The sequence below is a fragment of the Hyla sarda genome, chromosome 10 (genome assembly GCF_029499605.1).
Source record: "Hyla sarda isolate aHylSar1 chromosome 10, aHylSar1.hap1, whole genome shotgun sequence".
In the NCBI taxonomy this organism is placed as follows: Eukaryota; Metazoa; Chordata; class Amphibia; order Anura; family Hylidae; genus Hyla; species Hyla sarda.
This window is the reverse complement of record NC_079198.1, coordinates 107,303,609-107,547,401: the sequence shown is the minus strand read 5'-3', so window position 1 is coordinate 107,547,401 and position 243,793 is coordinate 107,303,609. Positions and strand designations below refer to the sequence as shown.

General features: G+C 44.0%; 2 protein-coding genes across 11 annotated transcripts in view; one reads left to right on the top strand and one right to left on the bottom strand.

Moving 5' to 3' along the window:
* Positions 1–596: 596 nt before the first annotated feature.
* C1QTNF12 (C1q and TNF related 12) lies at positions 597–126,998 on the top strand. Of its 10 annotated transcripts, XM_056543077.1 has the most exons (10): positions 59,539–59,770; positions 61,633–61,668; positions 63,512–63,565; positions 84,053–84,169; positions 85,991–86,108; positions 88,460–88,644; positions 91,184–91,292; positions 92,180–92,270; positions 108,963–109,041; positions 126,256–126,998. In XM_056543077.1, exons 3-10 carry the CDS (start codon positions 63,557–63,559, stop codon positions 126,352–126,354), a joined length of 807 nt encoding a protein of 268 aa, XP_056399052.1. In that variant the 5' UTR covers positions 59,539–59,770; positions 61,633–61,668; positions 63,512–63,556; the 3' UTR covers positions 126,355–126,998. The 10 variants fall into 10 exon arrangements, with proteins under 10 accessions (XP_056399058.1, XP_056399048.1, XP_056399054.1 ...); XM_056543079.1 differs by lacking the exons at positions 59,539–59,770; positions 61,633–61,668 and adding an exon at positions 59,429–59,478; XM_056543082.1 differs by lacking the exons at positions 59,539–59,770; positions 61,633–61,668 and adding an exon at positions 59,502–59,523.
* Positions 126,999–166,148: 39,150 nt separating this feature from the next.
* LOC130293438 (uncharacterized) overlaps positions 166,149–243,793 on the bottom strand; it is a 283,661-nt gene continuing 206,016 nt past the window's right edge. The window contains exon 4 of the transcript XR_008848215.1: positions 166,149–166,162. The gene's annotated coding sequence lies outside the window, so the exon portion shown is untranslated. The remainder of the gene's footprint in view (positions 166,163–243,793) is intronic.

Below are 243,793 nucleotides of genomic sequence, written 5' to 3'. Positions count from 1 at the left end.
TTCAGGTATCAACGCAATGTTAAAGTGATGCGCCTGGCGGACTTGCCAAAAACTACACCGTAACCAAAATTCGTAAGCTATTGTGCCCGGCTTCGGCCGTGATCCTTTACTACAAACTCTTAGTACCTGGAACTGTAGAGCGGTAATATGGTTTATATGAGAGCATAATATATTGCTTACCGTTTTTGCACAAATGTATGCACTACCGATTATTGATGTAAAGTTGTTTCACTAGGACCATATTGTAATAAAGTGTATATAAAATGTTTACGCAATTGTCTATAGTGCCTAATGTTTTCTTCTATCTATTGCAGTTGTACAGGAGGTATCCTGAACACAACAGAAAAAGCATATTCATATACCTATTGACCTATGTATAAAATATTCAATGGTCAAAACATACTATTATTGGCTAGTCTTGAAAATGTTTATCCACTACATAATGTCATGCACAGATAGAGTCAGTACAAATGTATAATAGTGAGTAATGTATATATTACCTTTAATGTATAGGAAATAGTCATATACAGTTTTAAGATAGGAATGTTACCTTATAGCCAGTATATTTATACTCCGTCCATGTCAGCCCATAAAAATATAAAGTGTCTAATGCTTATTATTTTCTTGTCCACTGTGCGCAGGGTTCTCTTGTGGCCAGAGAGAGCACATGGTGAGTGTAAGTAGCACAAAAAGTGGCAAAGCTATTGTACATACTGTCCTTATGTATTGTAAAAACAGATAAGGTTAATATAACTGCCAGTCCATTGTTTTGGGGAGAAGTAGCGTACAGGCTGATGGGCCCTATTAGCACAGGTATCACAGATGAAAGCCTCAGGCAGCCCGATCCACACCACAGCAGTTACAAGGGAAAATGACCTCACACAAACTGTAATCATTTCATCTGTTTGGATCCTGGTTAAATACCCTGGTTTGCATATGAGTATGTTTGGACATTCATCTACAATGCCACATGAACTTCCCCAGTTACCAGCCCTGTGCAGGACATTTACAAAATGCCCCAGGAACTGTTCTTCCTCCGCCCTCAAAGCCTTGTTCTTCCTCCGCCCTCAAAGACTGTATGCTGAGGACGGCTTCATTTAAGAGGGGGAGTTTGCGGTGGCCCAGTACAGAAGTGGCCCTTCTGTACACTATTGGTCCTATCAGTTGGACTCAGTCCCAGTCTCCTGGCCCCACACTTCTCAGAACTCTCATTGCCCCTATAGAGTTGTATTGCATTATGTGTTAATGTATCTTTAAATCCTGTTGTTAAGCTACACTGCTCAAAAAAATAAAGGGAACACTAAGATAACACATCCTAGATCTGAATGAATGAACTAATCATATGAAATACTTTTGTCTTTACACAATTCAATGTGCTGACAACAAAATCACGCAAAAAAATGTCAATGGAAATCAATTTATCAAACCATGGAGGTCTGGATATGGAGTCACACTCAAAATCAAAATGGAAAACTGCACTACAGACTGATCCAACTTTATGTAATGTCCACAAAACAAGTCACAATGAGGCTCAGTAGTGTGTGTGGCCTCCACGTGCCCATATGATCTCCCTACAATGCCTGGGCATGCTCCTTCTGGATAGTCTGTGGTGCAATGTGGCGTTGGTGGATGAGCGAGACATGATGTCCCAGATGTGCTCAATCGGATTCAGGTCTGGAGGATGGGCAGGCCAGTCCATAGCATCAATGCCTTCCTCTTGCAGGAACTGCTGACACACTCCAGCCACATGAGGTCTAGCATTGTCTTGCATTATGAGGAACCCAGTTGTCTGAGGATCTCATCTCGGTACCTAATGGCAGTCAGGCTACCTCTGGCAAGCACATGGAGGGCTGTGCAGCCCCCCAAAGAAATGCACCCCATTACTGACCCAAGGAAGGTGTAAGTGACCAGGTGACTTGTTGGTGACCTATGGGACCACTCCAAATTGCTACCTCATATAGCAGGGAGGAGCTAGCTTAGGTCAGTTGAGTCTTAGCTGAGGTGCATCCAGTGAAGACCTGAGAGTGTATGGTGTTCCTGATGGAGACCAAGGCCTAGTCACGCAGCCACTATGCGTAGAACTCCCTACAGGTGAAAGTGTAAGCCTGGTAAGGACGAATAGAGGGGAGAAGTCTAGTCAGCATAGTCAAGTCTAAAGTCAGCATGGGTTGCATAAGTGAGTCAAATTCCACTACAAGTCCCAGCAAGCCAAAAAGCCCCCTGAAGTACACTGAGCATTTCCTTGGGCCTAAACTGAGCTGTAAAGACTTTAACATCTGTCTGCCTCAGTAAAGTGCCGTTGTTCCGTTACCTTGCATTGGAGTGATTATTTGCCCCGTGCCTAGCCGAGGAACCAGCGGCCAAACCTTTGGTGGTGTAGAGGACAACCATGCCCTGGTGTCACGAACACTAAGGGTTAATACCATCTGCCCTTCCAACACCCTCTACCACAATAAAAAGCAATGATGGACATTATTTATGCTTATTTATACTAATTGATGTTTATTTATTTATATTTTATACTACTTAACCAAGTAAAGGTTTTGTTTTAAGCGTGTGCTAGGTCAACATTTTCAGATGATCACGAACTTCTTAAAATACACCTTTATTCATTTTCCCTCTTGTACAAGTTCCCAGTCACATGAAATACTTGTAGCATATGGCATTTCATCCTAATCACAGTCTACAGCTCTCATAACACGGCACCATATTACCGCCAAGATGTAATCAAAATGGAAAGATTAACCGATATCTGATCTGGCCCTAACTTAAATAACCTGCCCTCCAGTTTTGGGAATAAATCGAGCATGTAAAAGACTGGTATCTAAATATAACTTACGTATATACAAATAAATGCACCAAGTCATCTTCCTGTGGTTTTATTAACATCAAATGAACAAAGTAAAATATTAAATGAAAAGATCTCAAAAAAAAAAAAAGGACCAGATCCATAGAGGGTAATGTTAATCAAGCTGAACAACAAACATCCAAAAGGAATACCCAATCTTAGACTCAGGGTGGAGCACAAACAGACCCAAAAATTGACAAGGCTGGGAGTTGTAGTTTTGCAACAGCTGGAGGCAGGAGAGCTGGTTGGGAAACATTGTGTTGTGCTCAGGTTTTGTATGGCCAGTTAGCATGCTTACTTTTCACCAGTAGATGGAGCTTTTATACAAGGGAAATGTAAATATACAACAGCATGCGGAGTATACAATTTAAATGATACCGTGCTGTACTTTTAAGGTGAAGTGGACAATTGAATGAACCTGTACACAATATCTCAGCATCATCCTTTAAATTCTATTAAAGTGCATGATGTGTGGTGGTGGTGAAAAATGAGAAACTGATAAAGGGGTTATAGCAAGATTCAAGTTATTACCTATCCGCCCCTTCCAAGAAATGCAGTCAGACTGGCCCACTGAAGTACCATAGGTTAATCTGATGGGCTCAGACTTTTGCAGTCATGGGCCTTGAAGGTCCGGTGGAAGACAACCCCATATGGAGAGGACTTCAGTGTCAACTTACCCCTAGGATTTGTTTATCTATTCTGTTTCTTAATTTTGATTCCATTTTACATCCTTCCCTCAGACATTCTGCCTCCCCCTGTCTGGGTTCTCCCTAAGCCACTTTTTAGCCTGCTCAGATTTCCAGACCCCCACTCCCATTTTTGTCACCACAGTCTACCTGTGGGTGTCCACATTTTGAGCGGACATGCTAAAATTTGCAGAGAGACCCTCTGTTACAGTGTTTGTTATAAGCCATACATACTGGCTTCCCAATGCCTACCATTTTCCATTGCATGCTTGCATACGCCAACCCCCTCAGCTCACCACCAGTTATTTCCTGTTATATTCTGCCCAACTGGTCGTCCTATACAATGAATATGGATCTATGATCAACTCCACTTTGCTTTGGATTTTTCAGAGAAATCCCGCTTACCCAACTTTTACTGCGTTGTTGCCTCCTCTTTTTTGTTTCGACCACTTGTAAATTTGCCGTCATACATGGTAGAATCCTATTCCCTTCCGATGCTTCCAGATTGATATCTGGAAGCACTTACAATAAATCAGTAACCATTTTAACAAACATAAGAGGCTTCTACCTCCCTATGACCTATACTCAGAATACTTTAAGAAACTAATCTTACCCCCATAAGGATTATAAATAACACTGCAAACAAGAGATGGAAAAAAAGACACAGCTAGTCTTGAGACTCTCCTCTCACCGGGTTGCAGCCCAGCTTTTCACAATGCTTTGACACGTCTTTCCAGTCCCCTTCAGAAATTGTCCATTATGGACGGAAATAACAGGTTATTCTTTATGGAGGCCATGTGCCATGGCTGCCTTAGCATCACACGGGAAGCATGGACCTCAACAAAGCCCCAAAGCACGCCCCAAAGCACTCATGGTGCATAGAAATCCAAGGTACCAATGATGAACTCATTGGCACCAGCTGCCGAGGAACTTAACTCCCTGACCCAAGACCCTTGCGAGGGACCCTTACTTGACGAGGATCATCATGAAACCACAATCTTACTGTGGGGCCTCTGATCCGAGTTGTCACTTTCACATCTCAATCAGATGTCTCTCCTTTCTTCCGCTGTGGTATTCAACCATCAGAGTCTTTACTTGCAGAGACGTACTTCACCTTGTGGGTAGAAAAACAGAATCTTTGTCCTTTTACCTGTCCTTCTGCCATTTACCTTCTCACCTTTTTTTAACCCAAACCATGTCTGTTGTTCACCTAACTCCTTCTTAGATTACCTGTTGTCACCATGCATCACAATGACTGCAGATGCCCTGAGATGAGAAATGTCTTGGGTATGGATGGGTAAACCACCATATAGATCCATGTGAGCTTCCTAGCTGCCCAATGCAGCTTATAGCCTTTAGGCATTAGTTAGTGCAATGGCTCATGGCACTATTTAGTCTATCTAGCTCCCCCTTTTGGGGAAGTACCAACATTGCACATGTTTAACAGCTATTTGTTGTGGTTTGGCAACGTTGATATTGGCAGTCAACTGTAAAAAAAAAAAAAACACATGGCAAAACCTTGGCAACTCAAGGTAACTTGTGAACCCAGCTGTGCTCATTGGCTTGAAATAAATGGACGTGAATGGGAAAGTTCTTACAGAAGGTAGAGGAAGCAATATAGACAATATCCGGGGGCTGCCAAACAGATGCTAACACATTGTAATGTCTAAAGCCCCTCTGCATAAAATAAAAGTTAACAATATACACTTCTCAAAAAAATACTCTAACACTAAGATAACACATCCTAGATCTGAATGAATGAAGTAATCTTATGAAATACTTTCGTCTTTACATAGTTCAATGTGCTGACAACACTTAAGCCACATGTGGTCTAGCATTGTCTTGCATTAGGAGGAACCCAGGGCCAACCGCACCAGCATATGGTCTCACAAGGGGTCTGAGGATCTCATCTCAGTACCTAATGGCAGTCAGGCTACCTCTGGCAAGCACATGGAGGACTGTGCAGCCCCCTAAAGAAATGCCACCCCACACCATTACTGACCACCGCCAAACCGGTCATGCTGGAGGATGTTGCAGGCAGCAGAACGTTCTCCATGGCGTCTCCAGGCTCTGTCACTTCTGTCACATGTGCTCAGTGTGAACCTGCTTTCATCTGTGAAGAGCACAGGGTGCCAGTGGGGAATTTGCCAATCTTGGTGTTCTCTGGCAAGCACAACCCCCACCTGTGGACGTCAGGCCCTTATACTACCCTCATGGAGTCTGTTTCTGAACGTTTGAGTGGACACATGCACATTTGTGGCCTGCTGGAGGTGGACACATGCATATTTGTGGCCTGCTGGAGGTCATTTTGCAGGGCTCTGGCAGTGCTCCTCCTGCTCCTCCTTGCACAAAGGCAGAGGTAGCGGTCCTGCTGCTGGGTTGTTGCCCTCCTACGGCCTCCTCCACATCTCCTGATGTACTGGCCTGTCTCCTGGTAGTGCCTCCATGCTCTGGACACTACGTTGACAGACAAGGCAAACCTTCTTGCCACAGCTCGCATTGATGTGCCATCCTGGATGAGCTGCACTACCTGAGCCACTTGCGTGGATTGTAGACTCCGTCTCATGCTACCACTAGAGTGAAAGCACCACCAGCATTCAAAAGTGACCAAAACATCACCCAGGAAGCATAGGAACTGAGAAGCGGTCTGTGGTCACCACCTGCAGAACCACTCCTTTATTGGAGGTGTTTTGCTAATTGCCTATCATTTCCACCTGTTGTCTGTTCCATTTGCACAACAGCATGTGACATTTATTGTCAATCAGTGTTGCTTCCTGAGTGGACAGTGCGATTTCACAGAAGTGTCATTGACTTGGAGTTACATTGTGTTGTTTAGGTGTTCCCTTAATTTTTAGTAGTAGTAATAAAAGGAAGAAAAAAAACAAAATAAAACACAAAGCCAACAATAAGAAAGTGTGGCACAACAAATATTTTATTATTGCCAGTAAAGTCACGTCTTTTTACTGTGATGTCATTTACAATACCAAGTACAATGACTCATTTCCAGAATAATAGAGTAATAAAACACCAGGAATTGCTGTAGCTTGCATGATCCATCTGAAACACAAATACCTAGCGCAAGAAAAACAATCCAAACTCCTTCAACCTGGTCCAGTTCAGCGAATGGTTTCACAATTTACTGAAAATTTTACATTGAGTCCAAGAAAAAAAAAAAAAAAACATTAGTGTTCATGTTCTATTCATTCTTATAAGAGGATACGTATGAAGATAACATCCTAGACCAGTGGTCCCAAACCCAATCCTCATATAGATTTATCAAACAAAACAACCACTGGGCTAAAATTGGTGGCCATATATTTTCATTACCTGTCGAACCATCGTTTGGCCAAAAGTTTTCTCTACCAGAACTATAGAGAAGGTGGTGAAAATCTAAAAAGATAGACTCTTCTCTCCACCGACACGATCTGTTGGGTGAGAGTTGGGAGAACTTGGCCAACTTTATTCTAGGGTGTCATTAAATCTGCCCCACTTAGTAGGGCTTTGTGTATGGTATAGGGGGTCCAGAGATACAAAGATGAACCAATAGATGACACCCGGATCATCCATCCATCCATGCACTAGACTTAACACACAATCTCAGTTTTGCCAAGGTTTCTTTCTTAAAGGAGTCGTCACGGTATATACAGTGATTAGTTGTTTTCTCAGGGGGAAGCGGAGTTGGGGCATCTGGCCACTGCAGGGAAGATGTGGCATTATGTGCCAACCATTTAAATTTCCATGAGGAACAATATGGACTTCAAAACGATCAGGATAATTTCGGCGCTGTAGGGTTCCACCACATCAAGGACGATAAAAACTTTAGTTTATTCACAGACAAGCAACATGTGTCACTGTGCATGCGCAGCTTCTTCAGGCCTGAAGAATTTGCGCATGTGCAGTGAAACGCGTTGCTTGTTTGTGAATAAACTACAGCGCCGAATTGATAATGCAATTCATTTTGAAGTCCATATTGTTCCCCTACTGTAGGGCATGCTGGGAGTTGTAGTTTTGGAACAGCTGGAGGCACACAGATGTAAGTTTTTTTTACTTCTGGACACTGATCAATGCTATGCTATAGGAGCCTGCCGTTGTTCCGTAACTTGGCGTCGGAGTCATTATTTTCCCCTGCGCCTAGCCCAGGATAAAGCAGCATACCTTCGGGTGGTGTAGAGGTAAAACCACGCCCTGGCGTCACGAACAAAGGGGTTAATGCCATCTGCCCCTAGGGTAATCCCATTTGCCCTCATCAAACCCTCACCACACTTGTTTGTCATCGTTTTAGTCAACAGCACTTTTTAGTGACTAAAATTTAATTAAAACTAAGTTATGATGACGAAAGCTAAAATCTATTGACATTATAGTCAACTAACTACAAATAGGCTACAATGTTAAGTAGAGAAGATTTGGGAAGAGATCCCATCAGAACTAATCTTTTTGTCTGTATTCAATGCTCAAGCCTTAAAGGGGTACTCCACTGGCCAACGTTCGGAATATTTAGTTCCAACCGCTTTGTGCACGCTGTGGGGGTCGGCCACGCCCCCTTGTGATGTCACACCACGCCCCTCAATGCAAGTCTATGGGAGGAGGGCGTGGCGGCCGCCACGCCCCCTCCCATAGACTTGCATTGAGGGGGCGTGGCCGACCCCTGCAGCGCGCACACAGTGTTCGGAACTAAATGTTCCGAATGCTGGCCAGTGGAGTACCCCTTTAACACCATACGTAATAACTGGTAAATATCTATTTACTTCAGGAGTGTATTATCGTTTTGAATTTATCTAGAATTTTCATTACAATTTAAAGGGGTTATTCAGGAAAAAACTTTTTTATATATCAACTGGCTCCAGAAAGTTAAACAGATTTGTAAATTACTTCTATTAAAAAATCTTTATCCTTTCAGTACTTATAAGCTTCTGAAGTTGAGTTGTTCTTTTCTGTCTAAGTGCTCTCTGGTGACACGTGTCTCGGGAACCGCCCAGTTTAGAAGCAAATCCCCATAGCAAACCTCTTCTACCCTGTGCAGTTCCCGAGACAAGCAGAGATGTCAGCAGAGAGCACTGTTGCCAGACAGAAAACAACAACTCAACTTCAGCAGCTGATAATTATTGAAAGGATTAAGATTTTTTAATAGAAGTGATTTTACAAATCTGTTTAACTTTCTGGAGCCAGTTGATATTAAAAAAAAAGTTTTTTCCTGGAATACCCCTTTAACTAAATCCGTTCAATTTTATTTCCCTAAGTCTACTGTAGATTTAGTCGACTAAAACTAAATCAACTTAGATGACTAAATGTCGTTTAAAGGGGTATTCCAGGCAAAACCTTTTATATATATATCAACTGGCTCCGGAAAGTTAAACAGATTTGTAAATTACTTCTATTGAAAAATCTTAATCCTTCCAATAGTTATTAGCTTCTGAAGTTTTCTGTCTAACTGCTCAATGATGATGTCACGTCCCGGGAACTGTGCATGATGGGAGAATATCCCCATAGGAAGTGCACAGCTCCCGGGACGTGAGTCATCAGAGAGCAGTAAGACAGAAAACAACAACTCAACTTCAGAAGCTGATAACTATTGTAAGGATTAAGATTTTTTATTAGAAGTAATTTACAAATCTGTTTAACTTTCCGGAGCCAGTTGATATATAAAAAAAAGTTTTGGCCTGGAATACCCCTTTAAGTCAAAAGACTATGACAAGAACTGAATCCAAATTTGCATAAAAATGAACGCTGCCTTGAACCTGTTTCGCTAAAGTTTCGCTGTCCCTTTCCCGGAAAGACGGTACATTCTCTCCTTTCTGTGCCCAGCTTTATGTAACCAAGGACAGTTCATAGCAAGTATCCAGAACTGTTCATTTACAATGTGGCTACAGACGGCGGGGCAGACCATAAATCTAAGCTAGACAATTGTTTTAGTCTCCATAGATCTCAGCTCATAAAACAAGATCCATAAATAAAACATGCATTCGCTGACCCCAGGTTTATCTTTACGTTATTGTACAAACAAATACAGGGGATTTGACAAGGGTCTCAACTATAAAAATAAATCAACATTGACTTTCCCTAATGCGTAAATGAGTAAAAAGTAAATATGTCTGACTATTACAATCTATGCTTCGCTCACATTGGCCCCTTTCCCCTGGTAGAATTCACAGTCTACATAATGTAAAAGGAAAAATACACAAAAATACAATATATATACAACATAAAGAAAGAGGTCTGTAACCTCATGAGCTCTATACACATATAATTATATGTATATAAATATATATATATATATATATATATATATATATATATATATATACTATGCCTATCGTGTTAAACAGGACCTGCCATTTCTTTTTACACTTCATTATGAAGATATAGAAATGTGTAGGTCCTCTATCTTCTCACAAAAAAGTCATAAACACTGTATTCAAGCCTTTTGTATAACTAAATGTTCCGAGCAGCAGAGTACCCCTTTAAAGTTGAACTACCTTATAGTTTAGCTACCTGTAAACTTATGCCCCCTCACACATACGGAGGACAGAACAGCGATGGATACTATTAATTTGATAGAAAAAATGTGTTTTATTTAAAATATTATGGTGAATAATGCCTTGAAGGAATTTAGATATAGCTATTGTTCAGTAGCACGATTAAAGGGGTACTCCCGTGCCCGAGCCTTCTGAACATCTGGTTCAGAAGGATTGGAGCAGCGGTCGCAACCTCATGGCCCCGCCCCCTTGTGACATCACACCAATCCCCCTCCATTGATGTCTATGGGAGGGGGCGTGACGACCGTCACGCCCCCTCCCATAGACATTAATGGAGGGGGTGTGGCATGATGTCACAAGGGGCGGGACGGTGACGTCACAACGACGGCCCCTTCTCCAAGCCTTTTTAATCGGATGTTCAGAAGGCTCGGGCACAGGAGTACCCCTTTAATTTGGTAAAAGGTTTCCATAGGAGCTTGTATTTGGCAACTTGGGATCCCAAATTTTCTTATTCTGAAATCTGAACAAGGCTATAAGGGATGATTCAAATATATTGGATGAACTAGAAGAATTTTAAATATCTGTATTTGTTTCTTTAGTCTGGCAGAAAGAATATATTGAGGCGCATTTGCTAGGTGCAGTCACAGATATGGTAGGTCGTGTTGGATTTAGCGTCTATGGGGAAGGTACTGAGACTTGGCGTGAGTCAGGAGTGTCCAATGGTACAGTTGTTTTCGGATTATTACCAAGTGGTAATGGCATAAATGATCTGAAGCCAGTTTTCTTAGGAACATGGGATTCCTTTATACACCGACACAAGGCCGCTTTGTACGCAATAAATTGTTAAATGTCAGAATGCATTATAGTTGTGAAATTATTGAGGCATTTAGTCTCATGTTGTGCAAAAGCGTTAGAGACATTTGTATAAACATTTGATATGTTGTCCAGACGTGTCAAAAATTTAGATTGCACCGGGTCTCAGTCCTGTGTCCTGGCAGGATTGTGAGTTATAACCAGCTGAAGCTCGTGGTAGTGTTCTTCACTTCCCAAGTAGCCATGAGATCCAACTAATCATCTGTTGGTTATCGGCCAAAGGTATTGATGTTACGCCTAGCGCTCCGGGTCCCCGCTCCTCCCCGGAGCGCTCACGGCATCTTTCTCCCTGCAGCTCCCCGGTCAGTCCCGCTGACCGGGAGCGCTGCACTGTCATGGCCGTCGGGGATGCGATTCGCACAGCGGGACGCGCCCGCTCGCGAATCGCATCCCAGGTCACTTACCCGTCCCGGTCCCCTGCTGTCATGTGCTGGCGCGCGCGGCTCCGCTCTCTAGGGCGCGCCAGCTCTCTGAGACTTAAAGGGCCAGTGCACCAATGATTGGTGCCTGGCCCAATTAGCTTAATTGGCTTCCACCTGCTCCCTGGCTATATCTGATCTCCTCCCTTGCACTCCCTTGCCGGATCTTGTTGCCTTGTGCCAGTGAAAGCGTTTAGTGTGTCCAAAGCCTGTGTACCTGATCTTCTGCTACCCATCCTGACTACGAACCTTGCCGCCTGCCCCCGACCTTCTGCTACGTCTGACCTTGCCTCTGCCTAGTCCTTCTGTCCCATGCCTTCTCAGCAGTCAGCGAGGTTGAGCCGTTGCTAGTGGATACGACCTGGTTGCTACTGCCGCAGCAAGACCATCCCGCTTTGCGGCGGGCTCTGGTGAAAACCAGTAGCCTCTTAGAACCGGTCCACTAGCACGGTCCACGCCAATCCCTCGCTGACACAGCGGATCCACAACCCGTAAGCCGAATCGTGACAGTAGATCCGGCCATGGATCCCGCTGAGGTGCCGCTGCCAAGTCTCGCTGACCTTACCACGGTGGTCGCTCAGCAATCGCAGCAAATTGCCCAACAAGGACAGCAGCTGTCGCAGTTGACCGCCACGTTACAGCAACTTCTGCCTCTGCTACAGCAGCAACCATCTCCTCCGCCAGGTCCTGCACCTCCTCCGCAGCGAGTGGCCGCTCCTAGCCTCCGCTTGTCCCTGCCGGACAAATTTGATGGGGACTCTAAACTCTGCCGTGGATTTTTGTCTCAGTGTTCCCTGCATATGGAGATGTTGTCGGACTTGTTTCCTACAGAACGGTCTAAGGTGGCGTTCGTAGTAAGCCTTCTTTCAGGAAAGGCCTTGTCTTGGGCCACACCGCTCTGGGACCGCAATGATCCTGCCACAGCCACAGTCCAGTCCTTCTTCGCTGAAGTCCGGAGTGTCTTCGAGGAGCCAGCCCGAGCTTCTTCTGCCGAGACTGCCCTGCTGATCCTGGTCCAGGGTAATTCTTCAGTGGGCGAGTACGCCATCCAATTTCGTACTCTTGCTTCCGAGTTATCATGGAATAACGAGGCTCTCTGCGCGACCTTTAAAAAAGGCCTATCCAGTCGCATCAAGGATGTGCTGGCCGCACGAGAGATTCCTGCCAACCTCCAAGAACTCATCCATTTGGCTACCCGCATTGACATGCGTTTTTCTGAGCGACACCAAGAGCTCCGCCAGGAAAAAGACTTAGATCTCTGGGCACCTCTCCCACAGCATCCTTTGCAGTCTACGCCTGGGCCTCCCGCCGAGGAGGCCATGCAAGTGGATCGGTCTCGCCTGACCCAGGAAGAGAGGAATCGCCGTAGAGAAGAAAATCTCTGTCTGTACTGTACCAGTACCGAGCATTTCTTGGTGGATTGCCCTATCCGTCCTCCACGCCTGGGAAACGCACGCACGCACCCAGCTCACGTTGGTGTGGCGTCTCTTGGTTCTAAGTCTGCTTCTTCACGTCTCACGGTGCCCGTGCGGATTACTCCTTCAGCCAACTCCTCCCTTTCAGCCGTGGCCTGCTTGGACTCTGGTGCCTCCGGGAATTTTATTTTGGAGTCCTTTGTGAATAAATTCAGCATCCCGGTGACCCGTCTCGTCAAGCCGCTCTACATCTCCGCGGTCAACGGAGTCAGATTGGATTGCACCGTGCGTTACCGCACAGAACCCCTCCTGATGTCTATTGGACCCCACCACGAAAGGATTGAGCTCTTCGTTCTCCCCCATTGTACCTCTGAGGTCCTCCTCGGTCTGCCATGGCTCCGGCTTCATTCTCCCACCCTTGATTGGACTACCGGGGAGATCAGGAACTGGGACTCTGCCTGCCACAGGAAGTGCCTCTCCCCCCCTCCCAGTCCCGTCAGGCAAGCCTCTGTGCCTCCTCATGGCTCCCGTCCTTGTGTCTCCCTGCCCCGTGCCAAGCTTCACCCTCTGCCCTCCCTCCCCATTCCAACTCCTGCTGTACTGCCTGCCGTTGAGGAAACCCTCCATTCTTTCCCGGTGTCCACATCCCAGGGGAGGCAGTCACCGGACAAAAAAAAGGGGAGACCTAAGGGGGGGGGTACTGTTACGCCTAGCGCTCCGGGTCCCCGCTCCTCCCCGGAGCGCTCACGGCGTCTTTCTCCCTGCAGCTCCCCGGTCAGTCCCGCTGACCGGGAGCGCTGCACTGTCATGGCCGTCGGGGATGCGATTCGCACAGCGGGACGCGCCCGCTCGCGAATCGCATCCCAGGTCACTTACCCGTCCCGGTCCCCTGCTGTCATGTGCTGGCGCGCGCGGCTCCGCTCTCTAGGGCGCGCGCGCGCCAGCTCTCTGAGACTTAAAGGGCCAGTGCACCAATGATTGGTGCCTGGCCCAATTAGCTTAATTGGCTTCCACCTGCTCCCTGGCTATATCTGATCTCCTCCCTTGCACTCTCTTGCCGGATCTTGTTGCCTTGTGCCAGTGAAAGCGTTTAGTGTGTCCAAAGCCTGTGTACCTGAACTTCTGCTACCCATCCTGACTACGAACCTTGCCGCCTGCCCCCGACCTTCTGCTACGTCTGACCTTGCCTCTGCCTAGTCCTTCTGTCCCACGCCTTCTCAGCAGTCAGCGAGGTTGAGCCGTTGCTAGTGGATACGACCTGGTTGCTACTGCCGCAGCAAGACCATCCCGCTTTGCGGCGGGCTCTGGTGAAAACCAGTAGCCTCTTAGAACCGGTCCACTAGCACGGTCCACGCCAATCCCTCGCTGACACAGCGGATCCACAACCCGTAAGCCGAATCGTGACAATTGAGGAGTAATTATTCTAAATAAAGGGAAATACCAATCTTTGTTTAGTTGCTGGAAAAGATTGTACAGTGAGCCCCCCCCCCCCCCCCCCCGCCTACGATGGTCCCGACATACGATCATTTCAACATACGATAGCCTCTCAGAGGCCATCGCATGTTGAAGGCAGCATCAACATACGATGCTTTTGTATGTCAGGGCCATTGCATAAACAGCTATCCGGCAGCGCAGACTGCTTCAGCTACCACCGGATAGCCTTTTACGGTGCCCCGTGTGCTCCGGTGATGATCTCTTACCTGTCCACGGCGCTCTGGACTGTCCTCTTCGGGATCCCCTGCATCGCCGTCGCTCTCCATCGTCGTCATCGCGTCGCTGCACACGCCGTCCCATCATCCAATAGGAGCGGCGTGAGTAGCGACGTGATGTCGGCGATAAGGAACGAAGATCCCGGGCAGCGGAGATGCTCTGGAGCGGCGGAGACACCACGGGGACGCGGCGACAGCGATGGACTGCGACATCCAAGACAGGTGAGTATACCTTCCTATATTTAACATTGCACGGATCCCTCAACATACGATGGTTTCAACAAACGATGGTTCATTTGGAACGAATTACCATCTTATGTTGAGGGACCACTGTACTGAAAGGATTAAGATTTTTTAATAGAAGTAATTTACAAATCTGTTTATCTTTCTGGAGCCAGTTGATATATAAAAAAAAGTTTTTTCCTGAATAACCCCTTTAACCCCTTAAGGACGCAGGACGTAAATGTACGTCCTGGTGCGGTAGTACTTAACGCACCAGGACATACATTTACGTCCTGTGCATAACCGCGGGCATCAGAGCGATGCCCGTGTCATGCGCGGCTGATCCCGGCTGCTGATCGCAGCCAGGGACCCGCCGGCAATGGCCGACGCCCACGATCTCACGGGCGTCCGCCATTAACCCCTCAGGTGCCGGGATCAATACAGATCCCGGCATCTGCGGCAGTGCGCGATTTCAATGAATGATCGGATCGCCCGCAGCGCTGCTGCGGGGATCCGATCATTCATAACGCCGCACGGAGGTCCCCTCACCTGCCTCTGTCCGGCTCCCGGCGTCTCCTGCTCTGGTCTGAGATCGAGCAGACCAGAGCAGAAGATAGCCGATAACACTGATCTGTTCTATGTCCTATACATAGAACAGATCAGTATTAGCAATCATGGTATTGCTATGAATAGTCCCCTATGGGGACTATTCAAGTGTAAAAAAAAATGTAAAAAAATGTGAAAGTAAAAAAAAAGGGAAAAATCCCCTCCCCCAATAAAAAGTAAAACGTCTGTTTTTTCCTATTTTACCCCCCAAAAGCGTAAAAAATAAATTTAATAGACATATTTGGTATCGCTGCGTGCGTAAATGTCCGAACTATTAAAATAAAATGTTAATGATCCCATATGGTGAACGGCGTGAACGTAAAAAAAAAACATCCAAAATGGCTACTTTTTTAATACATTTTATTTAAAAAAAATTATAAAAAATTTATTAAAAGTTTTTTATATGCAAATGTGGTATAAAAAAAAAGTACAGATCATGGCGCGAAAAATGAGCCCTCATACCGCCGCTTATACGGAAAAATAAAAAAAGTTAGAGGTCATCAAAATAAAGGGATTATAAACGTACTAATTTGGTTAAAAAGTTTGTGATTTTTTTGTTCAATGCTCAAAATGAACACCGGGTGCTGCAGGGAGATCGCGGGGGGCCCGCTGCAGGGTATAAGATGTCTAGGGGCGGAGTACCCCTTTAATGACCGTTTTGTCAGCTATGTTCCTATACTCTTGGATTGGGAGAGCAAACTAGCCCACATAGAAGAAACCTGTTCAACACACGAAGAGAATTCAATCTTGATAAAACAGAAGTGTTGTTGAGCCACAATGTCCTGTGATACGTGAAATAAATATTCTCCGCAGTACACGTTTCTTCCCCAAATTAATGTATTTTTATGAGAAAATGTGCATCACGTCTGCTATAATGTGTGATTTGGCGTATATGTGTATAAGGGGAGGCAGTAAACATGTTTAAGACATTGAAAATGTCAGTTTTTACCATGCGCTGTGGATCTGAGGATCTGTCAGAGCTGTTTAGCTGCGTTCTGACAGATTGTCCTATTTATGTGTCATCAAGTGTACTTTTAACAAATTCGGGGCTTGTCTACAAGTAACGTAGAAGGGGGGCTGAAGTACAAGCAGGCGCCAAAGAAGGTTAAATATTATTAACAAATAAAGAAAGGCACATACTTTTAATGGAATGTGAGGAAGAGAAAGGGTGAGGAGGAGGGACGGTGGTGATTGGAGATCGGGCTGGTTAACTGTTCATGGCCCTAGTACCTAAAAGACCCATCACAGGGGGCATAAATATATTTGGAAAAATATAGTTAGATATTTTTCACTGTTTAGGGTTGGCATGTGACTTCTGAGTTGGATCCTATTAAATGGGTTGGTTGGCATGGTTGTTCTTAGAGATGAGCAAATTTCAAAAAAATTCAATTCGGATGATTCTCAGAATTTTCCGAAAAAATTTGGTTCGGTACAATTTTATTTGCAGCAAATCGCTATTAGAAACAGCTATTTCTGGCCTACAGAGAGCCTCAATAAGGGCGTAGAACACTTTGCTTTGTCCTAACACGCATAGGGAGTGTGCTGGGGTAGTGAAATAATACTGTTATTCAGTACGGCATGCAGATTATAGGCATTGCTACTAGAATCACTGCCGCAGAGCGTCTTGTTGTGGCAGATTTTTTATGTAATTTTTAATTTTTTGATTACCCCTTCTGGTGAGCTGGGGGTCCTCGGCCAACGAAATACCAGCCCCTGCCTCTCAGCGCCCCCCTGACTGTGAAAGTGCGAATGTTTCATTTAATCGGTTATGGTTCATTGTTATCACTCCAAGCTGTTTCCTTGGATTCTTGTGATTATTCCACAGGTAATATGACGTAATCTGATTTATATTAGATTCCCAAGTTTAATGTCCCGGCGTTTACGTTGAACTAATACTGTATGACCACAAAACCCAATCTAACAAGGAGTGACATGGCAGCACAATGACAGAGCCTGGAGGTTGCAGCAGCATGAGGACACCATAATCTGGCAGAATGACACAGCCTGGAATTGGCAGCAGCAAGAGGAGACCATATAGTGTCTGAATGAGGAGACAATAGGAGACATGAGGAGACAATAGGAGACATGAGGAGACAATAGAGCTTCACAATTCCTAAGATTAAAAGAAAACTGTTACGCCGAGCGCTCCGGGTCCCCGTTCCTCCCCGGAGCGCTCGCCTCATCCTCGTTGCTGCAGCGCCCCGGTCAGATCCACTGACCGGGTGCGCTGCGGTACCGCCTCCAGCCGGGATGCGATTCGCGATGCGGGTGGCGCCCGCTCGCGATGCGCACCCCGGCTCCCGTACCTGACTCGCTCTCCGTCGGTCCTGTCCCGGCGCGCGCGGCCCCGCTCCCTAGGGCGCGCGCGCGCCGGGTCTCTGCGATTTAAAGGGCCAGTGCTCCAATGATGGTGCCTGGTCCAATCTTCCTAATTACCTTGATTAGTTTCCACCTGTGCATTCCCTACTTATACCTCACTTCCCCTGCACTCCCTTGCCGGATCTTGTTGCCCTTGTGCCTAGTGAAAGCGTTCCCTTGTTTGTTCCTAGCCCGTGTTCCAGACCTCCTGCCGTTGCCCCTGACTACGATCCTTGCTGCCTGCCCCGACCTTCTGCTACGTCCGACCTTGCCTTTGTCTACTCCCTTGTACCGCGCTTATCTTCAGCAGTCAGAGAGGTTGAGCCGTTGCTAGTGGATACGACCTGGTCACTACCGCCGCAGCAAGACCATCCCGCTTTGCGGCGGGCTCTGGTGAAAACCAGTAGTGACTTAGAACCGGTCCACTAGCACGGTCCTCGCCAATCCCTCTCTGGCACAGAGAATCCACCTCCTACTAGCCGGGATCGTGACAGTAGATCCGGCACGGATTCCACTGAAGTTCCTCTGCCAGTTGTCACCGACCTCCCCACACTGGTCGCCCAGCAAGCCCGACAGGTCGCCCAGCAAGCCCGACAGATTGCCCAACGAAATCACCAGCTGGCATACTTGACCACCGTGACACTGCAACTTCAGTCACAGATACAGCAGCTGCTGCCGCAGATACAGCAACTTCAGTCACAGACACAGCAGCTGCAACAACCATCTCCTCCGCCGGCTCCTGCAACTCCTCCGCAGCAACCGGCCGCTCCTAACCCCTGCTTGTCCCTGCCGGACAAATTTGATGAGGACTCTAGACTCTGCCGTGGTCTCCTTTCTGGAAAGGCCTTGTCTGGGGCCACACCACTCTGGGACCACAATGATCCTGCCACAGCCACAGTCCAGTCCTTCTTCGCTGAGGTCCGTGGTGTCTTCGAGGAGCCTGCCCGAGCTTCTTCTGCCGAGACTGCCCTGCGGAACCTGGCCCAGGGTGTTTCTTCCGTTGGCGAGTACGCCATTCAGTTCCGTGCTCTTGCTTCCGAGTTGTCCTGGAATAGTGAGGCTCTCTGCGCGACCTTTAAAAAAGGAGTATCCAGCAACATTAAAGATGTTCTGGCCGCACGAGAAACTCCTGCTAACCTACATGAACTCATTCATCTTGCCACTCGCATTGACATGCGTTTTTCCGGATGGCGTCTGGAGCTCCGCCTGGATATGGACTTTGTTCGCACGAGGCGTTTTTTCTCCCCGGCTCCTCTCTCCTCTGGTCCTCTGCAATCCGTTCCTGTGCCTCCCGCCGTGGAGGCTATGCAAGTTGACCGGTCTCGCTTGACACCTCAAGAGAGGACACTACGCCGCATGGAGAATCTTTGCCTGTACTATGCCGGTACCGAACACTTCCTGAAGGATTGTCCTATCCGTCCTCCCCGCCTGGAAAGACGTACGCTGACTCCGCACAAAGGTGACACAGTTCTTGATGTCAACTCTGCTTCTCCACGCCTTACTATGCCTGTGCGGATATCTGCCTCTACCTTCTCCTTCTCTACTATGGCCTTCTTGGATTCCGGATCTGCAGGAAATTTTTTTTTGGCCTCTCTTATCAACAGGTTCAACATCCCTGTGACCAGTCTCGCCAGACCCCTCTACATCAATTGTGTTAACAATGAAAGATTGGACTGTGCCGTGCGTTACCGCACGGAACCCCTCCTAATGTGCATTGGACCTCATCACGAAAGAATTGTGTTTTTGATCCTCAGGTTCTTTGGACCCAAGAAGAGGGGGAGACCCAAGGGGGGGGGGGTACTGTTACGCCGAGCGCTCCGGGTCCCCGTTCCTCCCCGGAGCGCTCGCCTCATCCTCGTTGCTGCAGCGCCCCGGTCAGATCCACTGACCGGGTGCGCTGCGGTACCGCCTCCAGCCGGGATGCGATTCGCGATGCGGGTGGCGCCCGCTCGCGATGCGCACCCCGGCTCCCGTACCTGACTCGCTCTCCGTCGGTCCTGTCCCGGCGCACGCGGCCCCGCTCCCTAGGGCGCGCGCGCGCCGGGTCTCTGCGATTTAAAGGGCCAGTGCTCCAATGATGGTGCCTGGTCCAATCTTCCTAATTACCTTGATTAGTTTCCACCTGTGCACTCCCTACTTATACCTCACTTCCCCTGCACTCCCTTGCCGGATCTTGTTGCCCTTGTGCCTAGTGAAAGCGTTCCCTTGTTTGTTCCTAGCCCGTGTTCCAGACCTCCTGCCGTTGCCCCTGACTACGATCCTTGCTGCCTGCCCCGACCTTCTGCTACGTCCGACCTTGCCTTTGTCTACTCCCTTGTACCGCGCTTATCTTCAGCAGTCAGAGAGGTTGAGCCGTTGCTAGTGGATACGACCTGGTCACTACCGCCGCAGCAAGACCATCCCGCTTTGCGGCGGGCTCTGGTGAAAACCAGTAGTGACTTAGAACCGGTCCACTAGCACGGTCCTCGCCAATCCCTCTCTGGCACAGAGAATCCACCTCCTACTAGCCGGGATCGTGACAAAAACATTTCAAATTTAAATTGAATGTCCCAAGCCCAGCAGCATGAGTAAAGGTGGAGAGGTGAGCTCTAGACTGGACCATTATGATCTTTCCAAAGCATTTAAAGGAGTACTCTAGTGCAGAGCAGAGTATTCCTGCTCCGTCCTGCCCGTTCTGCAAAATAAATGAAAATGAACCATCACTCACCTCCCTGGGTTCACGCGGAGCGCCACTACAGCTGATCGGTCCTCCGGTCCATCTCCTTCATACTTTCGGGTGTAACGAAGCGCCATGTGACGCTTCCTTACACCCGGAAGTATGAAGGAGATGGACCGGAAGACCGATCAGCTGTAGTGGCGCTCCGCGGGAACCCAGGGAGGTGAGTGATGGATTATTTTCATTTATTTTGCAGCCCGGGCAGGACGGAGCAGGAATACTCTGCACTAGAGTACTCCTTTAATACTGTGCCACATAAAAGTTTTATACATAAAATGAGAATTCTTGGGCTGGGGGAAAATGTGTGTAAGAGGATAAACAACTGGTTCATTGATAGAACACAGAGATGAGGTATTAAAGGGGTACTCCGGTGGAATTTTTTCCCCCCAAATCAACTGGTGCCAGGATAAGTTTGCTATGAGGATTTGCTTCTACTCTGGACAGTTTCTGACATCGACAGAGGTGGCAGCAGAGAGCACTGTGGTCAGACTGGAAAAACTACACAACTTCTTCTGGAGCATACAGAAGCTGATAAGTACTGGAAGGATTAAGATTATTAGAAGTAATTTAAAATTTGTACATATATCTGGCACCAGTTGATTTCAAAACAATTGTTTGTCTAACCCCTGAAGGACCGGGGGGTTTTCCGGTTTTGCATTTTAGTTTTTTGCTCCTTGCCTTTAAAGAATCATAACTCTTTCAATTTTGCACCTAAAAATCCATATGATGGCTTATTGTTTGCGCCACCAATTCTACTTTGTAATGACGTCAGTCATTTTCCCAAAAATCTACGGTGAAACGGAAAAAAAAATCATTGTGAGACCAAATTGAAAAAACCCCGCCGTTTTGTAACTTTTGGGGGCTTCCGTTTCCACGTAGTAAATTTTTTGGTAAAAATTACACCTTATCATTATTCTATAGGTTCATACGATTAAAATGATACCCTACTTATATAGGTTTGATTTTGTCGTACTTCTGGAAAAAATCATAACTTCATGCAGGAAAATTAATACGTTTAAAATTGTCTATTTTGGACTTTGGAATTTTTTTGCGTGTACGCCATTGTCCGTGCGTTTTAATTAACAATATATTTTTTATAATTCGTACATTTCCACAGGCGGTGATACCATATATGTTTATTTTTATTTACACTGTTTTTTTTTTTTTTATGGGAAAAGGGGGGTGATTCAAACTTTTAATAGGGAAGGGGTTAAATGGTATTTATTCACTTTTTTTCACTTTTTTTTCTTGCAGTGTCATAGCTCCCATAGGGACCTATAACACTGCACACACTGATCTATTACATTGATCACTGGTTTCTCATAAGAAACCAGTGATCGATGATTCTGCTGCTTGACTGCTCATGCCTGGATCTCAGGCACTGAGCAGTCATTCGGCGATCGGACAGCGAGGAGGCAGGTAGGGACCTTCCTGCTGTCCTGTAAGCTGTTCGGGATGCCACGATTTCAACGCGGCTATCCCGAACAGCTCCCTGAGCTAACCGGCATGCTTTCACTTTCACTTTAGACGCGGCGTTCAACTTTGAACGCCTCGTCTAAAGGGTTAATAGCGCGCAGCACCGCGATCAATGCCGCACGCTATTAGCCACGGGTCCCGGCTGTTGTTAGAGGCTGGGCCCGACCCGCTATGACTGCTACATACTGGAACGTCCCGCTACGTACTGGAACGTCATGTGTCCGCTCCCGATCTATAACGCGGGGCCACGGCGTGGCCCCGCGTTATAGATCGGGAGCGGACACATGACGTTCCAGTACGTCATGTGTCCTTAAGGGGTTAAGGGTACATACCCACCGTTAATAGTACAGCAATGATCAGTATTGGGCTCTATTCTCTATAATATATTTATGAATGGGATTGCACAGTAAAATATCAATTCATTATGAAAACATAGTTCGTACTACTTTACAATTCCCAGACCGCACATGCAATATTGTGTACAGTTTTGGGAACAGGTGCACAAGAAAGACAAAGAAGATCTTTAGCAGGTTAAAAGACAGACAGTCGAAGTAATAAATGGAATGGGTGGGCAAAAGTACCCAGAAAGAGGTTTAAAAATTATTATTATTATTTTTTTTTTTTTACTTTAGTCAACTTCTAGAAGTTGTAGTTTTGCAACATCTGGACGTCCACAGTTTGGAAACCACTGCTAAATCATCACCCTCTATAAGCTAATATTGAACTACAACCATAACAGGGCAGTGTGCATGAGTTCGTGTATCTCCAGTTTCCATGTATATCTCCAGTTTACAAAGGCATGGAACGGCCGCGGAGCATACACGCTTGACCTTTACTCCATCCACTCTCTGGGGGACTTTCGAAGCGCTATACATGGCTATGTTCAGAAGACACCTGGAGAGTGAATGGAGCAGAGGCCAAGCATGTGGAGGACAAGGGCCCTCAGTTCTCATGACCAATCAGTTATCACTTATCTAGTGAATAATTGATAAGTTATAATCTTACATTACACCTTTAATAGGCCACATAACCAACATGGAATATAACAAAATATTATAGAATAATTAAACTTAAATGGTCACTAACCTTTCAACAAACTTTTCAGGATAAGCTGAGTATATATGAGAAGCAGCACTATTTGTGGCCATTATATATCTTGTACATGACATTTTTCACCAGTTTCCACCTCTTGAGGCTATATCTCTAATTTCCAGTTGTCCTTGAGTTAGTAGATAGAGACTAGAGGCTTTGATGTCTCCTATATACTACTCTCAGAAGAGGAGATGCCCTATATCTCTGTAGCAGACCCCCAAAAGCAGCAGGGAGGACATTATTGAGCAGTCCTGAGCAGTGTAAGCAATGTATGTTAGGAGCACCAATCTTCCTGCTAATGTCTTCTCCCTGTCTAATGATCAGTTTTGGGGCAATTTTTAGGGCCAGTCCTTGTATTTGTCCCTATTTGTCATCTTCTGTTTCATTCTTGACGAAGTGACTGATGAGTTTAGGAGGGAGCAGGAGGGGTAGGATCCTGAAAGGGGGTATTTTCTCTAATAATATAAGGCTATGGATGCAATTGATTTTTGACTATTTTCCATTTGAATATTTTTGGAAAGATTAGTTTTTATTGTAAGGCTTGGCCTAAAATCAGCACTCAAAATACTGACAGTAGTTCATGTGCTTCCCTTATGGGCAAACCAAAACCATCCATATGAAACAAATTAGTAGTGCTTTAGGTGGAACTTCTATTATGATGTTGACGCATAGCGTCTTCAAAGTCCTGATCTCACCTACAGCCACTTTCCCTAACTACTAGATTATCAGCCCTAAACAATGGATCCTCAACTGCACGGCGGTCCCTGTTTTCAGTAAGTAACAAGATCCGAAACAATAAAACAAAACTGTATGGATGGCAGGGAAACAGGTCAGGACGCAAAGGATTAACAAAGTCACAAACCGGGGAGCAAAATATAGCAAATGGACAAACAGATGGATAGAGCAAGAAAACAATGTCAGACAGGTCGGATCAACCAAGGATAGCTTCCAGTACCAATACGGAAGACAGGAGAATGGTCAGATCACTATAGTCAAGGGTTAAAAGTACACAGAGTAGATCAAGTCAGGAGTATAACAAGAGCTAATGCAGATATATAGAAAGACTAAGTTTGTGTATCTCACACCTCAGTGAAAGACAGTCCTACTATATATAATAATACTACATGGTTGGAAATTGGTAGATAATAATATATAGAATATTATGATATATAGATATATATGGTTAAAAAAAACTTGATTTATTTATTATAGAAATTTGGGTTCCCATTGGGCCCTGTGGCAGTCTTCAAGATTAAGTATTGCAGAGTTATACACTAATACAATTGATAAAAAACTCCTAAAAAATATATGATGTATTATGGGACTTATTGTAAAGCATACTTTGAAAACAATTCAAGTAAGATAGCAGCCCCCACAATACTAAAAATGTATTTAAAGAAAATGTACAATTAGAAAATACAAATAAATTAGAAATGAAAAGAATGTTTAAATGTATGGCTTTAAAAAGTAAAAAACCTTGGTGACACATTCTTTTTAAATGAGCTTGAGGATGAATAACATGAGCTCTCCCCGGCTTCCATTACCCTGTCATGGTGTTTACAGTGGTCACTTTGTATGTTGCCGCTTATAAGTTGTATTTTTAAGTGTGCGTACACAGCCTGAAACCCAACACTTTTCCATTGCGACCTAAGGCTTTTCACGCTTGTGGAGTCTGATTATCCGCAGCTCTGCACATACATGTTTATGAGGTTAAATTAACATCAATGTGTTTTTGGTGAACTCCTAGTACAGAACCGTGCTGACTGATAGCATCAAATGCGAGAAATCCCCAATGCCCTTGGCTACAATACTTGACATGACGTTTTCATCATGTGAATGTGACATGTTCAATTATACTAAAAACATGTCTTTTTTTCTTATGCTTAAATTAAAAAAATATTACACATATTTGTGCAGATTATAACCATTCAGTACTGTGTGCGTGTTACCATGTAACCAGTTATCAATGTATCATAGACATGAATGGAGGGGGCGTGGCGTGACGTCACGTCCCCAGTCCCGGAAACCTGGAGGTTTCCGAAACTAGAGATTCGGCACCCGCATAGAATGCGGGTGCTGCAGGGAGATCGCAGGGGGTCTCAGCAGCGGGCCCCCCGCGATCAGACATCTTATCCCCTATCCTTTGGATAGGGGATAAATGTTTTTGCCTGGAATACCCCTTTAATGTATGCTAGCTCATGTGCGGGCACTTCTTTGCCAGTATCAGGGTCATCCTTAAAGGGGTACTCCGCCCCTAGACATCTTATTCCCTATGCAAAGGATAGGGGATAAGATGTCTGATTGGGACCCCCGTGATCTTGGCTGCGGGATGACTGGCGATGCAGGGCGGAGGCTCGTGACATCACGGCCATTACCCTCAATATAAGTCTATGATGTATAGAGGTTGATAGCAAAGGTAGGCATGCCCTCACTTGTAGTGTTGCACTGCAGGAACCACACTGTAATAAGTGTTTGGATATAAGTATATATATCTCTCTTAGATGTCCTGAAGTAGCTAGCATCCAGGAGCAAGATGCAAATTTCAATGGTGGGATAGGCAAACTGCGTTGTTGAGGACTCCATGGAATCACTCACAACGGGAATGCATAGGATGGTGCTAACAGACCAATAGAATTACCGTTTACCAAACTGAGTTTAAAAAAATAAAAACAATTTATTCAAAAATGGACAACAAGTTTTGAGAAATGTGCCCCTCTCTTCCGTCATAGGGTCTGATGAAGACAGGAGAACCTCTTGAAGCAATTGTTCGTTTCCACATAAACTGTATTTATTATATTAAACTCAGTCTGATAACTGGAAATATGTTGGTCAGTTAGCGCCATCCAATGTATCTCCATTATGAATGATTCCATGGAGTCCGTAACGCATTGAATGCTGTATTCAGTGAAGACTTATTTAGATGATCGGAGGGGCTGAGGGAAAGGAGAGAAGATCACTGTGATCGGTTCTTGTTTACAGAGCCTTTAGACGGCCAAGACATGGACGACCACTTGGCAACAATACAAAAGAAAACCGGGACATGTGGATTGGCGTCTCTCCCAAATATTAAAAGTTAGATACCAAAAATTGGTCCAAAGATATTTATTAGACCGAGGGTGCAACTTAAAAGTTTCGAACTCAAGCAGAGTTCTTCGTCAGGCAGTGTGTGATACAAAGACAATTTGTCCCAGATAAAAAAAAGCATCTCATAGACTACTGCCGGGTCACCGGGTCACCGGGTCATGGTCCATACAGAGATTGATAACACAGTAAAAACCAAACCTTTGTTTGTGTACAGTAATAATGTACACAACAGTGCTATACTAGGGGCACACCTTTTTCTTTATTTTATTCTCTGTATTGGACAACCACTTGATCATTTTTGTGGCCCTCCAAATTCATTGCTTTCTGCTACACATCCCTCATTTGCATATATGCAGGAGATAACAATGATTTTATCAGCAGCAAAAAAGGTACGATCAGTTGGTGTTTGCTTATTCTTCATCTCATCGCTGACACTTTTATCTCCCTATCTTGTAGATAGTTGGAATACTCCTTTAACCTCACCCAGGTACACCCAGGCTTCATGATGGGGACCTCAGGTATAGTTGGACTCTTAGCCCCCCCAAACCTCTGTATAGGGCTTTTAGCAGTTTGATGGCTCAGAAGAACAAAACCTCAGTACGAAACTTTGGCAGCTGGTATAACTCTTGGTCTACTCATATGGTTATTTTTACATTTTCGGGTGGAAATCCTCTATTATGTAAGCAGCCAAATAGAACAGAATGTTACGTATTATTTGCGTGCAAACTGTATTTCCACGGCATGAATGTCCTTTATATTAAAAACGACTGAATTGTTGTGTAAATCATTTATAATAAGGTTTTATTATGAGTGTAGAAGTAACACTGTAATGTTTGTGGTTGTGGATAGTTATTATAGGATACCACAGAATTGTTTTTGGAATCCTCGTGATACATCAGTCTATTGTTTTCCTTGAGTCATCTTATAACCTAAATAACACTCAGTACATCATTACTTAAAGGGAACTATGCATTTACGTTATCTGACTTGTTGGGGATTTGTTTATACAACTACTATAACAAAAGAACTTTGTTTCTTATGTGTGTGTGAATACATCAGATAGTCAGACTGCCGCTCAAGCTTGGGTCCATCACTCACTGGGCTGCATTATGTATTAGCCAAAGGCACCAGCTTTATTCTTTATGGCCAATACAGGAATTGTCTCAGGAAGACACCTGCACCGTCACAGCAGCTCCTGTTCTGGTGGACTCTAGTGGCCGCCATGTATACATACTTCAGTTGTCCACAGATACCTGACTAGCCATGGATTTTCAGGCTAAATCCACTTTTTGTGACATGTGTAGAGCAACATATTCACAGCCATAAATTAGGATGCATGAGACATCTGAAACACATAGGTTTTGACTCTTAAAGCATGACACTATGGATTTGAGCTGGAGACTCTTGATATGGCAAAGCAGTTATGATCCCTATCTACTTCTTACCAGAGGTGCAATGAGGTTGTTTGTGTTAGCTTAGACTACTCCAATACAAGAGTAATTATACATTTGTTAAATATATATAGTTCTACCAATACACCAATTTGCTTCGTAAAGATCATATAAACCCTGAAATTGCTGGGTACAGATAAGTACCTTATTCTAGGAAAGTTTGGTATGACTTCTAAAAGGAGCACAAACATTGGCTTTAAGGGAAAGTTATCTCCAAAAAGTGATCCAAGAGGGCTGCTTTGCATATCCTTCTTCCCAGAATTCTCAGAAAACTTTACAACTAACATGCGACACACGATCGATGTGTGAACCTATCTTAATGTTGCCTTTTCTAGCACACAAATCCAAGGCACCAAATCCTCTTGAGCAGTGATCACTAACTTGTGGCTCTCCAGAAGTTGTGAAACTACAACTACCAGCATACCCTGAAAGACAAATGCAACATCTTAAAGGGGTTACCCACCATAAGGTGATTTTAGTACTTACCTGCCAGACAGTAATGAACATGCTTAGGAGGGATCCGTGCTTGTCTTGGTGCTAAATGGCTGTGTTGTGAGTTCACCATAATGCTGCTGATTTCTTGGCTATTTCCTGTTGGAGTTCGCTCCCTCCAACTACTAGTCCCAGGATCCCATGTTTGTAAGTTTGAGGTCACTTTTCTCCCTCCAACACATTAGCCACCCCACCCATTGAGGCACACCTGGGACAATTCCCTGCAGCCCTGTGGAGAATAATCTCCCTCCTACCCAGCGGTCGTTCTACCCATTGAACCAAAGACAGGCTCCCTGTCATGACCTGACTAGTGATGTAATGTCTTGGGCAGCACTGCAACCTAAGAAACCCTGAGACGACACTCATTTTGTATGCTGTTAAAAATAAACAATGGAGCAAAGATCACATAAGAATTGCAAGACCACCATCACACACAGGTACAGACACTGTATTATAGACTACACTAACTTTACAGCCCTTGTAGCATAGTCAAATTAAAAAAAGAATCCTGGAATACCCCTTTTACCATAGATTAATGCTCTAGATATTGGCATACAGTTTATAAAATATTGACATTGCAAATGATTTCACCGACCAAGGACTACAGACATAGGAGTAGTCCAATATTTCATTAATGAAAGTCACAAGGAAAATAAGACAAGAGCATCACCTAAAAAATCCTCCTGATCAATCATAATAGGCTTTAAAACATAACCTTTATTGCCATGTACTAAAAATACCATATGACAAAAAATAATGAAAAAAGGAGGAAAAAAAGTGCAACACAAATAATATGTATTGCTAGGAGCCCAGGGGGGTAATATCAGATTAGCTTGATGGTCAAGAACGACAAATGACAGCTGATAGTGAGGTATAGAGTGTCATCATCTATATATCTATATATATATATCTATATCTATATATATATATATATATATATATATATATAGATTAGTTAGTGCAGTACTATCAAGATGCTGATCTCAAAATGAACTTAAATATTATGAATGTATATACGGTTAGATGGAAAGAGGGTGTAATGTCCGTTCATTTGTTTTTGTATTTTTCTGTTTAGGTGTGTATTCACACACTAGGATGTTCAGAGCAGTTTTCTATTCTTCCTAGGTAGGGATGGGTTAATGCTCTGAACGAATGAAAAGTCGGGTGTGTCTATTTTAAGCCAGACTTCTCCTGCATTCAGTGCTGGTTATTTAGTTTAATTCCACTATGTCTAATTGTGCTATATTCTGACTATGTCTGCTTGAGCATTTACCTTGCATTTATCTTGTCATTTTATCTGGCTTTTTAGCCATGGTTATAAAGCATGCTCCTTGTATTTTAGTCTGTGTTACATTAGTCGGTTTTAGGATTATGTTTGTTCGTTCTGCTCAGTCTGTGTTCACACTGTGTCTGAGTCTTGCTTGTACCCTGTGCTCTGTATGTTATATTCCTGTTTGGTATTCTGGAGTCTATTCAGACTCATCCGTTTCTAGTCTAGTGTTTCATGTATTATATTTCCGTTGCCTACTGGGTCAGCATTTTTTCCACAAAGTGGAGTGTGTCCGCTGGTCAGTAGCCTATTTGGCTTTATTATTAATGGCTACTCCTTTTGTGGAGTGGGGTGTCCAGTTTGTTTGTTCTGTGTCCCAGTGTGAACAGTGTTTTATGTTTCCTTATCAGTTTGCCTGTTTATATTCTTCCCTGTTAGTATTTGTATCCTGTTTTGTATATCTGGTTGTCTAGTAGTTTTCCGTTTCTGGCCTGTGACCACTGCACTTTAGCACAGGAAGGGACCGATGCCTAGTTGTCGATCCATCGTTTAGGATGGATGGGCAAGTAGGCAGGGAGAGTCTTTTTAGGGTCAGTTAGGGTCATTCTTCCTGTCCCTCAGTCAGGCATGACAGAGGGAAGGGGTTAGTGCCCACTAGCATTAAGATGCCCATCCCTCTGTCCCTGCCTTTTGAGGGATTCACCTCCTTAACAGGGTGACCTTAACCACAATGCCAGTCCCTGCACTAACCTAAGTGAGGAAGAAAAACAGAAAAACTGAGTGATACAGTAAAGAAAGGTTAAGATATACACCCCGGGGCTCCACAATACCCCCAAAAATCCCCAAACAAAATGTGAAACACACAGGTGTAATAAAATCCCCAATGCAGCCCAAAAAAATTCTCGGTTCCAACGCGTTTCACCTTTCCAATTAGTACAGGATCATCAGGGAGAAGACTTTAGCGAAGAGCAAAGTAACATAATACAGATTGATTATATAAAAGCAACAATGACTTATTGCACTGATCATGGGTAGTTAAGAGCAATAATAAACACACTGATAATACAGTACCACAAGATGCAAATAAGCCGTGTCAATATTAATTGGGATGGTGTTTATAGCCCAACAGTATATGCAGTCTGATAATGAATAAGCAGCAGCACCACAGTACAAGTATCAGATGTTGGAAACCTAATACAAATGATCTGTAACAATATTACTGGAATGCTATTCACAGCCCAATCGCAGCCGATACTATCTTAGTACAGTGGTCCCTCAACATACGATGGTAATAGGTTCCAAACGGACCATCGTTTGTTGAAACCATCGTATGTTGAGGGATCCGTGCAATGTAAAGTATAGGACAGTGGTCTACAATCTGCGGACCTCCAGATGTTGCAAAACTACAACACCCAGCATGCTCGGACAGCCGTTGGCTGTCCGGGCATGCTGGGAGTTGTAGTTTTGCAACATCTGGAGGTCCACAGGTTGAAGACCACTGGTAGAGAAAGTTGTACTCACCTGTCCCCGCCACTCCGGACCGTCACCACTGCCCGGGATGTTGCCCTCCATCGCTGTCGCCGCATCCCCGGGGTGTCCCCGGCATCCTCGCTCTCTGTCGCCGCCATCACTTCGCTACGCACGATGCTCCTATTGGATGACTGAACAGCGTGCGCAGCGACGTGATGACGACGATGGACGATGCAGGGGATCCCGAGAGGACGCGCCGGAGCCCCGAGGACAGGTAAGTGATCATCAGCGGACCACACGGGGCACCGTAAACGGCTATCCGGTGGCAGCTGAAGCAGTCAGCGCTGCCGGATAGCCGTTTATGCGATGGCCCCAACATACAAAAGCATCGTATGTTGATGCTGCCTTCAACATGCGATGGCCTCTGAGAGGCCATGGGATGTTGAAATTATCATATGTCGGGGCCATCGTAGGTCGGGGGGGGGTCACAGTATAACCAATGCAATCCAATAACAAACGGCAATCAAGTAGAAGTATCAGGTATTAATAACTCTCAGATCATACGGTATATACCAACAGGAGACTATTGATAATGCCGTCTCCATTAGCCAGATAAGAAATAGTAAAACATAACCAAAGAAGGGCAAAAAATGCGTAAAAACATGCAGCTAATAGATGATACAGGTAAAGATAAAGATAACACCTGTGGTGTGTAATGGCACACCACCGGTAAAGTACTTAAATGGGCACTGTCACCAACTTTATTTTTTGATATGTTGTAGTACTTATGTACTACAACATATCTCTAATATACTTTTATTTATTTATTTTTTCATTAAAAAGGTTTAATTTACATTTAAAAACCGGCCACTGAAAAAGGACTGATTTTGGAGTGGCAATCAGTCCTTTTTCAGTTAGGCTGCACTCGCTTCCCTGCCTGTCAATCAGACAGGCGGGAGCGAGCGCATTGGCTCCCCGGCCACTGGCTGGGAGGCTACTCCTCCCGCACATCGCTGCCGCCTCGTTGCCGTCGCTGTCCCTGCACGCCCGCTGCCGGACTCTGCAGTAACTGCAAGTGTAATGAGGGAACGGGGTATGCGGGGCGGGGCGGGGCGGGGCGGGGGGGTGGGTGGGTTGATGGGGGAGTAGTGAACGGGCTAGTGCCGTAGTGGGGGGGGGGGGAGGGGGGGTGAACGGGCTAGCAAAAAAAAATAGGATGGTGGGAGCTAGCCTTTAACAGCCCCCGGAGAGTATGCGTAGGTGATGCAGGTGATGTACTCATCCGTATGCGGCCATGCTGAGGTCACTGACATTGCGGCCATGCTGAGGTCACTGACATTGCGGCCATGCTGAGGTCACTGACATTGCGGCCATGCTGAGGTCTCTGACATTGCGGCCATGCTGAGGTCTCTGACATTGTGGCCATGCTGAGGTCTCTGACATTGCGGCCATGCTGAGGTCTCTGACATTGCGGCCATGCTGAGGTCTCTGACATTGCGGCCATGCTGAGGTCTCTGACATTGCGGCCATGCTGAGGGCTCTGACATTGCGGCCATGCTGAGGTCTCTGACATTGGGGCCATGCTGAGCTCTCTGACATTGCGGCCATGCTGAGCTCTCTGACATTGCAGCCATGCTGAGGTCTCTGACATTGTGGCCATGCTGAGGTCTCTGACATTGCGGCCATGCTGAGGTCTCTGACATTGCGGCCATGCTGAGGTCTCTGACATTGCGGCCATGCTGAGGTCTCTGACATTGCGACCATGCTGAGCTCTCTGACATTGCGGCCATGCTGAGGTCTCTGACATTGCAGCCATGCTGAGGTCTCTGACATTGTGGCCATGCTGAGGTCTCTGACATTGCGGCCATGCTGAGCTCTCTGACATTGCGACCATGCTGAGCTCTCTGACATTGCGGCCATGCTGAGCTCTCTGACATTGCGGCCATCCTGAGCTCTCTGACATTGCGGCCATGCTGAGCTCTCTGACATTGCGGCCATGCTGAGCTCTCTGACATTGCGACCATGCTGAGCTCTCTGACATTGCGGCCATGCTGAGCTCTCTGACATTGCGGCCATCCTGAGCTCTCTGACATTGCGGCCATGCTGAGGTCTCTGACATTGCGGCCATGCTGAGGTCTCTGACATTGCGGCCATGCTGAGGTCTCTGACATTGCGGCCATGCTGAGGTCTCTGACATTGCGGCCATGCTGAGGTCTCTGACATTGCAGCCATGCTGAGGTCTCTGACATTGTGGCCATGCTGAGGTCTCTGACATTGCGGCCATGCTGAGGTCTCTGACATTGCGGCCATGCTGAGGTCTCTGACATTGGGGCCATGCTGAGGTCTCTGACATTGCGACCATGCTGAGCTCTCTGACATTGCGGCCATGCTGAGGTCTCTGACATTGCGGCCATGCTGAGCTCTCTGACATTGCGGCCATGCTGAGGTCTCTGACATTGGGGCCATGCTGAGCTCTCTGACATTGCGGCCATGCTGAGCTCTCTGACATTGCAGCCATGCTGAGGTCTCTGACATTGTGGCCATGCTGAGGTCTCTGACATTGCGGCCATGCTGAGGTCTCTGACATTGCGGCCCTGCTGAGGTCTCTGACATTGCGACCATGCTGAGCTCTCTGACATTGCGGCCATGCTGAGCTCTCTGACATTGCGGCCATCCTGAGCTCTCTGACATTGCGGCCATGCTGAGCTCTCTGACATTGCGGCCATGCTGAGCTCTCTGACATTGCGACCATGCTGAGCTCTCTGACATTGCGGCCATGCTGAGCTCTCTGACATTGCGGCCATCCTGAGCTCTCTGACATTGCGGCCATGCTGAGGTCTCTGACATTGCGGCCATGCTGAGGTCTCTGACATTGCGGCCATGCTGAGGTCTCTGACATTGCGGCCATGCTGAGGTCTCTGACATTGCGGCCCTGCTGAGGTCTCTGACATTGCGACCATGCTGAGCTCTCTGACATTGCGGCCATGCTGAGCTCTCTGACATTGCGGCCATCCTGAGCTCTCTGACATTGCGGCCATGCTGAGCTCTCTGACATTGCGGCCATGCTGAGCTCTCTGACATTGCGACCATGCTGAGCTCTCTGACATTGCGGCCATGCTGAGCTCTCTGACATTGCGGCCATCCTGAGCTCTCTGACATTGCGGCCATGCTGAGGTCTCTGACATTGCGGCCATGCTGAGGTCTCTGACATTGCGGCCATGCTGAGGTCTCTGACATTGCGGCCATGCTGAGGTCTCTGACATTGCGGCCATGCTGAGGTCTCTGACATTGCAGCCATGCTGAGGTCTCTGACATTGTGGCCATGCTGAGGTCTCTGACATTGCGGCCATGCTGAGGTCTCTGACATTGCGGCCATGCTGAGGTCTCTGACATTGCGGCCATGCTGAGGTCTCTGACATTGCGACCATGCTGAGCTCTCTGACATTGCGGCCATGCTGAGGTCTCTGACATTGCGGCCATGCTGAGCTCTCTGACATTGCGGCCATGCTGAGGTCTCTGACATTGGGGCCATGCTGAGCTCTCTGACATTGCGGCCATGCTGAGCTCTCTGACATTGCAGCCATGCTGAGGTCTCTGACATTGTGGCCATGCTGAGGTCTCTGACATTGCGGCCATGCTGAGGTCTCTGACATTGCGGCCATGCTGAGGTCTCTGACATTGTGGCCATGCTGAGGTCTCTGACATTGCGGCCATGCTGAGCTCTCTGACATTGCGACCATGCTGAGCTCTCTGACATTGCGGCCATGCTGAGCTCTCTGACATTGCGGCCATCCTGAGCTCTCTGACATTGCGGCCATGCTGAGCTCTCTGACATTGCGGCCATGCTGAGCTCTCTGACATTGCGACCATGCTGAGCTCTCTGACATTGCGGCCATGCTGAGCTCTCTTACATTGCGGCCATCCTGAGCTCTCTGACATTGCGGCCATGCTGAGGTCTCTGACATTGCGGCCATGCTGAGGTCTCTGACATTGCGGCCATGCTGAGGTCTCTGACATTGCGGCCATGCTGAGGTCTCTGACATTGTGGCCATGCTGAGGTCTCTGACATTGGAAATGGTCCCAGAAGAACCTGTGTAAATTGTAAGCAGCTGGGTGACTGGTTGACCCAATGCCACTCTCCGTAGCCTTTAAAATGTCCGATTGTGGTTGCGACTTTCAATTCCCATTTACACAGAAATCAAACAGATCTAGAACGCTAAAATAGTATTTACCCATCTCAACTTCCTTTAACCAATCATGGGGATTGTTAGGGTGATGAACGGCCCTAAAAAAAATCCTAAGATCGCTTCCAGAATGTCTCGTTGGGCACAAGCTCTCCTGTGTGCAGAAGGTCTTGTTCATTGTTGGAAATGTGTTTTCCGTTTTTTCAGCTGATTAAAAGACAGCTTGATATTTGCACATAGTGTTGGTTCTGACTCCAGCACAGACAAAGGCATTATTTATCCATAAGTTTATTAATGAGACAGCAACCTACCTGCTTTGTGTTTTCTCTGTCCTATTGCCAAAATCCTTTGTCTTCTGTCTTAAGCCACTAAGAAAATTCTCACACACGCCCCCATTCTTTCACGTTTTGACTACTCTAATGAACTACCCGGTCCCCCTATTACTTTGTCCTACAGCTATGGGGGCTATAGGCAAGCAGATGTCTTAGGGCAGTGTTTTTTCTTCCAGCTGATGCAAAACTACAACTCCCAGCATGCCCTGACAGCCAAAGGCTGTCGGGGCATGCTGGGAATTGTAGTTTTGCAACAACTTGAGGCTCTCTGTTTGGGAAACACTGCCTTAGGGCTTGTCCACATGGAAAATTAGAGAGGTGAAAAATTCAGTCTTACTGTTGCGTAAACATTCACATTGAAAGCAGTGGGAGATTTTCACGTGGACACAGGCTGAATCGCGCATCAAAATAGTGCATTCCCGCTGAAAATCCATTTGCCAATGACTCCCATTTCACATCCAAAACAATGAGGATATCCCGACATGCTCGAGGTTGTAGTTTCGCAACAGCTGGAGGCACTCTGTTTGGAAAACACTGTCTTAGGGCTTGTTCATCATGGTAAATTAGAGTCCTAGGGTCCTACTCAGCATTGGATAACTTTCCCTGTAAGATCTTACATACATAGATAGCTGTCAGTCACGGATAGGACCACCTACGCAGAATTAGCTGCGTTTTAGATTAATAAATAAGTTATACTTACCTATACCTATATCTTATAATTATTAATTTTAACCTCTGCTTATTCTGGGCTTAGGAGTCCGGTTGGCAGTCCAACGATTGACTGACAGCTATCTTTGTATGTAAAAACAGCTACTTTTTTTTCTAATCCTTGATAACCCCTAAAATTAGATGACCAGATGTAATGATCAAATGCTACCCCCTCAGACAGAGGATTTATGGGAAATACAGGCAGCATTACAGAACCACTTCAGTAATGGTATTGCAAACCATCATGGATCCTATCTAGAGATGAGCGAACTTACAGTAAATTCGATTCGTCACGAACTTCTCGGCTCGGCAGTTGATAACTTTTCCTGCATAAATGAGTTCAGCTTTCAGGTGCTCCGGTGGGCTGGAAAAGGTGGATACAGTCCTAGGAGACTCTTTCCTAGGAATGTATCCATCTTTTCCAGCCCACCGGAGCACCTGAAGGCTGAACTAATTTACGCAGGATAAGTCATCAACTGCCGAGCCGAGAAGTTCGTGATGAATCGAATTTACTGTAAGTTCACTCATCTCTAATCCTATCCAATGCCTGCCACATCAGCTAAAACAGGTAAGCACATGGACAAGAACTTCTACGTTGTTTTCTAATGATAGTGCGGTATAGGCAAAAAAATTAAAATAAACATGAGGTACTCCTCTTTTTATTTTAAACCTCTATTTATTCTTGACTTAGGAGTCCAGTAGCCAGTCTTAATGTATATGAATCTAAGTTTGCATCTACAGCCAGTCTTATAAGTATCTATGCTCATTCAGGGAAAGCTGTTGATTACTGAGTAGGACCGCCCCCTGGACTCCCAACCTCAAAATGAGCAGAGGTTTAGATTAAAGAAGCACTTTGGCAATATATTTATTTAATTATTTACATTTGCTTTGTTATTCTGAATCTTTTTCCCCACAAAACTAAATATCCATCCCCTCTGCTCCTCCTACTGTTTCACATGGTACAGGTACATCAGACTTATTTTTTCATGTGACAGGTTCCCTTTAATATTAAATGCTTTCTTTTACTGTCCCATTTAGCAAACCTAGGTCACATTTTTTTTTTTTTATTAAAAAATAAAATAAAAGCTTATTGTGTATTTTTTTTTACACTGTAGAGCAGTGGTCTCAAACTATGACCTTCCAGACATTGCAAAACTTCAACTCCCAGCATGCCCGGACAGCCGTTGGCTGTCCGGGCATGCTGGGAGTTGAAGGGTTGCAACATCTGGAGGGCCACAGTTTAAGACCACTGCTGCAGAGACACCCAGCAATCCTCTTTGATAGGACTCAGCAGCACCAAGTTAAATCGAAGGTATGCAACCTGAGCATTTTAAGGGTTAATATGAAACATTTTTACCACCGTATTCATTTTTTTTTTTTTTACATTTCTATAAACAGTTTTTCCCTCCTGGGGTTATAGAAAAAAAAAAAGTTTTTTTTTTTATAGGTCATTAAAATGTGATTTGCATCTCTGCGGAGAAGGGCTGAACTGCTTATCAGCTCCACTTTAATAGGGCTGTTAAAAAAAACTGGGATTGACAGATGAGCAGGGTGAGTCCCCTCCCTCTCCTTCAAGTAGCAGCTACAGGAAAAGAAGGATATATTTGGTGAAATGAGCAGCCGGAGAACAACTGCCAATTTGCAGCTGGGGAGAGACAGAGTGAGAGAAATCGAGAGAAGACTGGGACACGGAACTAAGCAATAGCCCATTATTGTGAACTATCAGTTAAAAAGCAGCATCCTCTAAGGAGAAATTTCTGGAGGACTTTTTTTTTTCCCCCCACTATTTTTGCTCAGCCTTTTTTTTTTGGAACACTTTTTAACCGAAAGATCGGAGCTGTTGACGAAGAGCCGATATATCGACGATATATCGACGATATATCGACCACTGTATGTGACGGGACAACATTTTTGCTGATTTGGACAATTAATATTCAAAAGTACTGTGAGATCCTGCATCCTAAAGTGAAGAGGAAGGCATCAGGTTGTGAATGTGTCCAGTTACAGTATCAGTCGAGGATGACTAGTGGCCGACAGAGTTTCCGTTTCCCATTGTCCGCCTAATGGGTCCACTCATTGATCATCATTACCGAGGAAGGTCTAAGCCGATGGGGCTCTATGCTGGCAGATGTGGGCTGAGATGTCATCCTGATCCCTTTAATGTTCCAGGCTTCATAGTCGAGTGAGTTTTTAATTATACTGTTTGGACTTTTGAAGAAATTGATGGGAGAACATTTGCTTTCACCCTCCCTCCTGCTTGTTATGTGTGAAAAGACCTGGTGGAGTTAAGTAGATTGATGCTTTATCTTGACCTCTTTTTTTGTCTTGGCAAGTGCTTATCTACACAGAAGGATCACTTTGCACTTGCTTTACGCCTCTCAGCATCTTTTGAAGGTACTTGGGAGCTTTACACAATCCAAACTTTTTTCTAAACTTTTGAAGGATATAGTCACCGAGCATAATGAGGTGTTGGGTATGGCTCCTGGTGGCCACGGTACTGTGCCAACAACTTGCAATTTTCTCGGTCCTGGCAGCTAAAAAAGAACGTAAAAGGGGAAAGGATCCGCATCAGTTCACTGATCCTTTAAATGTTACACTATCCAACAGTGACGAGGTACATGAACTTGACAAGGTATGTGAGCTATGCATAGACACCTCCACTGCCTCTTATCTTCTACGCCAGTCAACTCACATCAGCTTTACAACATCAACCTGTGTCCATGTGATTGATTTAACTGCTAGGGTGCTGCTGACGTCTTCAGTAGCACAAAACACCACAAGCAATGATGGGGATGGGGGGGGGGGGCAGTCAGAGATAAGTTTAGTTAGAACAAAGAATGTTGTTGAAAAATTTTTTTTGCAGAAATTTTACAGGTGACTTCATGGCCACCAGTGAAGCCATAGGTTGGAGATACGTTCTCTTTCAATAAGCTAAATTTTATAGATAGGCTGTCACGATTGTATGATGTAGCATTAGCGTACAGGTATTGCCTTATTTATCTACAATATGGTAAGATGCCCCCTTTAGGTTTGTCTTTGCAAAAGTTTAGCCCTTAGATGAATGTTTGTCAATGTTTATTTCAGAAACTTCACCTTACTGTGTGAGGTTATGAATGTATTTATTTATTGATTTTATTTATTTATTTATTTAATTTATTTATTGATTTTATTTATTTATTTATTGGCTTTCATACTGATAGAGTATATTGTGTTACTATAAGGCATGGGGAAAAAAAACATTTAAATTTTTGTTTATGTTGTTTTGTATTAGAAAGTGCGAAATAAGAAAGCTCTATATATTTGGTCTCCAAAAGGCTGAGCTTCAGATGTTTCAAAACTACAACCTCCACCATGCCCAGACAGCCGTTGGCTGTCTGGGCATGGTGGAGATTATAGTTTTGAAACATCTGAAGGTCCACACTTTGTAGACCGATGTTGTATAATTGATAACTACACTAGTAATGTGTAAAGATGTCCACAATGAATGATGATTTGGACCAAATCCTCAATTTCAGAGGGAACACGTAAGTTTGGTACCTGACCCACCTGGAATAGTTGTGTAGAACACCAGATCTACTGTGTAGGGTCCCTCACCATTAAAGTAAGACAGATGTAAGTGTAATGTCTTTTGATTTATTTTACGCTAGATCTTCAGGATGAATGGGAGACACTGTCGGGAAGGAGTGAGGGTTTTCTCGAGAAAGTCTTGAGGGAAAGATGAGCAATGTGGTGTAAAGTTGTTGAGATAATGAGAGTTGAGCGTCTGGAATGAAAGAGATGTATTTCAGGAAGAGAGAGAGAGAGGTGTTTACGTTGTGGGAGGCACTGGAATGTAGTGGAAAGATTTGGACTGAGGCATGTCGGTCACATTTTTCTTGGACCAGAGAAATGGTTTGCCAGGCTGAAGTGGTCAATAAAATGTATTTGGGAGCAGAAGATGGTGGTGCAACATGGAAATGTATATAGACAGAAATAACTAGGTGGCAAAGGAGAACGTTCTTTAGAAGTGACCCATAGGCATACACTGGGCTGGACAGATACAGATGAGTGATGTCATTAAATAAAAGTCATCATACAGAACATTGATGTGAAGAATTGGTAGAGAGATTGAGAGGGGCGGTGAGCACGAATATTGTAATAAGAAGGGGCATAAATAGTTACCATAGAAATATGTCAGAAGAGTAGTGTGTTACAACCAGTGTGCCTACAGCTGTTGCAAAGCTACAACATGCAGCATGCCCAGACAGCCTTTGAGTATTTTAGATGCTACTTTGGATGCGGAAATCAGCCTGTGTCCAAATGAAAATCCATCTCCAATTAATTTCAATGGCAATGTCTGTACAACAGTGAGGTAGAATTTTCCACTTCTCTAATTTACCATGTGAACAAGCTCTAAAATAGTGTTTTCCAACCAGAGTGCCTCCAGCTGTTGCAAAACTACAACATGCAGCATGCCCGGACAGCCTTTGGGTATTTTAGATGCTATTATGGATGCGTAACTCAGCCCGTGTCCAAATGAAAAATCCATCTCTCATTAATTTCAATGGCAATGTCTATACAACAGGGAGATTGAATTTTCCACTTCACTAATTTACCATGTGAACAAGCTCTAAGATGGTATTTTCCAAACAGGGTGTCTCCAGCTGTTGCAAAACTACAACTCCCAGCATGCCCGGACAGCTTGTTCACATAAAAAAGCAAAAAAGGTTTCATCATCATAACAAATGGGAGAGATTCTCTATTGTAACAGCAGCGAGACTATGGGACTCTCTCATATGATGTTGAGATGGTTGTTTCATTAGCATGTTCTCGATTTTATCCTGAATGCCTTTCTTGAGAAATATATTATGACAAGTTAAAGGAGTCATCCAGGAATACAAAAACCTGAGACATTTTCTTCCAAACAACAGCACTACACCTGTCCTCAGGTTGTGTGTGGTATTACAACTTGGCTCCGTTCACTTCAATGAAACTTAGCTGCAATACCACACTCAGCTTGAGGACAGGTGTGGCGCTATTTCTTTCTTTCTTTTTTTTTTTTTTTAAGAAACCAACTCTATTTACTCCTTTAAGGATAATAGATTTCTCAAGTTCGAATGTTGATCTGGGAATAAATTCCAATTGCCATGTTTAGCATTAGGAACACATTTTTGCACCCAGTGATATTAGGCTAAGGAATTTTACCTGCTTCTGGACTCAAAATATTACGGTCATGGGTTGAACTTAAAGGAGTACTCCAAGTTGAGAAAATGTATCCCCTATTCTTAGGATAGGGGATTAATGTCAGATCTTGGGTGGTCTGACCCTTAGGACCCCTAGGTGATAAATGTCCTAAACCCAGAGTACTCTTTTAATGGACTAGTCTTTTTTCGTCTTTTTATTAACAATGTAAGTATCATATACAGTACATTATCATACACAAAAATATCTCTAAACTTGTACGTACCATACATTCAACTTACAGTTATTATTTATATTCCAGAAATATTAGCTTAAGTTATTTTATACCTACAACATCATATATGTAACATATACAAAACATCCCTGAACATATGATGGTAATCCGTTCCAAATGATCCATCGTTTGTTGAAACCATCGTATGTTGAGGGATCCGTGCAATGGAAATAGGAAGTCATACTCACCTGTCCCCGTCACACTGGACCCATTGCCGCTGCCCTGGATGTCGTCCTCCATCGCTGTCGCCGCGTCCCCGGGGTGTCCCCGACACTCCGGACGTCTCTGCTTCCCCGGAATCCTCGCTCCCCGTCGCCGCCATCACGTCACTACGCACGTGATGACGACGAAGGAGAGCGCTGGCGATGCAGGGGATCCCGAAGAGGACCTCCGGAGCCCCGAGGACAGGTGAGGGATCGTCACCGCAGCACACGGGGCACCGTAAACGGCTATCCGGTGGCAGCTGAAGCAGTCTGCGCTGCCGGATAGCCATTTTATGTGACATACAAAAGCATCGTATGGTGATGCTGACTTCAACATGCGATGTCCTCTGAGAGGCCATCGCATGTTGAAATTTTCGTATGTCGGGGCCATCGTAGGTCTGGGGGGTCACTGTATATGACTATAATTTATACTAATGACCTATTGTCACACGAATATCATGTATGTACCATGTAGATGACTATAATGTATACTGATGACCTATTGTCACACGAATATCATGTATGTACCATGTATATGACTATAGTATACACTAAAGACATTGTCACGTCAATATAATGTAATGTACAATGTATATGACTATAATGTATACTAATGACATATTGTCATGCGTATATCATGTAAATCATGTAAACATTCTGAGCCTTAAACTGGCAATACACATTACATTAATGTAGATTTTGTCAAGCGCTGACCAAAGCGAGATGTTAGAGGAAAGAAGGATCAGGCAGTTGGATGAATATGCCCAATCCTTTTGTTTTCAGGGAAAATGGTATCTGGCAGCAGTTTACTCCCGTTTTCTATTTCAGAACACATGCACACTCAGGTGAGCTGAGCATTCAAGTGTACAAGGAAGTTGGGAGTGATAGCTATCTGAGGTGTATGGCTAGCTATGGAATTGTTCTATTGCAGTAAAAAAAAAGTGGGCAACACTTGGCACTGAAGGAGCAGGGTGTGAAAAGGCTTGTGGGGACTTTCGTGCTTAAAGGGTACCTCTCATCAACAAAACTTTTGATATATTATAGATTAATGTATGCAGACTAACTCTTCAATTGCATGTTATTAAAAAAAATATGCTTCTTTCTATTTAATTTTCCACTTTGAAGAAATGACCACTAGGGGTCTCCCTACCAGTCCTGGCAGCAAGCATTTCAGACTCATGCTGGAGTCCTAAACACTACGAGCTGCCAGTCTGCTTTGTTCACAAAGGAGAACACGCAGAGCTGCCAGCCTGCTTTGTTCACAGCCTGTTTGGCTGTGAACAAAGCAGGCTGGCAGCTCTGAGTGTTTAGGACTCCAGCATGAGTCAGAAATGCTTGCTGACAGGACTGATCGGGAAAAATACAATAGAAAGAAGCATATTTTTCATTAACATGCTATTGGAAAGTTATTCAACATTCATTTAAAATATATCAAAAGTTTAAAGGGGTACTCCGGTGAAAAACTTTTTTTTTTGTAAATCAACTGGTGCCAGAAAGTTAAACAGATTTGTAAATTACTTCTATTAAAAAATCTTAATCCTTCCTGTACTTATTAGCTGCTGAATACTACAGTGGAAATTCTTTTCCGTTTGAAACACAGAGCTGTCTGCTGACATCACGAGTATAGTGCTCTCTGCTGACATCTCTGTCCATTTTAGGAACTGTCCAGAGTAAAAGGAAATCCCCATAGCAAACATATGCTGTTTTGGACAGTTCCTGGACAGAGATGTCAGCAGAGAGCACTGTGCTCATGATGTCAGCATACAGCTCTGTGTTTCAAAAAGAAAAGAATTTCCGCTGTAGTATTCAGCAGCTCATAAGTACAGGAAGGATTAAGATTTTTTAATAGAAGTAATTTACAAATCGGTTTAACTTTCTGGCACCATTTGATTTAAAAAAAAAAGTTTTTCATCGGAGTACCCCTTTAAGTGGGAATTTTGAGAACAAGAATAAAGAAAAAAGCTTACTCTGTGGTTTCACCCTCCCTACCTCCAAAAGGTGGCGCCAGAGAGCAAGGTCTTTTTCCTTCTGGGTAGAGCTACTTTGCATATCCTTCTTACTTTACAATGCTTGAGTAGATGTGTGAATATTGCATACCTATGATTTAGGTAGCAGCCTGTCATCGCCTTTAAAGGGGTACTCCGGCAACAAACATCTTATCCCCTATCCGAAGCATAGGGGATAAGATATCTGATCGCGGGGGTCCCGCCGCTGGGGTACCCTGCGATCTCTGGCGCGGCACCCCGGTCATCCGTACATGGAGTGAACTCCGCTCCGTGTCGGATGACTGGCGACTACAGCCGCCACGCCCACTCCATTCATGTCTATGGGAGGAGGCGTGACGGCTACGTACTAACCACCACACCCCCTCCCATAGACTTGAATGGTGGGGGCGTGGCATGACATCATGAACATGGAAGCTCCAAGCTTCCATGTTACGGACACCGCCGCTGCCGGCTCTGAGATCGGGAAGGTCCCCAGCAATGGACATCTTATCCCCTATCCATAAGATGTTTTTCACCAGAGTACCCCTTTAGATCAGGGTTTTCCAAGCAGTGTGTCTCCAGCTGTTGCGAAACTACAACTCCCAGCATGCCCGGACAGCCGTTGGCTGTCCGGGCATGCTGGGAGTTGTAGTTTCGCAACAGCTGGAGACACATTCTTTGGAGAGCACTGCTTTAAAAGGAAAGACGTGCCAAATTTTTTTAGATTTTAACACTGTTTTTCAAATTTTTTTTTTTTAAAGAGTATACTGAAAAATATTTTCTAATCTGTGACCTGTGTAAAGGTCATTGTGTAGGGATGGGGAGGAGGTGAGAGCTGTTGACACCACCTTTTGTTAGTGGCGGATCCTGTGTTATCTGCCCCCACCTACAGTATACAATGGAGCTGTTACGTTGTAATCCTGGCTGTGATCTCTACAGAATAGGAAGTGTCAGGATAATACCATGAAACAAAAAGATCACCAATATGTTTATCTTTAAAGAAGAACTCTTTGTCTTAGATGGTGCTGCATTAGCGAATATTGGTTCTTTGAGCCATATTGGATTCTGTTTCGTAGCAGAAATGAATTTTGTGCTTCCTACATTTCCCGTGAACCCTCTGGCTTTGCAGAGAGAGGGTTTGGAGTCTCATCTCTTTAAAGGAAGATATCTATCGAAAATGTATTTATCCCCTATCCACAGGATAAGGGATGACTAACTGATTGCAGGAACCCCCCCCCCCCCCCCATTGACCACGGCGTGCTGCACGCACTCCGTTCATTTCTATGGGTGTGCTGAAAAAGATGAAAACAGCACTCGGGCATTGTCGGAGCTCCCATAAAAATGAATAGCGCGCGTGCAGTCTACCAGTAGACAAACACGCACTCCTAACTTAGAGAGCCGGGGTCCCGTCCCGGAGATTAAGGGGGGTCCCAGCGGTCGGACCCCCAGCGATCAGCTACTTATCCCCTATCCTGTGGATCGGGGGTTAGTTAATTTTAGCTGGAGTTCTCCTTTAATTCACCTAATAAGACCAACCTAATCACCTGGCTAAACTTCAGCAACCAGAAGACTAAAACGTGGGTTGGTGTCAGTTCACACTACCTGCAGTTTTCATGTGTTTTCTTATTCATAGTCTTTTTTTAAGAGAAATATCGCCATTAACAGAAAGTGATTTGACCTATAATCACAACTAAAGTGTTTTACGAAGTCTGTGTTTGAATTTTTTTTACACATTTTCACCGCGTTTTGGCTGTAATTTTTCCTAAATTACACATTTATACTGCAATTTGCGCAGCAGTAAATAGTACCATTTGTGCTGTGGGAACATCTGTAAATATGCAACGTGTGAACACGGTCTCAGGGGAGGTGTATAACTACTGTATATCCTGATATCATAGACATGCAGCAGCACTATACAGATATAAGTGGGAGGGTTCTGAAAGATGCTAGAAGGGATGATGTCATCCTGTGGTTCACAGGAGATCAGTTGACCCAGAACAGACCACTTCCTCTGACATATTAAGCAAAGTGATTTTCTGTGGGTCAGACTGGTGATCAAATGACCTAGTTACAGTAATGAAATACATGGATGAAGCTGTGCTGGAATGAAACAACTAGTGTCATAGGAATAGTAATGGTGAGTGTGCATGATATGGGCAATAAAGCAACAAGCCTGGAGAGTTTCTTTAAACTTGATTTAAACAATAGATGATTTTCTGATGGCACATTTCCTTTTAACCCCTTGAGGACACATAACGTAAATGGCCCTGGCACACAGTGACGTAGATGCGCATCACAGGGATCCGCGATCACTGCGTCTCCCGACATGGTGATTGGAACAGCAACCTGACCCTTATGAATAATGGCAGACATCAGCAATCACGCTAATGTCCACCATTAAAGAGGTACTCTGCTCCTAGATATCTTATCCCCTATGCAAAGGATAGAGGATAAGGTGTCTGATCATGGGGGTCCCACCGTTGGGGAGTCCCGCGATCTCCCTGCTGCACCCGGCGTCCGTGTAGAGCATCGTGTGCAGCTCCGGAGGCTCGTGACATCGCGGCCGCACCCCCTCAATGCAAGTCTACGTGAGGGGGGCGTGACGGCCATCATGCCCCCTCTCATACACTTGCATTGAGGGGGCGGGGCAGTGAAGTCACAAGCCTCCACCCCTCATTGCCAGTCATCCGGCATGGAGCAAGTTCGCTCTGTGCACCGGATGTCTGGGGTGCAGCAGCCGAGATTGCGGTGGTCCCCAGCGGCGGGACCCCCTGCGATCAGACATGTTATTCAAAGGAAAGGGGATAAGATGTCTAGGGGTGGAGTACCTCAGATGCCGTAGTCAATACTGATCACAACATCTAAAGTATCTGTGGTGTAGGGCTTGGGGGGTCTTATCAGGCCACCTGCAGGGCGATTGCGGGGTTCTGATGTGTTATGATAGCGGCCGGAGGTATACTTACCTCCTCTCTTCTGATCTTCCAGGATGTATGTATAAAAAGGGAATCATCCCCTCCCCCAATCAATCATAAATTTTTCCCATTTTACTATTTATAAAATGTAAATATACAAATGCAGAAAAGTCAGAACTATTAAAATATAATGTTAACAGAGCATGTCCTCTGACACATCAAGCACTGTGATTTTCAGATAATGTCAGGAAAGAGAAGGACCAGGTACGGATTCATAGGTCAACAGATGGGATTTGTTTTATTTTCTCTATATGTATAATTGAAATATATCCGCGGCTGAAGGAAATGATTCCGAAAAATAACAATTTAAGAAATTCTCTGATGTATCTTGTTGATTTTTATGTTTTAACAAAAACATTTTAGTGTTTGTTTTATAGGAATCACGTGCACATTAACAAATGCTAAAAATATATGCTGCTCTATGCTGTTTCCCATTGACTTACAATATTTAAAAAAAGGAACGTAAGGTATATATGATTTTTCTTTTGTACACATTTTTTACTTCATTTTTGCATACACAGCAAAATTAAATGTATTGTAATGGAAACAGTGAAATAGAGACAAAAACATTGTGTAAACGCACCCTGAGGCCTCATTGACAAGGCAGATTGTCCGAGCGGAGCGGCAATCTAAAGGGTTAGTAGCCACCCGCGGTGACCGCTGCATGTCGGCTATTAACGCCGGCCCTTAGCTACAATAATCAGCTGGGGGCCGGCCGGTATGGCAGGGGCTCGATTCGGGAGCCCGCGCCATACCTGCTTAACGGCACATGGACGTGTATTGACATCTATGGTCGTTAAGGGGTTAAAGTTGGTGTCACACATGGCAGCTTTTCAGCCAAAGCCAGAAGTGGATCCAGTAGGAAGGAGAAGTATATGCCCTTTTCTATACACTTCTTGCTTATAAATTGCAGGGACAATTTAAAAACAAAACAAAAACCTGCCGTTTGTCAAACCCATCTAAAGTTCACTTTCCTAATACGATATTGGAATTGGGTATGGTAAACCAGACAGTCCCTCTAATTGCTGCCCAATGAACACAATATTATAAGCCAAACTGCTAGAAATGTTTATTTTTTTTATTTATTTTTTCAATGTAATTGGATTACATCAAGGTTTGCTATTTATTATAGATACAGGAATGATCCAGTTTGTTTGTAAACAGCACAAAGAATCCTTCTTTACCTGAATTACTTGTAGATCTGTGATATTGAACAGCAACTCCCAGCATGACCTGTCATTTACAAGCAGTTCCCTGTAAAGTAGGCGGATAGGATATCACTGTCATCGGCTGATAGCATCTCGCGCAGAGTCTTACATTCTTGCCAGCAGACAACTCTGTCTTCCTGCTGTAAAAACACCTAATCTTATACATGATCTAAACAATGAAAATGATCTCTTTGCATCAGATGAAATGATTCCTTATTTTTTCACGTTGACTATACAAAATGTAGAAAGTGTATATAATACCTCACCGAGACATTCATCAACATACGGCTACGGCAGCTGTCAAATTCATGATAATTCACAATCCAACATTGAGGGGACAGGTGGCCATGTTTCCAAAGGCTTCAAGGCCCACCAACGTTTTGGGTTTTTTCAGTCACTCCATTAGAACTCAATAGAACTGGGGAAAATTAAAATCCTGGACTAGTGGTCGGGTCAGAGGCCTGGGTCAGAGACCTCTAGTCTGTAGGATATGCAACACATTTCTCATAACCATCACGGCTTTTGTAATAATGGAAGCCAAACTGTTAGGGTCGTATCCAGTCGAAGAAAAAATTCAAGCGCACTCACCACGTTCGTTGAATCTTCTTGGTTCTTTATTTCATATCAAACATTGACATAGTGCAGGGAGACAACATCGGAAGGAGGTGTATGTGGGCTACGGAACCGTCTCGCGCTCCAAGTACGAAGCCTTACGAAGCGCTTGGAGCACGAGACGGTTTCATAGCCCACATACACCTCCTTCCGATGTCGTCTCAATGTTTGATATGAAATAAGGAACACAGAAGATTCAACGAACGTGGTGAGTGCGCTTGAATTTTTAATCGACTGGATATGACATACGTCTTTACTCTTTCAAGTTTAGCACCACCACAATCTGTGTTTGGATGGTATCACTGCAGCATAGTGTCTATATAAGAGGACTCATACAGGTGTGTGAATTAGCAGTGCCAGGTTGTCTGTTTCTCCCTTGCTATTAATACTGTTAGGGTCGTATTGCACAGCCTGGTCTCGTAGATCGCGTGACCCTTTCTTCAATCAGTCGTCGCCCACTCATCATTATCACACAGGGAGATGTGCAGCCGAAAGAATCATTTATATATAAGAAAATACTGGAAAAGCAGCACATCCAAAAATAAAGGTACAAAAATAGGAGGGTGCAAGCAACTAGTTGGGCCCGGTTGAAGACCCCAATCCAGTACAGCAGCAAAAGATAGGCGCAGCACTCCAAAAAGTAGAAAAAATATAAAGTGGCTTTATTCCATTTTCACAAATACAGGTGCAACGTTTCGGCTACCAATGCAGCCTTTTTCAAGCATATCAAGTGACCAAATTTGTCAGTTTAAATACAACATCTAAATAAATCAAGTGTTCATGCAGTGTAAACATCAATTAATACAAAAAGGCAATATTAGACATCAAAACAGGTGTAAACATAACAAATATATTCGATATAATAATGTTGGATGCACACGAACGTACAGAGCAGAGCCTCTCAATGAGTGTTCGCCAAGCATGGCCTAGTCAATAAATTACCCCCAAAGCCATGATCATACGCTGTGCACCATCAGAGATGCTCGTCAATAGCGTCAGGAAGAGATCCTACCAGTCCCTAGTGGCTGCAGGCAGTATCACTAGATACTTAAGTCCATCAAGTTCCATCAAGTTCAACCTATATCCCTATTGTGTCCCTACTGAGTTGATCCAGAGGAAGGCAAATAAAAAACCCTTATGAGGCTGATGCCAATTGCTACATACTACCCGACTCTAAATATGGGGATCAGAATAAATCCCTGGATCAATGTTCTGTCCCTATAAATCTTATATCCATAACCTTTAATATTATTACTCTGTACAAATGTATCCAGGCCACTTATGAACTTAACATCCTAGAATCCAGTAGATGGTACTCAAACACCTATGGTTGTGCTAAGCCTCAAGTGTCCTAGTGCATCCTGCTCCCCAGAATGCTGCGGCACCCCTGTGAGTTCTTGTGCACCACGGTTGGGAGCCATTGGTCTGTGTCCTTGGCGGGCCAGACCAGTTGATGCCGTGGACCGGTCATTCCCCACCCCTAGTTCTTCTGGATCTTTCACCACAACACTATATATATCAATCTGCTCAGTTCCTCCTGCTCTATAATATGCTGTCTGTATTTACCATGTGATGCATTTACCACAGAAAACCATCTTATCCCCTTTTCAAAGGATAGGGGATAAGATGTCTGATCCTGGGGGTCCCGCCACTGGGGACCCCTACGATCTACAGTGCAGCACCTCAGTCATCTGTGCATGGAGTGAACTCCCCTTTGTGCTGGATGACTGGTGACTATAGCCTCCACGCCCCCTCCATTCATGTCTATGGGAGGAGGCGTGACGGCTACGAAGTAGCCGTCACGCCTCCTCCCATAGACATGAATGGAGGGAGTGTGGCGTGATGTCATGAACACGGAAGCTCAAAGCTTCTGTGTTCCGGACGCCGCTGCTGCCAACCCGGAGATTGCAGGGGTCCCCATTGGTGGGACCCCTGCAATAAGACATCTTATCCCTTATCCTTTGGGGTAACCCTTTAAGTAGACATATTGTGCATCACGACTGACTGTCCCCATTGTGATGTGAGAACAAGCTGTGCTCTCCGCGATTTGGAACACTGCAGAGCCCTGCCATCCACTGGCACACACAAAGTGTCTGTATACACGAGTGCTCGGAGACAAGGCATGTCAGACAAAATATTTAAATGAACTTGATAGTATTTACTCCTATTGGTAAATTATATGTGTAGTGATCCCGAGCCTGAGATTGAGAATAAAAACCATAACAAATATGAGTGTTGAGTTAATGCATTGTATAAATATTATTTTTTGAAAGAATTTTGTGGAGAAGAAAAGCTGATCGGAGCCATTGTTTACCCAGAAACATTGTTGGGGAGAGAAGCTGGGGCTATTAAATCTTTGAACAAATAATGTATATTTTTATTTTCTGGACAGGTGTCATTGGGGATTATTCTGGTTCATAAGTTAGAAGTCAGCAAGTGCTGTCCTCTAAGTGGATTCCCAGGAATGATTGAGGGACAGGAGTGTGGACAAAACAATAAGTAGGATTAAGACATTGCAGGATGAAAGAGTCCGGAGTGAGAAGAGTGATTGTGAAGTGTGTTAAGAAAATAAGATCTTCGGCGACTCCAAATACTCTTCGGAATGATGTGTGAATCTCAGCAATTACAACAATGAAGACAGAACCTTGCGTGTTTGACATGTTAAGTGACCACGGGGTAGAAAGGGCTTTGATCTGAGCCCCAGGGGTATGGCGTGGCGTTGTATGATAGACAGAAGGCTACAATGTACTTAAAATCATCGAGGTAACCAAGCGAGAGCCTGACACTACCTCTAGACTACAGCTCAATAATTGGTTACAGATGAGGAACCCCTTGAATTTTCTCAGAAATCTGTTCTTAGGGTGTCTATACTGTACATACATCGATTTTAATGATAATGATGAAGATGCTGCTGATAATACAGATATGGACAGTAAAAACCCATACTTTATTAAAGGGGTTTTCTGGCTTTATACATCTTATCTCCTATCCAAAGGACACCCGCGATCTAGGTGCAGCCCCCGGCATTCTGTGCCAGGTCATGCCTCTGAGATGGGGACGTGAAGCCCCCTAGTGATGTCACACCATGCCCCCTCCATTCATGTCTATGGGAGGGGGCGTGACGGTCGTCACGCCCCCTCCCATCGACATGAATGGAGGGGGCATGGCGTGACGTCACGTCTCGGGGGGCACTGCCCGGCACAGAATGTTGGGGGCTGCAATGAAATTATGGGGGTCCCCAGCAGCGGTACCCCTGTGATCAGACATCTTATACCCTGTCCTTTGGATAGGGGATAAGATATACAAAGCCGGAATACCCCTTTAATGTATCATCTTGGACTGTTGTTTACATAATTTACTCTGAAGCAGTTCTCTGCTCTCGACACTAACAAGTGCCTACTGACCCACTGATGAGAAGTGCCCACTGATGAGAAGTGCCCACTGTGAAGTACCCACTGATGAGAAGTGCCCATTGATAAGTGCCCACTGATGAGAAGTGCCTACTGATGAGAAGTGCCCACTGAGAAGTACCCACTGATAAGTGCCCACTGATGAGAAGTACCCACTGATGAGAAGTGCCTACTGATGAGAAGTGCCCACTGAGAAGTACCCACTGATTAGAAGTGCCCACTGAGAAGTACCCACTGATGAGAAGTGCCCACTGAGAAGTACCCACTGATAACTGCCCACTGATGAGAAGTACCCGCTGATAAGTGCCCACTGATGAGAAGTGCCTACTGATGAGAAGTGCCTACTGATGAGAAGTGCCCACTGAGAAGTACCCACTGATAAGTGCCCACTGATGAGAAGTGCCCACTGAGAAGTACCCACTGATAAGTGCCCACTGATTAGAAGTGCTCACTGAGAAGTACCCACTGATGAGAAGTGCCCACTGAGAAGTACCCACTGATAAGTGCCCACTTATGAGAAGTACCCGCTGATAAGTGCCCACTGATTTGAAGTGCCGACTGAGAAGTACCCACTGAGAAGTTCCCACTGATTAAAATGCCCACTGAGAAGTACCCACTGATGAGAAGTGCCCACTGATAAGTGCCCACTAAGAAGTACCCACTGATGAGAGGTGCCCACTGAAAAGTGCCCACTGAGTAAAGACTGAGATCAGAAAGTGCTACGCAACAGGATTGTTCACCGTCAGACCAGGGGCGGCAGGGAATCATCACATTTTAATTGTTTTTACCCCAGCATGGCCATATCCAACCCTTGTCAACAAGGTGTGTTATTACACGATCACCCCTTATTGGATAGTGACAGATTATGAAGAGATACGCCTCATGGACAAGGGGAATGGTAACACCCAGTTGTCAATTTTTGTAATACACTATATTTCCCAAAGGAATAACAGAGTAAGGAAACACAGAAGAGTTCTAAGTAAAGATGCTCAAGATTGTTAGTCCATGAAGAATAAGAATATTTACTAAAATCAACACTGTGCGTTTAAAAGCTGTACGGTAGTGCACATTTATGGAAAAAGGAGACAATTTAAAATATTTAGCACTTACAAAAATAACAGTGGCTCCAATATTACATCAAGGGCAAGATATGTGTATTTTACCTGTTTCTATTTCTTCTTTGCATTAGTGCTTCAAACTTTTTAGACTTTTATGTTCTAACTTTTAATGTTCACATATAGTATATTGATCAATATTTGTAACCAAAACCAGCAGAAGGTGCAAATCTTTAGCTTGGTTTTGGCTAAACATACTGATCAAAATACTATGTGTGAAAAGAGTTAGTGTCCGAATTCTTTGAGGACAGTGACTTCCTAATACATGGGTGAAGTCCAATATAGGAATGTGGTTAGGTTAGATCAGATATGCTTGCTTGAAGGGGTTTGGGAAGTTTCATTGGTGGGCTGGCCATTTACTGTAATGTGCCTCTGACCAGTAGTTTTGCAACAGCTGGAGGCACACGGGTTGGGAAATGCTGCCTTAGGCTATATTCACATACAGAGGTGTAACTTGTGGGCCCCAATGATAAATCTGCAACAGGGCCCCATGTGCCATTGATAATAATGGTCTCTTACAGGGCAGATCTGCCTTGGGACCCCTATGACACTAAGGCCCTACTGTGACTGTTACCTCTACACAACCTTTAGATAAACCCCTGTTGTAGAAATCGAGTGTGGATTCTAAAGTGGATTTGATGTTGTAATTTGTACGAAATCTGTGTCCCATTGATTTCAGTTGGAAGTCTACACCATACAGGGGCTTCTCAAACATTTTCTAGAGGGTACTCCACCTCTAGACATCTTATCCCCTATCCTATCCATAAGATGTCTTATCGCGGTGGTCCTGCAGCTGGGAACCCCCGTGATCTTGACTGCGGCACCCCAGACATCCGGTGGACGGAGCGAACTTTGCTCTGTGCCGGATGACTGGCGATGCGGGGCGGAGGCTCGTGACATCACGGCCACGCTTCGCTCATGACGTCACAGCCACACCCCCTCAAGGCAAGTCAAAAATGGGTGCAGCAGGGAGATTGCGGGGGTCACCAGCAGCGGGACCCCCACAATCAGACATCTTATCCCCTATCCTTTGGATAGGGGATAAGATGTCTAGGGGCGGAGTGTCCCTTTAAGTCTCACCCAACAGACTAAAGTGATGCCTGGGTCTCACTAGACAGACCAAGGACCTCACCATCTGTGGTAGAAGTCCATGATTACCTTTCATTAGTCTCATTAACTTTGTATGAGTGAATGTTGCTGAGCAAGAGTGTTGTCCCACCAAAACAGTCCCTTACCAAAAACTAGAGGGTCCTCACATTTTGAGGAGCACCTGCTTTATACATCTAAAAGAAATGTCTTATCATTCCTTGATGCAGAATCTGTGGTGATTCCATGCACAGGAACTGAATCTTGATGTGGTCTAGACCAACTGAAGATCTTTAGCATGGTAATAATCCTTAACTACAATGCAACATGTGTAATGTCCCAGTACAGGATATACTCCTGTACAGTGCTTAGGCCCTGTCAGGTTGAGTCCCTCATTGTTCTAGGGGCTCTCCTGCAGCGTCTCCCCCATAGTAGTAAGTCTAATGATATGCATAGTGCTGTAAAAATAGTGCATAATGTTATGTATAGGTAAATAAAGTATAAAGGACCTGTGCCGCCCTGGTCGGTGATAGGCTGAGCCCACTGTCATGTAAGAAGCCGGCCAGAGCTTCTTACATGACAGTGGGCTCAGCCTATCACAGGCCAGGGCGGGACATCGCTACGGCCGGTGATACGCCGACGGCTCTGCGGCGTCCCCAGGAAGTGAAATGACGTCAGCACTGCCGGACCGCGAGGCCTGTGCCGGACCAACGGGGGCTCGTAGGAAGGTATGTATGAGTTTATTTTGTTTATTTTTGAGGCCCGGGCACAGTAATATATAAATGTTTACCACTGCAGTTGTCCTTTAAGGAACAGCAAAGCACAGACATAACAGATCTTGTGTCCAGTCCACCTGGAGGCCATAAAGCCTGCACACCAGCCACATTGTCAGTAAGTCATCTCATCTATGTCTGCTGTCTCTACTAAAGTCAAGTCACTAGTCCAGTCAATTATATTGAGAGTGGCTGTATTGAAGTCTGACTCAAAAGTACTTCAAGTCCCAGCAAGCGGCAAGGCCCTTTCCGTGTTACTGGTCGACTCTCTGGGATTCTCGCGTAGCTGTAAAGATTTTAACAACTGTCTAACCTCAGTAAAGCTACCGTTAACCCTTACCTGATCTTGGACTATTATTGCCCTGCCTAACCTTGAGATAGCGGTACTACCGTTTGGGTGGTTACCGGGAAAACCACCCCCTGGCGTCACGAACATTAGGGGTTAATAACACCTTACCCCTGGGCTATACCATCTGCCCCATCCACCTACACCCTTCACACCCCGTGGTCACACCACAGCTTTGGCGTCACCACACATGTATTTGCACAGCCACAATATGAGGCCAAACAAGTTTTTTGGCAGATCCATGAGGACTATCCCCTTTGACATTGAAAGAGGTTAAAGGGGTACTCAGGAGAACTGAACTGATCAGAAGCTTGTCCTCTATCCACAGTGTTTAATAGTGCAGGTTCAAAGCGCTGGGACCCCTGTCATCTCCTGTACGGGGCCTGTCTACTTATGCATCCTTGGCGCACTCTGACCCCCACCTTCCAGGATGGACGCAAGTGATGGCATGCTCACATGACAGTGATTGGCTGAACGGACTGTCACTTACATCCATCCAGGAAGGTGGGGGCTGGAGCGTGTCGGGATGTGTAAGTAGCCAGAGCCCTATACAGGAGATTGTGGAGGGTCCCAGCAGTCAGACCCCAGTCCATTAGACACTTATCTCCAGACCTGTGTATAGGGGATACGTGTCTGATAAGTTTAGTTCCCTGGACTATCCCTTTAATCCTCATCAATTCTGTCATAAATAAGTGGTATGCAGGGGACATAGCTTAGTCGTCACAATCCGGCACCAAAACCTGTGTGCCAAAAACATAGTGTGAACGTACCCTCAGAGATTTCTGTCCTTTATAGTACCATGTAAACCGCTTTACAACCAAAAGTGGAGAATAACAGCCACTCATTCTTGAGAACACAGGAGGTCCCAGACCCCATAATGCCGCCCATCACACTTTCTCCTTTGACGTGTCTGAATGACTTGTGTGCAAAACATGTGGAAACCTCCTTTCTGCTTGTTAACTTAAGTGCAATATTACAAAAAAAATAAGGTGATTTCCCTTTAACAGCACGTGTCATATCTTCAGAGATGTCAGGAATCAAAGGGATACCTTATCGCAGGGGTACAATTACCTGCTTACATTTCCTTTCATGCTTGAGAAGGTCACAAAAAAAAAAACCGCTCGGATCAGACTGGAAGTGTCAATTTCAAAGTACATTGGGACTAGTGATACCCTTGTATTATACAATCGAGCAACTAATTTCTGAGCCTGATCTGCTGATAGGAGATTTGGAGAAGTCACAGAGCTCAGCTACAAATTCTCAATTCCCGGCTGTGAGATGATATTTGTAGCTTGGCTGCAGTACAAACACAAGTTTTTGTTAGTATAACAGACCGTACTAGTAAAATGAGCCGTATTATGTTTTTAGGATAAAAATAGTTTTACTGGATTTCACATTACCAGACTAGGTGGAAAACAAGGCGAGATGTTTGAGTAGGTTCTTTAAATCTTTAAAGGGGTATTCCGGGATCAAACATTTTATCCCCTATCCAAAGGATAGGGGATAAGATGTCTGATCGCAGGGGGCCCGCCGCTGGGACCCCCAGCGATCTCCGTGCAGCACCCGCATTCTGCGGGTGCTGCACGGAGATCGCAGGGGGTCCCCGCAATCAGACATCTTATCCCCTATCCAAAATGTTTGAGCCCGGCATACCCTTTTAATACATTTCCTTGGTGCGTCTATGTATTCTATGGAGTAAATATCAAAGTGTTGGAAGCTGGTCATGTGATCCGTCTCGGCCAATCCGTTATCTACAGAGTACACTTTCGCCATTGAATACTTCATGAGGATATGTAGGGATAAAGTTATATTTGAGCGACAGCTTCAACTACAATCCGTGTCGCCATTATGACATTCATACGTAGACCCTGACAGCCAGAAATTGCCCCAAGCATAGTGTCGACCAAAGTGTGCTGTCATAGACACTGCCAGCCAGAGGGTACTTCTAGACATTGGCCCCGATTTACTAAGAGTGGAGTGTAGGTTTCTTTGTGGGTTTTAATTAGGGATCGACCGATTATCGGTTTGGCATATATTATCGGCCAACATTCACGATTTTCTAAGTTATGGGTATCGACACCTTGCCGATAATGCGGATGCTTTACATCAATGAACTGCAGCGGCTTTTGTGGGGCCGGAGACAACTGCTGCCGCCCGCTTCTCTCCCCCTGCCTTTCCTGGGGTCCTGAGTCCAACCACCGGCCACTGCCCCATTGCCTCCTCCTGCCTATCCTCTGGCCAGAGACCGCCGCCGCCACTGCCCCATTGCCTCCCCCATCCCCGGTTTTATAATTACCTGTTCCCGGGGTCCGCGCTAATTCTGGCTTCTGCGGCATCCTGCGCTGTTGCTGTGCGCAAAGACGAGTGATGTCCTCAACACGACGTCACCGTCAGTGGCCCAGCGCACAGTGACAGCTCGGGACGCCGTCGGAGCCAGAAGTAGCGTGGACCCCGGGAATAGGTAATTATAAAACCGGGGATGGGGGAGGCAATGGGGCAGCGGCGGCGGCGGTCTCTGGCCAGACGGGGCCAGCATCTCCTCGGATATGGACTCCACTGTTTCAGTGATGCGTTGTCACAGATCAGTCAGAAATTGTGGCTTGGGGGGCAAGATACACTTTTGAGTCCTTGATGTAGCCCCACTGAAAAAAGTTGCAGGGTGTTAGATCCGGCGATCATGAAGGCCAACGTAACATTGGTGAATTGTAGACTGCCATTTTGAACATTTGTGGTGTATAGATGAAACTTGGATAGACAGTGTCTCTTTACATGTTTAGAAATTTGTGTTGTGTTCTCCCGGTTATGAAAACAGAGGCTATAATTGTGCACCATCCTTTCTGCATCACCCCGAATTAGTAAATTGATACTAGTATACATTCTCCAAAAGGTATGTCAATGGAAGTGCCAAGGGCCCTAGAGGAAGAAAGCCCAGACTTGTGTCCATCGTCATGACAGTCTTGTGCAAGGATCACAAGCTAGCAAAAAGGGTAGTAACAATTTTATTTTTTCCAACATCTTGGAGAGATTTCTTGCTCAATATCAATATTGGCGAGGCCATTGTGACCTTTTACAAAAAGGAATATTTGGCCCAATACAACATGGAACAAGTTCAGCATCGTAGATAAGTCTAAAAACTGAAAGTTTAATGTGATTATTGTCAGCAAGTAGAGTTCCATAGGGCCTGCTAAGTATAATAGCTATTATTGCATTCATGGAAAGAAGTCCAGTTACACATTGTTACACTGTGCAGGAAATGTCCAACTCATTGGTTGCATGGTTGTGTATGTATTTTGCGTCAACTTTTTCCTACTGTGTTGATAACTTGGGAAACTACGTCTATTTTTGGATCATTTTCAGACTGTTTTAACATTTGACCTCATTTCTTCGTATTGAAAAAAAAAAAAAGGGTTCAAATCAAGCGGTGCCAGAAAGTTATACAGATTTGTAAATGACTTCTGTATAAAAATCTTAATCCTTCCAGTACTTATCAGCTGCTGTATGCTCCAGAGGAAGTTGTGTAGTTCTTTCCAGTCTGACCACAGTTCTCTCTGCTGACACCTCTGTCCATGTCAGGAATTGTCCAGGAGAGCTTAGCTATGGAAATTTCTTCTACTCTGGACAGTTCCTGACATGGACAGAGGTGTCAGCAGAGAGCACTGTGGTCAGACAGAAAAGAAATTCAAAAAGAAAAGAACTTCCTCTGGAGCATACAGCAGCTGATAAGTACTGGAAGGATTAAGATTTTTATATACAAGTCATTTACAAATCTTAAGTGCATAAAGGAGAAGAATGAAAGGTCGGCACTCACCGGGTTTCCAATTCAGCAGATTTTATTGCACATACTCACAGCCATAGTACAGTTCTAGGGGAGACGGCGGATGGTAACATAGGGGGGTACCACAGAGAGGCGACACTGATGTTTCGCACTTAGTAGTGCTTCGACGGGCCTCAATTTTACAAATCTGTTTAACATTCTGGCACCAGTGTCAGGAACTGTCCAGAGCAGGAGAGGTTTGCTTTTGGGATTTCCTTCTGTTCCAGACAGTTCCTGACACAGACTGAGGTGGCAGCAGAGAGCACTGTGGTCAGACTGGAAAGAACTACACAACTTCCTCTGGAGCATACAGCAGCTGATAAGTACTAAAAGGCATGAGATTTTAAAATAGAGGTCATTTACGATTCTGTTTAACTTTCTGGCTTTAATTCATTTAACAAATTTTATTTTCAAATTAACATCTGCATCGGAGCTCTGTGTGGGGAGCTAATTCATAGGGGGAGATTTATCAAAACCTGTACAAAGGAAGAGTTGCTGAGTTGCCCATAGCAACCAATCAGATCGCTTCTTTCATTTTTACCAAGGCCTCTGCAAAATGAAACAAGCAAGCTGATTGGTTGCTATGGGCAACTGGGCAACTTTCCCTCTGGACAGGTTTTCACAAATCTCCCCCATTGAATCTATTTAAATAACAAAATAGTAGTATTTTTTTAAAATTTATTTTCTTTTGGCTCAAGCCCTCCTAAATAAACGGACACAAGACGGATATACAATTGACCCCATTAAACAGAATTTGTCATCTGCACTAACCTATTGGTACAGGCAGGTCCGGACTGGAACCAGAAATAGGCCTGGGCATTTTAGATTAGGCACATCATTTTTCTGATGGGGGTCCAACTGCTGAGACTCTCAAGATGACCTCAAATTATGGCCCATGAGCACCATAGTGAGTCCTGTGAAGAGGTTCAGACTTTTCATCACAGGGGCTGTAAGGATCACCATGACAACACAATGAATCGGCACTAGATTAATGTCACCCTTCTCTCCCACAGGGTATAGCAAGAGAGGCAAACAAGTACTTGCAAAAAAAAACTGGTTGGAGAACAATGGTAGTGGGTAGAGATGAGCGAACTTACAGTAAACTCGATTCGTCACGAACTTCTCGGCTCGGCACTTATCCTGCGTAAATTAGTTCAGCCTTCAGGTGCTCCGGTGGGCTGGAAAAGGTGGATACAGTCCTAGGAAAGAGTCTCCTAGGACTGTATCCACCTTTTCCAGCCCACCTGAGCACCTGAAAGCTGAACTAATTTCTGCAGGATAAGTCATCAACTGCCGAGCCGAGAAGTTCGTGACGAATTGAATTTACTGTAAGTTCGCTCATCTCTAGTAGTGGGAACTTAAAGGAGTACTCTGCCCTCAGCCATCTTATCCCCTAGCCATCTTATCCCCTAACCCCCCCGGCCATAGACTTGTATTGAGCGGGGCATGGCCGTGACGTCACGAGCCTCCGGCGCTTCAGCTGACGCTATAAACCAGTGGTCCTCAACCTGCGGACCTCCAGATGTTGCAAAACTACAACTCCCAGCATGCCCGGACAGCCGTTGGCTGTCCGGGCATGCTGGGAGTTGTAGTTTTGCAACATCTGGAGGTCCGCAGGTTGAAGACCACTGCTCTAAACGAACGCCGGGTGCAGCATGGAGATCACGGGGGTCCCCAGCGGAGGGACCCCCGCGATCAGACATCTTATCTCACCTATCCTTCGGATAGGGGCCAGAGTAGCCCTTTACCTGACAGAAATATACAGATGAGTTCTGAAGGACATTATTGCCTTGTAATGGGATCTACTGGGTTTTTGTGGGGAATTCCATTATGTTACAAGAACATTATAGATGTTGCGATATTCATGTAAAAAATACCAGCAAGCTTGAAAGTTCATAATACAAGTGTAAACAAGGCCTCATAAGAGCCAATACTAGAGATTAGTAAAATTCTCTTCATTCATTCTGGGTCAGATTCGTTACAATCAGACGTCCACTTTCATTTAGGTTTAAATAATTAATTTAAATAATATTAATTCAAAATTTAAAGTTCCTTAAAGGAGTAGTCCAGTGTTGAACAAGTGGTGAACAGTGGTGAACAACTTATCCCCTATCCTAAGGATAGGGGATAAGTTGCAGATCGCGGGGGTCCGACCGCTGGGGCCACCCCGCGATCTCCTGTTCGGGGCCCCGGCAGACCGCGCGAAGGGGGCGTGTCGACCCCCGCACGAAGCGGCGGCCGACACGCCCCCTCAATACAACTCTATGACAGAGCCGAAGCGATGCCTTCGGCAATCTCCGGCTCTGCCATAGCGATGTATTGAGGGGGCGTGTCGGCCGCCGCTTCGTGCGGGGGTCGACACCCGACATCTGGCCGGAGAGCCTGGCCCCCGTACAGAGAGATCGCAGGGGGCCCCAGCGGTCGGACCCCCTGCGATCTCAAACTTATCCCCTATCCTTAGGATAGGGGATAAGTTTTTCACCGCTGGACTACCCCTTTAATTACTCTCTAAATGTGTGTATGATCCTGAGGTCTCTTAGGCTTCACGGTTCCCAGCAACAGCAGAACAGTATGGAATATGATGGATGAAGCAGGAGATGGGCAGCTGTATAGTAGTAGTGTCTGCCATTTTGGGAAATTTATTTGAAACATTTCAAAGGCACCAAATATTTGGAAAATTCTGAACAAACAAAAATTGTACCGAATCCTTTTACTCATCTCTAATCATAATTTTTTTTATATTCTAACTTTTTTTTTTTTTTTATCTAGAAGGAGCAGAAAACTCAAAATGCCATTGAATGCTGGGTAAGGCTAGGACTCCACTGAGATTTTTGTGGCATAAAAACGCCAGAAAAAATGCCAGAAAAACTGCCACAGTTTTTCCCTGCGTTTTTTCTGGCGTTTTTACCTTTGTGTGGAATTAGCCGTTTTAGGCCCCTTTGGCGTTTTTTTTTTTACAAAATAGTTGGGTACCAAAAAAAAAGGATGCAGTAGGGATGCAAAAATGTATTTAACGAAATGTTTTTTTTTATAACAAAATTTTTAGAAATTTTTTTTATAACGTGTGTGTGTGTTTAACTTTTTTTTTTTATTTTTTTTTATGTAGTACTACTACTCCCAGCGTGGAACACACTGTTCCATGCTGGGAGTAGTAGTACCTGTACTATAGACTAGTGTTGCTCGCGAATATTCGCAATTCGAATTTTATTCGCGAATATCGCATATTTGTGAATTCGCGAATATTCGCGAATATAGCGATATATATTCGTAATTACGAATATTCTTTTTTTTTTTTTTTTTTCACAGTACACATCACAGTGATCATCCCTCTCTGCTTCCAGCTTATGTGGTGTAAGAAGGCTCTAATACTACTGTGTGAGACCGGTGTGCGAATTTTCGCATGTGCGAAATTTGCATATGCTAATTTTCGCATATGCGAAGTTTTGTGCATGCTATTTTTGTATACGCGAATTTTCGCATACGTTAATTTCCGCACACGTGAATATTCGTATATGCGAACATAAAACGAGAATATTACGAATATGCGAATATTCGCGAATATTCGCGAATATGACGAATATTCGCCCATATATTCGCGAATATTCGCGAATTCGAATATGGCCTATGCCGCTCAACACTACTATAGACATATCGCCCTGGGTGTCAGTCTGACACCCGATGCGATCGTCCATTATATAGCAGAGAAGCGGAGCGGCTCTATACAGCGCTCCCATCTCTGCTCTATTCACATAACTGGCCGTTCATATTTTCCGCCCAGAGCTGTGATTGGCCGGAGTGTTGCAGCCAATCACAGCTCTGAGGAAAAGATGAATGAATGAGTGGCCGGCCCAGAGTATAGTGCAGAGCAGGTATGTGAGCGATGTATACAGCTCCATCTCTGCTATAGGCAGGACGATCACAGCGGGTGTCAGTGGTGACACCCGCTGTGATGTATCCTTAACTACAAGTACTACTACTCCCAACATGGAGCACACTCTGCTCCATGCTGGGAGCTGTAGTACCTGCATTAATAGACAGATCGCAGCAAGTGTAATTTCTGACACCTGCTGCGATCTGTCTATTAATGCATAGGGGATAAGATGTTTACAGCGGAGTACCCCTTTAAAACTGACATGTTCTCTTTATCCTGTGGGTTTCTTTAACAAAATCAGTATATTTACAACTTCCTTATTCTGACCCCTATAAATGTCTTATTTTCCTGTATACGAGGCTGTATGAGGACTCATTTTTTTTGCTCTGTGATCTGTAGTTTTTATCAGTACCACTTTTGTGTATATGTGATTTGATGACTTTTAATTCCATTTTTCTGGGATGTGATGTGACCTAAAAATCTGTATTTGTTTTTTTACATTAACACCGTTCACCATATGGGACCATTAACATTATATTTTAATAGTTTGCACCATTCTGCACACGGAGAGACCAAATATGTTTATTTTTATTTTTTGCAATGTTTAATATGTAAAATGGGACAAGTACCGTAGGTGATACCATCTATTTTTATTGGGAAAGGGACATTTTTATGTCCCCACATGGTACTGTTTCTAGCACACTATTCATTGCTATTACTGTTCAGAGCTATGCATTGGCATATAACTGATCAGTGATATTAGTAATCTACTTCTAGGGTCTGCCAGAAGGGAAACCATACAGTGGATAGCAGCAGAGCAGCATGGAGCAGGTAAGCAGAGCTCCGACCACCAACTTGACTCTTTGGACCCCCGCAAACGTCTTATAAAACCCCTTAATGTTTTAGATAAAAAATCAACACATTTGTTAGTCAATTTGTAAACAAAAGCTTTTAACAAACTGAACAGTTTTTACTTTTTGAAATTACAAAAATTGCAAAAACAGGTTTTGGTTACATGATTTTAGTGTAAAAATATTTCTTGTAAAATGTAAACAAACATATGATTTTCTTTTCCACACATATACATTTGTGCATGTACAATGTAGTGTGTGGTAAGGCTATGACGCAAGCCGCTACTCACAGTCAATGACCGATCACACCAATATTAGTCGGTAACCTCTTGAAGGCCCCTTGACTCTTTCTGACAGGAACAAAGCTTTCTAATTGTCACCCCTGCAATGTGACTGCAGGGAGCTGATCATTTTCCATGTCTGACAATTGGCGATCTGCTCATAGAGTCTACCTCAGGCAGACTCACCAAGCAGAGCTGCGGTGTAACTAAGCAATGTAATGGAGCAATGCAACAGCATAGCAATTGTTTTTTATAAGCAATCTATTGATTGCTTATTAAAGTTCCCTAGATGGAGTTAAAAAGTGTAAAAAATAAAAAAGGTTTTAAAAATATAAATAAAGCCCAACTTATAGTGTACCTGCAGGGCTCCATGCACTGAGGACAAGCAGGGCTCTATACACTGAGGACAAGCAGGGCTCTATACACTGAGGACAAGCAGGGCTCTATACACTGAGGACAAGCAGGGCTCTGTACACTGAGGACAAGCAGGGCTCTGTACACTGAGGACAAGCAGGGCTCTGTACACTGAGGACAAGCAGGGCTCTATACACTGAGGACAAGCAGGGCTCTATACACTGAGGACAAGCAGGGCTCTATACACTGAGGACAAACAGGGCTCTGTGCACTGAGGACAAGCGGGGCTCTGTACACTGAGGACAAGCAGGGATCTGTACTCTGAGGACAAGCAGGGCTCTGAACACTGAGGACAAGCAGGGCTCTGTACACTGAGGACAAGCAGGGCTCTGTGCACTGAGGACAAGAAGGGCTCTGTACACTAAAGACAAGCAGGGCTCTGTACACTGAGGACAAGCAGGGCTCTGTACACTGAGGACAAGCAGGGCTCTGTACACTGAGGACAAGCAGGGCTCTGTACACTGAGGACAAGCAGGGCTCTGTACACTGAGGACAAGCAGGGCTCTGAACACTGAGGACAAGCAGGGCTCTGTACACAGGACAAGCAGGGCTCTGTGCACTGAGGACAAGCAGGGCTCTGTACACTAAGGACAAGCAGGGCTCTGTACACTGAGAACAAGCAGGGCTCTGTACACTGAGGACAAGCAGGGCTCTGTACACTGAGGACAAGCAGGGCTCTGTACTCTGAGGACAAACAGGGCTTTGTACACCTGAGGACAAGCAGGGCTCTGTACACTGAGGACAAGCAGGGCTCTGTACACTGAGGACAAACAGGGCTTTGTACACCTGAGGACAAGCAGGGCTCTGTACACTGAGGACAAGCAGGGCTCTGTACACTGAGGACAAGCAGGGCTCTGTACACTGAGGACAAGCAGGGCTCTGTACACTGAGGACAAGCAGGGCTTTGTACACTGAGGACAAGCAGGGCTCTGTGCACTGAGGACAAGAAGGGCTCTGTACACTAAGGACAAGCAGGGCTCTGTACACTGAGGACAAGCAGGGCTCTGTACACTGAGGACAAGCAGGGCTCTGTACACTGAGGACAAGCAGGGCTCTGTACACTGAGGACAAGCAGGGCTCTGTACACTGAGGACAAGCAGGGCTCTGAACACTGAGGACAAACAGGGCTCTGTACACAGGACAAGCAGGGCTCTGTGCACTGAGGACAAGCAGGGCTCTGTACACTAAGGACAAGCAGGGCTCTGTACACTGAGAACAAGCAGGGCTCTGTACACTGAGGACAAGCAGGGCTCTGTACACTGAGGACAAGCAGGGCTCTGTACTCTGAGGACAAACAGGGCTTTGTACACCTGAGGACAAGCAGGGCTCTGTACACTGAGGACAAGCAGGGCTCTGTACACTGAGGACAAACAGGGCTTTGTACACCTGAGGACAAGCAGGGCTCTGTACACTGAGGACAAGCAGGGCTCTGTACACTGAGGACAAGCAGGGCTCTGTACACTGAGGACAAGCAGGGCTCTGTACACTGAGGACAAGCAGGGCTTTGTACACCTGAGGACAAGCAGGGCTCTATACACTGATGAGAAGCAGGGTTCTGTACACTGAGGACAAGCAGAGGACAGAGGACATGGGGAAATAGAGCAAAAAAGTATAAAAAAAAGAGTTTGCACCAGATTTTTTTCTACAATGGCGTAAAAAGCTTTGTGGAACTTTGTTACTCTGCGGTTGCGCAAAGAATAGTAAATTCCACCCATAGTGTCCAAGTCATTTCATTTGCTGCTGCATGTAAGCTCTATCGTGTTGTCCAGCTCCAGCAGATGTCACCAGCCTGACTCTGCTGACTGGAAAGATTTATGAATCAGCTGCAGCGGCATAAGTGACTGTGAGGCTGTGTGCACTCACCATGCCACCTCTCCTAAGCTGCTGTGTATTAAGCGTCATGTCCAGTAGGACAGCGCCTGGCAGCACCTGAGTTGGCAGCCGTGCCTCAGTGCCTCAATTTAGAGCTGCCAAAACAAAGAAGATCCCAGCCAGCGAGCGCCGGGACTGCTTCTGCATGCCATAGTAATTAAATAATCGCTGTGCAATGGGGCTTCGTCCAGAAGCCATTCAGACTTCACAAGAGCACTTGGGTGGAGAGTCAATTACTGCTTGCCTACCAGAAAAAACAGGCTGAGAGTTGTTGTTTTTTTTCTTGTTTTTTTTTAATCAGACATGACATGTTGTATGTCATACAAAGTAATCAACATTTCAGGCCTAAGGTAGAGGAAATAAAGAAAAGTAGAGAACGGTGAATATTTTATAGGATTTTTTTTCTAGTTTAGAATATATTAGAAAAAAAGACATTGCATATGTAGATTTTAGTAAGGCTTATGACACTGTCCCATATAGAAGACTTATCTGCTGTCTTTGAGCTTGGACTCCAATATTGTTGAGTGGATTAGGCAGTGGCTGAGTAACAGACAACAGAGGGTTGTAGTCAATGGAGAATATTCAGAGCAATGTCTTGTAACCAGTGGGGACCTCAGGGATCTGTACTGGGACAAATATTGTTTAATATCTGCATTAGTGATATTGCAAAAGGTCTCGATGGTTCGGTATTGGTCTTTTTGCTGATGACACAAAGATATGTAACAGGGTTGATGTTCCTGGAGGGATCCGCCAAATGGAAAAGGATTTAGGAAAACTAGAAGAATGGTCAGAACTCTGGCAACTGAAATTTAATGTGGATAAGTGCAAGATAATGCACCTGGGGCGTAAAAACCCTCAGGCAGAATATAGAATATTTGACACATTCCTGATCTCAGGTAGGAAGACAATGTAATAGAGCAGCAGGAAACGCTAGCAGAATGCTTGGATGTATAGGGAGAGGTATAAGCAGTAGAAAGAGAGAAGTGCTCATGCCGCTGTACAAAACACTGGTGAGACCTCACCTGGAGTATTGTGCGCAGTACTGGAGGCCGTATCTCCAGAAGCATAAAGATCCTCTAGAGAGAGTTCAGAGAAGATACTAAACTAATACATGGATTGTAGAATAAAACTTACCAGGAAAGGTTAAAGGACCTTAAAGGGGTATTCCAGGAAAAAACATTTTTTTTATATCAACTGGCTCCAGAAAGTTAAACAGATTTGTGAATTTCTTCTATAAAAAAATCTTAATCCTTCCAATCATTATAAGCTACTGAAGTTGAGTTGTTCTTATCTGTCTGGAAACAGTGCTCTCTGCTGACATCTCTGCTTGTCTCAGGAACTGCAAAGAGCAGAATAGGTTTGCTATGGGAATTTGCTTCTACTCTGGACAGTTCCTGAGACACGTGTTATCAGAGATCACTTAGACAGAAAAAAACAACTCAACTTCAGCAGCTCATAAGTACTGAAAGGATTAAGATTTTTTAATAGAAGTAATTTACAAATATGTTTAACTTTTTGGAGCCAGTTGATATATAAAGAAAAGTTTTTTCCTGGATAACCCCTTTAACATGTATAGCTTGGAAGAAAGAAGAGACAGAGGGATATGCTAGAGACTTTTAAATACATAAAGGGAATCAACACAGTAAAGGAGGAGAAGATATTTAAAAAAAGAAAAACAACCACAAGAGGACATGGTTATAAATTAGAGGGACAAATGTTTAAAAGTAATATGAGGAAGTATTACTTACTGAGAGAGTAGTGGATGCATGGAATAGCCTTCCTGTAGAAGTGGTAGCTGCAAATACAGTGAAGGAGTTTAAACATGCATGGGATAAGCATAAGGCTATCCTTCATATAAGATAGGGCCAGGGACTATTGATAGGATTCAGATTATTGGGCAGACTAGATGGTCCAAATGGTTCACATTATAGATATGTACAAACTGCTCAAAAAAAATAAAGGGAACACTAAGATAACACATCCTAGATCTGAATGAATGAACTAATCGTATAAAATACTTTCGTCTTTACATAGTTGAATGTGCTGACAACAAAATCACACAAAAATTATCAATGGAAATCAAATTTATACCATAGAAAACAAGCTGAGATACAGTAACACACCACACACCAAGTATCAGTAGACAAATAATCTTTATTGCACAGATATGCACATACATTAATAAATGTAACAAAGAAGCAGGAAAATAATCGGCAACTCACCGCAGCCAGCTGAGTAAATCTTCTATTATTTCATACTCACAAATGTATTATAGGGGAAGAGGGTAGTGGGGGGACACAGGATGGCGACCAAGCTCCGTTTCGCACGATGATCGTGCTTCCTCCGGCCAGGCCGGAGGAAGCACGATCATCGTGCGAAACGGAGCTTGGTCGCCATCCTGTGTCCCCCCCACTACCCTCTTCCCATGTAATACATTTGTGAGTATGAAATAAAAGAAGATTTACTCAGCTGGCTGCGGTGAGTTGCCGATTATTTTCCTGCTTCTTTGTTACGTTTCCATGCACTATTGCCAATCAGAGCACCACCTCCAGCATTCCTAGTCCAAGTCTGCCATTTCATCACTGTTCTATACCTAAATGGGGAAGTAGTGCCGTGCTGGCTATCTACGAACTGTGTCTATCTACATTAATAAATGACAAACACAAAGGGTGTTACTAAAATCAATTATTAAAAGCTGGCCCACCAGACCCTCCGCCATCAGACATTTTGTCCCCTATCTGTGGATAGGAGATAAGTGTCTAAACAGTTCGGTCCCCTGGACTACCCCTTTAATGTACTATACAACTGCGTGCCCACATAATGGGAGATTTATCAAAACCTGTGCAGGGGAAGAGTGGTGCAGTTGCCCATAGCAACCAATCAGATTTTTGATTTAAAAAAAGGAAAAGTGAAAGAAGCGATCTGATTGGTTGCTATGGCCAACTGCACTATTCTTCCTCTGCACAGGTTTTGATAAATCTCCCCCACAGTAATTTGGTCAGTATTTTGATCAGTATTGCTAGCCGTAACCAGGAATGGAATCTATAACTATAATGGACAGATTTGCACCTTTTTCTGTGTTTTGGACCTGTGTTGCCCACCTCGAGGAAGATAGGTGGAGTAGTCCAAGTTTTCTGAGGGTAGTAGAGCCTCTGGGCAAGCGTAGGACAGTGTCACATGTATTCACCTGGTGAATCCCCCTGTAAACCAGTGAAAATGGGTCCAAATTTGGTAGAGTGCAGTGTTTTCCAAAAAGTGTGTCTCCAGCTGTTGCAAAACTACACCTCCCAGCCTTCGGCTGTCCGGACATGCTGGGAGTTGTAGTTTTGCAACAGCTGGACACACTGTTTGGGAAAAAAAACACTGGTATAGTGTCTGGGGACGTACACAGAAGGTTACGTTCAGTAATAAAGGATCCAGACACTTTGGTAACTTGCAAAAGAAATGAAACTCTATCTGGAGTCGCTGTGCCAAATCCAAGTATATAAAGTCTCTTTTGGCACTCAGTTGCAGTGTTACAGTTTTTAAGTGGATGTATGGAAAGTTGGTCACTGTTCCCTTTAAAAATGTTGTGATAGCAGATATACCGACTAAACGTCTCTGATGTGCTACTTACACTTTAGTTGCTAGTGGTGATGTAAAACACATATACAGTTGCAGATTTATATACAGTTCAATAAGCTCATACTGCACTTTGGGGGGCCTACTCAGGTTGGCTTAGTGTGGCGCATATAGGTGAAGACCTTACAGTTGGGCAGTACAATACCCTATGTGCAATGTATAGGCGAAAGAAACTTCTCAGGATGTGTTTAGCTACATTAGCAACTCTGAATGGAAGCCCACAAAGAGATTAGTGTTTGCATAAGGGCCCTTGCTCAGCCAGTTCTCACTTCTGACCAGTAGATTCTACCTCTTGGAGCTGGAAACAGGATTCTTGAAACAAAAAAAATGCCCTCAGAGTGTGAACTGGGGACGGACGACCTTGGGTGAAACCTCCAAAACTCCACACAGTGTCATGATCATCGTGCTCGTGACCCAAATCTGTCTGTTAGAACTGGAACAGTTGTGGGTTCTCTGGTGTAGAAAAGTCTTGATTTTCTTTCTTGCATCATCTAAAACAGGTTACTGACTAGGCCTGAACTTTACTGACTGGACGTAAGATGCCAAACTTTGACTAAACTATTCTACCCAGCAGGAGCAGAGTTAGTAGAGATGTGCACACTTCTCTGACCTGAACCAGACTCACTGAGTAACTGGTTTTGGGTCCAGCCCTCTGGAAAAAGGGGTTAGGACTTTTGGATACCTCCCTTAGCCTTTACATAAACTTCTATAATAAAATCAGAGAAAGTCATGTGACCAATGACCCACTCATCCTGTAAAAATGTGATGCAACTATTAATCCTTACACATCCATTAGATTGTATGCTGAAATGGGAATGTGTTATACAATACAACAGTTAGACATGGTAACTCACAATACTTCAAACACAGAATTAGGCATTTAATAATTGGTGGGGGGGGGGGGGCTTGTTTGTCAGAAAAAATGCAAACATATATGCACATGTGGTGTTTTTCTTGTGTGCTGATGCTGGACCGGAAGAGGTGAGAATGGCTCAGTTAGATGCTTTATATTTTGAAGGGGAGCTTTAACTTGTAACTTTCCTTACTATACACCCTGATTGACCTCAGATTGAAAGTTCCCTTTAATAGCTCCCTAATACAAATTCAATAAATGAAGAATAATGATTTTGTCACTGTCCAAAAACTTCTGGATCCTACTGTATGTACAATGTTCCACAGAATGTGCTCATGGTCAAGTGAAGATCACCTTAGGGTATGGTCCCACGTCGGCACGCGGCCCCACCTCCAAAACTCACTACACACATAGGGCTGCTGCTGGAAAGCCCTGTGTGTATGGTGAGCGAATACGCAGCTTATTTCCCGCTGCTGCAGATTTTGTGCAGCGGGAAATACGCTGCGTATGCGGTACGTGGGACCGCACCCTAAAGAGGTTGTCCCAGCTCGCCCCTTATGGCTTTCTCAGCTCCTCTGGCTTGTTTGCAGCTACAGAGACAGGCAGAAAAGCTGAAAGCAGCCAAAGATGGATAGTCAGTTTACATAACCCTGGGAGTTACCTAAACAGTGTGGCTTGCGGGGCTACGCCATTTGCGTAACTCCCAACTTACGCAAATTGAATTACTTCTCTATTTCGGCTGCTTCCAGTTTTCCCCACCACCTCTGACTACTGCAAACAGGCCAAAGGTGCGGAGAAAGCCAGAAGGAAAGAGCTGAAACAACTTCATTAAAACGTACCTGTCAGATCCCACAAAAAAAATATATATATTTTACTCAGTACCTAATCCTGACCATATATATCTTATTTTTATGCCTCTAACACCTATATTTATTATAAAAATCCCTATTTTCATTAGCTATGGGCACCCCTAGTGGTGGGATATTCAGGAGCCATTTTCTTTATTAAATATTCATGATGTGTTTGTTCCATGATGCGCTCTATAGATGTGTTTCTTGATGTGTTCCATGATGTACTCCATAGATGTGTTCCATTGATGTGTTCCATGATGTGCTCCATAGATGTGTTCCATCGATGTGTTCCATGATGTGCTCCATAGATGTGTTCCATGATGTGCACCATAGATGTGCTTCATAGATGTGTTCCATCGATGTTTTCCATGATGTGCTCCATTGAGCTCCATGATGTACTCCAAGGATATGTTTCATGATGTGCTCCAGAATTTGCTGCATGATGTGCTTGTTAGATGTGTTCTATGATGTGCTCCATAGACATGCTCCATAGATGTGCTCCATATTTGTTCTTCATGAAGAGTTCCATGATGTGCTTCATAGATGTGTTCCATAATGTGCTCCTTAACATGATCACACCAGGTCTCAGGAGTAAAACCATATGCAAAGTAGGACTTCTCCAGAAGGAAGAGAGCTTGCCTTTTGGTGCTACCTAGGTGACACTCGAGGGAAAGCTCTCTTTTTTCTGGTGGGCAGATACTGAGACCCTTAAAGGGGTACCCTGCCCTAGACATCTTATCCCTTATCCAAAGGATAGGGTATAAAATGTCTGATCACAGGGGTCCTGCAGATGGGACCCCCGCGATCTATGTGCAGCACCCGGCGTTCGTTTAGAACGCCGGGTGCGGCGACAGGGGTTGTGATGTCACGGCCACGCCCCCCTCATGACATCACACCATGTTCCCTCAATGCAAGGGAGGGGGCATGACGGCAGTCACGCCCCCTCCCATAGACTTGCATTGAGGGGGCGTGGCCGTGACATGTTACGACCGCCGCTGTCCGCACCCATCCCCTGGGGCAGCAGAGTACCCCTTTAATAAGTCTCAATGCAGTCCCATTCATATGAATGCCAGAGGGAAACTGGGTTGGATCACCAGATATATATGACGGCATCCAAACCTATCAGGAGCAATGATATTGCTATGGTCAGCTTTATTTATTAGAGATATCTTGATTTAAATGCCATGTATATGCTTTATGGGAAAGTGTATTCATTTTGATAAACACCATTGCAATAGATAAAATTGCCCCAGGTAATATAATGAGCACACTGAGAGCCCGCAAGGTGCTGCCGAGACTGTTTATTACCCATATTGCGCAAGACATATCTTGGCCTCGCCATCGTCTCTTGCCTCACCAGAAGAAATCATTGTTCCTTTTTTTATTATTAGAAATAAAATCAACATTTTTACAAGCGCAGTGGTCTTGCCCAATGGCTATTATTCTCATTGCTGTGTTTTATTACATCCTGTTTGAAGTGTGGCTGGCACATACCACACCCTCATTTCACTAATGGGGAAAGCACACTTCTGCACAAAGCAGCTGACGCTGACTTCTTTAACCTGCTCTTGGCCAGACGTCCACATTGAGTCTTACAGCAGATGCCATTCCAGGCGCAGGGAATCAGCAGCATGCTACTAGAGGCTGTACACGTTGTGCAAATGTTATATATTTGTTACTTTGAAAGTAATAGGGGGTATGATGTCTACTGTGTTACACTGCGCCCATCATCTGCCGAGGGATGTGACTTTGTGTGATATCATCACAAGTCAGGCGTCTCCATTGATTTATTTTTTAATCTCCGTGCCAAATGTTAGGGTGTGAATAGGTTTTTTAGGCACCCTTGGGCAAGGTTCCTGTGACGTAAGATACTGTGCCCTTGAAGGGTGGGATTTTCAGGAAACGTAGTTGTTCAATAACAAAAGAGTTGGCAGCCTGGCTTGTAGGGACAGCAGAGACGCTCATTTAATTTGGGTGGCACGTAGAGCATGGTGAACAGACAGGCTGATACTTCTCGAGCTTGGCTCTGTATAAAAAACAGCGGGCCAATTGTAAAAATATATCTCGTATGAGTAATCTTTATCAGTGCATGTTCATTGAAGAGAAGATATGGGTGCATGAATTTGGATATTTGTCTATATTAAACATGCTCTTCTATGGGGATTGTCTTCTTAAAAAAATGGGCACTATGCAAAATATAGGGAAAAGTCTCCAAAAGACCACCCCTTATCCAGATCAGATTTAAAGGGGTACTCTGCCCCTAGACATCTTATCCCATATCCAAAGAAAGAATTCATGAAAAAATTATGTGTTGTAGTAGTGGCAGCAAGTGTGATGGTGGACTGGTGGTAGTTGTAGCCTGCAGACAGCAGAAAGTGGTGGACTGGTGGTGTAGTAGAAGCAAGCATACAGCAGGCAATGGTGAACTGGTGGGAGTAGTACTAGCTGTGGACAGGACAGCAGGCAGTGGTGGACTGATGGGATTTGTTGTAGCTAGTGAACAACAGGGGTGGTGGTAGTACTGGCTAATCAGTGTTATCTGGCACAGGAGGTTTAAATTCCTCACTGATCCATGCCTGAAAAATTTTAGCAAACATTTGGTTTTTTACGTTGCTGGCAGACAATCTTGTTCACTTAGGGGTGATGACACCACCTGCCTTGTTGAACAGTCTCTTTGATGCTGTACTGGAGTGTGGACAAGACAGAACACTCATGGCAAACTGGGCAAGTTCTGGCCAGTGGTTTTATCTTTGGACCCAGAAGTCCATGGGGTCTGGGCTCATGATGTCTGTCAGAGAAAGGGCACAGCTTAGGGATGCCTCAACCTGGTTGTTTATGTGGTGGTGTCAATTTGGTGACAATTAAGGGCAAGGTGGAATACTGAATGCAAAAATGTTGTCATCATGTGCTCTAATGTAAAGATGCCACTGCTGCTCCTGCCTCTTGTAGGAGTAGTGCTGGCAGTGGGAGTAGAGCATTTACTTAGCAGGAAGCCAAAAATTGACCCCCGTTTGGCAGCTGTTTGCTGCTGGAAAGCCGTGACAAGCTGGATACGTAGATTCTCCCTATAAAAATCCAATATAGCCTCCATCTCAGAAGGTGAAAAAAATTCCCCCCATTTTGACTTTATACTGAGGGTCTAAGAATGTGGCTATCCAGTACTCATCTCTTTCCTTCAAGTGCACAATATTCCTGTCACTGTGCAAGCAAGAAAACATACAGCTCGCCATCCTAGCCAGCTTTTCCAAGGCTATGTCTTGTTCCGCCTCCATCCCATACTGCCAAGGTTGATCATCATGGTCCTCGTCGTTATCATCATCATCACTGTCACCTTGTGCAGGCTCCAATATGCCTTCTATAGATTCCATCTCCAAATCCTTCTCCTCAGGTCCCACTTCCTCATCCAACTCCTCCTCAAGAAAACCATCCATACTGCTGCCAGCCAGATGTGCACCTTCCTCCATTCCTCTTTCCTCAACATCACCGTGAGCGTTTGGGCCCAAAGGTATATTAGCTGTCACCACTTTGCTGCTACAGGCGGTCCAACAAGTGTAATGTAAACTTCCATTGTGTTGGACTGTCACAAATGAGTTGCTTGCTTTGAAATTCTATTTTATTTGTGAAGGCTTTCTGGGATCAGTAGTTCTTGCTCTCTCTCTCTCTTTCTCTCTCTCTCTCTCTCTCTCTCTCTCTCTCAGCTTTTCCTTTCCAAAATGGCAGCCGCAATAAGTGCATGGGGTTTTATAAGACTCCTAAACCCACCCTTATGCTCTGTTCTCAAGGGCCTTGGAGCTGTATGGCACATAATGCAAATTAATCATTAGATAACCTGGGGTCATGTGATCTTGCTGACAGCTGCACGGTATGCAGGGCTACCCTGATGTAATCTTACTGTTCCCAACTTCCCATGACTTCATCCTTTCATTTCCCTCATCCATTCTGCTATTGTTACCATCATTGCAAGGCTCCCGTGAGCTGAGCCTGGCAATATTCGAAAGTTTGGCGAGCTGCTGTGTCCCCAAAATTCTGAATGAGACTGGATTTGCTGGGCATCGGTTTGCTCATCTTTAATGTTGAGCTATGGTAACATCCCATTGCCTGGTGTGAATAGCAAAAAGGTTGCAAAATATTGTGACTTTTTGACTAGTAGGAAAGCATTGTGCAAAGTGGGCGTGGTACATGCCAAAGGAGCCAAATTCATTACAATTTACTACTGCCGAGAGATGTCCGTCGTAAGTTGTAACTAAGATTTACAACATCTCAAAGCTAGAGTAGATTTTAGTGAGGATTAGTGTTGCTCGCGAATATTCGCAATTCGAATATTATTCGCGAATATCGCATATTCGCGAATTCGCGAATTTCGCGAATATAGCGCTATATATTCGTAATTACGAATATTCGTTTTTTTTTTTCTTTTCTTCACAGTACACATCACAGTGATCACCCCTCTCTGCTTCCAGCTTGTGTGGTGTAAAGAAGGCTCTAATACTACTGTGCGAGACTGGCGTGCAAAATTTCGCATATACGAAAATTAGCATACGCTAATTTTCGCATATGCGAATTTACGCCCGTGTTAATTTTGTATAGCCAATATTCACTTATGTTAATTTTCGCATACGCGAACTTTCGCATATGCGAAAATAAAACGAGAATATAACGGATATGTGAATATTCGCGAATATATGACGAATATTCGTCCATATATTCGCGAATATTCGCGAATTCGAATATGGCCTATGCCGCTCAACACTAGTGAGGATGTGCGAGATGCGCAGGGATTTACATAGTGGAGTGCACTTACATAATATTCTACATAATACAGCGTGCGAGGAACCAGTCATGATAAATGTCTCCAAGGTATTTTGTCATATATATTGGTGTAACACATAGCATGTTCAATGAAGCTGCTGTAGAGTTAGGCTATGTTCACACGGCAGAATCTCTGCATGGTCTTAAAGCCAATTCAATTCACACAGCAGCTTAAATTCTGCACCCCACAAAAATATAAGACATGTTTTATATTTTTGTGGGATTTAGCGGCAGAATCTCATTGAAGTCAATAGGGCTTGATTTCCTCTGTAAAAAAGGGAATTTGGGCATAATTTGGATGGAATTTGAGTGGAATTTGCGTGGATTCCGTGCAAACTTTAACTTTTGTATTGAATAAAACCAACTTTATTAAGTGTACTGCTGATTCATGCAGAATTCCATAAATGCTTGAAAGATGTAGAATTCTGTGCAAATTTATGCAGCCGTGGAATTTAAGCATTTATTCGGAATTCCTGCTGTGTAAACATAGCCTTAGGCCAGAGGTGTAGCTATAGAGGTAGCAGAGGTAGCAGTCACTTCGGGGCCCTGGTGCCGAAGGGGGCCCAGAAGCACACCTGCCCCATAAAAAAAGCATTATTTTAATTGGCATATGGGGCCCTGTTGCAGATTTTGCATCGGGGCCCAGAAGCTACAAGTTACTCCTCTGCCTTAGGCCCCATTCACATGGCCAAATTTCCAAGTGGAATCCGGCGAAAAAATTCAGCAGTCTTCCATTGTTTGCTGCTTCCATTGTTGCAGTCTTCCATAGGATTATGCTACTATGCGCATCTGCTGTGGAAATTCCCATTCCAAACTCTGAGTTCCTAGTGGATTCTGCAAAATAATCTACATGTTCATTCTTTCTATGGAATCCTCTCGGGAATGCGTTGCCGTCTATGGAGACATTTTCAAGGGGTTCTAGCCCCAACTTTATCTGTCGTTCCTACTGCCCAAGGAATGTCTGACCAGAATTTTTCTGGCACGAAATTCCGCTGTGTGAATTAGGCCTTATAGCACTATTTGTAGGATACTTTGAAAACCATTCCTTTTTTCCCCCTGCTGTTAAATGTGTATTTTTATGGCGCAGTTTTACCGCAGCTCTTCCCGTGTCCTCACCAGTTTTGGAGATCAATATGATCTAAAGATTGTTATTTGTTTTCTCCATCGCAGAGAGAACTTGGCACGGTCGAGTACCTGGACTGACATTTTTCTTTCTCAGGATTTTTCTTTTTTTGTGAATTGGGCTGAAATATATTGTTTATATAGAAATTCAAGCCTCTGATTTCATAGAGCTGGGTATGTAATACAGCCCTGACATACCTTTCCTACAATATTTTCCCTCTGTGGATGTTTTCATTAACACGTAGACGGAGTCCAGGACTTATTATACTAGTAGGTGCCATGGACACTTCATTTGTTCTTAGACGTAAGCCTTTCTTTTACCACTTTGGCGGCTTTAAAGTGTTACAGGATGCACAAAAGGCACGGCAGGCAGGCTCATGTTGTTTGCTGTGCTGAAGTCGGCTGGAAGCGGAGCCCATTGATTTAAACTACGAAGCAGAAAAGTAAAATGAATAGTATTTTAGTTGTTTTTAAGGTTCTTTTCACTGCACATTTAAATCTTCTGTCGGAGGTACAGTCATGGCCGTAAATGTTGGCACCCCTGAAATGTTTCTAGAAAATGAAGTATTTCTCACAGAAAAGGATTGCAGTAACACATGTTTTGCTATACACATGTTTATTCCCTTTGTGTGTATTGGAACTAAACCAAAAAAGGGAGAAAAAAAGCAAATTGGACATAACGTCACACCAAACTCCAAAAATGGTCTGGACAAAATTATTGGCACCCTTAACTGAATATTTGGTTGCGCATCCTTTGGAAAAAATAACTGAAACCAGTCGCTTCCTATAACCATCAATAAGCTTCTTACACCTCTCAGCCGGAATTTTGGACCACTCTTCCTTTGGAAACTGCTCCAGGTCTCTCTTATTGGAAGGCGCCTTTTCCCAACAGCAATTTTAAGATCTCTCCACAGGTGTTCAATGGGATTTAGATCTGGACTCATTGCTGGCCACTTCAGAACTCTCCTGCGCTTTGTTGCCATCCATTTCTGGGGGCTTTTTGACGTATGTTTGGGGTCATTGTCCTTCTGGAAGACCCAAGATCTCGGACGCAAACCCAGCTTTCTGACACTGGGCTGTACAGTGTGACCCAAAATCCTTTGGTAATCCTCAGATTTCATGATGCCTTGTACACATTCAAGGCACCAGTGCCAGAGGCAGCAAAACAACCCCAAAACATCATTGAACCTCCACCATATTTCACTGTAGGTACTGTGTTCCTTTCTTTGTAGGCTTCATTCCGTTTTCGGTAAACAGTAGAATGATGTGCTTTACCAAAAAGCTCTATCTTGGTCTCATCTGTCCACAAGACGTTTTCCCAGAAGGATTTTGGCTTACTCAAGTTCATTTTGGTAAAATGTAGTTTTGCCTTTTTATGTCTCTGTGTCAGCAGTGGGGTCCTCCTGGGTCTCCTCCCATAGTGTTTCATTTCATGTAAATGTCTACGGATAGTTCACGCTGACACTGATGCTCCCTGAGCCTGCAGGACAGCTTGAATATTTTTGGAACTTGTTTGGGGCTGCTTATCCACCATCCGGACTATCCTGCGTTGACACCTTTCATCAATTTTTCTCTTCCGTCCACGACCAGGGAGATTATCTACAGTGCCATGGGTTGCAAGTTTCTTGATAATGTTGCGCACTGTGGACAAAGGCAAATCTAGATCTCTGGAGATGGACTTGTAACCTTGAGATTGTGGATATTTTTTCACAATTTTTGTTCTCAAGTCCTCAGACAGCTCTCTTCTCCTCTTTCTGTTGTCCATGCTTAGTGTGGTACACACATACACACAATGCAAAGATTAAGTGGAATTCTCTCCTTTTTATCTGCTTTCAGGTGTGATTTTTTTTTATATTGCCCACACCTTTTACTTGCCCCCAGATGAAGTTAATCGAGCATCACATGCTTTAAACAATCTTATTTTTCCACAATTTAGAAAGGGTGTCAAAAATTTTTGGAGTTTGGTGTGATATTATGTCCAATATGCTTTTTTTTCCTTCTTTTTTTTCATTTAGTTCCAATACACACAAAGGGAATAAACATGTGTATAGCAAACCATGTGTTACTGCAATCCTTTTCTGTGAGAAATACAACATTTTCTTGAAAAATTTCAGGGGTGCCAACATTTACGGCCATGACTGTATATGTTGACACTATTTCCTGATGCATAGCTGACTACACTACTCCTTACAGCAGCAGTCTCCAAATGGCGACCCTCCAGCTGTCACAAAACTACAACTCCCAGCATGCTGTCGTGCCAGTATGTACCCACATAATAGTCCCATTTTGACAGGTTGCCAAGGTATTCATGAAATGTTTTGCAAAAATTCAATGCAAATTGCAATTGCAAAATATTCTGGGTGTGTCCTTTCAAGGCAAGATCATTTTTAGGAGAAAGAGATATTTCACACAGACCTGTCAAAATATTTAATCGCTGCTAAGACCCCCAGCAATCTCTATATATTTCTGGGAGAAGCACACAGCTGTGTGCGTCACTCCCTGACTCACCGTTTAAAGGGGTACTCCACTGGAATTTCTTTTTATCAACTGGTGCAAGAGAGTTAAACAGATTTGTTAATTAATTCTATTAAACAATCTTAATCCTTTCAGTACTTATCAGCTGCTGTTATGATCCACAAAAAGTTCTTTTCTTTTTGAATTTACTTTCTGCCTGGCCACAGTGCTCTCTGCTGACATCTCTGTCCATTTTAGGAACTGTTCAGAGCAGGATAGGTTTTCTATGGGAATTTGCTCCTACTCTGGACAGTTCCTAAAATGGACAGAGGTGTCAGCAGAGAGCACTGTGGTCAGGCAGAAAAGAAATTTAAAAAGAAAAGAACTTCCTGCGGATCATACAACAGTTCATAAGTACTGGAAGGATTAAGATTTTTTTAATGGAAGTCATTTACAAATCTGTTTAACTTTCTGGCACCAGTTGATTAAAAAAAAAAATAAATGTTTGCCAGTGGAGTACCCCTTTAATTCCTCCAATTGCAGGAATGTGTTTCATTTTCACTATGAAGCCTGGCTCCTGCAAAGAGATTGACTGCACGCTTCTCCCGAATATATCTAGAGATTGGTGGGGGTTTAAGCACGGAGATCCTGACCAATAAAAACTTTTGACAAGTCTGCGTGACATGTTAAAAGTATTTATATTTTTTAATTACAATAACAATTTAAAGTTCAGAGGCGCACCGTAGAGGGTATGCCAGAACACAGTGTGAACAAAGTCTAAACCATTTACTATTCCCATCAGTAATATTAGGTATACTGCCAGAACCAATTCCGGTCATCACAAGGCAGAAAATGCATTTAAAGAGACCCTGCAACCAACATCACTAGTGTTGCTCGCGAATATTCGCAATTCGAATTTTATTCGCGAATATCGCATATTCGCGAGTATAGCGCTATATATTCGTAATTAGGAATATTCTTTATTTTTTTTTTTTTTTTCACAGTACACATCACAGTGATCATCCCTCTCTGCTTCCAGCTTATGTGGTGTAAGAAGGCTCTAATACTACTGTGTGAAACTGGCGTGCGAATTTTCGCATATGCGAAAATTTGCATATGCGAATTTTCACATATGCGAATTTTTGCTTATGCTAATTTTTGTATATAAAAATTTTCGTATATGTTAATTTTCGCACATATGAATATTCACATATACGAAAATAAAACGAGAATATTACGAATATGCGAATATTCGCGAATATGACGAATTTTCGTCCATATATTCTTGAATATTCGCGAATTCGAATATGGCCTATGCCGCTCAACACTAAACATCACTCCCCTCCCCCCAAAATTAGATTGAATAAAATAGTATCGTCATCACACATCTTGTTGCAGTTTCTTGATACGTCCTTCTGTTCGTGAGATACGAGGGTTTATAATTTGTCTGACAATTTAGGGAATCAGTCAGATGGGCGTGAACTTAAAGGGGTACTCTGGTGGAATATATTTTTTTTCCAAATAAACTGGTACCAGAAAGTTAAACATATTTGTAAGTTACTTCTATTTAAAGATCTTAATCCTTCCAGTAATTATCAGCTGCTGTATGCTCCTCATGAAGTTCTTTTCTTTTTGAATTTCCTTTCTGTCTGACCACAGTGCTCTCTGCTGACACCTCTGTCCATGTTAGGAACTGTCCAGAGCAGGATAGGTTTGCTATGGGGATTTGCTTGTACTCTGGCAGTTCCTGATATGGACAGAGGTGTCAGCAGAGAGCATTGTGGTCAGACTGAAAAGAACTCCAGGAAGAGAATACAACTTCCCCTGTAGTATACAGCAGCTGATAAGTACTGGAAGGATTAAGATTTTTAAATAGAAGTAATTTACAAATCTGTTTAACTTTTTGGCACCAGTTGATTTTATTTTATTTTTTACCCCTTTAACTTTTATAATGGAATTATATCAGGTGATGGGCAGGATTATACAGTCAGGGGGGGTGTATTAGGCAGACATGCCCCTCAATGTAAATATTCATACCTCCTGACTCTATAAACCAATTATGTAAAATGTATCTACAGTGGTCCCTCAACATACGATGGTAATCCGTTCCAAATGGACCATCGTTTGTTGAAACCATCGCATGTTGAGGGATCCGTGCATTGTAAAGTATAGGACAGTGGTCTACAATCTGCGGACCTCCAGATGTTGCAAAACTACAACACCCAGCATGCCCGGACAGCCAACGGCTGTCCGGGCATGCTGGGTGTTGTAGTTTTGCAACATCTGGAGGTCCGCAGGTTGTAGACCACTGTTAGAGGAAGTTGTACTCACCTGTCCCCGCCGCTCTGGACCGTCACCGCTGCCCGGGATGTCGCGTCCATCGCTGTCGCCGCGTCCCTGAGGTGTCCCTGACGCTCCGGTAAGGCCTCTGCTTCCCCGGCATCCGCGCTTTCTGTCGCCGCACGCCGCTCCTATTGGATGACGGGACGGCGTGCGCAGCGACGTGATGACGTCGATTGAGAGCGTCGACGATGCAGGGGATCCCGAAGAGGACGCGCCGGAGCCCCGAGGACAGGTGAGAGACCATCACCGGAGCTCACGGGGCACCGTAAACTGCTATCCGGTGGCATCTGAAGCAGTCTGCGCTGCTGGATAGCCGTTTATGCGATGGCCCCGACATAAAAAAGCATCGTATGTTGATGCTGCCTTCAACATGCGATGGCCTCTGAGTGGTCATCGCATGTTGAAATTATCATATGTGGGGGCCATTGTAGGTCGGGGGGTCACTGTATTATAGTGTTGCTCGCGAATATTCGCAATGCAAATTTTATTCGCGAATATCGCATATTCGCGAATTCACGATTATTCGCGACTATAGCGCTATATATTCGTAATTTTTTTCTTTATTTTTTTTTTCACAGTACAGATCATAGTGATCATCCCTCTCTGCTTCCAGCTTGTGTGGTGTAAAGAAGGCTCTAATACTGTGTGAGACTGGTGTGCGCATTTTCGCATATGCGAAAATTTGCATATGCTAATTTCGCATATGCGCATTTGGACTTATAATTTTCGCAAATGTTAATTTTCGCATGGTTTAATGTTCGCGCATGCGAAAAATAAAAAGGATATTACGAATATGCGGATTTGCGAATATTCGCGAATATAGGACTATATATTCGTAATTACGAATATTCGTTTTTTTTTGTTTTTTTTTTTCACAGTACACATCACAGTGATCATCCCTCTCTGCTTCCAGCTTATGTGGTGTAAAGAAGGCTCTAATACTACTGTGTGCGCGAATTTTCGCATATAAGAAAATTAACATATGCAAAGGTTCGCATATACGAATTTTCGATTATGCTCATTTTGTACATGCTAATTTTCGTACGTGTTAATTTTCGCATCCGCGAATTTTCGTTTTGCGAAACATAAAACGGGAATATGCGAATGTTCGCGAATATGTGACGAATATTCGTCCATATGTCCGCGAATATTCGCGAATTCGAATATGGCCTATGCCGCCCAACACTAATCACTAATTTGCCCATTCTCTGCCCTCAGCTCTCTGCCAACTTACTAGTGTTGAGCGGCATAGGCCATATTCGAATTCGCGAGTATTCGCGAATATATGGACGAATATTCGTCATATTCGCGAATATCCGCATATTCGTAATATTCGCGAACATTTACATAGTCGCAAAATCTTCGCATAAATGAAAAATTCGCGGATGCGAAAATTAGCATATGCAAAATTAGCATAAGCTGCAATTCGTATATACGAAAATTAGCATATGTTAATTTTCGTATATGCGAAAAATTCGCGCACACAGTATCATTAGAGCCTTCTTTACACCACACAAGCTGGAAGCAGAGAGGGGTGATCACTGTGATGTGTACTGTGAAAAAAAAAAAAAAAAACGAATATTCGTAATTACGAATATATAGCGCTATATTCGCGAATTCGCGAATATGTGATATTCGCGAATAAAATTTGAATTGCGAATATTCGCGAGCAACACTAGTCATTACACTGAAGAACTTTTTAAGGCAGATTGGCTATTTTTGACACCACTAAAAATCCTATTTTATGCTCATGTTCCAGCCCTATACAATTTATTATGACAAAAAAAAATATATAATTTATGGAAATAAATGACTTGACGTGGATTTGTTTCTCTTTTTTGGTTTAGCTTTCTGAATCTCCTGGTCCTGAAAAACCAGATCCTGCATTGACATGGGTTAAATTCAGAGACCGAGTTGATGATGGGACATACCCAAAAAAGAAATGTAAACCTAACAAGCACTCAGTGAGTATCTAAATGGTTCATTTTTTTTTTTTAACCATTAATGGTCACATGCTTTCCCTAATAGTAGGAAGCCAGAACTTCCAGGGTATATACATTTAGGATTATTTATCTCCGCTGAGGTCTGTTCCTGATAATGGATCCTTCCAGTATTAGAATGATAACCAGTAGATGGAAGTAGAACAATAATCTAATGTATACATATTCAATCCATATTGGCCATTAAAGTTGTTCAAACTGGCCATACATGATCAATGACACCAAACGAAAGACAAATGAGCTTTGGAAATGTTCTAGGAACATTCCTTAAGGGAAAGATATTTCCAGAACCATAGATTTTTTTTTATTCGACTATAGGACAAAATTTCAAAAAAAATTTCTGGACAAATTGTTTGACTAAAAATGGTCAGTTTGTTTAAAGGGGTACTCTGACCCTAGACATCTTATTCCCTATCCAAAAGATAGGGGATAAGATGTCTGATCGCGGGGGTCCCGCCGCTAGAGACCCCCGCGATCTCCCTGCTGTACCCGGCGTTCGTTTAGAGCGTCAGGTGCAGCGCCGAAGGCTCGTGATGTAACAGCCACGCCCTCTCAATGCAGGTATATGCCATAGACTTGCATTGAGGGGACATGACCGCGATGTCACGAGCCTCCGCCCCGCATCACCAGTCATCAGACATGGAGCGAAGTTTGGGGTCTAGGGTGCCGCAGGGTGCCCAGCAGCGGGACCCCCACAATCAGACATCTTATCCACTATCTTTTGGATATAGGATAAAATGTCTAGGAGTGGAATACCCCTTTAAGCTTCATCCGATAAATGTATATTATGGTTGCAAATGCCCAAGTTCATCAACTTGGGACACCTTAAAGGGGTTATCCAGGAAAAAACTTTTTTTTTTTTTTTTTACATATCAACTGGCTCCAGAAAGTTAAACAGATTTGTAAATTACTTCTATTTAAAAAATCTTAATCCTTTCAGTACTTATGATCTGCTGAAGTTGAATTGTTCTTTTCTGTCTAAGTGCTCTCTGATGACACCTGTCTCAGGAGCTGTCCAGAGTAGAAGCAAATCCCCATAGCAAACCTCTTCTACTCTGTGCAGTTCCCGAGACAAGCAGAGATGTCAGCAGAGAGCATTGTTTCCAGACAGATAAGAACAAATCAACTTCAGCAGCTGATAATTATTGGAAGGATTAAGATTTATATTATTGGAAGGATTAAGATTTTTTAATAGAAGTAATTCAAAAATCTGTTAAACTTTCTGGAGCCAGTTGATCTAAAAAAAAAAAAAAAAAAAAAAAAAAAAATATTTTTGCCTGGATAACCCCTTTAAAATATGGGCACCTTAAAGTATTATTGTTTGTAGATTTCGGATCTGCCACAGTCAGTTTAAATCCTATGATGGACCGGAAAGGCGTGAATACCAATGGAAATAAGGACATAAGGACATATTAACCTAATATATTTAATAACATTTTTTCACATTTTTTGTGACAACTGATTTTTAACCTTAAAAATAAATCCATGTTCTTTTTACTTTAAATCAGGCTTTCATGTCATTAGAATTGATAAAAGGAAATTACTATTGGGGGGGGGGGGGTATTGAAATAGTGACTGCACCTGGGCCTGGAAGCCGGAGTGAGTCCTAAAGGTCTCTGCTACATTTCGGATCAGAACTCTGATGTACAATAGTTGGTGATCACTGTTACAGATTTTGCCCCTGGTCCCAGGAGCTTTAAGTGATGCCTCTGAACTGATATTATTTGTTCCAATATAGATCTTTACAGGATTCATCATGATGCTTTCCTTTTCTTTCATCTCCAGAGACTATCTGGGCCACCAGGTCCACCAGGACCACAAGGACCTCCTGGACCTCCTGGGATGCCAGGAGCTGAGGTCACACATGAAGTTTTGTTACAGGAGTTCAAACTAATGCTGAAAGGTAGGGTGATCGCGGGAGAAAACATACCCCAAAGCAGGATCTATAGATCTATGTGTTGTCTATTATTGTAATTAATATTGTAATATCAGCCTTTCGTGTCATTAAAATTGATAAAAGGAAATTACTATAGGGGGGTATTGAAATAGTGACTGCACCTGGGCCTGGAAGCCGGAGTGACTCCTAAATGTCTCTGCTACATTTAGGATCAGAACTCTACTTGATGTACAATAGTTGGTGATCACTGTTACAGGTTTTGCCCCTGGTCCCAGGAGCTTTAAATGCCTCTGAACTGATAGCCCATAATAATATAGCCCATAATAATATAGCCCATAATAATATAGCCCATAATCTCTGATGATCTATTATTATGGGCGGACATATGTGTAGGACAGGACTATGAACCAAAGAATAGCTGCACTCACCAGCATAAAAAGAGGTGACTTTCAAAAGTTCAGGACTCTTTGGTATTAACCAGTGTAAAGAGTTAAAGGGGAACTCCGGTAGAAACAAGCGGAAAACAAATGTTTTCAAATCAACTGGTGCCAGAAAGTTAAACTGATTTGTACATTACTTCTATTAAAAAAAATCGTAATCCTTTCAGTACTTATCAGCTGCTGTATACTACAGAGAAAATTGTGCAGTTCTTTCCAGTCTGACCACACTGCTCTCTGCTGACACCTCTGTCCGTGTCAGGAACTGTCCTGATTAGAAGCAAATTCCTATAGAAAACTTCTCCTGCTCTGGACAGTTCCTGACAGAAAGAGGTGTCAGCAGAGAGCACTGTGGTCAGACAGAAAGGAAATTAAAAAAGAAAATGGTGCATACAGCAGCTGAGAAGTACTGGAAGGGTTTAGATTTTTAAATAGAAGTGATTTACACATCTGTTTAACTTTCTTGCAGTTGATTTGAAATTTTTTTTTCCCACTAGAGTTCCCCTTTAATACAAAGGTGAGATATATAAGATCTGTGCCTAGTTTAGATCATCCAATGGGTGGAAATTTGAATTTTTTTTGTTTTTCTATCAAACCCCTGAATTGCACAAAAAATGCACCAAGCGGATGAGGATTGGTTGCAATCCCCGCACGCCAAATTTATCACAATTTACACCTGCTAGGCTTGAATTGTAGCTGACATTTATGACAGCTCTGAACTGGCGTAGATTTCAATAGGGACAGTGTAATTCCTCATTGCTCCAACGGGAGTGCTGCAGAGGAAGGTCATTCTTGTTACTGAGCTCTTTGGTGGTGTCCTAGCTGCAGGACAACTCATGATTTTATATGCTTAAAAGAGCCATCTAATGTTTAAACCATTGTATTTGTTCTTTATAAAAATTCCCTCCCAATTATGATAAATCCCTGTTTACTTCGAATGGAAGACAATTTATTGTCCTATTTTTCGGAACTGTAACATTAATTTTTTTAATAAGAGAAAACGGAAGATCTGCAGTCAGGTGGACATAATGGTGCTAGACACCCCTGACCACGTGCTTAAAGTGTACCTGTCACTTTTGACATGTCCTCAAGACATGAGAAAAATTTTGATCAGTCAGGGTCTGAGTATTCAGACAGCGACCGATTGCTAGAATGACCACTTGAAGCTGGGAGAGAATGGTCTCAGTGCACTCTTCTCTTAACCCATTCTAGCAACTGTTCAACCCCCGACCGAGCAAAACTTTTTACTTGAGGCAATGAGGTGTTTACCTGTTTTTTGTTGTTGTTTTTTTTACCCTAGACCAGCAGGAAACAAACTATATGCAACCCTCTATATCCTAGACTACCAAAACTGGTCAATTTATCCTCTCTACTACTTAAGACCACCAGGGAAATTCTTTTTTTTATTTTTTATTCTCAGTTGTGTAAATCTGGGTGGGTTCTCTAGTAGGATATGTAGTCTGAAAAAAAGGTTTTTAATTTGCTTAAAGGGGTAATCCTACCCTAGACTTCTTATCCCCCATCCAAAGGATAGGGGATAAGATGTCTGATCATGGGGTTCTGGCCACTTGGGACCCCCACGATCTATACTGCGGCACCCCAGACATCCGGTGCACAGAGCGAATTTCGCTTTGTGCCGGATGACTGGCGATGCAGGGCGGAGGCTCGTAACGTCACATTCACGCCCCCGCTTGTGACATCATGGCCATGCCCCCTCAATAAAGTCTATGGGAGAGGGCATGACAGCCGTCATGCCCCCCTCCCATAGACTTGCATTGAGGGGGGCGATGACTAGGGGCGGAGTACACCTTTAAAGCTTTAAAAGAGGAACCACTAAAGCGTGTTATAGTTCCTAAACAGAAAATGTATAAGGTACATGTTTTGTTTATAACATTCTTTCAAAAAATTCTTATTTGTTAGAGGCCACAGAGCGTCGCTCGACATCTGGAGATAGTGTTGATCACGTCAGTGAACCTCCACCGCTGGTGCTTCCCATTAAGGACCTTTATCCATACAGACGAATAGATGAAGCTTTTCATTGTCGACTTAAGGGTCCTGTACTTGTGGACAAAAGGACATTGGCAGAACTTCAAAATTTTCAGCTGGTAAGTAATAGTGTGGAAAGCAATTTACAAATCTCATTACCTAAAGAGAAAGCCAATGGCCAGGGGAGTCAACTGGATCCTGTGTGCTAACACTGATGAGCCCTTTTGCATATCACTGAAATAGGCTAAAAATAACTTTTAATAAACAAAAAACAAACAAAAAAAACCTTTTCGTGGAAGGTTATTGAAGATTTTGTAACAAAAGTTTTATTTTATCCTTATTTTGAACAGCAATAGGTGTAATGAACTTATCCAGCCCGGTTCCAGCAGCATCTACTGTTCTCACTTACCCAGCTAGCACCATCTCTCGTCGTACTGATGACGACCCTGTAATATACAGTCACTAAGCTGGCCCATCTAATAAGGATCACAACTAGTATAAAGACTACCGGGCACAGTCCGTACTCTAGCAAAACCAGGGTGGAATCCGAGGGGCTGCAAAGATCCTTCGGCGATGCTACTCGATATATGCAGTTCGTAAACATGCGACAACAAGAAAAGAAGATAGGAGCACTCGCCATCAGGTATAAAAGATGAAACTTTATTCCATATGCTCGACAGCAATATCCAACTTCACATGGAACAGAGCGTGTATGCAGGCAGGAGCGTCTCACCGGGCGGGCGACAGCAGCTGTTTCATGCACAGAGGTGCATCATCAGGCCCGAGTGGGAAACAGCTGCTGTCGCCCGCCCGGTGAGACCCTCCTGCCCTTACACACTCTCTGCTCCATGTGAAGTTGGATATTGCTGTCGAGCATATGGAATAAAGTTTCATCTTTTATACCTGGATGGTGAGTGCTCCAATCTTTTCTTCTTGTTTTCCCACCTAATAAGGAGGTGTGAGCGCAGCCTTTCTGACCCCTGTATTCCCTATGTTTCTGATCGGACTTGACCTGCGGTAATGTGACCTTCACTTGTGACTTGACACTTGACACCCTCCTGGTTTGACCCCAACTTGTTCTGACTCTAATTCTGGTTCTGACTTTGTACTGCGCTGCCCACCTGGTTGTGACTTTCTGGCTTGTCCCTAGTTAACCCATCATTTGCTGATTTTGTACCTAGTCTGGCCGTGTGTTGCTGACCTGGCCTGTCATCTTGTGCACTTAGCAGATGTAGGGACTGTCGCCCAGTTGGGAGCCCTCACTTATAGTAGATCGTCCAAGTAGGTAGGGACAATGGTTTGGGACAAGCTCAGTTCTGCACTGATTTCTACCCCAGACAATGGCCCTCATTTACTAAGCTAAAACCAACAAATTTTTGTCTGGTTATTCTGACGCATAATGTCTGCAACATGTCTGTGCCAGTGTGCGCCAGGAAAATCCAACAAACCTGTCATTGCATTGTGAAAGCCAAAGAAGGGGCTACTGATTCTAGACAATCAGGAATAAATTAACAACTAGATGTTACTAACAGTCTTGTCAAAGGGACGTGCCCACCCTCTCAGCACTGATTGGACAATGTAAGGACCCCCCCCCCCAATTGGTATCAGACAGTTGTCAATTTATTCATAATTGTGTAGAAGGAATAACGGGATCAGCAGAGTTCTAATAACAAATGCTTCTATGTTATGTCATAGCAATACAATTATCTAATAAAATAGACAGGAGAACTCATGTCAAGAAAAATAGCACATCCTTTTTAATGCTATTGGAAATTTATGAATAAATTGACAATGGGAGTTACTAATGTATCAAGTGTCCCTGCACAATCTGATGCCAGCATTGATTTGAGAGAGTATGTAGAGACCACGCTAGACAGACACCATGCACGCCACGTAAATGGTGTTCAGGAGGAATTACAGCATAATAATATAGTTAAAGGGGTACTCCACTGCCCCAGTGTCCAGAACATTTTGTTCTGAATGCTGGGTGTGGGCTGTGGGGGGTCGTGACGTCAAGGCCACGCCCCTCATGACGTCATGCCACGCGCTCTCAATGCAAGTCTATGGGAGGGGGTGTGTTCCTTATGTTGTACATCTCTCACTGCCAGCCCAGTATTTCCGGGGGCATTTATCATTGTCTTTAGAGCTGTTTTTTATGTGTAGATTTGTCTCTATTTAGGCGCAGCGCTGCACCTTTGGCTATTTTTTGCGCCTTTTTGATTGACACCTTTTTTTTTTTCTTTTTTAATGACCGTACAGGCCAGATGTTAAGGGTTAGTCTTGTGCAGTGGTAATGAATTTATCAACTGCGACCTTGGCAAAAAAGTCGCAAAACCCCCCAATAAGGCGCAATTCTTCACCAGCCCAGACCTAGCGCAGCTTTTTGGTGTATATAAAGAGTGAAATTTCAGAAAATGTGTATCCTCTACAAAATGTATCACCATGTAATAAATTTGGCGGGGTCACGCAAAAAAACACGCAAAAAAAATTTTTTTTTTTAAATGAACTAAATCACACAAATCACACACACAAATGCCCCTCTTAGGCTTTTCCTTTCACTTTCGTTCTTACATTCTATGGGGTTTATGCATTTGATATTAAAGAAGTTGGATTCATGGTAACCATGGTAACATATATGCTGTTTTGTTTCTACTGCAGCCATCGGCTAAAGGTTCCTTTCTTCGTGGTTCTGGAATGAACCTACCAACAGGTCGCTTTACAGCTACTATTCCTGGGATATACCAGTTTTCTGCACATATTCACATAGGTGAGTGAGCTCAGTTGTGTATACTTTAAATCAGTGGTCTTCAAACTGTGGCCCTCCAGATGTTGCAAAACTACAACTCCCAGCATGCCCGGACAGCCAACGGCTGTCCGGGCATGCTGGGAATTGTAGTTTTGCAACATCTGGAGGGCCACAGTTTGAAGACCACTGCTTTAAATGTAAAGGTGTACGACACAACATTGAAGATATTATCTGTTATCAACCAGAAGCCAAATATAAACTCCCCAGAGTTTAAAGGAATCGTTCAGGCTAGAAAATAAAAAAATAAGGAGCAGTTACCTACCCAAATAAGCATGAACTGGAAACCATGAGAACCATTGGTCCAGCCTGAGACATAAAAAAAAAATATTGTCAGCACTGATCCAATCCGCTGTAATCCGGGAGAGGAACCTTAGTAAGTGTTTTGATTTCCCTACAGCACCCCCACAGGACAAATGAAGCATTACAGTGGTCTCTCTGAACTCAGTTGGCTCTCCATATAATGTACATAAGTCCTCCAGAGCATAATGGTATGTTTACACGGTGGAAAAATTGGCAACATCATTTATTTTACATGCTAATTTTCCTCCATAATTGTCCAAAAAATCGGTCACAAAAAATGACAGCTGATTTTTTTTAATTTTTTTTTATTTGCGGATTATGCATGAAAATTAGCAGCAAAATAAATTACGTCTGCTGTGTGAACATACCCTCATAGAGTTTTCTTCTTTTTGTGGATATTGTGTACTCTTTTACTGGGTCTATGAAGTATGAATTGATCCCAATAGGGGCGCTGACTCGCCACGATTTCCGAATATTTCTTGCCGTCTACTGGATTACGTGCAAACCTACTACTGTAACTAAGCTGTGTGCTTCAATATTGTTTGTAGATCACAGTGAGATGAAGAGCAAAGGACAGCTGCGTCCACGGGATAGTGTCCGTGTCCTGATATGTATTGAGTCGCTCTGTCATGGATATACGTGAGTATTATTTAGTGGGGACATCTATCAGTCATTGGTTGTTCACTAGGACATATTTTAGGCATGTGGTTTAAAGACACTGGCTAAGATTATTAACAAGAATCCATTTTTCTGCAGAAACAGCACCATTCTTGTCTATGGGCCATGGCTGGTATTGCACCTCCAGCCCCATTAGGTCCTATTCATACTGCAGAATTTCTGAGCAAAATTCCACTGTGGACTTGCGGTGCAGCAGCCTCCCATTGTCATTTGAAGGGGTATTCCAGGAAAAAACTAAAAAAAAAAAAAAAAAAAAAATATATATATATATATATATATATATATATATATATATATGTTAACTGGCTCCAAAAAGTTAAACAGATTTGTAAATGACTTATATTAAAAAATCTTAATCCTTCCAATAATGATCAGCTGCTGAAGTTGAGTTGTTCTTTTCTGTCTGGCAACAGTGCTCTCTGTTGACACCACTGCTTGTCTCGGTTCGCTATGGGGATTTGCTTCTACTCTGGACAGTTCCCGAGACACTTGTCATCAGAGAGCACTTGGATAGAAAAGAACAACTCAACTTCAGCAGCTCATAAGTACTGAAAGGATTAAGAATTTTTAATAGAAGTAATTTACAAATCTGTTTAACTTTCTGGAGCCATTTGATATATAAAAAAAAGTTTTTTTTTCTGGATAATGCCTTTAAATAAGATTCTGCTGCACTGTGGACACTGCAGAATTTTCTGCTGTGGGATTTTCGCAGTGGAAAATTTGGGTTCCGGGCTCCTCTGAAAAAAATGAGCGTTGGCAAGTGGGGACCCAAAGTGATCAGCTTTAATCTGCAGGAAAGCTGGCCATCGCATGTTGAATTTTTCTATAGCTTTACCACGGAGAAATGAGCTATTACATGGTGAAATTAATCGGCTTCCAATTCCACCACTTAAGTTTCTGCTGCTGCCTACATTTCCCATAAATCCTCTGGCTTTGCAGGAAGAGGAGATGGAGTCTCATCACTGCACATTTACAAGAAATTTGAGTTTATATGGTTCCCTATTCAAATTGAGTCTTTTAGAGAAATATTGCTGTGAGGAGAGAATGATTTGAAATTATGCATTTTTACAACTGCAGTAAAATACTGCAGTTTTCCTGCAATGTCTGAATAATTATAATAAAAACACTGAAAAACGCAATGTGTGAACACAGCCTTAGGGGAGTTGTAAAACCACTATATATTCTGATCCCATAGAGATAGCTGATGGAGCTGAGTGGGATCGTGAGGAATCTTAAGAAAAAGAAGTCTGATGGGTGATGATGTCATCTTGTAGTTTACAGGAAGTCAGCTGACCCACTGTTGGTATGTGGGTTAGGCTGGTTATCACTTGACCCAGTTACAGTACTGAAAGGCATGGATGCAGCTGTATTGGAACAGATGGTGCTGTAGGGCTCAATTATGATGAGTGTGCATGATATGGGCAAAAAACTGTGCAGGATGAGCTGGGTTACACATTTTAGAAGATAATCCATTAAAGGGGTACTCCACCGAAATACATCTTATTCCCTATCCAAAGGATCTGATCTGATCTCTGGCGTGGCACCCTAGTCATCCGTGCACGGAGCGAACTACAGCTGCCACGCCCCCTCCATTCATGTTTATGGGAGGGGGTGTGACGGCTACGTAGTAGCCGTCACGCCCCCTCCCATAGACATGAATGGAGGGGCGTGGGGTGACGTCACAAACACAGAAGCTCAAAGCTTCCGTGTTCTGGACACAGCTGCTGCCGGCCTGGAGATTGAAGGGGTCCACAGTGGCGGGACCCCCGCGATCAGATATCTTATCCCCTATCCTTCGGAGTACCCCTTTAAATGAATTAATCTACAATGTGAATTAACTTTTTTAAAGGCACTAATCCGTCGTATTCACAATTCTTGAGGCTTTAGAGGTGAAATCTCCTGGAATCCCTGTTTGTTTGTCATAAAGTTTTTTTTAGAATCAAAGTTTTTACATCAGCTAATGTAGAATAATATTCTTGCATTATGTGGGTTCAGCTTGTAGGATATGTCTGACTACAAGCATGTTGACTGTTTCCCATAACAACCAACAGAATAGTGACTACAGCTCTGGACTATAGGAAAGACAAATTTAGGACCAAGATAAAGGTTTGTTCACACTACGGTTGCTGGATCCGGTTGGGAGGGGCGAAAACCGGCCACTCCCGTATCCCAGCCGGATCCGGCCCGAACCCCATTCATTTCAATGAGCCGACCGGAGTCAAACGCTGACTCCGGTTGTCTCATTTTTGCCCCGCATACGGTTTTCTGACCGGACCTAAAACCGTGGTATAATGGGATACGGGAGCGGCCGGTTTTCGCCCCTCCCAACCGGATCCAGCAACCGTACACTACAAACGTAGTGTGAACCCACCCTTAGAAATATAATAGAAAACATTTACAAAGTTATTTAACATTTTGATACCTAACCTCAGCTGGACTTTACAGACCGGAGTGTATATTTTTTTGGGAAGGTATTGAATTTTCCTAACTGGGGTTATAAAATTTTCTATGAAGAATGCAGAAAATATTCGATTTACTTGGTTATTATTTATAAAGTGCCGGCCAGTCCATTGTGTGCTAGAAATGTCATCCTCAGATGATCCAAGGAGTGTGATTTGGAAAATTTGGAAGTTCCTGCGATTTTGGATCATCGCATTCATTGCTTTTTGCTGAAGTGTTTTTACAGAAATTTTGGCGCTCTTTCAGACATTTTTATGAGAATGCACTCAATTAAAGAATCCCATCTTATTCTAGATTGGAACTGACATCTGCTTAAGCCTTCTGCCGCTCCCCTTGGCACAGGAAGTGTTAAATCACATTACAGCGAGAAAAGGTTTTCCCTCCTAATTCATATAACTGGAGCTTATAATAAAAGGTCTGAATAATTGTTGCAAAGTGAATTTACAGGAAGGTCTGAAAAAATGCTAAATATGAATACGCGCCAAATGTCTTTTCAGCGTATCACCGTATTTACCTTCCATAAATCCCCCCCCCCCAGGTCCTTCCCCTCCCCCTGCTCCTTGGCAGGTATGCCAAGACAGAATCAGGTTTTGCACTTGTAATGCTAGAGACCTTCTGTCGTCAGTGTGATCTCATGCCCCAGCAATGTTCCACTTGCGTCCTCTTCTGCCCACCAGCCTGGCACTTATTATTTCCCAGCAGAGTTTGTTCCTCAGCATCATATTCCAGTAAACTGTCTTTTTTATTGTTATAAAAGGTCTAGCTGATATTGTGTCTCAGGAGGAAGGGAATTGTTAAGGAGCTGGTATAGTGCCTTACACCTTCACAAAGAACCTACACTAAGGGCGCATTAACACCACGTTTTTGCAATACAGTTCCCGTATGAGGTTTTTGATAAAAAACGGATTCCTCAAAACCTGACTAAACTGTATCAAAACGTGTGTATAAATTTCAACCCGTATACAGTTAAAAACCGTATACGGTTCGAAAAATGATGTCCGGTTGCATCCGTTTTTTAAGAAAAAAACATATACGTTTTTAACTTTTCACTCCATTTTGAATAAAGTTTCACTTGTTTGAGTGAAATTGCAAGAAAAAAAAAACTGTGCAAAGTCAAAAAACCGTATGGTGAAAACCGTATGGAACCGTATGCACCGTATACGATTCTGTACGGTTCCCTTTGACTCCCATGTAAAAAAAAAAACATATACGGTTTAAAACAGTTTTTCACCCGGACAAAAAACTGTGGTAGGCTAAGGTTTTGGGCACAGGAAAAAAACTGACAAAACTGTACAGGATGTAAAACGGACACAACCTGATGCATCTTTTGGCATACGGTTTTCAATGGAGAGTCAATGCATACGGTTTTCAATACGGTTCCGTTAGGTTTTCACATTGAAAACGTATACGGGAACTGTATTGCAAAAACGTGGTGTGAATGCACCCTGAGCACCGGTACTTGGTAACGAAGACAAATGGAATTCTGAAGGCAAGGCATCTACCATGGAGAATATTCTCTTCCGAATAAACTTATCTTTAGCATCTTCACTTAGAAATATGACTGCCACATTATGTAATATAACAAAAAAAAAAGCTAAAGCTATTTGAGGGTGTGCGAGTCATACAAGAGGATCCTTCTGTAGCCTCAAAGGTCCAGTAGAAGACAACCATTCGTAGCCCACTTTGGAGCCAATTGGTGCAAGGAACTGCGGCCAGCCACATTTACGTGAGTGAGGCCACACCACAGCCCCCTGTGAAGCCAAAAGCAGAAGAAGATTTAGGGAGTTATGTACAAAAATGCACCAATGGTGTACATGCTATAAAATCGCAAATTTTTGTGTACAAATGACGATATTGCTCAAAGGGGTACTCCGCCCCTAGACATCTTATCCCCTATAGGGGGTAAGATGTCTGATCGTGGGGTCACGTCGCTGGAGAACCCTGCAATCTCGGCTGTGGCACCCCAGACATCCGGTGCACGGAGCGAACTTCACTCCGTGCCGGATGACTGGCAATGCGGGGCGGAGGCTCGTGCTGTCACGATCACGCCACGTTCGTACCTTCACGGTCACGCCCCCTCAATGCAAGTCTATGGGAGGGGGCGTCACGCCATAGACTTGCATTGAGGGGCGTGGCCGTGACGTCACGAGCCTCCTGTGCTGCACCCAACGTTCTAAATGAATGCCGGTTGCAGCAGGGAGATAGCTGGGGACCTCCGTGATCAGACATCTTATCCCCTATCCTTTGGTACTGGAGTGCCTGCCTGCCCCAATGGAGGGAGGCTGGAGGGAGGCTCAGCCTCACATAAAGGGGATGTGGCAGAAGCAGACCCTCCTCACATGCGCTTTAGTGTCAACTTGTGACAACTAAAGTTGAAGATATATACGCCAGCTCATGGATTGCATATGTATCTTCGATAAGCACAAAGGCAGCTGCTGGATTTGCTAAGAGGCGTGAACCTCTTAGTAAATCCAGTTGAGAGAAAATGAGCAGAGCTTGACTTATGTGCAGTGCACCAAAACGCCACATATAGTACATGGCCCCCTTACTGCTGCAACAATGCTGATAAAGACAACCTGTCACGTGTCCGATTCGGTTGACCAATGAACAATAATAAGCATTTTTTAAATTAGATATGCTAAGTAGCCCATTTGGTGCACTGGGGGTGGCTTTCATCTGTAGGTGCATTGATAAGGTCGCTTCACTTACCCCACTCCTGTAGTCACACCCACCCTATAACATAGAGCTGCCCATATGCTGTCACTTTCCCAAAACTGATTGAAATCTTGAGGACGTGGAATAATTTAATCAATAGTTTTTTCCCTAGGCTCTAATCCCCAGCTATCGGCACTTAGTTCTGGTGTCTGATATGCTATTGACCACCAGGACTATCCACTGTTAGGACAGAAGTGGCTCCAATAGTATCTAATGGACCTAAAGGTGGCCTTAAAAACATCCACGTTGGAGCACATTTACTACTGTAGATGCACCAGAATTCTGGTGCAATTTGCAAAAAAAACTGGCTTACATGTGTGGTGTCCCAGTAACGCATTCCATACGGTACTTATTTATTTATGGGTCCCCATAGCCAGAGTCCCTAGGACGTAGGGATCCCTATTAGTCAGTCTACCCCTAGTCGCCTCTATTCTAGTGTATAATCAGTAATTTATGCATAGGTTAATGTAAATAGCATAGTATATGTAAATAAATGGTTAATTACTTGTTTCCATTGGCGTTGCGGGACCTGCAGGTCATGTGACGAGGTGAACTCTATGGTATTTAGCTTAAGGCCCTTTGGAGGCCCTGTGACGTAAGCAATCCCATCACACCATGTAATGGTGAATGGCAGACGTTCGGACCAATCAGATTCGCCACGCCCCCTGCCCATATAAGGGAGCGGCGGCCATCTTATCTCTCTCTTGTTCCTGGGAAAGCAAGCAAGCAAGACCTGTACAGCAGTTATCGCAGTGAGTTAGGCCTGAGCCTTGCGGCAACGGCTGAACAATTATAGTTATAGAGTGTATCACTTCCCAAACACTCTGCAGCATCACCAGACCTAATACCTCCCCTCTCTTCCTAAATTCAGAGACTTATTGTCTAGCTCAAGGTCTGTTTGTATGAAACTGTTACTGTGCCGTGGATATTGCAAGCACTTCAGTAAACGTTATTCAAGTTCAAGTTCAAATCTCCTTGTTGACCTTCAGTTATTTTATGCACCTATCGTTACTGGGAAGGGCGGCAATAGGCCGGAACACTGATTCAGCATATCAGCCCTCAGCCTGGCATCACGAACTATAGGGTTAACATTAACCCCTCATTTACCGATACCATACCACCACTACCATACACCCCCCAAGGGCTACCACAAAGCCTTTTTGGCGAACAGGATTCGGGTGTGTGCACGAACAGGATTCGGGTGTGTGCCTACCATTGCCACTAGTGAAAGTGTACTCCCCCCCAGAAAGCGAACTTTATTCATGTGTTGCTGTGTACAGGAACGGTGCTTGTGGTGCACCATACAAGGGGGCCAAGAGAAAAGTAAGGGGGGAGGCGAAGATTTGTCTACAGTTGAAATGTGTAAACTGCGCAATGAGTTCATGCTGCGATCCTCTGGTCCGGTCAGCACAGGCGGAGCCGAACTGCTGCCGGAAAAGCACGCGAAGAAAGCCCGCGCTGCACCACACCCCGCCCCTGGGCGTGCACGCCAAGTTGCTGTATCCCAGCCGAAAGGGAAGTCAGAGATGCAGGAGTCATTTTTGGAGGGACCGGAAGTCAGGGCTGCACCGATAGTGTCCTTCCTGCCCAGCGCCATTTTAGAGAAGCCCGCTATAAAAGACGCCACACAGAGCAACCTCTCCAGTCTGCAGAGAGAGCCGGAGAGTACAGACATGGCGGAGAGCAGCGTTCCACGTGGTCAAGTTGGCAAAATGGCGCCGGAAACACGGAAGTTGTGGCAGTCGCAGACCAACTTTTTCAAGAGCTTGCTGACCGTCTGCAGCAGTTGTCATTAGACGAAGAGGGGGCCTGCAATCTTCCCCCACTGCCTGATGATGAGGATGATTGGCCAGAGACACCTCCAGGGAACAGTGCAGGGCCACCTGGAGGTGCGTCACCGGTGAGATTGTCCCCTCACCACAGGACCTGGGGCTCGTGGGCCGAGATCCCGTCGGAGGAGTCTGCTGTGAGTACCCTGCCAGAGGCGGCCTATTCTTCCTCCTCCAGCCCTGAGGTCATTCCTCGATCAAGTTTGCCAATTGCACGACCGTGCTCTCCAAAATTGCTGCAATGGGTGTTCGGAGATGAGCCGTAGCTGATCGAGTAAATGCACAGAGTACTTCAACCGTTACCTGGGAAGACACTCCCACCAATCCCAAATGCAGAAAGGGAAAGGGCCCGTCAAGAAGCCGAGCTGGCCGAATTGATGGAAAAGTTAAAGGCCCGACACAAAGAACTCTATGCTCCAAAGCACGTATATTTGACTTACGAAGAAAGAGTGCGGTATCAAGAAAATACCAAAGAAATGGAGGCATTGTACATCTGTAAATGGGATCACCCCCGAGAAGGGGAGGAGCCATTAGAAAGGAGAAGAGCAACTGTGGCCAAGTTCGACAAGGTCAGAGGTTATGGAACACTCCTTGACTGCCACACTGGGCAGACCATCCTCGTAAACCGGCGAGCAGTGCAAAGGCCATATCTCCATAAGAAGTTCAACACCTTGGAGGTGGGGGAAATTGTGGAGTACACCCCCGTCCAGAGCCTTCGTGGAGAATGGGCTGCAGCGGTCACCAGACCAACAGCCCCAACACAGCTTCCTTTCAAATATTTCCCGTCAACGGATTGGGACTCCGATCCCTTCAACTTGAGGCCGACAAGGTCTGCTCCTAAAGCCTCCACCAGCGCACCCCAGGAGGAGGAGCTTCAAGAGTCAAGTGCACCATCTTCCATGTACAGTAAAAAACCAAGTTCTTCATCTTCTTCATACCGTCGAGAGTCAAGTTCTACACAGGGTGAAGAAAACAGGCCAAAATTGCGGCCACCCAGATCGGTACCTAGACCCTCTCAGAGCAGTGAGAGTATGTCTAACCCTGGGGTATCCACCAATGTACCAAGGCCCTCTCGGAGCAGTGAGAGTTTGCCAATTCCTACGGTGCCAACGAAAGGGTTATGGGTTGCTCCTAATTTGGAGATGGTGCTCAAGCCCTATTGTCCCACTGTGATCCCGGCTAGTAAGCCTATAACCCCTTCTCAAGCAGCTTTCCACCACTCCATCCTCACCAATGTAGTGTGGCAAAGCTATGTCAAGTCTGATCCTGCCCCTGATGTTGGCAGATATAGGGGAACCAAGAAAGGCACTACAAGAGTAAAGAAGAACATCTTCTAAAGAGACTCTAAAATAATGTCAGATTGTTTTTCTGTCTAACCATTTTGCTTTGCAGTAACCAAGTTCAAGAAAAGTGCCTAGCAGGACTGTGCTAGGTTTGTTTCAGTTTAAAGTTCAGCAACGTAACCACTAAGCTTGTGCCTGACTATTAAGTCAAGAGACTCCTAGCCTGTAGGAGATTCATCAAGGACTGTACCCGGCTGAGTTGTGGTCAAGGCCGTGTTCATTTTTCATTGGACTCCTAGTGTAGGTGGACTGCTGATCCTTACACGTCAACTTGTATATTGTCTTGGACTCCTAGTGTAGGTGGACTGCTGATCCTTACACACCTGCTTCATGTATATACCACCAACTTCATAAGAACGCTTATGATAAATGTTGCACTTATTGGGTGAATGCACCTGAAATATGTTGGAGTGTTGATAAATGTATAGTAAACTTGTGTATGGTTCTGTACACAGAAAAGATGTCCTTGTGTCTGTGTACATAAATAGTAAGTAAGGTCTTTACATAGAAAATATAGTCAAAAGTCTATGTACATTAAAATAACTTGGAAAATAACATGGAAAATATTGACGTACAGCACGTGTACAGTCAACACTAAAAATATGTATACATTTTTGTACATACAAATGTATCATAAATCAAAGGTCTTTAGTAGTAACTCAACAGGTGACACCCCGGCTTCTCCGTGGGTAGTATTATTGCTGTCGACCATCGCTAGTACCTGTCTCAACAAAAATAATAGGGAGGATTCCCTTTCAAATAGTACTTGCACATAGTACCCTAGATTACTCACTTAATGTACTACCTCAAAATTTCTCTAGTACATACACAAAAACAAATAAATATCTCACTTAAGGAATTGTAGCATATTTATACCCAATTCCTGCCACTGTTAGTTACACTTCTTTCCTTTATTCATTGCGTGTGTGAGATGCTCTGCCTGGCCAGTAGGTGCTCTTGCTAATACAGAAAATAAACACGTAATTCTAAGAATAACCTGGATAGGTTGTTTTGAAAGTGCTCTAGGGTAAGTAGCGTGTAGTCGATAGACCCTAGCAGCCACCCTTACTGTGACCTAGCTTCCGGCTAGCCAGTATACCTTTCGTGTACTAACTAACAGGTAACGTATTGCTGGCATATAAAATATGTGAGATAATACAAATGTCTAGATAGCATTCAATTGTCTAGATAGCATTCAATTGTCTAGATAGCATTCCAATGTCTAGATAGCATCAAAATGTGTTTAGTCTACTTAGGATGTATAGCAAGAATACAAATCATCCTGTTATATAGCATCCTGGTCTAGTCCTAGTCCCTCTGTCTCAGGGGACAGACGTCGAGGTCGACTTATCTTTAATAAGGGGGTTCGTGGTGTCCCAGTACTGCATTCCATACGGTACTTATTTATTTATGGGTCCCCATAGCCAGAGTCCCTAGGACGTAGGGATCCCTATTAGTTAGTCTACCCCTAGTCGCCTCTATTCTAGTGTATAATCAGTAATTTATGCATAGGTTAATGTAAATAGCATAGTATATGTAAATAAATGGTTAATTACTTGTTTCCATTGGCGTTGCAGGACCTGCGGGTCATGTGACGAGGTGAACTCTATGGTATTTAGCTTAAGGACCTTTGGAGGCCCTGTGACGTAAGCAATCCCATCACACCATGTAATGGTAAATGGCAGACATTCGGACCAATCAGATTCGCCACGCCCCCTGCCCATATAAGGGAGCGGCGGCCATCTTATCTCTCTCTTGTTCCTGGGAAAGCAAGCAAGCAAGACCTGTACAGCAGTTATTGCAGTGAGTTAGGCCTGAGCCTTGTGGCAACGGCTGAACAAATATAGTTATAGAGTGTATCACTTCCCAAACACTCTGCAGCATCACCAGACCTAATACCTCCCCTAAATCCGTACGGATCTGCAAATCTCTTCCTAAATTCTGAGACTTATTGTCTAGCTCAAGGTCCGCAACTACTGCCAGTCACTAAGCAACCTAAGGACTGTTTGTATGAGACTGTTACTGTGCCGTAGATATTGCAAGCACTTCAGTAAACGTTATTCAAGTTCAAGTTCAAATCTCCTTGTGGACCTTCAGTTATTTTATGCACCTATCGTTACTGGGAAGGGCGGCGATAGGCCGGAACACTGATTCAGCATACCAGCCCTCAGCCTGGCGTCACGAACTGTAGGGTTAACATTAACCCCTCATATACCGATACCATACCACCACTACCATACACCCCCCAAGGGCTACCACACATGATGCGCCCCACATTTATGATGTGTTTCAGATAATTTCTAGACACTTTTGTGCCTATTTCTGAAAAGAGGTGTTGTTCTGTTTAAAGAGGCTTGACCTTAAAGGGGTAGTCCGCCCCTTGACATCTTATCCACTATCCAAAGGATACTGAGGACCACCACTGGGGACCCCAGCAATCTCGGCTGCGGCACCCCAGACATCCGGTGCACGGAGCACACTTCACTCCGTTCCGGATGACTGGCGATACGGGGCGGAGGCTCCTGAGGTGATGGTACGCCCCCCTCGTGAGGTCACGGCCATGCCCCCTCAATGCAAGTCTATGGGAGGGGGCGTGAAGGCCGTCACGCCCTCTCCCATAGACTTGCATTGAGGGGACACGGCTGTGATGTCACCAGCCTCCGGCACTGCACCCGAAGCTCCTAACGAACACCGGGTGCAGCAGGGAGATCGCAGGGTCTAAGGGTAGGGGATAAGATGTCTAGGGGCACAATATCCCTTTAATGCACATCAAACAACTCTACCATAAAGTAAGTCAACTAGTTGTTGGTCAAAACTTAAACTCAACAGTGCAGACTTGAAATAGACAGTCTACATATGTGTCAGATTTCTTAAAGAGCATGAGCCACTATAATAAATCTGGCACAATTGATGATTTTCTAAGAATTAAATAGTATTAGTAAATCCCCCCCCCCCAATGTATATTAAAGTCACATGACCAGCTGCTCAACATCTCTGAAGCTACAGCATTGTTAGTGTATGCTATAGATGCCCTCCTGTAAGTAGATTTCACTCCACGACAGATTATCCCTAAATAACTTCAGTAGCTGACACCATCCTGTGCACTGGTATTTAATAGTAATGTATTTGGAATGTGAAAATACTATTGTAAATTTGTGAGATCTTCCAGATAATGTAACAATTGAAGCTCTGAGCTGTGGATATTATCTTACTGCTATGTGTTCAGTTTCCAGTATCTTGGTAAAACACTAACAACACATACGGGAATAACAAACCTTTATTAGACAAAAACAAAAAAATGTCCGTCCAACAAAAGCCTAAATAAATACACAAAAGAATGTTGACATTAATGTGACTGAAAGAGTTTCATTCCGCTTAAGAAATTATACTTTCTCCACGGGAGAGGGGATAAAGAGTTGATCGATGGGGGTCTGAGCACTTGGACCCCAATCAGTCCCCAGAAAGAATAGAGTGCACCACACATTGCCAGTACTCCATTCCTTCTTTATGGGGCTTCCGAGCATTGCTAAGCTCAGTGCTTGGCAATGTTTGGAAGCCCTATAGAGAATGTATAAAGAACTGGTTGCACATGCAAGGTGCGATATGTTAATTCTGTGGGAACTTCACCTTTATTCTCAAGATCGGTGGAGGTCCCAGCAATTGGACCCCACTGATCAGCTTGTTATCCTCTATCCTGTAAATAGGGCATAATTTTTTGACCATCCTTAGGACCCCCAGTAATCAGGTGTAATCTGTATGTTCAAAAATTAAGCATTACACAATGCCCAATAAAATCAGGGGGTTGCCTACGTTATAAAAAAAAAAAGTTGCAACAACACTCTAGGTCAAAAAATGCAGGCTCTTCGCGCACTTTTTGATCAAAATGTGTCCCCAAAAAGTGCGCTAAGAGCCTCCATTTTTTGACCTAGAGTGCTGTTGCAACTTTCTTTTTTGTACATTTTGTATTTGCCACAGCAGTGGCACCTGTGTATTAGGTTGTTGTGTTGACTATTTTTCCTTTTGGTTGCCTATGTTATGCCAGATGGGGCAGGTCCTCCGAATCAAGAAATGTTGTAAAGCCTCTTTTTCTACACATGCTATTAGAATGCTGAATATGGGTTTCCTTCTTATTGACCTTAAAGGGGTACACTGCCCCTAGACATCTTATCCCCTATCCAAAGGATAAGATGGATAAGATGCAGACCACTGCAGACCCCCGCGATCTACCTGCTGCACCCGGTGTTTGTTTAGAGCGTCGGGTACAGTGACGGAGGCCATGCCCCCCAATGCAAGTCTATGGAAGGGGGCGTCACGCCCCGCATTGCCAGTCATCTGCCACAGAGAGAAGTTTGCTTTGTGCATCGGATGTCTGGGGTGCCGAAGCTGAGATTGCGGGGGTCCCTAGCAGCAGGACCCCCTCGATCAGACATCTTATCCCCTTTCCTTTGGATAGGGGATAAGATATCTAGGGGCAGTGTACCCCTTTAAGGTCAATAAGAAGGAAACCCATATTCAGCATTCTAATAGCATGTGTAGAAAAAGAGGCTTTACATAGAGCGTTTCTTGATTCGGATTACCTGCCCCATCTGGCATAACATAGGCAACCCCCTGATTTTAATGGGCATTGTGTAATGCTTAAATTTTGAACATACAGATTACAGCTGATTACTGGGGGTCCTATCAGGGGACCCCCATAAGGAGACTGAATCATACCACCATGCTGCAGAATGCGGCTCTAATACGATATAGTCACGGACAGAACAGACATAAACCTTTATTTTTTTTTACTTTTTGTTTTTCAGTTGACTGCCACCTGGCCGCCATATTGTAGTTACACAAGCACAACATGCGGTGTGACATCCAACTATAACAAGGCGATCATCATCTGCTGCAAACATCTTATTGCATGCTGCTCTTTTAGCCTTTGCAAATCTGAAATTCATTATGTAATATTAGAGTGTTCTATGTATACTAATACTTTCCTAGCAGTTGTTAGTCGCTGCCAGCAAGCAGCTATATCCCCGGCCCCTGCACATTTCACAGTAGATATTGTGTGAGGGGGGTGGACACTGTGTCATCATCCTGGAAGAATCTCTGGCTCCTGGAAGAATCTTAGGCAGAAAGATACATGTCAGGGCTAGCTTTCTCCTGGCACCATGTACTGCACACTGCTAGCATGCTGGCGATGTCAGTCTTGTACTGTGTTCTGCAGTCATTCACATCTTACACAGCCTCAGGGAACGGGAGTCTGGAAATGACTAAATTTAACACTGTCTATCCTGACCAGAACTTTGCAGAATATACAGTGGTTCTCCATGTAGTATAAACCGTTCATAAGGCTCCTCTTATGCATTAAAGAAATTTTTTTTTGCTTAATTAGTGCGGCATAGACTTTTATGAAATATAATAGAGGTTACTGTGTATGCCATGTGCTTACCTCCTTTTGCTAATGTGGCATGCATCGGATAGGCTCCATTTTGGTTTACGAATGCACAATGCTGTGTGTTTTGTAATGCAGGGACAAGTGTTTGATCACTCCAGCTGGTCATCTTAATAGACTGCTGCTGCTGCTAAAGATCACACAGGTGAACTCATTAAACTCATACAGTCATGGACGTAAATTTTGGCACCCCTGAAATTCACCCAAGTATTTCTCACAGAAAAGGATTGCAGTGACATGTGTTTTGCTATACACATGTTTATTCCCTTTGTGTGTATTGGAACTAAACCAAAAAAGGGAGGGAAAAAAGCAAATTGGACATAATGTCACCAAACTCCAAAAATGGTCTGGACAAAATTATTGGCACCCTTAACTGAATATTTGGTTGCACACCCTTTGGAAAAAATAACTGAAATCAGTCACTTCCTATAACCATCAATAAGCTTCTTACACCTCTCAGCCGGAATGTTGGACGACTCTTCCTTTGCAAACTGCTCCAGGTCTCTTATTGGAAGACGCCTTTTCCCAACAGCAATTTTAAGATCTCTCCACAGGTGTTCAATGGGATTTAGATCTGGACTCATTGCTGCCACTTCAGAACTCTCCAGTGCTTTGTTGCCATCCATTTCTGGGTGATTTTTGACGTATGTTTGGGGTCATTGTCCTGCTGGAAGACCCAAGATCTCGGACACAAACCCAGCTTTCTGACACTGGGCTGTACAGTGCGACCCAAAATCCATTGGTAATCCCCAGATTTCATGATGTCTTGCACACATTCAAGGCACCCAGTGCCAGAGGCAGCAAAACAACCCCAAAACATCATTGAACCTCCACCATATTTCACTGTCCTGCGTTCACTATCCTGCGTTGACACCTTTCATCAATTTTTCTCTCCCATCCACTCCCAGGGAGATTAGCTGCAGTGCCATGGGTTGCAAACTTCTTGATAATGTTGCGCACTGTGGACAAAGGCAAATCTAGATCTCTGTAGATGAACTTGTAACCTTGAGATTGTTGATATTTTTCCACAATTTTGGTTCTCTAGTCCTCCGACAGTTCTCTTCTCCTCTTTCTGTTGTCCATGCTTAGTGTGGCACACACAGACACACAATGCAACGACTAAGTGAACTTCTCTCCTTTTTATCTGCTTTCGGGTGTGATTTTTATATTGCCCACACCTGTTACTTGCCACAGGTGAGTTTAAAGGAGCATCACATGCTTGAAACAATCTTATTTTTCCACAATTTTGAAAGGGTGCCAATAATTTAGTCCAGACCATTTTTGGAGTTTGGTGACATCATGTCCAATTTGCTTTTTTCCTCCCTTTTTTATTGTTCCAATACAAACAAAGGGAATAAACATGTGTATAGCAAAACATGTGACAGAAATTCGTAAAATTTCCGTCAGAAATTCCGCTTCTAAAATGTCTAGTGTAGTGAATGGTTTTCCGTTCACAAATTCACACTTCGGAATTTGTGAGGCGGAAAATCCGCTTAGTAAATCCGCTTAGAAATTTCCACCTGAAGAAAGGCGTTGCTCTTTCTTCAGGCGGAATTCCTCGTGGAACACATTGCAGTCTATGGGAGACTGCAGTGTCCGCGAGGTCCTAGCGCCGACTTATTGAGTCGGCGCAGGCGGAACTCAGAATCTCCGGGCGGAAATTTTCTGCCCGGAGATTCCGTAGTCTGAACCTAACCTTACTGCAATCCTTTTCTGTGAGAAATGCTTCATTTTCTAGAAAAATTTCAAGCGTTCCAACATTTACGGCCATGACTGTGTGTGAGTTGGTTTCAGTTCACACTGTGCAGTTTTTGCATTTTCATACTGAATGTACGTTTATTCAGCGAAATATTGCCACAAGGATAAAATAATTTGACCTATATTAACAATTGAGGAGTTTTATGAACATTTGATGTCTTTAGGCTGTGCTTGCAAATGGAATTTTTTATGCATTTTTTCCCCACATATTTACAGCATTTTAGCTTCATTTCCAGTGATTCCAGAGGGGTAAAAATTACTGTTTTTACCATATTTTGCACAATTACGGTACAATATCTCAATTGTTGCAGCAGCAGCAGCAGTATACAGCTAGAGCTGGAAGGGAGGTATATAACTAATATATATCCTGATCCCATAGAGATAGCAGTAGCAATATGCAGATAGAGCTGGAGGTAAAGTATATTTCTACTATATATCCTGATCCTATAGATAAAGCAGCAGCAGCAATATACAGATAGAGCTGTAGTGAAGGTGTATAAGTAGTATATACCCTGAACCCATAGATATATCAGATGGAGCTGGGAGGGGTCTGAGAGCTAGTAGGAGGCTTCTTGTAGGTTATGATGTCATCCTGTTGTCCACAGGAAGTCAGAAACCAGGTCTGACATCCTGTCACTCACATTAAGCACAGATGTTTTTTTTTTTGAGTCAGACTGGTGATCACATGACCATGTTAGAGTAATGAAACGCATAGATGCAGCTGTGCTGGAATGAAACAAATACCTCTGTAGGACTAGTGATGGTGAGTGTTCATGATATGGTCAAACAATAAAGAAATAAATCCGGAGTGCTTCTTTAAGACAGTGTTGTACAATCAGCATGCCTCTAGCTGTTGCAAAACTAAAACTCCCAGAATGCCCGGACAGCCTTTGGATGTCCGGGCATGCTGGGAGTTGTAGTTTTGCACCAGCCGAAGATTTCCACTTGTCTAAATAAACACATATAGGATTCCCATGTGCCAATATTTGACATGCACGTATTATGCCAAGCATACTAGATTGTGGTATTTACTGTAAGTAGCAATAAATATTTTTTTTGTATACTTTGTATCTAGGTATACACAGTCATCACTTTTTCTTCTTTTTAGGTCACTAGAAGTTATAGCAGGATTGGAAAGTAATAGCAGAATATTTACAGTACACGTCCAGGGATTGTTACAATTACAGGTAAGACGCTACCGCAGGCTATCGCAAAATCAGTGAGGTTATATTACCTGCTGCATTCATTCCCTGTCTGCTCCTCTGTTTGGGACATTGCTCAGTATAAGGCAGAATTGTATAAACACATCCCATTCTTACTAAATGTCACAATAAAGATATATGTGTATATGACAGGTAGGTGGTGATGTTGGCTGTAGTGGTTGATCAGGCAGTGACATCACTCAGGGGGTGGGGCTGGAGCTCAGAATCAAGATCTAGCATCACCTTCTGAGACAGAAGAGGATGATGCATTGTCATGAGAGAGAGGGAGGAGCCAGGGGGCTGCTGAGACAACACCACACCTACAATGAAAGGACTTCACAACTTCCTGTCAGGGGTAGATCACGCGAAAGCACACTGAGGCCTGTATAATTTGTGATAGCATTATTTGTAAGTTATATTGAAAGCTAGCATACCCCTTTATAGGGGTTTTCCAGTGAAAAACTATTTTTTTCATATCAACTGGCTCCAGAAAGTTAAAACAGATTTGTAAATTACTTCTATTAAAAAAAATCTTAATCCTACCAGTACTCATCAGCTGCTGAAGTTGAGTTATTCTTTTCTGTCTGACAATAGTGCTCTCTGCTGACACCTGTCTGTCTCAGGAACTGTACAGAGCAGGAGAGGTTTGCTATGTGGATTTGCTGCTACTCTGCTACAGTTCCTGAGACAGACAAAGGTGTCAGCAGAGAGCACTGTGGTCAGACAGAAAAGAATAACGCAACTTCAGCTGATAAGTACTGGTAGGATTAAGATTTTTAACAGAAGTAATTTACAAATCTGTTTAACTTCCTGGAGCCAGTTGATATAAAAAAAAGAATATGTTTTTCACTGGAATACCCCTTTAATTGTCCTCTATAGTTCCATTATGTGTGCAACATACAGCTCTATTACATTGCAGTTTATGGCCACAATTGTTTGCACTATTTAACCCTGTTATTTTTCTATTGCATGGCATTATTATTGGTATTGTTATCATTCAATCATTTAATTTCTTTATGGCTTCATTTATGCAATAAATAGCCTACTCTTAGGGGGACATGTATCATTATTTGTGTATGGTAGAAGCATTTTACCCGTTTTCCCAAATTCTAAATTATGCGCAGAAGCGCTAAATTTATCAATCAAGCGCAATGAGCTTCATAAATTGCGGGTAAATATAGTAATCTCCTCAATCCACTCTTTGGAAACTAGAATCGATGATTTAGAGCATCTTGCTACGTTAAGTCCAAGATGGCTTATGTTTGCGCAAAAAAAAAAAAAACAGCTCTTGCGGCAAAATTTTTGTTGTAAATGAAAAGTACGCAGTTAATAAATTCATGTGTACTATAGATGTCACTCCAAGGTACCCTGATTCAGCCACATCTGGAGGACATGCTCTACCAAAACGTGCCCAAAAAAATGCGCAAAAAAATACACACAAAACAGGGGTAAAATCTTTGATACATGTCCCCCTTAGAGTACATATCAGCATGCCGGCAGAACTACTGTATAAGTAGCGTGCATCTAGACACACCCTGCTTATACTGTTATTCCGCAGAACTGAAAAACACAGCGGCCTTATATATATTTGTTTGTATCAGTTTCTTATGGCATACATAGATCCATAACTAATACCTGGCAGCTACATTAAGATTTCTTATATATATATATATATATATATATATATATATATATAAATGTAGAAAAAGCGCAGCACTCCTCAATAACGTGAAAAAAAGTGGTGATTTATTGGCTCACATAGCAGCAACGTTTCTGTCCTACCATAGGACCATTTTCAAGCTTAGTGACACAACTCAAGTAGGGGGTATATATACCCAAACATATGTGTACAATCAACATCATGATCAATGTAAACAATTAACAAAATAAAGTGCATAAGTGCAAAAAATGCATTGCATTACAGGCAGTGTAAACAGTATCAAAAAGTGTACATTCATATTATATAAAGTGCATTACATAAAATGTGCGGTAGATTAAAAACATGCTTGAAAATCTCATAATACATATAATTGTCTATTAATAACTGCAGCTGATGACAATATTAAATAATGTATACTAATATAGTAGTAAGTGGAGATACCTGTGAGATGCTCCTGAGCATAACAGTATGGCGCCCGCAGCATGGGACGCCGTTCTCGGCGTCTACTATTGCGAGCGACCGAGTTCCGGTCAGGTGAACATGTCACATGACTAACAGCGATCACGTGATGCTGTAGTCATGGAGCCCACAGACGCCTGGACTTACGCCCGTGAGAAGCGTATGAATCAGATGGAGAATGGTCTAGTGTGTGAACAGCGCCCGAGGGATGGCACACAATCAATCCCAATGTATAGAATAATAAGATATTGCACAGAATAGGAGAAATGAAATGAAATGTAAATAGACATGAAATAAATACAAATAAAAACATAATGATAAACGAAAATGTATATAAGAAAATAAAAAATAAAAAATAAAAATAAAAAAATATATAAAAAATAAAAAAATAAAAAATAAAAAAATAAATAATAAAAAATAATAAATACAAATAAAATGAAATGGTAAATGAATCAAAAGATATTGGTACACAAAACCAGTGTAATTCTTTATTATTAATGTTCTCTCCCTTGGGCTAGGGAAGGAGGATAACGGCCATCTACTAGAGACCCTCCCTGGTTTGTAGGGCAACCCCGGATGTGTCCAGAAACCGGGTCACCACCCGAGGATGCCAAAGGTTCATCCAACGAACGCGAGGTTCTGTTAGGAATCCCCGGTTCGCTAGAGTTCCCACTACAGCCAATTTTGGGAGTGTGCTAATATTTAAATAGCACCATAGACTCATGCATATATAATAATATTTTAGGCCAACCTCCAGATGTTAAAATAATGAAAATAAATGATAAATTAAAATATACAAATAAAATGAAAATAAATCATAATTATTTAAAGTATAAAAATGATAAAAAAAATGAAGGAACTAAATACAAAGATAAACAAAATAGAAAAAGGATAGTTGAAACCAAAAGAACTTGTAGTTAGTACATCTGGATTTATTGAGTACCCACTCTGGGTCTTTTCTCTCACTGTTGACCATGTCACCATCTATATATACATCAATATACTTATAAAAGCATGAAAATATTGAATAAAAATTATATGAGCAGTCGCACAGGTGTCTTCCACTTTGAGGTTCTGTAAACTGAAAAAATAATAAGAAAAAAAGAAAAGAAAAGAAAAAGAAAATTAGTAAAAATCAATGATAACAATATATAACAATAATCATATCCATATTCATAATAATGCAGATCTAAATTGTGTCAAAGAAGTCCCAGCTGAAGTTGTATAATTTTATCAACAGATGTAATAGTTGAAAATTGTCAAGAGGTATGAATAGAGTATATGCTCACCATTCTTATTATATTGTATTGAAGTCAACATTAAGACCAGTAGGACGGAGTGTGTTCAACTGATGAATCCACCAGAATTCCCTCTGTTTTAACCTTGCCAACCTATCACCACCCCTGTTGGGCTTGGGAACAGATTCTAGTGCCATAAATTTTAAATCTTTGTCAGTGTGCCCTACTTCAGTGTAGTGCTTTGAAACAGGAAGATCCATCCTGTGCTTACGGATGCTGTATCTATGGTTGTTGATGCGCACCTTGAGACTGCACGTGGTTTGACCCACATAAAGCAGTCCACATGGGCACACCAACGCATAGACCACCCAACCGGAGTCGCACGTCAGGAACTGTCTCAACTGGTATTTTTTCTGTGTTGTGGGGTGGGTAAACTCATTGCCCTTCAACATTGAGGGACAGTTGATACACGTGAGGCAAGGAAAGGATCCTTTTCTTTGGGATCCTAGGAAAGTTTGATGACTAACTTTCTGTGAAGGAACCTCTGTTTTTACTAGTTTGTCTCTTAGGTTATATGATCGTCTATACGACATCAGAGGGTTCGCTCTGAACTCACTGATGTTTTTAAAGCTATCTCGCATTATAGGCCAGTGTTTATTCAAAATATTAGGAATCCTAGTATGTTTAGCTCTAGTCTTGGGTTTCAAAATAGATTCTCTATCTAGCGCTAGTACCTCCTCTTTATGTGCATTAATGATATCATTAGGATAACCCCTTTGTTGGAAATTTCTAGACATAACATTTAGTGTTTCCATTAACTTGGAACTGTCATCCACGATCCTCCTTGCTCTCAGCATCTGGCTGTAGGGCAAGGAGTTAACCATTTTACGCGGATGGCAACTCCGGAAATGGAGCAGAGTATTTTTATCTGTAGGTTTGGAATATAATGTAGTATTTAAATGTTGTCCCATTTTGCAAACCATCACATCAAGAAAGCTCACTTCTTGTTTGGAATAAGTCATAGTCAATTTGATTTTGTCCTCCATATTGTTTAAGAACGCATGAAAAGTATGTAGCTCTTCCTCGGAACTACTCCACAGGAGGAAGACGTATGCAAATCTATATGTTGGTTCATTGGAGGAAGACGTCGTCTATGTGTGCCGCCACTTCAGACATTGTCTGGGGTGGTGGCGTTACATTGACGACGTCTTCCTCCTGTGGAGTGGTTCCGAGGAAGAGCTACATACTTTTCATGAGTTCTTAAACAATATGGAGGACAAAATCAAATTTACTATGACTTATTCCAAACAAGAAGTGAGCTTTCTTGATGTGATGGTTTGCAAAATGGGACAACATTTAAATACTACATTATATTCCAAACCTACAGATAAAAATACTCTGCTCCATTTCCGGAGTTGCCATCCGCGTAAAATGGTTAACTCCTTGCCCTACAGCCAGATGCTGAGAGCAAGGAGGATCGTGGATGACAGTTCCAAGTTAATGGAAACACTAAATGTTATGTCTAGAAATTTCCAACAAAGGGGTTATCCTAATGATATCATTAATGCACATAAAGAGGAGGTACTAGCGCTAGATAGAGAATCTATTTTGAAACCCAAGACTAGAGCTAAACATACTAGGATTCCTTTTATTTCTACCTATTCTGCACATAGTAACCATATCTCTAATATTTTGAATAAACACTGGCCTATTATGCGAGATAGCTTTAAAAACATCAGTGAGTTCAGAGCGAACCCTCTGATGTCGTATAGACGATCATATAACCTAAGAGACAAACTAGTAAAAACAGAGGTTCCTTCACAGAAAGTTAGTCATCAAACTTTCCTAGGATCCCAAAGAAAAGGATCCTTTCCTTGCCTCACGTGTATCAACTGTCCCTCAATGTTGAAGGGCAATGAGTTTACCCACCCCACAACACAGAAAAAATACCAGTTGAGACAGTTCCTGACGTGCGACTCCGGTTGGGTGGTCTATGCGTTGGTGTGCCCATGTGGACTGCTTTATGTGGGTCAAACCACGTGCAGTCTCAAGGTGCGCATCAACAACCATAGATACAGCATCCGTAAGCACAGGATGGATCTTCCTGTTTCAAAGCACTACACTGAAGTAGGGCACACTGACAAAGATTTAAAATTTATGGCACTAGAATCTGTTCCCAAGCCCAACAGGGGTGGTGATAGGTTGGCAAGGTTAAAACAGAGGGAATTCTGGTGGATTCATCAGTTGAACACACTCCGTCCTACTGGTCTTAATGTTGACTTCAATATAATATAATAAGAATGGTGAGCATATACTCTATTCATACCTCTTGACAATTTTCAACTATTACATCTGTTGATAAAATTATACAACTTCAGCTGGGACTTCTTTGACACAATTTAGATCTGCATTATTATAAATATGGATATGATTATTGTTATATATTGTTATCATTGATTTTTACTAATTTTCTTTTTCTTTTCTTTTCTTTTTTTCTTATTATTTTTTCAGTTTACAGAACCTCAAAGTGGAAGACACCTGTGCGACTGCTCATATAATTTTTATTCAATATTTTCATGCTTTTATAAGTATATTGATGTATATATAGATGGTGACATGGTCAACAGTGAGAGAAAAGACCCAGAGTGGGTACTCAATAAATCCAGATGTACTAACTACAAGTTCTTTTGGTTTCAACTATCCTTTTTCTATTTTGTTTATCTTTGTATTTAGTTCCTTCATTTTTTTTAATCATTTTTATACTTTAAATAATTATGATTTATTTTCATTTTATTTGTATATTTTAATTTATCATTTATTTTCATTATTTTAACATCTGGAGGTTGGCCTAAAATATTATTATATATGCATGAGTCTATGGTGCTATTTACATATTAGCACACTCCCAAAATTGGCTGTAGTGGGAACTCTAGCGAACCGGGGATTCCTAACAGAACCTCGCGTTCGTTGGATGAACCTTTGGCATCCTCGGGTGGTGACCCGGTTTCTGGACACATCCGGGGTTGCCCTACAAACCAGGGAGGGTCTCTAATAGATGGCCGTTATCCTCCTTCCCTAGCCCAAGGGAGAGAACATTAATAATAAAGAATTACACTGGTTTTGTGTACCAATATCTTTTGATTTATTTACCATTTCATTTTATTTGTATTTATTATTTTTTATTATTTATTTTTTTATTTTTTATTTTTTTATTTTTTATATATTTTTTTATTTTTATTTTTTATTTTTTATTTTCTTATATACATTTTCGTTTATCATTATATTTTTATTTGTATTTATTTCATGTCTATTTACATTTCATTTCATTTCTCCTATTCTGTGCAATATCTTATTATTCTATACATTGGGATTGATTGTGTGCCATCCCTCGGGCGCTGTTCACACACTAGACCATTCTCCATCTGATTCATACGCTTCTCACGGGCGTAAGTCCAGGCGTCTGTGGGCTCCATGACTACAGCATCACGTGATCGCTGTTAGTCATGTGACATGTTCACCTGACCGGAACTCGGTCGCTCGCAATAGTAGACGCCGAGAACGGCGTCCCATGCTGCGGGCGCCATACTGTTATGCTCAGGAGCATCTCACAGGTATCTCCACTTACTACTATATTAGTATACATTATTTAATATTGTCATCAGCTGCAGTTATTAATAGACAATTATATGTATTATGAGATTTTCAAGCATGTTTTTAATCTACCGCACATTTTATGTAATGCACTTTATATAATATGAATGTACACTTTTTGATACTGTTTACACTGCCTGTAATGCAATGCATTTTTTGCACTTATGCACTTTATTTTGTTAATTGTTTACATTGATCATGATGTTGATTGTACACATATGTTTGGGTATATATACCCCCTACTTGAGTTGTGTCACTAAGCTTGAAAATGGTCCTATGGTAGGACAGAAACGTTGCTGCTATGTGAGCCAATAAATCACCACTTTTTTTCACGTTATTGAGGAGTGCTGCGCTTTTTCTACATTTATACTACATGGACTTTGATCGGGTCTGGGGCGCTGGCACCCGCTGCTGTATTGGATAAGTAGTGCTGCAGATTTTCTTCATTGATATATATATATATATATATATATATATATATATATATATTATTTTTATTTATTTTTTTTCTACCTTTTGGGGAAGTGCCGGTATACATATACATTTTAGTCTTATATATATTTGGATTTCCATAAAAAAAAAAAAAAAAAAAAAAAACAGTGTACACTCAAAAATGGTCCTATTGGCTGGTTCATTGCCTATTAGTGATTAGTGACTACATTCGGTCCATTGACTGCACCTGGCACAGTACGGCGCGGTACACAATGACATACCGTACTGCCGGTATGCTGCCATATATCCCGGATGTAGACTGCTGTGAATGTAGCCTTACCCTGTTCTTTACACACTGCATTGTACTGTTATTTACATACAGTTTGACCCTACTGTTTGTTCACTTTATGCTTCTGTTATTTCTTCTTTATGGTTTATTGTATATGCCGAAATGGTTCTATTCTTCATGCAACACATTTCATTTTTACGTGGCTGCTCTATGGCAGTCTGTGCACTGTAAATCACTATACAGATCCATTATTTATCCGTTCTATGACCTTGTTACATTGTATATTTCTATGCACTATACAGTGATCCCTCAGCTTACAATGGCCTCAACATACAATAGTTTCAACATACAATATTTTTTTCTGGACCATTGTAAGTTAAAACCAGACTCAACATACAATGCTACAGACAGTCCAGATCTGTGAAACGTGTCAATGGCTGGAAGAACCTACCAATCAGAATGGGCATTTTACTGGTAAAACCCCTGTATTCCTGAAGCATATGCACTGAATGGTGTCTGGTAGCGCCCCCTACAGTACAGGGAGGTATTACATGTTCTGTACTCTTTACCTGTATTACTGAAGTGCATGCACTGACTGGTGTCTGGTAGCGCCCCCTACAGTACAGGGAGGTATTACATGTTCTGTACTCTTTACCTGTATTACTGAAGTGCATGCACTGACTGGTGTCTGGTAGCGCCCCCTACAGTACAGGGAGGTATTACATGTTCTGTACATTTTACCTGTACCAGGGTTACCTGCTCCTTTGGACACCAGGTGAGGACGGCTTTATGTTACTTTTTTAGGACATTACGTGTTCTGTACAGGACCCCGAAGAAGCTCCTGTCCTCTACATAGACCAGTGTTTCCCAAGCAGGGTGCCACCAGCTGTTGCAAAACTACAACTCCCAGCATGCCCGGACAGCCTTTGGCTGTCCGGGCATGCTGGGAGTTGTAGTTTTGCCACAGCTGGAGGCTCCCTGCTTGGGAAACACTGAAATAGACAGCGATTACAGCTCCCAGCAGATCTTTCTTACTTTTATATGTAAGGATTTGCTTTATCTCTATTAGTTATCTACTTATTTTTCTTTAATCCTCACTTTTTCCTTTTTTCGGATGACATTTTGGTGGCTTCAGAACCAATTACCAGGTTTCCATAGAGTTCTGGTCTCAACATACAATGGTTTCAACATACAATGGTCGTCCTGGAACCAATTAATATTGTAACTTGAGGGACCACTGTATAGCGCTGCTATCCAGGATTGTGTTTCCACTTCATTTATGACATTTGTAGCCCCTGTTATTTATGCTGCATGCCTTTAGTACACGGACACGGGTCTGCATAGGGTTTTTATACAAGATATATATACATTGGCAGCTGATATATAATACAGCTCCTGAACACATGGAGTGTAATATATACTCTTTCGAAATGTTTTCTTCTAAAACCAAGATGCTTAGCTTACATATCAGACGTGGCTTGTGTGCCAGGGTCACCGCTCCATCTCAGTTGGACCCATGAAATATGGTGGAGTCAGTTCATTACATATGGTTTTTAGGATTCTGCGTTCCCTATTTTTTATATATATAAATATATATATATATATATATATATATATATATATATATATATATATTAATCTCCAGCTGTAGTTGTATTCATTTACTTGCTATTAACTATGTAGAGAAAGATTGTAATGTTCAGGACCCCTACTCTTTGGAAGGTCAGACCCCCCCTGTACATTAAAATGAATTATAGCTTAATCAGCCGTAGCTCCCGTTGACTTTAGGACCAGAGCGTAGCCATAACAGACAGTAAAATAGGCCATAAAAGTTGATGAATAACCCCTTTATTATCGTAAACTGTCCATTCAATTATGACTGCTGGAAGGTAGCAATATATAGCGTTCTCAGCTTTCATTGTAAGTCTAAGGCACTTTGTGGAATTACACTACTTTTCCCGAAATGCCATTCACTTTAGTATTTTGTTATTGCGAGTGCCCCGCAAGGCTGATCTATAAAGAGGATTCCTCCAGCCGGTGTTTATTTGAATCTTTTCGTTTCATTGAAAACCTTGGAATCATAAAATTCTGCAGAGCCGTTCCTTTCTTCGGTTACTTTTCTGGAACATTTGGAGTTGTCTCCATGAGACAGCTAAAACTTACAGTTATTGTTTTTGGACGGCCTTAGACATCATCCGGCGAGCCATTAGAAAACTCATCGTGACATTTGTTATTCTTATGGAGGAACATCTTTAAAACCTTGAGTTGCTTCTTTGCTTTCGCTTCAAGGAATTGGACGGGGAACTATTTTCTTTACGACAGTTTATAAAGGCCGTGAACCATGTAAATGGGCCGTATGCAAATACCAGCACCAGCGCCTTCATTCAATAGTCTGGAGGGAGCTGCGGAGGCAATGAGTGATTTAACCAAACACATTTAGATGTATATATTGGAAAATGCCTTGAAAATGAGCCTGTGAGGAAAATGTTTATTTCAAGCTATGACATCTTGATTCTCAAACAAACGCGCCAGGGAACATTGAACAAACACTGCAGGATAGTGAGCTCTTCATCCGCAGGGTTGTCGGTGTTAGAATTTCCAGTTTTGCCACCCAAGATTAGTACAAAAGAATAGACACTATAGTGAGGCCAGTGGGGACTGAGCGTCTGTACGTCATATAAGTGTTAAAGGGGTACTAAATCCCTAGACATCTTATTCCCTATCCAAAGGATAGGGGATAAGATGTCAGATCGCTGGGGACCCCCGCAATATAGCAAGCAGCACCCACCTGAAACTGCTTCCGGAAGCGCTGGAGGATCTCAGGCTAATTCCTACCGACCACGGGGATGGAAGATCATAATGTCACGACTCCGCCCCCGTGTGATGTCATGCCCTGCCCCCTCAATACAAGTCTATGGGAGGGGACGTGACAGCCGTCACGCCCCCTCCCATAGACTTGCATTGAGGGGGCGGTGCGTGACGTCGCACGGGGGCGGAGTTGTGACGTCACAAACCTTCCGTCCCCGTGGTCGGTAGGAATTAGCCTGAGATCCTCCAGCGCTTCTGGAAGCAGTTACAGGTGGGTGCTGCTTGTTACAGGTGGGTGCTGCTTGTTACAGGTGGGTGCTGCTTGTTACAGGTGGGTGCTGCTTGGTCCCAGCGGCGGGACCCAAAGGATAGGGGATAAGATGTCTAGGGGCGGAGTACCCTTTTTAAAGGAGGTATGCGGTTAATAAAAACGTATCTCCTATGCACAGGAAAGGATCAAAGGCGAATGACCAGGGAGTCAGGAGTTTGTCTGGCGCAGAGAGGAAACATCAGACAGCCAAGTAAAATCAATGGATTTATTAGATGCAACGCGTTTCGCTGCGCATGCGCAGCTTCATCAGGGCACAGGAAAGGGGAAAATGTCTGATTGCAGGTATGACTGGTGGGACCACCCGCAAACTCCAAAACAGGGCCCATCTCTTATCACTGAGTGCTGGAGAACTGGTCTCTGCAGTGACGGCCCGCTCAGTAAATCACTGTCTGAGGTGGGAAATTGCTGTGGCTGGTGATTGGCTGAGCAGGCCGTCACTCCCGAGACCAGTTCACCTTGGAAGGTGGGGACCACCTCAGTGGAGAGAGTCAGGGTTGTTCTGGAAATTTGGGGGATCCCAGTGGTTGGACCTTCCCCCACAATCAGACACATTCCCTTTCCTGTGGATAGGGAATACCTTTATATTAACGGACAACCCCTTTAACACTAATATCCTTTGTCTTTCTGTGGATAGGGGGTGCATTTTTATAAACTGGATAATCCCTTTACTACCTGTTAAAAAAGGCAAGAGCTTGAGGCACAGCTTGAAGTTCCTAGGACTCAATTTACAACATTGGTGGGTGTCTGCTGTTGTGACCCCTCAGGCTTTAAGGGGTACTCCCATGGAAAACTTTTTTTTTTTTTTAAATCAACTGGTAACAGAAAGTTAAACAGATTTGTAAATTACTTCTATTAAAAAAATCTTAATCATTCCAATGCATTTTAGGGGCTGTATACTACAGAGGAAATGCTTTACTTTTTGGTTTTCTCTGATGTCACGACCACAGTGCTCTCTGCTGACCTCTGCTGTCCATTTTAGGAACTGTCCAGAGCAGTATATGTTTGCTATGGGGATTTTCTCCTGCTCTGGACAGTTCCTGAAATGGACAGCAGAGGTCAGCAGAGAGCACTGTGGCCGTGACATCAGAGAAATCCAAAAAGAAAAGAATTTCCTCTGTAGTATATAGCCCCTAAAAAGTACTGGAAGGATTAAGATTTTTTAATAGAAGTAATTTACAAATCTGTTTAACTTTCTGGCACCAGTTGATTTAAAAAAAAATAAAAAAAGTTTTCCACGGGAGTACCCCTTTAAGACCCCAGCCCAACTTCTATAGCTATGTCCTGTTACAGCCCGAGACAGCAGGGACTGGCCACTATGTGAAAGGAGGGAGAGATGAATAGGCCATGCTGAGCCAAGACATGCCTCCGGAAGAAGCACTACAAAAGAAAGTTTCTAAAATTGGAAATCTAACTGTTGAGAGCTGGAATCTACCTTATTTTTTGCCCTATAGGACGCACCGGCGTATAGGACGCACCCAATTTATAGGTGCAAAATCTAAAAAAATTACGATTTTGAACCCAATAATGGTCTTCAACCAGCGGACCTCCAGATGTTGCAAAACTACAACTCCCAGCATGCCCGGACAGCCGTTGGCTGTCCGGGCATGCTGGGAGTTGTAGTTTTGCAACATCTGGAGGTCCGCAGATTGAAGACCACTGCATAGGAGGTAATACTCACGTGTCCCCGCCGCTCTGGACCCGTCACCGCTGCCCTGGATGTCGCTCCATCGTTGTCACTGTGTCCCCCTCGCTCTGGAACGTCTCTGCTGCCGGCCGGGTATCCTCGCTCTCCGTCGCCACCATCATGTCGTTACTCACGCCGACGCACGTACGCGACGACATGATGACGAGGAAGGAGAGCGCCGGCCATACAGGGGATCCCTGAACGGAGAAGACACCGAGGAGGCAGGTAAGGTCCCTCCCGGTGTCCTGTAAGCACTAACCCGGCTATTCAGTCGGGCTGTTCGGGACCGCCATGGTGAAATCGCTGCGGTCCCGAAACAGCCCGACTGAGCAGCCGGGTTAGTGTCATTTTCCCTTCAGATGCGGCGGTCAGCTTTGATCACCGCGTCTGAAGGGTTAATACAGGGCATCACCGCGATTGGTCATGTTCTGTATTAGCCGCGGGTCCCGGCCGTTGATGGCCGCAGGGACCGCCGCGATAGGGGTGTATTCGCCGTATAAGACACACCAACTTTTTCCCCCCAGTTTTGGGGAAGAAAAAGTGCGTCTTATACGGCAAAAAATACGGTAATTGTTGTGTTCAATGGAGGGATGGGAGGAATTATCAGGGGTTTTACCCTGGTTTTGTGAGGTAAATTTGTCGGACAGTTTGTCTCAGATGCTGTTTACTTTTCATTGCGACTTTTGCTTTAGAAGAATTTTCACACAAGAAGTTGCAGAGAAAGCAGTGGAGTAAGAAATGTGATCTGCACCTTGTAATACATTCCCTGTGTTCGCGCATTGTAAAATGAAAACAAGTAGGTAAAATAGGAATAAAAATCTGCAGTTTTTCAAATCTAATGTGTTCTATGAAAGTCTATGGAAAAGGTGCCCTCAGTGCACATATTGGCCCTGATTTACTAAAATCCGAGTGTTCTTTCTGGAGTGCTTTAGATTTCACTCCTCTTTTTTTGGGAGCTGATTTACAAATGTGTCGCACGAGTCGGTTCATTTTCTGTCGCACAGGTTTTTTTGTGTTGCACAGGAAAATGTGTTGCGCATACTCATCAATAGCATGTGCCAAAACCAAACAAGCAAGATTTAACGAGAATTAAGCAACAAAATAGAACTAAATTTTTTTATGGACTTAGACCATCTAATAGAGGAGTTTGAAATCCTTGTGTAGAACTGTAAAACAAAGAAGAAGAAAAAAAAAAAAAGAAAATAGTTTATAGTCACTCGCTTTTGGTAGTTTTTACACATCCCCTTGGCTGTCAGTTTTTCAGCAAACAGAATTCAAAAATTTACAAAGTGTTTTCCAACTAACTCGGAGTGTTTTTAGCATTTTGTCGGGACCACGCCCCTTTTACCAAAAACCACACCCATTTTCTCGGTTCAAAAAAATTACTCTGAGTGTTTGCAAAACTGTTGGTTTTGAGGTGTAAATTTTGGTCGCACATTTGGTCGCACGCTCGTTGTGACAGAAATTTAGGTGCACAAACCAATAAAAACAGTCGGGAAGCCTCTGGTAAATGAGGGCCATTGTGTGAAGAAACATTATGGACGTTTTTAACCCCTTAAGGACACAGGGCATACCTGTACGCCCTGAGTCCGCTCCCTTTCTATAACGCGGGGCCACAGCGGCGTCCGAAAAAGCTGTAGGACAGCAGGAGGGTCCCCTTACCTGCCTCCTCGCTGTCCGATCGCCGAATGACTGCTCAGTGCCTGAAATCCAGGCATGAACAATCAAGCGGCAGAATCATCGGGAGCTATAACATTGCAAAAAAAGTGGGAAAAAAAGTGAAAGATAAAGATCATTTAACCCCTTCCCTGATAAAAGTTTGAATCACCCCACTTTTCCCATTTAAAAAAAAAAGTGTAAATAAAAATAAACATATGTGCTATCATTGCGTATGGAAATGTTCGAATTATAAAAATATATCGTTAATTAAACTGCATGGTCAATGGAGTACCCGCAAAAAAATTCAAAAGTCCAAAATAGCGTATTTTTGGTCCCTTTTTATATCATGAAAAAATGTAGAAAAAGCAATCAAAAAGTCAGATCAATACAAAAATGGTAGCGATAAAAACTTCAGATCACGGCGCAAAAGATGAGCCCTCATACCGCCCTGTATGCGGAAAATTTTTATTAAAGGACAACTGTAGTGGAACACTTTTATATATTCCCGGGCCTCAAAAATAAACAAAATAAACTTATACATACCTTCCTATGAGCCCCCGTTGGTCCGGCACAGGCCTCACGATCCGGCAGTGCTGACCTCATTCCACTTACTGGGGACGGGGACGCCGCAGAGCCGTCGGAGTTTCACCAGCCGCAGCGATGTCCCGCCCCGGCTGTGATAGGCTGAGCCCACTGTCATGTAAGGAGCTCTGGCCAGCTTCTTATATGACAGTCGGCTCAGCCTATCACAGGCCAGGGCGGGACATCGCTGCAGCCGGTGATACGCCGACGGCTCTGCGGCGTCCCCAGGAAGTGGAATGAGGTAAGCACTGCCGGACCGTGAGGCCTGTGCCGGACCAACGGGGGCTCGTAGGAAGGTATGTATGAGTTTATTTTGTTTATTTTTGAGACCAGGGCACGGGAATATATAAAAGTGTTCCACTACAGTTGTCCTTTAAGTTATAGTGGTCAGAAGATGACAATTTTAAACGTATACATTTTCCTGCATGTAGTTAGGATTTTTTCCAGAAGTACGACAAAATCAAAGCTGTATAAGTAGGGTATCATTTTAATCGTATGGACCTACAGAATAAAGAGAAGGGTTCATTTGTACTGAAAAATGTACTGCGTAGAAACAGAAGTCCCCAAAAGGTACAAAATGGTGTTTTTTTCTTCAATTTTGTCGCACAATGATTTTTTTTCCGTTTCGTCATAGTTTTTTTGGGTAAAATTACTGATATCATTACAAATAGAATTGGTTGCGCAAAAAATAAGCTATCATATGGATTTTTAGGTGCAAAATTGAAAGAGTTATGATTTGTTAAAGGTAAGGAGGAAAAAAATGGAAGTGGAAAAAACCCCTGGTCCTTAAGGGGTTGAACAAAGTGTCTGCACTGACAGACGTTTTTTTATTTTATACTTTTTAATGGAAAAAGTTACGTTTTTAAAAGAACTGCTACTTTTTATACCTATTTTAGAATGTGTGAACCCAGCCTCAAAGGGGTATTCCAGTAATTGTTTTTATTTGACTATTCTTCAAGGGCTGTAAAGTTTGTGTAATTCATAATATAGTGTATGTACCTGTGTGTGATGGTGGTCTTGCGGATTCCTATGTAAATTTAGCCCCAATTAAAAAATTTTATAGCATACAAAATGAGTGTTGCCTCAGGTTTTCCCAGGTTGCAGTGAGGCCGAGACATTACATCACTATTCAGGTGTTCAGAGGCAGCCTGTCTGCTTCAATGGGTGGAGCGACTGCTGGGTGGGGGGGGGGGGGGGAATCATTCTGAAAAGTGTTGTAGTTTTGCAACAGCTGGAGGCACCCTGGTTAGAAAACACTGGTCTATTGGATTGAATGCAGCACAGGTGTGTTTCAATGGGTGGGGTGGGTGATGTGTGGGAGGGAGAAAAGTGATCTCACACTTACAAGCAAGGAATAATGAGACTTTGAGGGAGGGAACTCCAACAGGAAATAGCCAGTTTACAAAAATAGCCTCACCTTTATGGTAATCTCATAACATAGCCATTTAGCTCCAGGAGAAGCACAGATCCATCCTAAGCATGTCCATTACTGTCTGGCAGGTAAGTACTAAAAACACCTTATAGTGGATAACCCCTTAAATATCCACCCCTAATTTTCCTGGGCTGTTATTTTAATCCATGTTACATCCATTTTTTTTCCCCAAAAACTAGAATGGATCTCATTGGTAAAAAGTAGGAAAACCAAAAAAAGAAAAGGCCTTCCTACTTTCTGTGCAATCCTCTTCAATTTTAGGCAATACATTAATGGCTGCAGTTTGGGATTAGACATGAATAGAGGGGCATGATATGACATCATGAGGGGACGTGGTATGACATTACATCTCCCGCCACGGGACCGGGACCCATAGCTAATACGGGACACCACTGATTGGGTTGATGTCCGGTGTTAACCCTTTAGATACCGCGATCAAAGTTGATTGCGACATGTAAAAGCAGTAAATCCCGTTCCCAGCTAGCTCAGTTGGCTGATCGGAACTGCTGCGGCGAAACCGTGGTATTCCGATCAGCCGAGAGGACAGCGGGAGGTCTCTTACCTTCCTCCCTGCTGTGCAATCAGTGCTCCAGCCTTGCAGTCAGCTATGCCAGGCTGAAGTAATGGAGCACCGATAACACTGATCAGTGCTCTCCTATGGAGAAGCACTGATCAGTGTATGCAATCTAAAGATTGCATGCAAAAAATAATAATATAAAAAGTAATAAATATGAATTAACCCCTTCCCTAATAAAAGTAAAAAAAAAATCTTTTCAAAAAAATTTAATAGACATGTGTGGTATTATAATGTAAAGTGGACTGAAAATACATCACATGAAATCTGGTCTGGATAAGGGTGGGGGGGGGGGTCTTCTCACAGATCTGGTCTTTTGAAGAGGTTTGACTTATAATATAGTATATACAATAGGTATAAATGTATATACTCATACACTTATTTATTTTTGTCTTCACAGAGTGGTCAATACACGTCTATATTTATCGACAATGGTGCAGGCGCGCCGATCACAGTCCAGAATGGCTCTGATTTTATGGGCATTTTTATGGGACTGTAAAACTGATAAATCCCAAGGCATCAACTCCCGATTATCATTAACCCTAAGACATGACATATTCATTCACTCACCTGCAATGGAAGAAGCTTTCACAGTATCTGTTCCCTGGGACCATCTCTTGTGTTACTGCTTGGTAACTGCAACGCAAGGAGGAAACGTAGTGACCCCCCCCCACTGCTTGTTACATCTCCTTCTGAACCTTACGTCGACATAAAAGCCAGCAATTGCTTTAAATAGCTCTGTTATACAACATATTGTAGCCCCCGCAGTCAAGGGAAGGGCTAACATTTACATGTGGGACTATGTAAAAAAAAAATAGTTATACTTAGGAGAACTTGTCCTTTCGTCATTGATTGTTGTTCGGTATATGTTATAAGAAGATGAAGTAACCAAGAATGCCTAGAATGGACGCAATCTATGAGAGAAACCCAGAACTATGCAAAAATATTCATAACTGATTTAAAGGGATTTATAGCAGAACGCTGCTGATTTTGGGGGACTGACGGCGTTCTTTGTGTCATGTGACATGAACGGATAGAGACTTGTCTCCAGTTATAAGCAATGACACTTGTATTGATTTCTATATTATTAAGTATTGCTTACATGTCTGTAATTTAATAAACAAAACTGTCACGTTATTCTATAACAATAATATAAAATTACTTTTTTGTGTTTTCTTTTTTGATCATTTATAGTTTATTTGTCAACAGAATATTTGGTAAATCCTCTACAGTCTGGTCGTCTAGTGGCTGGTGGTTTTGTCATTTGCTGGTATCTCTGTGTCAGTGGGTGTTATACAACCCTTGTGTATTTCAGATACACATTTGTTGACTATGGATTTAAAGGGAACCAATCATAAGATTTTGCCATCTATAGCGATTGGCAAAGAATTATCTATGGTAAAATTTAGCATTTTCCCCCCAGGGATGGTAAAGATGTGAAGTTATAAAGTGCCTCCCCCCCCCCCCCCCCCCCAGCCACTCTGAGAGTAGACTTCTGGGCAGGGACTTATACTTACCAGCACCCGTTGCTCCAGCTGTAGTGATGCCACCTTGGCTTGATTGATGGCTCGTGTCAAAGCTCTGCTCTCTCTGCTTAGGAAGCAGATCTATGACACGAGCCGTCAATCAAGCAGACACGGCAGGGCGACGGGTGCTGTTGAGTATAAGTCCCCGCCCAGAGGTCTACTTGAGGGGTGGCCGGGGGGGGGGGGGGCGGTTCGACGACGACATTCCCCATGGATGGTGAGGGTACAGATGTTACCATATATATATAATGCGTTGCCAAGCGTTATTTATGGTAAAATCTGATGATTGGTTCCCTTTAAGCAATTTCTTGACAGAAAAACAGGTAAATCAGAATAAAATGAAAATGGATTTGGATTATAGGCACAATGTTGAGAATGAATTTTGGACCATTTCTCCTTGCAACTGTGTTTCTGTAGATCAATGACTTTAGTATACCATGTGGTCACAGCCCTAGTTAGGTCATGCCCCAGCATCTGGATAGGGTTAAGACCATCCATCCCAAAATACAATTCATCTTCTTTTGGAACCACACTTTCCCTTATTTACTCCTGCCCTTTGGGTACTTGTCTTGCTCCAACGACCATCGATGATTCAATTTGAGGTCATACACTGCTGCTCTGACATTCACCTGTAAAATATGTTAAAACAACCCTTTTGTTGTTTTATAGTTTTATGTATATTTAATTGTTCCATGTGCAAAAATTGGTCTTTTGGACAGTTGTGGCCATGAGTGTAAGGTCTTTACACTAAAGAACCTTCCATCTAACAGAGAGGCAAGAGGAAAGAAAAAGCTGGAGACCACAAGTGGGAAGCAAGCCGGCACGGGGGGGAGCATAAGGTCCGAGCTCCCCTCGGTGAAGTAAGTCATTTGAAGCGTTATACTGCTACTAATTGCGGCATTGTCAAAGAAAGGTGGGCTGTCTGCTCCTTTTATTCATTTTTTTTGTTTCTGATTCCATATAGATATATATATATATATATATATATATATATATATATATCAGAAGAGAGCGACTCCCATTCCAAAAGAAGTGTAGTGGACAGACTGGTTATTTACTGTTGATACCCATTGTGAAGTTGGAGAATGGTCAGTACGGGGACCACTCACTAAGTGTAAGTTACACTATTAAATATATGTGAATCTGAATATGTTGAAATATCGGATGCCGCTCCCTTGATTTTTTCTCTGTCTCCATTTAAAACAACCCTGAATTTGTTCTTCCCTCAATGATCACAAGATATTCAGGCCCGATAGTAGCAAGGTGGACCAAACTATGATACTCCCTCCACCTCACTTTATGTTGATTTTAGGTTGGTGTCAGCAAAACAGATGATACCAAAGTGCTAAAAATTTGCACTTTTGTCTCATCTGTCCATAGAACCCATGTTCCCACAAGCAGTTTAGAACATCCAGATGGTCATGGGTAAAATTAAGTTGGGCCATAGGGATTTTTTTTTAGACAGCAGTGGCTTCCTATGTGGTGTCCTTCTATGAACACCATACTTGCTGAGTGTTTTACGTATACACACCAAGTTTTTGCACTTTGTGGAGTCATCTGTAGGTCTTTTGCTGTTACCTTTGGGTTCTTGCTCACTTTTTCCAGATTACAGCTCCAAAGAAAGTAGCAACCGTGCTTAATTTGCTCCATTTGTAGAGGAATTGTCTAACCGTGGATTGATGTATACTAAGGTCTATCTTTTGTAGCCTTTTTCCAGCTTTATGTGCCTCTATAACACATCTTTTGAGGTCTTATGAATGTGTTTTTCATCAAGGCATGGTTCACACTAACCAATATTTTGTGAGAAAAACAGGTTTATCATTATGCAGGCTTAATGAGGAGCAGTTGCCCATAGCAACCAATCAGATCCTTTATTCAATTTTAAATAACTAAAAGAAGCGATCCAATTGGCTGCTATGGGCATCTGGTCAACTTTTTCCTCTGCACAGGTTTTAAGTTAATTTCCCCATGGAGGTCTGGATATGGAGTCAAACTCAAAATCAAATGGAAAACCACACTACAGGCTGATCCAACTTTGATGTAATGTCCTTAAAACAAGTCAAAATGAATCTCAGTAGTGTATGTGCTCCTGATGAGGTGGTGGATGGTCTCCTGAGGGGAGTCCACCCAGACCTGGACTTAAGCATCCGCCAACTCCTGGACAGTCTGTGGTGCAATGTGGCATTGGTGGATGGAACGAGACATGATGTTCCAGATGTGCTCAATCGGATTCAGGTCTTGGGGAACAGGCGGGCCAGTCCATAGCATCAATGGCTTCCTCTTGCAGGAACTGCTGACACACTCCATATGAGGTCTAGCATTGTCTTGCATTAGGAGGAACCCAGGGCCAACCGCACCAGCATATGGTCTCACAAGGGGTCTGAGGATCTCATCTCGGTACCTAATGGCAGTCAGGCTACCTCTGGCAAGCACAAGGAGGGCTGTGCGGCCCCCCAAAGAAATGCCACCCCACACCATTACTGACCCACTGCCAAACTGGTCATGCTGGAGGATGTTGCAGGCAGCAGAAACTTCTCCACAGCGTCTCCAGACTCTCATGTCTGTCACATGTGCTCAGTGTGAACCTGCTTTCATCTGTGAAGAGTACAGGTCGCCAGTGGCAAATTTGCCAATCTTGGTGTTCTCTGGCAAATGCCAAACATCCTGCACAGTGTTGGGCTGTAAGCACAACCCCCACCTGTGGACATCGGGCTCTCATACCACCCTCATGGAGTCTGTTTCTGACCGTTTGAGTGGACATATGCACATTTGTTGCCTGCTGGAGGTCATTTTGCAGGGCTCTGGCAGTGCTCATCCTGCTCTTCCTTGCACAAAGGCGAGGTAGTGGTCCTGCTGCTAGTTTGTTTCCCTCCTACGGCCTCCTCCACGTATCCTGATGTACTGGCCTGTCTCCTGGTAGCGCCTCCCTGCTCTGGACACTACGCTGACAGACACAGCAAACCTTCTTCCCACAGCTCACATTGATGTGCCATCCTGGATGAGCTGCACTACCTGAGCCACTTGTGTGGGTTGTAGACTCCAGTTTTAAGTCTGGCAACAAAACCGGATAAGGTGCAAAAATGAGCCGATCGGTGTTACTATCTGACTCCGGTCTAGTCATTCAAATGAACTAGATGCAGCGAGGGTCCAGCGACCATAAAAAGAAATAGTGGTGTGAATACACACTTAGTTAGAATGTTTGTCCATATTAGAGATAACAATTTGCCTACATTTTAATAGTTATCAATACCGAAACAGCTTCCACTGGATTTTTTGCCCAGAGGCCTTTAACAAAGTGGAATGGGCTGAACCAAGACAAGGACAGGTTCTTTATGATTCCCAGCAGCAGTTCAGCTTCCTTCAGTATTCCCTGTCTACAGCCCACATCTCTCCAAAAAACAATATGACAATAAAAATGTATCCCATCTTCCAAGTTCTTCAGTGCTTTCCTGTTCCAACAAAATTTTGTCTGAAGTCTCAGTCATAAAAATAGTAAAATAGGCTTTCCTGCGGAAAATGTGCTGTCAATGTAAAATACTTTTTTAACATCAAAACTGCAAATTAAGAATGTAATTCTTATTATTAATACTGTATTGTGCCCCGAAGAATATTCTGCCATAGTGTCACTCTATTGTACACTTATAATGAAAAAGCTAAAAAGGTGTCAATTCAACTACATAGATATCATCTGCATTAAAGGATAGGTTACTTTGTTAGAAGCATTACCTTCTTGTGACTTCCATCCTATAGTATAGATGTTACGCCGAGCGCTCCGGGTCCCCGCTCCTCCCCGGAGCGCTCGCTACACTCTTCCCGCTGCAGCGCTCCGGTCAGATCCACTGACCCGGGGCGCTGCGATTCCTCTTCCAGCCGGGATGCGATTCGCAATGCGGGTAGCGCCCGCTCGCGATGCGCACCCCGGCTCCCATACCTGACTCGCTCTCCCTCGGTCCTGTCCCGGCGCGCGCGGCCCCGCTCCCTAGGGCGCGCGCGCGCCGGGTCTTTGCGATTTAAAGGGCCACTGCGCCGCTGATTGGCGCAGTGATTCCAATTAGTGTCTTCACCTGTGCACTTCCCTATATCACCTCACTTCCCCTGCACTTCCTTGCCGGATCTTGTTGCCATCGTGCCAGTGAAAGCGTTTCCTTGTGTGTTCCTAGCCTGTGTTCCAGACCTCCTGCCGTTGCCCCTGACTACGATCCTTGCTGCCTGCCCCGACCTTCTGCTACGTCCGACCTTGCTTCTGTCTACTCCCTTGTACCGCGCCTATCTTCAGCAGCCAGAGAGGTGAGCCGTTGCTAGTGGATACGACCTGGTCACTACCGCCGCAGCAAGACCATCCCGCTTTGCGGCGGGCTCTGGTGAAAACCAGTAGTGACTTAGAACCGATCCACTAGCACGGTCCACGCCAATCCCTCTCTGGCACAGAGGATCCACTACCTGCCTGCCGGCATCGTGACAGTAGATCCGGCCATGGATCCCGCTGAAGTTCCTCTGCCAGTTGTCGCTGACCTTACCACGGTGGTCGCCCAGCAGTCACAACAGATAGCGCAACAAGGCCAACAGCTGTCTCAACTGACCGTTATGCTACAGCAGTTACTACCACAGCTTCAGCAGTCATCTCCTCCACCAGCTCCTGCACCTCCTCCGCAGCGAGTGGCCGCTCCTGGTCTACGCCTATCCTTGCCGGATAAATTTGATGGGGACTCTAAGTTTTGCCGTGGCTTTCTTTCCCAATGTTCCCTGCATCTGGAGATGATGTCGGACCTGTTTCCCACTGAAAGGTCTAAGGTGGCTTTCGTAGTCAGCCTTCTGTCTGGAAAAGCCCTGTCTTGGGCCACACCGCTCTGGGACCGCAATGACCCCGTCACAGCCTCTGTACACTCCTTCTTCTCGGAAATCCGAAGTGTCTTTGAGGAACCTGCCCGAGCCTCTTCTGCTGAGACTGCCCTGTTGAACCTGGTCCAGGGTAATTCTTCCGTTGGCGAGTATGCCGTACAATTCCGTACTCTTGCTTCAGAATTATCCTGGAATAATGAGGCCCTCTGCGCGACCTTTAAAAAAGGCCTATCCAGCAACATTAAAGATGTTCTGGCCGCACGAGAAATTCCTGCTAATCTACATGAACTCATTCACCTAGCCACTCGCATTGACATGCGTTTTTCCGAAAGGCGTCAGGAGCTCCGCCAAGATATGGACTCTGTTCGCACGAGGCGTTTCTTCTCCTCGGCTCCTCTCTCCTCTGGTCCCCTGCAATCCGTTCCTGTGCCTCCCGCCGTGGAGGCTATGCAGGTCGACCGGTCTCGCCTGACACCTCAAGAGAGGACACGACGCCGCATGGAGAACCTCTGCCTGTACTGTGCTAGTACCGAACACTTCCTGAGGGATTGTCCTATCCGTCCTCCCCGCCTGGAAAGACGTACGCTGACTCCGCACAAAGGTGAGACAGTCCTTGATGTCTACTCTGCTTCTCCACGTCTTACTGTGCCTGTGCGGATGTCTGCCTCTGCCTTCTCCTTCTCTACTGTGGCCTTCTTGGACTCTGGATCTGCAGGAAATTTTATTTTGGCCTCTCTCGTCAACAAGTTCAACATCCCAGTGACCAGTCTCGCCAGACCCCTTTACATCAATTGTGTAAACAATGAAAGATTGGACTGTACCATACGTTTCCGCACGGAGCCCCTTCTAATGAGCATCGGATCTCATCATGAGAGGATTGAACTTTTGGTCCTCCCCAATTGCACCTCGGAAATTCTCCTTGGACTTCCCTGGCTTCAACTTCATTCCCCAACCCTGGATTGGTCCACTGGGGAGATCAAGAGTTGGGGGCCCTCTTGTTCCAAGGACTGTCTAAAACCGGTTCCCAGTAACCCTTGCCGTGACTCTGTGGTTCCTCCAGTAACCGGTCTCCCTAAGGCCTATATGGACTTCGCGGATGTTTTCTGCAAAAAACAAGCTGAGACTCTACCTCCTCACAGGCCTTATGATTGTCCTATCGACCTCCTCCCGGGCACTACTCCACCCCGGGGCAGAATTTATCCTCTCTCTGTCCCAGAGACTCTTGCCATGTCTGAATACGTCCAGGAAAATTTAAAAAAGGGCTTTATCCGTAAATCCTCCTCTCCTGCCGGAGCCGGATTTTTCTTTGTGTCCAAGAAAGATGGCTCCCTACGTCCTTGCATTGACTACCGCGGTCTTAATAAAATCACGGTTAAGAACCGCTACCCCCTACCCCTCATCTCTGAACTCTTTGATCGCCTCCAAGGTGCCCACATCTTTACTAAACTGGACTTAAGAGGTGCCTATAACCTCATCCGCATCAGAGAGGGGGATGAGTGGAAAACGGCATTTAACACCAGAGATGGACACTTTGAGTATCTGGTCATGCCCTTTGGCCTGTGCAACGCCCCTGCTGTTTTCCAAGACTTTGTTAATGAAATTTTTCGTGATCTGTTATACTCCTGTGTTGTTGTATATCTGGACGATATCCTAATTTTTTCTGCCAATCTAGAAGAACACCGCCAGCATGTCCGTATGGTTCTTCAGAGACTTCGTGACAATCAACTCTATGCCAAAATTGAGAAATGTCTGTTTGAATGCCAATCTCTTCCTTTTCTAGGATATTTGGTCTCTGGCCAGGGACTACAAATGGATCCAGACAAACTCTCTGCCGTCTTAGATTGGCCACGCCCCTCCGGACTCCGTGCTATCCAACGCTTTTTGGGGTTCGCCAATTATTACAGGCAATTTATTCCACATTTTTCTACCGTTGTGGCTCCTATCGTGGCTTTAACCAAAAAAAATGCCGATCCCAAGTCTTGGCCTCCTCAAGCGGAAGACGCCTTTAAACGACTCAAGTCTGCCTTTTCTTCGGCTCCCGTGCTCTCCAGACCTGACCCTTCCAAACCCTTCCTATTGGAGGTTGATGCCTCCTCAGTGGGAGCTGGAGCTGTTCTTCTACAAAAAAATTCTTCCGGGCATGCTGTCACTTGTGGTTTTTTCTCTAGGACCTTCTCTCCGGCGGAGAGGAACTACTCCATCGGGGATCGAGAGCTTCTAGCCATTAAATTAGCACTTGAGGAATGGAGGCATCTGCTGGAGGGATCTAGATTTCCAGTTATTATTTACACCGACCACAAGAACCTCTCCTACCTCCAGTCTGCCCAACGGCTGAATCCTCGCCAGGCCCGGTGGTCTCTGTTCTTTGCCCGATTTAATTTTGAGATTCACTTTCGTCCTGCCGATAAGAACATTAGGGCCGATGCTCTCTCTCGTTCCTCGGATGCCTCAGAAGTTGAACTCTCTCCGCAACACATCATTCCACCTGACTGCCTGATCTCCACTTCTCCAGCCTCCATCAGGCAAACTCCTCCAGGAAAGACCTTTGTTTCTCCACGCCAACGCCTCGGAATCCTCAAATGGGGTCACTCCTCCCATCTCGCAGGTCATGTGGGCATCAAGAAATCTGTGCAACTCATCTCCCGCTTCTATTGGTGGCCGACTCTGGAGACGGATGTTGTGGACTTTGTGCGAGCCTGCACTATCTGTGCCCGGGATAAGACTCCTCGCCAGAAGCCCGCTGGTTTTCTTCATCCCCTGCCTGTCCCCGAACAGCCTTGGTCTCTGATTGGTATGGATTTTATTACTGATTTACCCCCTTCCCGTGGCAACACTGTTATTTGGGTGGTCGTTGATCGATTCTCCAAAATGGCACATTTCATCCCTCTTCCTGGTCTTCCTTCAGCGCCTCAGTTGGCTAAACAATTTTTTGTACACATTTTTCGTCTTCACGGGTTGCCTACGCAGATCGTCTCGGATAGAGGCGTCCAATTCGTGTCTAAATTCTGGAGGGCTCTCTGTAAACAACTCAAGATTAAATTAAATTTTTCTTCTGCATATCATCCCCAGTCCAATGGACAAGTAGAAAGAATTAACCAGGTCTTGGGTGATTATTTGCGACATTTTGTTTCCTCCCGCCAGGATGACTGGGCAGATCTCCTTCCATGGGCCGAATTCTCGTATAACTTCAGAGTCTCTGAATCTTCCTCCAAATCCCCATTTTTCGTGGTGTACGGCCGTCACCCTCTTCCCCCCCTCCCTACCCCCTTGCCCTCTGGTCTGCCCGCTGTGGATGAAATTTCTCGTGACCTTTCCATCATATGGAGAGAGACCCAAAATTCTCTCTTACAGGCTTCATCACGCATGAAGAAGTTCGCGGATAAGAAAAGAAGAGCTCCTCCCGTTTTTTCCCCTGGAGACAAGGTATGGCTCTCCGCTAAATATGTCCGCTTCCGTGTCCCTAGCTACAAGTTGGGACCACGCTATCTTGGTCCTTTCAAAATTTTGTGTCAAATTAATCCTGTCTCTTACAAACTTCTTCTTCCTCCTTCTCTTCGTATCCCTAATGCCTTTCACGTTTCTCTTCTTAAACCACTCATCCTCAACCGTTTTTCTCCCAAATCTGTTCCTCCCACTCCTGTTTCCGGCTCCTCGGACATCTTCTCTGTCAAAGAGATCTTAGCTTCTAAAAAGGTCAGAGGGAAAACCTTTTTTTTAGTGGACTGGGAGGGTTGTGGTCCTGAAGAGAGATCCTGGGAACCTGAGGACAACATCCTAGACAAAAGTCTGCTCCTCAGGTTCTCAGGCTCTAAGAAGAGGGGGAGACCCAAGGGGGGGGGTACTGTTACGCCGAGCGCTCCGGGTCCCCGCTCCTCCCCGGAGCGCTCGCTACACTCTTCCCGCTGCAGCGCTCCGGTCAGATCCACTGACCCGGGGCGCTGCGATTCCGCTTCCAGCCGGGATGCGATTCGCGATGCGGGTAGCGCCCGCTCGCGATGCGCACCCCGGCTCCCATACCTGACTCGCTCTCCCTCGGTCCTGTCCCGGCGCGCGCGGCCCCGCTCCCTAGGGCGCGCGCGCGCCGGGTCTTTGCGATTTAAAGGGCCACTGCGCCGCTGATTGGCGCAGTGATTCCAATTAGTGTCTTCACCTGTGCACTTCCCTATATCACCTCACTTCCCCTGCACTTCCTTGCCGGATCTTGTTGCCATCGTGCCAGTGAAAGCGTTTCCTTGTGTGTTCCTAGCCTGTGTTCCAGACCTCCTGCCGTTGCCCCTGACTACGATCCTTGCTGCCTGCCCCGACCTTCTGCTACGTCCGACCTTGCTTCTGTCTACTCCCTTGTACCGCGCCTATCTTCAGCAGCCAGAGAGGTGAGCCGTTGCTAGTGGATACGACCTGGTCACTACCGCCGCAGCAAGACCATCCCGCTTTGCGGCGGGCTCTGGTGAAAACCAGTAGTGACTTAGAACCGATCCACTAGCACGGTCCACGCCAATCCCTCTCTGGCACAGAGGATCCACTACCTGCCTGCCGGCATCGTGACAATAGACCACAGCTACATAACTAATTCTGTTGGTTGCTGTTGCCAAAAATTGACTAGATGTTACTGAAGCTTTACGTATTTTTTCTACCCATATCATGCACACTCACCGTCACTAGTCATGCAGAGCCATTTGTTTTATTACAGCTCAGCTGCATTCATCTGTTTTATTACTCTAACTTGGTCATGTGATCACCCGTCTGACTCCAGAAAAGTTACTGTGCTTAATGTGAGTCACAAAATGTCAGAATAGGGTTAATTGACTTTCTGCAAACTACAGAAAGTCTAGTGAGTTCACCTGGGTGATCTCCAGCACTAGCAGCTTATTTAAATGACCAGCTTGAGTGATCAAACAACTGACCCTCAGCAAGAGGATTCATGGGAAATGTAGGCACCATTACAGAATCATTGTGGGTTTGTAAACCAAAATGGAGCCTATTCCATACCTGCCACATCAGCAAAAAGAGGTAATGAGAAAGCATACATATTATGCTTTAATAATAGCCTATGCTGCACTATATAAGCAAAACAAACAAACAAACAAAAAAACATGGGTAAGTTTCTAGACTGCAATGCATTGTACTAAGCTGAATCCAAGAAAATGATTTTAATGTAGAGTACGTTAAAGTGTTTAGTACATAGACTACAATTCTCAAAAATTAAAATGATCACAATAAGCTCTGTACAAACAAGGAACCAGCAGGGAATGCTGGCAATGAGAGCTTAGGACCCTGCAGAATTGTCAATGTAGTTCCGCTCTGTCATACAAGGTTTAAGTGAACAATAAGAAATGTATTCACATGGTTACTCAGCTTTTTATGACGATTATATTTTGTCTTTGCTGAAAACTAAAATGATGTTTACAGGATTAAAAAACACATTAAGAACTTGAAATCCATTTTATGTATTTTACAAACATTTTGTCCCAAAAGTACACAAATTCAAAATAATATCAATTCTAATCTTTGATGTCTTCCAGAACAATAATTCAATTCCATCAAGGACCGGAAATAGGCTGCTCTAATTTTTTGGAATTGGTGGGGATCTTAGACATTGGATTCCATCCCATCACTTCCAAAAACTTAGGGGGAGACTTATCAATAAAGTTGTTTCCTGGTGTTGTTTCTACCCTTAACATTTTTTTGGTGATTTCGGTGCACTTGAGACCAGTTTATCAAAAAGTCTCATGATGTTTAATAAATAGTGTGCAAGTACACAAAACCTCACCACACCATTTTTAAAGGCAAAATTGGGAGAGGTGTACAATCTTGTTGAGGGTCTGTTCTTGGTTGTGTGTAGAATTACTTTGCTAAAAATTCACCAAGTGGCCAAAAACACCATTAAACAAGTCATATGACATGGCCTTAAAGGGGTACTCTGCCCCTAGACATCTTATCCCCTATCCAGAGGATAGGGGATAAGATGTCTGATTGTGGGGGTCCCACCGCTGAGGACCCCCACAACCTCTCCTGCTGCACCCTATACATCAGCATCCTGAGGGGGCGGGGCGTGATGTAACAAGGGGGTGGGGCCATGACATCACAATACCCTGTCCCCTGTATCGCCCATCATCAGCTACGGAGCTCCAGGCTGCTGATGTACGGGTGTGCAGCAGGAGAGATTGTGGGGGTCCCCAGTGGCGGGACCCCCGCAATCAGACATCTTATACTATGTCTAGGGGCAGAGTACCCTTTTAACTTCAACAGCTGCTTCTTTATTGCACAATATTGCACAAGGTGAAATCCCATCGTCAGAAGAAGGCATTTCCTCCGAAGGGGATTTAGCGTTATAATCTTTTGACCAATGTAGATGTGGTTCACAAGAGTTATGTTATGTTAAAAAAACAATCCCACATGATAAATTTGTTACCCCTGCATGCCTTTGTCTGCAAAGTAGTCTACCAACACTACTTTCCAAAAAGTGCCTGGGGTGTAGTAGTTGAAAAATCAGCAGTTGCGTAAAAAAAATAAAAAAATAAAAATGCACCTAAACAGGACCAAAAGCTAGAAGAAAGTCAATGTTACATTTCCTCTTAATTACAAAGAAAAAAAAATAAGAATTTGCCAAGACAAATTGAGAAATAAATCTTTCCAAATGGCCGAAACAACAATGTTACCCATTTTCCATAGCCGTTTCCAGATCATTTTTGAGGCTACTTCTCTGGATAAGAACATGTGCGGGTGCTGGAGAAGAGCTTCCAACTCCAGTTACAAATGACTTTTCAGGCAAAACTCTTCTAAGGTTACTTGTGGGTTAGTAAACATAGTCAATTATGCAAATTATTTTTGGAACCTGACAGTGAAATGTATTATATAAGCATTTTTGTACTTCAGTAAAGTATCGAGCTATAATTTCTAAAATTCTGGAATGTTTTGGAAAACATGTTTAACCATATTTCATGAAACGGATAGTGATGAGTGGCATGGGCCATATTCAAATTCCCAATATTTTGTGAATATATGGACAAATATTCGTCCTATTTTAGCGAAATTTGCATATTTCGCTATGTTCGTTCTCTTTTTTTAATGCAAAAATTTGTAACGAAATTTGCATAGTGCGCTTGCGCAATTGTATCTTTCACCTAAAAGAAGGGAGGGATCAGTGTACTGTCTGGAAGTGTCGATATTCACATAAATATTTGCATACATATTCACATTAAAAAAAGAATATTCGTCAATGTTCCCTTCCTTAAACCCACTGGTGGAGGTTCCAATATAGTTTAGGATGTTATCATAGCTCTCTTTGGGTCTGATAGTTGTTTATAGAAGGTAAAGTAACCGTGAAATGGGATCTGGATGTTCTATGTGTCCAACTCTATCCTATGGTCCAGACTTGGTTTCCAGATGGCGATGCAACCTTCCAGGATGATTACCCTCTTATCCATACCACTGGGTGCATTGGCTCTTGGTTTGGTGTGAATGAAAATGGAAATATAGGGAATCTGTCAACTAGTTTTGGTACATTAAGTGTCTTAAGACACCTGAGGTTCAGTGTCCCCAAACTGCTGCTATCTTATAGTAATTTATTCTTTACTTACTGGTATCTGAGTCAAGGACTCCCACTCTAACATTCCTGCACCGGCACACTGTGCTGATGAAGCCTGGGAGAGTACACCCTGCTCCACTACCATCCATATATGCGATTGGACCTTCCCTGTTTAATCTACTGTATGTTAATATGGAGGGATACATTGCAGCCTTCTGTCTGGGGTCAATAGTGCTCCCTTAATATTAGCATTTATTTAAAAATATATTTCCAACACTTGGTTGATTTTGATTTACTAAAGCTATTGCTTCTGGTCTATTGAAGTGATCAGCATCTCCCCATAAACAGCCTGGTTCTGGACCTCCTTGTTTCATTGGGTCTAAACTAAGCAATGTGTGTCCAGCACAAGGATAGGTGAACTCTACAATTAAAAGGGGTTTCCAAAGTTCAACATCCACTATTGCAATAATTTTAAAGGTGCTGTAGTAAAAGCCTCTGACAGACAGGCTGAAGTAGCTTTGGCTTTTCATTTTATTTTCAGCTTGAAAAGCTTCCCAAATTTGTTTAACATTGAGAGTAGCGGGCTATAAATCAACAGGATCTTTTTTTTTCCAGCATCTTCAGACTGCGGTTTAGGCTTTCCAGTATTTCGTTATTGTTACTTTATAAGTGCAGAGAAACCTTCGAGCCTATGGATATGTGCCAACCTTTCGTTGCCAAAATATAGATAAGTCTCACTCTTGCCTCACCTATGTGGAATCCATAGAATTGGGTCTTTATGTCTTATATGCTGATAACATTACCTATTCTGATCATAAATCAACATGATCCACTGACCTAATATTGAAATATAAGTAACAGTAACCTACTATGCGGGCTATGACTTCATATGGGGTTTAGTGTTGAATGTGCTTAAAGGCACAAAAACCTTAAGTCTTTTTTTAGAGAGACAAAAACCTATGATTTGAAATCTCCATTTGCTGTACAGAGGTGACATTTACAGCTCACTGAAATCCACCTGCAAGATTTAGCTCTCTCTGTCCCTTGTTAGTGGTAAATAAATCATGTCAGTTTGTCCATTTAAGTAAATAGTTTTGTAATGTACAAACCTGTCTCGGGTCCAGCGCCTCTGCGGAGGTCTATCTGTCTGGGGTTGCCCTGTGATGGATAGTCCCATTTGACGCAGGACCACTCGTCACTGTAATTGACTGCATCCCTAGCCTATTGGGAGGTGAGAATGCCAAGCCAATCAAGAGCACTTTCAGCACCCACACCACCTGGGGGCGGGAGATTTAAACTGGGCAGTTACTGTCTGATGCCTGTGATTGTGGTTTGTTTCCTGTCACTTGCGTTCTTACTGCATATTCCTGATCTGCCTTTACGTGTCCTGTTCTCTGTCTGTTCCTTGACCATCCTCCTCGCCTGCTAATTTTGTATCACACTTCTCTCCTGGTTTAAACTTCCCCTTTCCTGACATTGCTTCTGGTCCTGTTTGTGTACTGTGCTGCCCTCTTGATTTTTCTGATATCAACTTTCTATTGGTAATCTCACCAAGTAGGTATGTCGAAAACCAAAAGCTTTGTTACAGTATAATAGTTTTTACCCCCTGCATGTAAAGCGTGTCCTTCTGTAAAATTCATTAACTGTCTTATTTGCATAATCCCACATCAGGAGCATAAAAGTGTAAATCCCTTACACTAGTACCAGGGATTGTAGCTTGACAAAGCGTCCATTGGCGTGAAACTTCTGTGGTTCCTGTCTTTGTCTACATCCAATTCTGCCATGTCATTTTTAAAGAATTACAAATTACATCAAAGGGTGAGTGCCACAATATGAATTTTTTCTATGCACATTTTCTACATAGTATCAGATACTCCTGGAAGCCAAATGCTGAAAACACTATAGTCACAAGGGGCTTTCATGCCCATAGTTGGGCAATGCTTGTATACATGGTTATTGTTTACAGCATAACATGGCATGCTTGCCTCGAAGTAAATATATGCTCTCTCCAGCTAGACAATCACATTGTTGCCATACTGTAACCATCCACCCCATATTGCCAAGGCCAGAAGAAAGATTGCAAATTTGGGTGTGCCAAACAAAATTGGATATCAATAGATGAGCAGAGCTGACAGTCTGGACACATTAGTGGGTTCTTACTGAAATGTTACATAGAAAAAGTACTTAGGTTTCAATAAAAATTATAGTAAAACTTCAAAGAAGCTACTTTAAGACATTATAGACACGTCAGCATAGACTGCCCCTGTATTTCATCATAGTAGTCCATTGACAAAACATCGAGATGACAGGATTATTTGGAGATTACTCCAAGATTTCTTTATTCAGACTGCCTCAAGATTTACTGAGACAGCATTAAGACATCATGATAACTACATTGGCTTAAGTCTAGGAGACTACAGTGAAATGTCTTTGCAGACCTTCACTTGCCAACTACACCTGTTTCCAATATTCAAGGCTCCTTAAGTCATCAACTACCTGACTCTAATTTCTCCATGGTTATCCCACAATCTGACATATATTAATTGAGGAATATTTGGAACCCTTTAGTCAGGCCTAAACCCACCCAAATTCGAGTGTTATTGGTGTGACTTCCTGGAGATTGGATTGATTGGTCATGTCTAACATATAGACCATGTCATTTCCTTATCTAAATTTTATGGGCAACTTGTGCAGACCCTATATTTTCTGTGTGTCTATGTGTAGTATTTTTCATCTAGCCTATCATTAGTTATAACTATAGCACCTAGTCCTCACCAAGCTTGTATCTTCACACAGGACCACCCCAACCGTTGGCACCCTGGATTTAAGTTTCAGGTTCGGTAATTGACATTAACGTCTATGCAGACAGACTGTGTAGTTATTTGTTTTAGACAATTCAAAATTTGCTCTGTCTTGGCACACTTCTGTCCTCTGCTAAAGTTCTTTTATCAATAGGAAAGTCTATAAATCAAAAGGCTGAAGGGGCACGGGGCAACTAAGAGACGACTGGCAGATATTTAAACACAAGAAATGCTTTTATGGATTTACTGTAGTTAAGATCCAGAAAGTAGAACATCTTTGTCAAGACATGGTAATTAAATTTAATGGGGTATTCCAGGAATTTTTTTTATTTGACTATGCTACAGGGGCTGTAAAGTTAGTGTAGTTCACAATATAGCATCTGTACCTGTGTGTGATGGTTTTCTTACAATTCTTCTGTGATTTTCACTCCAATATTTATTTTTACCAGCATACTAAATGACTGTTGTCTCAGATTTTTCCCAGCTTGCAATGCAGCCGAGACCCGACATCACTAGTCAGCTGATGACACAGAGCCTGTCTGCTTTAATGGGTGGAGCAATCGCTTGGTGGGAGAGAGATCAATCTGCAACTAATGCAACAGCTGTAGGCACCCTGATTGAAAACCACAGGTCTTTTGAATGGATGCAGCTCATTTCTGTTTCAATGGGTGGGGTGGCTGATGTGTGGGAGGAAAATTGAATTGTGGGATTTGTAGTCAAAAAAAGAAAAGTCAAACAGGAAATACCAGTTCACAAAAAGCTAGCCACAGTGTTATGGTAATCTCACAACATAGCCATTTAGTCCCAAGACAAGCTCAGATCCTTCCTAAACATCTCCATTACTGTCTGCCAGGTACATACTAAAATCACCTTATGGTGGATAGCCCCTTTAAGCACAAAGTATAGCACCTACAGTGGGGCAGCAACATCAATCCTTTCATTCGGAAGCTGATAGGTATCATACTGCTTGGCTTGCTGGTATGTGTCTTGTATAGAGCACTAGCAAGCCAAGCAGTATGATCCTCATAGTTTTCTGTAGTTTCCACAATAGCATTTCATTTCCCAGGTTAAGGTCCTCTTACATATTAATTGAATAATTTTGCTTAGGAACGCTTTTTCCTAATAATTGGCCTGTGCGGATGGACAAACGATGAGCCGGCAAACAAGCAAATATTAGTTTGTCGGCTAATTGTATCTCATGACATCAATAGGAGCTTCAAGACTCCTATTGATTTCAATAGTCTCCAGTTACCTTACGAAGTTGTTGGACTTGGCTTAATATAAGAAAACATGGCCCAAACAATAAATGTAATAAAACATGGCCCAAATAAGAAAGTGAAGCAATGAAAATGGAAGATTATAAAACTCCTTTAAAATGAAAATCTAACATGGAGCATGGCTAAAAATGTTGGATGTTTCCAGTCAGCTGTGTATAAAACTTAGTGCAAGGAACACATGTGGGAAGACTGAGGAAGATTTCAAAAAGTGTCACTATAGAAAATGCAATGCAATATGCCTTGAAAAATAAGGAAAAAAATTTAATGAAAAAACAAATGGCCAGAAACAAAAGTGAATGTTTGTGATAAAACTTAGAAATTACCTTAATAACCACCACAAAAGCGTGATTTGTTTGTACTCAGCTAGACCTGTCTGCGACACGGCAGATCAATGGTCAGCAAAGAGTCAGGATCTACTTCACATTAAGCGTTTATGGTGGAAATTGTCAAAATTGGTTCATAAAAAGGCTCCATCTTTGCTCTGACTAAGAATCAGAGATCTGAAACATGTCAGTCTTTTTCATCTCTCCTGCACTGATCCATGTTTTGTTTGAGAAGCTGATGTATGGGTGTTTTTTTTTTACTAATTTTTGAATAAAGAAGATTTAAAAATGCGCCGGTATTTGTTTGCTTTCTATTCTCCATGTTACACCACTGATTTCACCACTCTTCAAAAAACTAGGAATAAGCTTGATGAAATGCTTCGTAAAACCTAGTTCCTGATTTGAATACTAAAGATATACGTATAGGTTGCCTACGGTGTAAAATCCAACATTAGTCCACTATGGGAGAAATATTCAAAACAGGTAGAATTTAAGTTACATTAATAGTAATCACACCATTTTTATCCTCACAACTTTTCTGTAATACACTTGCGTGGTTTTGAAAATTTTTTGAGTTTTTCCCAAAATAAATTTTTTTTTTGTTTTGGTGAAAATTTCACATTTGGAAAAATACAGGGAGAAAAATGCAAATCATATGTTATGAGATTGTGAGATGATATTATTGCATTTTTTTATAGACCTCAGACAGGTTTATGGTTCAAAACATGGCTCAGGATGTGTTTGTGGTACTTTATTAGAGGTATTTGCACTTTAAAGAGGTACAGTTTTTTGCATTGTTAGCAAATTACTAAAACCATGGTAAAAATGGCAAGTTTTACCACAATTGGCATAATCACTGAATAATTGCACAATTTTGACAGGGATTTTGAACATGACAAGCCATGTGATCACAACCTCAAGGAAGTGATATTTGAAAACATTTCATTAGCAGTTCCTGTTTATATAGCAGGAATGCTTGAAAAGTATGTGAAATCAATATCAAGCTGTAACCAAAAACTGCAAATGCAGATTTGCAAAAAAAAAAAAAAAAAGTTCACAGGAGATTCCTCTAAAAAGTTAAATTCCGTATCCAATAATAACGTGAGTGAGAGCGCACCTACTTACAAAACTTACAAAAGTTTCCCAAAAAAAAGATTGTTACATGCTGAAAAAGATATACTTTTTGATGAGGTAAGTGAAATATTTTTTAGGCAGTGATCATACATTGCATTTTAGTGGCACTGCTGCAGTACTGACGTGGTACTTCTATGTTTTGCCATGATTTTCTGAAATTGCGAAGAGAAATTTAGCCAATCGCATAAATGTTTTACCATAATTTTGGTAATTTGTTGCATAAACACATGCGATACTGTGACAGGACTGCAAAGCAGCAATAGCAAACAGGCCTCCAGTTCAAAGTAAGATCATATGTTCAGACCTCAATCACGAATAGTTAAAAAATTCTTATTGTAGTGTTTTGTAATGTTAAGTTTAAATTTGGAATACGTAACATAGTAAATTTGTTACATTTACACGTCATCCCAAAAGCAATGTAAATTTATTGAGAATAAACAGAATATTTATTGAATATTTTTTTTTTCCACACTTTTTTCGATGTAAACTCCTTTGAAAATGTAGTGTGATTTTCTTTCCCACTTTTGAGACAAATATTTGGCAAGAAAATCACGCTAAGTTTTGAATATGTCCCCATATATTTGTTTGGAAACAATAAATATTAAAAAGCAAGAATGATTTAAAAATAATAACAAAATCCAGGTTAACTAGTATAGAAGAAAAAGTGGCACTCACCCTTCTTTAGAAATCTTCCTATCTTTATTACAAACGTGAAGGTACAGAAAATGTGCAGTAGGGAGACATAAAAACAATGGGAGCGATATCTAGACGCTACAGCAGTTACTTGCATCAATATGCACTTCTTCGGGCTGTTGGCCCCAAGAAGTGTGTGTTGACGCAAGAAATGGCAGTAGCTGCTAGATATCACTCCCGTTGTTTTTATGTCTTCCTACTGCACATTGGCCTGAAGAAGTGTGTGTTGACACAAGAAACGACTGTAGCTGCTAGATATCACTCCCATTGTTTTAATGTCTCCCTACTGCACATTGGCCTGAAGAGGTAAGTGTGTGTTGACACAAGAAACGACTGTAGCCGCTAGGTATCGCTCCCATTGTTTTTATGTCTTCCTGCTTGACATTTTTTGTACCTGCCCTTTTATAATAAAGACATTTTAAACATTTCTTCAGAAGGGTGAGTGCCACTATATCTTCAACACTATTTTTAGAAAACAAAAACACCTTACATGTTACAGATATTGACTATAATGAGTAAAACATAATCTTGATGGCACATTCCCTGGAGTCTTGCACCTACTTACCACAATGTTGCTAGTTAAAATAAAAATTCTTCAAAAATTCAACAACCATCTTCTCGAGACCTGGCAACTACCATTGATCAGACGTCTGAGTCAAATATCCCAAATTAAAGTGTAATACTGCAGAAATGCCAGGCTTGTCATAGATGACATCCATATCACGCATTGAAGAATCATGAGCCTTATGACAGCCTGGCTGAAAATAAAAGGTCTATAGATCATAATATAACTGGACGGCATTCTCATCATGTCGAAGAACGCAAACCAGCTGGCAGAAGATGTAACACGTAACAAACGCTCCTGGTAGATCACTTATGCTGTTACGAACGTCTCAGATAAAGGCGCAGGTAATTGAACTATTAAAAACACAGACCGTATCCATCAAAATAGAGTGAATCATGAGTAATTGGTGTTTTTTTTTTCCTTTCTAATCCATATAGAAAATTTGGCTTGGCCACGGTAGCTGCTAGGGGCTTACTGAACACCTGATGGAAGCCAAAGCAGTAGGTGCGGCTGGTCATGTCTTCCAGTAACTTAATTAGGTAGAGGCATAATGGCCGGACAGGAGAGTAAGAATTACGTGTTTACATCATGGCCAAAATGCTGGTACTACGATAAATCAAGAAAATTAAAGGCAGCTTCTGCAGACAAACCTACCATCCGTGTACCCTACAAAAGTAAAGGAAGAATTAGATCAAAAATAGAATAAAAGCCCAAATACTTTACATGAACATGATAAAAAAAAAATAGCCATGAATTGAAATACTCCCAAAGAATAGGATATCCAACCATAATAAAAAGAGATATCGGGGATCGAAAAATTAGGATTGGGGATAAGTGTCAGTTTGTGGGAGGTCCGATGGCTAGGACACCTCGCGATCTCTGCTACAGCGCCTCCTGAATGGGGCGTGTCGACCACTGCATGAAGCTTTGGCCGACACGCCCCTTTCATGCATCTCTATGGGAGAGATGGAGCGCTGTACTCGGATATCTCCGGCTCTCCCATAGAGCTGCCTGGAGGGGGCTTGTCGACCACAGCTTCGTGCAGTGGTTGACAAAGCTATTTTCATGCAGAGAGCCGTGGCGTCAAGTGGGAGATCACGTGGGGTCCCAATGATCGAACTCCTGCGATCTGACACTTATTCCCTATGCTTAGGATAGAGGAATATATATATATATTTTTTATCCCTGAGTACTCCTTTAAAGACATACTAAACCTAAGAGTATTCCATCTATTGTTTCTAGAAAGAAGTTCAACCAGCACTCGGAATATGCAGGTAAAATCATTTCTTGCTTTATTGAAAATCTTCGGACAGGAATCACAACAGAGAGTATTTCTGACGCGTTTCGCACCTAGGTGCTTAATCGTAGACTGACATATACTACAAACCACACAAGTTAAAATACATGTAAAAGGGTCACATGACCCATTACATCATTAATCAAAAATCACATAAGACAGATGTCAAAACCCGGAATGGATGTGTCCATTTCGTCCTCCATGGTAGCCACAGCATTGTCCAAACCACTTTTATAAAAACATTAATGGAAGACTGAAGAGGATAAATGATTGAAAATTATGTAAAATAAGAAATACACATTGTAAAAATCCATTTGTAAGTAGTGTTGCTCGCGAATATTCGCGATTCGAATATTATTCGCGAATATCGCATATTCGCGAATTCGCAAATTTCGCGAATATAGCGCTATATATTCGTAATTACGAATATTCGTTTTTTTTTTGTTTTTTTTTCACAGTACACATCACAGTGATCATCCCTCTCTGCTTCCAGCTTGTGTAGTGTAAAGAAGGCTGTAATACTACTGTGTGAGACTGGCGTGCGAATGTTCGCATATGCGAAAAATGAGCACATACTGATTTTCGCATATGCGAATTTTCACATATGTTAAAATTTTAGTATATGTAAATTTTCGCATACGCGAATTTTTCACATTTACGAAAATAGAACGAGAATATTACGAATATGCGAATATTCGCGAATATATGACGAATATTCGTCCATATATTCGCGGATATTCGCGAATTCGAATATGGCCTATGCCGCTCAACACTATTTGTAAGTCACCTTCTTTCGGCACCGAAAAGAAACAACAGGTGCCAATCCATTTAGCTTGTATCTTGATGATCCGTTTATCTTTTCATGTCTTCTTTTCTGTTGCCATGGGTTACCACATGCAGGATGCAATGATCACATCCTCCTTTTACTTTGCATAAATGTTTCTCATATATGATAGCTGCAAAGAAAGGGGGGAGAAAACACATAATACATAATAAACACCAAAACACAAATCCAAGGAGACCACAGTATTGATGTCAATTGGGTCCAAATCAGTTCAACCTATAGGCATCTATTGTCTGCTTATTGTTCTTATAGGTAAAGCTGATCTTCGATATCTATGTAATTAGAAGGAGAATCAAAGGAAGCACTGGCCTACATTTATTAGTTTTACCATAAATAAGACATTATTTACCATTTTGAGTCATGGCCTTTCTTCAGGATCGGCCATTTATATCTGATTGGTAGGGCACCTTTTCTGCTAAGCTGTTTGCTAGAGCTGCAGTGCTATCTACCCAGTAAAAAGAGCCAGAAGCACACAGTTCTATACATTAAAGTTAATAGTGTTGAGCGGCATAGGCCATATTCGAATTCGCGAATATTCGCGAATATATGGACGATTATTCGTCATATATCCGCGAATATTCGCATATTCGTAATAATGTCGTTTTATTTTCGAGCATGCGAATATTCGCGCGTGCGAAAATGATCATATGCGAAAATTTACATATACAAAAATTTACATACGTGAAAATTCGCATATGCGAACATTAGCATATACAGATTTTCGCATATGCGACCATTCGCACGCCAGTCTCACGCAGTAGTATTAGAGCCTTCTTTACACCACACAAGCTGGAAGCAGAGAGGGGTGATCACTGTGATGAGTACTGTGTAAAAAAAAAAAAAAAAAAGAATATTCGTAATTACGAATATATAGCGCTATATTCGCGAATATTCGCGAATTCGCGAATATGCGATATTCGCGAATAAAATTCGAATTGCGAATATTCGCGAGCAACACTATTAATAGTTTGCTGCCGAATATGTTCTATACCAGTGTTTCTCAACCAGGATGCCTCCAGCTGTTGCAAAAGTACAACTTCCATCATGCTCGGACAGCTAAAGGCTGTCCACGCATGCTGGGAGCTGTAGTTTTGCAACAGCTGGAGGCACCTTTATTGGAAAACACTGCTCTCTGCTTTATATTAGTAAATGTAGGCCAATTGCTGCAAACAAAGTAGGTTTTAACTATATTAAATTGATTTTAGAATCTTTATATCTTCATCAGCAAAAACTGTACTTAAAGTGTACCTATTGCCAAAAAAACTTTTGATATAATGTAGATAATAGCATTATATGTATATTTGTAATATACATTGATTAAAACATTTCTATATTTTTGGGTGAAAAAGAGCTTTCCCTGCAGCTATTGCCTGGTTGTCTCTATGAAGAGTCCAAATACAGGAAGTGAGGGCAGGACACGCAGGGCTCTGAGCAGGGTCCTGGCATGTCAATCATCCACATGTGTGAGCCGGCAGCGTGTCACAGAGCCTTGTCCTCAGTGTACAGAACCCTGCTTGTCCTCAGTGTACAGAACCCTGCTTGTCCTCAGTGCACGGAGCCCTGCTTGTCCTCAGTGCACAGAGCCCTGCTTGTCCTCAGTGTACAGAGCCCCACTTGTCCTCAGTGTACAGAACCCTGCTTGTCCTCAGTGCACGGAGCCCTGCTTGTCCTCAATGTACAGAGCCCTGCTTGTCCTGAGTGTACAGAGCCCTGCTTGCCCTCAGTGTACAGAGCCCTGCTTGTCCTCAGTGTACAGAGCCCTGCTTGTCCACAGTGTACAGAGCCTCGCATGTCCTCAGTGTACAGAGCCCCGCTTGTCCTCAGCGTACAGAGCCCTGCTTTTCCTCAGTGTCCAAAGCCCTGCTGGTCCTCAGTGCACGGAGCCCCGCTTGTCCTCAGTGCAGAGAGCCCTGCTTGTCCTCAGTGTACAGAACCCTGCTTGTCCTCAGGGCACGGAGCCCTGCTTGCCTCAGTGTACAGAGCCCTGCTTGTCCTGAGTGTACAGAGCCCTGCTTGTCCTCAGTGTACAGAGCCCTGCTTGTCCTCAGTGTACAGAGCCCTGCTTGTCCACAGTGTACAGAGCCCCGCTTGTCCTCAGCGTACAGAGCCCTGCTTTTCCTCAGTGTACAGAGTCCTGCTTGTTGCCAGTGTACAGAGCCCCGCTTGTCCTCAGGGCACGGAGCCCTGCTTGTCCTCAGTGTACAGAGCCCTGCTTGCCCTCAGTGTACAGAGCCCTGGTTGTCCTCAGTGTACAGAGCCCTGCTTGTCCACAGTGTACAGAGCCCCGCTTGTCCTCAGCGTACAGAGCCCTGCTTTTCCTCAGTGTACAGAGTCCTGCTTGTTGCCAGTGTACAGAGCCCCGCTTGTCCTCAGTGTACAGAGCCCCGCTTGTCCTCAGTGTACAGGGCCCTGCTTGTCCTCAGTGTACAGAGCCCTGCTTGTCCTCAGTGCTCAGAGCCCTGCTTGTCCTCAGTGTACAGAGCCCTGCTTGTCTTCAGTGTACAGAGCCCTGCTGGTCCACAGTGTACAGAGCCCTGCTTGTCCTCAGTGTACAGAGCCCTACTTGTCCTCAGTGTACAGAGCCCTGCTTGTCCTCAGTGTACAGAGCCCCGCTTGTCCTCAGTGTACAGAGCCCTGCTTGTCCTCAGTGTAAAGAGCCCCGCTTGTCCTCAGTGTACAGAGCCCTGTTTGTCCTCAGTGTACAGAGACCAGCTTGTCCTCAGGGTACAGAGCCCCGCTTGTCCTCAGTGTACAGAGCCCCGCTTGTCCTCAGTGTACAGAGCCCCGCTTGTCCTCAGTGTACAGAGCCCCGCTTGTCCTCAGTGTACAGAGCCCCGCTTATCCTCAGTGTACAGAGCCCCGCTTGTCCTCAGTGTACAGAGCCCTGCTTGTCCTCAGTGTACAGAGCCCTGCTTTTCCCACCCACACTTCCTGTATTTGGACTCCTCCCAGAGATACACAGACAATAGCTGCAGGGACAAAAATATACACATATAATAAAGTATACATATAATGGTATTATCTACATTACATAAAAAGTTTTTGTTGAGGACATGTACACTTTAAAATGCAAAAACTCCACTTTGAAAGATGAAACAGATAGTAAATACAGTTTACAATTTATACCACAATAAAAATTATAGTAGACAAAAAAATGAAGGAGCATTTATTCCTACTTAACTGGATAAAGGCGTAGTAAAAGGCACAGATATAAAATATAATAAAGGCTACACATTTTTGCAGTTAATAAAATATTAGTTATTGCTGCAATGAAAATGATTCATAAAATGATTCATTTGCTTTAGCAGGAAGAATGCTGCGAGAAACCCTAAAATCCTTACCAAAAATGATTTCTTTTCCATAACATAAAGAAATGAATGTCTATTTATTTTTACCGTAGGTTTTATAACGTGGCTGTCACCTACTAACAGATTAGCCAAACACTGCTCGGACAGCAGATGGCAACAGCATTAAAATCCTTTGGAAAAAACTAGATAAGGGATTGCAAGCCAGGCCATCATGTCCGACATCAGTGTCTGACCTTGAAAGCGTTCCTTTGGGTGAAAGAGGTAAAAATTCCCACAGACACCCAAAATCTTTCAGAAAGTCTTCCCAGAAGCCTAAGGCTAGGTTTCCACACAGGTTTTTTTCTGGTGTCTTTTTTTAACTACCACTGCAGTTTTTGAACCAATGTCAGAAGTGGATCCAGTAGGAAGGAGAAGTATAAGTCCTTCCTTTAAATTTCCAATTTATTTTGAATACACCTTTGGCTTTGGCTCAAAAAACTGCAGTGGCACTTATAAAAAAAAAAAAACAGAAGCAACCTGTGTGGAAACCTAGCCTGAAAGCTGCAACTACAAAGTTTAGACCATATCCATATTAATGCCTATGGATTTAGATATTTTGGAATATCCAAAAATTCCCTAAAGATATAATGTATAGGTAAAATTTTGTTCATAAAGTTTAAAGGGGTACTCTGGTAGAAAACAAATGTTTTCAAATCATCTGGTGCCAGAAAGTTGTACAGATTTGTAAATTACTTCTATTTAAAAAATCTCCTGCTGTATGAATACCAAGGAAGTTGTGTAGTTCTTTCCAGTCTGAGCACAGTGCTCTCTGTTGCCCCCTCTGTCGGTGTCAGGAACTGTCTACAGCATGGGCAAATCCCCATAGTAAACCTTTCCTGCTCTGGACAGTTCCTGATACGAACAGAGGTTACAGCAGAGAGCACTGTGGTTAGACTGGAAAGAACTACACAACTTCCTCTGGAGCATACTGCAGCTAATAAATACTGGAAGGATTAAGATTTTAAAATAGAAGTAATTAACAAATCTGTTTCATTTCCTGCAACCAGTTAATTTGAAAACGTTTGTTTTCCACCGGAGTACCCCTTTAAGCCTGGATGACTTCAATGATCTTCTATAACTTTATAAGGAAAGCAATAAACATAAAAAGTTAAATAAATAGAAAATAAAAACACTACTATGGTAAAAAAAATAAATAAATAATACACAGACTGTCTACCCAAACCATACCCACAAGCTGTCTAGGTCTGCCCAATTTAAAATGTTATTCACAAAAAAAAAAAAAAAACTATAACATAAATATTTTATTGTCACTTCAGTGTAAAAATATTAAAGAAGAAGGGGCGCATGCGTGCAGCTCACGAGGAAGGACGTATGTAGCGTGAGCTCCGTGCCAGCAGCGGCCTTACAGCCACCTTTAGCGCTCTAATTGGGCTCCACAGCACGGGGATTGTCCCTACCGATAGCGGAATATGCCCCGCTCCCAGCATACGGGGAAAAAGAAATCTACCCAACGGCTGTCGCAGTCTATTCCAGACATATTCCGGGCTTCGCTCCAAGATGACGCCCTCACGCGGCAGCTCTCCGGCAGAGCATTCCGAGGAGGAGTCTCAGGACGAAGCGGACTTTACCCCTGCTTCTATGTTTAAACACATAGGGGGAGATTTATCAAAACCTGTGCAGAGGAAAACTTGCCCAGTTCCCCATAGCAATCAATCAGCTTGCTGCTTTCATTTTTATGAAGGCTTGTGAAAAATGAAAGAAGCGATCTGATTGGTTGCTATGGGCAACTGGGCAAGTTTCCCTCTGCACAGATTTTGATAAATCTCCCCCATTAAGCATATGTTCAGGACGGAGCTTTCAAAGGCGGTTACTGACCTTTCCTCTCAACTGCGGGACCTGGGCCAGAGAGTTGCGGATACTGAAATCAGGGTGGATGACCTTGCAGAGGACTTGGACGTAGACCGCCAGGAGATTGCGGACCACTCCTCCCGGCTGCAGGCCCTCGAGCTGAAACTTGAGGACCTAGAAAACCGCTCCCGGAGAGCTAATCTACGAACCCAGACCTGCCTCGGGACGTTATACTGAAGCTCCACTACCCCGAGGTGAGAGATGTATTGCTCCAAGCTGCTAGAACTATGCTTGCTTTACCAGGGGTGCCCCCGTCAGTCCATGTGTATACTGATTTGGCTCCCTCCACACTTGCGAGACGCCGTGACTTTCGCCCCGTCACGCTCGCATTGCAAAGAGAGGGCATTCGTTATAGATGGGGGTTCCCTTTCTCTTTGGCTTACACTGTGGATAACCGAGTCTATACTGTCCGCACCCTAGATGAGGCCAAGGAGACCTTAGCCAAGGAAGGCATAGCTTTAGGAGAACAACCACCATTGCCCCAACACCCGGGACGTATACAGCGAGCCTGGTCTACAGTGGGCAGAAATGGATGCACTACCCATCCTGCCCCGAAGTCTCCTATCCCCCTTGAATGGCGCTATCTTCCGGTTATATATTGCTCTCTTTATGGTTGGAGACTGTTTCTTCACGAATGCCTGTGTTTCCCTGTTACTTTCCAAACTGGAACTTTGATCTGCGGTACATGTTCTTTGGGATACCGATGAGGACTTTGTACTCCCCATGATTGTGGCAAATGGCTGCCCTGCGGCATGGACTATTGCATCACTACTCCCCATAAGTGGGGATCAGGAAGAATGATGGACGACTTAATATGGCCGTCTACCTTTCCTGGCTATAGGATTTTTTTTTTCATTGTCATTTTTGTATTTTGCTGTCATTTTTTATTTTTGCTTACTTGTTTTTGTTCTCCAGTTGCAGGCACAGTGTGATTCTTCCAGCATATGGGTGTGTCTTTTTGCAGACAGTGGCAGCCAGCTTTATATGTATGTACAATGTATATCTTTACTGCAGAGGCGATTTCTGGGGAGAATTAGATTATGTTATGTGATATGGTTAAATTGATCTCTCATAATGTGCAGGGTTTTAATTCCCCCACCAAGAGGCATAAGGCCTTTGTAGACTATTTAAAACACCATCCGGATGTAGTGTGTGTACAAGAGACACATTTCACGCAGTCCTCTAAAACTTCTTTTTTTCACCGCTCATATACTAGATTCTACTGTTCATCGTACCAGACTATGATATTGCTAAATGATTCCCTTTCCTTTCTTGGTACAGCAGGAACACTTGGATGAGGAGGGCCGTTACATTATTTTGATCGGTACTCTCTATGTAGGGTATTATGCCTTTTAAACACCTATGCCCCTACTGATAGCCCCTTGAAATTTTTTTGGTCCATTTGTACAAAACTTGAGGCCCTGACTTATGACAACTTGATTTGGGCGGGTGACTTTAACATGATATATGATAACAAGCTGGATAGATCAAGCTTGGCCCCGTGTCGTAGGTCGGGGTCTCAACAGAGGTGGCTGCAGCATCTGTTAGTGGACCACGCACTGGCAGATACGTGGCGGGAACATAACGGACCCATTAGGGATTATTCTTATTTCTCTCATGCGCACCGCCATTACACTAGAATAGATTGGGTCCTCACCTCAACGAGCACGTTGCCTTTTCTTCTTTATGCCCGCCATATTCCATCAGTGTGGTCTGATCATGAAGTAGTCTGTGCGGCCTTTCACTTTCAGCCTAAATCTACTCATCCCTTTAAGTGGAGGTTGAACGAGGCCCTTCTGACTATGCCAAGAGTACGACAGCAACTGGATGAGGATCTAAAATCATACTTTGACACGAATGCCTCTTCGGATGTCACTCCGGAATGGACTTGGTTGGCTCACAAGTCTTTAATTCGTGGGCGTATCATCTCCCTGGCCAGCGGTATTAAAAGGGACCGCACGAACACCCAGGTGGCACTGGAGTCAAAGCTACAACATCTGGTGTCTGCTCATCAGCAAGACCCCAGTTTGCATTTATATCATGCTATCAGGGAGACTCGGGTGCAACTGGATGCGCTCTTGTCCTGTAGGGTGAAAAAGGCAATTAGATGGATGCAATCTACATACTATAAGTTCGCCAATAAGTCTGACCGCTTTTTGGCGGCAATGCTGCGTAAGACCGCAACGTTTAATAGAGTACATAGTTTAAGGTTGCGTCCCGGTTTTCATCCTTCTCATCCGGATAAAATATACTCTGCATTTCATACATATTACTCACACCTATATGAGCCCCCTTCTTCTCCCTCTTCTTCTTCTGCTTCTCCTCCTTCCCCCTCGCTTGCATCTTTTCTCTCATCTGTATCTTTGCCTTCTCTATCCTCTGACGCCAGGGAGGCACTAGGCTCGCCGTTCACTATTGAGGAGGTTCAGGAAGCAATTTCTAGGCTGAAACAGGGGAAGTCACCGGGGCCTGATGGGCTGTCTGCTTCATACTACAAGAAGTTTGCTGCGCAGCTGGCACCCCATTTGCTACGGTTTTTCAACTATCTTAGCTCAGCCCATAGCTTGCCATCAGAGTTTTTGGACGCATTGGGCACAGTGCTTCCCAAACCCAATAGGGATCTGTTGTTGGTTACGAATTATAGACCCATATCGCTAATCAATGTGGATGCCAAAATGTTGGCCTCTATTTTGGTGGCGAGGCTGAACAGATACCTACCTAGCCTGGTCCATCAGGACCAGGTTGGGTTTGTTCCCGGCCGTCAGGCTCCAGATAACATTCGGAAGGTCCTGGATCAGATTCACCTAGCAGATGCTACAAATACTCCGTTAGTTGTCCTAGCACTTGATATAGAGAAGGCTTTTGATAGCCTATCCTGGTCTTATCTATTCGCGGTGCTTTCTACATTTGGGGTCCCAGCCTTCTTTATGCATATCTTGACCCGACTGTACTCGAACCCGACTGCACACCTGAAGCTTCCTTCTTCTTCCCCACAAGCTATTCATGTAGGGCGAGGCACGCGGCAGGGCTGTCCCTTGTGGCCTGCTTTATTTGAATTAGCGATGGAGCCACTGGCTCAGTTGATTAGAGAACACCCTGATATTTCGGGTATGACTATCGGTTCCTCTACGTACAAAGTGAATTTATTTGCTGACGACCTTTTACTTACATTGACGAACCCCTTAATCTCGCTCCCCAATCTTTTTCAACAACTGGATTCTTTTGCTGAGCAGTCGGGTTTGACGGACAATGTTACTAAGTCCGAAGTCATGTACTGTAATGTTCCCATTCCGGTCCAGCGCTCTATATCACAGTCTTTTAACTTTAAGGACTCCACTGAAGGGTTGCCTTATTTAGGGATTAAATTAACTTCTTCCCTCAAGACCCTCTATAAAGCTAATTACCCTAGGTTGTTTGGGGGAATCAGATCAGACCTCCGCAAGTGGGCCCTCTCATATATATTTCTTGGATAGGCAGGGTGAATGTCATCAAGATGGTGGTGTTGCCTAAATTGTTATATCTATTTCGCACACTCCCTGTTCCTGTGGTGTTGTCTGACCTGAGGGCACTGCAGAAGGAAGCCTTTGCGTATATATGGGCCTCCAAGAAACCGCGTATCTCTAGATCCCTGATGCCCTATAATAAGAAAGTGGGGGGACTGTCTGTGCCGAATTTTCTTAAATACTATTATTCTGCTAGGTTGGCCCAATTGGCCTTGATCAATGCTAGAGATGGAGCTCCCCACTGGACTAGATTAGAAAACTCCTTATTTTCTCCGTATTCCTATGAGGCGCTTATGTGGTCTACGTACCCGGTGACGAGTTATTTGCCCAGTTCGGCGCAGATAGTTCTATACTCCCTGGCCCTCTGGCATCAAGTCCGCTTTAAATTCTCTTTGCAGTCCTCTCCCACCCCGCTTCTCCCTCTATTGTCTAACCCGCTTTTTACCCCAGGCCTTTCTAGACTCTCCTTTCAATGGTGGACGGATATGAAGCTTACTAGACTGCACAACTTTATAGACCATCGCACATACCATACCATCTCCTCTATGGCATCTAAATATGACATGCCACCATCTGAAACTTTCAGGGCACACCAAATCTTCTCCTTTTTTAAATCCCATACGAACGCAGCGCAGGTTCCTAGCCCGACTGCTTATGAAGCTTTCCTCATTTATAGACCATTGTCAACGGGGTTACTCTCCTTATTGTATGCCCACATGACTGCACCTCCACCACATCAGAAACTAGGGTTTATGCTAGCGTGGGAGAGTGACATACATATATCTTTAACCGTACCCCAATGGAGGGATTGTTGCAAGGCTCAGAGCAAAGGTAGCTGGCAAGTTTCCCTAGCGGAAACGGCGCTTAAAGTACTACATAGAACGTACATGGTCCTACTGCGGCTCCACAAGATCTATCCAGAGGTTTCCCCACTGTGTTTTCGTGGATGTGGGCAGCATGGGTCCATGCTCCATATATGGGGGTCATGCCCGACGATTGTGGGTTTTTGGACCAGGATAGTAGACATGCTGGCTTCTGTACTGTCCTCACGTGTCCCTTGCACACCGTCGTTATGCTTGTTGGGCCACAGACCATCCAGGATGAGGTTTAAGCAATTTAAATTGGCACAGTTTGTCTTCATGGCAGCAGGAATATATGTTGCTTCACAGTGGAGAAAACCTACTCTGGATTGCTCCAGGGTGGTCGATAGGATTAATCTTATCATGCTTCATGAAAAATTGTCGGCTATAAGGGAGGATGTGGTGGAACGGTTTACATCTGTGTGGGAACCTTGGTTGTCCTCGTCCTATGGGCCTGATGTATGTCATAGCTTGAGTCTATACTAGGGGGGGGGGAGGAAGGGGTTGGCAGTGCAGGTTGGGGCTCAATCTTTATGTATGGATAGCTGGTCGCCGCCGTCTCTGAAGTTTCTTTTGGCTATAATGCATATGTGCTGCACTATTTTTTCTTTCTATGGAAATGAACACCATTGCTGGATGTATATTATCACTTTTACTATGTGCCTTACTTGTATATATGTTGGCCAATGTGGCCCTTGTTACACTCTTATTGTATTCAATTTTTTGGCTTTCTGTCCTGCCATATGTATATCAAAAAGATGGACCTCAAGTCCGGGATGAGCATCCCGAACTTGAGGTCCATCTTTTTGATATAATTTTTGAGGCTGGATGTTGAATACATCGGGACCTGCGTGAGCCCCTTATAATTTTTCACGTTTTGATTATTCTGCCATATGTATATCAATAAAAGCTTCATGGTTTGATCATTAAAAATATTAAAGAAACAAAAATAAGGAAGAAAACTGAAATATAGACGAAAGTCCTATGTGTCGCGTAAAACAACTATGCAAAAAATGAGGTGGATTTCCTTTAAGGATGCAACAGATGCCTTGTCCCTCCTGTGCCTCGCATCTCCTCAGCCCCCTGTGTGGTTGAGCCATGCCAGGGGTAGCGACCTGGGTGCCGCGTGCCACAGCAAGTCCATCCCGCTTTGCGGCACCTTAGACTCCGCTCCCTGGTACGGTCCGAGTCATCTGCCACACAGGTCTGGCGGATCCACATCCACCGGGGTTCCTGTCTTCACTCCTGATACCCGATGCAATCGTCCTATCTATTACAGAGATGCAGACGGCTCTATACAGTGTTCGCATGTCTGCACTACACTCTGGCCGGCCAGTGATATGAATAGAACATCACTCATTTATATTTCCCTCTGAGTGCGGGGATTGGCTGCCACCATCTGGCCAATCCCCACTCTGGGCGGAAAATATGAATGAGTGATGTTCTATTCAAAGTACAGAGCAGAGATGCAAACACTGTATAGAGCTGGTCCGCATCTCTACAGTAGATAGGATGAGCACATTGGGTGTCAGGAGTGACACCTGGGACGATATGTCTATTAGTACAGTCTGTCCCATGCTGGGAGTAGTAATACTACCTAAAACATGTAAAAAATAGAGAAAAAAAGTGAAACACACACACTTTATAAAAAATTTATAAAGATTTGTTATAAAAAAAAAAAATTGTTACAATTTTTTTTTTCCATCCCTACTGCATCCTTTTTTTTTTTTTTTGGTACCCAACAAATAAAAAAATAAAAAAAAAACGCCAAAGGGGCCAAAAATGCAATTTCCACTCAAATGCAAAAACACCAGAAAAAATGTCATACGCAGGAAATTGCACTGGAGTTTTTTCTGGCGTTTTTTTTTTATACCTTAACATAACTCGCTTCAGAGGGGCGCTATTTCAGAGTTTGCCTAAGGCTGCACAAAGTCCCCCCCCCCCCCCCCCCCCGGCTTTAGCGCAGTTTGAGTTCACATGTGCATTCTTATATCACACAATGATCAAAATGTTGATTGGCAGAAGGGAGGAAGGGCCCATCTTGATAAGAGGAAACATCCAAAAAGTCCTCAGGCTGGGCCTGCACTGACCTGCAAAGATTCTACCGGAGGACATGGTCCGGTTATCAAATAACACTATGATTGTGCCTCGAGACCCCTGTTACCAAGGTACGGAGGTGTTTGTCTGAAGAGAAAAACATTTGCTTTACTGGAAACCAGGAATATACTGTATATTGTTGTCAACGTCCTTTAAAGAGAATGAAATAGATATTGTAAGAATATATTTGTACATATGGGAAAGAAATAGAAAAGTCTCCGTTTTAATTAAACGAAAAGCATTTAATTCTTGCATATATGGTAATAGACATGACAGAAAAACAAATGTTAGAGCATTAAAGGACCCGACAAATAGTAACGTAGTAAAATTGAGGGAGATTCATCAAAACTTGTGCAGAGGATAAGTCCACCAGTTGCCCATAGAAACCAATCAGATCAATTCATTCATTTTTGCAAAGGCCTCTGAAAAATAAAAGAAGCGATCTGACTAGTTGTCAAGGGCAAATGGTCAAATATTGCTCAGCACAGGTCTTGATGAATCTCCCCCATTGTATGTAAGTTTGAGAAAAAGAGTCCATTGAGTTTTACTTAAAACCCTATTGTTGATCCAGAGGAAGGCTGATGGTAATTTCGGATGGCAGGATAAAGAGGTAGAAGAGACCTGGTCGGATTTGGGTGCGGACCGTAGACGTTGTGAATGAGGGGAAAGAATTGGGAGGTTCTTTCTTTGAGCACCATTAGACCTTATCCTGGCATTTTGACACTGTTATTTTTTGTATTGGCCTTTTATTTTATTATTAACTGGCATACTGGTGCAAATAGTCTTTATACTGGCACCATATGTTCTTTGCAATGAACATACCTATTCAAACTCCATGGCTTTAAGGGGATTATCCTGCGTCCTACTGGGGGTGAAATAAAGTAGGGGAAAAAAACTATACTTACCTAGTCCTGGTCCTCCACTGGTCCAAGACATGGCCCTTTTGGCTGTCTCCGGTCCACCGACCTTCTGTCTTCTTATTGAAGTATTCATTTTAGCAAAATGCTGGATAACCTGTGGATTCTTAATTTTTTTAAGGGTTCACCAGGTGGGCAGCACAGTGGCTCAATTGCCTTGCAGCACTGGGGTCCTAGGATCAAATCCCACCAAGGGCAATGGCCCAGATTTATCAAACTATGGGAGAGAAAAAAAATTGTGATTTTCCCACAGCAACCAATCACAGCTCAGCTAACGAGCTGTGATTGGTTGGTGTGGGAAAATCACTACGTTTTTTTCTCTCACATAGTTTGATAAATATGGCCAATGTCCAAATATGGCCAATGTCTGCAAAGAGTTTGTATGTTCTCCCTGTGTATGTGTGGGTTTCCTCCTATACTCCAAAAACATATTTTTGGGAGAATCTGGGCTTTAGATTGTGAGCCCCATTGGGAAAAGAGGCCACTATGAGTGACGACAAGCTTTTAACAGTGCCACAGAAAATATAGGCACTATATAAAAAATTTATTATTAAAATGAAGAAGAAAAAGAAAAGTGACTGAAGAAAAGTGGTCAGAGAAGACGTCACCTGTGAGTCCCTACATGTAACTTTTATCACTTACAGAGCCTGTGTAGAGCTAATATCTACCATATCTACCACTGTATGGTCACTGCACATATGTTTCTATGTAATATTGATCTCTGTATAGTAAATTTTATTTAGTTAATATAAAGTAAACAAAAAAGGGTGGGGACAAAGAGGCGGGGACAAAAGGGTGGAGATTAGGGGGCGGAAAAACTAGGGCGGAAAAAATCCTTGCACCAGTCCTGGGTCCTAAGCTGTTTGTGGTCCTTCTGCCACTACTTTGTTTGTAACTAGGGATCTAGCTATAGGGTGTCTGGGGTAACAGTCACATTTGGGTCCTGGTGCCTGAGATGACCCAAAGGCCCATTTACCACATAAAACTTCAGTAGAATAAATGGAATATTAATAAAATTTCACTTAGGGGCCAGAAGCTTCAGGTTCCATCTATCTTCAACCTCAGTATCTATGTCAAGGGACTGGAGTTTCTTTAGTCAACTGACTTTTTGAAGGTTTAATTTAGTCCATTAAGAAGTCCTAACATTATGTCAGGTATTTATTATGTAATAAATTAGTGATTTGCTGTAAGCTCAATTTTCAAAACAAATCTACTAGAAGATGTATGGAAATACCATCGGGGAAATACCGTATGCATGTTATGTCAACTGAGAGACTTCACGTCACCTAGATAAAGATCAGGTTCAGTTAATCTCTCTACGACCATGTTTTTATATAAATCTTAAGATCTGCACATAGAGAAGAAAGATATATATAGTAAATAGGGGTAAGGAGCATTCAATCTAAATCTGATTCACATATTGTCAGTCTCTAGGAATATTCTAGCTTCAGCTATTCTTTATATAATGAAAAGTTAGACCATTTTCCAATATACTTTCCGTATTATTCATCATTCAAGCTCTCTGCCTACAGACAGTCAGTATGAACCTTCACTGTTGACTTGCAGTGGCTAATAAGACATTAATGTGGTGTACCACTATAAGACATTAATGTGGTGTACCACTACCCAGGAATCTGTAGGTAAGTACCTAAATCTGTTTGAGTTAATTTGTATAATTGTCTTTTAGTAAAGTATTTGCAATGCCATTCCAGCATAAACTGAGGTATCATAGATGTGTGAGGGTTACATTTTTTATGTGTATTAGATGAGTGGATGTCTTCTGTCATGGAGTGGGTAATCCATATTTATTAGGTCCCAAAAAGGGGCAAAACAGGTATATGTAGCTGTCCTTTATGTAATTGGCCAATAGGACCATAGATGCCTTGCTCATGAACAGCTGGAGTGTTGACGGCCGCCCATCCCTATTGCAAATCTTCCCTTCCTGCTGCTGTGTAATGCCTTGGCAATGTAACCCACCCATGCTCCCTACTCCTCTGGTACACGGCTGGCCCAGGCTTGCCACATTCGTGTGTGTTTTTTACCCTAATTAAAACAAAGAAAACAAAAGCTGAGAAGAATGGGATTAGTTAATGAATGGGGCATTTTATCACATTGCAACACCCAAGGCAGATCCAGCGAGATTGCATTCCATTATGGGAGATGTAAGAAAAATGATCAACCATAATAGAAAGCTTGGAGTAACAATTAACCCTTTTATTGCAGGTACATAAAGGACCAAAACAACACCTTCAGCTGTTTGATGTGAGTTTAAGCATAATTTATATTTAGAATGCGATGTGTGTTTTATTTTCTATCACCTCTTTATTTTTTTTCCATATTTAATACTCAGGGCATTTAATAATGCAGCAAATCTGTTTGATTATAACTTTTAGGGTAAGTTCACACGTACAGGATCTGCTGCATGTTTTTGCTGCATATTTTGTGCAGCTGACTTTGCTACCCATTGAAGTCAATGGGTAGCAAAATCACTTGCACAAAATATGCAGCAGATACCCTTCTACATCATTTCCTGATTATTTGGGATCTCTGAAAACTATAAACAAAAGAGTGAATGTGGGGACCATACCGGATTAGGAGCCTCTGTAGCTGCCTGATCTCATGGGACTTGGGGGATGGTGTAATGGCCCAGAGGGAGGCCCCATCCCAGAAGCCACCGCTGTCTTAAAGCAGTGGTGGCAATAATTATATTTTTTTTAAAAAAAGCTCCAGCCTGAGGGTCCCCCCTTGCAATGCCCCTGTGTGGAAGCATTGCTGTAAGAAGTGGAGGCTGGTAGCATGTAAACTCTGGCATAGCAGTAATGAGGTGGGGGCATGTTATGTAATTGGTGACGGCTAGCTTCACTTGCTAGCACCTGTGCATACAAATATGAAATCGCTTACTCACAATGCTCCTATACCTATGCACATGTGCAAGCAGTGGAAGCTATGGATAAAACAGGCAAAGACAGCATTCAGGAAGTGGGGGGTGGAGCTTAACTACTTTCATGCACAGAAGAGAGGGAGTCTGGGGTGTGTACCTGTTATCCGTGAGCTTCACTTTTATCTCTTACCGCCCATAAAGTTCTAGGAAGTTGTCCCTTGTGCACATGCTGCACTTGTGTTCCTGCTATTACTATGTGCTCAGTCCTGTCTTCAGAATGAAATCACCCCTCCCCCTCTCTTTAGCCTGTCATCAATATTATCAGCAGTTCAGCACTTTGTGTAACTCCATTCTTGGCTTGCTGCTGTTGTTTCTTTCCTTTCTGCTCACATAGAACTTTGCGAAGCCAGTGCATCAATAATCCTCCCCCCCCCCCCCTCATGCCATCATTAGTAGTGTACTGTGTAAATTATCCAGCATAGTGCCAGCCTGTATAGTCTACTACACTTCCACCAGCACTATGTCATTACATAGCAGAAAAATGTAAGTGCTGTCCTGTGACTGGTCAAAAAATAGAGTAAGGAAGTTCCTGTGTGTGTACTACTGGCAAACAGCCTACTGCTGGTTCCATCCCCTGAAATGGAGAAAATGAGAAATAGCTGTACACCAAAGAGGGGACTCTCAGGCACTGAATAACAGCAGTGAAAGCACTAAAATCACCTTGTTGGCACTCTAAAGGGTTTATCTAACAAAACTATGCTGTCCAATCTTTTGAATGTACAGGTACAATTTGAAAATAATAGGAAAATATTTTGTAGATTTCAAAAAATTAAATAAAAAACAAAACAAAAAAAAAAATTCACGAGTGGCCGTACCCTTACTTATGGCTTACCGATGAGTGCTTACAACAGTTTAGAAGCTATCTGGTCTTTTCTTGAATTAGAAGAAAAATTAGCGGAAACGTTGAAATAAAGTTGCATAAATAAAGGTTTTTAATTTGAAACACTGTGGACCTCTCCAGTAACATTGTAGCTACTGGGCCCCAATGCATTGTCATTTGTAATAGTGGTCTCTTCATATATGGCATAGACCTTTTAATCCCCCTCAGTCTCCAGTGCTTAGGTGCGACCGCAACCTCTGAAACTCCTCTAGCTTTGCCCCTGCCTCGTCTATTGTTCTTAGGATCTGAAGTGTGGTGGGAGTTGAATATTGTTGAATAAATTAGGCCTGCATTTGGAGAAGAGCCACAGAGGCTTATGTAGAATCTTTTCAGCACAGACATGCAGCTCCTTTTTTTTCCTCCTGTGTCTCGCACATGTATGTATGTGAACTGTTCTTCATTCTTTTCCGGGAACATTCATTAGACGTTGGCGCCACTCAATATTTTGTTGGTTGGGTTGAAAGGATCAGAAACATCTTTTGATGCCAACAAGTGAAATCCTGGCCATGTTGTCACAATGGCTGTATGGCTTTATGAAAGTCCCTGAAGGTATAAAAGGTGCAGGAACACTGAAGCGCCACTGTTTATACATCAATAATGAGATGCTTCAATCATAGTACATATGACAGAAGGAACTATTGAAAGCTACAGTAAATATTGCAGGTATTTACTTAGGAAGCAGTTCATATGCCCTGCCATTGTAAAACAACTTTGAGTTATCTACGGATGATGAAGTGTATAGTTAGAAACAAAGTCAGGCCTGTATATATATATATATATATATATATATATATATATATATATATATAGTGGGACAAAAAAATATTTAGTCAGCCACCAATTGTGCAATTGTGCAGGTTCTCCCACTTAAATAGATGAGAAAGGCCTGTAATATTCATCATAGATATACCTCAACTATGAGAGACAGAATGAGTAAAATAAATCCATAAAATCACATTGTCTGTTTTAAAAAAAAAATATTTGCAAATTATGGTGGAAAATAAGTATTTGGTCAATAACAAAAGTTCATCTCAATGCTTTGTTATATACCCTTTGTTGGCAATGACTGAGGTCAAACGTTTTCTGTAAGTCTTCACAAGGTTTCACACACTGTTGCTGGTATTTTGGCCCATTCCTCCATGCAGATCTCCTCTAGAGCAGTGATGCTTTGGGGCTGTCGCTGCCTTTCAACTTCCTCCAAAGGTTTTCTATGGGGTTGAGATCTGGAGACTGGCTAGACCACTCCAGGACCTTGAAATGCTTCTTACGAAGCCACGCCTTCATTTCCCGGGAGGTGTGTTTGGGATCATTGTCAAGCTGAAAGACCAAGCCACGTTTCATCTTCAAGGCCCTTGCTGATGGAAGGAGGTTTTCACTCAAAATCTCACGATACATGGCCCCATTAATTATTTCCTTTACATGGATTAGTCTTCCTGGTCCCTTAGCAGAAAAACAGCCCCAAAGCATGATGTTTCCTCTTCCATGCTTCACAGTTGGTATGGTGTTCTTTGGATGCAACTCAGCATTCTTTCTCCTTCAAACACGACGAGTTGAGTTTTTACCAAAAAGTTCTACTTTGGTTTCATCTGACCATATGACATTCCCCCAATACTCTTCTGGATCATCCAAATGCTCTCTAGCAAACTTCAGACGGGCCCGGACATGTACTGGCTTTAGCAGGGGGACACGTCTGGCGCTGCATGATTTGAGTCCCTGGCTGCATGGAATGTTACTGATGGTAGCCTTTGTTACTTTGGTCCCAGCTCTCTGCAGGTCATTTACTAGGTCCCCCCATTTGGTTCTGGGATTTTTGCTCACCGCTCTTGTGATCATTTTGACACCACGGGTAAGATCTTGCATGGAGCCCCAGATCGAGGGAGATTATCAGTGGTCTTGTATGTCTTCCATTTTATAATAATTGCTACCACAGTTGATTTCTTCACACCAAGCTGCTTGCTTATTGCAGGTTCAGTCTTCCCAGGCTGGTGCAGGTCTACATTTTTGTTTCTGGTGTCCTTCAACAGCTCTTTGGTCTTGGCCATAGTGGAGTTTGGAGTGTGACTGTTTGAGGTTGTGGACAGGTGTCTTTTATACTGATAACAAGTTCATACAGGAGCCATTAATACAGGTAATGAGTGGAGGACAGAGGAGACTCTTAAAGAAGAAGTTACAGGTCTGTGAGAGCCAGAAATCTTACTTGTTTGCAGGTGACCAAATACTTATTTGTACAATGTGATTTTATGGATTTTTTTTCTCATGTCTCTCATAGTTGAGGTATACCTATAATGAAAACTACAGGCCTCTCTCGTCTTTTTAAGTGGGAGAACTTGCACAATTGTTGGCTGATAAATACACCAAAAAGACACAGTATAAAGCCTTGTGTGGGAGGGGAGCTTATAAAAATGTTCCCTACAGTACTCCTAAGGCTACACGTATATGGACATGTGTATACTGCCAATACAGAAAATACGAATATACCAACCTATATAGCAAAAGAACTGTGACAGACAACAACATGAATGCAAATAACAAGAATTTTTATTATTTAAAAAAATTACAATAAAAACAAGAATGGCGTCTGACAAACATGGAGCATCTCTCATATGGAAGCTGCTAGTATGGGGTAATATGAAATGCCCACACAGCATAATGGGGTAGTACTAGGAATCTTATAGCAGCATAACAATAGTAAGGTGCTGTATCCAAATACAGTGCATGAGGTACAAACATAAAGTGCATAGGCAAAGTACAAGCACAGGATCACAACAGCAGATACCTACATGTGCAGACAAAAAAGTGCAATAGAGAGATGTCCACCCCTACGTCCGTTTTGGACTTGCGTCCTTCTTACAGACCTCTGGGTTATGGGCCCAGCACGCTTAAGTAGTTCTAATAGGGGACACATGAGTGTGACATAGAGCAACATAGTTGCTATAATTGGATAACAATAGATAATTCTCTGTAGACTCTATCAGAATTGCCTTAGGCTTTTTCTCCCTTCACTATCAACATCTGAATTAGTGTACATAAAGTTAAATCACTGCTTTTTACTCGCATTATTTTATCATTTCTAACCAGTACATTTTACTTAGGAAATGTGATTAATAAAATGTACTGGGATTGGAGAATAAAGTCTATTAGAGAGAGTGAGTACATTCTTTTTTAGGATAAGTTAACATTATCCTTTAGCACTGTCCAGGGAAACTCCATCACAGGGTCTATTCGGCGACACAAGCTGAGCCAAATGGGTCCTTTGCCTACTAGATGCCACAGTTCCCTTTGAATGGGGTCCGGCTGGGTTTTCATCTGGTGTCCATTGTTTTGGAGGAGTTGAGTGGAGAAAGAAATCCGACTGAGAAGAAATCTTCAGTCATTTTGTCTCCGCTTAAATCCTGTACTTTTAACAAAGTGAGCGAACGGAGCCCCCCTTAAAAAGAACAGTGGTGTGAACTTAGTTGTAGAGCTATAAACATTTCTGTAGGGATTGTCAGGCAGTGTGTCCCCAGATATCTTCTGTAATATTAATCGGATTTTTGTAAATAAAATTTCAAGTGAGGATAAAGAAGTAGTTGAGGAGTACAGGTAGTTTATAGTGAAACAAATCCTATACATACAAAATCCATAAAAAATAAATAAAAAAAAAACACAAAAATCTCCCCCATTCTTTTAATCTTATTTGTCTTTAATATTGAAATTAAAACTGAGAAACATATGTAAATTTTTGCACAGCGTTTACTATACACTGTTAAGATTCAAGGCTTTGGGGATATCCCCTGTTGACACCTGTTTGCACTGTCAAGCTGAACCTGGTACGTTCCTACATGCTGTTTGGTCATATCTTGGGGTTTCCCCATTTTGGCCTGATTTTTTTACTCTTTAGGATTCAACATTTTCCCTTCGCTATAATTCTCTCCCCACAGGTCTGTTTATTGGGAGCTATAGACACTTTATTGTTCCATAACACCAAATGTCTGTATGTTACTGTTTTCCACCAGAAAGGAGATCATCATGGCATGGAGGTCTACTGATAATCCCAGACTCACACAAAGGACCAAGCTGGACAATAGTGTTGCTCGCGAATATTCGCAATGCGAATTTTATTCGCGAATATCGCATATTCGCGAATTCGAGAATATTCGCTAATATAGCACTATATATTCATAATTACGAATATTCGTTTTAATTTTATTTTTTTCACAGTACACATCACAGTGATCATCCCTCTCTACTTCCAGCTTGTGTGGTGTAAAGAAGGCTCTAATACTACTGTGTGAGACTGGCGTGCTAATTTTTCGCATATGCGAATTTTCGCTTATGCTAACTTTAGTATATGCTAATTTTTGCATATGTTAATTTTCACATACACGAGTTTTCGCATATGCGAAAATAAAACGAGAATATTACGAATATGTGAATTTAGTGAATATATGATGAATATTCGTCCATATATTCATGAATTCGAATATGGCCTATGCCGCTCAACACTACTGTACAATCACAATATTCTGTTTTACAAAATTATTTTTTTATGAACAGGTAGAGTACAAAGGTATATAAAGTATGATCAGATTGGATCCGTTTTTGGTGCATGTGTTGAGTGGGGGTAGATGAATGTGTTTGTGTTTTTTTTTTTTTACCAAATTCTGCTGATTATTGTGATTACCACCTTATTTCTCTGGACCAGATGGACCCTTCTTTTTTTCCTGTGGCTTGTCTGTTTCTACTCTTGGTTTCTACAGACCATCCTTGGTTTTTACAGGCCCTTGTACCAGCTGTTTGTGACTTATTTTTATTAATAATTTTGTTAATATTTAAAGCCTTAAAATATTTATTTTTATAATTCTCTTTTTTCTTTGTCCCAGGTGATCAGCCATGTCCCCTCACTATCCTGTGTCTGGCTGTAAGACAATCATCTGCAGCAGGAGCCTCTCCCCTTTTCATTGTCTACAGCAGGACAACCCGCCCCTCCCATAGGCTTGTATTGAGGGGGCGGAGCGTGATGTCACACGGGGCAGGGGCCATGACATCCCAATGCTCTGGCCCCCGTGATCCCCAGTAATCAGACCGAGAGCGAATCGGGGACTGATTATAACGAGGTACTGCATGCATGATTACGGGGGTCCCCAGCGGCGTGACCCCCACGATCAGGCATCTTATCCCCTATCCTTTGGATAGGGGATAAGATGTCTTAGTGCCAGAGTACCCCTTTAAGGACCATTTTGGCTTTAACCCCTTGGGGACGGAGCCCATTATGACCCTAAGGACGGGAGCATTTTTTGCAAATCTGGCCACTGTCACATTAAGCATTAATAACTCTGGAATGCTTTTACTTATAAATTTGATTCCGAGATTGTTTTTTCGTGACATATTCTACTTTATGGTAGTGGTAAATTTTCGTCGATACTTGCATCATTTCTTGGTGAAAAATTCAAAAATTTGATGAAAAATTTTGCCTTTTTCTAACTTTGAAGCTCTCTGCTTGTAAGGAAAATAGACATACCAAATAAATGATATATTGATTCACATATACAATATGTCTACTTTATGTTTGCATCATAAAATTGACATGTATTTACTTTTGGAAGACATCAGAGGACTTCAAAGTTCAGCAGCAATTTTCCAATTTTTCACAAAATTTTCAAAATCGAATTTTTCAGGGACCAGTTCAGTTTTGAAGTGAATTTGAAGGGCCTTCAAATTAGAAATACCCCACAAATGACCCCATTATAAAAACTGCACCCCTCAAAGTATCCAAAATGACATTCAGTAAGTTTGTTAACCCTTTAGGTGTTTCACAGGAATAGCAGCAAAGTGAAGGAGAAAATTCAAAATCGTCATTTTTACACTCGCATGTTCTTGTAGACCCAGTTTTTTAATTTTTACAAGTGGTAATAGGAGAAAAAGCCCCCCAAAATTTGTAACCCAATTTCTCTCGATTAAGGAAATACCTCATATGTGTATGTCAAGTGTTCGGCGGGCGCAGTAGAGGGCTCAGAAGGGAAGGAGCGACAATGGGATTTTGGAGAGTGAATTTTGCGGAAATGGTTTTTGGGGAGCATGTCACCTTTAGGAAGCCCCTATGGTGCCAGAACAGCAGAAAACCCCCACGTGGCATACCATTTTGGAAACTACACCCCTCAAGGCATGTAACAAGGGGTCCAGTGAGCCTTAACACCTCACAGTTGTTTGACGACTTTTTGTTAAAATCGGATGTGTAAATGAAAAAACAAATGTTTTCACTAAAGTGCAGTTTTTTCCCCAAATTTACCATTTTTACAAAAGGTAATGGGAGAAAATGCCCCCCAAAATTTGTAACCCCATCTCTTCTGAGTATGGAAATACCCCATGTTAGGACATAAAATGCTCTGCTGGCGCACTACAATGCTCAGAACAGAAGGAGCGCCATTGGGCTTTTGGAAAGCGAATTCGTTTGGAATGGTAGTCAGGAGCCATGTGCGTTTACAAAGCCCCCCGTGGTGCCAGAACATTGGACCCCCCCACATGTGACCCCCATTTTGGAAACTACACCCCTCACAGAATTTAATAAGGGGTGCAGTGAGTATTTACACCCCACTGCCGTTTGACAGATCTTTGGAACAGTGGGCTGTGCAAATGAAAAATAAAATTTTTCATTTTCACGGACCACTGTTCCAAAAATCTGTCAGACACCTGTGGGGTGTAAATGGTCACTGTACCCCTTAATACATTACATGAGGGGTGTAGTTTCCAAAATGGGGTCACATGTGGGGGGGGTCCATTGTTCTGGCACTATGGGGGCTTTGTAAACACACGTGGCCTTCAATTCCGGACAAATTTTCTCTTCAAAATCCCAATGGAGCTCCTTCTCTTCTGAGCATTGTAGTGCACCCGCAGAGCACTTTGCATCTACATATGGGGCAATTTCTTACTCAGAAGAAATGGGGTTACAAATCTTGGGGGGCTTTTTTCCTATTTTCCCTTGTGAAAATGAAAAATTTAGGGTAACACCAGCATTTTAGTGAATTTTTTTTTTTTTTCATTTTCCCATCCAAATTTAATGAAAATTTTTCACACACCTGTGGGGTGTTCAGGCTCACTATACCCCTTGTCACGTTCCGTGTCGTTTCCAAAATGGGGTCACATGTGGGTATTTATGTTTTTGCGTTTATGTCAGAACCGCTGTAAAATCAGCCACCCCTGTGCAAATCACCAATTTAGGCCTCAAATGTACATGGTGCGCTCTTCACTCCTGAGCCTTGTTGTGCACCCACAGAGCATTTTACGCCCACATATGGGGTATTTCCATACTCGGGAGAAATTGCGTTACAAATTATTTTTTTTTTGTTCCTTTTACTGCTTGTGAAAATAAAAAGTATGGGCACCACCAGCATGTTAGTGTAAAAAAATTTTTTTTTTACACTAACAGGCTGGTGTGGCCCCCAACTTTTCCTTTTCATAAGGGGTAAAAGGAGAAAAAGCCCCCCCCCCCCCCCAATATTTGTAGTGCAAACCTCCAGCTGTTTCAAAACTACAACTCCCAGCATGTACTGACTGAGGAGTTGTACTTTTGCAACAGCTGGAGGCACACTGGTTGGAAAACATTCAGTTAGGTTCTGTTACCTAACTCAGTATTTTCCAACCAGTGTGCCTCCAGCTGTTGCAAAACTACAACTCCCAGCATGTACTGACAGACCGTGCATGCTGGGAGTTGTACTTTTGCAACAGCTGGATTCACACTGGTTGGAAAACCTTCAGTTAGGTTCTGTTACCTAACTCAGTATTTTCCAACCAGTGTGCCTCCAGCTGTTGCAAAACTACAACTCCCAGCATGTACTGATCACCAAAGGGAATGCTGGGAGATGTAGTTATGCAATAGCTGGAGATACACAACTACAACTCCCAGCGCTCCTCTGCCTCCGGACGGGTAAGTGGATCTTTGGCGCCGGTCCTCTTCCTTTTCCCCGTTCTGCCCGCCTATTGTGGGTGGGCAGGACGGGGAAAACGAAAGTAAACCCCCTCGCCCCCGATCTGCTATTGGTGGTCGTGTCTAGACCACCAATAGCAGGAATAGGAGGGGTGGCAACCCTGCCACCTCACTCCTATTTCTTCAGGGGGATCGTGGGTGTCTTAGACAACTGCGATCCCCCTTATATTCCGGGTCACCGGGTCACCATAGACCTGTAATGACCCGGAATCGGCACAAATCGCAAGTGTGAATTCACTTGCGATTTGCGCCGATCACCGACATGGGGGGGTCTGATGACCCCCCTAGGTATTTTTGCGGGGTGCCTGCTGATTGATATCAGCAGTCACCCCGGTCCGGTCCCGGGGAACTCCGGTGGAAATTATTTTTTTTTTTTAAATCAACTGATTTAATAATAGACAATAAACATATTTATAAATTACTTCTATTAAAAAATCTTAATCCTTCCAGTACTTATTAGCTGCTGAATACTACAGAGGAAATTATTTTCTTTTTGGAACAGAGATCTCTGCTGACATCATGACCACAGTGCTCTCTGCTGACATCTCTGTCCATTTCAGGAACTGTCCAGAGCAGCCTATGTTTTCCATGGGGATTTTCTCCTACTCTGGACAGTTCTTAAAATGGACAGAGATGTCAGCAGAGACACTGTGCTCGTGATGTCAGCAGAGAGCTCTGTTTTCCAAAAAGAAAATAATTTCCTCTGTAGTATTCAGCAGCCAAAAAGTACTGGAAGGATTAAGATTTTTAAACAGAAGTCATTTACAAATCTGTTTAACTTTCTGGCACCAGTTGATAAAAAAAAAAAAAAAAAAGTTTCCCACCTTAGTACCACTTTAAGGACCCGGCCAATTTTCGCTTTCAATTTTGCACCTACAGACCCATATAAGGGTTTGTTTTTTGCATTACCAATCATACTTTGTAATGACATCACTTATTTTTTTAACATAATCTGCGGCGAAACAAAAAATATTTTGATAGTTTGGACATTTACACATTACCCATTCGACAATACCACATATGTTTATGTTTATTTTTAATGTCATTATTTTATTAAAAAAATGGAAAATGGTAGGTTATTCTAACTTTTATTAGGAGAGGGGCTTATTCACATTTGTTAACTTTTTTTTACACGTTTTACTTTTTTATTAATTTTTTTAAATCTCCATAGGGGGCTATACCATGCAATCTTTCGATTACATATACTGTTCAATGCTATGCCACAGCAGAACATTGATCAGTGTTATCAGTGCCCTGGTGCTCCACCCTGCCATGACTGGCTGGGAGCTTAAGAGCACCGATCGAATAGTGAGGAGGCAGGTAATGGGCCTCCCACTGTCCTCTCAGCTGATCGGGACATTGTGGTTTCACCTCATTGGTCCCGATCAGCTCCGCTGAGCTAACCGGCACATTAACCCAGCATTTTAGATGCTGCAATCAACTTTGATTGTGGCGTCTAAGAGGTTAATGCCGGGCATCGGCCTAATCGGCGATGCCTGGCATTAACCCTGGGTCCTGGGACCCAGCTGGTTTGAAATGTTCTCCGCTTGTAAGCACGCTTCTAACATCGGTAACGGGACCAGGGAGTACAGGTACGCCCTGCATCCTTAAGTACCAGGACACAAGGGAGTACCTATATGCCCTGTATCCTGAAAAGGTTAAGCCCTGTCCCCTGGCCTAGCTCTGCTGTTCCCCAGTATAAAATTAAACAGCTTAGTACAAAATTAACCTATGTGTTCTCAGCAGGATGAAGCTGTTTTTAAAAACGTGGAGGCTGCTTACAGTCAAATAGCAGATTGTCTCCTGTTTACGCTTATTATTCATTAATAGGTTTACAGTTTCTTTAATATGCAACATCCAGGAATGTACCAAATTTTATAGTCTTATAATACACTAATATATCACACCACAACAAATCCAGAGAATCATTACTTCTATGATTCACAATTTTTGAAAAGCATTATGGGGGAGATTTATCAAAACCTGTGTAAAGGAAAAAATTGACCAGTTGCCCATAGCAACCGATCAGATTGCTTCTTTCGTTTTTTTTTAGAGGCCTTTTAAAAAATGAGAGAAGTGATCTGAATGGTTGCTATGGGCAACTGGTCAACTTTCCTCTGCACAAGTTTTGATAAATCTCCCTCTATGTGCTTAGGGCTTATTATTACCATATTCCAAGTGTTTGCTATTTCTGAGCGTGTGTTCTCTGACTACACTGACCAAGGTTGCTGTGTTTGGTGTCGATCTGTTTCCAAAAGTCTGCAGAGGAGACTGGTGTCTACATGTACAGCTGAAACTGAAGAGAAAGTACGACTAAACAAATCCTAGGTGTCCTTCTTTGGGCAATTGTTGGGAGGTATGCTGCATGCTTGTAACCATATGGGTCAGTGAAAATTCTTTTTCATCACATACTCCGTCCACTTTGCAAAAGACTGAGCTAAATAAGTTCCTTGAAAGACATAACGTGTGTATTATGTATATGTGTGTATATAGTCTATCTATATTGTGTGTATATATAGTCTTAAGACCCTTACATTTTTTTCACATTTTGGTATGTTGAGGCCTTGTGCTAAAATAAAAAAATAAAAAAAGTTTTCTCCCCTCACTCTGCCCTTATAATCTGAAAGCAGAATGGTTGAAATCTTTGATAATTGATTGAAAAGGAAAAATGAAAATCTTGCAGTGACATAAGTATTCAGACCCTTTACTCAGTTCTAAGCTGAAGCCTCTTTGGCAGAGATTTCAGCCTCCAGTCTTCTTGGGGGATGAGGCCACAAGGTTTACACACCTGGATTTGGGGATTTTCTGCCATTTTTCTCTACAGATCCTCTCAAGCTCTATAAGGTTGGATGGGGACCATCATAGGAAGCCATTTTCAGGTCTCTAATGATGTTCGATTGGGTTCAAATCAAGGCTTTGGCTGGGCCACTCACGGACATTCACAGGATTTTTCCTAAGCCGCTACTGTGTTGTCTTTGCTGTGTGTTTAGGACAATGTCTTGTTGGAAGGTGAACTTCTTGCCTTTTATGCAATTGAAAAAGGGAGAAGTTACTTCTGAAACACTTTTTCACCCTGTCGGTCCTTGTCCGAAGTATTTGTGTCAATAAAACTGATACTTCCTAGACGAGCAGCGCCACAGGGAAGATTTTTTCTACTTTTATTCACTCCATGAATTGCCGACCCCTCTTAGGAAACCAGCCCTGGACCCGCAGGCTGCAGCTCACGATCATACATCTGTACCCCAACATGGAGGGGTTATATGCATGTGCAAGGTTATATGCAAGGTGAATTACACGAGGCACTGTACTCAATTTTTTGTCTCCTATTCTCTTATTTTGCAACTTCTGGTCTAGTCTGAGGTCCAGAAGGCTCTCGATAAGGTTTTCACTGGGAAAATCCCTGTACTTTGTTCCAATGAGCCTTCCCACTACCCTGACCAGTCTCTCTTTGCCAGCTGCTAAAAACACTCTCACATCATAATGCTGCCACCACCATGCTATGCTGTAGGGATAGTATCGGGCAGGTGAGGAGCAATGCCTGATTTCCTCCAGATATGGCATTTAGAATTGAAGCCAAAAAGCTTAATCTTGATTGACCTTCTAAAAGTTTATCCCATGTGCGCACAGGATCTCTGAAGCACAGCCAGAGTGGCCAATGGGTTCTTGGTCACCTCTCTTACCAAGGCCCTTCTCCCCTAAGGAGTTTGGTGGGGCAGCCACCTCTAGGAAGAGTCCTGATTGTTCCAAATTTCATCCATTTGAGAATTATGAAGGCCATTTTTCTCTCAGTACAGCAGAAATGTTTTTGTGCCCATCTCTAGATCTGTGGCTCAACACAATCCTGTTTCTGAGCTCTACAGGCAGTTCTTTCCATCTCATGGCTTAGTTTTTGCTCTGTTATGCATTGTTAGCTGTGAGACCTTATATAGACAGGGCTGAGTTTTTCCAAATCACGTCCACTCAGCTGAATTTACCTAAGGTGACTCTGACCAAGGTGTCGAAACATCTTAGAGATGACCAGGAGAAATTTGGAGGCCCCTAGAGCTAAACTTCAAAGGGTCTGAATATGTCCATGTCAATTTTACATTTTTTTCATAAACTTGAAAAAAAAAAAAACGGTAGTGGTGTTTATACCAACGTGCTTGGGCATGCTATCTGTATACTCTTCCAGAAGACATGTATATACTGGTACACACTGTCATCAGCTCCTCATATTAACACCTTTTAAGATCACAATATCCTCTAACAGTGGTTGAAGTAAAAACATTTCTCTCCACCAACAACACAGCCGTCCTCTAAAATGGTGGTGTTTTGGCTAATGGCAAATACAATATTATGACAGAAGAGGTGACTAATGCTGCGGGGGGATGACAGTGACTTATTTTTAGTGATCTTCATCAAAGACATTTTCAGCCTTATTTAGGGAGGGAGCCATGTTACACGTCTCCATTTATCCCTATTAACAAGTAACTACAACATGTGTGACCTGCAGCTCCTTCCAAAGCTAAATATTGTTTTCTACTGAAACTGTTTAAGGAAAGTTGATTTGCTGTCGGAACGGTGGCCTGCTCTCAATAACCACCCACCATGAATTCCCATAGGTTTTGTGCTTATGAATTACGGTACTTTTTTGTTTATTCTGCTCAGTAGTGTGGTAACCACGAGTGAAACCCGCGACCGCCACTACGCTGGGGTTAGCTACTTGGTTCTTGGGGGGGGTATGGTATTAACCCTTAATGTCACGTGACGCCACTGTAGTCTTGGTATCTCCCGGGGTACTACAGGTCCGGGGAACTCCGTCTCCCTACAGGCTTGCAAGGAAAGAATTGACTCCACACTAGGTTGCAGTTTAATGGAGGCTTTACTAACTTGAAGATAGGTGGTACAATCTCCACAGCGCTCAACCAAAGTCTCCCAAAGGTTTAACAGACAGTCTCTAGAGGACCACACAGCTTGCAGTGCCTGGACTTGATATTGCATATGTGCTTGGTTCTTACGGCCGGACTAGGGGTTTTAGGTCTGCGCTATATTAGGCTTGAGATTAAAGTCACTTACTGAAGTGTCGGTAGATTTGTGGCTTTTCGCCGTAAGATAATGAATTGTCCTTTAGGAATTCTCTGATCAAGGCTGAAGTAAAGGCTTGCTATTAGTTGGGGTTACTTCATGATTTTCTTATCTCTCTCTCATCTTTGCTCTCACTCCTCTGCGGATTCTCTCTGCTACTCCGGAGCTTCACCTCCTCTGAACTTGCTCGGACCTCCACTCTGTACTCTGAACTCCACACCACTCTTCTCAACTCCTCTCCTCCTCTACTCTCCTTCACACAGGAAATGCCCCCTTATAAGGGAATGTAACAACAACCTTTAGGGGTCGCCCCCCAAGGGGTTAACCCTAAACTAGAAACCCCCCTTTAAACTAAATTTTATTAAACCATTTAAAATGTATGAGCTCCGGTGTTGTGATTAAAAACACAGCTAGTAGTTGCTTCAATAATATGCTTGCATCCTATAACTTCTTTAGTAGTGATATTGTGCTTTGATGGCACTAATCTGCGGATGCCGCTGTATTGACAGAAAAGCACTGGTAGCTGCTAGTTAAAATGTGAATAGCCCTCCGCTTCCTGACGTTTCGTTGGATAAACCATCTTTATCAAGGTACAGAGACTTTAGCCTCTGTACCTTGATAAAGTTGGTTTATCCAACGAAACGTCAGGAAGCGGAGGGCTATTCACATTTTAACTAGCAGCTACCAGTGCTTTTCTGTCAATACAGCGGCATCCGCAGATTAGTGTCATCAAATTCCTGTTCCAACACGTGACCAAGAGAAACTTACAATGCAAGTCTATGGGTTTGCCTCAGTGGTGTGCACAGAAAGTGAGAAGAGGAGCACTTAGTTGCGCACTCTCCTCCTGAATTGTTCTAGCGATCAGTCATGGTCTGAGCACTTATTTCATTTTTCACTAATTTTATATTTTGGTTGCATTCTATCCTCTTTATTTTGGTCAGTGTTTATATCCAAAATCAGGAGTGGAATTGACTCAAACAAAAACTATAATTGAAATGTTTGCACCTTTTTCTGTGTTTTGGGCTGTAAATCAAGTGTTGGATAGAGTTGCATTGTGGATGTATTTTCTGTATTGCACTATAAGTCTCAGCACTGAGCTAACCAGAGTGCAGAGTGTTAATTTTGCTCACATGCCTTACATTGCATTGTACAGCTGAAGGATGGTTTGGTCTCACATTGTCTCCCAGTTATTGTTAGAGTCAGTCCCTACTCTCTTTGGGAATGATTCGGATCTGATTTAGTCAGGTATAGCCTGGCCTTGCTGTAGGCACACATGCTTTAATACAATACAGGAATGTGGGTGCACTACTGTGGCAGATGTATACAATGACATTGGCTATCCCTCAACACTGATGTTAAAATTGAGACATTTGGCAGTATATCCTTATTTGAAGGATGGTTCAGTGTTGGATTTGCCAAAATGTGGATGCATAAAATCTGTCACTAATGACGAAACATCAGTGGCTGTCCTAGCTTCATTCAGCAAGAGCCCACAGCGTAGCACTCACCGCATGTCACTGGAGAGGGGCATTTGTCGAACATCCCTTCGGCGGATATTATCTACTCACAAATGGCACCATTACAAACTCCAGCTACTGCAGCATCTCAACGAGGTTGACCCAGATTGGCGCACTGAATTTTCAGAATGGGCAAAACAAAAATTGGAACAGGACCCTCAGTTTACGCAGAAGATTTTGTTCAGTGATGAGGCAACTTTTATGTGAATAGTGAAGTTAACAAACAAAACCACCGCTATTGGTCTGAGACTAACCACATTGGATAGATCCCTCCAAGACTGTTGGAACACAAAAATTGATGGTATGGTGTAGTATATGGGGTACACAGATAGTGGGGACATGCTTCATCAATGGAAACCTCAAGGCCACTGGATATGTGAAATTGCTACATGATGATGTGTTTCCCTCTTTATGCACTGAAGCTGGCACGTTCCCTGAGTTTTTCCAGCAAGATGGTGACCACCACATTATGGGTGTCAGGTCCAAGCATTCCTAGATGAACAGTTTCCTGGAAAGTGGATTGGTCGTCGTGGGCCAGTTCAATGTCCCCCAAGGTCTCCCGATCTGACCCCTTAGACATTTATCTTTGGGGTCATCTGAAGGCAATTGTCTATGCTGTGAAGATACGAGATGTGCAGCACCTGAAACTACGGATACTGGAAGCCTGTGCTAGAATTTCTCCTGCGGTGTATATAGTAGTATATAGCAGTGTATACGGATACTGGAAGCCTGTGCTAGCATTTCTCCTGCGGTGTTGCTATCAGTGTGTGAAGAGTGGGAGAATAGGGTTACATTGACAATCCAACACAATGGGCAGCACATTGAACACATTTTATAAGTGGTCAGAAACTTGTTAATAACTCATGAAAGAATAAAGTTATGTTAAAACCAAGCACATCATTGTTTTTCTTGTGAAATTCTCAATAAGTTTGATGTGTCACATGACCCTCTTCCTATTGAAAAAACTAAAGTTGGATTCAAAATGGCTGACTTCAAAATGGCCGCCATGGTCACCATCCATCTTGAAAAGTTTCCCCCCTCACATATATTAATGTGCCACAAACAGGAAATTAATATAACCAACCATTCCCATTTTATTAAGGTGTATCCATATAAATGGCCCACCCTGTATATCTGAAGATTATTTTTACATACGAATGCTAGATCACTTCAAGTTTCCTAAATTCAGCTAAGCTGCTATAAAACCATTATTTCAAGCGACTGTGACCAAATCTACATTTTAATGACTCCTAAGCTGTACTATTTAAAGAAAATCTGTCACCAGTGCTACCTGCACTAACCTGTCGGTACCGACAGGTAGTGCAGGTGACACTGATGACAAAGGTACTTACCTTGTCCCAGTCTGTGCAGTCGTTCTTCGGTAATCTTCTCCGGTATCTTCAGCTCCAGGCCCGGCTTGGAGCATGGGCGGAGCTTAGTGACGCCACCACTGCTGTTCTCTAGCAGCAGGACCCAGCAGAGAACTGCAGTGGTGACCTTACTAAGCTCTGCCTGTGCTCCAAGCGAGGCCAGAAGCTGAATGTGGTGTCCTGGTACAGGACCTCGTCCTGTCCCTGTCCTAAATCCCCTCAGTTAGAGTCCCTCCATTCCACAGGGCTCTCCTGCAGGGATTATTCCCCCCTTGCTTATCAACTACACCTTCTAAAATGCATTATAAATGTATTGTGTGCATAGTTCACTGTATGTATAAAGTTGTCCAAAGGTATAGGATCTTCCTGGGTCATGTGATACTGTCATTTGATGTACCCAGAGTTCTTTCGGTTCAGGACCTACAGGATTTTCAACCAATGGGATTAGTCCAGCCTCCTTGGTATATAAGGGGTTGTAGTCTCCAAATTCTCTCTCTTGCCTCTCTTATCTCCCGGATCCAGAGCAAGGACAATCAGCATATCTCAATTCATCTTACCTAGGCCGAAGCCTAAGGAACCCGCAGCCACCACAAAACCATGAGTTACCAAGCTCTATCTACAAATTCCTAGTGACTACTATTCAACTCAAATCCTCTAATTAGTAGCACAGTGGCCTGCTTAAATCTCAAGACTACTAGTCCCAGCAAAGCCTGTGAGGAACCTGCATCCCGGTTACCTCAGGAGAAACTGTATATCTGTAAAGACTGTTGCACAAGAAGTTAAGTAAAAGTTCCAGTTATCTCATAAATCCTGCTGTGGACATTCCATTATTTATCTCCTGCCGTTTTTGGGCCCGTTCTCGGCAGGGCCTTCTATACAAAACAACCGTACCCTGGCGCCATGACAAATCAAGGGTTAATACCACCATTACCTCATCCAGTCACCACATGAAGATACTGTAGAAGAATGACTGCACAGAACAGGACAAGGTAAGTACCGTTGCCATCAGTGTCACCTGCACTACCTCTCGGCACCAACAGGTTAGTGCAGGGGACACTGATGACAATGGTAGTCACCTTGTCCCGGTCCGTGGCGGGGAACTCCTGTAATCTTCTCCGGTGTCTTTGCTCCGGGCACCAGCTTGGGGCACAGGCGGAGCTTAATGACATAACCGCTGATGCCCAGGACCCTGCAGAAAGCAGCATCGGCTTGGGGCATGGGCGGAGCTTAGTGACGAGAGCTGCTCTCTGCTGGGTCCCGGGTCCTGGGAACAGCAGCGGTAAAGTCATTAAGCTCCGCCTGTGCCGCAAGCCGGTGCCTGGAGTGAAGATGCCAGAGAAGACTACAGGAGATGTCACGGACCAGGACAAGGTAAGTACTGTTGTCATCATTGTCACCTGCACTACCTGTCGGTACCGACAGGTTAGTGCAGGTAACGCTGGTGACAGATTTCCTTTAAGCTGCATATTTTCTGCACGTGATTTTTCTACCCATTGATTTCAATGGGTAGGAAAATATGCAGCAGCAAATATGCAGAAAAATACGGCACATGTGACCCTACCCTTAACCCCTTAAGGTCCCGGGGTTTTTCTGTTTTTTCACTTTCGTTTTTCCTCCTTACCTATGATTAAAAAATCATAATTCTTTCAATTTTGCACCTAAAAATCCATATGATGGCTTATTTTTTGTGCCACCCATTCTTCTTTGTAATGACATCAGTCATTTTACTCATAAATCTACGGTGAAATGGAAAAAAAAATCATTGTGCGACAAAATTGAAGAAAAAACGCTATTTTGTAAAGTTTAGGGGCTCCCGTTTCTACACAGTACATTTTTCAGTAAAAATTACACCTTATCTTTATTATGTAGGTTTAATTTTGTCGGACTTCTGAAAAAAATCATAACTACATGCAGGAAAATTAATATATTTAAAATTGTCATCTTCTGACCCCTATAACTTTTTTATTTTTCCGTGTATGGGGCGGTATGAGGGCTCATTTTTTTGCACCGTGATCTGAAGTTTTTAGCGGTATCACTTTTGTATTGATCGGACTTATTGATCGCTTTTTATAAATTTTTTCATGAGATATAAAGTGACCAAAAATACGCTATTTTGTACTTTGGAATTTTTTAGCGCGTACGCCATTGAAAGTGCGGTTTAAAACGGAGGTGGGGGGGGAGTGATTCAAACTTTGATTAGGGAAGGGGTGAAATTATATTTATAAACTTTTTTTTTTTTCACTTTTTTTCTGCAATGTTATAGCTCCCATAGGGAGTATAACACTGCACACACTGATATTTTACATTGATCAATGGTTTCTCATAGGAAACCATTGATCAATGATTCTGCTGCTTGACTGCTCATGCCTGGATCTCAGGCACTGAGCAGTCATTCGGCAATCAGAAACCAGGAGGCAGGTAAGGGGACCCTTCTCATGTCCTACAGCTGTTCGGGATGCTGCAATTTCACCGCAGCGGTCCCGAACAGCCCCCTGAGCAGTCTTTAGTGTTTAGTTTCACTTTAGACACGGCGATCAACTTTGAATGCCACATCTAAAGGGTTAATGGCACACGGCACCGCGATTAGTGCTGTGCATTATTAGCCACGGGTTACAGGCCGGGCCCGACCCGCTATGACACGCCTTATAGAACGGGACCAGATTTAGGATGTACAGGTACGCCCTGGGTCTTTAAGTGGTTAAAGGGGTACCCTGCCTCTAGACATCTTATCCCCTATCCAAAGGACCCGGCGTTTGTTTAGAGCATTGCGTGCAGCACCGGAGACTCGTGATGTCACAGCCATGCCCGTTCATGATGTCATGGCCACGCCCCTCAATGCAAGTCTATGGATGAGGGCGTGACGGCCGTCATGCCCCCTCCCATAGACTTGCATTGAGGGGGCATGAACATGACATCACAAGCGGGGGGTGGCCGTGACATAATGAGCCTCCTCCCCGCATCGCCATTCATCCGGCACGGCGCGAAGTCCACTCCGTGCACCAGATATCTGGGGTGCCGCAGCCGAGATGTCTGGTGTCCCCAGCGGCAGGACCCCCACGATCAGACCAGTGGCGTTGCGACCCGGGGGCGGGGGGGTGCGGCCCGCACCGGGTGACACCAACCTAATGGGGTGACACCAAGACGCTCCGCAGCACCCCCCCCTCCCCAGCTACACCGACACCCCCATCTGTGTCCGAACGGCCTCCCATCCGTCAGCATAACTACCACCACCACCCCCCCCCCCCGGCTTCACCTGCGCTGTGCGGTGCGCCCATCCGTGTCAGCACCCCCCCCCCGGCCTTCACCTGCACTGTGCGGTGCGCCCATCCGTAAGCCCCCCCCCGGCCTTCGACTGCGCTGTGCGCCCGTCAGCGCCGTCCTCCTCCCTCCCCGGCCTTCATCGCCACTGTGTGCCCGTCCGTCAGCACCACCGCATGGGACGTCAGTGACGTCACTAGCAGGACGGCGCCCGGAGAGAAGGAGCGCTGCGCTGGATGGGTGAGTGTGTGTGTCTGTCTCTCTGTCTGTCTCTATCTCTGTCTGTGTGTCTCTGTCTGTGTGTGACTCTGTGTGTGTATGTATGTGACTGTGTGTGTGACTCTGTGTGTGTGTGTATGTTGTTATGATTTGGCTAGCTGGATGTGGATCCTCTGTGTCAGAGAGGGATTGGCGTGGACCGTGTCGGTGGACCGGTTCTAGGGTTGCTACTGGTATTCACCAGAGCCCGCCGCAAAGCGGGATGGTCTTGCTGCGGCGGTAGCAACCAGGTCGTATCCACCGGCAACGGCTCAATCTCGCTGACTGCTGAGAAGGCGTGGGACAGAAGGACTAGACAGAGGCAAGGTCAGACGTAGCAGAAGGTCGGGGCAGGCGGCAAGGTTCGTAGTCAATGGCAATAGCAGAAGATCTGGAACACAGGCTTTGAACACAACACTATACACTTTCTCTGGCACAAGGCAACAAGATCCGGCAAGGAAGTGCAGGGGAAGTGAGGTTAAATAGACAGGGAGCAGGTGGAGGCTAATTAGACTGATTGGGCCAGGCACCAATCACTGGTGCACTGGCCCTTTAAATCTTAGAGAGCTGGGGCACACGCGCCCTAGAGAGCGGAGCCGCGTGCGCCAGAACGTGACAGCCGGGGACCGGGACGGGTAAGTGGCTTGGGATGCGATTCGCGAGCGGGCGCGTCCCGCTATGCGAATCGCATCCCCATCGTGAATGTCAGTGCAGCGCTCCCGGTCAGCGGGTCTGACCGGGGAGCTGCAGAGAGGAGAACGCCGCGAGCGCTCCGGGGAGGAGCAGGGACCCGGAGCGCTCGGCGTAACAGTACCCCACCCTTAGGTATCCCCCTCTTTTTGTCTCCTTGTCCCTTCAAATGAGACGAGAACATAGGGGGCGCCTCTTGAGTTTCCTTCTGGAACAAAATGAAGTCCTGGGTAGCTACATCAGCGGCAGGTAATCCAGAAGAAGTGGGAATGGGGAGGGGGGGCAGAGGGTGAAGCTTGTCACGGGGCAGAGTGTCACCAGGAAGGGGGCTATGAGGAGCAGATGTGAGGTAGTGTTGAGCGGCATAGGCCATATTCGAATTCGCGAATATTCGCGAATATATGGACGAATATTCGTCATATATTCGCGAATATTCGCATATTCGTTATATTCCCGTTTTATTTTCGCATATGCGAACATTCGCGCATACGAAAACTATCATATGTGCATATTAGCATATACAAAATTAACATACGCGAAAATTCGCATATGTGAAAATTCGCATGTGCTAATTTTCGCATATGCGAATTTTCGCGTGCCAGTCTCACACAGTAGTATTAGAGCCTTCTTTACACCACACAAGCTGGAAGCAGAGAGGGATGATCACTGTGATGTGTACTGTGAAAAAAAACAAAAAACGAATATTCGTAATTACGAATATATAGCGCTATATTCGCGAAATTCGCGAATTCGCGAATATGCGATATTCGCGAATAATATTCGAATTGCGAATATTCGTGAGCAACACTAATGTGAGGTATCATTTGTGACAAGCAGGACCCCAATTCTTGATCTCCCCGGTGGTCCAGTCAAGGGTGGGAGAATGACGCTGGAGCCATGGCAGACCGAGGAGGACTTCAGAGGTGCAGTTGGGCAAAACAAAAAATTCCATTTTCTCGTGATGCAGTCCAATGCTCATAAGCAAGGGTTCTGTGCAGTAATGCACAGTGCAGTCCAACTTCACTCCGTTGACCGAAGAAATGTAGAGCGGCTTGACGAGACGGGTCACCGGGATGCAGAACCTATTAACCAAAGAGGCCAGAATAAAATTTCCAGCAGAACCAGAGTCCAAGAAGGCCACAGCTGAGAAGGAGGAGTTGGCGGAAGGAGCAATCCGCAAGGGCACAGTGAGACGTGGAGAAGCAGAATTCACACCAAGGGACGCCACTCCCATTTGAACAGGGTGCGTGCATGCGTTTCCCAGACGTGGAGGACGAATAGGGCAATCCACCAAGAAATGTTCGGTACTAGCGCAGTACAGACATAAATTTTTATCTCTGCGGCGAGTCCTCTCTTCATGGGTGAGGCGAGACCGATCCACTTGCATAGCCTCCTCGGCGGGAGAAGACTTCACCTGTAGTCACTGATATCATTGTGTATTCTCCTCACTATAGAGAAGACGTCACCTGTAGTCACTGATATCATTGTAAATTCTCCTCACTATGTCCTATCAGAGCTGTAGTCGCTTGTCAGTTCTACAGTTATGGTGAGTGAAACTACAACTCCCAGCATAACCTCACCACTGCTCAAAGGGGTACTCTACTGGAAAACATTTTTTTTTATCAATTGGTGCTACAAAGTTAAACAGATTTGTAAATTACTTCTATTTAAAAATCTTAATCCTTCCAGTACTTCTTAGCTGCTGTATAAGTGATTCACAGGAAATTCTTTTCTTTTTTAATTTATTTTCTGTCTGACCACAGTGCTCTGTGCTGACACCTTTGTCCATGTCAAGAACTGTCCATAGTAGGAGCAAATCCCCATAGCAAACCTCTACTGCTCTGGACAGTTCCTGACATGGACAGAGGTGTCAGCAAATAGCACTGTGGTCAGACTGGAAAGAACTACACAACTTCCTGTGGAGCATACAGCAGCTGATAAGTACTGTAAGGATTAAAATTTTAAATAGAAGTAATTTAAAAATCTGTTTAACTTTCTGGCACCAGTTGATATAAAAGTAAATGTTTTCCAGTGGAGTACTCCTTTAAATAATTCCTGGAGCTGTATATTTAAATGGTGAAAACTTCTTTAAACACTTTCCTATTCTGTGGCAACTGGTATATCTGATTATTATACTGGAATTTCTCACAATGCGCTACAACAGTGGTGTCTGTCACAACAGGCTAAAAACTTACTGAGGGGGGTGGGGAGGTATGGGGTGACACCATTTTCTACCGCACCGGGTGACATCAACCCTAGCAACGCCACTGGATCAGACATCTTATCCACTATACTTTGGATGGGGAAAAAGATATCTGGGGGCAGAGTACTCCTTTAAGCTGTGTTCAAAAGACTTAACTTTTCTAGATTTTCAAAAGGAGTTAAGTAAAGTTGTTTTTACAGAATCCTTGTTTAAAGTGCACCCGTCAGATCCAACAATTTTTTTTTTATATATCACTCAGAGCCTAATTCTGACCATGTAATTTTTATGTGTCTAGCACCTTAATTTATTTTTTTACACTTTTAATTTAGCTCACTAGTCTGAATTCCTCTCAAAGGGAGGGGGTGTGGCCTCACTGTACAGGTCTCCGCCCTCTCCCTCAGTATGCTGTCTGCTCACATCTCCCCTAGCATTAGCAAACTCCCAGCTTGTCCTCACTGACAGTAGCTGGACACAAGCTGACAGTGGGAGGATTTTTCCTCCAGCTCTGAGCCCTGCGCTCACAGCTGTCAATCAAGGAAGTGTGTCCATGATGCATGTACACAACAGGCCTAGTATGTGTCCAAGCAGGCGGGGGGGGGGGGGGGGGCAGTTGTTTGGCTGGCTTTTTCAGTATGAAATACTGAACATTTTCTAATTAAAGCAATTGCAGATCCTATTGGTTTTGCATGCTTTACAACATATCAAAAGTTTTTGTATCTGACAGTGTCCATTTAAGAAGTCTCATTCTTGGGCTTTGCACGTAGGAACCGCTTTATTTGAAAAATAAAAAAATATATTTGTGGGGTCACAGAGGAACATTGGTCCGGATCCACTTTGCCACATCACATATACATCAGGGACTACTACCCTGATCATAACCCTCTACACTTCTACAGCTACCACACATGAGGCCATTGTCTCCCTGCAGAAGCTTTTCTTTAGTTTGTACAAGACATGTGAAGTATCTATAAATCCCTGGGCATGGTCTTGGGATGTCACTCAGCTGACATGTCAGGTTCACTTAGAAGCTGCAGGCGAAAGGTTCCAGATTAGAACCAGTGGGCCGCTCTGTTACTTTTCTCTCCAGATAATGAAATCTCTGACAAGTTAAGACAAACAAGCGATTGGAGAAATCTCAGCAACATGACATGATGGACACTTTAACCTTTTAAGCTCCAAAAGAATACTCTATGTAATGTTAGTATTGTCTTCTGTACAGACGGCCAACAGGGATACTGTTCAATGGGCACTGTCATAAAAAAAACAACAACATTTGATATTTCGTGGAGACATGTCAAAAGTTTTCATCGGTTGCTCAGACCATGACAGATCACTAGAAAGAGCCAGGAGAAGTGCACACTTGCCCTAGAACAAGTTAAAATTAGTTTTGACAGGTACACTTTAAAGGGTACCTCTCATCAAATAAACTTTTGATATATTTTAGATTAATGAATGTTGAATAACTTTCCAATAGCATTTTAATGAAAAATATGCTTCTTTCTATTGTATTTTTCCCGATCAGTCCTGTCAGCAAGCATTTCTGACTCATGCCGGAGTCCTAAACACTCAGAGCTGCCAGCCTGCTTTGTTCACAGCCTGTGAGCTGTGAGCAAACAGGCTGTGAGCAAAGCAGGCTGGCAGCTCTGAGTGTTCTCCTTTGTGAACAAAGCAGACTGGCAGCTCGTAGTGTTTAGGACTTCAGCATGAGTCTGAAATGCTTGCTGTCAGGACTGGTAGGGAGACCCCTAGTGGTCATTTCTTCAAAGTGGAAAATTAAATAGAAAGAAGCATATTTTTTAATAACATGCAATTGTGAAGTTATTCTGCATACATTAATCTATAATATATCAAAAGTTTTTTTGATGAAAGGTACCCTTTAACTAAGGCTCCAATCAGAAAGACGTCCCATGGATCCTACTGTCTTACAATGTAGTACTGTTATTCCTCCTGTGTTGGTATTGCAGGAAGGTTGAACACTTACTGCCAGGGTTCCTTAAAAATGACAGCTTATTGTCATGGACATTTCTACAGCACACAATCTCTTTAACTAGTGGAAGCTTAAAGGGGTACTCAGTTGGAATTTTTTTTTTTTAAATCAACTGGTGCCAGAAAGTTAAACAGATTTGTAAATTACTTCAATTTAACCCCTTCCCGCTATAGGACGTATGCATACGTCCAATCATCTGACACGTTCGCGCAATTGGACGTATGCATACGTCATAGCGATTTCCCGCAGGAGATCGGCTCCAGAGCCACGATGGCGCCGGTCCCGGCAGCATTAACCCCCTAGATGCCGTGATCAATCCTGATCATGGCATCTATGGTGTTGACATGGGGAGCGCTCTCCCCCTGTTCTCCAACAGCGGTGCCGCGATACGATCGCAGGTCGCCGTTGGTTGCTATGGCAGCAGGAGTTCAGATCATGACCTCCTGTATGCCTGCTGCGGAAGCCTGTGAGATCCAGCCAGAGGCTGGATCGCACAGGCTGTACTGTGTGCAGCTCATCAGGTCATACTGCTGCAGTACAAATGTATTGCAGTATAGTATAACCTGTAAAAAGTGTAAAAAAAAAAAAGTTCTTTAATAAAAGTATGAAGTGTAAAAATAAAATATATAAATGCCCCTTTCCCAATAAAAGCCCTGTATTATCACCAAAAAAGATCAAAAACACAAATCATATACATAATAGGTATTGCCACGTCCGTAATGACATGTACTATAAAACTATAATGTAAATTATCCCGCACAGTGAACGACGTAAAAAAAAACATTACAAAAAGCGTAAAATTTGCCAATTTTGGTACAAATAGCGGAATAAAAAAGATAAAAAGTTTATTACTCCGAACGCTGTGTGCGGGCTTCCGTGTTCAAGGCCGCCCCCTCGTGACGTCCCGCCCGCCCCCTCAATGAAAGTCTATGGGAAGGGGGGCGTGACAGTGGTCGCGCCCCCTTCATATAGACTTTCGTTGAGGGGGCGGGTGTGACGTCACGAGGGGGCGGCCTCGAACACGGAAGCCCGCACACAGCGTTCGGAGTAATAAACTTCCGGACGCTGTAAGAGGAGCTCCGGAAGGCAGGGCAGTGGAGAACCCCTTTAATTCACAATACCTTACAAAGACCAACTCCTTATCCACCTAACAACTCTACACTTTAGCAGCTGCAAGACGGTACTGGGACACTGCACCATGATTGTTCATTGCTTAGACTACAGTCTTCTGACAAGCTTATAGAATTCTGTAGTCCAAGGTTCAATTACTGGTCAAAAAGGCCAACATTTTCCTATGCAATAGGTCCGAACAAGCAAACGGCCACTTGGCTGCTCGCATCGATTTTGTAGGTTGCAAAATCCTTGTTCACCGGCCGCATATCTGTAATAGAAGTTGTGCAGCTGAGAAATGATGGACATAGAGGACCACACGAATGATCCAGCAATCAGTTGAGCAGGGTAAAGGCTTAAAGGGGGGATTCAAGTACCCCTTTAACAAAGGAGAGCTGACTTATGAGTTCTGTGCGAATAGGAAATGGAATCAGTCTGTCTAAAATGGCCCTAACTTGGAGCTTCTGGACCTTGTGGAAAATGCTGTAAGTGGACTTTCTTTCTAGCATGTTCTATTTATAATACTGTTGTCTTCTTATTTTGCCGAGGGCCCTTCAGGCCCCCTCATAGACCAGGGCCTGGTTGTATTTGTTACCTCTGGATCACTTGCCTGTAATCTTTTTATAGAGTTGCCCATAGCAACCAATCAGATCGCTTCTTCCATTTTTAAAAAGGCCTCTGAAAAATGAAAGAAGCGATCTGATTGGTTGCTATGGGCAACACAGCAACTTTTCCTCTAGACAGGTTTTGATAAATCTTCCACTTGGTGTATTGACATCTGCAACTAGTTACCTGTGGGGGGAAAAACGAGATCTGTATGGATATATATTAGTGTATGGAAAATGGAAGTCCATGGGCAAGATTTTGAGCCTAACATAAATAAAAGAAGAATAAGGTTTTGTACAAGTAAATCTGTATTAAAAATAGAGACATTTCCAGGGCCAACGCTTTCCAGCGACAAGTCATTAAAACCTGGGACTGTTCCTAGAAATTAGCGACAGTTGGCGAGCACATGCTATTCCAATGGGAAACCTAACTGCAACGATACATGCAAATAAAATAAACAGAAATAAGGGGAGTATATTTGGGCAAAGTGTTATTGATCCCCTCCTTAGGTACTTTCAGACATTTTACCTGAAGGACTGATCACATCTCGGGGATCACTTTGTCATAAGTACTACAGTATGTAGATAGGCTATACTAACCTAACACACAGAGCCAGGTTTCATAGGTATACATTAAAACAAACTGTAAGATTGAGAAATCAATACGTGTTATATAGGGATAATGTAGATGACTGATGTTTCACGTAGCTCACAATGTGCAGAGACTATCCCTACAAGAGTCCTGAGCAGTGTTGAACACTGTGGCTTTTCAGAAGTGACACTCGGGCCAGGAAGAAATGTGTTCCAAGGTATTATCCCAGTGTTGACACCTAAAGCTGCTCTAAGCCTGGGATTTGCAGAAGATTAGCTCCACAAAGCCTTGAGTTGTTCTGAAACTGAAGTATTCATTTGATTTAGAGATCCTTGGAAGAAGAACCTCAAAATAAATGATCATGAATCAATCACTCATTCCAGATAGTAGCGCTCATGTTTTGCGTCATCTCTGGCTTCTTTTTGGGTTTACCCAGAGTATATCAAGAGGGAAGACATCCAATGTGACCTAAAGCACCCATGAGTCATCAGGCACGTTCTGACTTAGATACTATTAGTTCATTCTGAATTTCTATACTTCATATTGGCGAGTAAAAAATCCTTGCCTACCTTTTGTTGTTGTGGTTGTCATGAGGACTACCTGGCTGAAGCAGTGGTGAATCCTCCACATTGCTATTGGACTTGGCTAGACTGGGAAGTGGAGTCTAAGGGCTCTATTACACAGGCCGGTTGTCACCGGAACAGGCCAACGGTCAGTCAACAAATGAGCAAACACTAGTTTGTTGGCTGATCATTTCTTTATTACAGGTTCGTCAGTAGCTCATGTGTGCCCAATAAATGATGGAAGAAAAGGGCCACAGAAACATTGTAGTGGTCCTTTGTTCAGCTGTGGCGGAATGATATTTAAGCCTTTAAATAAGCACCAATATGTAAGATCAGCACCGTCCCTATGGTGACCCCTGACCTTCACCCTTTTACCTCTTCAGGTTGATACCTTCAGAGCAGCAGTTGACGTGTTTAAAGGAAACCTGCCATCAAGTTTTACCCTATCTATTACCCTATCTATTTAACCCAACTATACCAGCAGCAGGTTTTACGATGTTTCCTACCTACCATGCCCATGTATCTTCCTGTCCATCCTCCATAGTAAAGAAAAAACTGTTATATTAAATTAAATTACTAAATTTAAATTCTCCTGCAGTTTATGCTTATTAGGGTTAACTGGTCATCAGGGGTGCACAACATCCTAAAGTAGTCACCATACTGCGGGTTGTAATCACGCCAATTCATTCCTACTCAGGTGTGATTAGGCCTGATTGAAAGACCTGCCACAGCCGACGTCCCCGTTCTGCTCCCTGGAGAGGACCAGGGCCTGTGTTAGAATGCAGAAAGCACAGCGGTGAAGTCACTAGGACTGTCAATCACACCTATCACTCGTGAGTAGGCATGTTTACAGCCCCATGACACAGTGACTACTTCGGGATGCTGCACACCCTGATGACTAGCTAACCATTATTAGCATATGGTGTGGGAGTGTTTTAAAACTGTTTTACATTTTATCCTGTCATAGATACTTTGGATTTATTTGTGTATTAGTGCGAGTAACAAGGGCCCCGTGTCTCGCCTAATTCACCACGTGTATAAATTAGATTATTATTTTTAAAATATGATATCTGTTTAGCTATTTTGTATCCTGTATCCATTGGTATCAGAGCACCAACTAACTCCCTTGTTCTGATTTATTTTACTATAGAGCAGGGGTGATGCTAGGCCTCGAAAAGGTCCAGGGCACTGGCCATGGGCGTGGCTAAGGGCAGAGCCACAAAAAGAAGGGGCCAAGGGGGTGGGGCCACTTGATGTTTCCTGACCATACAAAATTTTGCTCCACACATAGGGGTCAGAGAGAGGGGTTAGTCTTATTGGCTGTCAGCTGATGCTACTTCAAGCCAGGGAACACAAGTGCCAATGAGGAGCATTATAGCCATAGCACAGATGTATTAGGTGAGGCCACTCTATGTTCTAAGCTGAGGAGGGGCTCACGTGACAGCCGTGGCAGTAGGGGGTTTCAATTTTTAACAGGTTCCCTACTTGGTGTTACGGGCGCCCGTAGTGTAGAGCGTTGCAGAAAATTATTTCAACTATAATAATCAAATATACCAATTGCCAAGTAAGGAAAAAAGCGCTAAGGATGTTGTAACCATGTGAAACTACAGCTCCCAGTACAATATAAGAAGTGGTGAGGGAATGGTGGGAGAAGTTGTTTTACTAAACATAACTGCAGAATGCACAAGTGACTTTAGCGCTGATGGGACATAATCAGGTAGAATACAGCATGATATTATAGATTCACAGGGGGCTCCTTCTCTGAGTCAATCACACAGGGCGTCTTCTTTGATTGGAGGAGTTCACTTTTTCTTTTCTTCTCTATCCGGCCAAGACCATCATGATGACTTCTCCCGACCTTGACTCGTCTCCACAGAACCTGCCAGACAAACATTTTAGGCTCCTTTCTCCAGCACAATCCTCACCTCTATACAATCCCCCCATTTGTATTTCCACACAGTAATAGTTCCCACATATATACCGTATTTATCGGGGTATACCACACACCGGCCTATAACACGCACCCTCATTTTACCAAGGATATTTGGGTAAAAAAAGTTTTTTACCCAAATATCCATGAAAAAATGAGGGTGCATGTGTGCGCGTGTATACCCCGATATACCCCCAGGAAAGGCAGGGGGAGAGAGGCCGTCGCTGCCCGCTTCTCTCCCCCTGCCTTTCCTGGGGTCTAGAGCGCTGCTGTCGGCCCTTTTCACCCCCTGGTTATCGGCGCCGCTGCCCGTTCTGTCCCCTTGACTATCGGTGCCGGCGCCGATAGCCAGGGGGAGAGAAGCGGCGCCGACAGCCAGGGGGAGAGAAGGGGCAGCGGCACCCATTGCCGGCGCCGCTGCCCCGTTGCCTTCCCCCATCCCCGGTGGCATAATTACCTGAGTCCGGTCCGCGCTGCTCCAGGCCTCCGTCGTGCGTCCCCAGCGTCGTTGCTATGCACGGCACGGCGCTCTGACGTCATGCGCCGCGCCGTTCAGCGCATAGCAATGACGCCGGGGACGCACGACGGAGGCCTGGAGCAGCGCGGACCAGACTCAGGTAATTATGCCACCGGGGATGGGGGGAGGCAACGGGGCAGCGGCGCCGGCAATGCGTGCCACTGCCCCTTCTCTCCCCCTGGCTGTCGGCGCCGCTTCTCTCCCCCTGGCTATCGGCGCCGGCACCGATAGTCAGGGGGACAGAACGGGCAGCGGCGCCGATAACCAGGGGGTGAAAAGGGCCGACAGCAGCGCTCTAGACCCCAGGAAAGGCAGGGGGAGAGAAGCGGGCAGCGACGGCCTCTCTCCCCCTGCCTTTCCTGGGGGTGTATCAGCGTACAACACGCACAGAGACTTTAGGCTAAAAATTTTAGCCTAAAAAGTGTGTTATACGCCGATAAATACGGTAGTTGTAGGCCACTTTGTGCTCCATATATAGCTGTAGGCCCCTGGGATAAGTAATGTAATGTATGTACACAATGGGGGACATGTATCATTATTTGTGTATGGTAGAAGCATTTTACCCCTTTTCCCGAATTCTAAATTATACGCAGAAGCGCTAAATTTATCAATCAAGCGCAATGAGTTTCATAAATTGCGGGTAAATATAGTAATCTCCTCAATCCACTCTTTGGAAAATAGAATCGATGATTTAGAGCATCTTGCTACGTTAAGTCCAAGATGGCTTATATTTGCGCAAAAAAAACAGCTCTTGCGGACAAATTTTTGGTGTAAATGAAAAGTACGCAGTTAATAAATCCATGTGTACTATAGATGTCACTCCAAGTTACCCTGATTCAACCACATCTGGAGGACATGCTCTACCAAAACGTGCGCAAAAAAATGCGCAAAAAAAAGGGCTTGCGCAAAATTTTGCGCAAAAAAATACACACAAATCAGGGGTAAAATCTTTGATACATGTCCGCCAATGACCCCACCAGGAGAATAGTGAGTACAGCTCTGAAGTACATTACAGGATATAACTCAGGATCAGTACAGGATAAGTAATGTAATGTATCTACACAGTGACCTCACCAGCAGAATAGTGAGAACAGCTCTGGAGTATAATACAGGATATAACTCAGGATCAGTACATGCTGGGAGCTGTAGTACCTGCATTAATAGACAGATCTCAGTGAGTGTCACTCCTGACACCCGCTGTTATCCTCCTGTATAATGTATTGATGCGGCCGGCCGCTCTTCAATGGTCCCCTGCAATGACGTATATATACACCTATTCATATTTCCCACAGAGAGTTGTGATTGGCTGGAACCATCTGACCAATCACAGCTCTCTGCGGGAAATATAAATAGGTGTATATATGCGGCAGTGCAGGGGACCATAGAAGAGCGTCCGCCGCATCTATACATTATACAAGAGGATCACAGCGGGTGTCAGAAGTGACACGGGCGATCTGTCAATTAGTACAGTTACTACTAATCCCATCAAGAAACAGTGTGTTCCATGCTGGGAGTAGTAGTACTACTACCTAAAAAATGTAAAAAAAAAAAAAAAAGTGGAAAACACACACACACTAAATTTTTATTATTGTCGGCTACATTTTTAGTGCCCTGCCCACCCACATAAATTGATCCCTGTTTAAAAATGTATTTAAATTTCGTTATAATGAAGATACATTTCGCTAAATACAATTTTTTCCATCCCTACTACTGTATTTTTCGCCCTATAGGACGCACCGGCGTATAAGACGCACCCAATTTATAGGTGCAAAATCTAAAAAAATAAAGATTTTGAACCCAATAGTGGTCTTCAACCTGCGGACCTCCAGATGTTGCAAAACTACAACTCCCAGCATGCTGGGAGTTGTAGTTTTGCAACATCTGGAGGTCCACAGATTGAAGACCACTGCAGGAGATGGTAATACTCACGTGTCCCCGCCGCTCTGGACCCGTCACCGCTGCCCTGGATGTCGCTCCATCGCTGTCGCCGCGTCCCCGTCGCTCTGGAACGTCTCTGCTGCCGGCCGGGTATCCTCGTTCTCCATCGCCGCCATCACGTCGTTACGCACGCCGATGCACGTACGCGACGACGTGATGACGAGGAAGGAGAGCGCCGGCCATACAGGGTATCCCTGAACGCAGAAGACACCGAGGAGGCAGGTAAGGTCCCTCCCGGTGTCCTGTAAGCACTAACCCGGCTATTCAGTCGGGCTGTTCAGGACCGCCGCGATTTCATCGGTGAAATTGCGGCGGTCCCGAACAGCCCAACTGAACAGCCGGGTTAGTGTCACTTTCCCTTCAGACGCGGCGGTCAGCTTTGATCGCCACGTCTGAAGGGTTAATACAGGGCATCACCGCGATCGGTGATGTCCTGATGTCCTGTATTAGCCGCGGGTCCCGGCCGTTGATGGCCGCAGGGACCGCCGCGATAGGGGTGTATTCGCCATATAAGACGCACCGACTTTTCCCCCCTAGTTTTGGGGAAGAAAAAGTGCGTCTTATACGGCGAAAAATACGGTATATCTTTTTAAATATTTTTTTGTAATGGTACCCTACGAAATTTTATTAAACACGGTATCTCCATCACTTTTTTGGATTGCTAAAGTCAAAAAAAGAATGAAAACCGCCTGCAAAAACGCCAAAGTTAAAACCCACATGTCGTTTTTCTTGGCCTTTTTTTACTCCCATAGACTTCTATGGGAGAAAAACACCACAATTTCAGGGGGAAAAAACGCCATAGTCTCAACATGCTGCGACTTTACAAAACCGCCAACATCTGGCCGCAGTGGTTTTTTTTTTGGGGGGGGGGGGGGGGGGGGGGGGGAAATGCCATGCAGCAGAATTGGCATTTAAAAAAAAAAAAAAAAACAAGTGGAAACTTAGCCTTACAGTGTTCATTTAGTGCAAATCACTTAAAAAATAAGTCTTGTCCCTTGTCAAAAAATTAGAAGGTGTTTGTATGGGCTATCGATGTAATGCTCAGCGTCAGAAGCAGCAGAGGTACTATGAAAAGTGGAATTTAAAATTGCAAGTCCTAGAGATGTTGCTGGTACATGACTTGTCTATGGGACACGTAAAGTGTGCGATTTCCTTTAAGAGGTTGACTGGGTGCTGGTAAGGCAGTCAGCCGGTGGTGCTGCATGTAACTGACACTACCTAACCTAATGAATTATATCCAGTCATTTCTTGGATAGTACGCCACAATTCAAATGGATCAAAGTTTAGAAACATCAAGAGGGGTAGCCAAGAGGGTAGGAGTGCAGAGAGCAGCAAGCCTGGGTCAGGCAAGCAGGAGCCAGGAGCAATGAATTGGATCTTGTGCTTATTTTCTTTGGCTCTACAACAGGCTGCTGCACGGAATGTAAATTGTCTCCTCTTCGGAATGCTGGCTCCACTGCCAGGACTCACCTGATACCATCTCTGTCTGGCACCGAAGTAGCAGGTGCTTTATCAAGCGACCCAGGGCACGTAGGCACTGGATGTCTACACGCTTACTTGGCATGGTGTGGGACTAAGTTGTCTCACTCTCTAGTTTTAAGCAGTGTAACTTACTTTTAGATGACATTAGATTCCCAAGATTACTTAATAGGTCACCACTTTGAAGAATAGTCACCGACTCACACATACAAGTTTTATAAAATGTGGTTATGGGGTTAGGATTTTAAGAAATCCTGTCATACAATGTGGCGTAGAGCTACACTACATGGTTTAATCATACGTGACAAATACCAAATCATTGGCACTTTTGGGGGAGTTTCTCCCCTATTTTTGGGGAGGAACTGTGGGGTTCATAGCAAAGGGCACCCTAAAGTTGGCCATACACATTAGTTAAAAGTCAATTGTCCAGGGAATGCTCATTTCACAGACACAGCCATATATATGTTTATCCCATTGGCTGTTAAGGTGGCTAAACATTTATGATAGTTGTTAGTCGAATGTTCATTCAGCCAACACCTATCTCTCCTGATCTCCCCATACACATGAGAGTTTTTATTGGCCGATCATTATTTTGTTCTTTATGCAAAAGGGAGGGGTAAGCTGCTGCTGAACAGCTGGAATGGGGGCTTACCCGTCCGAGAACAATAGGGGTCAGGTACTTGAAACCCAACATACCCAAATCTACTCTTCCCCAATACACACCCTGTTCCAAATTATTATGCAAATTATATTTAAGTGTCACAAAGATTAAATATTTAGTTTTTCAGTTTAACCCCTTCCTTCTATAGGATGTATGCATACGTCCGAGCACCCGACACGTTCGCGCACTGGGACGTATGCATATGTCCTAGCGATCTCCTGCACTGCAGCGAGCAGCGCAGGAGATTGGCGGGGGGACTCGGCTGTCAATCACAGCCGTAGTCCCACCGCAGCTACCTGGGCCGCGATCATGCCGGTCCCAGCAGCATTAACCCCATAGATGCCGTGATCAATCCTGATCATGAATCTATGGTGTTGACACGCACTCCCCCGGTTCACCAACGTGGGTCGTTGTTGGTTGCTATGGCAGCAGGAGGTCAGATCATGACCTCTTGTCTGTCTGCTACGGAAGCCTGTGAGATCTAGCCAGAGGCTAGACCGCACAGGCTGTACTGTGTGTAGCTGATCCGGTCATACTGTGCTGCAGTACAAATGTATTGTCGCATAGTATAACCTGTAAAAAGTGTAAAAAAAATTAGAATGAAAAAATGCCCCTTTCCAAATAAAAGCCCTGTATTTTCACCACAAACAAACACAAATCATACACATAATAGGTATTGCCACGTCCGTAATGACAAGTACTATAAAACTAATGTAAATTATCCTGTACGGTGAACGCCGTAAAAAAAACACAAAGAAAATATAGCAAAAATGATACCAATGAAGAGTTTTTCACAAAAAATGCTGCATGTGCCAACATAAATGCACCACTTATATAAAGTACAATATGTCATTAAAAAACAATCTCAGAATCGATCCGCTCAGAAAACTCGTTCTAAAGTTATTACCATATAAAGAGACACATGTCAAATAAAAAAAAGCCTTGTCTTTAAGGTAAAAAATGGGTCCGTCCTTAAGGGGATAACTCATGGATGGCATCGTATCTCAGGGCTCGTTTGATCACTGAAAACAATCTCAGACACCTGTGATAATTAGATTGCCAGGTGAGCCCAATTTAATGTTCCACATTATGAAGCAGACACCATTTTCAAGCAATATGGGGGAGAAGAAGGATCTCTCTGCTGCCGAAAAGAGTGAAATAGTTCAATGCCTTGGATAAGGTATGAAAACATTAGATATTTCACATAAACCTAAGCGTGATCATCGCACTATTAAGAGATTTGTGGCTGATTCAGAGCACAGACAGGTTTGTGCAGATAGAGGCATATTAAGGAAGATTTCTGTCAGATCCATGCATCGGATCAAGAAAGCAGCTGCTAAAATGCGATTACATAGCAGCAAACAGATATTTGAAGCTGCTGGTACCTCTGGAGTCCCACAGACATCAAGGTGTAGAGTCCTCCAGAGTCTTGCAACTGTGCATAAACCTTTGGCCACCACTAACCAATGCTCACAAGCAGAAATGGCTGCATTGGGCAGAAAAATACATGAAGACGAATTTTCAAACAGTCCTGTACACTGATGAGTGCCGTGCAACCCTGGATGGTCCAGATAGATGGAGAAGTAGATGTCCACCCTCTTCCAACAAGGCTGTGACATCAGCAAGGCGGTGGTGGAGTCATGGAAAGAGAGCTCGTCAGCCCCTTTAGAGTCCTTGAAGGTGTAAAGATAACCTCTGCAAAGTATGTGGAGTTTCTGACTGACAACTTTCTTCCCTGGTACAGAAAGAAGAACTATGCTTTCTGTAATAAAAGCATCTTCATGCATGACACTGCAGCATGTCATGCTGCAAAGAATACCTCTGCATCAATGGAGAGAAAGTCATTGTGTGGCCTCCTTCCTGCCTTGACCTCAATCCTATTGAGAACCTTTGGATCATCCTCAAGCAAAAGATCTATGAGGGTGGGAGGACATTATCCCATTAATATAAAATGGGATAATGTCCTCAAAAAGAACAATACTGACAATAAATGGGAGACTTTTAAAAATATCTTAAATTTTCACTGTAAGATGTACATACCTTATGGGAATAAAAGGGTCAGAAATAAAAGAAAAACAATATGGATGAATAAAAATGTTAAGGGGGCAATAAATGACAAAAATAAAGCATTTACATTACTAAAACAGGACAGCAGTGAAGAAGCATTAAAAAGCTATAGAGAAAAATGTAAAATATGTAAAAAACAGATAAAAGCCTCAAAAATAGAGACAGAAAGACTTATTGCCAAAGAGAGTAAAACTAACCCCAAAATGTTCTTTAACAATATAAATAACAAAAAGGTCAAAAATGAAAGTGTTGGCCCTTTAAAAAAGGATGAGGAAGAAATTATAAACGGGATCAGGAAAAAGCAAATATATTTAACAAATTCTTCTCCACTGTATTCACTGAGGAAAATGAAATGCCAGGTGAAATACAGCGAGATAAGGTAAACTCCCCAGTACAGGTCACCTGTCTAACCCAGGAAGAAGTACAGTGCCGCATACAAAAAATCAAAATAGACAAATCACCAGGTCCTGATGGCATTCACCCCCGTGTTCTAAAGGAATTAAGTAATGTAATAGACAGACCCCTATTTTTAATATTCAGGGACTCTATAGGGACAGGGACTGTTCCCCAGGACTGGCACATGGTAAACATGGTGCCAATATTTAAGAAGGGGTCAAAAGGTGACCCTGGGAATTATAGACCTGTTAGTTTAACCTAGGTTGTATCTAAATTGTTTGAGGGTTTTCTAAGAGATGCTATTTTGGAATATCTTGATAAAAATAAATGTATGACCCCGTATCAGCATGGATTTATGAAGGATCGATTCTGTCAAACTTACCTGATCAGCTTTTATGAGGAGGTGAGCTCCAGACTGGACCAGGGGTAATCGCTGGATGTCGTATATCTGGATTTTTCCAAAGCATTTGATACGGTTCCACATAAAAGGTTGGTGCATAAAATGAGAAGGTTTGGGCGGGGGGAGAATGTGTGCAAGTGGGTAAGTAACTGGCTCAAGGATAGGAAACAGAGGGTGGTTATTAATGGTACTTATTCTGATTGGGTGACTGTTACTAGTGGGGTACCACATGGGTCAGTCTTGGGTCCTGTTCTATTTAATATATTAATTAATGACCTTGCAGAGGGGTTGAATTGTAAAGTAGCAATCTTTGCAGATGACACTAAACTCTGTAAAGCGGTAAACACTATAGAGGACAGTGCACTGTTACAAATGGACCTGGATAGGTTGGAGGTTTAGGCTGGGAAGTGGCAGATGAGGTTCAACACTGATAAATGTAAGGTAATGCACATGAGGAAGAAAAATCCGTGCTGGGATTATGTATTAAATGGGAGAACACTTGGGACGACTGACATGGAAAAGGACTTAGGAGTTAACAGTAAATTTAGCTGTAGTGACCAGTGTCGGGCAGCTGCTGCCAAGGCTAATAAAATCATGGGGGGGCATCAATAGGGGCATAGATGCCCAGGACAAGGAAATAATTCTATCGCTGTACAAATCACTAGTCAGACCTCACATAGAATACTGTGTACAGTACTGGGCACCAGTGTACAAGAAAGATATAGGGGAGCTGGAGAGGGTTCAAAGACGGGCAACCAGAGAAATACGGGGAATGGGAGGACTACAGTACACAGAAAGATTAGTAGAATTAGGGTTATTTAGTTTAGAAAAAATAAGGTTTACGGGAGACCTAATAACTATGTATAAATATATTGTTACGCCGAGCGCTCCGGGTCCCCGCTCCTCCCCGGAGCGCTCGCTACACTCCTCTCACTGCAGCGCTCCGGTCGGTTCCACGGACCCGGGGCGCTGCGATACCGCCTCTGGCCGGGATGCGATTCGCGATGCGGGTAGCGCCCGCTCGCGATGCGCACCCCGGCTCCCGTACCTGACTCGCTCTCCGTCAGTTCTGTCCCGGCGCGCGCGGCCCCGCTCCCTAGGGCGCGCGCGCGCCGGGTCTTTGCGATTTAAAGGGCCACTGCGCCGCTGATTGGCGCAGTGGTTCCAATTAGTGTTTACACCTGTGCACTTCCCTATATCACCTCACTTCCCCTTCACTCCCTCGCCGGATCTTGTTGCCTCAGTGCCAGTGAAAGCGTTCCTTGTGTGTTCCTAGCCTGTGTTCCAGACCTCCTGCCGTTGCCCCTGACTACGATCCTTGCTGCCTGCCCCGACCTTCTGCTACGTCCGACCTTGCTTCTGTCTACTCCCTTGTACCGCGCCTATCTTCAGCAGCCAGAGAGGTTGAGCCGTTGCTAGGGGATACGACCTGGTCACTACCGCCGCAGCAAGACCATCCCGCTTTGCGGCGGGCTCTGGTGAAAACCAGTAGTGACTTAGAACCGATCCTCTAGCACGGTCCACGCCAATCCCTCTCTGGCACAGAGGATCCACTACCTGCCAGCCGGCATCGTGACAGTAGATCCGGCCATGGATCCCGCTGAAGTTCCTCTGCCAGTTGTCGCTGACCTCACCACGGTGGTCGCCCAGCAGTCACAACAGATTGCGCAACAAGGCCAGCAGCTGTCTCAACTGACTGTTATGCTACAACAGTTACTACCACAGCTCCAGCAACCATCTCCTCCGCCAGCTCCTGTACCTCCTCCGCAGCGTGTGGCCGCTTCTGGACTACGACTATCCTTGCCGGATAAATTTGATGGGGACTCTAAGCTTTGCCGTGGCTTCCTTTCCCAATGTTCATTACACTTGGAGATGATGTCGGACCAGTTCCCCACTGAAAGGTCTAAGGTGGCTTTCGTAGTCAGCCTGCTGTCTGGAAAAGCCCTAGCTTGGGCCACACCGCTCTGGGACCGCAATGACCCCGTCACTGCCTCTGTACACTCCTTCTTCTCGGAAATTCGAAGTGTCTTTGAGGAACCTGCCCGAGCCTCTTCTGCTGAGACTGCCCTGTTGAACCTGGTCCAGGGTAATTCTTCCGTTGGCGAGTATGCCGTACAATTCCGTACTCTTGCTTCTGAATTATCCTGGAACAATGAGGCCCTCTGCGCGACCTTTAAAAAAGGCCTATCCAGCAACATTAAAGATGTTCTGGCCGCACGAGAAATGCCTGCTAATCTTCATGAACTTATTCACCTAGCCACTCGCATTGACATGCGTTTTTCCGAAAGGCGTCAGGAGCTCCGCCAAGATATGGACTCTGTTCGCACGAGGCGTTTCTTCTCCTCGGCTCCTCTCTCCTCTGGTTCCCTGCAATCTGTTCCTGTGCCTCCCGCCGTGGAGGCTATGCAGGTCGACCGGTCTCGCCTGACATCTCAAGAGAGGATACGACGCCGCATGGAGAACCTCTGCCTGTACTGTGCTAGTACCGAACACTTCCTGAGGGATTGTCCTATCCGCCCTCCCCGCCTGGAAAGACGTACCCTGACTCCGCACAAAGGTGAGACAATCCTTGATGTCCACTCAGCTTCTCCACGTCTTACTGTGCCTGTGCGGATGTCTGCCTCTGCCTTCTCCTTCTCTTCTGTGGCCTTCTTAGACTCTGGATCTGCAGGAAATTTTATTTTGGCCTCTCTCGTCAACAGGTTCAACATCCCAGTGACCAGTCTCACCAGACCCCTTTACATCAATTGTATAAACAATGAAAGATTGGACTGTTCCATACGTTTCCGCACGGAGCCCCTTCTAATGAGCATCGGATCTCATCACGAGAGGATTGAACTTTTGGTCCTCCCCAATTGCACCTCGGAAATTCTCCTTGGACTTCCCTGGCTTCAACTTCATTCCCCAACCCTGGATTGGTCCACTGGGGAGATCAAGAGTTGGGGGCCCTCTTGTTCCAAGGACTGTCTAAAACCGGTTCCCAGTAACCCTTGCCGTAACTCTGTGCTTCCTCCAGTAACCGGTCTCCCTAAGGCCTATATGGACTTCGCGGATGTTTTCTGCAAAAAACAAGCGGAGACTCTACCCCCTCACAGGCCTTATGATTGTCCTATCGACCTCCTCCCGGGCACTACTCCACCCCGGGGCAGAATTTATCCTCTCTCTGCCCCAGAGACTCTTGCCATGTCTGAATACGTCCAGGAGAATCTAAAAAAGGGCTTTATCCGTAAATCCTCCTCTCCTGCCGGAGCCGGATTTTTCTTTGTGTCCAAAAAAGATGGCTCTCTACGTCCTTGCATTGACTACCGCGGACTTAATAAAATCACGGTTAAGAACCGCTACCCCTTACCCCTCATCTCTGAACTCTTTGATCGCCTCCAAGGTGCCCACATCTTTACTAAATTGGACTTAAGAGGCGCCTATAACCTCATCCGCATCAGAGAGGGGGATGAGTGGAAAACAGCATTTAACACCAGAGATGGACACTTTGAGTATCTGGTCATGCCCTTTGGCCTGTGCAACGCCCCTGCTGTCTTCCAAGACTTTGTTAATGAAATTTTTCGTGATCTGTTATACTCCTGTGTTGTTGTATATCTTGATGATATCCTAATTTTTTCGGCCAATCTAGAAGAACACCGCCAGCATGTCCGTATGGTTCTTCAGAGACTTCGTGACAATCAACTCTATGCTAAAATTGAGAAATGTCTGTTTGAATGCCAATCTCTTCCTTTTCTAGGATACTTGGTCTCTGGCCAGGGACTACAAATGGATCCAGATAAACTCTCTGCCGTCTTAGATTGGCCACGCCCCTCCGGACTCCGTGCCATCCAACGTTTTTTGGGGTTCGCCAATTATTACAGGCAATTTATTCCACATTTTTCTACCATTGTGGCTCCTATTGTGGCTTTAACCAAAAAAAATGCCGATCCCAAGTCTTGGCCTCCTCAAGCGGAAGACGCCTTTAAACGACTCAAGTCCGCCTTCTCTTCGGCTCCCGTGCTCTCCAGACCTGACCCATCTAAACCCTTCCTATTGGAGGTTGATGCCTCCTCAGTGGGAGCTGGAGCTGTCCTTCTACAAAAAAACTCTTCCGGGCATGCTGTTACTTGTGGGTTTTTTTCTAGGACCTTCTCTCCGGCGGAGAGGAACTACTCCATCGGGGATCGAGAGCTTCTAGCCATTAAATTAGCACTTGAGGAATGGAGGCATCTGCTGGAGGGATCAAGATTTCCAGTTATTATTTACACCGATCACAAGAACCTCTCATACCTCGAGTCTGCCCAACGGCTGAATCCTCGTCAGGCCAGGTGGTCTCTGTTCTTTGCCCGATTTAATTTTGAAATTCACTTTCGGCCTGCTGATAAGAACATTAGGGCCGATGCTCTCTCTCGTTCCTCAGATGCTTCTGAAATTGAACTCTCTCCTCAACACATCATTCCTCCTGACTGCCTGATTTCCACTTCTCCAGCCTCCATCAGGCAAACTCCACCAGGAAAGACCTTTGTTTCTCCACGCCAACGCCTCGGAATCCTCAAATGGGGTCACTCCTCCCATCTCGCAGGTCATGCGGGCATCAAGAAATCTGTGCAACTCATCTCTCGCTTCTATTGGTGGCCGACTCTAGAGACTGATGTGGTGGACTTTGTGCGAGCCTGCACTATCTGTGCCCGGGATAAGACTCCTCGCCAGAAGCCCGCTGGTTTTCTTCTTCCTCTGCCTGTTCCCGAACAACCTTGGTCTCTGATTGGTATGGATTTTATTACTGACTTACCCCCATCCCATGGCAACACTGTTATTTGGGTGGTCGTTGATCGATTCTCCAAAATGGCACATTTCATCCCTCTTCCTGGTCTTCCTTCAGCGCCTCAGTTGGCTAAACAATTTTTTGTACACATTTTTCGTCTTCACGGGTTGCCTACACAGATCGTCTCGGATAGAGGCGTCCAATTTGTGTCTAAATTCTGGAGGGCTCTCTGTAAACAACTCAAGATTAAATTAAATTTTTCTTCTGCATACCATCCTCAATCCAATGGACAAGTAGAAAGAATTAACCAGATCTTGGGTGACTATTTACGACATTTTGTTTCCTCCCGCCAGGATGACTGGGCAGATCTTCTACCTTGGGCCGAATTCTCGTATAATTTCAGAATCTCTGAATCTTCCTCCAAATCCCCGTTTTTCGTGGTGTACGGCCGTCACCCTCTTCCCCCCCTCCCTACCCCCTTGCCCTCTGGTCTGCCCGCTGTGGATGAAATTTCTCGTGATCTCTCCATCATATGGAGAGAGACCCAAAATTCTCTCTTACAGGCTTCTTCACGCATGAAGAGATTCGCGGATAAGAAAAGAAGAGCTCCTCCCATTTTTTCCCCTGGAGACAAGGTATGGCTCTCCGCCAAATATGTCCGCTTCCGTGTCCCTAGCTATAAGTTGGGACCACGCTATCTTGGTCCTTTCAAGATTTTGCGCCAGATTAATCCTGTCTCTTACAAACTTCTTCTTCCTCCTTCTCTTCGTATTCCTAATGCCTTTCATGTTTCTCTTCTTAAACCACTTATCATTAACCGTTTCTCTCCCAAATCTGTTCCCCCCACTCCTGTCTCCGGCTCCTCGGACATCTTCTCCGTCAAAGAAATTTTAGCATCTAAAAAGGTCAGAGGGAAAACCTTCTTTTTAGTGGATTGGGAGGGTTGTGGTCCAGAAGAGAGGTCCTGGGAACCTGAGGACAATATCCTGGACAAAAGTCTGGTCCTCAGGTTCTCAGGCTCCAAGAAGAGGGGGAGACCCAAGGGGGGGGGTACTGTTACGCCGAGCGCTCCGGGTCCCCGCTCCTCCCCGGAGCGCTCGCTACACTCCTCTCACTGCAGCGCTCCGGTCGGTTCCACGGACCCGGGGCGCTGCGATACCGCCTCTGGCCGGGATGCGATTCGCGATGCGGGTAGCGCCCGCTCGCGATGCGCACCCCGGCTCCCGTACCTGACTCGCTCTCCGTCAGTTCTGTCCCGGCGCGCGCGGCCCCGCTCCCTAGGGCGCGCGCGCGCCGGGTCTTTGCGATTTAAAGGGCCACTGCGCCGCTGATTGGCGCAGTGGTTCCAATTAGTGTTTACACCTGTGCACTTCCCTATATCACCTCACTTCCCCTTCACTCCCTCGCCGGATCTTGTTGCCTCAGTGCCAGTGAAAGCGTTCCTTGTGTGTTCCTAGCCTGTGTTCCAGACCTCCTGCCGTTGCCCCTGACTACGATCCTTGCTGCCTGCCCCGACCTTCTGCTACGTCCGACCTTGCTTCTGTCTACTCCCTTGTACCGCGCCTATCTTCAGCAGCCAGAGAGGTTGAGCCGTTGCTAGGGGATACGACCTGGTCACTACCGCCGCAGCAAGACCATCCCGCTTTGCGGCGGGCTCTGGTGAAAACCAGTAGTGACTTAGAACCGATCCTCTAGCACGGTCCACGCCAATCCCTCTCTGGCACAGAGGATCCACTACCTGCCAGCCGGCATCGTGACATATATCAGGGGGCCGTACAGAGATCTCTCCCATGACCTATTTATACCCAGGGCTGTATCTATAACAAGGGGGCATCCTCTACGTCTAGAGGAAATAAGGTTCCTACACCAGCACAGACGGGGGTTCTTTACTGTAAGAGCAGTGAGACTGTGGAATTCTCTGCCTGAGGAGGCGGTCATGGTGAACTCTGTAATAGAGTTCAAAAAGGGGTCTGGATGCATTTCTGGAGAGTAATAACATTACTGGTTATGTACACTAGATTTATAGGGACAGAGCGTTGATCCAGGGATTTATTCTGATGCCATATTTGGAGACGGGAAGGAATTTTTACCTCTAGTAGGAGGGTTTTTTTTTTGCCTTCCTCTGGATCAACTCAACTCAATAGGGACTTATTAGGGTTATAGGTTGAACTTGATGGACTCTGGTCTTTTTTCAACCTTATGTTACTATGTTACTCAGCAGCTCTGGGAGGCTATTCTGGCATCTTGCAAACAAATTCAAGCAGAAACTGTCCAAAAACTCACAAGCTCAATGGATGCAAGACTTGTGAAGCTGCTATCAAATAAGGGGTCCTATGTTAAAATGTAACGTGACCTGTTAAAATGTTTAAAAAGTTAAAATGTTATAAAAAGTTTGATTGAAATAGCTTTTGATTTCAGTAATTATGCCGCAAACACAACAAATGACAATTTTCAGTTCTTTACAACCTATAAAGTGTTTTGAAACTTACTGTGCGTAATAATTTGGAACAGTGCATTGTCAGTTTTTTATGTTTAAAAAAAAATACTGTTATCATTAGGTTTGTTCAGTAAAATTTGAAAATTTGGATAGGGGATAAAATGTCTTATGGGCGGAATACCCCTTTGAATTGTACACGCCGAACATTCATTTTGCCAAATATCATCTGTTTTCATCAATTTTAATCCAATGTGTATATGCGTTTCTTTGTGCTATTTAAAGTTAATCTTCACTGTAAAGGTTGAGCTTGACCCTACTCTTAAAGGGGTACTCCACTGCTCAGCGTTTGGAACAAAATGTTCCAAATGCTTAGGGCTGGCGCCGGGAGCTCCTGACGTCATAGCACCACCTCTCACGACATCACACCCCGCCCCCTCAATGTAAGTCTATGGGAGGGGGCGTGACGGCTGTCACGCCCCCTCCCATAGACTTGCATTGAGGGGGCGGGCGTGATGTCATGAGGGGGCGGGGCTATGACGTCACGAGCTCCCGGCGCCGGCCCTAAGCATTTCGAACATTTTGTTCTAAACGCTGAGCAGTGGAGTACCCCTTTTACGCATTTTAGCAATTACTGAATCTGTACATATATTACTAAAAGAAATTCCAATACTAGACATGAAAAACATTTTTGATAGAGCTGCCCTGCAGGTACTTTGAACATGTATAGATAATACATTTTACTGGCATTTAGTTAACAAAGAGGCAATCAATATGATGGCCCTCATTTACTAGGCTAAAACTAGTTTTTGTCGGGTTATTTCAAGTTATTTTGGCGCATAGTGTCTGCAACATGTTGCCGCCACTGTGCGACAGTGTGCGCCAGGAAGACAGCACAAACCCAACATTGCATTCTGAAAATCCAAAACGGGCCGTGGTCTGTCACAAAGGGGGTGTAGACGGCCGAAAAAGGGGCGTGGTTTCACAACCCGACCTATTTACTATTGAATTCACAACAAATTCTGTGAATAAATGGCTGGAAATTTCCACCTAGAAATAACTGGTCAGAAAATGTTCCTGACATTGAATCCCCATAGTAAATAGAGGGAAATCCTGCAAGTCTGAAACAACATTTCACACTAGAAAAACCCAACGCTCTTATGGAGGCTGATATGTATATATATGGGTGTATACAAAATAGTGGTTACATAGTTACATAGTTCATAAGGTTGAAAAAAGACCAGAGTCTGCCAAGTTCAATCTATAACCCTAATGAGTCCCTACTGAGTTGATCCAGAGAAAGGCAAAAAAAAAAACCCTCAGGCTAAGTTCCCACTTGTTTTTTTTTTTTCTGGCAATTTTTGGAATACAGCCACTGCAGTTTTTGAGCCAAAGTCAGAAATGTATTCAAAAGAATAGGACACATAAAGGAAGGACTTACACTTATCCTCCCTTATGGATCCACTTCTGGCTTTGGCTCAAAAACTGCAGTGGCTGTATTCCAAAAACTGCCAGAAAAAAAAAAAAAAGTCCTCGCTGTAAATAGATCATGGGAGAGATCTCTGTACGGTCCCCTGATATATTTATACATAGTTATTAGGTCGCCCCTAAGTCTTCTTTTTTTTAAAACTAAATAACCCTAATTCTGATAATCTTTCTGGGTATTGTAGTCCTCCCATTCCCCGTATTACTCTGGTTGCCCGTCATTGAACCCTCTTCAGCTCCACTATATCTTTCTTGTACACTGGTGCCCAGTACTGTACTCAGTATTCTATGTGTGGTCTGACTAGTGATTTGTACAGCGGTAGAATTATTTCCTTGTCGTGGGCATCTATGCCCCTATTGATGCACCCCGTGATTTTATTTGCCTTGGCAGCAGCTGCTCGACACTGGTCACTACAACTAAATTTACTGTTAACTAAAACTCCTAAGTCCTTTTCCACATCAGTCGTCCCAAGTGTTCTCCCATTTAATACATAATCCCAGCCCGGATTTTTCCTCCCTATGTGCATTACCTTACATTTATCAGTGTTGAACCTCATCTGCCACATCCCAGCCCAAACCTCCAACCTATCCAGATCCATTTGTAACAGTGCACTATCCTCTATAGTATTTACTGCTTTACAGAGTTTAGTATCATCTGCAAAGTTTGCTACTTTACTATTCAACCCCTCTACAAGGTCATTAATGAAAATATTAAATAGAACAGGACCCAAGACAGACCCCTGTGGTGCCCACTAGTAACAGTCACCCAATCAGAATAAGTACCATTGTCACGATGCCGGCTGGCAGGTAGTGGATCCTCTGTGCCAGAGAGGGATAGCGAGGACCGTGCTAGTGGACCGGTTCTAAGATACTACAGGTTTTCACCAGAGCCCGCCGCAAAGCGGGATGGTCTTGCTGCGGCGGTAGTAACCAGGTCGTATCCACTAGCAACGGCTCACCTCTCTGGCTGCTGAAGATACTGAAGATAGGCGAGGTACAAGGGAGTAGGCAGAAGCAAGGTCGGACGTAGCAGAAGGTCGAGGCAGGCAGCAAGGATCGTAGTCAGGGGCAACGGCAGGAGGTCAGGAACACGGGCTAGGAACAGGCAAGGGAACGCTTTCACTAGGCACTAAGGCAACAAGATCCGGCAAGGGAGTGCAGGGGAAGTGAGGTAATATAGGGAAGTGCACAGGTGATCACACTAATAGGTAATTGGAAGATTGGGCCAGGCACCAACATTGGTGCACTGGCCCTTTAAATTGCAGAGACCCGGCGCGCGCGCGCCCTAGGGAGCGGGGCCGCGCGCGCCGGGACAGGACCGACGGAGAGCGAGTCAGGTACGGGGACCGGGGTGCGCATCGCGAGCGGGCGCCACCCGCATCGCGAATCGCACCCCGGCAGGAGGCGGGACCGCAGCGCACCCGGTCAGTGGATCTGACCGGGGCGCTGCAGCAACGGGGATGAGGCGAGCGCTCCGGGGAGGAACGGGGACCCGGAGCGCTCGGCGTAACAGTACCCCCCCCCTTGGGTCTCCCCCTCTTCTTGGGGCCAAAGAACCTGAGGAAAAAAAAGTCAATTTTTCCGTGAAGAGGTCCGATGCACATTAGGAGGGGTTCTGTGCGGAAACGCATGAGACTGGTCACAGGGACGTAGAACCTGTTGATAAGAGAGGCCAAAAAAAATTTTCCTGCAGATCCGGAATCCAAGGGGACCATAGTAGAGAAGGAGAAGGTAGAGGCAGATATCCGCACAGACACAGTAAGGCGTGGAGAAGCAGAGTTGACATCAAGAACTGTGTCACCTTTGTGCGGAGTCAGCGTACGTCTTTCCAGGCGGGGAGGACGGATAGGACAATCCTTCAGGAAGTGTTCGGTACTGGCATAGTACAAGCAAAGATTCTCCATGCGGCGTCGTGTCCTCTCTTGAGGTGTCAAGCGAGACCGGTCAACTTGCATAGCCTCCGCGGCGGGAAGCACAGGAACGGATTGCAGAGGACCAGAGGAGAGAGGAGCCGGGGAGAAAAAACGCTTCGTGCGAACAAAGTCCATATCCAGGCGGAGCTCCAGACGCCATCCGGAAGAACGCATGTCAATGCGAGTGGCAAGATGAATGAGTTCATGTAGGTCAGCAGGAGTCTCTCGTGCGGCCAGAACATCTTTAATGTTGCTGGATAGGCCTTTTTTAAAGGTCGCGCAGAGAACGTCACTATTCCAGGACAACTCGTAAGCAAGAGCACGGAACTGAATGGCGTACTCGCCAATGGAAGAAACACCCTGTTCCAGGTTCAGTAGGGCAATCTCGGCAGAAGAAGCTCGGGCAGGCTCCTCGAAGACACCACGGACCTCAGCGAAGAAGGACTGGACTGTGGCTGTGGCAGAATCATTGCGGTCCCCATCAAACTTGTCCGGCAGGGACAAGCAGGGGTTAGGAACGGCCGGTTGCTGCGGAGGAGTTGCAGGAGCCGGCGGAGGAGATGGTTGTTGCAGCTGTAGCTGTGACTGAAGTTGCTGTATCTGCGGCAGCAGCTGCTGTGACTGAAGTTGCTGTATCTGCGGCAGCAGCTGCTGTAACTGTGAGTGAAGACGCTGTGTCTCGGAGATCAAGTATGCCAGCTGTTGATCTCGTTGGGCGATCTTTCCGCCAAATTTGTCCGGCAGGGACAAGCAGGGGTTAGGAACGGCCGGTTGCTGCGGAGGAGTTGCAGGAGCCGGCGGCGGAGAAGGTAGTTGCAGCTGTAGCTGTTGCTGTATCTGCGGCTGCAGCTGCTGTATCTGTGACTGAATACGCAGTGCCTCGGAGGTCAAGTATGCCAGCTGTTGATCTCGTTGCGCTATCTGTTGCGACTGCTGGGCGATCAGCGTAGGGAGGTCAGCGACAACTGGCAGAGGAACTTCAGCGGGATCCATGGCCGGATCTACTGTCACGATGCCGGCTGGCAGGTAGTGGATCCTCTGTGCCAGAGAGGGATAGCGAGGACCGTGCTAGTGGACCGGTTCTAAGATACTACAGGTTTTCACCAGAGCCCGCCGCAAAGCGGGATGGTCTTGCTGCGGCGGTAGTAACCAGGTCGTATCCACTAGCAACGGCTCACCTCTCTGGCTGCTGAAGATACTGAAGATAGGCGAGGTACAAGGGAGTAGGCAGAAGCAAGGTCGGACGTAGCAGAAGGTCGAGGCAGGCAGCAAGGATCGTAGTCAGGGGCAACGGCAGGAGGTCAGGAACACGGGCTAGGAACAGGCAAGGGAACGCTTTCACTAGGCACTAAGGCAACAAGATCCGGCAAGGGAGTGCAGGGGAAGTGAGGTAATATAGGGAAGTGCACAGGTGATCACACTAATAGGTAATTGGAAGATTGGGCCAGGCACCAACATTGGTGCACTGGCCCTTTAAATTGCAGAGACCCGGCGCGCGCGCGCCCTAGGGAGCGGGGCCGCGCGCGCCGGGACAGGACCGACGGAGAGCGAGTCAGGTACGGGGACCGGGGTGCGCATCGCGAGCGGGCGCCACCCGCATCGCGAATCGCACCCCGGCAGGAGGCGGGACCGCAGCGCACCCGGTCAGTGGATCTGACCGGGGCGCTGCAGCAACGGGGATGAGGCGAGCGCTCCGGGGAGGAACGGGGACCCGGAGCGCTCGGCGTAACAACCATTAATAACCACCCTCTGTTTCTTATCACTGAGACAGTTACTTACCCACTTACACACATTCCGCCCCAGCCCAATAATTCTCATTTAATGCACCAACCTTTTATGTGGCACCATATCAAATGTTTTGGAAAAATCCGGATATATGACATCCAGCGATTGCCCATGGTCCAGTCTGGAGCTCACCTCCTCATAAAAGCTGATCAGGTTAGTTTGACAGGACCGATCCCTCATAAAGCCATATGGGGTCATACATTTATTTTTATCAAGATACTCCAAAATAGCATCTCTTAGAAAACCCTCAAACTATTTACATAGAGAGGCTAAACTAACAGGCCTATAATTACTGTAAGTTATGCTCAAAATGCAATCACATTTGAAGAAGGCATGGAATAAAGCAGGAGGAGTTGAGCAGATTGATAAATAGCTTTGTTAGATAAGTATATAGGGGAAGATTTCTCAAATTCTGTCCACAGAAAAATTTGCTGAGTTGCCCATAGCAACCAATCAGATTGCTTCTTTTATTTTTCATTGGCATTTTCAAAAATGAATGAAGCGATCTGATGGGTTTCCTCTAGACAGGTTTTTGTAAATCTCCCCCATAGTAACTGGGATCTATACAGATACATATATGCTTATTCTGAGCTTAGTAGTCAAGTGGGCGGTCCTACTCAGTGATTACCAGCTATGTCCGAATACATGTTCATGAGGGGAGACTGACAATTACTGAATGGGACAGCCTGCCTTAATCTCGAAGGGATATTTCCACAGATATGCTATAAATGTCCTATATTTATTGCTCCTGGTCCAGTCTGGAGCTCACCTCCTCATAAAAGCTGATCAGGTTAGTTTGACAGGACCGATCCCTCATAAAGCCATATGGGGTCATACATTTATTTTTATACAAGGTGATCCCTTTTTAAATTTTGGCACCACATTTGCCATGTGCCAGTCCTGGGGAACAGTCCCTGTCCCTATAGAATCCCTGAATTTTAAAAATAGGGGTCTGTCTATTACATTACTTAATTCCTTTAGAACGTGGGGGGTGAATTCCATCTGGACCTGGTGATTTGTCTATTTTGATTTTTTGCATGCGGCACTGTACTTCTTCCTGGGTTAGACAGGTGACCTGTACTGGGGAGTCTACCTTATCTCGCTGTATTTCACCTGGCATTTCATTTTCCTCTGTGAACACAGTGGAGAAGAATTTGTTTAATATATTTGCTTTTTCCTGATCCCCGTTTATAATTTCCTCATCATCATTTTTTATGAACCAACACTTTCATTTTGACCTTTTTGCTAGCTATATAGTTAAACAGCATTTTGGGGTTAGTTTTACTCTCTTGGGCAATGAGTCTTTCTGTCTCTATTTTTGTGACTTTTATTTATTTTTTTACATATTTTACATTTTTCTCTATAGCTTTTTAATGCTTCTTCACTGTCGTCCTATTTTAGTAGTTTAAATGCTTTATTTTTGTCATTTATTGCCCCCTTAACATTTTTGTTCATCCATATTGTTTTTTTATTTCTGATCCTTTTGTTCCCATAAGGTATATATTTATTACAGTGAGAATTTAAAATATTCTTAAAAGTCTCCCATTTAGTGTCAGTATTCTTGTTTTTGAGGACATTATCCCATTTTATATTGTAAAGGGCTTCTCTGAGTTGATCAAACTTTGCCTTCCTAAAGTTCATTGTTTTTGTGGACCTTGTGAGAGTGAAGAAGAACAAGTTATAATGTATTATATTATGATCACTATTTCCTAGGTGTCCTTCTACCTGCACATTAGTTACTTTGTCAGGCCTGTTAGTTAAAATTAAGTCTAGTAGGGCGCCCCCTCTGGTTGGGCCTTGCACCCTTTTGGACAGATAATTGTCTTTAGCTATAGTCAGAAACCTGTTTCCTTTATGAGATTCACAGGTCTCAGTCTCCCAGTTTATATCAGGATAGTTAAAGTCCCCCAATATTATCACCTCATTCTGATTTGCTGCCTTGTTTATTTGCCTCAGTAATTGATCTTCTGGCTCTTCCATTATGTTTGGGGGCTTATAACAAACCTCTATCAGAATTTTCTTATTTTTATCTCCATATATTTCTACCTATAATGACTCCACATTATCGTTTCCCTCCCATATATCCTCCCGCAGTGCGGCCTTCAGACTGGACTTTACATAAAGACAAACTCCTCCCCCTTTCCGTTTTGTCCGATCCTTCTTTAATAGACTATAACCCTGTATGTTGACCGCCCAGTCACAGCTATCATCCAACCAAGTCTCTGTTATACCCGCTATGTCATAATCCTACTCAGGCATTATCAACTCCAGTTTGTCAGTTTTATTGGTAAGACTTCTGGCATTAGTCATCATGCAATACAATGGTGTATGTTTTTTTTTTTTTAATGGTGTATGTTTTTTTTTCCCTATGAAGCCTATTCCTATTAACTATTCTAACCCCTCCCTCCACTTCACCACCTGGTACATTAATAAGTCCCCCCTCTCTATCTACACTGTCTTCCCCCTCTATGTTGTAGGTACCCACCTCCCCAGTCCCTAGTTTAAACTCTCCTCCACTCTAAAAGCCATCTTCTTCCCAAGCACAGCTTCACCTCCCCATTGAGGTGCAGCTTGTCTCTACGGTAGAGCCGGAATCCGACAGCGAAGTCGGACCAGTTCTCCATGAATCCAAACTCCTCCTTCCTACACCAGCCTCTCAGCCACTTATTTACCTCCCTGATCTCCCGCTGCCTCTCTGGTGTGGCTCGTGGTACAGGTAATATTTCAGAAAATATTGCCTTGGAGGTCCTTGCCTTAAGCTTGCGGCCTAAGTCCCTGAAATCATTTTTAAGGACACTCCACCTACCTCTTACTTTGTCATTGGTGCCAATATGTACCATGACTGCTGGGTCCTCTCCAGCCCCACCCAGCAACCTGTCAACCCTATCGGCGATGTGCCGAACTCGAGTGCTAGGAAGACAGCACACTGGTGATCCCGGTCTTTTTGACAGATAACCTTGTCTATCCCCCTAATAATTGAGTTCCCCACTACCAGTACCTGTCTGGCCTGCCCTGCACTCCTCCCTCCCTCCTTACTGGAGCAGACACCCCCCTGGCGGTCAGAGGCAGTATCTTGCTGTGGTACTGCTGGCTCTGAAATGGCATCCACCTCATCTGCCAACCTCATCTGTGGCTTAAAGAGAAGTGGCCCAATCTTGGTAGGTCCCACCCTCTTAAGTACTAAGAAGTTATAACCTGTGCAGGACCCACCTGCCCTGAAGAACTGCATTATTACATAACAAGAGGTGAAGATTTGGCTCAAGTGTCGTGAGATGTGAATCAGCTAGAAAACAGGAAACCAACACCCGATCCGTCCACCCTCTTTGATGTTTGGTATGAGGCTTCACTTTATGCGGTTCACTAAAAATTTAGCCACAGCAAGTCTCTAAAGTTCAGCAGTGTTGAAATATTTACTTTTTTATACTGAACCAAACTAAAGATGCGGAAAATGAGCTGTCATGGAAATAGAGTGTGTCCAGTGCCGCTGTTCACTTCACTGAGCTTCTTGGGATCTATTCATGCCTCATCCGCATATATAGCTAATTTATCTCCATGGGATACAGTTAAAATATTTGTAAAAGCTCTCCAGCCTGTACCATTAGTCAGCAGCAGGCACCATGCATAGTGATGTCATCACTGTAATATGCAAAGAATAATAGAATCTGAAAGAAAGGTACCTGCGAAAATCTGTGTGCAGCACATTCTATAGCACTATAGTCTAGGCATCTCGGCCAAGTATGGATGTGTCAGGAGGAACAAAGCCTCAAGAAGTGGTTCCCCGCTTGGCCTGGCAGCTGAAAAGATGAATGTGTTGACAGGCAAAATATGAAAACTTTTACTCTGCAAGTTCTTTGGCTTTTCTAGGCGCTGAGGAGAAAAAAAATTATAAGATTGAAGATTATTCCTGATGAAGTAGCTGTGGATGGGGAATAATTAGAGGGTGGCCGCAGCTACTGGCACCATTAGATACTCCCCTCCACCAGGGCCGGGAATGATGTAGTACCCAAGGAATGTCTTAATTGATCAGTACAAATACTTTTGCTTGTCCATTTTTTGGGGGAGATAACTGGAAGGTGTAAATATGAACGTCCAGACCTTGAACATTGAGGTCTGATCAGTGCAGGTCTGGAGGACTCTCTCATTGAAGCATACGAGGACTAATTGGGTCGAGATTTTTTAAATTATTCTTCTGATAATGGCTTTTATTTTTGAGACCTAACTTTTCCAGCTGCATTGACAAACTCAGACTGCCAAGCACTCTCCAGGAGGTCTAGTTTTCTTTTATGGGAAAATGGAATGAAGACATAGTATCAGTTCTTATTAGCGGGTCATGACTGGTACAATTAGTGGCAATGACTGGTACAAGTACATGTATGTGGCACCTGACCATCACACCTACAATATGAAATCACATGTTTCAAGTTGGGCTTCCAAAATCATAGACATTTAGTATACATATAAATTGAATTTTTTATAGATTCACTATCCATCCCTTCATACCTACATAACAGAGGAACATGAGTAGCAGATATTCAGCAGGTGTTAAGCTACAATCTTCTTCATGCTACCCTATGGTCCTTGTTGATGCATTTTAAAAGCATTTTAAGAATACGCTCAATGACATCTACTTCATGGCTGTTCGTCTGTTTATAACCATGTTTATAACAAGTTAAAAACTAGTGAAAGGTACTGTGTAGATGATAGGGGTACTGTGTACATCAGGGTTCCCCAACTTGTTATAGTCATGTAGGGGAAGTATGGATTGTCTAAATTGTAATCAGTTTGTTGCTGCTTAGAATAGGGTACAGAGTCTATGGGATTTTCTAAGTTTTCATTCTCAACCCTGAAAGAATGTATGGAAAGCAGGAAAATCCCCAGGTTACGCCTCCCAGAATAGTAATCAATTATTGGCAGTAGAAACATAGACAGTAATAAAGCCAAAGGTTGTTACCAGCTGAGCAGTCAGGAATACAACAGGCCAGCGGACAAGATGAGAGGGTAGTCAGGAATGGAGCCATGGGTCAGAGCGAGAAATAGAACAGCTATCAGATGGAGATTCCAAGTGTAAAAGCAGAGATCAGGATTAAATCAAGAGTTGAACCTGGAACAATAGCCCATGGAACAAGGAGCTATGCATGACAGGATGATGCCCACTAAGTAGATCTCCAGGCATGACATCATATTTGTCACCAGTTGTATTCATAACCAGATATAGCAGGAGAGACACAAATCAAGCCAGAAGGGCCACAGTGAAGGACTTGTGGTTGCCACTAATGCTACTGACTGGGGTGCAGGGTGTATAGAACCTGTGCGTGACTCGGGGTGGTTAGATGTATCACTTTGTGATGCCAGGGCACCGTTAACCTACACAGTCTGAGGATACGCCAACTTAATCTGGTCCAGGTGCGAGATAATATATACACGGATGCCAGGCTACGGATAACTGTCTCTTTACTTTGCTGGAGGTAGCAGATCTTTAACAATACAGACTTTGGTTGAAGAGGGATGGAAACCCGGGGAGTCGGTCACCTTGCTGGTAGTTGTAGTGGCTGTTGAATGCAGCTTTAAGATGAGTAGCAGCACACACTGACTTGAAAGATTTAACTTGACGTATAGATTTTCCCCAAGAGCTTTGCTTACCGCTAGGCTTTGACAATTCACCTGCGATTTGGGGTCTTTTCCTGAGATTTGGCGTGGCTGTGGAATTTAGTAGACTTCTTCTCCCTTAGGCTTCTCCTCAGCTTGCTAGCTAGAACACACTCTCCTTCACTCTCTGCAGCTCACACTGCAACTCCAGCTGCTTCCCTTCACTGACTGAACACAACTGAACTCTCCTCCCCCATACACTACATTAAGGGCTAGGTTTGGGGTTCTCCCATCAGGGTCACCTGGTCCCTCTGCCACAATTCCTTAAAGGTGCATAGCATAAATGAACACATAACATGACACAGAAATAAATCCCATTATTACAGGTTAGATAATGGAGCAGTGGGCCTAACATATAGCCAGCAGGGATGCCCGAGGCAATTTTTAGCCCACAGGACAGCTTTTGGCGCTGGGACACCACAGACTCGAAATTCAGAAGGAGCAGAGAGGCGAACAACCACATGCTGCTGTGGACAGGGACCGTAAATGTTCTCCGTAATTCATCTCTGGAACCAGCCAAGCTGGTTTATGTGGCTTTTGGTAGCCCTACATGTGGACCCCCAACCATTGGCACCTTGAGAAATTGTGTTGCTTATTAGTGATGAGCGGCATTGCCTAAATTCGAATTTGCGATATTTCGCGAATATATAGACCAATATTTGCCCTATATTCGCGAATTTCGCTTATTCGTTATATTCTCATATTCACTTATGTGAATATTCGCATATTTGCTTATTCTAGGAAGAAAACAGTGAGGGGGTGGGCAACTTTACTATTGGTTGCTAGGGATGTTGTTGATAACCTCTGACAAGTGTATTTGCATCATTCTAATTGGCCCACAAGTGAAAAGAAGGAATATGCAAATAGTCACATATGCGAATATGCGCATATGCAGAAAAAGGGGATATTCGTAATTTCGAATATATAGAGACTATATTTGCAATATTCGCAATATTCAAGATAAAAATTTGAAATGCGAATATTCGCGCCCAACACTATTGCCTATTGGCACCTAGGATGTCATATCATTACAAGAACTTGGCACCAGGGTCAAAACTATATCATAAAAAATTAATGCTAGGGTAAAATCCATATTACTTTTCCTTTTTCATATTCAGTGTGGCTCCACACCACATAGTTGAAAGTGTTTTATAACCTACAAAAGTTTGAGGACCTCTGGTGTTGGTGATGTGGCTATGCCCTCTCTATGGAAAATCTGGATCATCCATGGGTGTAACCAAGAAGAACAAACCTTAGGCAAGAAAGGGCAGAATTCATTAAAACAAATCAGTTTCACCCAAAATGATGGACTCCAGCACCATGTGAAGGGAAAATGTTTCCTAAATTAATGAGTAACAACATATTCCTGTATAATTACCATCAGCTGAGCTGGTAATTGGTGAAGTCTAGATTGATTCTGATCATGAAATATGAAACAATAAAATCCAAATTATTATAATCAAAATCGTATATATTAAAATCATTTGAACTGCTTTGTTTTTAGCCCACACGCTTTTTAAAAATGGCTTCCAAACTTATGTGGTTCAACTGAGTCTCTTCTAATGAATTTTTCTTTTAATAATTGACAATGGTTACCCAAACCCAGCATGAAATGTCAGGCGGAGCCCTTATAAAAGTCCTAATTACATACTTCCAAAGCCACAACACTGCAGGCAATGTGACAGTACTTTCAACGTGGGCGCTCAGTTAGCATCCAAATGACTGGAAATTCTAAAGTCACACCACATTTACCTACTAAAATTCTCCATGGGTGATCACAAAGTGACAAACAGAGGAAGGTACTGTATTATGTATTTGCCTCATGGAAACTGGTTGGTGTGTACAGAAATACCAACAATATGTGAATCAAGTTATGTCTTGACAATAATAATATTTATTTTCCTAATCATTAGGGGGACATCTACACATAACTACACATAACTACACAGAAAAACAAATGGCTTTTGTATGAAAAGCCAAAACAATTATCCCTTTTCTGGTAATCGTGGTTTGTGTATGTGTTGTATCTAGCAGGCAGCAGGCGGTGGTTGACTAGTGATAATTGTTGTAGCCAGCAGACAGTGGTGGAGTGGTGGGAGTCGTAGTAGCCAAACAACAGCAGGCAGATGTGCGAGTGTACTGCGCATGCGCGCGGCGTCTCGCACATCGCAGTGTGCCTGCTGGTAGCGGTGGATTGCCGCTCCGAGCAGGCACCTGTGAAGGCACCATACAGCGGTCCTTCAGCGGCGGATCCGCAGCCTAATACGCGCTGGGGATCCACTCGTGTGAATGTACCCTAAATGCTTTTAGGGTAGGGTCACACATACTATAGTTTGCTGCGTATTTGCTGCTGTGTATTTTCCTACCCATTAAAGTCAATTTATGTTGAACACAGGAATAAATACTATATGGTTGATTAAACACAGAAAATACAGGCAACTTGGCCTTAAATGTGTATTCCACGTTCACTATAACTGATTTATGTGTATTTATATTAAACACAGGTACAAATTCTCAGTCACAACTCAACCCATAACGCTGCTCTTGTCCACTGTGCACTGTCCAAATTCTCAGGCATATATTTTACTGTGTGAATGGGCCTTAAAAATCTGTGTTCGGTTTTTGAGCTCTGAACCCCTCATTCAGAAGAAAGGTACAGTTACAGAATTGTTGTGTATGAGTAAACCCTATTTCTGAGACCCGGTCACCAAGAAAAGCTGTTTAATCTACCGGTATCATGTTAGAGAGCAAGAGGAGCTGAGCAGATTAATACATAGATTTATGTTAAAAGCTCCGTATACCTTGTAACTTATTGATTTAAATCCCTGCTCTTCCTATGCTTAGAAGTTTATTGGGCGGTCCTACTCAATAATTGGCAACCTTCCTTGTATGAGCATGTATACAGAATGGCTGTCAGTCATTGTTTAGGATTGCACACTGGACTCCTAAGTTCAGAACAAGCAGAAATGTAACCCTTTTTTCCACAAATTGATGTATATTTAACACCTTTGCCACCTTGGATGTATGAAGCCCGCACTTCACACCTGGTTGGTCCCAGTTGCGGTCCAATGTCCGTCAATAATCCTTTAGACCTCGAAGTTTATAGTGGCATCTAAATGCCGTTCCCGGCTAGCTCAGTGGGCTGATTAGGACCATCATGTCCCAATCAGCTGAGAGGACGGCTGATGGGCATTCCAATGCAGCAGCCAGGCATGGCAGACTGTAGTAATGGAGCGGTGATAACACTGATGGAACAGCATTGATCAGGATTCCATGTAATATTCCCCTATGGGGACAAAAAAAAAAAAAAAAAAGGAATAAATGTACATTAACTCCATCACTCATAAAAGTTTGAATCTCCCCCCTTTTCCCATTTTTCAAATAAAATAATGTAAAAATAAACATAAGCATATGTGCGTAAATGTCCCAACTATTAAAATATGTTAATTGATCTTCACGGCCAATGCCTAAGCGTAAAAAAAAATACCAAAGTCCAGAAATGCCTATTTTTTTTGTCACTTCCTATACTAGAAATGTTTTTTTATAAAATGCTATCAAAAGGTCCCGTTAAAACTAAAACTACAGATAATGGTGCAAAAAATGTGCCCAGTTATAGGGGTCAGAGGAAGACAATTTAATTCATACTAGTTTTCTTACAAAAAGTTATAATTTTTTTAAAGTAGTAAAATAACACAAAACCTATATAAATCGGGTATCGTTGTAATCCTATGGACCGGCATAATAAAGATAATGCATCATTGTTACCGAAAAGTGCACTGCATAGAAACAGAAGCCCCCAAAAGTTGCAAAATGGTGTTATTGTTTTATTTTATTTTCTGCCCCACAAAAATTTTTTTGTTTCCTTCACTGTACATTTGGTGGTAAAATGTGATGTCATTACAAAGAACAATTGGTGTCGCAAAAAACAAGCCCTCATATGGGTCTGTTATTTCTATTAAAAGGTGAGGAGGAAAAAAATGAAACCTCAAAAATAAAATTGGCTTGGTCCGGATAGGGTTAAATGAGTATATTACAAGCTATGGTAAAATTTTCCCACAAAACTATCAATCTGCTCAGTTCCTCCTGCTCCATAACATGATACTGATTGTTCAATGTGACAGGTTCCCTTTAAAATCAGAATGATACTTTAAAGGGGTACTCCGGTGAAAACCTTTTTTCTTTTAAATCAACTGGTGGCAGAATCGTTAATTTCTAACGATAATTTGTTTTCCCTTAGTCCTAACAGTAGCACAGATGGGGTATTCCACCCCCCACGAACTGGTAGGACAGATGGAAGTTTTATTGAACCTAATTAAACAATCAGTAAGACACACCCACAACCCCCTGTATAAGTAAGAGGGTCATCCTCTGCCTCATTGTGTAGTAACAAGAAGAACTAAAGGTAAATAATAGAAGAAAATAACTTAACTAGGGAGGGAAAGTTGTGCTACTGTTAGGACTAAGGGAAAACAAATTATCGTTAGAAATTAACGATTCCCTTACGTCCTAACCAGTAGCACAGATGGGGAAATGGCAAGCAGAAACCCTATGAGGGAGGGCTCTCATGCCTGACGGCAGATAATACTGTCCGTCCAAATGAGGAAAAATCGGCCAATCTACTGTCAAGTCTGTAGTGGGTGATAAATGTGGAGAGTGAACTCCAGGAAGCAGCTTTGCATATATGTTCCAAGGGAACAAGACTCCTTTCCGCAAAGGAGGTAGATACAGACCTGGTGGAATGAGCTTTTACAAACTCAGGAGGCTCCTTACCTTGGGATACCATGGCAATACGAATGGCATCTTTTACCCATCTACTGATGGAGGGCTTTGAAGCTTTAAGACCTCTCTTGGGTCCTGAAAAGAGAATTAGCAGATTTTCATCCTTCCGAAACTCCAAAGATCTTCTTATATAGATCTGGAGACATCTCGAGATATCTAGGCAATGAAGAGCACTATCTTCATTGGAGGATGGAGGAGGAGAAAATACTGGCAGGGATATAACTTGATTTATATTTTGGAATGATGGAACCTTAGGTATAAAGGATGGCATGAATCTGAGTAACACTCGATCCGGCAAAAATTTAGTATATGGTTCAAGTGCCGAGAGCGCTTGAAGTTCCCCAATCCTTTGGCTGAAGTGATTGCCAGTAAAAAAGTTATTTTAATGGTAACAAACTTCATGTCCACCTCCTCCAAGGGCTCAAAGGGGGGAGATGCTAACCCCTTGAGCACCATCGATAAGTCCCATGCTGGGACAGGTTGTATAATTGTAGGTTTTAACCTTGAGGATCCCCTCAAGAATATTTTGACTAGTGGGTCTTGAGACAATGGTTTATTGAGAAAGGCAGAGATGGCTGATACCTGAACTCTGAGTGTGGAAGGAGATAGATTCTTGTCTAATCCCTCCTGGAGAAAGTTGAGGATTGTGGCAACAGCTGGATTCTGTCCAGGTAGTTGTTTCTTGGAGCACCAAGACTGAAAAGTTGTCCAAATTCTTTTATAGGCTCTGTTAGTGGACTCCGCTCTGGAATGCGAGAGGGTATTCAAGACCGCACTAGAAAGCCCTTCTAGATGTGGAAGGGACTGGTCAACCTCCAGGCTGTCAGGTTGAACATTTGAAGATTTGAGCAGCTGTGAGTGTCCCCCGACACTAGTGCTTGCTCTGGGGGAAGCCTCCAGAATTGTCCCCGACTCATTTGCAAGAGTTGGGTAAACCAAGCTCTCTTGGGCCAAAATGGAATTATGGCTATGACAGAGGCTTGGTCCTGCCTGATTTTCATCAATACCCTTGGGATCAAGGAAATTGGAGGGAAGATGTAGGCCAGCCTGAACCTCCATGGGATTGAGAGAGCATCGATTGCTACTGGGTTGTCTTCCCTGTACAGGGAACAAAATCTCACCACTTTGGTGTTGAACCTTGTTGCCATAAGATCTATTTCTGGCATACCCCACCTGAGTATTATTTGTTTGAACATCTCTGGATGGAGAGACCATTCTCCAGTTGAAAGTCCTCTGCTCAGACGGTCGGCGATCACATTGAGAGATCCCCGAATGTGAACTGCCGACAGGTGGGTTAGGTTCCTCTCTGCCCAATCCAAGATCAGACCCACCTCTCTGAGGAGGCTTTGTGATCGAGTGCCTCCCTGCTTGTTGATGTACAATACAGCCGTCATGCTGTCTGATTGGATCTTTACTGCTTTCCCTTGAAGAAGAGAAGCAAAGTGGAGGAGTGCTAATCTGATGGCTCGAATCTCGAGGAGATTGGAGGTTAACCCTCTCTCCTGAGGAGACCAAGATCCCCGCACTAACAGATCCAAGAGATGCGCTCCCCAACCTACAAGGGACGCGTCGGTAGTAAGTATGATCCAAGGGGGTTGGATCATTGACTTGCCGTCCTCGAGGTGAGACCACCATCTGAGAGAGGACCTGACTCGATAAGACAGGGAGTGGCACTAGTTTAGGCCCGAGGGCCTGAGATTCCAAGTGGCGAGCACCTCTGATTGAAGAGGGCGTAGATGCCAAAGAGCCCAAGGAACCGCATCCACGGTAGCGGACATAAGTCCCAACATCCGCATGAGAGTGCGAATGGAAACTCTCCGGGGTACAGAGAGAAAAAGGGCCAATTCCTGCACCCGAGATTTCCTCTCGGGAGAGAGGTAGAGTGTCATGGAGATTGAGTCGACTATGAAGCCGAGAAACCTCACTGAGGTAGTTGGGAGGAAATTGGATTTGGCCCAATTGACTATCCACCCTAACTGGTGAAGGAAGGATACTGCTAGTTGCAGATGTTGGGACAGGATCGCAGAAGAAGGAGCTCTGAGGAGCCAATCGTCTAGGTAGGGAACGATGCTGAGCCCCTGGAGCCTTAGAGCAGCGACTACCGCTACCACCACTTTGGTAAATGTGTGTGGGGCCGAAGAAATTCCAAACGGGAGGGCTACAAACTGGAGGTGTTTTAGAACTCCCCCTACCTGAACTGCGATCCTTAGATACTTTCTGGATACCGGATGAATAGGAATATGAAGGTAAGCATCCTTTAGATCCAGAGTAGCCAGGTAATCCCCTGCGAGATGAGGTTGACCACAGATTGAATAGTTTCCATACGAAAGCGTTTGTGCTTCACATACTGATTGAGATATCTCAGATCTATAATCATCCGCCAGTCTCCTGTTACCTTGGGAACTAGGAAGACTGGAGAATAAATTCCTGACCCCCGCTCTGAAAGAGGAACTTCCTCTAAGGCATTCTTCTGGATGTATTCCAGAATGTAGGTTTCTAGCGCCCCCTGTTTGATTGGTGAAAAAACTCTTGTCTCCACATAATTGGATGGGGGAATTGATTCGAGGTCTATCGAATAACCATCCGAGATTAATCTCAGGACCCAAGGATCCTGAATGTGGAGGGACCAGGCGCTTGAAAAGTGGTGAAGACGACCACCAACTGGAATCTGGGGGTCAGGATGGGAAACTGGAAAGGTCACCTCGGCAAGGAACCCAGAGCTTCGTAGAAGCCCGCAGTCAGAGCTTTCTGTTGTCTTTGGAGCCACGGGAGCGTTTTCCGCCCCGGCGTTGATTACCCCATTCTCTCTGAGGCTTAGGCTGGAGGGCTGATCCGCCCCCAGAACGCCGGCCTCGACCACGAAAGGAGGAATAAGGAAGGGACTTGCCTTTCTTGTCAGAAAGTCCCTCCATAATGCGGTCCAGCTCAGCTCCGAAAAGAATGCCGGGTTCGTAAGGCATAGCACATAAGGTGTTCTTGGAAGAGTTGTCAACCTTCCAAGGTTTTAACCATAGAGGACGTCGTCCAGCTGAAGCCAGGGCCATAGACTTGGAGGCCAATTTAAGATGCTGGGTGGAAGCATCGCACAAAAAATCAACGGCCAGATTGGACGTCTTGAAGGATGAAAGAATTTCATCTCTAGGAACCCCCTGGTCCAAATCCGACTGGATGTTAGAAAGACGGGTCTTCAAAAAGTTTGCTACCTCAGAGCAAGCTATCGCCACTGATGCAGACGCAGAAGCAGTGGAGTAGGAGCGCCTCATGGCACAGTCAGCCTTCCGATCCATTGGATCCTGCAAGGAAGACCCATCCTCAGCAGGGACCACTGTCCTCTTGGACAGTTTGGCAACTGCCATGTCAACCTTAGAGACAGGGCCCCAGGAAGAAAGCTGAGATTCCTGTATAGGAAACATGGTCTTAAATCTTTTAGTTAAGACCGGACCCTTTTCTGTTTTTTTCCATTCCGTTCTAAGCACGGACAGAAGGGTATCATCCGCTTTAAAGACCCTAGGTCCCTTAGAGGCGGAGGTAGAGGCTTCCCCGGGATCAACATCCTGGTCCCCCGACCGGATGGATCTCAGAAGACGCTGGGTCTTTTCCAGCGGAAAAAAATAAGATGCAGTGACCTCCTCATCCGAAGAGGAGGACTTGGAATCTTCTCTCTCCTGATCCACAGACATCTCCATTCTGGGAGGTGAAGAAGGTCTGGCGCGTTTCTGAGAGACAACGTGTTTCAGCTCCTCAATAGAGGCTTGCATAGCCGACACTTGTTAGAGGAGACCCACACATACATATCCTGGACTGTAGATTCAGTCTGATGGGAAGGTAGAGACTTAGCCCTACAAGGAGGGCACCTGGAAAATTCATAATTATCCTCCAGGGGAGTATTGCAGTCATGGCAAGAGAGGTGCTTGCGCTTGGCGGATCTTTTTGCCAAGCCTTCACGATCCCCTGAGCCCTCGGTCGACATATCTAATTGGTTAAATATGAGAGGAGTGATTAGATAATGTAGCGGCAAGAAAAAATTGCGGCTAGCTAAAATATAATAAAAATACCCAAAGTTCTCAGCAAGAGACCAGGTAAGAGAGATAGGGAAACAGTAGTATCCGCAAGGATGCACTACTAAGACTCAAAAAGACAGGACTGTGGAAGTACCAACAGCTCTGCGCTCTAGGAGGCTGAATGGCAGCCTAGGGGGAGTTTAAATATCCTCCTGGCTGGCGCCAAAACAAGACTCCGCCCACAAGGCGGAGTTGCAGAAAGAGAAATCCTGTCTTACAAAAAACAGGAGGAAAAGGAACCCTATTAGTTAGAGGGTTATAGAAGAGGCTCCTCGCTCGGTTTCGCCGCATTATTGGCAAAAACGGCGCAAAAAACCGAGCCGGGAGCGAAAGAGAGAAACAGGAAGTGACGTCAGACGCCGCTGACGCACTTCCGGCCGGGGCCGCGATTGGAGTCGCGGCTCCGAGGATAGGAGCAGATGGGCGCAAACTAAGCCCAGAACTGCAAGTAAGAAAAAACCCCCCCCTCCAACAGGAGTAAGGGGGTCACCATCCGTCCCACTGTCCGGGAGGACAGAAAAAAACACAATGAGGCAGAGGATGACCCTCTTACTTATACAGGGGGTTGTGGGTGTGTCTTACTGATTGTTTAATTAGGTTCAATAAAACTTCCATCTGTCCTACCAGTTCGCGGGGGGTGGAATACCCCATCTGTGCTACTGGTTAGGACGTAAGGGAAAGTTAAACATATTTGTAAATTACTTCTATTAAAAAATCTTAATCCTTCCTGTACTTATTAGCTGCTGAATACTACAGAGGAAATTATTTTCTTTTTGGAATGCTCACTGAAGACATCACGAACACAGTTCTCTCTGCAGACGTTATAATAATGCTTTACTTATTGTTGTCCTTAGTGGGATTTGAACCCAAGTCCCCAGCACTGCAATGCAGCAGTGCTAACCACTGAGCCACCATGCTGCCCTTAGCACACATCTCCTATGCATGGTTGCTAAAATGGACAGAGATGTCAGCAAAAAGCACTGTGCTCGTGATGTCATCAGTGTTCCAAAAAGAAAGGAATTTCCTCTGTAGCATTCAGCAGCTAATAAGTACTGGAAGGATTAAGATTTTTGAATAGAAGTAATTTACAAATATGTTTAACTTTCTGCCACCAGTTGATTTAAAAGAAAAAAGGTTTTCACCGGAGTACCCCTTTAAAGGGGTACTCCGCCCCTAGACATCTTATCCCCTTTCCAAAGGATAGGGGGTAAGTTGTTTGATCACGAGGGTCCTGCCACTGGGGACCCCCGTTATCACTAGTGTTGCTCACGAATATTCGCAATTCGAATATTATTCGCGAATATCGCATATTCGCGAATTCGCGAATTTCGCGAATATAGCGCTATATATTCGTAATTACGAATATTCGTTTTTTATTTTTGTTTTTTTTTCACAGTACACATCACAGTGATCACCCCTCTCTGCTTCCAGCTTGTGTGGTGTAAAGAAGGCTGTAATACTACTGTGTGAGACTGGCGCGAAACAATTCGTATATGCGAAAATTAGCATATGCTAATTTTCGCATATGCGAATGTTCGCGTATGTTAAATTTGTATATGCTATTATTCACATATGTTAATTTTCGCATACGCGAATGTTCGCATATGCGAAAATAAAACAAGAATATAACGAATATGCGAATATTCGCGAATATATGACGAATATTCGTCCATATATTCGCGAATATTCGCGAATTCGAATATGGCCTATGCCGCTCAACACTAGTTATCACCCTCCTGCACCCAGCATTCATTTAGAGCGTCGGGTGCAACACCGGAGCGCCGGGGGCTTGAGTCCCATAGACTTGCATTTAGGGGGCACGGCCGTGATGTCACAAGCCTCCTCCCCGCATCGCCAGTCATCCGACACAAGCGAAGTTCGCTCCATGCACCGCATGTCTGGGGTTCGGCAGCCGAGATCGCGGATCAGACATGTCTAGGGGGTCTGTTCCCCTTTAAACAGTATCTTCATTATATCATTATTTCATCGGAATGACTGTGTATCTGTGTATCACTTGATACAAGGCCAATGTAAATTTGTTGGTAAATGACAAGAGCTTTAATTCGAAGAAAAATGAACATAATTGCTATACATTACAAAGATTCATTGTCATACACCGTATATACTCGGGACGATTTTTCGTGCTGAAAACGCCCCTCTCGGCTTATACTAGAGTGAACTCTCCGCCTGTCAATCCCTTTCAGTGGTCTTCAACCTGTGGACCTCCAGATGTTGCAAAACTACAACTCTCAGCATGCTGGGAGTTGTAGTTTTGAAACATCTGGAGGTCCGCAGGTTGAAGACCACTGTGGCCTTCGTCATCATCAAGACCCCCCCTTTAGTTTTCTACTCACCTCCCCTCGATGGGAAGGAAGGGTGAGCTGGTCCGGGCCATCTATGCGGCAGGGACCGTCCGGTGGGGAGGGTTAGTCATTCCGGGCTGTCCATTTTCACTGGGAGGCCCTCTTCTCCGCTCCGGGCTGGCCCTGGCCTAGTGACGTTGCCTTGACGACAACGCACAGGGACGTCCGTGCACAGCAGACGGTCCCTGCAGCATAGATGGCCCGGACCAGCTCACCCTTCCTTCTCACCGAGGGGAGGTGAGTAGAAAACTAAAGGGGGTCTGGATGATGACGAAGGCCCGCAGTGGTCTTCAACCTGCGGACCTCCAGATGTTTCAAAACTACAACTCCCAGCATGCCCGGACAGCCGACGGCGATGACGGGGGGGTGTTAATGACGGGGGTCTGGATGATGACAGGGGGGATGATAACATGGGGGGGATGATGTATTTCCCACCCTAGGCTTATAGTCGAGTCAATAACTTTTCCTGGGTTTTTGGGGTGAAATTTGGGGCCTCGGCTTATATTCGGGTCGGCTTATACTCGAGTATATACGTTAAATGCAAAAAACAAACAAAAAATAAATAAAAACATGCAAACAAATGTCCAGCTGAAAGGGTTAATTTGCTTCCCACTTTTTTTTTCTTTTCAGTAAGGCTTTAACTTGGACAAACAAACCCATCCATAGAGTAGAGAAGGAGTCCAGTCGTCCAAGTATGCCAGTCCCTTTAATATCCCCCATGTGAGTCTGTGCACCCTTGCAGAGCCAGACTGACTAAGCCTTGTCTACTGCATCCTCTCAGTGCTCTCCAGGCGCCAGGTCTGACAGTGTTGTGACGGCTCTTGGGAGAGTACGCTGACAGGGAGACTGTCTGTGGCTGAATGACAGCTCTGGCCTTCCGCCAGGAAAGCGGAGACTCTCAGGGCAGTGAATGACAAAACTGAATATTAGGAGAGCACCAAAACAGAGACATTACAGGCTCGGTGGCTGCTATAATAATCTGAGGGGGGTCGAATTATTCCCACTGTGCAAGACACTGGCTGCATTTTTAACAAGAACTCTCTGCCACACACGCATATGTTTTTCCTGCTTATAATAAAATAACGTAGAGGCCGAGCCGTAATGAGCTGGTGATAATGTTACCCAGTTCGACTCCTGTAGGTTGGACGGTAAAACAATTTTGTATTGGAAAAATAACAAAAGGGATTAAACGTGATACTTTTACCAGCTAAGTAAACGGGAACATTATGCAATCCTGGTAGGTAGTAAGGCCCCAATAATTAGTCATATGATTACTTTACACTATTCCACCAGGCTACAAGCTGTAAAAAGACTTGACTTATCATCCCTCTGGGATTTTAAGTATTCCCCCCCTTTCACTTACAATTTCCCCTCTTTATCTCGCATTCCTCTCCTTCTGTAATGACAGCGATTCAGTAAAAAAAAAAAGAAAATAAAAAGGGATCTCCCAGGGCTTGTAAAAAAAAAAAATCCATCCATTTGTTCACAAGCTCGTATTAGGCTGAGTTCACATTGGCATTGAGTTCTGCTAGCAAAGTCTGTTCGAATTACGAGAGTTGAGTGAAGACAAAAAAAGCAGAATATCCAAATTTTTTCTCCGCTCAACTCCTGTGAAACAACGGACCCCAGACAAAAACCCGACGGACCCCTTTTAAAGTCAATGGGACCGGTTGGGACATGGCAGTGTCTGTTGTGCTCCAATCCGTTCAGGTTTCATTCGGCACAAAAAAAAAAAAAAGAAAAAGATCCGAACAGACCTGGAATGGAGTCGGAGCATAACAGCAGTATGCACATAACCTTGAAGGGGTACTCCTCCCCTAGACATTTTATCCCCTATCCAAAGGGGATCCCCGCGATCTTGGCTGCAGCAATCCAGAAATCCACCGTGTCTCCTCCCTGGTACCTGTGAGTACTACTAGTCTATGGACTTGCATTGAGGGGACGTGGCCATGACGTCCCGAGTGGGGCGTGGCTGTGACGTCACGAGCCTCTGGTCCGCATCGCCAGTCATCCGGCCCCCTCCATACTCATCCCCAGTAAATAGGCAACAACAGCAACGTTTTAATATAGTTTTTTTTTGGGTAAGTGTAGATGGCATTTCAACCCAAAACATACAAATTGGTACATGGATGATGGACACATTTTTATCTAAAATACTGAAGTACCAGTGGTGATTCAGGGACCACTAGTTTAAAGGGCCACATGATACCACAGTTCCTTAGTTTTAGTAATCTGCAGTTTTGAAGTCTAAAACTATATGCTGACATGGCTACATTCGCTAAAAAATTATAAAAAATTTTTTTTTGAAAAAGGACACTAAGACCCTGTCTCCTGCCCCAGTACTGTTGAGCCTATTTTAATTTCCTCGGGGTACACAATTTCAGTAGCATTGGTTGCGAGAAATATAAGACTGGATGTCCAGGAAAACAGAAGTGTTTTTTGTTTGGTATTGGCAAGACCCAAGACGGCTCATGAACTTCAGCTGGCAGAAACTATGACCTGAGCATTTGCATCTTACAAGTCTACAGAACAAGATTAATCTAGGAATTCGTATTCTCTACATTGTATAGAGTGCGACTTGGCTTCATACCCTTCTAAATTTATGACTTAATTTATATTGTTTAATACAACTTGGCACTTGCCACCATTTGGAACCACGTTCTAGCACATTGCTTGGCGCTGAGGTTCTTGGGACATAATCAGTTTTCGGGCTCTGTTTAACAAGCTCTGGTGCTGTATGCTCCAAAAATCCATGTTATTCAGAAGCTTCTAAAGCTCAAAATTTCATATTTCTCAATGCTTCCACCAGTTGCCAAATGATCATAGCTGTCAACAGGGTTGTAACTAGGCTCTCTTCACCAAAGAAAAAATTCAGCTTGTTGTCCAAGTGTTGTGTCTGAATACAATGAAGAGTGGTTTCTTAGTGCTCTCTGTGGTTTCTCCTCAGCTACACAAGATGAGTGAAAATTTGGTGCACAAACTTGTGCAACAACCTCTATTTAAAGGGGTACTCCACTGGCCAGCGTTCGTAACTAAATGTTCCGAACGCTGTTTTCGCACTACGGGGGTAGGCCATGCCCCTCTTGAGGTCATGGTCACGCCCCTCAATGCAAGTCAATGGGAGGGGGCACAGTGGCCGTCACGCCCCCTCCCATAGACTTGCATTGAGGGGGCGTGACCATGACATCACCAGGGGCGTGGCCGCCCCCCGCAGTGCCCCAAACCCAGCCTGCTGCATATCATATGAATAATCAATAAGTAACCCGGCCAAATGTTTAGTCTACTTGTCCTGTATTTACAACCTTACAAAGTGTACAAAGCACAAAGACTCTCCCAAAAAATCCTAAAATATATCTTGTCAAATGGACATGTATTATGCAAGATTAGAACTCACTTTTCTGAAGACATCTTCTAGTCCTATATGGTATCTGCTTATGTGTCATAGACGCAGCGCCAATCGGCAGCAGTTTGGCACTGTCTTTATAACACTTAACCCAAAGAGCTGACAGATTCCCTTTAATCCCTTCTCTGAGACTATCCAAAAATGACCGGGAACTCCTACAAAACAATGACTGCTTATACGCAATGACCCTCATTTACTATGCCTAAACCACCTAGTTTTTGTCAGGATATTTCAAGTCATTTTGGTGCATAGTATCTGCGACATGTAGCCGTCACTGTGCGACAGTGTGCATCAGGAAAACCCGACATTACATTCTGAAAAGCCGAAAAGGGGCGTGGTCTGTTACAAAGGGGCGTGGTTTCACAACCTGACCTATTCACTATTGAATTCACAAAAAATCCGGTGAATAAATGGCTGGAAATTTCCACCTAGAAATAGCTGGCCAGAATTTCTGTGAATCCCCATAATAAATAGAAAAAAATCCTAAATTTCACGAAAGTAAAAAACCCAATGAAATTACTTTTGATGCCAAAATCAACCAATCACAGCATAACTTTAATTTATGATGCTCTTGAAAAACAAAATCTGTGCTTTGATTGGTCGCTGTAGGCAACAGGTTTTTTTTTCTTTTAAGCAGTTTATGATGTAGTTACAAATGTCTTGTGCATGATGTAGTTCTGCACATTGTCTAGTTACGATGTTGTTTTATATGTTTAGGGAAGAATGGAAATGTAAAGCAGCTCTCACACACCATTTCCAGGTAGATTTCTACTTAAAGTCAGTGTTTCACTCTAACCAGCCAGCACCCTGTTTTGTACTAACAAGGGGCAATTACCCTAAAACAGCTGTCTGCAGATAAGTATACTTTTCTTCTGAAGAGATTTCTGGCTTAGCATACATTCCCAGTCAGTTTCTAAGACTATGAGTTGAAGTGAAACATTTACTTTTGAGGGAAAGATATATGGAAAAGATGATGTGATAGCTGCTTTATATATATATATATATATATATATATATATATATATATATATGTATATATATGTCAGGCCCAAGGCCTGATTATGGATACATACATGTGTTTTATAATTGTATCTGTGTATAAACTAAGACCTGGGGGGTTAGGGTCATTCAGACTGTGGTTTTATGTATTGCATTTTATTGGGGGTCTGGCTGTTTGGTATCTCCTTTGAAGTCGTGCACCCTGGTCTCATCATATAATCAAAGAGATAAGGGGTCAGGAAGAGAGATGCCCCACCTGGTGGGATCAGAGGGGAGGGGGGGAATGGAGTTTCCCTCCAAAGAAGCAGATAAGACTTAAAATGCTGGACTCAACTGTTATTCAAGGCTGTGCAAAAAGCTGACAAGAGCTGGACTCTCACTCACTGAAGGATGGCTATTTCATCATGCTGTAAGAACTTCATTTTTTGTTTTCTGAACTTGCCTTGCTAAACTCTTTCATATTTTTGTAACTGTATGTCATTTGTTTTTGTATTTTTATATAGTCAGCACTGTGATACCTTTTATCAGATTAAATGTTTAATTAATCAGCTCTGGTCTTTGATCTCTAAATATATGAGCTCACCTTTCTGAAGGCAGCTCTGGTGGAAACACGTGTATCTAAGGGTTAATTTGGTGACTTGCTGTGACTAGTAGTGGATACCCAGAGGTCTGGTGGCTTTAGCCCTTGCACCATCACACTCTCTCTAGCGTCTTAGCTGGACCAATAGGGTGTGATCGTGACAACTGGTGGCAGCGTCGGAATATATTTAGAGATTTTTAGTGCTTGCTGGATTTTACCTGTAGGGAAATCTTAGCACTAAAAATAAATTGCATACATATTCTTGTGTGTAAATTCCAAAGACAAAGCTCAGTGCTGGTTTAAAAGACATACAAAAAGAGTGCAAGACAGTTCTGTCCTCCCCATCTCCTGTTTTACCTCCTCTGTCTCATCTCGGAAATATGGAGGCATATCGCAAGCAGTCCAAGCCTGCACTGGAGCTAATGTGCCAAGAAAAGGAAATCCCTACTGCAGGAAAGAACAAGGAACAACTTATTGCTGATCTTGTGGAGTATGATGCCCGTGCAGAAGAGCTGAGTGACATGAGACAAAGTCCTACAGCTGGAACTGCCATCCAAGGACTGATATCTCCTGGGGAATACAACATTACTCCCCATCAGGACAGTACTCCCCATGAGACCTTGGACTCTTATATGCGGACTGCCTTACAACACCTTGGGAATGTGGATGCCAATATGAAACTCCAACTGCTTCTGCAGTACCAAACTACAGAGAGAGAGGCCCAGGCACGAGCCGCAGAGAGAGAGGCCCAGCGGAGGCATGAACTGGAGGTTCTGAGGCTGAAAGGGGATGCTTCATCCACACGGATCAAGGAGACCACAAACCCTGCTTGGAACATTTCCCCATGTTGGAGAAAGATGGTGATCTGGATGTGTTCCTGAGGGGATTTGAAAAGGTTTGCCGGCAGTTCCACGATATCTAGCCCCACGGCTGCGACGGAAAGCTCTGGATGTGTTTGCTTCGCCTCCCTCTGAAAGTGACCAGGACTATGAGGCAATAAAATCTGCCCTGCTAAAATGTTTTAATCTGACTCCAGAGGCTTATCGGAAAAGATTGAGTACTTTGCAGCAAAGCACCACAGAAAGCTTCACTGAACATGCAGGTCAGCTAAGTACTGCATTCAGGCAATGGACTGGGGGCCTACAAGTCACTACCTATGAGGCCCTGGAGGACTTGATGGTCCTGGATCAGTTTCTCCAAACAAAGAGCTTTGAAGCCAGAGAGTGGATTTTGGACCGCAAGCCCAAGACAGCAATGGAAGTAGCAGAACTAGGAGATGACTTTGCCAATAACCGGGCGCCAGCAGCAAAGCGTGGATCTGCACAAGCTGGAGCAAGTACCTGGAGGGGAGCCACACAACCACAAAGCACCACCAGGCCAGCCAGGAAATTCTTGCCATCATCCCCAAAAGCAACAGGAGCCACATTGGGTCAGGGGGACACCCGCCGATGTTACAGATGCAACAATATTGGGCACCTGAGTGCCACTTGCCCCAACAAAAAGAATTCTCCACCAGTAGCTGGAGGACACACAACCATTCTTCTGGTGTCCAGAGTGGTGGAGAAAAGAGTGGATAACCTGCAGAGTGTAACTGTGGGTGAACGGGTGACAGTGGGTTTGCGAGATTCTGGAGCCTCATTTACCTTGGTGCGGCCTGAAGTGGTGGATACAGAGGACCTCATCCCTGGAACAACCATGGCTTTAAAAGGAATTGGAGGTGTGCGGCCTGCTGTGCCCATGGCTCGTGTGTACCTGGATTGGGGTACAGGCAAAGGTTTGCGGGAGGTGGGGGTCTCTGAGGACATCCCTGTTAATGTTTTGCTGGGGAATGATTTGGGTCGGATGCTCTGTCATTATGCTCCAGAGACAGTGAAGGAGGAGAAAATCGGAAGCTGAGATCGCGCTGTTGCAAAAAGGTTCAAGGATACTGGTGGAAGTCTTAAATTCTTTTATTCTATTCACACAACGCGTTTCTGGATATTAATAATCCTTTCTTCAGGTGTGAAGAAAGGATTATTAATATCCAGAAACGCGTTGTGTGAATAGAATAAAAGAATATAAGACTTCCACCAGTATCCTTGAACCTTTTTGCAACAGCGCGATCTCAGCTTCCGATTTTCTCCTCCTTCACTGTCTCTCACACGCCGGTGGATCCAGCGTGGGAAGCCGCAGCAGTTGCTACATTAAGCCCACATCAGCGTTGTGCCTGGAATATGCACAACCCGACCAGGTGAGTGCGTTCCTCACTCACCCACATAATCCGACCTGGTCTGGAAGATTGCACACAGAAGCGCACTGTTGTCTTTTGTCTTATTATGCTCCAGAGGACACTACCTGCACACTGGAAGGGCTAGGAGAGAGCCCTGTTCATTCTGAGGTACTGTGTGAGACTTTGGGAGACACTGCAAAATGTGGTAACTGGGAGGGAGTGCAGGGGATTAATAATTGTTTACCTGTGACTGAACCAGTAATGTTTTCCAAAAGTGAAATGGGGTGTATTGTGAAATGTGGTAACTGGGAGGGAGTGCAGGGGATTGATAATTGTTTACCTGTGACTGAACCAGTAATGTTTTTCAAAAGTGAAAGGGGGAGGGGTTGGTGTGCCCCTGGTGACATTTAAGGATGAGGGACCAGCAGTGAGTGATATGTCCCAATCCTGTGAGCCTAAGGAGGAGGAGGGAAGGAGGGATAGCCCTGTGTATGATGCCTGTAACATTGTTATGTCTGGAACTGAGGGAGAGGAAGGTGGAGATGCTAGTTCACCTGGAGGAAATGTGCTCCCTGATGCCCCAAGATGGGGGGAGGGAAATGAGCATTTCCGGGAAGCTCTGTGCAGTGCCCCTTCCCTTGAAGGGCTGAGACAACGTGCTGAGCATACAGATGTTGACACAGAGGGGCATCGGGTATATTGGGAAAATGATATCTTGTACTGGGAATCTCTTTCCAAAGTTATGCTAGGGGCCCAGGAGGGAGAAAGGCCGTTAGTGGTTCCTAGGCAGTACAGGAAAGAGCTGCTGAGGTGGGCCCATGAGACGCCTCTGGCAGGACATTTGGGAGTGGCCTATGCGGTCATAGAGAAGGAATGTCTAGCTGTGTTCTGGGCTTTGCAAAAATTACAGCCATACCTGTATGGCAGGGATTTTACTGTCATAACTGATCGCAACCCTCTACATTGGTTGGACAGAGTGTCCGGTAACAATGGCACCTTGAAACAAATGCTAAAAACATCGGAGGGCAGAGACTGGGGAAAGTATTTACCCCATCTGTTATTTGCTTACAGGGAGGTACCCCAAGAGCCTACAGGTTTCTCGCCCTTTGAGTTATTATATGGTCACAAAGTGCGGGGACCCCGGGATTTAGTTAGGGAAGAATGGGAAGGGGGGGCTACATGCCCCTGAGACTTCTGTGGTGGAGTATGTTCTGAGATTCAGGGACAGGATGCAGATATTGACTGGGCTGGTAAATGACAACCTCATAGCAGCACAGTCCAGGCAGAAGTACTGGTACGATCGCAATGCAAGGGACCGGGTCTATGAAGTGGGACAGAAGGTAATGGTTCTGAACCCCACTAGGCAGAATAAGTTGCAGGCTGCCTGGGAGGGTCCCTTTACCATTTTACAGTGCCTAGAACCCACCACATATGTAGTAGCCCTTGATGAGAAAGGTCAGAGGCAGAGACAGTACCACATTAATATGCTAAAGACATACTATGACCCTGAGAAGGTGGTACTCAGTGTATGCAGGGCACCAGAGGAAGGGCTGATCCCCTACTAGACCTAGTGGAGGAAGCTAAGAGCCAGGGATCCCTTCGGGATGTTGAGATCAATCCACAGCTCTTAGCTGCAAAGAAAAGGCAGCTAAATGAGGAAATAGGCCCCTTCAGTGCCATCTTTACCTGGGAATGTCAAGAAAAGAAATAGACGGTTAATGGAGACAGATCTATCAGCCTGGAGAGGCCAGATCTCTCTGTCTCTATCTTAAGGGGGAGGTGTCAGGCCCAAGGCCTGATTATGGAAACATACATATAATTGTATCTGTGTATAAACTAAGGCCTGGGGGGTGAGGGTAATTCAGACTGTGGTTTTGTGTATTACATTTTATTGGGGGTCTGGCTGTTTGGTATCTCCTTTAAAGTCGTGCACTCTGGTCTCATCATATATCAAACAGATAAGGGGTCAGGAACAGAGATGCCCCCCTGGTGGGATCAGAGGGGAGGGGGGAATGGAGTTTCCCTCCAAAAAGGCAGATATATAATACTTAACAATGCTAGACTCAGGTTGTTGAAGGCTGTGCAAGAAGCTGACAAGAGCTGGACTTTCACTCACTGAAGGACGGCTATATCATCATGCTGTAAGAACTTCATCTTTTGTTTTCTGAACTTGCCTTGCTAAACTCTTTCATATTTTTGTTAACTGTATGTCATTTGTTTCTGTATTTTTTTATAGTCAGCACTGTGATACCTTTTATCAGATTAAATGTTTAATTAATCTGCTCTGGTCTTTGATCTCTAAATATATGAGCTCACCTTTCTGAAGGCAGCTCGGGTGAAACACGTTTATCTAAGGGTTAATTTGGTGACTTGCTCGGACTAGTAGTGGATACTCAGAGGTCTGGCGGCTTTAACCCTTGCACCATCACACTCTCTCTAGCGTCTTAGCTGGACCGATAGGGTGTGATCGTGACAATATATTTATATCCTTTCTTCCCAGAATTACCAGTGGAGTATCAATGGCCAATAAGTTTCCACACGTCTTTTTCTTCTTAAAGGAAATCTGTAGCAAAAACAACTTATTAGTGTTTGATCGCGAGGGGTCCTACCGCTGGGACCCCGCGATCTCCTGCATGGGGCCACGGCTCTGCTGTGGCTCTCCCCTGCAGGAGGCGTGTCGGCCGCAGCATGACGCCCCGTCCGACATGCCTCCTCCATATAGTTCTATGGGAGAGGCGGGGATGCAGTGTTTGTGCCTCCCCACCTCTCCAATAGAGCTGTATGGAGAGAGGGAGTGGAGGGGGCGTACAACGACCTCACTGAGGTCGACGCTACGCACATTAGCCGCTCTCACAGAGCAGCAATGCTGGGGTCTGTTTGAGAGATCGCGGGGGGTCCCAGCATTCCGACCCCCCGTGATCAAATACTTAGCCCCTATACTGGGGATAGGGGATAAGTTGTTATCGCTGCAGACGTCCTTTAAGGAGAAACATTTGTCTACTTATTCTTTTATGTTTAATTTTGATGTCATGGTGTGGGATTTCTTGCTATGATGCAACTGAGAACGTTGTTTAGTTCTTTATAGTTTAACTCCTTGACCCATATTGAAAATATACTACATGGGTGGCTGTTAGTAGCAGCACTGTGACATATATATTCGGCATAAGTTGTGTACCCGCATAATCAATTCCAGGACTGTGACCGCAAATCTCCGGTCCTAGAAGTTAACCCTGTCATGGTTGAGATCAAGCTCTATCTCAGCATTGTACAAGCAGGGCCGGCCTTAGGTGTTCAGGCGCCCTGCACCTCTCATTACCCCCATAACCCCCCCTCTGCACCTCTCATCACCCCCTGCACCTCTCATTACCCCCATAACCCCCCTGCACCTTTCATCACCCCCATAACCCCCCCTGCACCTCTCATTACCCCCATAACCCCCCCTGCACCTTTCATCACCCCCCCTGCGCCTTTCATCACCCCCCTGCACCTCTCATCACCCCCCTCCTGCACCTTTCATCACCCCCCTGCACCTTTCATCACCCCCCTGCACCTTTCATCACCCCACCTGCACCTTTCATCACCCCACCTGCACCTCTCATCACCCCCCCTGCACCTTTCATCACCCTCATAACCCCCCCTGCACCTCTCATCACCCCCCCTGCACCTCTCATCACCCCCCCCCTTACACCTCTCATCACCCTCCCTTGCACCTCTCATCACCCCCCCTGCACCTCTCATCACCCCCCCCTTGCACCTCTCATCACCCCCCCTTGCACCTCTCATCACCCCCCCTTGGACCTCTCATCACCCCCCCTTGCACCTCTCATCACCCCCCCTTGCACCTCTCATCACCCCCCTTGCACCTCTCATCACCCCCCCTTGCACCTCTCATCACCCTCCCCTTGCACCTCTCATCACCCCCCCTTTGCACCTCTCATCACCCCCCCTTGCACCTCTCATCACCCCCCCCTTGCACCTCTCATCACTCCCACCCCCTTGCACTTCTCATCACCCCCCCTTGCACCTCTCATCACACACCCCCTCTTGCACCTCTTATCACCCCCCCTTGCACCTCTCATCACCCCCCCCCTTGCACTTCTCATCACCCCCCCTTGCACCTCTCATCACCCCCCCCTTGCACCTCTCATCACACCCCCCCTCTTGCACCTCTTATAACCCCCTCCCTTGCACCTCTCATCACCCCCCCTCTTGCACCTCTTATCACCCCCCCCTGCACCTCTTATCACCCCAACCCCCACCCCCCGCAAGTTTACTTACCCTGCCGGGTATCGATGCATCGGCGTGAGGCGAAGATTGGAAACGGGCGCCAGTATAGAGTAAAATGCTGGGGCTGGTGTATCCATGGTAACAGCCCAGGACCTAACAAAACGTCACTGTGTTATTTCTTAGAAATGCCTTTTAGGGACTAAATGGATGGAGGCTTCTGTATATTTCTATTTGCTGACAAAACCTTATTCATCAAAAAATGTGTGAAATGTTGAAGTCTTTATATAACTTGGGAGTTATGGAGATAGTAAAGTTCATTGTGCTATTTACACTTCTCCCATTAATGTCCATTAAGGCTGTATATGGCTTCCTGGTTACCTCTAGGGCCCACAAACAGACCAGATGGAATCGGGATGCCCCCAATCTCAAAGGTGGGGCCTGAAGTTATCAGATATTCATGGAATTTTCTGGACATTACTGCCCCAGATATCAACATCTATTTAATACCATAATGACTGTGGGGGACATTTCCACAACATGTCCGCCTGTAACAGCACCAATGGCCGATGTAGACAGAGAATCAGTGTTTCCCACATTCATTATGCACCTTTCCACTAGTGCATATGCTATTTACACTGTGCGTGCCAGAGGGAGTTTTTAGTAAAAAAAAAAAAAAATAGTGGGTATGGTTTCACCAGAGTTTGTTTTGGGGCTTTGTGACTTTTAAAAAGTCACACAAAATTGCAAAAAACACAAAGCTATGCCTGACCACCCATATCTAACTGTGCAATGCTAAACAACAAAGAGAATCTGCGACTTTTGGTTTAAATAGCAACTTTATTTATTGATGACTATTGCATATGTTTGTGACTTTAGGTTTAACTAGCTGAGAACCAAGCTTTGCCCGATCTTTCTACCTACCTACCTTTGTGGAAGAAGAAAACCAACAATGATGCTCTTGTCCTCATATCTCGTCTTCATATCCCATCCTCATATCCCATCCTCATATCCTGACTTCATATCCTGTCCTCATTAGTGTTGCTCGCGAATATTCGCAGTTCGAATTTTATTCGCGAATATCGTATATTCGCGAATTCTCGAATATTCGCGAATATAGCGCTATATATTCGTAATTACGAATATTCATTTTTTTGTTTTTTTTCCCACAGTACACATCACAGTGATCATCCCTCTCTGCTTCCAGCTTATGTGGTGTAAGAATGCTCTAATACTACTGTGTAAGACTGGTGTGCGAATTTTCGCATATGCGAATATTTGCATATGCTAATTTTTGTATATGCTAATTTTCGCATGCGTGGATATTCGCATGTGCGAATATTCGCATATACGAAAATAAGTCTATTATGAATATGCGAATATTCGCGAATATTCGTCCATATATTCGCGAATATTCGCGAATTCGAATATGGCCTATGCCGCTCAACACTAGTCCTCATATCCCGTCCTAATATCTCGTCCTCATATCTCATCCTCATATCTC

What these genes read in the sequence shown, in the direction of transcription:
- C1QTNF12 (XM_056543073.1), top strand. Translation starts at nt 38,346, where the DNA reads ATGAGGTGTTGGGTATGGCTCCTGGTGGCCACGGTACTGTGCCAACAA. An exon ending in AACTTCAAAATTTTCAGCTG is followed by an intron (nt 88,645 to 91,183) that starts GTAAGTAATAGT and finishes TTTCTACTGCAG; the next exon opens with CCATCGGCTAAAGGTTCCTT. An exon ending in TCGCTCTGTCATGGATATAC is followed by an intron (nt 92,271 to 108,962) that starts GTGAGTATTATT and finishes TCTTCTTTTTAG; the next exon opens with GTCACTAGAAGTTATAGCAG.